Source organism: Perissodus microlepis, chromosome 18 (genome assembly GCF_051167445.1).
Source record: "Perissodus microlepis isolate ML-2025 ecotype Zambia chromosome 18, ASM5116744v1, whole genome shotgun sequence".
NCBI classification, from domain to species: domain Eukaryota; kingdom Metazoa; phylum Chordata; class Actinopteri; order Cichliformes; family Cichlidae; genus Perissodus; species Perissodus microlepis.
In genome coordinates this window covers 7,370,732-7,622,015 of record NC_140478.1, presented here as the reverse complement: position 1 = coordinate 7,622,015, position 251,284 = coordinate 7,370,732, and the positions used below count along the sequence as shown (strand labels likewise).

General features: G+C 41.5%; 4 protein-coding genes across 5 annotated transcripts; 3 read left to right on the top strand and 1 right to left on the bottom strand.

The window, feature by feature from the left end:
• Window positions 1-4,861: 4,861 nt before the first annotated feature.
• prmt5 (protein arginine methyltransferase 5) lies at window positions 4,862-12,829 on the bottom strand. Its single transcript, XM_084913258.1, has 16 exons — window positions 12,651-12,829; window positions 12,218-12,336; window positions 11,157-11,242; window positions 10,905-11,039; window positions 10,678-10,790; window positions 10,494-10,543; window positions 10,233-10,396; window positions 9,937-10,098; window positions 9,496-9,573; window positions 8,888-8,946; window positions 8,540-8,662; window positions 8,151-8,326; window positions 7,785-7,988; window positions 7,596-7,706; window positions 6,310-6,374; window positions 4,862-6,221 (listed from the first exon to the last, which is right to left on the bottom strand). The coding sequence occupies exons 1-16, from the start codon at window positions 12,746-12,748 to the stop codon at window positions 6,069-6,071; spliced, it is 1,896 nt and encodes a 631-aa protein (XP_084769384.1). The 5' UTR covers window positions 12,749-12,829; the 3' UTR covers window positions 4,862-6,068.
• Window positions 12,830-14,581: 1,752 nt separating this feature from the next.
• Window positions 14,582-15,370, top strand: psmb11a (proteasome 20S subunit beta 11a). Its single transcript, XM_084912612.1, has 2 exons — window positions 14,582-14,935; window positions 15,050-15,370. The coding sequence occupies exons 1-2, from the start codon at window positions 14,582-14,584 to the stop codon at window positions 15,368-15,370; spliced, it is 675 nt and encodes a 224-aa protein (XP_084768738.1).
• Window positions 15,371-16,134: 764 nt separating this feature from the next.
• Window positions 16,135-23,817, top strand: psmb5 (proteasome 20S subunit beta 5). The gene is made up of 3 exons (XM_084912735.1): window positions 16,135-16,425; window positions 18,900-19,206; window positions 23,130-23,817. The coding sequence occupies exons 1-3, from the start codon at window positions 16,171-16,173 to the stop codon at window positions 23,411-23,413; spliced, it is 846 nt and encodes a 281-aa protein (XP_084768861.1). The 5' UTR covers window positions 16,135-16,170; the 3' UTR covers window positions 23,414-23,817.
• Window positions 23,818-76,188: 52,371 nt separating this feature from the next.
• On the top strand, window positions 76,189-239,095 carry cdh24b (cadherin 24, type 2b). Of its 2 annotated transcripts, none has more exons than XM_084912913.1 (14): window positions 76,189-76,508; window positions 129,913-131,723; window positions 152,833-153,127; window positions 166,409-166,528; window positions 171,460-171,627; window positions 198,279-198,460; window positions 212,110-212,366; window positions 213,360-213,496; window positions 218,716-218,837; window positions 223,778-223,895; window positions 227,572-227,892; window positions 230,178-230,385; window positions 231,432-231,921; window positions 232,991-239,095. In XM_084912913.1, the coding sequence occupies exons 2-14, from the start codon at window positions 130,215-130,217 to the stop codon at window positions 234,017-234,019; spliced, it is 4,956 nt and encodes a 1,651-aa protein (XP_084769039.1). In that variant the 5' UTR covers window positions 76,189-76,508; window positions 129,913-130,214; the 3' UTR covers window positions 234,020-239,095. The 2 variants fall into 2 exon arrangements, with proteins under 2 accessions (XP_084769039.1, XP_084769040.1); XM_084912914.1 differs by lacking the exon at window positions 76,189-76,508 and adding an exon at window positions 85,626-86,137.
• The last annotated feature ends 12,189 nt before the right edge of the window (window positions 239,096-251,284 follow it).

Here is a 251,284-nt window from a genome sequence, read left to right as displayed (position 1 = left end):
TTGACTCAAAAAATAAAGCTTAGCTTCTTATTTGCACCCTGTTTTTTGTGCAGAATCCACAGATATTGATCCAAAATCATCATGGAAAAATATGAATTAAAGCACAGCAATTCCAGCTATAATGACGCAGGCAGGAAACGGAGGGGGACAAACTGACTGAGACACTGTGAAGGCAGAGACGCTGACCCCTACGTAGGTGGAGAAATCCACAGAGACTGGCAATACTCACAGTAATTTTCTTCCAATTGTCTCAAAGAAAGATTAGAAGCATTGTGATTATATACTCAGATATCACCAAACTACTAATTACATCATGCTTTTTGAACCACACACGAAACCAGAACACCACTGCCATGACATCCCAGGACAGTAGAGGGCAGCAGACACAACACAACTTTGCTGCTACTATTTGATTATCGATTTTGTTTACAACTCATTTTTTTGAGTTTGCTCACCAGTTTGACATTTAGTTTTTCATTTACATTTTTTAAAACAAAAAACTATATATGAATATATGCCACAATAGCCAATGAAAGTTTCTTATTTTACAGACTCCCACATAAACACTTCACTGATGTCAGATATAATTAATACGTTCCCGTTAACCATCAAAGCCTTAACATTCTCATAAATAGTATTAATCAAAGCCAGTTCACAATAACTCTGGACAAAAAGAGACAAATTAGTCTTTCATCCCACACAAAGCATTAAGGGGCATTAGCATGAATGAGTTGGTTTGTTGGATTGGCCACGTGGATTAGAAGTAGGATGAAGAGCTATGAGGGACTGTAATCCCGCTTTCATGCTTGCTAGGATAATAAATCTTGTGAGAAACAAGGGGACTAAATAACGGCAGTGCCTTCAAAAACAGCATTTCCCTATTTTAGCATCAGGCGTTTGCAAAAATAATTTACAAACTGACGGTCTGAGAATGGCTTATAAAATGTTTTATTACCAGTAAAACAGTCAGTTGGTAACTCCACCGGTAATGCCACTGGCACCGATCCTACCTCAGCTTTAAAAGGCTGTAAGACAAAAATATAAAAAACAAAAAGCAGCCACAGCCTTGTGAGGAACACGAACATAAATGAACTAAATAAACTATCGGCAGAGATGCTGAAACTAGACAATGAAAGCACGGCAAATACTACCAAAGCACATTTGGATAACACCCATGATTATGATGAGGCCCAAGGCCAAAAGCTGCAGTGAAGACATCTTGGCCACACTGTGAAGCGATTCACGCATGTAAGCACCAAGGACAGGGACACACTGCGCCAAGTTAGAGGCCATTTGTTTGGTCTTCGGGCAGCACAGAGAAAGAGACACTTTATTATCGCATCTTAAGACAAATGAAAGCAGACTTTTTGTAAAAAGGGGAAAAAACAAATTTAAATTGAGCTGTAAATGAATGTGAGTGCGTTCTTAATTATAATCGTGCACGCTGGCTGTGCAGGATATCGTTTTGTGTTTAATATTAAATATGTTCTGCCTTGAGCCTTTTTCACGTTAATTATGACTTCATGATTTGATTCAATAATTCAACTTATCGGCACAGCACCTGTGTGCTGTTCTGAGATTCTCACTAACGCTCAGCGCTGTGGCCTTTATAGCCTCATGGTGGAAGTTTGGGGGACGTGCCCACCGTGTTACACGGCAGGATGTCAAACCGATGAGGACGTCATTGAAACGGCTGGCGACAAGAAGGCTGTTTGAATTCTGTTATTTGTTTGGTAACTCACACTTCCAATTATTAATTAACAACTCTTTTTTATTGTCCTAACTATAACTCTACAGGCCACTGAGTGCGACACAAAAGCGATGCACTCATTTGTTTGTTTCTCGATTTAAACAAATGGCAATAATAATTTTAAAAAAAAGATCGACACAGAAAATGTCTGCATTTATTACACATTCAAATCATTTCTTGGGTGAACTTCTCTCTTTCTCCTTTCATAGAGGAAAAGAATAAGGAAGCACTGAGGCACATTTCCTGAGTATTCAGAGAAATTAGCCAGCTGTTATTGTAGCTGCCAAGCAGATACTTCTAAGTCACTTTTCTCAGTTTACAATCATCCTGATTCTTGTCCCTGCTCTCAAAGAGCCAATCAGCAGTCAAATCGGAAACATGCACCATGTGTTGGAAGTGTATAAACTGTGGGAGGAAAACAATTCTTAAAACTTATTTTGGGGGGAAAGTCGCCGAAACTTTTTAACCAATTGTTGACTGGATTTAACTTTCTCTCTATGTTCTTTTATATGGTGGACTCATAATAACATAATAACTCATAATAATAACGTGGAAATGACTTGATCTTAAAGCCAAGTCTAGTATGGATGCATGCGAACTGTTTGGGTCTTGTGAGTAAATTATGGGTATTTTTGCACATGCAGTTTGCTTTTTTTTCCCTCCATAGACGACAATAAACAAAGGGGGGATAAAGCAGGTGGTTTAACTTAAATGATAGTTGCAAAAAAGTTGCAAACAGCATTCTTAGAATCTGACGTTCAATGTGCCTTCGCTGAGAGTCATCCACTGACCCTGACCCCCCCCACCCCGGGTGAAAGGCAGCTCTTTCGTTCACTGATGGTTTAGAACAATGAGCAGAAGACAGCTCTTGAGAAAATAAGGTTATAATCACCAAGCCTGAAATTACCCATTGTAGATGGTATTACCATGCTGCCCCCATTATCTGCATCTGTTAATTCACTGATGCAGCGCAATAATCTTCAATTGTGTTTAAGGACTCACACAGGGAGACGGCAGCCAGCAGGCGGAGGCCAGTGCCAGGGGGAAGGCAGCAGTGGAAGAGAAGCTCCAGGATGTAATTGGAGAGAGTGAGAGCAATCATAATATGAGTGGTAGGGCAGCTAACCAACACTGAAATCCACAGACGCAAGGTGTGCAGTAAATGTAAAACGGGGGGAATTTTTCTTCTTTTTTTTACAATAGCCTATTAGCTAAAAGCACAGCAGTAATGTTATGCACTACAGTGCACCTAAGATTGCTTTTGATTGATTATTCCTTCTATATCTATTATTATTTAATGGAGCATTTTGTTTTAATCTTTCTGTTACTGTGCAAAATAAACTGTTTAGGTCATTACGGATGAAAACATTCATCCACTTTGAGGGTATATTATAACACGCTAATTAAATTAGACTGGGACATCAACTTCAGACAAAATATGATTGGTGTGCCATCTACAGTTATTTCTATTTGACGGTATAACTGTTCTGGGTCCACTTCCATGCAAACACGTGGAAGGCTCCACGTGGACAGAGGAGCCCAAAGAACAAGACCATGATCTGACCAGAGGTGGGGTCCAGGTGGGTTGTAAAGTGACTTGCAGAGGCCACAGCAACTTTATGCAGGCTGAAGTGACTTAAATAGCTCACACCTTACCAGATTTACCAAACGGATAGGCGAAACAGATCGGCTGATTTGCCAGGATTGCAGCTGATCTCGCCTCCTTCGCCTGCCAAACTTAATTTGTTCAAGCCAATTTCTGCAGAGTATTTTGGGGATTTGGGGTCCTTTAAAAGATTTGTAACATTTGCACATCGTGTTATTTAATATTAATCTTCCAAATTGGTTTTAATCTTAGCCTGATATCAATCCAAAGTACCCCGGTTGGTGAAAGCAATACACTTGTTCTCACCCAACTCATTACACCATTAATGACCCAGTGAGCCTGCATTCTGCAGGACCTCCTTTAGGACTCACAAAATCTGACAGTGTTTCCTAAGTGAGCAAAAGACAAACAGAATTGATACTTTGAAGATAAAAATGACAAGTTTACCATTTCAATTAACATAAAAATGTGATTCTAAAATAAAAACAAAACAAAACAGATTCAGCATCTTCTATGAAACAGCATCACTCTGTTGACATACTGCATTTATGCTTGTATTCTTTCTTGACTTCACGTTGAAGACTTCATTTAGAAAACTGGAGCCAAAAAATGAAAAGAGGACATAAAATGAGGAGGCAACAGTGCTTTTGCTAATTTGTGCTCCTTGGAATTAATCTAAAAGCTGGCACAGGGTCTCTGCAGGTGCACCAACTGTGTTATTTGTTTTTTCAAGTTTAAGCAGATTTTCTGGGGGAACAAAAGCAGTTAATTTTCTTTACTGGCTTGAGTTTACAATAGTCAGGCCATGTGTGCTCACTGTGTGTCCCCATGCTCTTACTATTCAGCACTGGGACATAATATGGATTTCTCATGGACGCTGAGCCTGCACTTGATCTTGTTAAGCACATCTCCCTTACAAGCTCCCTGATGAAAAGCCCACACGAGGGGAAACTGTAGGTTTATTTGAAATAAAGTTTACCTTGTCACGGTGACACTGAAAACCCCAGCTGAGTTATGTTTTGCATTTCACTTATAATAACTACTATAGTTGTGCAGGACTGCTGGAGCCCATGGAAATGTTATGAGTAACTATACTTTTCAGACACATAAGGTGTAACACCAGTCTTTAAAATGTTTTTTTTTAAGTCTGTGCAGCCTGACTCAGCCGTTTTCCCTTCATCAGTAAAAGAAGCCCCCCCCCTCCAACTCCGTTTGTAAAAGGCTTTTTAGTGAACAGAGCACCTTGGCCAATTGTTTAACCCAATCAAATAATGTTTCTATGATGGCGTAAGTACTAGAAAATAGCCATATGAGCTATGATTAATATTGTTTATATTCTATTAAAATATCTGAGTTTTAAAAACTGACAGAGCTTCTGTGACTTGAGACCGTTTCCTTTTTTTGCTCTTCTAAAGAACAGGAAGCAGTTCCCTACCAAGCATGTGGAAGCAAATTTCAAGAATAAAACTGTACAAAAAAGTATTAATTATTCTGACTAGACAGGATACGGGTCAGCCACCCTAAATAGAAACTTTATTGCAGTAAACGCCCACACTTACATGAAACTCTGGTAAGCTCAAGGAAAACTGGAGTTCATATCCAACCGTGTTGTAGCAAGACTGTAATCCTAAGTGTGAACCTTGCAGTGTATGCTGCATGAAAAGACCATTAAATATGCTTTTGTGGACCTGCACAATTTATGGAAATACTTAATGAAGACAGAGAATGAGTGGCATAGAAGAGCTGGGCGTGGAATGTGCTAGACTCCAAACCCACATATTAATAAATTGGCAACAATGTAGTGTTGGAGGTGAAGTGATTAACTGTTGCAAGTGTATCTCTCCAAACATCTAACAACAACTAGCCCGACCCCAGCACTACAACAGTGAGGACTTGAGAGAATTTCTTCTTAGGGCAAAATGAATTGAAACAGTGCACTTGTACCTTCATTTGTATAAAGAATCATGGATTGCTTAGGGTCAAGGTCAAGAAAGGGTGGCATCTACAGGAAAAATCACCTCCTTGCAGATCAGGCCATCATTTAATTTCAACAGATTAAAAACACAGGAACAGTGTTCAAACTGCCTTAAAAAAAAAAAAAATCTATCATTTTAACAATTTAACATGTGACTCAAAAACATTCAAGCTTCAAACAAAAAGGGCACGGTATGTAGAGAACACTACAGTGTGGTCTTTATTGACGCGGTTTGAACAAACAGCCCCAAATGTCATGGTATGCAACCTGAAAAGCAGTTCCTTCTTCTTATCTTCTCATGTTGAGCAGAAGGGTTTAAATATGCAAATATTGTGTATGGAATGTGTGTTTGATAAGGCATAAGTCCAGGATTGAGTGTAAATTGCTGTGTTGAACTGTAGTTCAGAACAATAAGGACAAGTAAAAAAGGATAGCATGACGACGCGGTGTTAACGTTTGACCTAATCTGAATGAGCCAGTCTCACAGCAACAGTACACTTTGTGTTCAGGTGAGAGTGGTGAATGTGGCACGAGATTTAAAAACAAGAAAAGGTTCAAATTTGGTTTATCCGATCCATTCTTCCTAAACTGCAAAGTGCCCACCACCGCGGACTTTCAAGGGCTCACACAAGTCCAGGTTTTTAACTGTGTAAAGAGTGTCACGACACCCGTTCTCCCACTGCCACAGAGTCTGACAGAAACACAGGAGTCTGCCAACTTGTGCCGACGCGTCTTCTTCACAGGCCGATGGTGTAGGAACGGCCTGCGGGGTTGTGAATGGCAGAGCAGGAGGGCTCCGTCACAGCCCATTCATACCAAACCTTCTTCCCGTTGTTGCAGCGCCAGAATCGCACTGTGACATCATCGTCCTGGGATATGGAGATGGGTTGCTGTTGGCAAGAAGGAGCACGGTGATTTATCTATTCACTCTCATTTTTCAACTTTAGCATTTAACTCGGTACCGACTAAGGAACTTACTTTAAGGGGGAAGAGGATGGGGAACCATGAGAACATTCCAGGTGAATGCGTTTCTGGTTTTATACCTGCCAACAAAGAAGACTTTAAATGACAGTTCAACCAAAAGGAAAAAGAAAATACTTCTAGTATTCTGGACTGTAGAGACATTACACCTGCCTTTTTCCCCCCCCTTTTTTTTAAAAACACGATGGAAGTAGCTAGCGAATCTTATAGCACCTGATTTTTCAGAAATCATGATCGAAACGCTCCAAAACAAAAATGTGAACATTTTCATGGAAGAACTATTTGCTTTCTGCACAACTACACCCACCAACGGCATCATTCTGAAACATTAATGAAGCCCTGCTGGGCTGTAATGGTAACAAGCTGCACTCTTGATTCTATTGGTGGATGTAGACTGACAGAAAACAGGTCCTAACTTCTGCATTCATTTGAAGCAACTAGGTCATGATTTTTTTATATGAACGTGCAAAGACTGAGTGCTACAAGTAGGGCTGTGCGACATGTGGGGAAAGAAAAATAAATATCATCATAATTACTTTTTTCCCAGTTTTCAGTTGATCGATACATTTCACAATATAAAATGAAGCATTAGTTATTAGCTTAAATGTTTCTTTCCATTCCTAACTGAAGATATATTTCAATCAAAATTGACCTCATAATTTATTTTCTAATTTTATTTCAAGCTCATGTAAATAAATAACATAGGTATACAGAACAAACAAACATTTTAATTCTCTAATTTAACTCTGCTTACTGACATCGTGTCTTTTACATGAAGCTGTCTGTTGCATTCATTGACCTCTCTTTCCAACAATGTCCTCGCCTTTTGAGCCTTGGGCTGTGTGTGTTTGGGGGGCATGTTTGGTAATGCTGGCACGTTATCAGTTTTTATTTTCTCTTTCATCTTTCTCACACTGCTAACATACTGGTGTTTATGTCTGCAGTAGCCCAAACATTAACATTTCCAACTGTGTACATCAACCTAACCTGACGAAGCTCTAACTCTCTTCCAGCCACATGATTGGTTTGGCGTAGCACCATTCTGTTTGGTTTTTCATGCCATTTTCAGGCATTTATCAACACATGGCTGGAATGAATCTACTGACTTTACATTACTCTGTTGAGGAAAAGTTATTTTGCTGTGATAATCTTCATGGTTTTACCATCCAGCCCAAATTGCAAGGACGATGACAGATTCTAAAACTTGGGAACTCGTAAAAAAACCTGATGAATAAAAAACAAAATAGGCCAAAGGAAAAATGAATCTGGATCTGCTGACTTACTGAGTGTGACATCTTTGTAGAGAGTGGTCTCAAAGTAGCCAGCAAAGCCATGGAGCACCGAGTTACAACCCACTGTGAATCTGAGGCACTGATACCGGTTATTGTTCATATCTGAAACAGACGGGAGGGAGAGGTGGTGAGCACATGCTCTACAAGCTTATTAGAGGGATTTTAAGCGATTCCATCTACCTGTTGAGGGGTGTGTGAAGGTGAAGCAGGGTTTGGGATCAGCCAACTGGTGGAAGTTATGAAGGCGCACAACATAGGGCGTCTCAAAATGGGACTCTGGATCCTTGTCTCGTTCGCGGCACCCTCGTACTTCGTTGTAAAGCTTAGAGGACGACAGAGGAGCCAAGTAGGACGTGTACGAGCAGGGAATGCTCACTCCATCATCTGAAGGTGAGATGATATAAACAAAGGGCAAAATGAAAGTAATTAGAGTTAGGAAGCATTAAAAGGTGACGCTTTCAATATGGCTTGGTGTGGAAAAATGACCTCTGATGACTCTGCAGTGTCTACATGTGTAATTAAGTCTTCATTAAAATCCTGAAATACCTTTGAGAAAATGCTGTGCTCCATCTAAGCACTCTGGGGAGAGTTCATTGTCGCCAAATGATCCGAGCAGCTCGCTGACAATGATGTCAGCTTTCTCTGGTGCGGCCCACTCCCGCATGTCACATGACACCACCGTCACCTGATCCCCCCACTCCTCAAAGCGCCAATTCTCTAGCCTAGAGAACACACATCAATAAAATAAGCGTTGAAAGTTTCAGGCTTCACTTCAATCCCCTCCTGACTCACTATAAATTCAGATAAAATCAAAGGCCAAGCTTTTATCCAATCTATAGACTCATTCAGGTAGCGCAATTGATCTGTTGCATGCGATAATATTTTTGCTTGTACGCTGTGAAACATGGAACATTTGAAAGCATTATTTTACTCACGTCACTACAGCATTGGGATTTTTCTCCACAGCATACACCCTCAGTCTCCTGTCTGCCTGCCTGGCAGCACGCAGGGATGCATTGACCAGAGGACCCCTACCTGCTCCCAACACCATCAACACCCTGTGGAAAAAACACATTATTTTAGACAAGGCTGCTACCCTGGTGGTTACCACTGAAGTTTAAACAGTCAGTCTGTGTTATCCTGCTCTACTTCCAGTGAGACTTATAGGAGTATATTATAGACTGCCATGATATTGAGGTATGAATCAATATCTGGATACAGTTCCTACTCCACAATCCTCATTTGTGACTCTTTATACAATAATTTTAGATATAGATACTTACTGAACATTAGTGTCCTTCTGCTCCTCTGGAACTCTGTCTAGCAAGCATTTATATACAGCCTGCACACACAAAGAAAAGACCAAAAACAAAACAGGTGTTAAATACATTTTGCCTCAAACTCTTACAGACCATTTAAACTCCTTTGTTAACACCAAATACCTAAATGTCAGTGTTTTTCAAATGCTACACAAGTGACAGTCTGTTTTGTGTGGATAAGCTCTACATACACAGACAAATATCTAGGCGTATCTTCACATTCAGGCTGAACAGAGGCCAAAGCAAATGATAATGAATATGGGCAACAGTGTGGTGCGGTGGTGAACACAGTTGCTTCACAGTAAGAATGTTCTGGGTCCAAGTCCACTGGCTGGATCAGGGCTTTCCAAGAAAATGGACAGATGGATAATAATTACAAGCTCATAGGTAAAAAGCTCTGTGATGCATAAAAACAAATGCACTTGCATATCTGAACAGTCTGCCCAAGTAAAGTCTGTGTAGGGGAAACAATTTTACTGCATTTGTATGTCTACTGGACAAGCAAAGACCTCTCTGTAACATCTGTGCCATGCCTCCTCATACCCAAAAAAAAATATGTCTGACTGTCTTACTTGTTGGTACTGTGAATACTTAATAGGATCCTTCTCGAACACTTCGTATGTCTGAGACTCCAAGTTGTCCATCAGAGGCTAAACAAAGAAAGCAAAACATGACGTTAAAAGGTCCTGATTAGGAGGAAAAAACAAAACAGCCTCAGTTTTACAATTCTACCAAACAATGAAACTGCAGTTTCCATTCGTATCTCTCTCGAGAGTGATTTTGAGTATGTCATCACTTCATTACTTTATATTATTAGACATGTGTACAATATGTCACAATTAACAGATTCATTCTTGACTTAAAATGTATCGTTTGCAAGGTCATTGCATTTGACCATCAAAATCTAATCTGATGTTCCTTCAGTGATCCAACCAGAAATAACTATACATCTAGCTATGGCTTCAGGTTGCACAGAGGCATACAAACGTGAGCATGAAAGGGTACTTCCTCACCTGTAGAGGTGACTGCAGGTAGTCTTCATAACCCTTAGCAAAGAGCTCGTAGGCATTGGGTGCAGGTCTGTTCTGGTTGAGGTACTCCAGGTACTGCAGGTAGGATCGGAAGTCCTTGTCAGTGTGCCGACTGGTGCCTGTGAAGATGAACTGGGCCTCCAACTAAAAAAGGAGATCATTTTAATTTAAAGATTTTTTTTTTTTCCAGAAGTAGACAAAAAAAAAAACCAACCTTTTTGTATTTGATTGCAGATTACGTTGTTAAAATCAAACAATCTATGAATGTTATTTTATACCTTGAAGAGTCGAAAGATTATTCTCTGATGGGCTTTCGATAAAACAGGGAAGCCCTTCTTATTGGTTAGGAAGATGCTGGTGGGGAGAATGGCTGCTTTGATAGGTTCTCCGAGCCATTTATCAATCACAGTGTCTGATGGCATATCTGGTCCAATTTCAACCGCTTTAGGAATACAAACGAAGCACAATCTCAGTAACAGACAGGAGCATAATTATTTCTCAATGCCCAAAGTTTGCTGCTTCACAGTGTGTTCTCTCACCAAGACAGATCCTCTTGTTGTAGTCACAAAGGGTTCTGAATGAATTCCACCTATGAAAAAAAAGAAAAGAAAAAAAGAGGTAAGTAAACAAAGAGAGACGGCGTTTTAAAGGAAATCAATAGTAACCGTTTCAGCATGCAGACGGCACTCAGTTGCTCAGGAAGTGCCGTGGCATGAAACTAACCAGCTCCAAGTCTTCTCATCAACGCTTGTGTCATCAGTACAAGAGATCGGTTCATTCTCAGTCAGATCTTCCCGCATGTCCTCTGACGCCATCAGTGGGACGCGTATCCAGAACTAATCAACAAAGAGGACAGCAGCGGTTAAATGAGGACTTCCACTGTCTTGACTTTTCTGACATCTTAACACAGTCTTTGTGTGATTGTTGATTCCTGATGTGCTGCATCTTACATTTGAGGTGTGATGTCCAGTGTGGATGTGATTTAGCAGCACTCGGGCTAGATTGGCATTACTGAGGCCCTTCAGAGGGATCATGAAGACAGGCAGGCCCAGGTAGGCGGAGAAGTTTAGCTCCTGGGCAAGAGCCTGGAGAGGAACATGGGAAAACAGATAAGATAAGCATTAAAAAGATGACATGATAACCTCACTCATATCTCAAGATCAAAGAACCCTCACAAGCACCATCAAACTCAAAGAACTTACAGCCTCTGAGTTTCTGCGTTCTGTCTCGATTTCTGAATCTGCATCGATCCATGGAGAGAGCTTCCCAACGATTAGAGTATTCCAATCTAGACAGAACAAAAGGACGGTTTAGAGAAAGCATCAAACACCTAACCACTTTACCTTTATGCTAAAATCACATTATTCTGATGATGAGTATTTAATACAAAATATGAAAATGATTAGAATTAGTGTCTTAACATCTACTTTCCTTCTTAGGCTGGGCTTTAACAGAACAAATGGTATTTTTAGGATTGGTCTTTCAGCACAACCTACCTACTTTCTGATGAAATTTGGTTTGCAGACAGATGTCCTGACATAAAGACTTCATTGCTCCATTAATGTTGGCAAACTCCCCTGCTTCAGATGCAGCAAAACAGGCCCTAACCATGATAATACCACCACGTTTTTATGCTTTAATGCGGTGTTTTCCTTACTCCAAACAGTCTTTTAAACTTAAACTAGCAAGTTCTATTTTGGTCTCAGAAGCCCACATAAGATTGTTCAAATGCTCAGTATTCTTTTTGCAGAGTAGTAGCTCTCTTTTTGGTGCCTGGTTGGCTGTGAAGCAGAGGAAAACAAACTCTGTAGATATGATTCTGTAACCCTTTCCATCCCGTTGAACATCAGCAGTTCCTTCCTGAATCTTTCTAAAATCTCATTTATGCCATGACACACTTACACAAACGTATGTCGTCAAACTTTGATAAATTCATGTTCTATGAATAAAAAGTAATTTACTGAGAATTGTAAAGGTTGCAGTGTTTTTGGTTTAACAGACCTAATAAGAAGTTAATTTTCCACTTTTAGGACTGTAAAAACTGACTATGCTTAAATTTATTTAATATTACATTTAAATAGAATTTAAAGTGACCTTGACCCCCCCTCCCAATAAATAAAGGGCACCAGTAGACCCCACCATGCCCAAAAATACCCTGCACAGAATAACACACTCAGTGTTTCCTCTCACTTTAGGGGGACTGATGATTTAATAGCTAGTAATGCCTCAGGCTGCAAAAGACAAAAGGGGCAGGAAAACTGACCTCTGCCACATAACAGCAGGTCCGACCGGGTCTGGGCTCCAGGTCGGGATTTAGCGGGCTCCAGCTCATATTCCCTCCTGAACCTCGGGTGGAAGAGAGGCATGCACAGGAAGTCGAACCTGGATACCAGAGGAGGGAAGCACTTCAGTTAACATTCAAAATATTTATAATATCAACACGAAGTAAAACACAAACCTGTTTTTTAAGTAATCCTCCACACACCTCAAATATACTATGGGAGTAGGCAGAGCCTGTGTACTGCACACTTCACTACATTGTTAAGCATCATTGTGATTCGGGCACGTGCTGGTAATTCACCGGCTAGCTTAGCAACCATCACGCACTGAGAACGTGCTAGCAAAGCAGCGCGTTCTGCTCATAAGCTCATTTCAGCTAAACAAAAATTACATGTAGAATCGAAAAACCATCTTACCCAAGTTTGGCGACCGCGGCTAACGTGTCGGCTATCTCTGGCACACAATTCAAATCTCTCCCGCAGGACACCCTGCTCCCTGTGCTGGCAGACGCCATGACTTTAGCCGACTGAATGAATTGATTTCTCGGACTTTCACATTGCTCTGCCTTTAGAAGAAACTGGCGCCATCTTGGCTCCTAAGGATTGCAATGCTTGCTGGCTAACAAACGTGAGACAGAACCAAGATGGCTTAATGAGTGCACAAGTTGCATATCGCGTACATTGTCGCGATAATTGTGTACCGAGCGTTGTTTAAACGTTGCCATTTGATGTTTCACGGCGACTTCTTTTTCCAAGACGAACAGCTTGCTGTACTTTGATAGAGAAAATAAATGAAATAATTATTGAAACCAGATTTGAGAAATAAAAACCCGGCAAATTATTTACTACTAGCTGATAATGGGGACAATTTTTTAATTTTAATTTTTAATTATATTTAATTTTATGTTATGTTTTTTTATTTTTTTAATATACAGATTAAAACGTATTGTTTTGTTCTGCCTGTCTGTTACTCTTTTAAATGTGCTGACAGCCTCCCGCAGCTCGCTGCACTCTACAGTACATGGACGTCTTGCTTCTGCACACATTGTTAACTATTGTATAGTTAAACAAACATTGACCAGAAATTATTAAGATGGAGACTTTTTTAGACCCACTCATTAAGAAGCAATAAAACACCAAAAAACACTTCCCTACTCATAAAACTGGTTTATTTGGCAATTTGTTCATAAATAACTAAAATTAAAAAATATTTTTTCAGCAGAAAATTCAGTGTTATGTGAAATAACATTACTGCTTTAGATGTTTTATCCTCAGATCATTTAAAAAATGTCATGCTTTATTTAATCATCAGTTATTTGTGATATTCTATAAAATTATGTCTGTAGTTGCTGCTGGCCAAGGTGGTCAGTCGGACAAAAACTTATCTGTTATGATGATATATCACAGAAGCTTCTCTATTTGCCAATTCTGGTTGTGTTTTCACATGCGAACAAAACGAGAAAACGGTGCAGGTCTCTGACACTGACATATGTGTGAAATGGAAACACCTACAGTTTCCATTGGGATCCAGGCAGGCGTGCTTTGTGGAAAGTACAATAGCCAGTTGCAGCCTACCGATGACAGTGTTGTAAAAGATGGATGAAAACAAGCAACAAAGTTTTATGACAGAATGCTGTTTGAGATGAAAGGCGAAAGATCACTTTCACTTTGGGACGTTTTGATTGATTTCTATTTATAGATTCAACTAGGCAGCACCGCTTGCTTTGCTTGTCCTTACTGAACCCCACTTGTAGGACTTGCAGAAAGTGGCTTCTGCGGATATCAGGTTCACAGCATGTAGGCTAAAATATCACTTACGTAAACCATAAATGGTTTTGGATATGGAACACGGCGTGTGTATATGTGTGTGTATTTCTACCAGCTGTCACACCTGCACGAGCTATAAAAGCGCAAGAACTCAGAAGCAGATGAGAAAGAGTAGCAGCATCCGCCCTCTACAAACCAGATCTGTTTCTTTGACACTTAAGATTGTGTTTGATCAGCTTTTCAGTGGATAGACTGTGTTTGAGAACAACTTTTGTTTACATTTCAACAGAAAAGATGTTCTGATTTTGTGATCAAGTATCTGTGTCTACACCATCATGGCTTTGGAAGATGTTTGCAGCTTTAAAGAAAGGCCGGTGCAACATAAATGGTTTTCTTTTTCATCTCTGGGGGACGCAGCAATTCCATTTCCTACGAGTGACTATTACAACCTAAGATGCTCAAGATTGGAAACATCTGAAAACAACTGTGGAGTTCCACTGCATTTTTTTATACCACCTCTTCCACATTCCTCCTCTTTCATCAACAGACCGTTGTCATCCTTCTGCCCACCCAAAAATTCAATGACAGTCCAGAGGCCTTTCCGTTTGGCTCATGGAACAACAACCCTGGGTTTCATCTTCCAAGGTGGGGTAATAGCAGCAGCAGACACACGTGCCAGTGCCGGGGGGCTTGTTGCCTGTCCAGCTGTTCATAAGATCACCCCTATTCACTCTCATCTAGTGGTCACATCTTCTGGTAGTGGTGCAGATTGCATGCTGTGGGAGCGAATTCTGATTAGAGAGATCAGACTGTACCAGTTACGGCATGGACATCGCCTTTCAATACGTGCCACAGCTAAGCTCCTTTCATCTATGCTCCATCCTTTTAAAGGTACTGAAATGTGTGTTGCTCTTACACTGTGTGGTTGGGATAAGCAAGAGGGTGCCGCTGACTGTGCAACAAGTTTGGAAGACTCACCCTGGATGACTGATGATAGCTCCTTGGCTGTTTTTAGTAACCAAAACATTACTGCAACAACTTCTCTTAACAGCGGTCCAAAGCTTATATATGTGTGCAGTGACGGAGCCCGACTGCAGGGAGATGTCTTCTCTGTGGGCTCAGGCTCACCTTATGCTTATGGAGTCTTGGACAGAGAGCTGAGGTGGAGCCTGAGTAAAGGAGAAGCCATCTCATTGGCAAGAGAAGCAGTGTTCAGGGCCACTCACAGGGATGCCTACTCGGGGAACAATGTGGACCTTTTCCACATCACAGCACAAGGATGGAGCCAGAGAAAGAGAGAGGACTTGAAAGAAGAATATTACAGAGATAAAGAAAAGAAGGGAAAGAAAAAGAATGACAAACTCAAATAATACTCAATAATCAAAAGCATTTATGTGTAGGAGGAAATTATGATGTTATATTTATCATTGAAAAGTAAATTTTATAATAATAATCACACACATTTACACTCTGATGGATGGATCGGAGAGTAACTTGGGGTTAGTATCTTGCCCAAGGATTCTTGACATGCAGACTGGAGGAGCCTGGGAACGAACCACCAACCTTCTGATCAGTGGGTGACCTGCTCTACCTCCTAAGCTACTAATGGGCAAGCACAGTGGCTTAAGGTGGCTTAAGGTTAGCGCTGTTGCCGCACAGCAAGAAGGTCCTGAGTTTGATTCCACCATCTTTCTGGGGTCTTCCGGGGTCTTTCTGTGTGGAGTTTGCATGTTCTCCCTGTGTTTGTGTGGGTTCCCTCCAGGCACTCCGGCTTCCTCCCACTGTCCAAAGACATGCAGTTTGTGGGGATAGGTTAATTGATTAATCCAAATTGCCCATAGGTGTGAATGTGGGAGTGAATGTGAGCGCGAATGGTTGTCTGTCTCTGTGTGTTAGCCCTGCGAAAGACTGGCGGCCTGTCCAGGGTGTACCCCGCCTCTTGCCCTATGACAGCTGGGATAGGCTCCAGCGCCCCCCGCGACACTAAAAGGATAAGCGGATAATAATAATAATAATAATAATAATAATAATAATAATAATAATAATAATAATAGCTGTGTAATAAAAGGTATTTCCTTTACCTCACACTTTTTTTAACCAATACACCGCCACAGACACAGGGGGCGCTGTTTGATTTTGTTACCGTGACAGAATAAAACTACCGCGGCGGATGTTGCTTGTTCATCATACATTTTCAAAGATGGCCCTTGCTAGTGTGTTGAGCGGTGATTCTGCGGATTTTTCGTTTGATAGTAGCCAGTCCTTTGCTTTTGGTGGTGGACCCGGACCGAAAGGTCTGGGGTTAGAAGGCACGCCCGGGGACAGCCTCAGTTTTTCCGTTAAAAACCCGCTGTGTGTCGGAGACGATGATGGCGTCGAAAGGAAAATAGAGTTTCTGCATGGAACCACCACCTTAGCATTCAAAGTGAGTTAACGGTCCAGTTATTGTAGCTATATGGTATAAGAAACCCCAGTAGCAGTTGCATAGCTGTCGAAACTAGACGTTTGATAAATTTTGACTTTACATATCATACGCTAGGGTTTCCGGTACAAATTGTCTCTGATGTTAGCATGCTAGCGTGGCTACAAATCGCTTTCTCATGACAGATGTGCATGGTACATGGGATAGGTGATGTGCACTTAAGTAAACGTAAACAAGTAATCTCTAATATGTTTACTATGTATAGTATTAAGAGAAATCGTGAATTAAGTAGGCTTACGTTGACGTTTCTCAGTCAATTTAAAAGCAAAATGTGGGTGTTTTAATAACATAGTCACGTGAATTTATATAATAGGAAATCTGACGTGTTATTCCGTAAAAAGTGCAGCAAGTACACACTTTTTGATGGTTACAACTTAAAAGAGCTACCTAAACGTGTGTTATTTCCAAAGTGATTTGTGCTGAGTATGTAAATGTATTTCATCCATAGGAGAGCATAACCGACACAGGATATTTTGGCTGATAGTATACATTTTTAAGGTTTTTAAAAGAAACTCGTGCCTTTTATATACTTGAAATATGTTCAGTTATATACTGAAAAGGCAAAATGGATGAAAATAGTGGTTTCCTCACAAACTAATCGCCTACCACCTCTTCAACTTGAACCCCAACTTTTAGACACTGTGTAGCGTGTTGTAAACAACAGAAGCAGCCCCAGGTGTTGGGGAAAGTACACGGAGAGACCATTTCTCACTTCTCTCAAGTATCGTTTTATATATTTTGCTCCGAGGAACGTGCACATATCGAGAAATATAGTAAAATAAAAATGTAGTTGACCTGTCTAAAAAAAATTGTAATTGATACTGGCCAACTATGTATTAATCAAAAATAATTTACTATCAAAAAAATATTACATCATTGCTACCTTTTTGTTAACACAATTTGCAACAAATTTCTGTCAATATTAATTAAATACATATAAATGCATACATGAATGAAATTTGCAAGTCCATATAGCTTTACATCACATCATGTTAGAGGTTAAAATGTGATCTTTCATTATTATGTCATTACTATGTTCAGTGATGTTGCAGTAGGAAGGAGAAAAGCACAAAGGTCCTTTAATAAGATTCCTGTTAATTGTATTCAGATGTATACATGTATAATGTGTTGAATGAATTAAAGTCACACTTTCTGTGAGTCTTCTTTTCAACTGTGAGTTCTCCATACCTGCTTTTCTAAATGTTATTGTTAAAACACACATGAAGTTTTGATGGAAGAAGACGTTAAAGTGTATTCGATTAGTCGTGACTGTGATGCGCACAATAAAAACAAACTTGCGTGCTCACGAAAAGAAGCCAAGAAATCTCTAGAAAGTGGAAATGTTCTTTTTGATGTTGTAGATCAAAGTAGAAAATCTAAAAGGGGGAAAAAATAAATCTTGATTTCTAGAAAGTTTAAGGCTTGCTGTTGTTTTTTTGTGCTGTAAAGATTTAAGCAGTGTCTCTGAGGATATATTTATTTGTAATAAACAATCCTTCGTTAAAGCACCAAGATTCCATTGACAGGCTTATAAACTGGCATATACAATTGGCGATGCATAAATACATTCTGCCTCTGTGCCGTAGAAACCCCCGATTGAAAACATTTAAAACAGCATGAAAGAGCCTTGCTGTTGATTTGTCATCACAATTGAAAGCAGCCATTGTAGTCTTCTCCCTCAGTTTGTCAAACGCTGTGGAGCAGTGTAAATACAGAACCATATCCCTGCTGCTGGCTTTTGTCTCTTCAGGGGATTTGTTGATACAAGTAAAAGATAAAAATAACGCCATCCTTATCCCTTAATCCCTTAATGAAAACATCCCCTACAGACATCTCCCTTTGACTGGCCAAATCTGTTGTCTACTATACTTGCTTCTGTGACTGTCAGTTCACTGATAGAGGATTTTGGAAGGAAGAGCAAAAGTCTTTCCTCTTATCCAGCAGCTTTCTGCTAGAGCCGAACCATATATTGCACCTCTCTGACAGCTGTAGAGCAGCAGCTTTTTTTTTTTTGCCTCATTTAGGCAGAACTGCTGCAAGCGATCTCTTACTTAAATTTAGAGCAAGTGACTTTATTCTGTTAAAAGCAGTGGATGTAGGGGAGAGCATTAAAATGTATTATGCACTGGTAAGTAGTGTAGCTGTTTAAGAGAGAGGGGCACTGATTGCAAAGTTCTGGGCCACTGCTAATGTTTAAAATGACAATTTGGCAGCGAGCCAGTGCCAGTTGATTTGAACTGTTCAACCCAACAGATCGATCAATCACTGACGTCGGTAAATGCCATCTTTGTGTCTTTTCTTAATCAATGTACTGATATCAGTCTATATATCTAGTACTTTAAACATATGGTTTTGTGAGGAACTTGTGGAAATGTGGGCTACCCGACCCATTTCTTGACTGCTGTTTCCCCTCTCAGTTCCAGCATGGAGTTATCGTTGCAGTGGACTCTCGAGCCACAGCGGGCTCCTACATCGCGTCACAGACGGTCAAGAAGGTGATTGAGATCAACCCCTACCTACTGGGTACTATGGCTGGAGGAGCTGCAGACTGTAGCTTCTGGGAGCGCCTGCTGGCCCGCCAGTGTCGCATCTACGAGCTTCGCAACAAGGAGCGCATCTCAGTGGCAGCCGCCTCCAAGCTGCTTGCTAACATGGTGTACCAGTACAAAGGCATGGGACTTAGTATGGGAACCATGGTCTGTGGCTGGGACAAGAGAGGACCAGGTAACATCAACAGTTATATCTGACATGGACATGTCATTTTGTCTGGTTATAAACTGATCTAGATATAATTTGTACTACTTTAAACTGTACCAATATCAAGATATGCAGTGCTTCTTTGAACTGATTGTAGGACAATTTGTATAGTGTCAAATCAAAACAACATTCGCCTTGAGGCACTTTCTAGTGTAAGGTAAAGACCTTACAGTAATACAGAAAACCTATAATGGTACAGTAATAAACATATTTTAGCTAACATTCACACACATTCTGTCTACAATGAATATATCAGAAGCAGCTTGGGATTCAGTGTCTTGCCCACAGATGCTTTGGCATGGAGACTGGAGCAGTCAGGGATTGAATTACCAACCTTCGAAGTAGTAGATGACTTGTTCTACTTCCTGAGCTCCATTATCTCCCCTAATGGGGAGATAAAACTGGCAATCTGGAATCAAGTTGACCTCATGAAAAACTATGCAGTCTGTGAAAATTGTTCTTGAAAATGGTAAATTTGGAGAAAGAGCAGCAGAACGACATCCAGCAAAGTACAGCTGGCCTGGAAACCAAATGTGGACTTAGTGACTGAGTCCAACACTTGTCTGCCTGCTGCTGGTTCTCCTAAGAGTGGCCTTCCAGCTTGGAGTAGATCTCTGAAGCAGAACAAGGAGCACAAGTTGAAGTGTGTATGAATACAGGAAAAGAGGCTTTCTGGAGATGGAGCTGAATGTGTAGCCAAATTAGCCTCCTGTCAAAACAGGAGAGTCCAGGTGGTTAGCAGCTAAACTTTAAAAATAAAAAAGAGGGGATTGTGAACTGGTGAATTTATGCTGATTTTGTCTTACTCAAAAAAAAGTCCCCAATATTCTTGTATGGAATATAAATGTTTATATTCTATCTTTGTGGCCGTTTGTGATTCAGCTTTTGAGTAATGCACGTAAATCTACTCAACACACATCAGCTTTTCTCTCTTGACATATGCTAATGGGTCTGTTTTTATGTGAAAGATTATTTTGGCAGCTTAATCATGCATCGGTTTTGTTTCTCAGTGTTGTCAAAGATCCTTAGTCCCAGGCAAATTTCAAAGAGGCTTCATTATTCATTCATTCTTCATTATTTTTTAAGCATGAGTTTGGACATGAGTGGTTAGCTGTTTATTATTTAAATGAAATATACTACAGCTGGGCTGTGCGGATAATTATCATTTAAGAAAAAAACAAACATATGCATTACTCCGGGTTAGCCACTAGGTGGCACTGCAGCCTTTCTTTTGCTCTGTCTGTTTTAGTACCTTAAGCTGTGGCTTTTGAATACCACACAGTGTGAGGCTGTACATCACAGAAGGTGTGCTTAAAGAGGCCGCCACGGTGACACAGTAATGGGAAATCGATGAGGCTGGGACTGCAGGCCAGTGAGAGCACGGTGGGATGATGGACATTGGGTCTCAGCCCTGGACAACTGGGTCGTATGCATAATGGCCATACACGTGCCGAGATCAATGCTGGCTTTGTCTGGAAAGCCAAGAGGTCTCTGTGAACAATGACAGCCCGGTGGTATGCCAACAAATGCAAATGACACGTGGTAAATCCCGGGCAATCAATTGGGGAAATAATGATCCCTGTATAAGTTCAATAGGTATGCAGGCTTTGCCATGGTTCCCACAATGCCAGTGATTGAACGGAGAGGTAAATGTCATGTAAATTAAATCAATCACGATTAGGTGGGAAGCTCATTAACCAGCTACAATCATGTCAGGCACTTATTCCTCTGATGAAGTGTGTTAAGCTCCATGCAGACTAAATCGAATAAAAGCGACATTGAGGAGCTTGACAAATATGGCTCAGCGTAATAACATTACATGTTATGACACTCACATAATCAGGGCACGGTTAATGCTTGATAGCTGGATAGCGGCTTTGGCTTTGACAGAGAAAAAAGTGATTGTACCTTGCGTGGCACCCCCCAGTGCTCTCTCTAAAGACATCAAGGCTTCGTAATGAGCTGATATGTGATCCACTGAAATGTAGCGTCATGGCGACAAAGCCGAGCAATGTTTGATACGAGTCCTCATCAAAGAAGACCCATGTGGCTGTCTGTTTCGAGCAGGTCCCATGGGAATGATGTAATCACTTTTTCTCCTCTGTACAACTGCTGCTCTCTTTTTACTCCTGAGCCAGTCATGAATTCTAGGGGGGGAAGGACAGATGACAGACACTGACCTATTTGAGGCTACCCACCCATGCATCCTTACTTACACTGTAATACTGTCATTTCATCCAGCTGCACTGGCTGCTGTTTTTAAAAAAAAAAAAAAAGGCTCTTCGAGCACCTGTCAGCTGATTGATGGAGTAGAAGGAGCCTCTCCTGGCTGCAAAGCTCCACCATCCAAACGACACTTCCGCTCTGATGTGTGCCTTGCAAATTTTAACCTCCCTCTTCCAACCCCCCCCCCCCTCGCCCTTGGTTTTCTGAGCACTCCTCATCGGCTGCATGTGTTTCAGACTGTTAAGTGATAAGTGATTGCATTGGGCGCTACAAAGATCCCAGGTGTGAGGGGTTTTTTTTTTGGTTTTTTTTTTAATGGATGTGGGAAGTGTCTTTTGGGTGCCGCTCTGCTGCTATACTTGGACCTCCTAAAGAGTCCTCATCCACCTCCGTCAACTGTGCTACTCAACACAAGAGGCTGCCTTTACAACTCTCTCTGCCTGCCCATTATGTTTTTAACGAGTCCCTCACAGTTTTCAAGAGGAACAGGCAGGTCTTGGAATGGCAAATTACCCCCATGCATAGGCAGGCACTGGATGATTATCATGGCAAGCTAACGACAGGCTGAGGAAGCTGCAATTTGCCAGTTGAAAGCAATGGTAAGCTCCCCCCAAAAAGCAAGTGGCTCTCTATCCCTAATAGACTGTCACTAGTTTAGCTGCGAATCTCTGCAAGCGAGGGTGTGCAGTGTGAGGGCATTTTGAAGTGTTTTTTAATGTGGGAGATGAGAGATAGCGGTGGATATTAGGTAATTTTCCATGCATGTGTTCCTGCGTTTGTCTCTGCATCATTTTCACAGGTTTGAATTTGTGAAAGCAGTATGAAAAAACATGCCTTTTCGCAGGCTGTCTTTTTACCATCTGCAGGCTGACTGTGGGCGAGCTCACAGGCTGGTGCTAGTCACCCGTTCCACGTCACTCTGGGATGAGGCCTAGCGAGTGTGTCATAGCGCGGAACAAAATGTCTCGCATGTGTCCACGAAGCGTGGTGTGGAGCAAACTGTCCCTCACAGGTCCATCAGAGCATTGTGAGTCTGCGGTGCACATAAGATTACATGTTTGGGGTGGAGGCAGAGCTTGTGCCTCCATGTAATGCTCAAGTGTGTAAAGGTTAAAGAAATGTGTGTGTTTGTGTGGAAGAAGTGCGCTGTACTTGTTTGACGTCTACAGGATGTGAGCGCGATGTTGTTCTTTGCCCTCCGTGGCGAGGTGCGAGATGCTGTTACCTGCGCAGCTCAGGTTGTGGGTCGATAGTTAATTTTTGGCCTGTTTGCGGGGATCAATAAGATCCAGAGCAGGGCCCCTGGGCGGACGGCGATGTGGCCCTCGCCTTGTCAGCAGGTTCCGCGGCCGGCTTCGTTTTACTTGAAGAGGGTGCAGCTGTTCATATCTGCCAGCCTTACTTCACTTGGAGAGGTTGCAGCTGTTCATATTCTCTCTCTCTCTCTGGAGGACATGACGTGCGTGAGCGTTTCGAAGATCGCGCGTGTGTGTGTTTGTTTGTGGGAGCACTGCGGTGTTAGATGTACACCATCTCAGTTTTCCTGTCAAAGCTCAACATCTAGAGAAATACAACTCCCTTTACACGGTTTCTCTGTCCTCTTTGCCTTCCTGTCCTATTGACCCGCCTTTTGTCCTTTCTGTTCCTTTTTTTTTGCTTTTCAGGATTGTACTACGTCGACTCAGAGGGGAACCGGGTGTGCGGTGACTTGTTTGCGGTGGGGTCAGGCTCCATGTATGCCTACGGTGTGATGGACAGCGGCGTGAGACACGACCTAACGGTGGAGGAGGCCTGCGAGCTTGGCCGTCGCGCCATCTACCAGGCCACGTACCGCGACGCCTACAGCGGAGGGCAGGTCAACCTGTACCACGTCCACAGCGAGGGCTGGACCAGGATCTCCCAGGACGACGTGCTCGTGTTGCACCACCAGTACAAAGATCAGGCGTAGTTATAGAAAACAACATAACGTAGAGCCGGGTGAGGGTTGGGAGAGATGAGGGAAGGGGTAGGAACTTATTCTAGTATCCAATATTTAGCTGTTCTGAAATGCCAGAAAGGGTTGACACATAATAAAAAGGACTCATCTGCAGATTGACTGCGACTCATGTTTCTTCTGTGACTTGTTGCTAGCTTCAAGCCTTTATACTGTACATTTTTAACAATGCCAGTGAGCTCCACTCGCCCTCCACACAGTGTGATTTGAGGGGTTGCAGAGACAGGCCCGATGACTCAAACATGCTTTAATACAGTGTGGGAGTAGTGTGGTGCTTGCCCTACATACATTTCATTTGGATCGTACTCTTAGAAACTGCATCTCCTTCTTCAATAAAACCTGTGATGTTCTCTCTTTTTTCCAAGAGTCTTGCTTTTGTTATTTCGTGGGAGGGCCAATTCCATCTTTGGGTCACAAGATAGTGAATTGTATTTCTTAGAATTTCCTATTTATGCAAATGTTTAACGGGATCGCTTCCTTTTCCTTTTGATGTAGTCGTTTTGCCGCTAGTTTTGTTTACATTTCAGTCATCTGTTTCCCTCCACAGATGTGGGGATTTTGGAGGTACATCCAAAATCTGTGTAGTCTCCTCTATACGTTGTGTGTTTATTAGTGGGGGAGTAGTGCTGTCTAAATAGCACTATTTAATTGCGTACCACCAGCCTCAGTAATTGTGCCTCCTGAGTTGTAACAGTATGTTTTCTTCCCCTCATTGATAATGTTCCCTTCCTCCGCTCACGTTGCACAAATGCGCCTTTTAATTGGAAGGGGAAATTTATTCTTTAATTCCTCCCTGACACCCTTAGCTTCTCAGCGTGCAGTGTTGTGTGCCACCCTGCCATGGTGTTTTACAATGTAACGACCTGCGCTAGCGGTGTGTCCCCCTCCAGCGGTTTTTATGGCCCGGAATAAACACTAATAAAGGCGATGGGGTAGACAGCCGGAGCCGGCGCACTTTCAAACCGTGGTTAAAAACTAGTTTCACAGGTGACTAGTTAGCAGATGGAATAGAAATGGGATTTCGATAAATGGAAATGAGTGAGTCTCGTCTGCGATGCTGCTTCTGTTAAATGAAGTGATGGGGAATTGCAGCGTCAATAGAAGCAGATACTGAAAGAGTGACGACGCACGCGTCCGTGGAGAGGTGCTAAAATGGAGCAGATGTGTTAAACTTTGTATTTAAATTTTGAGGAAACTGTAACCCCACATGTCCTCCCTGGCTGGCTTCAGGAGTTGGAGGATGGATTTTTTCCCCCTCAGAAATGGGTTGAATATGACTCAGAATGGTGGATAAAGACTAGGTCCTCCAGTGCCATTAAGTATCCAGTGCACTGCATTGTCATCTAAGTAGGAAGGCTTTTCTTGATAAAAATAGCCAGCTTTTAGAGGCTGTGGTTTTTGTCCATAATTGCTTGTTGAGATATCATTCAAACAAAAGCACAGTGGAATGTGTGTGTGTATGTGTGTATACATGGAAACATTGACTAATTGTACTCCCAGATAGCAAGACGACATTGAATTGATGTTGATTTTTCATCCGATCCTCGTTATGGTCAGGGTTGAAATGCCACTGTTGTAACAACGTTGAAATACTGTGGTAAACCGACGGTCTTACTATAGGGACGTTGAAATGATGTTGATTTACCGTTGTTTTTTTGTCATTGATATTTGATCTATTTGTAGTCGACCAGGTGACAAGAACAACGTCGAGAAAACGTCTATTTATAGTTGACCATCATTCGGCGCCGGTCACCATCAAAAAGCCATCGATTTGTAGTTGAGCGTTAAATTGCATTGCAACTGAGCGGGTTCAAGCTTGAACCTAGCACCCAAACATAATATTACTGAAGTACCCTAATCAGCCAGATGTAGTTAAAAAAATATTTACCAGTATTAAATCTTTCTCTGGTGACATCAAGTTTTTTTTTCTTTACTAAAACAGCAAAAGAGAAAGAATACTCTGTTAAAAAACACTTGGTGGATGAAGTATGCTGTTTTGAGATTTGCCTACAGCTACCTAGTCTTACAATAGCAGTCTTGTCAAGCGGGGATAACAGGAACAGTTTGAGGAGTATGTGGAAAAAAATAAATTGAAAAATCATAGATGTAACCTTAGGGTGTAATCAAAGAACGACACCCAAGTTTCCAACAATGGTTACAGATCGTGACCGTGAATTTGAAAAGAATAATTGCACCGGCCCGACCACTGATCGCTATCTCTGTCAAACCTTTGTGTAAAAGGAGGGGAAATTGTAAGACATTCGTATTATGATATAAATATAAAGGAAAAAAAGATGTAGGGATATTGGCAGTCTTTTGTTCTTCAGGGTTACAGATTTGTGATAAAAGCTGTCGGTGTGTTTTAAATAAAATTCTTTTACATTAACCAAAATTGGAATAATCCGATAAGCACGTCACCTTGGCTCGGAATGAATTAATGGTTCCTGCAGGAAGGATCCCTGGATGATCCCGCTCTTTATCCAGTGCCACACAGTAAATATTAGCAGTGAAAAAACAGCGGATTGCTCTCTGGGTTAATTATAATCACTTTAATGATTTCAAGAACAGAGTTGAGAACTGAAATTTGTCCAATAACTGCTTTAGGAGAAAAAATCTGCAAAATCAGATTAGCTCTTTTAAAAAGGCTTATCAACATTCTTAACTTATCTCATGAACTCAGTAAGTAGTATGCCTGGTAATAATTAGCATCTTAGATTGCTGACTTTGGTTTTTATAGTGTCACTGGGCCTGAGTTTCATCTTTTAGTCAAATAAGTGCAAGTATCTGCGCATTATGATGTTCACAGACGACACGGTGATCTGTAGACTAGTGAGAGTGTGGAACATGTGGAGGAGTGGCGGAGGTATGCACTGAAGAAAGGAGAGATGAAAGTCAGTAGAAACAAGGCAGAATACATGTGTGTGAATGAGAGCGAGACAGGTGGAGAGATGATGTTGCAAAGAGTGGAGGTAGTGAGATTAGATGAGTTTAAAGAACTGGGGTCAGAAATCCTAAGCCATGGACAGTGCACAAGAGAGGTGAAGATGAGAGTCCAGGCAGGGTGGAGGTGGAGGCTGGTTTACAAGGTGCTAGTGAGACCTGCTGTGGTGCATGGTTTGGAGACTTTGGCATTGACAAAAAGACAGGAGGTTGAACTGGGTGTGGCAGAGCTGAAGATGTTCTGATTTTTGCTACGAGGGACCGGGACAAGATTAGAAATGAGTTTGTGAGAGGGTTTGGGTACAAAGTCAGAGAAGGAAGGCTGAGATGGTTTGGACGTGTGTAGAGGAGGGAGAGAGGATATACTGGAAAGAATGTTGAGTATGGATGAGGCACGGGTACAGGAGGAAGACCACAGAGAAGATCCATGGATGTGGTGAAGGAGCACATGCAGAGGGTCGGTGTGACAGATGTGGCCAAATGTGCAAATAATGCGGTCAGGGTATATAAAAGTAATCTGTTGTCTTTAGGGCAGTCTGAAGCTCAGACTTGGTTTCCATGTTTGTTTTTTCTACTCATGTCTCAACCTGATGTCAGCTAGGGACACATTTCTTTATATAGTCATGTCAGACACAAGCAACGCCACAGCCTCAAAGGATCACGGAAATAAAATGGCTTCTTTCAGACAGATGATAAACCAAGGTGCTGCAGAGAAGGCGAATATAAAATAAATATATTGTATGTATTTGAATTAGAATTGAAGAAAAAACTGTAAATCAAGCACAGATACTCTAGTGAAATCCAAAACTTCAAATATGGTTATTTTAAAACAGGGTTGTCGAAGTCATTTTACGTCACGGGCCACATACAGCCTACTTTAATCTCAGTGGGCCGGACCAGTGAAACTCTTCTTTCTGTCACTGTAAAGAAGTTGAATTATACATTTAATTCTCAAGACATCTTAATATAGGATAAAGAAGTACGATTTCAACAGTGTGTCTCAGTTTTTTCTACACGATAAAGAAATACTGCTCAGTATTTCAGTAAATGAAAGAAATCTTTCACCATCACTCTTAAAGTGTAAGATTACAAAGAGAGTATATCCATGTGTACAACTGATAGTGTGGAGTGAATACACAGTGCATTCAAATGGGTCTAGATTGCTTTGCCAGGCCAATTCTGGCCCCCGGGCCTTTTGTTTGGCACCTAAACTTTAAAGTGTGGATGCTGTATTTCAGATTACCTCCTAAGTGACATGACAAAGTATAAAACAGTTGTAACTATCACAACTTTATGAACTGCCGTCGCTCATTACCCTTCAAAATGCAAGAATCTATTACTCACACAGGACTTTGTGGATCATATTTCATTGTCTCACTGGTACCTTAAACAAAAAGTTCCCGTTCACGCAGACACTTGGATTTTCTTTTTGGTCTAATCCTCACTTACAGAGCAGCTACTGTGGCCACGCAGACTAATGTGCGTATACGTGACTGCAACATAATGAATGCTCTAAAAAGAGACTGTCCGAAATATACGCTCGTGGTCACTTTATTAGGAATGCCTTGCTTGTATGGGCTGGATTCCCGTTTCCTTTCAGAGCTGTCGTAATTCTTCATGGCACAGATTGAACAAGATGCTGGAAGCATTCCTCAGAGACTTTGGTCCATATTGACGTGATTGCATCACACAGTTGCTGCAGATTTGTCAGCTGCACATGCATAATGGCAATCTCACCAAATCCCAAAGATGCTCCGTTGGATTGAGATCTGGTGATTGTGAAGGCCACTTCAGTACAGTGAACTCACTGTCATGTTCAAGAAACCAGTTTGAGGTGATTTGAGCTTCATGTACATCTTCTGCTGTACCATCATCATAGGATGGACATAGTCAGCAGCAATACTCCGGCAGGCTGTGGCATTTAAATGATGCTCAGTAAGTCCTAAGGACCCCAAAATGTGCCAAGAAAATGGACCCCACATTAATACATCACCACCAGCCTGAATCATCGATGAGTTTAGATCCGTGCTTTCATGCTGTTTCACCAAATTCTGACTCTACCATCTGAACGTCCAAAAATGAGACTCATAGGATCAGGCGTTTTGCCAATCTTGTATTGTCAAATTTTAGCAAGGCTGTATGAATTGCAGTCTCAGTTTCTCATTCTTAGCTGCTCCTATGCATGCCTTGGGTGCAGTGAGTGGTTATTTGAAATATTGTTGACTTCAGCTTGAAGCAGTTTGGCCGTTCTTCGTTTTCCTCTGACCTGTGGCATCAACAAGGTATTTTCTCCCAGAGAACCGCTGCTCACTAGATATTTTCACTTTTTTGGACCATTCTCTGTAAACTCTAGAGATAGTGCAGGAAAATCCCAGCACATCAGCAGTTTAAATTACTCAGACTAGCCTGCCTAGCGCCAACAACCATGCTATGTTGAAATTCTGACGCTCGATTTGAGCTTCAGCTGTCTCGATCACGTCTACGTGTCTGAATACGCTGCGTTTCTGTAAGGTGATTGGCCGATTAGACATTTACATAAATGAGCAGTTGAACAAGTGTACCTAAGTGTACCAAGTGTACCGGATCCAGATCCCTCAGGTCATCTGGATCCGGTCTTTTATCAGTTGCCAGAGTCAGAACCAGACACGGAGAAGCTGCATTCAGCTTTTATGCTCCATATATCTGGAACAAACTCCCAGAAAGCCTCAGATCAGCTGAAACACTCAGTTTATTTAAATCCAGGTTGAAGACTCACCTGTTCTCAGCTGCATTTGAATAAAGCACCAAATCCACACTTTTAAGCTTAAATTTCAAAACTAACATTTTAACTACTGATTTTATCTATTGTTCTGATTTTATCTGTTTTGATTTTATATACTGTTTTGTTTGTTTGTTTGTTAATTAGTTAGTTTGTTTGTCTGCTTGTTTTAATCAATTTTAAATCATGCTTTTTATTTGTTTTTGTTTCTAATGTCTCTGTAAAGCACTTTGAATCACCTTGTTGTTGAATTGTGCTATACAAATAAACTTGCCTTGCCTTGCCTAACAAATTGGCGGGTTATCTATAGATATATTACTGACCACATATGACCTAGGTCACTGGAAACATGCTGAATCCTTTTTGTGTGTGCCATTTTGTTTACAGCTTTAGGTCCATAAACGTGGTTAGCGGGGAGCATGTTTCTATCTGCCCTTTGCCCTGACTTGTCGTGTATGGAGGAAACACCTCTAGCCTCTTGTGGTTTTTTTACTATGTTTGTACTGATCCACCCTGTCTGTGTGTGACCTTGGCACTGGACCAGCAGAAGGCAGGCAGCATGCGGTGCCACTGTAGACAGTCATCTCTGTCTGGCACAAAGATTGCGGGTTGTCAACAGGTATTTTCAGAATAGCTGCTATTATCTGTACCAGCTTTCAGAATATTTTCACAAAGCTTTACGCTCAGGAAAAGATGGTGACACTCTGGGAAGGCATGACAAAATTAAGAAAATAGATTTTTTTCTTCTTTTTTTTGCCTAAATTAGACTGAATGCTATGAAAAGGACCAGCTGGCGATATTGAAGGATGCCAGGACTATGATTTTCACACTGTCAGAAAATAACCCCTGTGCCCACATTATGCCATCTGTCAGGTGGCCATATATGATTTCACTTCCAGACACCAGATCGCATCTGAACGCAGTCCTGAGGGGAGATCACCACAGACACCTCCTGTACGAGACGTTATTTCCTATGATTTGACGCTCGGACTTAGTAATTGGATCTTCAAAAGGAAAAACACCCGCTGTAAGAGTGCACGCCTTTAGTGATTGAGTATCTCGCAGCCATTGTTTATTCCTGTTGATGCTTCACCCTGATGGAAAAAACAAATGAGAAGTCTATTTGGCTTGGGTAATGACTCCCGGCTGGCTTCCTCTTGTCCACCCTGAAGGCTTTCCGGGTGTCATATAATCAGTACACCCAAGTCCTTAAATGCATGCCAATTCTGACAAACAACAAAGCTGGCATGAAGATAATTGTGTTTGTGGGCTCTGCGCATCCCTTTCCCTCGCTGGCCCAAGAGGCAGCCGCTGCCTCGCCTCGTTTGAGAGGTGCTGTTTTTCATCCCTTGCAATGACAGCCACACTCTTGTCATTCCCGCCGCATGCTTGCCATGGCTGCCTCGCTCTCCTCGAGATGGTTCTTTTTTTTTCTCTTTCTTCTTCTTCGCCCCCCAACCCTCCAACCCCTCTTCTTATTTTTTTTTCTCTAGCAATGTTTTTGGCAATTTCTTTTCTTCTTCTTCTTTTTTTTCTTGACTCGATTAATTCAGTGACATGAATGAAAGCAGCCCGGCAAAGTAAACAGTGGAGCCCTTGAGTTCTGTCCAATCTGAGTCAGTACTTGTTCGCTTCCCAGCAGGCACTTAGGAGCTTCTGCCAACACCGCTATTGCCGCTCTTGATGATGATGACGACGAGGGTGATGGTGAGGATGAGGAGGATTATAGCCCCCTACCATTAGTGCAGACTGTGCCTCCAGAGGCCCAAAGCGGTCGGCTGTTTATCCCTTGTCATGACACCTGACTGTATAAATGGGACCTGTCTGTTTGTTTTATCGTCAACAGCACCAGGCCTCGCCTTCCAGGCAAAGAGAGACAGGGTCAGGGAGACTACAGCTAAAGACTTGGCATTAAGAGCAATGGTGGCTGCCACGGTCACTCCACTTACTCCCATGTGGCTTCTGGCTTTTTTTCTCTCTCTCTCTCTTTTTTTTATTATTGCACTACGTCCTTTAATACATGGTGACTATACGTCCCTCAGGGCAAGAGAAGTGAATTGCGGATTCTGCTGTTTCACAGTATCAGTGGGTTTTTTTTTCTTAGCTTCTTGCTATTTCAGTGGTGCTTCAGTTCTTACATTTGTTAAGGTGACGCACCATTACTGCTGCTGTGTTTTCCTATTGACTGACCTTGTAAAGTGGTTGAAATGCTATAATTTGCTCCTATAATCTTTACTTGCTGAGAGTTTGAATTGTGGCTCTTCCATGTATAAATCATTAACAAGTACAGTGTCCAAATCCATCCATCCATCCACTTTTTTTCTACCACTGATCCAATTGAGGATTGCGTCTGATTCACACTCACATTCATACCTACGGGCAAGTTAGAATCCCCAACCAGCCTAACCTCACTATCTGCATGTCTTTGGAGCAGAGTACCTGCAGAGAAGCGATGCAGACATAGGCGAAGCATGCAAACTCCACACAGAAAGATGGTAGAGACAACATTGCAGCACCATGCTGCTTATAGTAAGTTGTATGAAATGCAGCTTTGGGTTGCACATTCTTTTTTCACTCTGGATGTTTCTGCTTTACAATTCTGATAGAGCACAAAACTACTGTGTGTGTGTGTTATGGGTTTGAAGTGTCACTCAGAGCTGCAGGCTTTTTGACAGAATAGCCAGCCCCAGCGGAAGACCCATCTCAAGAGGAACAACTTTGCCAGGCTTGAAGCCCCTGCCTTCCCTTCTTATTCTCTTCTCATTCTTTTCCACCTCTTCATCCATCCATCCTCTTTTTTCTGTTCTACATTTTGACTTAATCCTCTCCGCAGTGCCTTCAGCCTGTCGCCACTTCCCCTCTGGCCTGATCCCGCTCTGATCGATGCCACCTTGCTCCCTACTAGAAACCCAATGGGGAAATGGAAGCATTAATTACCCACCCCAGAGCTCGTTACCCTGGCTCAGCCCTTTCAGCTTCCTGGCTCTTCACCGACTTTGCAATTGTAATTCAGCTGGGGGCCCAGGACGTGAGGGTAATAACAGAGGGTACCCGTCCAAACGGACGATCGCCCACTGATAAATGATCTGCTGGGCCGGACGTGATGGAACTGATGCGAAGGGCCCCGGGAGTGACTCTGAAAGTGATTGACACGCAGCTCTGGCACGGGGATTTTTGTGTGAGAGAAATAATTTATGGCTTTCTCTTCCAGAGCTGAGACGAATGCCAGAAATGAGTAATGACCTCTTGGAAGTTCAGCTTCTCTGATCGCAAACAATAGCCCAGGTTGTCAGTGTGGTGGAAATGACAGAATTGATGGCGTTATGAGAATGAGAAGCTAATGGACTAAATCATGGAAATGGCAGTTTAATTAAATATCAGGGCCCAACTATGAACAACATATTACCATTAGAGACGTCCTCGCCGATAAATATTGCACCTAGATGTGGTAAAATGAAAATGAAGGTAAATTGCCCTTTCTTTGGCTAACTGCTTCTGTTTTCTTAATCCTCTCTTCTTGTTACCCTTTTGTGTGACGGCTTGAGTACCTAACTGTTGAAGCACCCAGCAGTTGGCCTCCTCTGTGCTACTCAGCGTCTGATGTTTTCATGTAAGCGCCATGGCGAAAACACACACACACACACAATAATGTTTATTTGCTTAGCTACCGTCTCTCCTCAAGCATCCCCAGCTCTTTGCCATAGCCCTAAATCCATTTACAGCCTATGCCTCTATCAGCAACTTTTCCCCTTATCCTCCCATGCTATATTCTGTCTTCCTCCCTCTCCCTTTTCTCCCTTTTTTCCACCCCACTGCTTTCACCATTAACCCTGTCCTCCTTCTTTCTACTTTCCCCATGTGCCCTCCTTCTCTCTCCTTCTCCCTCTCCTTCCCTTGCCCTTCTTTTTCCCCTTACTTTCTTTCTTTCTTTCTTTTTTTTTTCTCTGTTAAAGACCGATCTAGTCTCATTACACTGATGGCCCTGATGATTCACTTGAATGGTGCACTCTCTCCCCGGTGCCTCTCCAATGGTTCCTCTGCAGCCTCCGCATGCAGTGGCACTCAGCAGTCACAGCAGTCTCTCTTGCTCTTTCTCCCCAGCCACAATGACAGCGTGGCACCTGCTACTCAGCCGCATGACCTCTTGATATTATCATATAGGTCACAGAGACATTTGCACACTGAAGTATTTCTTATTTAACAAGTACTCTCCCCCATGTAAATGTTGTGGATGGAAGAAGAAGATAGAGCAAACACCCGGAGATGATGGGAGGAACAGGGAGGGGGTGGGAATCAGATGTGTGAAAGAGTGTGTGCAGCTAGACAAAGTGTATATTTAGGCTGCTTGTGTCTTTTACACCGAACCAGAGTTCAGGTGTGACACTTCCCTTTGATCTTGGGACTAGCCAATGACTGTGAGCGCCGCACGCAGACTTAACCACCACCACCTTCCATTATTCATCTCTAATGGAGCATTTTTCACACATTGGGAATTACCTGCAGTGCAGAATCTGGTTTGCCTTCAGTCTCGCTCTCACTGGCACCACTGCATTTTGCTGAGAGGAAAATGGTGCAAGCTAAGGCTTTGTCCCATTTCTTCCTTGCGCCTTCGCTCTTGAGGTTTCCCTACCTGGCTGCACAGTCATGTGAATGTAATGTTACTCCATGAATGGTCGTAGTTGTAGCTTGACCGTAAACTTGCCAAGATTGTTTAGCATAGTTTCACAGCTCAGATCACAATATTCTCATGTCGAGCTGCACTGTATTGCCAAACGTATTCCTATGAACTATATGAACTTGAGTGACATCCCATTCGTAATCCATAGGGTTTAATATGATGTCGGAAAGGAGCATGTTTATGGGAATTTTTGACCATTCTAGAAGTGCATTTGTGAGGTCAGACACGCTAATGTTGGACGAGAAGGCCTGGCTCCACTCGATTTCTGGTCTGGACTCTGTGCAGGCCAGTCAAGTTCTTCCACACCAAACTCACTCATGCATGACTTTATGGACCTTCCTTTGCACACAGGATGCGGCCATCCCCAAACTGTTCCCACAAAGTTGGAAACACAAAATTGTCCGAAATGTCTTGGTATGCTGAAGCATTAAGAGTCCCTATCACACCAACTCTGCCTTCAGTAACATCACCTTTAACATCACGTTCATCAAACTTGACACTCTTCCCCATGAAACTGCAAAAGGTTTCACGCAAACACAACAAACTTCCCGGTTTCTGTAAACTCGTGTAATACAAACTGGTTCAATTAACATGGAGAATATTTGTAGGATTATAATTGGTTTTAAAAGCCCAAACAAAAGAACATGCTTCTTTATCAGAACAAATGTAACAGATTTCAGAGGGGAGCAAATGTTTTCATAAACTGAGCAGGAAAACATTTGCACCATTCTCGGATGAGAGGTGAAACGTCTTCAAGTAACTTAAAGAAGTCCAGACGCTTTTCTTTGCAAGCTCCTTTGACTACGATGACCTGGATGACTGAGAACCTTCACAGACATTTGCACCATTATTATTTTGTAAATGACTCAACTTAATTACTTTCTGGCTGTTTTCCTGTGCATGCCCTCTGTAGATGTAACTCCAGAGAGATGTACATTTTCCAACATTCTCAGCAACGGCAGCTTCCAAACCGTGCACCTCCATGGAGAGTTTGATTTCAATCCAAACTATTAAAGAATTAAGAAGTAAAACAACCACCAAATCTGTTGCGCTGACAAGAACGTAGCTTTCCCTTTTAGGAGGGGCTGTGGCCGAGGATCACACATCCATCATTTTTACACTTTGCTGTACTATTGCGTTTTGAGGCGGTGCAGCTAAAACCTCATACCTCACCTAAGCAACCGACTCAACCTTTTCGGGGAAGGTCTTGGTTATTTCAACAAGCTCTTTACCAAGTCAGATTTTACATACTTCACAAGCCCAAAAGAGACTGGATGCTAAACTGGCCTATCTGAAGTCCAGACCTCTCACCCTCTGAGAACATTTGGAGCATTATAAAACAAAACACATAACAAAAATCCTGCAAGAGAAGTCCTGAGAAGTTAAGATGCTGAGTTCAGGTACTGTAAACAAGAATGGCAGAGGTTTGTTATTTTGCTTTTGAAACACCAGCACTGGGCCTCCTCGGTTCCCAAATGTTTGCAGAATGTGGGTGAAAAGAAGAGTTGATGCAACACAGTTGTAAGCATTACACCTGCCCACTGTTTTCGAACTGTGCTGCTGGCATTCAAAATTAGCATATATTTAAAAAATAACCTAAGTAAATACAATTTCTTCACTTATACTAATAAATATAGGGTTTAGCTGATTTATAAATGACATTTCATATTTTCTTTTTAGGAAACAGAGTTGTGTGTGTGATCATTTTTTTCCCAGCGAGACTCAGTAAGTGAACTACCCAGAGAGTCAACTATTTATCAGGGTCATGTTCCCTCTAGTACACCTGATCTGACGACCAACTGAGTAAAAACACACAATGGACTGCAAAAAAACCCCCAGTGAGCATTGTTTGGACATGACAGCCATAGCAGCATTTCCTCTCTCCTATACTTGAAGCAGGCCTTTTCACAGCGTGATATGAAGAGTGCATTGGCACAGCGTAAAAAAAAAATTTCTCATGATATCTTGTTAGAACAGGGGAAGTTTTTTCTATCTTAATGAATTCAAGATTCTTATTGCTCTATCCTACAGTTATCGAAGAGAATGGGGAAACTATGCTACTGGCTCAAAGTTGGGCGGATGAACAAAGGTTGAGAGAACAGACTGTCCCATAAGAAATAAAGCAGCCATCTGAATGGTAGCTCTGCTGGACAGAAAAATGTCCGTGCAGTGAGGTTTTAGATAAGACACTATTTCACGTACTACACTCTCACAGTGACAGCCTGTGCACATTGCTTATTAAAAGCCCCATTTCATAGTGTGCTTTAATTCTTCAAATGATGGCTTTATTACATAATCAGCCACTCCTTTGTCTCTCCTGTGGCAACATTGCTTGTACTTCTTTCTCATTAAAGGCTACAAAATGTGCAACATGGCACGCGGGGAGGCCGGCTCCACGCTGCTGTTTAAAGAACAGGTGGATTTAAATAAGGGACAACATGTAAGCCGGGTTTAGGTGAGAGACGCTAATCATAAAAATGCAATCAGGCCTAGATTGATTTATTTAATTATCTGCAGCTGTTTTCTTCAAAAATAACAGCTCTGTGAAAATGGGACTTTGAGAAATCAATGTAAGCACTGTTCAGCCTTCACTCGCTGCATAATTTAGCCCGTTTTCTTTTGCTTTATATGCCACTACTATCTGACTAAGCATTGTCTGTGCTGTTGACAACTTAAATGTTTATACTCCAGACCAAGGTGACTTTAAAAGAGACTTGCAAGGAGATAACACACAGAGATATGTTCGATAGCGGGAGAGGCCAACAATACGCCGTGGAGAGCCAAGACTGTGGATTTTCATTCCAAAGCATCGCTTCAGCGGGTGACAGTGCTGATGAGTTCTTCCCTTCTACCTGACAGACTGCTAATTAGTGGATGTCTGGATGGAAAGCAGGCAGTCGGCTGTCCCTGTTCTACACTATCCTGCTTTTACAGTTATAATGGAAAACCAACAGTCTGTAGCTTCACTACTGACAGTTAGCTAAAGGAGAAAGCAACTTTAACAGTTTGTTTAGCGTGAATCTCTCAGAGCTCTCTGCATGATCTCTGACTTGTTTTCTGTTTCTTCGCCAGCTGTGAGCAGATTCTTTTGTGTCCCTCTGCAGCCCGCTGAAAAGAAAAATCAACCAAATTTAATTTATGCAAACAGATAACTGTCGTTATACATAATTTATTCTTTCAGTGCGAAAGCAGTGCAAACTCAGTGCTTTGTTAGAACAGAATTGGGACAAAACACATGGCACATACGTATTTACACAAAAATCTGATGAATGTTAAGAAATAGTTTTACCCTCAGTGTGATTCATTGTTGTGCAAAAATGTTCAATGCCTAAGATATGTCAGTTTGATTCTCTAGCATGACAAATGTTCCTAAAGTTGGACAGCAAGACTAGGTGCTTGCTTTATGAACCTGTGGCACCTGAATTAAAAGGTTAAACGGTGAGGCCCAATGCTGTTGCTTATATAGAGAAATAGACTTTACTATGTTATCCCCAAAATGTAGAAATTTTGTCACAGCTGCAAACAACAACTATGAATACAAAAAAAGTTAAATAAAGTGATTCAACAGTATGGAAGCTTAGTTTTGCCAGTGGCAAAATAAGAAAGAAAAATATTTTTTGGCATTATGTCAATTTCAATATCTGAAAATTTCAAATTTCTTAAGTAAGTTGAAATTTTGAGATACATAACTCTGGATATTAAGTCAAAGTTTCTATATCTTTAAAGGCTCTATGAAGAGAAAACTCAATAAACTGGAAAAGAACAAGTACCTCAAAAAGTATACATGCTTAAAGGGCAGTTTGAAGGGCAGCAACCTGTCTCCAAACAGTTGGGGATGGACTGGTCCAGACTGTAGTCACTCTCCCACAGATTGCCATTGTTTCCAAATAACTGCTGTCTAATTTAGAAATGTAGACAGATTGCTAACAAGTTGCAATCAATCAGTCAGTTTGCACCCATGTTCACCACTCATCTGCAATGTGTCGCTAGGACACTAGACTCAACTGGTTGCCAACTCATTGTATTCTGGTTACATTGCAATGTTTTCTATATTGCATGGTTTCTGAGGACTTATGTCATTTTGCAGCTGTAACTGCAGCCTTGCAGCAACAATTTTTGAGTTTCTTTTTCAATGCACAAGTGCACAAGTGAATGCACAAATGAATTTCTATTTAATGTGAATTACTGCGTATATAATCATCATATTATCACCAACAAAATGTGCATATAGTTGCCAACTGAACCCAATTGGTCACAAATTGATAGCAGACTACTGGCGTGCACAGAAGTTGCTTTGGTTCTGTAGGCCAATATTCTGACATGTCAAAGCAGGGGAAGCACAGGTGTGACTAATAACATTAATAACCATTCAGGCGTGCCAGTTCCAGGGCGCTGATATTGTGCGTGCTGACTCGCTGCCAGTAACTTACTGGGACACTTCAGTGGAACAGAGCCATCATTAATGTGATTAGTTCCACCTGTGTTTCTGCTGCTCTGACAAGTCGGGATATTTGCAGTGACAAAAAGAGCCTGTTTGCAAACGTCCTCCTGTTTTTCTTGCTTCTGCTGAAAAGTGGCCAAAGCTGGATAAGAAGTAGGAAAAAAACCCCACAAACAGCAAATCTGTATCAGTGAATGTAAAAACACAATTTTGATGTCAGTCCCCCAGAATCAGAGTTTTTGCATCTGTTGGGGCTCACTGTTTTACACTGACATGTAGCTATTACACAGGTACAATCACAGGAGACCCACAGATACCAATTACTCCACCAACAGCAGCCTCGATAGACACAACTCAAACTGTAGCTGTCTAATTGGGTACTTTTCCTTCAGAGTTTATCACAGTCTTTAACAGAATCTAAAATTTCTTGCTGTGTCAAGCCAGCTTTGGTACTTTGTTCCTTTTTTTTTCTCATCTTAAAAACATATCAGAATAAGCTGAGTCATCCCACTGCCTTTGCCTCTAATCCTGGCAGTGCTTCTAACTACAACACCCGCCATCTACCTGTTCACACATGGGTTTCTTATTGCTTTTGGGAGGGTCTACCGGGGGACTGATGCTTGTTGTGGATATTTACTACAGCATCTGCTGCGTATTGTTGTTCTTCAACTCAACCTTGTAAAACTGCTCAGGTATATTTATACAGTGTCTCTTCCACAGTAAGCCGTGCCACTGCTGTCCCAGAACATAAAACATTAAAGTGTTTTTCTCACCTCTCAGAATTGCAGCACGCTTTGTTTTTCTTCATATCCCTTTTCCACTCATAAATATATCTTATTTCAAGGCCCATTATCTATTGTCAGACAGATATAAACCCTTTTATTATCTACTTCTTTATCCTAACCTTTAGATTGTTGTTGTAGCCTGTCTTGTTCCTGTAAATAAAGGAAAGCTCTCTGAAAAAAATCAGTTAAGGAAAAAACAAAAAGCAGACACACACACAAAGATGTGTCTGACTCACTCCACTTCTAATTTTCTATCCCTCCCCTCAATCTGCATTTGATATCACAATAATGCGAGACTCTAAATTTAATTTGTTTGTTTGCTTGTCTTTCTTCTCACCTGAGTCTTCATAATCTCCACTCTGAGCCTGTGAACTGATGGCCCTGCTCTGGAGCTGGCTTTCATCCTGCCTAATTGCTTCTGATGGCCTCTGCGGGGAATTTCAGGAGGGAGATGCTCCAGAGCTCAGCAAGCGCGCATGACGAGGGGTTAAAATACACCGCGTGGGATTAATGGAGGGTTATCGCAGCAGATGAGAGGAGAGGGGAGGCAGGAGGTCCGTGTAACCCAATTGCTCCTCCATCCTCTCCTGTCTGTTGCCAAGACCTGGGGCAGTAGCCAAGAGGAGACAGTGGCGTTTGTAGGGGTGAGGTGGGGGAGGAACACGGTGGAGCATTACGATGCTTGTCGACATGTGGGTTGCACTTTTGCTCGCTCGACTTCGCCTGTGGTGGTTTCTCTAATTTGTTTGTGTCTGGTAGATGTGCGAATATCTGAGCATGCGGGGTAGCATCTGTGCATGCTGCTCGGGCACAAACGGATGGCATCAAGGCCACCGTTTCCTATTTTCCATGTGGTTTCATCTCGTCCGTCGGGGAATGGTCTTCCACTTGAATACACTTGGCTTGGTGCCTGTGGCAACCCTCGTGACCTCCTTGTTTCTCTCCCTTTTGTCCACCACACCTGAGATCTCCGAGGCAGACGGTGCCTGTAACACCAACCGAGAAACTTGCAGATGCACACAAAGCCTTGGGTCTGTCTACTGTCTGCAAAGCTGCGTATCTACACGAGAAACAGTGAACGATTCTTATCCCGGGCCTGTGTCTCACAGTGTTTTCTGTCCTTTATTGAATATTTGAACAAGCAGAACATCTGAGAGAGAGTCCCGTCACCACACTCTGTATTCCCTCTCCTCCCCCTCAGAGGGCTCTGATCACATTTGTGACATAACTCCTCTATCTCCAAACCAAATATCACTGTCTCCACATCGGAAACATCCAGGCCTTGTTCTGTTGAAGGTTATGTAGGTGTCTGTGATTTTTTTTTTAAATGTCAAAATTCTGTTTGTTTTTCTTTTACATCCTCTCTGTGCTTTCTGCTCAGATATTCATGTCAGGGTGGCTTGCATAGCAAATATCGGTCTGCCTGCCTGTCAGTCATTTTGCCCATCTGTGCATCTGTATGACCGTCCAGCATCCCTGTCAGCTTTGCCACAACCCCCACCCCACCCTCCCGTTATTCTTCTCGTATACTGTGTCTGGAGCAATCAGTCCCCTCCTCGGGCTTATGCCGTTTATCTCCCTCTGTGCCTGAATTTGTCTCATGGCTCCTCCTGTGTGTGCTTACATAGTTTTTTTCTTTGTGCCTGTCCATTCACCTGTTGGCTTAGTATATGTGCGCGTCCGCTTGTTTGCACGTCAATCTGTGTGTTTGTCTGAGGCTTCAGAGCTTCAGAGAGCTCACCTGTCAGTCAGACGTCTCTCAGCTGGGTATTAGCTATGTGTAAAGACAAGGTCATGGTGACTCAGGCACGCAGAAGCAGGTAGAGCAACCCCCGAGCCTTCAAGGCACCAGCACAGTGCGCTTCATTCTTTTTACTGATAGAAGAAGCCTTAAAGGGCAAGCAACACAAGCAGCAGTAGAAGGATCTGATGGAAAAATGTGAAAATAAAAAAAGTTATTTGAAAAGAGAAAATCAGCCCAAGTGTTAAACTATTACCCACAATGCCGGGTGTAAGAATCCATCATTTTGCCTGCATAATAAAGGATTGCTGCCAGCTGAAATGACTGATTATAAAGCTCTGAAACTGGATGTTAAATTGAAACATATTATTTGTAAAGTAATAGAAAATTCTGTTCTTGAAGCCTTTGCACATACACTGCTGTATAAGATATGTGTAGCATTAAAAAATGTTTTAGACTGAGTAATAATGCAGAAGGCAGGTATATTCATGCATGCTCAAGGAAATCCTTACCTGTGTGCAACAAAAGCAGATTTCTGGGTAATTGATGCTTCCTCAGATTTGATATTGAAAACGTTAATGTTGACAGCTGGTAAACTACCTTAACTTTATATGTTAATTTTAAAGTCTTATTCTTGAAAAATATTGTTTAATTTCTAGCAATGAAAGTTGCTCTTGGGCAATTGGAGTAAGCAGCTGGCTGCAGGATTGATTAGTGCAAATGCCGCTGAGTTGACTGACAGAAAAGAAGCAGCGCAAACAAGAGAGTTAAAATATTAACAACATTTAATATTTGAGTACATTCTTCCCAATCGATGGAGCCTGTCTAGATGTAGGGACAGCTCCTTATAAGGCTTTTGGTAAATAGTGGCAAGTGGCAGACAGACACAAAGTCAAAATTTCAAAAATAGACAAAAGTCATTCACAAGGACTCCTGAACAGAAACATAAGAAGAAGAAAATAACGCAAGAAATGTCTGGAAAGTTTGATTACTGAGAGTAAAAAGACAGTCTATCAAGAGACAAGCGAAAGCAGGGAAGTCTGTAAAGTGGGGTGAGTGATTAGCTAACTAGTCAAAAGTGTGACAGACATCTGTCAGAAAACTGAACAAAGGGCAGAAAAAGACTAGCGGGAATAAGGCAAGGTGAGTAATTTCAAAATAAACAAGAAATGACATAAAAAAAGTGTAAATCAATAATAAACATCTTAAAACATAAAAATATTCTTTATTTACTCAAATAAATATATCCACTGTAGGCTGATTTAACTACATATATTTTTTGAATAACTGAAACTGAATTCAATTATATTTATTTGAAGCATCTCAGTAAACATGGTTGAAACAGCAACATTATCTTCCTGAACCACGACCATGAAAACTGGTCGTGGTTCAGTATGATCCCAAATACTTTACCAAAGACAGACATTCAAGCTGTTCCATTGTTTTACAGATGCCCAGTCAGGCCATCCCAGCAGACAACCGCTTAACATCTAATCCACAGTAGTACACATACTACTATCCGGTTATTAAGTGATGACGTATGAAACCTGCATCTGGGTCCAAACTACTCTGCGTTTATTAATGCTGTTGTGTTTTTAACATGCTTTAATGCTTTGTATCTTATTCTATTTAACACAATCCCCTAAAAAAGTCAGTAATCACCGTCGACCTCTCTTGGTTTTTATTACAACTATTCATTTTAAAGCTCAGTTTTTAAAACCTTACGCTGTAACTACAGCCCAGCCCATGCAGCAGTATATTAATGACTAACCTCGTAATGTGGATGGATTATCTCAGTTTGAAGTTTGGTCCATTTACAGCATCATACCATGCGATTGCATTTGTCCCTAAACATCTGGAGCCGTCACGTTAACTTTTATTGAGTGGAAAAAAGTTAGCGTTCATTCTCCAGCTTCACTGTGCTAATGTGTTTATATTATGCTAACCATAGCTCTGTAGCCCACCACCACATAGCACATCATTATATACCAGCTAGCCCAACTTCAGTAACCCTACAAACGTTACTACCGTTTAGTTTTCTGTCTTCATTTATTTTGGAAGTGATAGAAGAGCTGTGCGTTTTAATTTTTCAGAAATTCCTCAGTCAGAACATGGTGTGTCATCTTTAGATGGAAACTAGCGCGCTAACTCCCAGCTAAATTTCATAAATTCTGATGTTAACCTTAATTACACAGTTAGTTGTTAATTGTTAGGCTACGTTCACACTGCAGGTGTTAATGCTCAATTCCGATTTTTTGATCAAATCCGATTGTTTGGCTGCTTGTTCACACTACAAATAAAATGCGACAGCAAACGCGCTCTAGTGTGAACCCTCAAAGCTGCCCGCATGCGCAAAAGAAGACGTCACACACAACGCGCTCTGTTTAGACCCAGACCAAACAATATTGTTTGACTGATGACCCTTAATATAAAGACTTCGGACTTTACGTTTCCCAATTTTTGCTTTAAGTTATTTTGTTATTTACATAATAATGTAAATAACCTAATAATTATCCTAATCCTTATTAATTATCATTCGCGATGTCTTCTCCGGCGCTGATAATTGGCGTCTGTCTTGTGTCAGTGACGTAAAAGACGGATTTAATGCGACATGACCGTTCAAACAGCAGTTGCTTTCTAAAACATCGGATATGTATCGGATTCAGTATCACATACAAAAGTGACCCAGATCGGATTTGAAAATATCGGATTTGTGCCGTTCACACTGTCATACCATGATCAGATATGGGTTGCATAGGGTCAGAAAAATCGGATTTGATGCGCTTTCGCCTGCAATGTGAACGTAGCCTTAGACAGTTTGTAACTCTCAGTGATGCCGCAGTGTTCGTTTGACTTTGGGACCAGAAGCGGAGTTTGGACCCGGACACGGCTAATGACGTCAGAGTTAAAGACCAGATTGCAGGAGTCTCTTCTGTTTTATTTTCTTTGTAGCACTTTTAAGCCATTTATGTTTCTCTCCGTCTAAATGATGTCTTATGTGTTACATGTTGAAATGAACATATGTAAATGGTCACAACTATCGCTTGTCTGACCACAATGTACTATAAACCGGTGATGCAGGTAATTAGCAGTCAGTTAGCTCAGTAGGATGAGAAACAGGCAGGAGGTCTGTAGTTCAACTCTGTCTTATGGTTATATACCTTTTTCCCATGTTTTCCCTTCAACACTGTTAATTACTAGGCTTCAGAGGTTGACAGTGATTTTGTGACCAACAGACAGAGCTAGGCTAGGTGCGGACCCTGTGTCTGAACATAGATATGAGTCTCTATGCTACGCTATGCTGACCTATAAAGGGTACTGGTTTTATGTATTTGCTCATAAACACTAGAGAACAAAGAAAAACATGATTTAAATATAGTCACCTCTGGATCACTTTCAGCATTTCTGCTAGTTGTTCCCTGGCAAGCTACCTCTCCTTATGTAAAAACAGTGACCCTTGGAATCATTTTAATTGGAAGAGGACAGAGAGCCAGATACGGCAAGTAGTGTAGCTGATGAGCGATGATTATGTTTTTTTCGCCTAAAAGCTGCATTGTTTTCAATGCTGTGCGTGCTGGCACTGCATATTACAATGGCATGGCAGCATACACCACTGTACAGGTGGCTGGTGTCTGAATATTATCTCAGGGGGGTTACAGTACAAGTCCCTACTGAGAGTCCAGCCCTGGGGATGAATTCTTGATGTACAATATAGAAAAAAAAGCTCCTCATCTGATGTCTAGCTTTCAGGCGTGAACAGTTTGCTCTTCTAGTGGGGATTCTTGGTGAATGAGTCAGATATAGCAGAAGTGCTGGAAGCAGTCCAGATGTGCACAAGGAGAAAGGTTGAAGGGGAATCAGCCAAATATAAATCGGTTAGGTTCACACTTATGTGTTGACTTCACTACAGTTTGATTGCACCTCATATTCATTTTACAGCGTGGGAGTGGTGTTTATCACCTGATCCACTGCTTGGCAGGGAAGGCAATATGCATATTTCACAATATGTCAAACTACTAATTTGAGCAATGGTCAAGGAAACAGTAGCTGCATAGAAATATGAATCAATGCTAACAGAAACATCACACGTACACTTTGCACTAAGGCAAGGCACATTTCAGTCTATAATCAGACAAACCACCACCAAACGCTGAAATACTGTAACAGATGGTGGGTGTGCTGAGTACACACACACACACACACACACACACACACACACACACACACACACACACCAATTTGGCTACCTAAGCAGATGTGTACTCAAACACCAACACACAGACACAAGGAAAACACATGAGTTTGAAGAAGAACCGGCATCAGAAATGGTTTCAAAACATGGGCATAGGCACAGAGAATCTGTCAACCAAACAGATGTGCACAAACACGCAATCATTGCAAGAGGGGAGCGAGTCACCCCCGTTGAGCACACAAGCGTCAGAGGGAACTGAGGGTCCTGTGTGTACAGAACTTGGATGTCTACCACATGAAGCACAGAGCAGTGGGGAAGAGAGCGGGAGAGAGAGTGATAGAGAGATGGATGGAGGTGGAGAGCGAGGGAAAGAGAGAGGGAGCAGATGGGTCAGCCATCTGGTGAATGGAGGAAAAGCGAGGGAGATGAAAAGAAGGGGAAGGGTGCATTGGAGAGAAAAAGAGAGAGAGACTTGGAGAGATGTGTGCTGGGGTGGGGAGTTCATAAGAAATGTGTCTGTGCGAATGGCGTAGGAGTGAGTGTGTTGCGTTTGTGCGGGACTTTTAATGTGTGCAGCAGGGTGGTCAGCCGAGACTCAGGTGCCAGTGGATGGTGCTCTGAGTCACTCTGGTAGGCCGAACACTTATGTCACACACAGACAGTATATTGGGGCCTAGTGACACACATGATTTCTTATTAATAACAATATGCACATGATCTAGTATTGGCTGATAGTACTTCTTCACATAGCCATGCAGCAATTCTTAACCATTAATTCTATTTGCAGCCGATATGGAGTCAGAACCTGTTATATCTTCTTTTTCTAACAGATAGCTCCATTGAGCAAAAAGCCATCAGAACACAGCAATGAGTTACACTGCTGCAGCTGGTGACATGTTCTTTACGAGCACGACCAATGCAACAGTTGCTTATTATTACTCAGTCCTACATACGCCAGGCAGCAAACAGAAATACTCTTTAGAGCACCAAAAATATAAATTCTAAGAGAAATAGCTCCCAACCAAAGCACTATTTAGTTCTATTTACCTGACATGGTGGCTGAAGATAAAACCACACATTATAGTATACCACCCACATTACAGCATCATGTACTGTGAATAAGTATGTTATTTCTTCTTGAAAACTTAAAGAGGCTTGCATTATTAATTCAGCTCTTGGCTGTGGTTTGGTAAGGTTAATGTGGCTTTATGCTCAAGAGACTGTAACTCTGTTGTTCCCAAAAGCAATCTGAGCAATGACAAGTATTTCAGCTTTTCTATAGACGTCTTTGACACTTTGCTGGTTGACATATAAATGCTGAAACCTTATAGCTTTCTTACTTTATATTATGCCAGGATGATGTATTGAATTAATCAGTTTCATTAAATTTTTCAGTTTACTGAGGAATATGCATAAATCACACTCTCAGTGAAATATGAACTATGAACTGAGATCAGGTTAATCCTTGGCTGTTTGATAAACATTCTGCTTGCTTCATTGCGACAGTAACAACTTCATGACATGAGAAGGACTGATTTTCATTCATCTGTCTTTATATTTTTCTTGAAATGGATAATTGCTTATCCAATTCAGCGTTGCATTGAGGCTGGCGTGAATGCCAACCTACAATGAGGAAAAGGCAAGCACTGGACAGGTTGCCAGTTAACTGATTTTCAATCATCATTAATTTATTTCTCAAGTGGAAACACAATACCCAAGCCTTCAAAACTCCTCTAGGTTTAAAAGAGACTAACCACTGACTATATTTGAAAATAGACATAACCACCATGATGTTGCCCATTGATAATTTAGCTAGGTTTTGAAGCCTGGGGCTGAACATTTTGGCCATCACATTCTTGGTGCTTTCAATATGGATTCATCAGCTGAGGTAAAGATCTGGCTGAGAAACACTGCACTCTTGCAAAGCACCAACTTTATTGTCTCTGTTTCTCAGAGTGGGATTTTATCTTACAAAATGAACACCATGTCACTATGTTAAATAAAAAGTCTTTAGCACAGCTTTTACTTTGTTCATAAATCACACCCACATTGCAACCACAGGATTTGCCCCCTACTGGCCACTAGAAAGAATGCAGGTTTATGGTACTTTATCACTTTTTATACCCAAAAAGCTATGTCCATCTTTTATAAATAGTCTATGGAATTAACTGTGTTGAAAGACTCTAAGAGACTCACAATGAAAAGACCAAATGCATTTACTGCCCCTGATAACATTTACTACCCTAGCAAAATCAAGACATATTCTTTCATAAAAAGCAAACCTCTAACTGTCAATGAATATAGCAAAAGCCCTGACTTTTCAGATCCAATGAATGGGCCAAGCATTGCTGTGTAATAGCATACTGGAGACCTTACTCATGCTGCAACTGAAATAAAACCTATTAGTTTGTTATTATAATAATGAATATTTTTTTCTAAGCATTGCCCACCAGCTATGCTTTATTTTATTGTAAAGTTTTTTCTTCTTTCTTCCACCCTTGCAACTGCTGCTATTTAGTTATTGTAACACAGCTGGTCCTGTTTTCTCAATTTGTAAGAGCTTAATAGCCTTACTGTGGCAGTTTTATCAGACTTGCAAATTCAACCCAGGGGAAAGATATTCTGAATTGTTGTGAAGGCTGATAACAAATCAAAATGACTTTTTTTTTTTTAAACAACCAAACCTCGTTTATATTTGTTATGTATAAATATATGACCCTGTGAACTATTGATATATGCATAAATGACAGAAATAAAAAGCAAACATAACACTCATAAATAGCTCATAGTGGTTTGACTTAAATTTCCTCCATTTGTCTGAGTTGTCAGAGCATTTGTTTTTTCCTAGATAATCTGTTGTAACCTGTTTTATTGTGAAAGATTTAACAGGAAGTGAACGATGGTGGACCAGCAGCTTGCTAAAAAAGAGAGAAATGGTTTGCGGGGATTTTGACAATAAAGTACGAGTCTGAGTTGCTCTACAAAGTGTAGCTTGAACCCTTATGCCTCAAAACACGATACAATGCACCCTGCTAATCATACTAGCTAGCTGTTGCTAGCTCCACAACTCTATTCCCTCTTGCCCAAATATGGTAAAATGAACAAAAAGCAACAAACAAGATGGTAGTCACCTGAATGTAAAACTCAGGGCTTCAAAATGTCCAGGTTTTATATGCAAATAGCATAGGCTACACAAGCCATGCTAGCATGCTATCGCACTACTGGCTAGTTTTGTCAGTAGTATGTAGTAGCAGCAGTATAGAGAGCTTTTTAACTGTATGTCATTTCACTTTAACTATTTGCTACTGCTTTAGAGATGAATACTCCACGAATGGGAGTGAATCGAGCTAAATGGCTACATTATTTACTCCTGCAACAAATAACAAAAAAACCCTTGTTTAATTTTTGCAAATATAGTATTCAACATGGGTCACATTAGAAGTTTAATGAAAAAAAAAATCAATTTGTATTTGATTTTGCTCATAAAATGCAACAGTTAAACAACAGTAAGGTCCAAAGGTTTTTGGACAAAGACAATATTATTTGACTAATTTTGCCTCTGTAAACCACCACTGTGGATTTTTAATCAAATAATCAAGATGTGATTGAAGTTCAGACTTTTAGCTTAATTAAAGAGGTTGCACAGGTCTTTTGCGTAAAATGTTTAGGAATGGCAGATATTTGTATACATGCCCCAATTTTCAAACGCTCAAAAGTTGTTGGACCATTTACTGTTAGAGGTTTACAGCCAGATGAGGTCTGTTCTCTCGTTATTCCATGACAATTTAAGCAGATGAAAGATCCTGAAAGTCCATTTGTTGGACTTGCATTTGGAAGCCGTTCACTTAAACTCTTAATGAGCTACAAACAGATGGCAATGCACATGTAAGAGGCCATCATTAGGCTGAAACATCCAAAAATAACTTAATGAAACATAAATCAGAATGACAGCACAAAATTTAAGAGTGGCCAAATCAACAATCTTATAAAGGAAGAATGCACTGGCCAGCTCAGCAACACCAAAAAGGCAGAAGAGAGGGAAGACTAAAGTGCATGAGACAGGATTATTTCCTTGGTTAGGAAAAACAACTTCACCACATAAAACAAGGCTGTCAAGAGCACTCGAAGATGTAGGATCATTGTCAAAGACTACAATCAAGAGACTCTTTCATGAATGTATAGAGAAATTATGATGAGGTGCAAACCACTGGTTACACTTAAAAACAGGAAGGTGAGGTTAGATTGACAGAAAACTAAAAGAACCTGCAGAAAAAATATCTGGACAGCTGAAACCAAGATTACCTTGTACTACAATGATAAATAAGGGAAAAGTATGGAGGAGAGAAACAGCGCCTGATCCAAAGCATACAACATTTTCTGTCAAAGACGTTGGAGGCAATGGGCATTGCTTGCAGTGGAATTGGGTCACTAGTGTTTATTCATGATCTGACTGCTGATAGAAGCAGCAGGAGGAATTGTTAAGTGTACAGGGCTATAATCTCTGCATGAAACCAGCCAAAATGCTACAAAACTGATCGGACAGAACTTCACAGTACAAATGGATAACGACCCAAAGCATATTGCAAAAACAACCCAAAGTCAAAGCAAACAAATAGACACTGAAGGTGGCTGCTTGTCGGAGGCAATTACTTTTGAGCAACTACTTTGAGCTTCTGAAAATGTTGAACTGTGTATGAAAATCGTGTATGAATTCATAAACTGCTAATTGCAGAGTTAAATCACATCTTCACAAACACAGGCCACAGTAATGGGTACAGACATTGCATTTTATTTGAATGCAACATTAACATCACACTCTCTATTTAAACATAATAAGCTTAAAGGGAAGCTGATGTTTGGCCTGTAGACTACTTACACACATATTTATTCCACTTTTCTATCCCAGTAAGAGTTCAAACTGTTTAGATCAGATGAAGTCCACACTTCAGTTTTTTGGTAAGGATCCATCTATAGATTGGCACATTCACTATGTGTCTATGGATGTACTGCCAGAAATATTCACTCATATGCCTTCACATGCATATGAAACTTGAGTGACATCCCATTCTTAATCCATAAAGTTTAGTATGATGTTGGCCCACCTTTTGCACTTATAACAGCTTCAGCTCATCCAGGAAAGGTCTGTAGCGATCAACTCTGCACGGTGCACCTCAGGATCTGCTGACCCCACTAGGCAGTGGTGTATGTAGAAAATTTTACATGGGGGGCAAAGGAGGGGCAAGAGGTCTAAGCAAGGTGGCACATACCTTTTCAGTAAAGTATGTGAAAATACTCTATATGTAAATGGAGTCAATAAAATTCCCACAAAAACACTTTAAAACTGTTTATTGTATCATTATCTCTTCTAAGAAAACAAAGAAAAGTTTTTTGGTATAAATGAGACAAAAAAAAGTTCCCCCAAAATAAATACAGAAATAAATAAATACAGAAAAAGAACTTAAATTACTGCACAGGACTGATGGACACAAAAGTTGGGGGGGCAGCTGGTCGGGAAGGGAGGGTGGGGCAAGGTTCCACAGCAGGAGGACAGTTGCCCCCTTGTAAATCCGCCCCTGCAGCATTGTGCTTTTACGTGCCCCACCACTCTGTGGTGGTGTTACTGTTATTCCCAATTGGTTGAGCTTTGTTACTATACCACTAACAATTGACTGTTAGTGGTATCGTATATATTGTAGCGAAAATGAATTACTGAAGAAATTTTATGGCTGAACTTGTTGCACAGGGGACATCCTATCACAGTACCACGCTGGAATTCACTGTGCAACCTGAGAGCGACCCATTCTTTCACAAACATTTGTAGAAACTAGGTGCTTGATTTTATACACCTGTGGCCATGGAAATAATTGGAACACCTCAATTCAATAATATCAATGGCTGAGTCTTTCTGGTGAGACTTGTATATACTGTCATATCATCACTTTCTCCCATGCAAAACAGAAATATAGTAGTAAGTAAATAGTAAAGGTTAAATACATTCAAAAAATATATAAAAATATAAATCAAGGATTTGCCTTGCACCAGCTTCAGCCTCTTGCAAACAGTTTTTTAGCCTTTGCTGTTGCATTTTTTTTTCAGCCATGGTATTTTCCATCACATTACACAGAAACTGAATAGCTTGTGATGACTGACTCGCAATTTTCCCTGTTGAGTACAAGGTAAGCAGCAAAGAGGGCGACTTGTTAAGCTGCACTTGACCCATGATGAGTCTTCCCACCTTTCTTCACAGCCACTGGATGAAAGCCAGACTTTGTAAAAGTGTCTGTACTGCAGTGTTGACTTTTGGATACTAGAGCCAATCAAATGCAGAGCATTATCTCGTTATGTGAAACAGGTGGACCAGGGATAAAAGGTGCTTTGCTGTCCCATATAGACATGGCGACACTAAAACAGATGTTAGGAGTTAAAACACATACACGTGGGGTAGCTGTGGCTGCTGAAGGTGACTGCTATAACATGGCTGCTTCTAGAAATTCTCTGCTGCTGCTTGTTTGATAAGTGAAATCAAAATGTAGGGATTGTGTCTATTTGCTTACACAAAGGTATTTTACTCAAATTTCTGCAAAAGCTCTAAAACTGAGCTCAACATATTGCTTCAGCCTTGCCTGTCCAACATGAAAATTGCCTCTTTTTTTTTAACCCCATGTATATTACATGATTGGTTGCAGCTCCAAATGGCTCCATTCTTACCTATTTCACGAGTTCCCTGAAAGGAACCAAAAGTTCAGAGTTAAAAGGCTTTTTGTAAAAATTTCAGATGACTTTACGCTTATTTTTTATCCTATTTTTCTCTCTCTACTTTATCACCCATTTATCCTTGTCATCTGTTTGGTCGGACAAAACAGGCTGTTGATCTGCGAGGTGGCTTTTGAGAAAAAATCTAATATCTGACTTAGATCCATTACCATTAAATGGTAAGCGTGGGCATGGACATCAGTCATTTTTTAAATTTAGACAGAAAACTGTAAAAATATTACATTGTTGAAGATGGATGTAGTGAGCCTGACTGTCTCTCTGTGACTTTGAGAAGTGAATGCGTCTGGGCTCAGCTCCAGACAGACCGGGCCCAGCTTAACCTCTGCATATAAACACCTGCCAAACTATTCAGGTTCACTCTTGTGGTACTTCTCGCTAAAGTGGGTGTTACCAGGAAACACACACACACACACACACACACACACACACAGCAAAAACAATACCAACCATGGTGTTGTGGCTTTTAATGGGACATAGTGCTGTGCAACAGTCTTGAGCTACCCCTCATTGTTTTACATTTTGCTAGGAAAATGGGGAAATAGGTGCAGCAAGTTTACTGAAACATGCAAACATATATGGAAACACAGTATATCAGGGAAACACAGCATTTTAAAAATTCTAACAAGCTTCAAAGTGGATATTTGGCACAAATACCTCTATTCTTCAACACAGCCTGACCTCTCTGAGGCAGCTTTCTTGTAATTTCTTGACGTAGTCTTCAGGAATAGTTCTCCAGGCTTGTTGAAGGACATTCAAAGCTCTTCTTTGGATGTTGGCTGCCTTTTGGTCTGCTTTGCTTCAGTAATGTTGGGGTCCAGCCTTTGGGGAGGCCAATCAATGACTGATAGTGTTTTTCTATCCAGGTATGCTCTTACTGCATTGGTAGTATGTTTCGGATCAATGTCATGGTGAAAAATGAAGCTGCTGTCAATCAGATGATATTGCATCGTGGATCAAAACGTGACCGTACTTGTCTGCATTCACAGTTCCATCATATCTGCCAAGATATGCAACACCACTGGCTGAAATGCAGTCCCAAACCATGACAGAGGGCCCACCATGTTTTAAAGATGCCTATAAACACTCACTGTTGTAGCACTCTCCCGATGGCTTCCATACATATTGCCAACAATTTGAACCAGAAATGTCAAATTTAGATTTATTGCTCTAGGAGACATATCGACAATAGCTTTCACTTCAGTTCTTGTGTAATTTGCCATATCTCAGTCTTTTCTTGCCGTTTCTCTTCCTTAATAATGACTTCTTGACAGCCGCCTTTCCACTGAGACTATTTCTGATGAGATTTTGGTGAACAGTAGATGGATCAACTGAAGGGCCAGATGCATCTCTCAGATCCTGTTTCCTGTTTATCTACTGTAGATAGTTTTTTTTAATGCCTGCCACTGCTTTTTGTCGTCCATTTGTCTAGTTTCCTTAAATTTTTTAAGTACACACTGCGCACCATGCTGAGATATGCCAAATTTCCAGCTTGTAGTTCTTTGGGAATCAAATAGCAATTAGCTTGCTTGTGCAAAAATAATATTTTATGTCTGTCCGACTGTGTTTTCTTTGGCATTTTACATGGATTCAGCTACAAATTATGTGTTTTTGCAAAAGGCTGCTAGTAACAAAGTGCCTGAAAATACAATTTAAAAACAGTTCTTTGCAAAGGCACAAAACTGGTTCATCCCTTGAGTTTGGTGCCTTATTTATGGTTGAATGAATCATTGAAAATAAACAAACAAACAAACAACAAAAGAAAGTCTGGCTACTGGCATAACAGTGCAGCCAAAAAGAAGTGAGGGGTGGCTTGAGACTTCCAAATTACTGGAGGGAATTTATCTCATCTTGTAGTAAAACAAATAAAGTTCAACTCTGTAATGAAACTCCTGGTAAAACACTTTTCAGGTGACCAGTTTCATTCTCGTTTAAAACTTAAAGAACCATCAGAATCATTTGCTGGTTAATATGAATTGAAACAAAGGCTGCACATAGCAAACTCACCAATGCATAGTTATTTATAGAGAGAAAAACATATACACAATGAAACACACGAAGATGTTGAGTGACAAAATACACAAAGCCTGTGGTGGTTACGAAGATAAAGCCAATGGCATGACACGGCATGTTACAGTTAATGACAGCAGCACAGCAGAAAAAAGTGAAAGCAGATGAAACTGGGAGATAACTAAGACAAGTGATGAAGAAAAGATGGGTGACAGGCTTGGGAGAAAATAGGGGAAGCAGATGGTTTGATGAGACAGAAAGAGAGATAGGCGTGACAAGAAGAAAGAGAGAAGGAGGCATAAAAGGTGATGATGTAAAATGGAATACCAGAAAACGTCTGGTAGGCCTGAAAAGATCAAAGAATTCTGACTTCCAAAAGCCTGGATGTCAGAGAATGGAGACCAATTTATTGTAGATGGCAGGAAACCCGACTCCACCTGTAAATTACACTCTGTCAGCTGAAGCAGTGCCGAAACAATACAGCGGGCCCTGATGAAAGAGAGAGCGAACACGATGGGGAAATGACTTTACATGGAGGGATGACAAAGATTCCACCCTCACATTCCACATTCAGCTTTGTATTCTGCTCATGGAGTCCACTCGGTATCACTGAGTGAAATACACTAATTATTGTTAATATGATCGCAGGTATGGGCAATTTATCATTGTTAGCCGCTCAGCCACAGCCAACTCAATTCTCTGTGTGTGCTGGATAGGGGTAAAATTAACCAGCATATAATTTGTTCAAACTTTATTTTCTCTCTGCTTGGATGGTTGGTGATTATCATCATTACTGTGATTATCACTCACTTGGCTCTTGTTGTGTTTGTTGTTCGCGAGCATCCTTTGCTTCCCTTCTTGTCCCAACTGATTGTGCAGATGTATTGCAGTTTAGTTTTTTTCCTCCCTCCTAATAGAACCCTTATGATATTCATACAGGCGTGTGTACCCTTTGTTGTCTCAGTTTTTTTTGTTTTTTTGTTTCCTTTAAAGGTGCAATCTTTACTTTGGGAACATAGACTAGAAAGGGAGGAGAACGCGCAAAATATCCTCTACCAGCTTGACATTGAGCCTGTGCTCTTGAAGATGAAAGATGACACCTCACACGCGCACACGCATATATTCAAATCACACACTGGGTATATTTCCAGGCATTAACAATGCATAGTGAGACAATACTACAAAATTCAGTTTGAAAGTCTGAACTCTTCATTTATTTATAATGGATGAAAGCATTGCTCTGGAGGTATTCACTTTTCTTGTTTTTGTTAAAGTTTATAATATATACATGTATCTGTGGTCTCTTTTGTTTTAGAGCCCACTGGAATTCTTTCTATATGGAAACGTTTACATTAAAGTAAAGTACATTTCAAATGACCTTCCCTTAAAAAAAAAAAAGCTGTATTCATAAGTGAACACCCGGCTTGGGACGATACAGATTTGAAGCGAGCACATTTACGGACTGCTAATATAATTACAACCGTGAATCAAACAGCTGAGTTACTGAACAAGATCCTGGTTCTGCAAAGCGCTCTACATTGTTCTCATTCAGCCATTTAAATGCCTCCAACAGTGGAGCATTGTGCCCACAGGCACTTTGGCCTGCGTAGGGTTTTGGGTATCAGACTGCAAACCCTGCAATTAGAGAACTACCTGCTCCACCAGCTGAGCCACAGCCGCTCTGCTTACACAGGCATGTGCGTGAGATTGGAGTAAAAGCAGTGGTCTTCTTGAAGTCACTTGCGAACCACGAGTGGCCTTTTTTTTTCTTTAAAGCTGTCAAAGCGAAATGGGCACTCGGTGCTCAGTTTTTGTACTCGAGCAGAGATGGGACCTGTCTACAAAGTGACAAATTGATACATAACAGCAAAGATTAGAGATGTTGAGGGGAACTGATGGCAAACCACATGCAGTGACAGTAAAGTGCCTTATTTTTATTACCCCCCCGCCCCGATCCTCTCTTATTCTTGTGACAAACAGACCAGTGAGAGGTCTCTGATAAAGAACAAGAGAAATGAGAAAGTACTTGTCTTTGGGCTTTTGAACATCAGCTTCATGAGAATCAGGGTTAGAAAAGATTTCTTCGAGCTCACGAAGCTGCCATAATGAATCTCGCTCAGGCAGCGTGAGTGATGCTGAGAAGCCATCCAATCATTCTCAAAAACAGTGCTCATGTTTTGACAAAACATAACCTTGATGATGTAATTGAGCTTAAAAGAATGGAGGAATGATTAACCCTACTGGTTTTGGAAGGAGTGTGGTGAGTCAAATGCAGCTGACACATATGATTTGTTGCTGAATTTGTAAATGAATGCATTGATGTTGACACAAAACCGCTATCTAGAAATAATAATCAGACTCAACAATTGCCAAGCATCATTATTTAGCTGTTGGCACTAATCTTCAAGCACGTAATGACAGTTTAAAATGGTCATTAAACATACAGTGTGGTATCAAACAGCAGCTATGACAGTAATTTAGCTTGTAACAACCAAGATTTGCCAACTTCTTCAAAACAAGATTAGTAAGATCAGTAGCCCAAAGGAGCTAATTTGGCCTCCTGCGGGGCCTGAGCATGTAATATGTATTTTTAAGGATTTTCTTTGATATAGACTACAACCGTTAATTAGCTAATGTATCTAATTAGCCCACTGTTACCATTAGCCATTGTCACACACCAAAACAAGTAGCACTCCGCGAGCACAAACCTCCACCATGGCAGCTCGCTCTCTGGGCAGCATTTCCTTTTAAAGGAATAATATTGTGTTTCATATATATACTCATTTTTATTGTCTTGGTTCTTTTTAAATGCACATTTAAGAACTCTGTAGTGCATTAACAACAAGTGTAAAGTGCAGGCTTTTGTTATTTGCACTGCTGAAACTCAGTTTAATGCACTTGACATAATTTTGAGTGTGATTATTTTATATTTTTGGTTATTTATCTGGCTATAGCACATGTGTAGCATTTAATTCATTGTTTAGTAAAATTCCTTTAAATATTTAAGTGGTTCTCCCAAAGTTCGGTAACATTGCAGATGCATTTAAATAGTATTTGAACTCTTATGAAGGTCAGAGGAGTAACCTGATATTTAGAATCCCCACATACCGTCCCCTGTATGCCATGTTTTTATTTTTCATTTACATTCTTTTTAAATCAGCCTGCTGATAAATCTATTGAATTATGTGTGCACACAAGTACTTCCCCCTAGATTTAAAGAGAGAACAAATTCCAATTGAGAGTGGTTTCAAGTCTCACACAGAGCTTATTAAAACACAAACAACAAAAACTGTTTCTTCTGCTGTTGCTCCAAAGTCACATTTTTGTTCACTGTTTGCACAGATTTGGACAGAAACCCCTATCTGGTTAAAATGAGAAAAAAAGAGTTAAACAGATATTAATGTCATTCTCACTGTAACTAAAAAGTTACTCAACATGTGGATGTAAACAAACAAATAGATTATACCTCAGTTACTATTTCATGTTTTGCCCTGAGGCTTGGTTGGGTACATAGATGTAGGTGGGTTACACTAATGCCCGCCAGGTGGACATCCTGATATTAAGGCTAGATATTATATGACAAGTTTTAACAGTGAAAGAAATATAGAAAACTAGGTGTAAATGAAGCTAAGTGTACAGTGTAGTGTAGATTAAAGTAGCAGCCTTTTGCCCCGATCACAGCTTCATGAGATCATCGTTTTAAGCTGTTCAGAGGTGAGCCTTGTTAAACGTTTATTTGAAGTATTTCTTGCTTTCTTAATGAAAAGAGAAAACATTGAACTACTACCAAATCTGCTCAAATAAATAAAGAGGACAGACTGCTCATCATTAGTTTGAGACATGATGGGCAGTTAGCTTGGACAATTTCAAGAATTCTCAAAGTTTCTCCAAGTCCATTTGCAAAGAAAGTATCAAAAGTTGTGTTGAAGCTGTCTCTCATGTGGCCCACCCTGGGAAAGAAAGGCCAAGAGTTAATTCTGGTGCAGAGGATAAGTTCATTAGACTTACAAACTTCAGAAATCACCAATTAAGGGCCTCTTAGATTAGAGTCTGCATTAATGTTTTGCAGAGTTCAAGGAGCACAGACAACTGCTGGGAGGACACTGCAGGAATCAGAGCTTCATGGACGACTCGCCACAAAGAAAGCCTGTGGGGGAGACCGGTATGAAGAGAGAGTTGCTTGGGCCATTAAAACACAAGAAATTAGACATCAAGTCAGTAAAAGTCTGTACTTTGGTCTGAGGGGGCAAATGATGAGGTCTAAGATTCCAGCGACTACATGTTTGATAGATAAGAGAAGGTGATTGGATGGTTTCTGCATGTGTGATTAGTGCCGCCAAAGCATTCTGTCAGGTTTGAGCACTGTGGGATCATAATTTGTTGGTTTTCTTTCTTAAACAGGACAATGAGCCAAGGATGGTTTAACCAAATAACAGTCAGCTTTCTAAAACCAATCGAGAGAACTCTCAGGTGAAAGAAAAGCACAGAGAAGCAATCAGTGTCTCGAAGAACTTTCAAGAATTCTGGAAAATATCCAAGTGATGAATTTTTGAAGCTGGCTGAGAAAATGAAGAGTGTGCAGGGCTGATGAACTATCTCGTAAACAGAATATACAAACTGCATCATCATTTAATTACAATCTTAAGTATCAAACTGTGGCCAGGGGAGAAAAAAAAAGCAGAGACTTTTGTTTTTTAGAGGGAACATAAAGATTTAATGGAAATGATATAAAATGAAATGCTCATTTCCATTTTATCTTTATCATTTAAAAAGAAATCCTACTAGAATAGCTATGCATGATTCACAGTTCAAAATAATCATAATCTATCTTATACTGACCTATGTAGCCCTCAGTTCATTGATTCATCTGGTTTGTCGGCACCATTTTCTCGCTTGCCTGTGCAAAGGTTGAGTAAATATTACGCTCATTACCTGCTTATTGTTTGACATAGCAGCGGATTGAGTCTTTCAATCCCGAGAGCTGTAAAACACTGCCTATATATGCCCTTGTTAGCAGGTGTGCATGTGGGAAATGCGATAAAGTGCCAACCTAAGTGTAAAACGTCTGCAGCTAGAATGCCTCAAATAACGTAATGAGTAAATGTTTTTCTTTTGTCACTAAGTGACTGAACAGTATCTCCCAGCGCTGTTGTTTAAAAACAGCTTGCCAAAGTCAGTAGAATTATAAAAAGCAGCTTAGCTACACTGCAAACATGCCCAGTGCCTGAAGTGAAACCATCTGCTCTAATTGTGAATGCAAGACAAACATCTCACTGATATAAAGTTACTTTCAGCTTTCGCTTCTGACTCCTCACCGTTGCCCTTTATATTATAGAACGTGTCTCTTTTAGGCTGCATAAATGTCTTGCTTCATGCTGCGGCTGTGCAGACAAAAGACGGAATTTTTTTTGTCTTCTTTAAAAAACTTTCCTTCACAATTAAAAAAGTATATTTGGGTAACGTCCCAAACTTGTCTGTAAGGAGATAAATGAGAAAAAAAATAGGAGCAGCAGGAGGACAAAAATGTTAGATAAATAAAAATTTAGAGCAGACTGAAGCTTAACTTTTGGTTCACAGTTACTGTACATATGCTGTATTATATGATGCATTTGACCATTTTTAATATGAGCATGTACGACAATAACAGTAAATACAAACGTGATTCTGAAAAAGTTGTGCAAAATACAAATATTATCAATATGATATAGAAAAGATATAAAACATTTAAACTGAGAAACTATACAGTTTTATGAATAATATTAGAATTGTTTGAACTGGATTGTAGCAACACATCTCAAAAAAGTTGGGATGGGTTAATAGAAGGCGGACTGGAAGTAGTACTAGAAAGAAGCAACTGGGGGAACGCTTTGTAACTAACTGGGTTAACTGGCAGCGTGTCAGGAACATGACTGGGTAAAAAAATAAGATCTTAGAATTTCTGAGAAACAAAGATGAGCAGAAGGGAATTTTCATGAATCATGATAACAGAGCATTAAAATTAGAAGACCCAGTCCTCCTACCACTTTCACAAGTATACTTCTTTTGGAGTCACAGCAGCATTACTGTGCATATTACCCCCAAATACTTACCTGCTGTGTGTTGAACCTTAAAAATAAATAGGGAGCAAGTTAAAAGTTTGCCATCCTCACCTCTTCAGCCCTCAGGCCACAAAAATACACAGCTGCATCTCCACAGGCCTGGGGAGGGAACCTGTCACGTTATTTGTGTTGCACTGTCCTGGAGGCCAGGCTGTGAAGGTTTCCCCACCATGGAAGCTGGTTTTGTGTGAGCTGGCCAGAACTGAGGCACCAGAAGCTACAGTTGCTGGCATGTCTTCTGCACAGGCACTGGCCTGGAGCTGCTGGAAGATACAGGACAGGTGGTCTTCAGAGCAAACCAGCAACTGAGAAATGACATCGGGGCCAGGGTTTGGCACATATTTGACAAGAAGCATTTATTCTGTATCTGAAAATGCATTTCACAACTTGGGATGATTATTCACGAGGTGAGTTTAAAAACAAAGCTTCAGAAATTGCACGAAATCGAGCTACAGCAACATCTCATTTAGTAACTGCTGGAAGTAGGGTGTTAGGAACAATAGGCTTTTTTCCAACATGACTGTCAAACCTGCTGCTTTACAAAACACTAAATAAGGGTTAAAGCTGTATTGTTAAGAATGAGCAGTTCCCTTAGTATATCAGTATGTCTGGTTGTATATTTGTTAAAGTTCAAATCAAGTGTTTTTTTTTTCTCAGGCTCCACACTAACAGTAAGCTGAAAACTTTGCATGTGTTTGTGTGTGTGGCCTATATATAACACCAGACCGCTGTGATTACACTGTGATTGGAGGGTAGACCTTGCATGCCTCGCAGGTGAATCAGAAGTACAACATACATTACACCAACACTTGTTTCACACTGCTAAACACTTCATTAAAAAACATTCACCACGTTTGTTTTTGTTGAAAATGGCACAATCTTGAAACTCGGCTTTTCCGAGCTGATGTGTTCATGAGCTGATACTGCGTAAAATGTATCAGCAGCAATAATTAGAAATTCAAGAGTTGCTTGAAAGCTTATGAACCCCTTCAAGCGTCCTATATTTCTGCATAAATTCGACCTAAAACAGCAGATTTTTTATTTATTTGTTTATTTTACACGGGTTCTAAATTTAGACAGAATCTAGAAAACCAAATGAGACTGCAATATTATAAATATAGAATTCAGCATTATGTTTTCGCAGTTAAAAAACTATGGTAAAAAACAAACAAACATTTATTTGAAGGTGGAATTGCAGTCAGTAGGATGACATGTAAGTGGGCACCTTGGATATACTTAAAGAAGTCTGATCTTCTCAACACATTTATGGAAGAATTGTTGATGCTCTTCAGGCAAAAACATAGAAATAAAGCCATATCTAAAATGTAGAGGTGGTGAGATAAATGCAAATATCAGCAGCATTGATACCAACACTGATATTGGATTGATATTAGCACAATAGGATCATCCATCCATCCATCTTCTTCACGGGGACAGCAGCCCAAGCTGAGAAGCTCAGCCCTCCCTCTCCCCGACATAAAAGCTGGCTTGGGGACACCTTCCCAAGCCAGCTTTTACACTCTTCTTTCTCTTCACCATGATGGACCAGTACAGCGTCCGCATCACTGTAATATACCAGCAACATGTACTATTAAAAAAAAGTAATAATAGCAATGTCTATTTTATTTATAGCCCAGAGAATATTTATATAACAGAAGTTGGCCCAAACTACTTTAGCAAAAATTCATGGTCATTAAAACATTTTCAGAATTTCAAAACTGATGATGATTCATGTCATGACAACTCATGACACACACTCTCCTCTGTATAAGCTGCCTTTACAAGTTAAAAGTTTTGGTGTCAGAACTGGCAAAAAATCTTGGTATTGGATCGATACCAAAATCTGCAGTATCGCACAGCATTAATAAAAATGTAGGATTCCAAATCCAGACTGCATATAAATGGAAGAAGATCTTGATCAGTGTCCTCCAGGAGTTGTTCATCAATAAAGATAGACAGCTTAGGAGGTCACAAAATAAAACTTGGGTAACTTGAAAGCATCTAAAGGGCAGCAAGGAAGAAGACACTGTTCTCCAAAAAGAGCACTGCTGCTGTCTACAGTAGTCTACAGATCACATGGATGGGGTGCTGCTCCAGGGCCCAGAGAATATGGGGAACCCAGTTAACCTCTATCGCCTTAAAAGTCTGACAGATCATGAAATTGTTACTAAATGTTAAAGCCATGGCTCTATCATGTCACCCACAGCCTAACTTTTTAAATCCAGTATATATTTTCCTTATGAATTGAGTTTTAGCTACAAATATTTACTCAATTATTTTACACTTAATTAAAAATAGATGCCTTTTCTGAAAGGTTTTGATGAAAGGGAGGGAGGCATGCTGGGAAAATATGTTGCTTGTAGCTCTTCACCTTGCCCTCTGTCAAGCACTGATTTAGAAAATACACAAATCTGTTGACCTAAGCAATGTTTGGTTACCGGTGAGTGTGTTAGAGCACTTCATCGGCACAGCCTGCATTATAAATTATATTAAGCAAGCAAAAGAAGAAGAAAACAAGAAAAAAAAAGGTGGTGCTCAGAAAAAGGAAGGAGGGGAGAGAACGGGGTGAGTATACCACCAGGACTTTGGATTTGAACAGTTCTGTCAATGGCTTTGGTGAGGGCAAGGCCTGAAAGATGAAGTTCTGATGGGTGAATAGATTGTATTTGTGTTTTTGTAAAGGACTGAAACATGTTGAAGATATGCACTCATAATGTAAGAAATCTGTGCGATATATCTAGAAACTGGTGGATTGGAAATAATTGTTGAATGAGGCTTGTTATATGGTGACCCTGTCCAGTCAGTGTGTGAGGACCTGTGGTTAATGGGCTTCTCTCTTTTGCTCCTTGCTTACAGACATTAATGTTGCCTTTGTGTTACTTTAGCCAGAATAAATCTGTTTCAGACTTGTGGTAGGCTTGTTGAAGAAGGTTGTGTGAGTTTATAGCATAAACTTAGATAAATGTGTCCTTTCCCCTGACCTCAGGCTCTGGTTGCTGTCCATGGTGCTGATCAAAGTTGAAATGGCGCTGCTGAAATTACTGATTACTGTACTATTGATTACTGCTATATACTATTACTGTGTATCTCTCTTTCTCTGAGTGTGTGTGTCACTATGTTTGCTTGGTACCAAGTGGCAGAAAGAGACCAAAAAATTTCTGCCCCAGGCTCTGTCACAGAGTTGGAACACACCTGTGGTTGGAAGATTGTTTAATGAACCGATGAGACCAAAACAGAACTTTTTTGTTACATGGGAAGCAGGAAAAAAGAAAAAATACATTCCAGCATAATAATCTCCCACTTTTCAAATTTCCCATCTGTGAAACATAGTGGTAGGGCTATGATTTGGGACTGTTGTGCTGCGTCTCACCAGCATGGCTTGCCATTGCTGATGGGGGAATCAATTCTAAAAAATCTACCACTGATTTCAAAGGAAAATTTAAAAATAGGATGTTCTACCCAAGAACAGCTAGAGATGAACATTAATGTGTTGCAACAGTCAAGTTAAAATCCCGACCTTAATCCACCAGGAATGCTGCCTGAAGCGAGCTGTTTGTGAGTTAAAGCTGCACCAGATACTGAAAAGTTAGCATACTTTTCATGCTTGCACATATGAAACATTATCAAATCCAATAAAAACAAATAAATTACTTGTGCTTATCAAAAGCTGGGATGATTACAATTATAATAATAATGTATACTTTACAATTATGTGATTCCTTATATTCACATTTAGGATTTGAGATACAACCTGATGATCTGTAAGGTCCTATTTATGCAGAAATATAGGAAACACAAACTTTCAAGCATCACACACAGAAACAGCACAACCTCAGCAGAGTCTGGGTCTCAGTCCCGGAGTCAATGTGGACTCCCCCCCATACATTTTCAGTCTAGGCTGCACACAACACATCCAGGTCGAAGTCATGATATTAGGCACAAAGAAGATTTTGATGGATTAGATTTATTCCATGCATGAGTGATGAAAGAAGCTATCAAACCTGCCACAGGTACCTGGTGTGTTTTGGCAGTTTAGCTTTTGTGTGTGTGCTCTGCTGAACTAGCTTTATGCTGATTGTGGACCTTCTGCTTGTAGGCTTTGTGTGACTTTTGTTTGGTTATTTAGCAGCTATCCAGCTGGTAGACAACTAGCATCTGGGTGTTTCGGCTTATTTGCTCTGTAGCATTCTCGCTACTGTTTCATATGCTGACTGACACTGCTAATCTTCATCAAGTTGCTTTCTGTGTAAGGTAATGACCAAGTAGGCAATAGCTGCCCTGCTTTAACATAACATAATGTAAAAGCTGCACACAGGTATGATTAATTATGCCGCTGCTTACTTTCGACGAGTCTGGTTTAGATAATTGTGTGTCGTCTTCCGTGTGTGCATTTGTGTGCTTTTATCTGATGCTGGTAAAATGTTGTGTAGAGCCAATGAGTTTGCGTTACAGCCAGTAGGCTGTGTTTGCAAAGCACTGTATGTATACACATTCATAAATATATGAAACAGTCCTGATCCAGAAGCATGCCGAGACACTTTAATACAATATGCGCCACATTTATCTTCCCACACCTCTGAAAACCTTTTCTAATGTTTACATATCATTTGTTTGTTTTAGCTTTTTTGAGTAATTACCACAGACAGCTATGACTATAAAATGTACTGCTGTGCAGGTTGTGGGTGTGAAAAAAAACAAAGAAAAAAAATGAAAATTGCATTTGTGCTTTTTGCAGCTCAGACAAAAAGAGGTCATCTCTGTCGAAACAGATGTTTGCTTTTACACTGAAATAATGCTGAGGCAGTGTTCCTAGACTACTTATAAATATGCTGCGTAGTCGTGGGGACCTTCCATTGCAGGTTGTGAGGTAGCATATCAAATACTGCACCAAGGTCCTGCTTAATTGACACACAACACATGTTTCCAAACTCATCCTAATAAGCAACGGTATGATTTTATAAATATGTAGTGGAGATGAGGGGACAATTGTAACACCCTCTGTATGACCCCTTTTCTCAAAGGGCACAGGAAACCTTGGCTGAAATTTTGAAGGAAAGGATCATTTTTAGATCTAACCATTAATTTCAAGATGTAGTGATTTTTTCGTTTGCCATTAAAAGTTTAAATGAACACAAATTTAAACTTACATTAATTTTAACTGGTGAAAATAGCCATGGGGAAAGCATACAAATAAAGTTTGTTTTTGTTTTTTTTGTAGCAAGCAAACAATTTTTTCCCAAGATTTGGGGCACAGTACCACAACTAGCCAAGAGCCTTGTTTGTCCTGTTAACATACTTTTCTCTTACAAAATAAATAAATAAACCCAACATGATTTACAGCTAAATTACATTTAGAAGAGTGTTTTAAAATGAGCACGATTGTTTTATTAAAGCAGCACATCAGTGAGTATTTTTTAAACCCTTATTTTAATGTTTTTCAAACAATATGAGAAGTTGACAGAATGTGTGAATACCATGTAGGTCTACAAAGCGACCTTCCTTTCACATCAGTTTGTCTGTTTAGTTGTTTTGAAGTGGTTTGATTGTATCAGAACCAGCAAAACCAGATGCTTTGTTTACTTGCGAGAAGCATAAAAAGTAGCCTAATCTCTGAGGAATGTTCCCAGCAACTTGTTGAATCTGTGATTTTGGCCCTTAATGACATGTTAGCATCACACGGTCGCTGCTCTATTGGATTGAGATCTGGTGACTGATGAGGCCATTTGAGTGCAGAGAACTCACTGTCATGGTCAAGGAACTAGTTCAAGATGATTTGAGCTTTTTGACATCACACATTATCCCACTGAAAGCAGCCATAAAAAATGCATACACTGCAGTGAGGGAAATGGACACTATTAGCAACAATACTCAGGTCGGCTGTGTTGTTTGGTACTATGGGGCATGATGTGTGCAAAAAAGTCCCCTGCACCATTACACCTCCAGCAGCAGTTTGAGCTGCTACTATAAGGCAGGATGGATCTATGCTTTTGTGCCGCTTACGCCAAATTCTGACCCTACCATCTGAATGTTGTAGATAAAAATTGAGATGCAGCAGACCAGGCGATGGTTTTTTTTTTCCGGTCTGGTGAGTCTGTGTAAACTGCCTCAGTTTCCTGTTCTTAGCTGACAGAAGTGGTACCTGGTGTGGTCTTCTGCTGCTGTAGTCCATCTGCTCCAAGTTCTTGTACACTGTGGGTTCAGATGCTCTTTTGCATACCTTGTTTGTAGCAAGCATTTATTTGCTTTAATGTTGCCCTCCTATCAGCTCATAGCAATCCATTCTCCCCTGACCTCTGACATCAACAAGGCAATTTTGGCCCAGCAAAATTATTAATTATAAATTCTAAGCAGGAACTACACTCCCAAAATAAAATTCAACATTTTACAAAATACCAAGAGATTAGTCAATTCATTTCTCCTTTTATTAGGATAACTAGCAAGAACAAATTAAGTAGTAAATCAATCACATTTTATGCTGTTTTGCTTTCATTAATCTATCATGTTCAGTTCTGTAGAAAGAAGTTAGTCACTGGCCATGAAAGGTTGAATTGCTGAGATAACCCTGAACGCTCAGCTTGCATTTGGCATTCATTAGATATCTGCCGCTCCTCAAAGGAGAACCAAACTTCACACAATGCTTTAATTATTTACAAGACAGAAATTTCTTTATTTTTATTTTCTAATACACAATGAGTGTATAATCAGAGTTGGGGGCTTAATACTATCAAATCCGAATCTCGCCCCGTGACTCTGTACTGAATCCAAATCTCTTTGGCTTTCATCTGTGATCAATTTTTGCTTTAAACCTTCTGAATAACAAAAGTGAAAATAACTGAAAGTTTTCGTTGACATGCGCACGACCTTCCTGTTTTCTGAGACGGTAGTTACAAACTGAAAATGAAATGAGCAGCACTGATCAAATTTTGTTGTCTGTCTATTCTTATTTTTCATGCTTGATCCAAAATCCTATTATCTTATCATTTCAAATGAGGACTTGAAAAGCACTCTGGGTCACCTCCTCTGGTTGTTTTTGGGCTCTGCAAATATACGTGACTTGACAAATATTAGACAATTTTGTAAGATGCTGAACTGTGTCGATGCAGTGTGATCAGCTGATTGCTTCACTGGAAAGCAGTCATTACTTTGCAGTCTTGTTCAATTTCAACAACTCAATGCCGGACTTGATTTCAGGATTGTGTTATAGGATGGTACTTCTGCTTTTAACTAAATATATCTGCTTTAATCAGAGCAGAGATAAACTATGTATTATAATACATAATATAATATAATACATATAATACACATTTGCTATAGCAAAGAGTTATTTTTAATTTATCAACAAATACAGATTGGTTTTAAGCTGTTTACATTTTGAAATAGGTAAATTTGATAATAGTTGTATTTATCTTAGTGCCCTAGGGATATAGGAGTTATACATAAGGCCCATACCGATATATTTAAGAATCTGATATATTGCTTAACATTTTGTTTCTAACAAAGTAAACACAAACGGATGTCTAGCACATTTCTTGTATGTAGTTATTTATGAGTTCATACTAAGATAATATAACAATGCAGTGTAAAAATAAACTTGCTTATTATCATCCGACCCGGCTCAGATGTTTGTGTTCGTGGCGTATCAAACACGTGTTGCCAACAGGGAACCTGCAGAGCTGGACGAACTATGCAACGTGGTTGAAGGGTGTTACATTTTTAACATTTTTCATTTATATGAATTTTATTTCTACAAATGTTAATGCTGATATATCAGCAAATAAACAATATTGTCATAGTTTGCATATTATGCTGACTCAGTGTAGTGTGGAGGACCCAAATGCAGGCAAGAATTAACAAAAGGTATTTAGGTTATTTAGGCTGTTGGCAAGGAATCCAAAAAGGCAAAAGGACAAGGTCCACAAAGGAACTGAAAACTATAAACTACTGAAACATAAAGCTTGAAAACACACTGGGGCTAAGAAACACTGGAGCAAGATGAACAGATGCTCTGATAGAGGACTAATGGGAGAACAGCATTATACATATACATAAAGAGTGGCAATCAGGGAAGTGGAGACAGCTGGGGGAAACAAGACACAGCTGGACTAAAGCACAGAGGATGAGACCAGGGAAGGAAAAGTAAAAGGTAGGCACAAGGAACAGCTAACTCTCAGACTGAAGCAGGAAGTGAGATAAGTAAACGGAGATAAACACAGACACATGAATTAACTTCAGAAATTGACACAAAAACATGGAACACTGAGGGAAAAATCAAACTCCAAAGTAACTAGGAACTAAGAACAGGGCTGAAAACACTGAAGGGAAAAAATACGTAAAACAATATAAAAAATAAGAAAACCAACAAAACTTAAAAATGCAAACAATTAAAACCACTCTGTCAATTGACTCAGGTCCATGACAAATATGTTCTGATATATCAATTTTATCTTAGCTTCTTTGCATCTTTTAGCTTATTGTTTTGCTTTTACACTGTGCAACTTTACTGCTGTGCTTCAGTGCAATACTTTCAAATGACACAGCAGTGTTTGCCTCAGGAAGAAGGACTAAAAGAGGAGATGAATACTGAATTGCTTCTACCACACACACACAGGCTTGGCCACGTCTTATGTGCTGGGTACACCTTTGTCATTTTTCAACATGCACACAGTGCAATGCAATAGAATTTCTGAAATCGACACAAGACTGCAGGCAAAAAGGGCTCTGCTGGTGTTGTCACTGTTGGTTACCAAGTGTGCCAAATGTTACCCTAAGTTTGTTGCAAATGGAAGAATTGTATTTTTTTAATGTGTGCATTACACCGTTAGAGTGTATTTTAACCACAAGCATGAGCTCCCCACACTTTCAGTGCCTAGACCGAACCTCGTAATTTACTGTTCAAATCTAACCAAGAGTCCAAAGCAACAGGGAAATGAAGTGTATAAAACGGGTGCCACACAGTATTCAAACGCTTGTCTTCTGGTTGAAGGTTGTGTGATTATGCCAGCCTTCATCCAGACATTTGTAGTTTCTTTGTTTTTTTTGTTCTCACTCATGCTGAAAATTGATGCTTGGGTATCCCTGTGCCTCCGAAAAACAAGTATACCAAGAAGGGCTTTTCTGACCAAATGGGACTGTGTGATGTGTTGGGAGTGAAAATTGACTGCCAGATCTTTTCCTGATGTGTAAATACTCAGGCGCCTGCTAATGTTAGGCACTTCAGAGCACAATAAATCAGTGTCTTCAGCTTAAAAGTGAACATCAGTTTAAGAAATTTCACGCCTGATGGAGAAAACAACCCAGAAGTGATAAAGTCAACAACATTAAATACACATTGTATAAATAAGCATCCTTCTCCAGCAGTTTATGTGATGCAGTGCCAATTAGCACTTGATGCCAGGAAGATGGACAAGAGAGGTCTCTGTAAGTGCAACAGTGATCTTGCACTGCAGAAAAGTGCAAGCCTCCTGACACACCACTGCACTACAGAGTTGTTTTTGTTATTTATTTACAATTCGTAACCACCAATTGAACTTTGATCAAATTTGAATAAAGCTGAAAGAAAGATTTCAGTCCTTTCATTTTTTCTGTGCATTGCTGGTCAGTCCCATGTCACGAGGAATCCCACAATGCTTTGCAAAGCAATTCGCTTTTGCCACATACTGTAGGAAGCATGTGCGGGCATTACATTGCTTTCAGTGAGTCTTTCCCCTGAGGCTGAATAATGCTTTATTGAATCTCTTGTGCTACTGCTGTCACTTGTTGAAATGACAAATACTGCCTGTAAGACATTGCGTCAGTCCTAACTAATGCACTTTTTTTCTTAATGCATAAATGCACAAATTCAAAGTATAGAGAAAAATACAATTGCCATCTGGACTTTACAGCCCCATTATGTACAATGTGAGCGGCTGAGCTGCTAAACCCCAGCTCTATCAGACACACTGACATGCTGTTCTAGGAATGTTTTCCAGTGGGCTCATGTTTGATATAATGTTCAGATTTAAAGTAGGAGAGCAGCTATCCCCTTTTCACCCCTCCCTTTCCCGCCTGTCTTTCCTTCACTGATCGTCAACAGCCATTCAAAGGCTGGAATAATTTGCTAAAAGAATCTCGGCCAGCTGGATGAGCAACAGAGGAAGAAAAGGAGTGAGATAGAAAAGCTAAATAACAATGCATTCATATATGGTCATTAGCATTCGAACAATTGCTCGAGCACCCTCTCTGCCACAAAGCCCTTGTCATATTCATACCTGGACTCTCGCCACAAACAGACTCACAAATATACAGGCCACTCCACAATCCACTCCTGTCTGTCACTGGTTGTATTTCGAGTCCGGTAGCATTTTTTTTAAACAGTAAATGCCACACAAAAATGCAAAGGAAAAGAGAGGAGAGGAGAGAAGAGAAGAGGAGAAGGAAGGAGACATGAGTGAGGAGGGGAGAAAAAGAGAAGATGACAGTGCCTGAGGGAACAAACATCACCTCCTGTCTGGCTCTCTGACAGCAAGGAGCAGACAGGTGGAGAATAGAAGGGGACGAGCAGAGCACTGAGTGCGTGTGCATGTGTGTGTCTGTGTGTGTATTTTTTTGTGTATGCGTGCAGGGGTGCAGCATCTTTCCAGCTGTGAGAAAGGCATCTGTCTGTCTCTGCTCGGCTCGGACTGTAGCATGCGGCAGCTGTCCGTGTGTGTGTCTGAGAGGTGTGCCATTAGACGCCATACCTGTCCAGTGTCTCACCACATATCCCGAGTACCATCGTGCATCTGTCCGGCTGTCTGTTATCCTCATGCTGTCTGTCAATCTGCCTGTCTGTCCTTGTGTCTGTCCGTCACTGAAGCAAAGCAGCATGTCCCCATTGCAGTGAGCACACTTTGCATCTATCTGCCCACCTGCTTGTCTATTTGACGCACCCATAGCTATGCCGCTTTCCTGTCACTCTGCATACCATCACAGGTTTTCTGTTTACCCTCTGCATATGCCACCACGATCCGCCTCTGTGGATCTTATATGGTGACAGATATACTGGGATCAAAGCTCTGCAGTTGCTGCAGGGAGCGCCCTCTTCCCCGGCCCCACCTCCCAACTTCTCAGCTCATGACAGTGGCCTTCAAAACATGTACGCTGTCAGCTTGTACACGTATAAAGCGCACATACATACTCACGGCCTCATCTGAGTACAAAACTAACAAAAACGTATTAAATAATAATTTAGTTTTCTACGCCCAAGCCTTATATATGGCAAATCACAGCAACGGTTGCCTCAAGGTACTTTATATTGTAAGGCAAAGAGCCCACAATAACACAGAGAAAACCAATTAGGTAGCCCCCTATTAGCAAGAACTTGGTGACAGTGGAAAGGAAAAACTCCCTTTTAACAGGGAGAAACCTCTGGCAGAACCAGGGAGGGGCAGCCATCTGCCCCAAGCCGTTTGGGGTGATAGGAGAGCTTTGATAGGTTACTCTAATACTGATAACTAGATCGTTAAGGCTTTTACATTTCCTGGTAGGTTTTCCTGTAGGAAACTACTTAAAGTGTGTAGTTATGGAAAACCAAAAATGAGCATGTTATTATGTTAGATCACAGACTACTGTCATATTGTTCTGAGGTAGGAACTCAAATGTACAGATGCAGATCAGGGGAAAGGGAACTTTTTATTAGGCTGATAAAAGTTCAAAAGATTATTCCAAAATGAAGTCATAGAACCTAAATCCAGGTGAAGCAGACAGCAGTACAGCGAATGAACAAACATAACTGTTTATACTAGGACTGAACTGAGGGTAAATGAGTGGAGCGCAAACAGCTGGATGGAAGCAAAACAAACAAACAAACAAAAAACAACAGGTGAAACTAATCAAGGCTGAGGAGCTCAGTGGAAGTGAAACTAAAGGCAAGGCATGAGAGACACCACACTATCAAAATCAAACAGGAAGCATTAAGTGGGAAAACAGCTGGGCTAATTTGTAGTGTATATCTAGTAGACATTATTGGTAATGCAGAAGACTGCGCTCTATAAAACATATTTTGACTTATTCACTATAGAGCAGCTTTCCTTCAAATAAATGTATGCTGTACCTCAGTATTGAGCACATCCAAGCACTGGAAAAAATACTACTTGTCAAAGTATGAAAACATCATCTAAAGTATCATCTAATACAGTTAGCATGCTAGCAAGCTAATTCGCTAGCATATATTTTACTGCCTTGCTAGCTATACAAAACTAAACTAAGAAAAAAGACAAATAAAACTAAAACCTAAAAATGAAATGAACAAACTTGACAATGTCTGGTATGGTTCAGAGAAGGAACACAATATGACCATGAAAAATAAAAGTATGAGAACACAGTGTACATACAAAAAAGTACAGACAAAGTGGTTTAAAAAATAGATGGATGGGTGGATGTTTGTCATCCGGTGAGTACAAAGGCTCACCCCCTTCTCTTCTCTTTCTTTTTCTGAACAAAACTGCTGAAGGTCTTTCGCTCAGGATACATCCACACACACTCATGTTTGCAGATTTATGGGAAAAGGCCTTGTTCTAGTTTCTGTCTTGTTCTTGCACTACTTTTTGTTAGCTTAACTACTCTGTTGGCTAAAAAAACCAAAGACATAAAAACCAAACAAACTGATTAGTTACCAAAAATAGACCAATCTCTGTGGTTCTCATGACCCACCAGTTACCTTACAGATTGCTGCGATCCAGCCAGAGTATGCCTCACTTTATCATAAATATTATAGCTCAACTTGCTAACATTCTCTTGTGCTCAGCCCTTAGTGTCATAAATGTTATTAGGTAAAAAGAATTACATCCATTAAAGTTTTGACTAGATGAAGTCACTAGATAATAGACCATGGGATTACTGAATTCATTAGAATTGATCGATCAGGACAGAAACAGTGGACGGTCTTAGATTGTGATCTGCTTCAGTGAGGTCTGGGGATTATGCAGAGCCTATTGAACTGTTGTGCTATTTCCGAAAAAGAGGCATTCTTACATTTAATAAAACTTAATTTTTCACGGTGAGCAGCCCAAACTAAATTTTCATTTTCTTGGCCGTTGTATTAAGATAGGGGCAGAAATCACAGAGAGCACTTTTCAGATAAAACCAAAGCTGTTTGCACGAGTAGAAGAGCTATGTGTGAAAGTGTGTTTATGTAATTTGGGCTAACTGAGCCTTTTAACTTGAAACTCGCATGGTTTTTACTTGATCGTAAACTGTAAAGCTGAGAAAGAACTGACACCCCGGCTAAATCTGTGATGTCTGAGAACACAGTAAATGCGCTCGCTTTTGTGGTACAAGTTGTTTCTTTACACAGTGTCTAAAAAGCCTAAAAGCGTATTTTCTGGTACTGGGTACAATATATCCAGCCTGATTCTGCTACCTGGCCAACTGAGTGTGCCTGCCAAACATATGTATGGCAAAACTGACTCTCCAGGCTGCAGTAAAAGTGAAGCGCATCCAGGCAGACACGCACCCTGGCCTGTGGAAGAGAAGAACCAACACACACAAATGCATGTGTTTAATTTAATCATGTAATCACCCACTCTATAGTTCAATAATAGAGCAAAACAGGCATGTACATACTGCTCCTGTCTTTACTTTCTCTCTTGCTCACACACACACACACACACACACACACACACACACACACACACACACACACAGAGTCTCTCCCAAGGGGATAAATCAGTCCTTTCATGCTCTGCCGTCTGGCTGGCCCTGTTATACTGTGTTTCTATGACACAGAGAGAGCAGTCTCCGTCTCTTACTATTCTAATGGTCACACATACCCCCACCCCTCCCTCCCACTCTCTCTGTGTTCTTCAAAGACTTTCACGTGGAGTCAATCTACAGGTACAGTGCACAGTGAAGATACTGGCCTTTGCACACGTGTAATGACTGAGGAGGGTATATCAGCCTAATGAAATGTGGGTGTGCATATGCTTTGGCATGTGTGCGAAGATGACGGGGTATAATTTGTTCTTAAGTGATAAGGCTGAGGTAATAGCTTTTTGAAATAGGACCGTGGTGATGATAAAGGTGGTCTGATTAACATGAATGTAATAATGTTATCACTGGGCGGTAATCGGGTGATGATTTGTTGGCGATAATGATGCTGTTAATGATGGCCCTGTTAAGAAAGTGGTATATTATAGAAAAAGGGACATTTCAAAGGCTATTATAACAACAGTAAATGCACCGTTTTATTTATACGCTAAGCATATTTGGATGCATGGATGGAAACACAAGATATTTGTATAGTTTGTATACTCATGAAAAGCAGTGAGTATACTTGATCTACAAGAAATGTGCACATTATAAACTGAGTTCATTTCTATTTTCACTTTGAATGTCATCACCTGTCAATTAGCAGAGTACTAAGAAACTCAGCCACATCCCAAATATTCTCATTTTGTCAGAGCTGCTGGCCTCACAGGGATACCCACAGAGATGTCCTTTTGATGTTAATACAGCAACCCACTGGAAATCTTGGATGGTGACAGCAAAAGGTTCTGTTTCAGACAGTGTTGAAGTTGAGATAAGAAATCAGCGGGAGTTGGGATGTAAATCACAAGATTTTTAACCTGGAAAAAGCAATTCATGAGTTGTCTGGGAGCTTTTATGTTTTGCACTTTGTCTCAAGTCTTTTGACTTGCTCTTAGGGTTTTTTTTTTTGCCTGGTCTCTTGATTCACTGTACTCCATCCATCCATCCATCCTTCCATCTATCCATCCATCCATCCATCCATCCTTCCTTCCTTCCTTCCATCCATCCATCCATCCATCATACCCACTTCCAACTAGGGTTGCTGTGGGATGGTGGGCTGGATGCTATTCAAGCTGACATTCCATGAGGTACGATGAATATTAAGAGCCCTCAGTGGGTTAAAATGTGATGCCACACAGTCGTGATCAACGATTGTAGAAAACAGTCATTGGTCGTGACAAAGAGTCGATATCTCACAAGCTGGGTCTGAGAGCAGTCATCTCTGACATACTGGTATCTTTGACGAAACAATAACATTTGATTCTCTGTATCTGTGTTACCAGTGTCAAAAGGTCAGCTTTAATAATGCTCCAATAGAATAAAGACAGGGGTTGAGAGTGCTGAAAGAGGCTCCTTTACTAAAAGTGACTCATAGTGATTATCATGATTAAAACCAATAGATCGATGAAACTTTAAAACAAAAAACTTTTGGCATCACTTTCTACGGAGGCAGGGTTTATAAAGACTTTATACTTTCTTCTTCTTCTTTGTATTAGAAGTATAAAGTAAAGCAGTGAATGTCTGTGCATGATTAACTATAACACGATGTTACAGAAAACTTTAGGAAATAAAATTTAGTATCATTTTTTTTTAACAAGGCCCTGTTTATGAAGGTTTTTCTTGCCTCAGATCATGGGAGGCACCTTTAGCACTGTCACTTCAAAGCAAGAAGGTCCTGGGTTCAAATCCAGCAGCTGGTCGGGGCCTTTCTGTTTGGAGTTTGCATGTTCTCTTTGTATGTGTGGTACTTCTCTCTGGCTTTCTTTAACAGGCAGTTTTAACTTAACTGGTGATTTTAAATTGGCTGTAGGTGTGAATGTGAGTGTGAATGGTTGTGGTTCTCTCTGTGTTAGCCCTGTAATAGACTGGGGGCCTATCCGGGGTCCACCCTGCTTCTAACCCAATAACAGTTGGGACAACCAACATTATATTGCATAAATAATATTTTTCTTATAACCGACAATAACATATGCATTGGTCTTTTTTGCTTCCCCCCCCCCCCCCCCCCCTAATATGTCTGGCAACCCAAATATATTAGTGGATTAGTAGATTTATTAACAATGGCTTGAAACATTAGTCATTCTTAAAAACCAATATTATTAAAAGTTGTACCAAAAATCCTTTTAAAATTTTCCCTTTAATATGATTAATGTTTCTAAAGTGACTTGTGGCATAGCCTATGGTGCCTTAGTCAACCTCTCCTCCACACTAATGGAGTGAGATAATGCTTTAATTTTCTAAATAGCCTGGCGACCCAAAGCGCAATAATGTGTTTTTGATCTTAGTAATATCTTAGAAGTACTATGTGAAGCTTAAGTATATTATCTATTAAGTTCCAATTAAGGGTTTAGAACACATAAACTCTGGAAAAATGCCTTTTAGGAAAATAAAAGTATTACTGAACTCTTATAATAAAGAAACAGCGTAGGTTGTGAGTGCAATTGTACTGGAAAAATTCTTGTGCACAGGAAACTCCAGCACATAAGGCAGATGAGAGTGATGTATTGATACGTGATGAATGATGATCACGATGATCACGCCGGTGGCGGAGGTGGTGGATATAATTATGAGTGATGATGGACATAATACTGATATTAATCACTCCCGAGGAAAAAAAGGCGATGATTAAGAATTCAAAAGACGGGACAAAGAGAGAGAAAACCGTGGAAATTAGGAGGTGGGGAAAAAAAAAACGTGCACGGATTTTCGGGAGTGACGTTGTTTGAAAAGACAGAGCGAGAGAGAGAGTGGGGGAGAGAGAGAGTGGGAGAGAGGAGAGACGGCGCGATAACAGTGTTTGCCCTTCTTGGACTCAGTTTTGTGACCGGCTGACGGACGAAGAAACTTGAGGCAATCCCACTGACATCCTGAGGTAAATTCAAAAATGTCCTAGCCCAGATAATCCTGTCTTTGAAAGCACTGTTTCTGTTTTTTTTTTTTTTTTTATTATTACCTCGGTCAGGCTGGCTGGAGATCAGACCCAGTTTTCCCCTCTATTTATTGGGAATTGCGTTTCTCCCCGTCTGCTATCAGGCGACACTGCTTGACATTCACCGTTTTTTAAAACTGAAATTACGGCACGTGACGCGTAAAATACCCACATATCGATCCGTGTTCCCTCTGTACTATTTCAGCGAAACAGATGGATGTGGTTAATTCTCGCGGCGATCCGACTCCGTGCGTATTTCCGACACTCCGGAGGGTCTACTGGGTTTTAGTCGTTGTAAAAGTATATCCCTCGAATCTCAGTGGAAAATTTAAGGACGGACTGTTGTTGTAAAAATTATTATAGAGCTCTCACATTCATAATGGCCGACAGTGAACGTGGAGTCCTAATTGGGAGCCTGTGGTCAGAGTGCTTTTATGTTGGGGAATTTCACAACATACTTACTGTTGTGCATACTGATTGATTATCTTATTGGTCGTTCATTCATCGATTCAGTCGGGTGTCTATTCCTCTGATCACAGGACGAAGAGGATGCCACTTTCAGTGCAAGCCGGACGGGCGCAGTATTTTTACGCGTGCGAGCCGATTCCCAACAGACGGAGTGCACTGCTACTGACAGACTGTCACTATACGGAGCACCGACACCCCGGGGCAAATATTTTACCTGCGCGCCGTCCGTATGTGGAAATTTGTCTGCGGTTCAGCGCGTCCCTAATGAGGGTGATCGGCTGCGAGTCGCTTCAAAAACCCAGCTTAATTGCGTCCATTTATTACGCGACCCTATAAGTCGGTGATAATCAGTATTTGGCTTCATATTCACGGGTGTCTGGTGACGTGCCTGTGCCTTTGCAAAGTGTTCTGTTTTTGCACAACTCTAACATATGTATATATATGTATGCATATGTTCTCTCATTTTTGTGAGACCTTAAGCATCCTTTGCTCTACTGGGAAATACATTTGCTTAGATTTATGACCTGCCTTCTCAGGTTATATCGATTATGGCAGCCTACTGCCGTGCTTTATTTTTGTAAGAGCAAGAAAAGTGGGTCTGCCACGTCTATATATAATTTCTTCATGTTGTAGGGTGCACAGCAAGCTTTTGATGCAGCTGGGTCAATTCTCAAGAGGAAAATCTCTGCCATGATGGCCCCCTGTTGAACATATACATAAAAACTAATGTGATACATGAATGACTCCCTCACACACACGCGCACACATGCACAAACACACATGATGGGTCTTAAGCGACTATAATGACTCTGATCAGTGCGAGACATGTTTATGTATGTGGAAAGCTCATGTATTATACATTGCTGTTGCACCGGGGTGTTTGGGTGCAATCAGCTTAATGTCTGTGAATACCATAACTGCAAATGTGTTTATGTACATCTGTGATGAATGTGAATGCGTTTATCTTTGAGTGTACATTTGATCACGTGAGCACATTTGGGCATTTTTCCCTGGACCAGCTGTGATATTACATGGCTCTTCTGTGGAAAAAATATGATTGCTTCTACAAATACTAGTCTCAATATCAATACCTTATCTTGTAATGTGGCTAAGATAAAGAACCCACTATGATTCCGTTATTAACTGTTCACACCAAATAGCCTTTGCACAGGTGGGGAGTAACGAGGGGAAAGGAGATGTAAAAGGAGGGCAGAGAAGGATGAGGAAGAGGGGAGGCTAGGAGAAATCAATGGATTGGAGGGGGTTAGTATGGAGGAAGAGGGAGTGGATGAAATGTGAACAGGTAGAACATGAGGTGAGATTAGAGGGAAGAGTAGGAAACGAGTGGACGGTGGGTGGAAGATGGGGAAGAAGAGGGAGAGGGTGGTAACAGTGGAAAGAGACAGGTTGCATTGACTCAGTGACTTATGCTGACGATAAAACTGCCTGAAGAAAAGAAAGAAAGAGAAAGGTGCTGTTGTTGTGACACGGGAGGGACACGGAAAATCCCATTAGCGGACATTACTGGGTGTTGTGGACACCAGCAGAGGAAGAAGAAAGGGTTGGTGTAGATGGTGAGTTACTGAGGAGGATGCAGGATGGCACAACTCAGACAGACAGAAAAAGGCACAGAGGACTTATAAAAGGAGAGGAACAACAGCTGAGGAGGCTGCAGGAGAACGGTATTTGAATTCAGGTCTCGAGTGAAGATTTTCTTTAACAATTCTCACCTGCCAATCTTACATAACCTTGTTGCCTCTCATGCCTGAAGTGGCTTGTAATGCTTTGCCAGCAAGACAGATCATTTACTAATACTGTCCCAGAGAGTCCGCTTGTCGTCTTTGTTTAAAGGCTCAATCAAAAGCGGTCAATAACATGCCCTCAAAGATGCAAACGTCCAAAAACGGTGATCACCAAGTCAAAGAGAGAAAGACGCCTTCGCATGGAGCCACACCCCCACTTCATGGAACACACACACACACAGAGGACATGAGAAGTGATCAGTGAGCCTCTGTTTCCGTTTGATTCCCTCCTAATGAGAATAGGAGAACCCCCAAGATGAGCACCCTTGGGGGCTTTTCTATTCCGAGAAAGTGTGTGGCAGTCGATGGACGCGTACCATTCATTAGCTGACAATTCAGTGAAATGAATCAGACAACATGGCCTCCCAGGGATCCTTGTGGAGAACAAGGAAATGAATGCTTAGTGTTCAAGACATGAACGTTCCCCAGGGCCCTCACGCAGAGAGGTAATGCAATTGCAGAATTCCTTTTTCCTTTCCGATTGTTATAAACAGAAAAGGGAACAAGGAGCTTCTAGGATCTAAGATCGCCTCAGATTCTGCTCGTGCTCTCTTCTCCTTGCTTTTTTGGGATTTGGGAAATGAGCTGTGTAAAACCTTCGGCAGAGTACTATTCCACTGGTGTCAGTCTTTTAAAGGGGAAGTGAAACGTCTGCGACTCTGAAGTGACTTTGCCCAGAACTAAATCTCAACTATATCATCTCCAATTACCTACTCAAGGCAAGAGACTGGCGAGCCATTTTTCACCCATACGTGATGTTCCCTTTAAACTCCAGCTGGATGCGGAGGGCGAACAGTTCACTGCCTCGGTGCCCTTTGATGGTGATTGGGCATCAAAGGAGGGGAAAGACACATGGTTGCTGATGCAGACTTTTTAAGAATGGAAAAACGCCAATGGATTCACAGCAAGCATCTCTCAGGGAAAGTGTTGAATTTAGGTTCAACATCCTTCACGCTTTTCTCCGTCCTCCCCTGCCTCCCTCCTCCAATACTGTGATGTGTCCCCAGCGTTCCAAGACTGAGGTTAGAGCAGGACAGGCTGACCCCAGCTTTAGCAGTGCTGTGTCGAGACATGGAGTCAGTCTCTCCCCCGGTGGTGATGTGAGGAAGGGAGGGGAGAGAGACGGTCATTTAGAGGAAATGGCTATGCCTAGCAGTGCAGTCTTTTTCCTCACTATAGGCCTGTGGGATGGTGCTGCAGAGTCTGTCACGGTCTGATTGCTCCCAGATCAACACTGCTGTTTACTCACGTGCACGTGACAATAGATATGCACGCACCTACTCAAGCAGTGGCGCACACCTTGCATAAGTTGTCAAATGAGCATAATTTCCAACCATATTTTATTGTGAACTTTAAATTTTTCCCCTTGTGCAAGCGTGGAGGTGCGTTGTCTGTCTGCTGCCAGCAGTGGGTCTGCGTTACCACCGGGCAGAACTGAATTTCTGAGCTCGATGTCAGATTGGTGGAGGCAACTCCCAGCTTGGTGGTGGATGGCTGTTTGAATGGGTGGGATGAAGGCGGACTCCCGTGAAAAAAGTACAGCAACTCGCTCCACTGGAGACATTATTATACAGAAAGACAGGAGGCTGCTCCAGGCTGTGTGTGGAGGCGTGTGTGTATATATGTGTGTGTGTAACTCCTGTGTATTTACATTTATACCCCACTGTGCAGAAATGAGATAGAGAGAGGGCAAGGGAGTCGGACACTGACAGAAAGAGAAAGCCTGTATGACTGTTGGTTATAGGTGTGTGTGTGTGTCAGTGTGTGTGTTGGTTATAGACCTGCTGCCACTGGCTGAAGTATTGGAGTTGTGAGCTAAAAAGAATCCTTTCTCTAGTTATTTCAGATGGAAAGTTGAATTTGAGCCAAAATGAAATATGATACTGGGCATTTTCTTACATATTTTTTTCTGAATCTATTTGCAGTTTTTTCACGCAGGTGCACAGATGTTAAATAAGCATGCCAAAGAAAAAAAATGGTGGTAATAGTAAGACTCCCAGAGTCCCTGACGTTGGATTAAATTGGGAGAAAGAAACTAGACAAATCCAGTATATATGACTTATTTTTTATTTCAAGCTGTGTTAATAAAAGGTTACATTATGGAACTGACGAATTACACTACAGTTAGTAATCACACCTATGCTGTATTACTTTATCAGGTTTGGATCAAGGGTTGACTGCTGACTTTAATATCACTTTCTTCACTCTGATTTTTGGGGGGTTAGCTTGCATAGGAAATGTGAAACAAATCAGATACCTGGTCTTACTGTGTCTCAGTAGCCAGCTGGCCTCCCCTGCATTTGGTTAAAGGCAAGCATTTAGTTAGCATATGTTAGCTTAGCTTCAGTAAGTCTCTGAGGCAAAGCTAACATGTAGGGTAACAGTCTGCAATTATGTCATAACCATAGGCTGGCTACTTGTTAAACCATACATGTCTTGTTTTCTATTTCTCCCCCAGTTTCTCTGAACGTTCAGTGAGTTATATGTAATGAATAATGTACGTTTTCTATGTACAACACCAGTGTGGCTAATTTTCAACAGTCAGTTGGTGTGTTAGCTTTATTAATAGTCTGTCTGCCACCAGAAGTCTTTGGGAAAATGGTAATTTGGGTGAACATGTCCTTTAAATAGCCCAGGGGGAGAGTGCCACGGTGGATTTGAGCTGAAAAAGCCCCCCAACTTGTGTAAAGCCTAAAGTCCCATGATGCAACAGTATGCTAAATAATTTAACAACTATCAGCCCACATCTGTCCTATAAGTCAGTTTTTAGCTTATATATCATTAATTATACTTGGAATGACTAAAATTCTCTTGATTTGCTATGATAATTTCTTCAACTACAGCAAACATATTGTGCCACAAAATGCGTTTGCATTGTTACCAGGCTTCCTTATGCCGTGTTTTCATACTTAAATGATCGAGAGGTCACAGAAGCTACCTTAGGTATCCACCTTTATAACAGTAAAATATACTACTGCAAATCCCGACTAGAAGAGAACAGTAATCTTTGCAAAAAATAATTAAGTCTAGTGAACAGACTTTTCTAGAATGCGACTGTTGAACAACTAGACGGAAAATTATGATTCTGTCTGACAGCTCACCTGTCTGAGGTTGGGGAAAATTACAGATTTTGATTTATCGTTAGGTCCTGAACACTCTTTGTGTGTGAGGAATATTAAAAGCTGTGAGTATTATTGCTGTTGTGCCACATTTGTAAATTTGGTAACTTTCTTGCTCTGAGCACACTCATATGGACTTTGTAACTCTAAGGTGCAGCATTGTAGGCTATTTAATAAGCTCAGAGGAAAGACTCCTACAAACAGCTAGAAGCAAGAACTGCAACTTCAGAATGTTTGTGGAAGCAGGATTAAGTCTTCGTAGGTAACTCTCATTCATAACCTCTGACAGGCTTGTTTCTGTGCTTCTGGCAACTCCAGCTCTCTGTTGGGTTTATGTACCGACGATAGTGCTGTAATGCGGAAAATGCTAATACTCAAACTTTGCCCAGGTACGGAAAAAGTCTGTTTAGACAAGACAGCTTTTTTTCCCATTTAAAAATAAAAGGCTTTATTTTATTTAGTGTGATTATTTTGGGCACTGTGAGAGCATACGTCAGGAAAATTACTGTGCACATAAGATTCTTTTAAATCACGAGTCACGGCGCTGGGAGGTCTTAGGTGTACAAGTGAGGAACAGATCAAAGAACAGCCATATCAGTCACACAGCCCAGCTTGCATTACTTCCGTGTACAAGGATAATGAGGGTGGAATCCATGAGGGGGATCAAATCTCACTGAGCTGCACTGAAATGAAAGAGGAAACAATTAGTGCTTTAGCACATGGAATCCGAAATCAGGAAATTGAACATTAAATTAGAGTCTCTCTATTTAGACATCACATTGAAGTGATTAGTTTTAAAGCATTTGACTGAATAGCGGTTTTCAATTTTACAGCTTTCCCTGGGTTTCCATTTGCGTGTCCTTATTTCTCACGCCATAAGTCATAAGCACATATGAAATTGAAGGCACTAACTCAAGCTACTTAAATAATTTCACCATGGTTTAACACAATTTAGAAAGACTTTAATAAGCCTTGCAACAAAAGGTGCCAATGACTGTAACCGGCGCTTTGGAATTAAATTTATCATACTCTGAAAATTAACTATTTTTCTCGACAGTTGCTTTTGAATTGGGGGAAAAACTGCTTTCACAGGAGGTAGCTCATTTTTTTGTGTGTGCGTGTGTTTTTGTGCTATTTATCACTTCTGTGTTTGGGCTCATCTTTATCAAGGCTGCCAGTAATTCTGGTATAAAATGCTGTGCGTGCCTGAGGTAGGAGTGACTGTGTAGGTGTCTGCTCGGGCTGGTGGTAATGTGCATCTGCATGGCTGCGTGGTATCACAACAGCTGCAGACATGTGTGTGTGTGTTCGGGGGGACCACGACAGAATGAAACCTACAGCATAAGCAGCCACCCCTGACATAGAAGTCCTGTAGGAATTGAGCAAATCCTATTGTAAATTTGCCTACTCCATGAAGATAATTGGCTTATTCCTGTGTTAAATAGCCGGTCCTACAGGACACTGAGTGGGCTTAGCATGCTCCATGTAGACAGTGTGTCTGTTCCTCTGCTTCTTAGGGACTTAGAGGCACATTACATACTGAATTACTGTATGACAATGATGAACTGATAGCTGCCATGCACAGCCCAGAGCTGCTATGCAGGGACAGACACGAACAAGAGTCTGCAAGGGCACAGGTTCCATTCCTATGGGGTGCTCCTTTTTGAAAAAAGCCTATATGGCTCCAGCTGCTTGATGTATGAAAGGCAGTTACACAGACAGGCTAGTTTAGGAACAATATGCACATCCAAGACTTCAGAGCTACATTTTCCTACATCTTGCAAAGCTCCCAATTTCTGGTTTTCATGCTCAAGTCTATGCAACAGTTTCAGGCTTCTGTTGAGCTTGGATGTGGAGAAAGTGTTGTGTAGCCTTACCTAAATCATTATCCACACATCAAACACCATCTGGCTTTCACTCCCTTACTTTGAAGATTCCTTCCTCATCAGCCCTTTGCCTAAAGCAGACACAACAGATAAATGTGTGTGTGTTTGTGTGTGTGTGTGTGTGCGCATGCATTCATATATGCAGACGAGCTTACATGTGGCTTTTTCATGCTTGTTTTAACCTCGTAGCTGCTCGGTAACTCTGTAGCAGAGGTTGTCTCTCTGTTTCTTGGCCTCTGGGCTGCTGCTTAGTGATGAACCCAGCCCCAGCTGATCTAGCAGCTCAGAAGTGGTGGTGGGGGGAGAGAAAAGCACCAAAATGCTCAAATGAGAAAATGAGAGATTTAGAGATGGATGAATTGTCAGCGGATGTGCAGCTGTTCAGGCCCGCACGTGTGTATTTGGAAAGCTAGAGAGCTAGCTCGCGCAATTCTGGGACATGACCGAAAACTGTCTAGTTAGAGTGCATCAGGAAATGGATGAAAGGGAGAATTCCCTTCACGTGGTGAGAGGAAAGAGCCAGAGCTCGAAATGCTTCACCCGTGTGTGTCCTGATAGCTGCTAAGTTGAACAAAGGCAGCAACAATGCTATATTTCCAAACCAGTGTGTCTGTGTGAAAACATGTCGGACATGCTGTGAAGTGAAATGGTTGAAAGCATCTTTTAAAGATTGACTGATGATATTGAGCAGATGAAATGGCAGCACCTTGGGGAGGGATTTTTGAAGCTAAAAATACAGAGGTAAAGGAAATATGCAGTCATGCTTATCTCTGTGTCAAATTGCACTTATAGATACCATAATATGGCGTTTTTTTGGCTAGGTGTGATGTACTCCATCCTGTTCCATGTCAGCGCAATCTGCCATCTCTGACTGTGTAACGGATCGAGATTGAGACCGAGTGTATCCTGACATGCGTGCGCGTGCATTCGGGTGCGCGTGCATCCGTGCGCTTTCCAGCCCTCTAGGAAGGCGTGGAGCGGGCCGTAGAGCATGAGGTTCATCAGTAGTGTAATTAATGTAGTGCAGTTCAGTTGTCATGCGTGATATTTCAGGGCTCTGATCTACTTGAGAAGGCTTTTTGATGAATGGCCAATTAGAAGCAGACTCCTCATGCCTGGTGGCTGACTGATCTCTTTTTAATGGCACTCCTGTTTCTTTGATAAAACACAAAATGAATCATCGATACCCTGGCCCGGAGGAGCACCAAGCTCCGCGTTTAATTGTAATTGGGTGTGTAGCAGGACTTGAGGTCGAGACTGTGCCTGCGTATGTGTCTCTGCAAAGAGTGTGGCAGAGCACTTTTGCGGTAATGGCGGTCAGCCCCAGTCATACTCTGATGCACATGGCTGCTTTTCCGAAACATTATATGTAATTTTCTGGGTTTGTGTGTTTGTCTTTATTCCTCTATCCACATTATCTTTGTTGATCTATTAGAAGATTATTTCGGCAGCTCAGCTGTGGGCACGCTTGCAAACCCTCCCCCCAAAACACTAATTGAGTCTCATTGTTGCTGATTTTTTTTTAGTCTGACTGCTATTAAAGAACTCTTTAATCAGACAAGTTTTGCTTTCAAAAAAATAAAATAAAATCCACGCTTAAACTTTGTTGCTCTGTTTTTGATGCTCTAATCAAAAAGTCCAATTTTATATGCATAATTAATGCTACAGAAAAAGAACGACGAGAGGGAAAACCAGCCTTAAAACATTCAAAGAAATACAAAGTCTCTTTTCTTCTTTGTTTGCCAGTTCCTCAGGAGATGGCCACGATGTATTTGCCATTTCCTCAGAGGGGGTGATGCGGTTGGGAGAGGCGGTTGTTTGAACTGAAGCAGTGAAAACACACCGTGTAACAGTCTGAGCAAGCAGCTAGCGTCTCAAACCAAAGAGCCCACCAGGAGATTTTCGACCACCCAACGGGCAGTAAAGGTCTTTGCTACCCCTTTTATTTTTATGTTTCCCCGGGTCTCAGCAGCTGGAGATTTCTTCGCTTCCTCAAGCAAACAGAAGAGGTTCAAAATGGGGTGATTAGTGCTGTCAAAATGCCATCCTCTGCTGATGTTGGGGGCACTGGGATAATAATCTTGCGATTCCCCGCCCGAGACTGCTGGAACGCGTCGCTCATACCCGTCTGCCTGCAAATGGCACATACATTACGCGCCCTCTGGAGTCTCGGGCTCGGACGAACTTTCCTCAGCCTCGTACCTCAGCTCCACCACCACCACAATGTGACGTGGCTTCAAGCTGAAATTGCGAAGCGGACCTTTCACACTCTGTCACAAAGGAAGCTTGCTTGGCAGGTAGGCACTTGGGGAGATACAGAGGGAATCTTATTTTGTGGATTTAGACTTCATAAACATCATTATCATCTCCCCGACCTTGAGTTGCTGTGCTGTTCAGCGGCGACCCCAATTTTGTCAGGAACCTTGAATGGTGATGCGCGCAGTCTCTCGGGCACACGGGCAATCGAGTCAACAAAAAAGGGATTTTTTTCCCCTTTAGAGTTTAGTGTGTGGTGTGGCGGCATGTGTGTCAGGGAGAGGGTGTGCATCTATGTACGTGCGCTGACTCAGTAATCTTTCTTGCCTGCTGCCTGGAACCGTCAGCATCTTTCCTCCAAACAAAGTTTTCTGACTGTGCCTCTGCCAGATTTAAACTGTGTAGAACATTAGTGTAACAGCCCACGCTCTTAGAATACAGATTTGTTCTTGAGTGCACGCCAAATGGCCTCTATATTTTATGAGCCTCCTCTACTAACATACCATCTTGAGACTAATTATCATGGTCGCACTCAAACACAAAGCTCGTTTATTATTGCATTGACATCACATTTGTTTTGGCTTGGCCTACATGGCAGGGACTTCACAGCACTACAATGCTGGAATCATGTTTTGAGCTTGACAGAGCACGCTTTGGATGGAGAATCTGTTCTACCGTGCGTTGTACAAGGTGTTAGGCAGAAAGGTTGTTTGTTCTTTACAATCTTGTCATTTGTCTCTCTTCAAGTGGACTGTATTTTTTTTCCTGTTCCTTTTTTTCCTGTTCACATGGGAGTCACACTCAGTTCTTGGAAGGCTGGCTTCCTCTCATGGTTCTGTCCTAGAAATGCCTTGGTACTTTTTTTTTATTATCATAATACTTTTTCCCCCAGCATAGTGTATCTGTACACTGATTCCAGCTATTTTTACACACACTGCAAGACTATTAATAAAAGTCTGAGTAATGCCGGTCTGAAAAATGGAAATGGTACATGAAAGAGGAAGTGGCAAATTAAAGGAGTTTTCAGTAAATGATGTATAATAGATTTATTATGACATTTTTTTTGCATGTTTTTGTAATTCTGTTGTGTACTTATAATAAAATACTGCAGTGATCCCATTAGGGAGTATCACAAAGGATTTTACCAAGCTACCACAGCTATTTAACACACCAATTTATCCCTTTCCAGGATCACGAGGCCAACAGATTCTATCCCAGCGCGCACTGGGCAGAAGGAAGGAAATATCCTGGGCAGGTTGCCAGTGTTGTTGCATGATGAGCACAGACACAGACAACAGATAGACATGGGAAAAACACATTTGAACTATGGGTTTGAACTATGAAACACTGAAAATCAAATTTAAATTTAATTTCTTGGAATTTCACATAATAAAAGTACAGAATATAGATAACAATGGATAAAGACAGCTAAAAAGAGAAAGACAGAGTGTGAAATATCTGCACGACTGCATCACAGCCCCAGCTAATCTATGGTAAACCCACACAGGTGTATTTACTTAAGTGGTTTATTAGACATGGCACCACTCCAGTCCTTAACAGAAGCCTCCTTCCAGACCTCAAAGCACGTTTGCTGTTGTGCTCAGCACTAGTTCCACAATTGTGTAGAACATGTACATGACTATTCTATTCTATTCTATTCTATTCTATTCTATTCTAGTTTACTAAGGTAAGACAAGGGGCATGTTTTCTAGTTAACTAGCCAGCTAGCTATCTAAGTAGGTGTAGGAATCTTTTTTTTGTTAGCTATGCAACTCCATGTAGCTGGATGGACATAGTCACAGTGACATCACCTGTTGTAAGTTAGTTTAAATTTGAAGCCTTAAGCAGAGTGTTTTCAGTGTTCCTGGACGTAGCGATTGAGGGGCAAATCTGTGAACCTAAGTACACAGACTGAGAACAGCGTGCTGCTGTCAAGTCATTTTATTCAGTGTCAGTGTGAAATTAACGATGAGGAGGGTGTGGGTCTGATTGTGAAACCACACAGTCCTAATTTACAACTCGTTAGCCTATGAGTGTGCAGATTCATACCAAATATCTCACAATTCCATATTGAAACATGATTTACAAAACAGACGTCATTTTTTAATTCAGTATGTACGGTGGCCATCAGATGTCAAACACTTGAAAAAGTTGCAGTGTTTTACCTCTCAGGGCCTTGAATATGACCCAAAATGTGTGACTCGGCACATAAACTTAGTAGGAAAATGTCCATGTTCAGGTCTGTAAGTTCATCTCCTTCAGTAGTGAAAACCCTTGAATTTTCTTCAGTCTGCCTTTGATGTTGTTCAGTCCCGCTTAACTCAACTGAAGTTGGTTTTGAGTCCAGACACATCTAAGTTCATGTTATTATCATATGGGACAGAGTTGTTGTCTTCGCTTCCTAAGATCAAATGGGCTGAAATTGAAATGTTACATCTTATAAGCCACAAGTTTTAGGTACCTAGGTAGCATCTAGTTTCCAGGTATCATTATAGATCACAATTTGTCATTTGAAGCTCACATTGAAAGGCCTGTGTCCAAGCTGAAAGTTCAAATAGATTTATTTTTTTAGGAATAAATCCTGTTTTTCTCTCCAAGTGAGGAAGAACTTAATCTTTTTTAATGGTGCCCATCATTGTGCTTTGCATTTTATGGTTGGCTTTGGACATCGTGTACATCACTGTTCTCTGTATGTTGCTGCTGAGTGGCTGTCTCTGGATATCCACAGACTTTTCCATTGGTTTGTTTTTATCTATAAATCTATGCTTGGTCTGGTTCCTTCTTATCTGTGTGTATGTGTGTAAAAACTGCAGCCAGTATAGCCTACGCTCTCACAATATTATACAAATGTTTGTCCCCAGAGTCAGAACCGAATTAGGAAAAAAAAGGCTTTTAAATACACTGCCCCTGTTTCCTGGAATAATCTCCAGCAGGCGCTGAAATTGTCAGAACTGGTGATGAAGTGGGAGTGAAAGTCCATTTTAAAAGAGCGAGAGAATAGCTCTTTTGGTCAGTGTGACTGCTTTTAATATCACGCTGTTATTGCATATGATTCACATGTTTGTGTTCGCTTGTCTGTACTGGATACGAGTTGTATTTGTTTCTTTACTTCTTATATTGCTATGTGTTGTATTTTTTATAACCTCTGCTGCCTTCTTAGCCAGGTCTGTCTTGAAAAGAGATTTTAATCTCAATGAGACTTTTAGCTAGATAAATAAGAGCTATAAAGTATTTTCCCGTCGACGTGCACACGACAGCAAGTCTTATTTTGAATCACCATCTGGTAGCCTTAATGCACGTTTTTAGGCACTTTCACGCTTGTTTTATAGTGTCTATGTCAGTAAAAGTACTGCAGCTATAAGGCACTACGTCCATCTTTTATGCTTTCTGTGTTTTCCGCATTTGTAAAGATGAACGACATTGAAATAGCTGAAAAAAATAGCTTTATTTAACATAAATGCGCCAAATGAATAAAGTCAAACAAAATGGTAATTCAGTTCTCATTTCCATGCTAACAGTCTCCCCTAACCAAAAATATCTGATATTCATATTTGATTCAGTTGTTCTGCTTGCAGGTCTCATCCCCCCCAAAAAAAGAAAGAGAAGGAAAAAAAGAAATATGTCTTTTAATGTGGTTTTACACCTCCCGGTTCTTCTATTTCGCACCTGTTACTCCTTACATCTGTAAGAGCTCGATGGGGGGAGACAGTTGAGTTTGCTCTCCTCAAAGCCCAGTCCGACTCCCATAACTCCCAGTAAAAACACCTGCATGGGTCTGTTAAAGCCACTGCTGTTGTGCAAAAACTGCTGAATATCATCGTTATTATTCAACGCCACATCAGCTGAGTTAAAACTTAATGTACAGTGACAGATCGATTTCTGGCAGCAGAGAGGTTGACTGCATATTGCCACATGCTAGATGGTGATAATATATTTCATCTTGTTGCAAAGGTCACACAATGCAAATCACGTTTAAGAATATTCTTAAATGATGGCTTTGAATTGCAATTAGCGAAGCATCCAGACGTATACATATTTTTTTTTGCTGTTGTTGTTGTTGTTGTTGAAAAGGCCCCCACAGTGCAGCCATTTTTCTGGAGAACTGCATCCCCTCTCTTTAAAACCATGAGTGACACATCATTTAAAAGCCTGCAGCAAACAGAAAATGACATATAGCATTACAGGGGCCGATTGTTCCTATAGCCGCTTGGCATATATCCTTATCCTTGGGTAAATAAGCCACAGATGCATCCAAACACCTATGATAACATGTTAGCACGCTCTCAGCGACTGAGCTTTTTGCTCACCTGTTGGCAGCCATGTATGTTGTGGTGTTTTGTTTTTTTGTGTGGAAGCATGCACTCTGCCTCGTGTCCACGTGTTTGTCATCTATGATCACAGGCTGTGAAGATGACTACACTGCCAACGTTCATCTGACTCCCACAAACTGACTCATAAATTTTATGGCTATTTATGTCTTAACACTTTGCAGATGGAAGTGTTTTGTTCTTGATCGGGCCAGTTTGAAATGCGTATGAACACCTAATAATAATTTTTCTCTGCATAATAAGACCCCCACCACCACCACCACCCAATATCGGATTTAATACTCTGCATCGGCTCCGCTCTTCTGCTTCTCGACTGTGCTTCATGCATTTGGAGTATGTCGGGCTGACATGTTTTCAGTTGTTCATCTGTTCCTGCAACATACACACTAACATATTCCACTGTTCTACTTTTGTCACTCTCTCTTTCTCTGCGTCTGCACAAATACGCTGTGACACATGGCAATATGGCAAATGTCAGCTAAGACAAAAGGGGCGTATGATCAGTTAGTCCTGCGATCTGTAGGTGCACACGCAAATATACGAACCAAGCCTGAAGTGTATGTACTTGTGCATGGGGGGGACAGCTGGAAATAAAGCAAGTGTGTAGGGATTGCGTGGGTGTTCTGGTGCGACACATCTGGGTAGAGCGACACGAGGGGTCCTGACAGATATGGGCTGAGTGAGAGCCTGTTCCTGTTGTGCTCTGTCATGCTGAGGCTCCTTCCACATGCCTGCCTTTCCCCCCTCTGTCTGCCTGATGCTTCTGTTAGCTGTTAGGTAACCTGATGCCAGTGTGTGTGTCCGTATACGTGCAATGATACTGGCCCGTGATTAAAAGCGGAAGCGTCGGTGCGGCCACGGAATTGCGTGCGACGTGACATTGGGAAACGTGAAAGATGGAGGATGTGAGATTAAAAGGACACAGCAGAAGGAGAAGAAAGTGCTGCTTTATGCCTCTGCATGTGTAAGGGACAGAAAGTTCAGATGATGAATGGGAGCTTCAGCAACATCAGAACAGTGTGACCATGACAATGAAGGCATCAGGAAGCGCATATGATCTCCATTTTTTCTTTTTGAATGATATTTCTCACTTTCTTTTAGTACCATGTACCTCAAAGTTAGCTCTTAGGTTTGAACATTTGTGTTTTTGGATCAGACATTTTTTGGACTTGCATAGTTGTGTGTGTGTGTGTGTGTGTGTGTGTGTGTGTGTGTGTGTGTGTGTGTGTGTGTGTGTGTGCATGGGCTCCCACTGGGGTTTGTATTTCGGTCAGTCAAGCCTGACAGATAACAGCCCGCCGTGCTCGTCACATCAATTATTGAGGGGACGGGAAATTGATCGGCTCTAATGGTGAATGTTACCGTGCCTTCAGTGCTCCTCTCACTGCCTCTGTGTTATTTGCCCTCACTTCTTGCTGTGGGACTCCCTGCCTCCCTTGTTTTCAGTCATCCTGTTACCATTGCCTGTCTTCTAGCTTTCGTCTCTCAACCTCTGAGCCTGCCCCGCTTCCCTCGTAGCTTTCGCACCCTTATTTAAATTTATCCCCCTTTTTCAGGCCTGTTTTTCTCGGCCCCAGTTTTCCAAGCCAAACTTTACAGATGCAGACCTCCGCGCCCTCTCGGTTTCTCAATTGCCAGCATAACTCGACTTCGAGTTTTTTGGCAAGCTCTTCTGTGTTGAAGTTGTTGTTCTGCAGTGTATCAACACACCCGATTCCTCTTCTCCCACAGACTCTATAAGCTCTTTTCACTCTTTGCCTCCCTGCTCTCTCTCCTTATCCCTCCTCTCTCCTCATCAGCTGGAAATCACGACTCCGGCTCACCTTTGATCGCTCTCCCTGGGAACTCTTCATCGCACAAAGTCAAGTGTTTTATCTTTGTTGTGTGACAATTCAGCTCTGCAAAGACCATGCGCCGCCAGCCAACACGGCTTTTTTGCGCCCCCGAATATGCGGTGCGGAGAAGAAGAAAGCCTAATTTGAGCTCAATTCATCATGGCAAGATTGCCCTGCATTTATTGATAATTGCTTTTTTCCGTTTAAAGGGATGGCGTTTAAACCATCAGTCGTGTAAACATGAGAGATGCAGCTGTTGCCGCAATTAACTTCTCACTTTCCCTAATGAAAGGATTAATCCGCCAGCAAATCTCTCGGCTTCCTTTCAAATGCCAAGCCCCCATTCAGCTTGCTGCCAGTGGAAGAAAGGCGGCCCGCGTAGAATAAAATGGGACTATCTATAACCAGAGCCAAAAGTCACATTCATCGGCTCAGCCTGGTGTCACATCATCAGGGTCCCTTTACTGCGGTGGAACAAGAGAGACCCTTAACCAACTGCTGTTTGATGATTTCCTGAGCGCAGCCTTTGCAATCGCCTGTTTTTGCAGCCAGGCCTCTCCACAGTACCGCTCCCGACCGCCTTTTCTTCCTCGTCGAGCGTGAGCTCCGATCCTTACGCTCAGCTGCCCAAAAACACAGCATCGCCTCTTGTCACAATCCTTCAAAATGGACAAGACTGAGTGCTGTACTTTCTGCAGACAGTTGAAAGTCAGGAAGCGAATAGCTGTCTCCTGTTGGAATAAGACATGTCTGGGTAGCCACTGGTGAATGACAGCCTGTTAAGAATGGAGCTGAGCTTCGGCTAAATCTTTGAAGCCATTGATCAGATGTATTGATCTTTTTTTTTCTTTGCAGCACAGTGACAGGGGGAGAGGTGTGGAGATGACCAGATAGATCAAATCCATGACAAATGCCAATCATCCTCCCTTTTCTGGTCTGCCCATTGATCAGAAACAGCAAGCTGTCATTTTCAACATTTATTAATGCTCGGCTGGTTGATTGTCTGTCTGTTTGTTTAAGCTTATTCAATATTGGCTCGTTACACATAAACTGCGAGTACATGAGCTACATGGAAGTGAAGCATTTTAATAGCATTTACTGCAAGTTGAGGCAGAGAACTTAGTAATGCTTTTATTACCTGTTTACTTGATTATCTGGCTTATTCATCAGCATGTGAATGTATTTATGCGCGCAAAAAATCGAAAGATGTGGTTTAAATGGCTCACCTATACAGATAAGGGTTCAGTGATGTGTTTGACTTTTGAATTCTTGCTAAAAAAGGATGTATCGGCTAAAGCAAAATGCCCGTAGCTGTCCCTTTTAACTTCTACTCCAAAAACAAACTCCAAATCACCTTTGAAGTTGACCGTGACTCATCTTTTCAGGTGGTCGTTGTCTCGTTCTTTAGTTTGCTCTGGTATTGACCTTGAGCTTTCACAGCAGTCTTTCAAATCAAACTCTGGTGCCCAATTAGTGGGGTTTTAAAGCACTTTGAGTTGTTTGTCGATAGTGCTACATGAACAGTCCATTTACCAATTTCCATCTGGGCTGGCGTGAAAGTTGTCAGTCAAACTTTGGTGCAGACTCAACAATTGGACCAACGCTCCTCGGTGAACTGCAGCAGCTTGTTTACATCAAGAAGATAAAATTGCATAGGACTGTGAGCGCATATGCACTTTCAACAAGTACTATTGGATGAACGCTTGCCTGCTTTATTCCAGAGACTGCATCTGCCTTCTTCCGCTCAACCTCCAAATACAGACTTGACTAATAATGCTTATAATCAGTTGTTTGTCTGTGAGCTCTTTGTGACCATCAGAGTACATAAATAGCTCTTGGCTTGTTTGTAATAAGTATGTGTGAACACAATCTGCGCTATCTAAAAGGCAATAATGTAACAGTTTTTCTTCTCCCTGTTACAGACTAAAAGAACTTGACTACAGTTGTCCGAGTGGACTTTGTTCATGTAGCTTCCAACAGAGAGTGACTGACAAGCAACTGGAACACGAGTCGGTCTTAAAGGTGTCTCTCCTCTATGCTACTAATATAACCTTAGTGAACCTCATTTATGTGCCTTCAACCGACTCCATATACTTTGTTATTAGTGTATTGATTGTTTGTGAGAGCTCTGGCTAAAGCAAGCGTTATTGGTCAGACCTCAAAGGCTCGCTGTTAAGTGGCTGGTCTTTTGTTTAAATAATTGTCTCTGCAGCGGTGAACCCACGACAGTTTAATTTCATTATTCTGTCTCGCTTGTTTTGCTGTTTTGGGAAGAGTAGACTCTTTTCTCCATTTCTGTTCTATTTGCATACATCATGGAAACAGTCTGTATAATGTGTGCCATTTACCGGAGTAAGTAATACAGGTTATAGCCCTAAGACTGTGTTTGTACAAAGGCAGCTAAAGAGGGAGACAAAAAGAGTTTTTATTTACTCTGTGTCTCGTCTATGGCTTGTTCCGCTTGAGCTAAATGAAGTGATATTTGAAGGGGGATTAAGTATCAGCTGGCATACAGATTCATAAACAGCTATTGTCTTGATCCCCGGCTCACGGATTCCTTTATCTTTGTTAGTGTCTCCGTATCGCTACCTATTTCGCCCACAATCCATCCATCTGGTATAATCTCAATGTAGAGCTCTTCCCTCTGACCACAGCAGTGGCCAACTCATTTTAAAAGCCGAGATTACACAAATGCCCTTCTCCGTATCTTAACCTCTTCATCTCTCACTCTCTAGCTCTTTCTTCACTAATCCAAGGATCTTATCTCCCAGCTTTGACTGTCTCCCAACTGTCTATTTCTTTCTTTTGCTCTCTTGTCTCTCTCTTTCTCCTTTGCTCCCCACCTCTGCTTCCTCGACTTTGCCTTTGTGCTCTCTGCACCACCCTGTCTCTGCTCTAACCCTCTTTTCACATTTAAGGCTTCAGATTGAGTTTATTGGTGTGACAGGCGATCATCAGCAGAAGATAAAAAGTGTAATGCCAGCGTCCATAGATCCGCATAAAGCGACGCAGGCAGCGGGTGAACACACACGCGCTTTTTCACAGCTGAATGAGCATTCGCTCCCAGCTTGCTCTGTTCTCTCCATCTGTAAAGGAAGAGAGAGGGAAAAAGTGGCCAGCTTGAACTTCGGCAGAAACCAGTAGCTGTCTGATTAATTCATTAGCCGACACTATACTGCTGGAGTCCGAGCTGTTTATGTCTTATATATATTTAGACCAACCTCACGTACACACTCCACCCACGGCACTCTAGCTTTTTCTCTTTTTCTCTCTTGCTCTCTTCCCACTTTGTCTCCACAGCCTAAGAAATAATAGCAAAAGTGAAGATGTTTGGAGCTCACCGCAGCAAGAGGATACTGTCCTGGAGCGCTCTTTGGCTGGCTTTCAGAGTCTAGCTTTTTTTTTCTCTCCCATCTTCATCAAATCCTTTGTCTTACTGACAATCTCTGCTCTCAGCTGGCCAACAGCTATGGAGACTTTTAAAGTCTTACTTGGCCGAGGATCTAGTCCCACAACTAGGACCTATTCCCTTACAGCCCTCTGTGAATTCAGATTGATCCACTGGCTGATTGGTGATTAGCCAGGCACTTAATTCTATCTTTAGTTAAACCTCGGGAAACAAAGTACTTTTTAGGGCACTCCATTTGGCCGAGGAGTTTGAAGAGCGAGATGAAAGAACAAGTGCCTATCAGACACGCTTTCCGAGGTTTGCTAGCTTGGCAAATGAAAACATGCAGAGCAAATAGATTTGAGGAGTCAAAAAAAAAAGAACCAGAGTAGATGGAGTGGAGGGTACGATGAAAAAAGAGGAATGCAGAGAAAGGGAGCACTGTCCTAAATGAGAACAGTAACCTGTGGGGAGTGATAAGAGCTGGCAGATGGATAGAGAGATAAATAGACAGATGGGTAGTTAGATAGATGGAGGGGGCTGATTTGCTGAGATGGAGAGGTTGGGAGAGATGATGGGCAGATGGGGTAAGGAGATATGCTAGAAGACAGGCGAAACTTTCTCCCCATGCAAGCACTTTAAAGTCTCACTGTTGTTTTTTGGAGTTTGCTTTGCCAGCCAGTCAGCTTTCTTTCTCTCTCCCTCATTTGGCCTCTGTCTCCTTCCCGTCACTCACTCACTCTCTCCTCCTCCTCCTCTTCGTCCTGCCCCCCCCCCAATTTCCTCTCGCTCTCTGTCTTCGTCTCAGCTGCCGCTGCACTCACGGGATATTTTTAATAGAATTAGGCTGCTCTTGTTATCAGTGGAGCGGGTAGCCACGGAGTGAGGCGAGATTGAAACAGCGATTTCCAATTTGAGATTGTGTCACACACATCTCCCTGTGCCCAGATAGCATCAACGAATCGCTGCCACCATCTCTCTCACTTGCTTTGTCCCTCTTTTGCCTCTCTCTCACTCTTCCAAACATCTCTCGCTGGATATTTTAGCCGCGCTCAGGCCTTCTGCACATGCGAGGCTAACATCTAAATGCATACACGCTCCCCTCTCTGTCGCTCTGGATTCACTGGCTTCTCTTGACAGTTTATCTCCCTGTCTCTTTGGCTCTCATCTGGGGTGCATACAAAACACATCGCTCTTTCTTCTCCCAAGCCGTACTCCTTGGACTCACTTAGTACCTCCATCTCCACGTTAGCTGTTTTCTCTCCTTTATTTTTTACACTTGCTGCTCATGACTTTCCCACTCCTCCCACACTTGCTCATTCCTCACGCTTCCACCTCTCTGTTCTCTGCTTCTCTCCTCTCCCGTTATTTCGCATCACTCCTCCCACACCGCCCCCACTTTATCCGCCCGCCCCTCACCAATTTCCGCCTCTCCATCTCTTTTCATCTGGTTTGGTGTCACTCTCTCTATCCCCCGTGAATATTTCTCTTTCCTTCATCCTTCACTCCTCTGGTCCCTCGTCTCATCCTCACCCCCCCTCCACCTCTGCTGCCTCAAGGTACTGGATCCCTTTGACTTTTCTTGGCAGGTCTTTGGATTTCTGTCTTACCTCCAGAGATATACAGTGTGTGTTCATGCAGCGCAGGCAGGGTGTAAGTTGGGGCATGAGCCTGTGTTTCAAAGCAGATAGTGTGTGTGCGTGCGTGCGTGCGTGCGTGCATGAGTGCGTGCATGAGTAGGTGTTTGTCAGGTCATTTACTGGTTCCCAGGGCCAGAGGGTCTTTTCTTTCTCTCACAACAAAGAGACAAGTTGAGCCTTTGAAACAGTGCAGCCCGGCTTTAATATCTGGTTAAACAAGCCAAAGCAGCAACCTTGATTCTTGTACTGCATTTGTAAAAAGTTTGTTGTTCTCCATTCCAACATTTCTTTAATTACGTTAAATTCCAAATACCTGATGTGTGAACTTTATTATATACCGTTTTAACTTTTTCATGATGACAAAAGATGTTACGATTTAAAGAAAAAGAAGTGTGTGTGCCCTCCAACTCCTTCATTCCCTTCTTCACAAAGTAAAAAGAAAAAAAGTGTGGCTCTTTGCTTCTGATTAAAATGAAAATGTTAAGGACAGGTCTTAGGGCTGTGCTTTCATGCATTTAAAGAATAAACAAAGCTTCATATATGCAGGAAGCTCACAGAGGCAAATCTTCAAGTTTCCATCATAAATTAGTTTTGGGGGTCACATTCGAGTCACTGATAATAAAGAAAGTGAAAAGGAGTTATTTTGCATTGTTAGTCTGACTCCTACATGCACTTCCACGTACTCATACGCCTCCTGTTAGCTACAGTATATGGTGATGTGTCGCTTCATGCATTTAGATTTCATGTCTGTTTTTGTGTTTGGGGGAAACAACAAGTGCTCTGCAATGAAAAGTTGTTTTTGCTTAATTGCGTTCAGGTACTCACTGCCTTAAGAACATTTTCAGATGCTGGAGAATTTTGTAAAAAATTTTAGAAAAATGAAAAACAGACAAACCAACTGCATTCTTTTAAACAAATCATACTTTTATGCTTCTTTGTCATCTTTCAGATTCAAACGAGATTTTTTGAGGGTTTTTTGTGCAAATGCACATGTTTTTTTGCATGATGTCAAAAAAATATCCTGAAAATTTGCTCAGTGGAAAAGGAGGTTTAAAAGTTTTGCCAGAATTATTTTGTCAAGGCCACCACACTTCATTTAAAAGTAAATGAAGTGTGTACTTTTGCACTTTTGTAGTGCTTCACTTGCAAGACTGAGGGTAAATTTCAGAATTTTCTGACATTTTTTTGTATTGTTGAAAACTGTAGAAATGCTTACTATCACTAGTATTGAATGTAAACCATTGCAGAGTAAGGTGTTGGTGTACATTTTTCAGTAATGCAGTCATGTAACGCATTACTGTACTATTATGTCAGTTGCATTACTTGCATTACAAAGGCTCAATTATCTGCATGCCTGGTGAATAGAAAGTTATCAAATGAATCAAACAAACAAAAATAAACATGCCTTTTTCTTAATGTGCAGTTGTGCTACAGTCAGCGGTCTGCAGCTTTTCAGAAGTGAAGATATGGACATTTATGGTGAAATGCAAACTGCCTTCAGAATGAAAACGTTATGCTGCTAACAGTACAACATTATCCGAGCATCCGCACCCACAGCATGCTAACACAAAGCTAACTGGGAACCCAGGGCAATGTTAAAACTGAGTGAATGCCGACCAGCCCAGCAGCCAGACCATGAACTTTAACAGGTAACAAAGGCATGGATTTGTGTTGGTGTGTGGAACTGTAGTTCATATTGTTCACTGGCAATTATGTGAATGTATTTTAGGTCATTTTACGGAGTAACAAGAAAGCAATATAATGAGTAGTGGGAGAAATTACTTTCTCTCGCAAGTAATTAAGTAATGTACTGCAGTACTTATAAGAAAAATAAGGTGTAATGTGTAATACATTAATTGGCTAGATAAACTCTGCTGTTGGATTTCATTCAGAGAAATTGTCATTTTTTTCACTCAAACACCTTATTTTGAAAGTTTATAGACTGCTAGCTCGCTAGCCCTGGTCCTTCCAACCTTGTGTTTCTTTAACGTCTAGCTCAATGTTTATGGTGTTATTTTTGGCAGTCCTTGATGTCACCCAGCTACTCACCTCCCCCAAAAATCCTGCCTTTAACTTGAGTGTGTTGGACTACTGGTAGTTTAATGGTAGTGTTACTTCCACTCTACAGATCCACTGTTAGCTGAAGGGTCACTCTAACCAGAACCATGCAGTAGGTAAAGAACTGGTTTATGTGCTAATACACAGAGTTCACAAGGCTATACAACAGAAGAAGGATTAGCATCGCCAGCTACAGTTCAAAATGTATAATTTCGCAGGATGAGACACTCATTTGAGGCTTGATTTGTCATAAAGTAGCCCACTTTGCAAATAAAATATTTGCTTTGCGATATTCATGTTCTTGTACAGAGACATAGACATGGACACAAGAGTGTTCACATGCATGTACATGGGGAACATGTGAGGAACACTGTGTAGCCTAGCTTAATCTGCTAAACTAGGCTAAATTGATGCCAGTTATCACCCTTGACTGGCATCAATCAGAAATCTTTTGTCACTCTAGGAATGAAAGCAATAATCACATCACTTACTGATGAAACTATTCCTCTGAATACAGCTGTTGTAATTCAATGTGCCAGCCTTAGCGCAACGCTAATTTTTATCTGCAGTCCCTTGGCAGGTCACAATTAAACACACATGCAGTGTATTATTAAACTAATGATAGAACTCATGTCTTGTGATCATAAGCACACATCTGTACAAGATAATGATACACTAAAGTGAGCTGTTTAGTCATGAATGATGAGCTTCAAATAGGAGTGATTTGATTACGCTGGTGATTTGTCCTCCGATATTTTACCCCTAACCTGTCCGTCTGCCTCTCTCCCCTTTCCAATCCCACCGCGGCAATCCATTTCCCTCTGAAAGTGACACTTTAAAAGGTTGATAGCTCTTTGGCTGAGTCTCAGAGCCTCAGATCGATGGCTGGTGGAAAGCAGCGTTGAGTCTTGCGTCTCCAGACACGGGAGTTGAAGTCAAACACAGCAGGTGAAGATGCTTTTCGATTTGTTGCCACCACATGATCCTCATGTCCCTGTAGATGGGACATGTCTAATCTGTTTCTGTTGGTGCTCTGAAACTGTTTTAGTGCGTGTGAGGGATTGGAGCTCGCACAAGACTGTAGAGATAAAAATAAAAGGAAACACATACACAGACAGGGAACAGTAAAGAGACGGCCTCATGAAAATTCATAGTTCTAGAAATACTTATAAGACTTATGTTAATTACTTAAGACAACATTTACAGTTATAAAGAAGACAAAATCTCTAAATTTGCTTCTCTTTTTTTGCCAAGAAAGTTCCCACAATGCTTTCTCTTTCCTGCTGTTACTTATTGCTATAAATTGTTTCCCTGAAACATTACTTTGCAATCAGAGTACACATTGTGGCTCCTATAATTACTCTACCTCTTCTGTTCAGCTCACTGCTCCTGAACAAAGTTACAGCGAAAATAGAACCCATTTTTATTTTGACAATGGCTGCTGAGGTGTGCAGCTGATTGCACAGAGCTGAAGATGAGGAAGACATGCAGGGATGTCTGGCTGTGCTCTGCCTGAAGCTTGTGTGTCTCTAACCAACCCTGTGGTTACCAGTGATCTATCCACACCACCTAGCTCCATTTCCACTCCTGCTGAGCATCCCAGGGGAGGACCTCCAGCACGGCTCTGCTTCTTTCCTCCCTGAAGCAGCTTGGGCTTGGCCCCACTGTGTAGCCAGCCTGGCTTTGAGGGACCCGGGAGCTGTAAAGCATAGATGGATAACTATCCAGGGCTAAAGCCCACCTCGAGGTGAAATGAGTAGGATGGGAGAGGGAGAGCAATAGCCCCCTGGAGGTATGGAATAGGGAGTAGAACCAGCACAGTCAGCCAAGCCTGTTTTCACACCAGCACTATATACCCCAGGGCCTGTCACACCATCAAACCATGGAATCAAGGACAGGAAGTCGGGAGAGTACAAAAAACCCCACACACTCTTTCGTTCCATCTCCATAACTTTATTCTCTTGTTCACATGTGGAGTATCAGCAGCAGTAAAATAGCAAAGCTGGGATTAGACTATGTTAAAGTGTGAACAGTATAAATATTCATCATCCGGTGAGCGGCGGCGTGGAGGAGAAGCAGCGAAAGATCTCAAAGGAGCGGCTGAGATTTTTGTTTTTATATCCTCACTGCTGTGAAACAGGATATCAGTGTCAGAACATTTGCTCCAGTGTAGCTGGAAATGCCAATCCTTTAACTATAGGCTAAATTTGCAAGCCACCTTCTCCATACTGATTTTGTGGCCCTGTTTCTCACAGGCCCGAGAAACAAAACTCAAAAACAGGCTTTTAGTCCATTTTTTATGCAGCCAGATGATGCTCCGCCTCCTGCCGGTGACCCCCCGCAGATGCAGGATTGTCACCCAGCAAGCCTGGCCTCTGGGCTTCTCCTCTCTATTCCTTCCTCTGAGCGCGCTCCCCTTATATCTCTCCATCTCACTGAGTCTTTATCGCAAAAACACAGCACACCACATTTTAATCATGCCCTCGAATAGGAGACACTTTTCCAATTAATGGAACTGCCGTTGTGCTACACAGCGACTCTGTGAAGCCGCAATGCGCAATTGGCCCAATAAGCCAGTGCTCCCACTTGATGTATGACTGCCTCACAAGTTTTGAATGTGAACAAGATGGTTTTTGAAATAGAGAAATCCGTAGTGAATGAAAGCCTATTGGTGAGCCAGCAAAGAAGGGCGAGTGAATGAGTAATTCTCTGGTGAAGCTGCTGAGTGGCCAACAGTGGATGTCTGTGGTTGTGCTGGGCAGCTCTCAGGCGTGAATATATGGAATTGTATGAATGTGAAGCAGGGCATTACTAAAAAAGAGCATGCACGCTCAGCAAAAAACCCAGCCCGGATAAATAAAAGAGGGTCAGAAGCTGTTGTCATCGCTCCAGATTGTGTCGTATAAAATCAGAATCTATTGATAGGTCATGCGGTCAGCCGCCAGACAGCCTGTTATCCTTCCCAGGCGGGCACTGACTTCTTTTCCAACAAGTGAATGACTTTAAAGAGGGTTCTGAGATCCTGTGGCCTGGCAGCGTAAACACTGAAAGGAAGTTTAGCAATAAATGGAAGCGTTGCACAGTTTCACTTGCCTCCGTATCGGCGCTTTATTTCTGGGATATATTTCCCGGCGTGTATTTATATCTCTGGGCTCATTCGGGCTTAGACAGGGACCTATCGCTTTTCACAGAGACACAGCCCGCAAACACACACAGAAGTGGCAAGTTGTAGTGTTTTTGTGTATGTGTGTGACAGAAAGAGAGAAAGATGGATTATTTGAACTAGAGATGCAAATGCATGCGTGCATTGTTGTAAGGGGCACACACAGTTTACATCGCCCGTGTTTGCGTGTTCGCGCGTGTGCGCACACATACCCACAAAAACATTCAAAACGTTCAAATAGTAGACATCCTCACGCTGCAGCTTTTTATGCAATCTGTGCTCTTCGCAGCATGCCTTCTTTTGGCTCCATATATTAACTTGCCCTCCCACTCCATCAATCAGCTTGACACCAATCAGCGTGAATCCGCTGTGCGTAACATGTTTATGAAACGAAATAATTTTCTATTGCCCCACCGGTCTCCGAAATCTGTTGAGCCTTTTATACCTGGTTCTCCTCGAAAGACACACTCCTTTGAACAGAATTAAGAGGGAAATGGCTTCCCTCCTCACACTCACATGGAGGGTTGAGCAGAGGTATTAACCAGAGGTAATTGAATGTAGAAGCAACAGTGCACAGTTTAGCACAGGGATTAACCCTTGCACTGCTGCTCTCTCAGCCAAGATGTGGCAAAGAGGCCAGGCTACTGTACGAGGCAAGAAGAGGTTTTGGGGCTTTTTTTGCAGGTCTAGAAATATTTTGAGTTTGGGGCCTGTGAGTGATAGTTCGACTCAGTTCATTGCTATTTATCGTGACTGACAGGTGGGGAGCACAAAAAAACTCAGCACCTTCCTGCGTGAGCAATGGAGCTGTCTTATTACCCACAGTTAGGAAGCCAACTGGGTGCTTACTCGAGTTCTTTTCTGAAAACAACAGAAAATGGCACCAACTCTTCATTGGGGTTTGTTGTTTTTTCCCTGCATATTTCACTGTTGTAGGGAGATTTCATTGTTTTGAAGAAGTCAGGCAGCAGTGAGGAGATGTGAAAATACAAAAAAACAAAACAAAACAGGAAAAAAAGCACAGATGTTGGATTTAATCTCGTCTTGTCCATGATGATCCAGCAGGCTGACATTTGGTGCAGCAGACTTGACTTGAAATTCATTTTTCAGCTGTTTTTTTTATTACAGCATTGAATCTGACAGGGAAAAAGCAGATATAGATTTAACATGTTAAGGTCAGGATCTTTTCAGTATTCTGTAAGCATTTCAGCTCTTCTTCTTTTTTCCCTTCAAATCTTTTTATATTTATTTTTATTCACAAAAGACGGTTGTGCAGGGAGTGTGAATGGTTGTCCCAATGGAGACGAACCGAAAGCCCGTGCCACTCTTTTCCTTTCAGAGTGTACTGATGAGGCAGGTCAAGATCACATGGACCTGCAAAAGGAGTAAAGCATACATAGTAGGCCTCAGGTTAAAGGGAAGGTATTAGAATTCATATTTGCTATGAAAATATTCAAGATCACAGGGACCAAAATAGAAAAGAAGGTTAGGTTGAAGAAAAGAAGGGAAAAGAGAGGAGAGGAGAGGAGGCGGAGCTGCGAATAAGGGAGCGAGTAAAAAGTACGCTAATTGCTCCAAAGGGAATTTGTCTTACACATGAGTAAAATATAAAGCAAAATCAACAAGAGGGAAGAGTAGAATAAAAAGCCAGAAAGGGGATGGAAGTAAAGTGGGATGGAAGGTGATGCATGGATGAGGCGGGAGCGACAAAGACTAAGGGGGCTACCATGTCTCCATTTCCATGGAACTACAAACCGAGCTAGTTTCCACCAATTACATTCATGTCAGCGTGCGTCCTGGATTCAAAATGCAACAACAGCCTCGAGGGGCCTTCACTCTCCTGGTACACGCTCAACATCCCTGCCACTCCAGCATTCTTCACACACACACGCTCTCTTTCTCACACGCACACACACACACACACACACACACACACACACACACACACACACACACACACACACACACACACGCATAGACGAACATAGTATGCGCATATCACACTCGTGCACATAATAATCTCATCACTCCCTCTAGCTTTGTCTGTTTTTGCCACTCACGCACACACTAACTCGCACACGCACCTACCAGCCAGTCACACGCATTCCCACCCAGCATCCACTCACACACACACACACACACACACACACACACACACACACACACACACACACACACACACACACACACACACCTCCTCTGTCACTTCCCTCCGCTGTCTTCCAATTCCATTCCCCTCACTCTCTTCTCCTCAGGCTCTCCATCCATCCATCCACCCCCTTCTTGTCTCATACTGTCTGAACACACACACGCTCACACACACACCACTGCCTATATTTGTTTCCCAGTGCGCGTGTGCCCTCCTCTCTTCTCAGATGATAGTAATAAGGCCGGTGATTGCCGGAGATGGAGATGAGGGATGTCGCCTATTGATGATCGTGCCTGTGACAGCCTGGCAGCAAGCTAGACGTAGGGGCTTCATTATTAGCAGTACTGGTAACAATAACAGCAATGCTGTGGCCTTAATTGAATGAAAAAAGCCCGTGGCAGTCAGCATTATAATCTGGAGGTGGGTGGGAGAGTTGAGAAAGAAAGAGATGGACAAAGATGGGGCTGAGGTGATGGTGAGGTAGACGGAAAGAAAGACAGTGGCAGAGTGGAAAAAGAAAAGAGGGAAACAGGCACAGAAGCGCAACTCAGAGGAGGAATAAAGCTGAGATACATGAGGTGAAGTGGAAAGTGTGAAAGGCAGTAGCCAGGAGAGTGCTCGGGAAGAAGCGTGACGAGCGATGTGAGAGAAGCGTGGACAATTAGGACACTTTTATTGAGCAGAGAAATGAATAAATAATTGACCACAGTCTGTTTGAGTGGGGAAGAAGAGAAAAGCGAAGGTTATGAAGCACAGAAGGAACATGAGAGGAGAGGGAAGAGTAGAGGTAAACATAGGAAAAGGGAGAAACTATTGACTGAAATGATATTGATTTTAAAGGGTTGGCCACATTTTCTCTTTGGCTTGAAGGTTTTTTATAATTTGTGCACCACATATGTGGAAATGGATAGAACTGGATTTTTGTGTTCACATAGCATTAAAAATGCAACTGTTTATTTCAAATCTTTTGAAAGTGAATCGTGTGGTAAGCAGTTCTTCGAGGGCAAAAATATGATAGGAAACATTTTTGAAAAAAAAGATATTGTTGGAAAATTTGAAAAAAGTGACAAATATGAGGACCTGTCACACCAGAAAGCACGGAAGAGTTACAGAAGAGTCACTATGTGGTGTCACTAGCTAACAAACGTGATAACACAGCAAGTGTGAAGCTAGCACGGTCGCTAAATGTGATAGCTAACATGATAGCATTCTAATGCTAATTGTTGTTGCATTTTCTTAACTGCTTATGGAGTTCATGGTGCTGGAGCCTATCCCCGCTGTGAGGTAAGGTGAGGTGGGAGTTAGGTTGGGGTAGACCCTAGACCAGTCACCAGTCTAGCACAGGGCTTGTGCTAATCAGTGTAGCTTAATTTTATTTATGCAGAACCAGTTCAAAGTAACTCATGGAGCACCGTGTTGTCATGGAAGCATCCTACATCTTACAAGAGAGAAAAACCAGGTTTCCCAGGTCATTAAAAAGTCTGAGCATAATATAAAGAAAAATAAATTAAATAACCTATTAAATACATTCTAAGAGAAAATCAGTTTTAAAAGTTGTCAGTTTAAAAATCACTTGCTCAGCCTTGTAAAAACCTTTCATTATTACACACATTCATTGATGTAGGTATTTAGCAGCAGTTGGCCTTTGAGGACATGAATGTTACTCAAATATAAAATAACTAATAGTAAGCTAAAATCAAAATACGGCGTGGGGACGTAAAGCATCAAAATTGCGTTGGGATTATTGGACTTATTTCACTAATATGGCTTGTTCACCAAAACATTGTTGAGGCTTGTTTTTTTTAATTTACTGAAATCATGAAAGCACTAGTTTTGATTTTTTAAATGGAGCAGGATTCCTGGAACTCCAACTGTCTAACAAGTCCCTGTGAGCTAGCACTTGTAACAAGAGATTGCTGGCAGAACCAGGCTCTAGGAGGGGCAACCATCTGCTGTGACCAGTTCGAGGGTGAGGTGAAAGAGAAGATAGAAGTTCTCTTTCTTCTTTTTGTGTTGGCTTGGCACCTTAACTGCATACTAATTTCACACAGTTTATCCAGAAAACATATTTTTACCTTTGACTCTTGTCACATTAACTGTATACAAACCACCATGTTTAGCAGAGCAGTTTATACTCAGGCAGTGGAGGGCTGAATAAAAACTGATGGAAAAACACTGCTAATGAGCTTGGCACATTTTGAACTCTCTGGCTCTCCACTTCTGAGGTCAAGCTGTCAAGACAAATATTGGTCAGCAGTTCACGCGTCAAACTTCACGAAAGTTGAATAACAGACTAAATATATCCAGATTTACTTGCGGCCGATTGTGGAAAATGCTGCAACTGGTGCAAAATTTGAAATGGGGGAGGCTTTGCTTGTTATAATCCACAAAACCCAAGTGAAAAAAACATTTTCATCAGAATTATTATTATTTTATGTACGAAGAGGAACAGTTCACAGTGATGTCTGTGGATTAGGGCGTCAAACAAGGACAGAGGGAGACACGTTGCTTTGAGCACCGTGAACACAACTCAATTATCAACCATTGTGCTGCAGTGAAGGCAAAAAAAATATCAAAACCTTGGCTCACAAAACCAAAGCTAAGAAAGAATTTTGCTTAATTTTAGTAAAGGGAAAGTGAAGAGTTCAAGAAGTCTGATAAATGTATGAAAACTTTGTAGCTTGGACATTTATAAAGGCGATATGTCATAACAGATCTTTTTATTTATTTTTTACAAGGAAAATCAGCAAAAAACATATGCTTAAACTACTGTTCAAGAACACTGTGTATACTGGACAACACACACACACACACACACACACACACACACACACACACACACATACACACACACACACACAGTGACTAAATGATCACATCAGTTCTTTGTTTTGTAGCCTCTTTCAGCTGCTCCCTTATTCACAAGGGGTCACCACAGCGGGTAGCTCCCCATGTTTGTTTTGGCACATTTTTATACTGGATGCTGTTCCTGTCCCAATCCCCAAGCGATTTGATGCATAAAGTATTTAATGAGCCATGTAAGCATTTCTAAAAGGATTATGATATACATTAGGAAGCTCGTGGGGTTGCGCTGGCACAAACATATATTACACCATCTTTTAAAGTTCCTTTTTTATTCATTGTTTACCCAAAGAAAGTCACATTTTCTAGGTTAACAGTGGGGTGGAAACACCATCAAACATATAACCACATGATCACTAATAACATGTTTAATTTTAAGATGTATTTATAGTGTATGAACAAGATAAAACCTCTGGAGTTCCAAAACTTTTAAACAGTGCAGTTCCTCAGTTGGCCACATGTTTACATATAGGCAAAAACCATTTTGGTCTCTATTGCCAGTGTAAGGTTTAAAGTTTGCATTATTTTTATTATTAGGGTTGTGGTCACTTTAAGTGACAGGTGGATACCAACACAGGTGACTCATTTTAGACTGCGAAGCGTGACCTAGCATATTTGAGCCACCGAACGAAGTCTTTCATCGGTTTTTCCATTACTGATGTTTCGGTCGGTTGTGGGGAATTAAATCCTGACGTTTTACTACTGTGTTAATATTGATCGGCGTCTGATGTCTGTGTCTGTCTGTATGATGCACCCATACAATATAAAGTATGAATGCATTTTACTTAAAAGCTTCAAAGGCCTGATTCAAACTTCTGCAGTGAGTCTTTGCAGAGGTGTATCTGATATCTGTGTGTTGGCATTGTTGCGTCATCATAAAAATGTTTTTCCAGGATCAAGATTGCAACTGACCAATCGTGTTGTTGTGATGTCATAGAATTGCAATGTGGGGGAAAACATGCCTTGGTTCATATAAAACTCAAAACAAAAAGTAAGCATTTCAATAATTTTCTTTACTCATTTGTAGAATTTATTATTAGGTTTGCTGTTAGGCAAACGTAGGTCACTCATGTTGGTTTGCTAGTGATAGCTTTTAAACCCATTAGCTAATTTTTGGCAGACAACGTAACTGGTCAGTTGCGATGTTGATGTTGAACCAACAATATTAACAACAATACCAACATGAGAATATCATGTAACCTGATGTAATCTTCATAAATGGCCAATGTTGTTGCTGGTATTTACACTTGGACGTTATGTCTTATACAGCGTGTGGTTGTATTCCGGTTTTGTGTCGATGCAATTCAATACAAAGAAATAAAATACTGGGGCTTTTTCCTCCTGGGTCCCCAAAGTTTCTTCTGATCAGTGTATTTCAGGGCAATCACATGTTTGCACTCATGTTTTTCCACTTCTTTGTATATTCCCTCACGTTCCGATAGTTCCAAAGCTCTCTCTTCAGGAATTTGCTGACTTTTGTGACTCTATCGCTGCTTATTATTCCTTATATTGATATGATGATTGTTATTCTCTTACTGATTAATAGTGATGTGATACCACTGATTTCCTTTCCGATACCAAGTAAAATTCAGGGTGGTATCGACGATACTGATCCGATACCGATACTTTGTAGAAAAACCTATTTTATTTATTGTATCTTTTATTGTATCTCAAATTATAGCTTCATAATGATTAAAGGGCATCAGATTACTTGTTCTTATAGCTTAATAATGCACAATTATCATATAGAAATAAAAAAAACTGAAGTTGTGCGCTATTTGAACATGTTGCCAGCCTGCAGCACTAAAGGACTCAGCGAGAGACGTCTGTCTCACCCTAGCAGCACCTGTCCCGCTCCTCTCCTCCTCTTCAGTTCCCCTCAGCATAAGCTCGTCGTATTCTGTGATATGATTTACTCTGAGGTGCTTCATGAGGTTAGTAGTGTTGCCACAACACCTCACTTTTTTGCCACATGTATCGCAAACTATGTCTCGGCCGTTTGTGGAAGTAAAATACGTCCACACATGACTCCATTTGCACTCAGCCATTGTTGTGAGTGAGCACGCCAAGGGGCCGGACACATTTATACAGACGTATTTCGCACATGACTATGACAGGCGGAAGAAGAAGTAGTTCCTTGTAGACAATCCAAATGATCTAGTTTCTTTCCACTGTGTTCCTGTAGATGATAAACTACAAATTTACCCTAAATTACTAAAATATCGACATTTTAATTTCAGAATCGATTCTAGAACATAAAAGACTGGTATCGGAGGAATCGATATTTCAGTATCGATCCGCACATCACTACTGATTAATTTAAAAACTGCAGCCAAAATGCACAGGAGGAATTGATGGTTCTGAACAACCCATTTATTGCAGGCTGGTCACAGTGTCAGTTACGGTGTAGGGTTCTGAGGGATCTGTGGTTATGCCGGAGGTTATGCTGTAGATTTACCGCTGAAGAAGAAATCCCTACTAAGCAATATTTGATAACTTGACAGTGTACCCGCTCATCTAAATATGGTGACTTTTGTCTCCACCAAATTAACCAGCAACAAAAAAACCAAAACAAAACAAATAATGCTTGATAATAATGTCACACTAGCATTATTATACATAGTAAGGTATTAACCTCTTAAGCCCCAACGCCCCCTGATATGGGGGCAAAAGGCAGGAGATCAGTTAGGCTTGGGGCTTAAGAGGTTAATAAGGTATTAGCAAGGGCTTAATTCATCATTTATATACCATTACTCCTCCTTAGTATGTAATTTAAAAATACAGATATGTTTATTCATCTGTTACATGTACAGCTATCACTGCTAGTACAATGCTGCTAGTTATAATAACAGTCATAATCATAGTCATAATAATATATCGGTATTTATAAATGGAGTAGTAATGCTATATAAATGATGAATTAAGCGCTTTCTAATACCTTACTAACACCTTAATAATGTTTAATAGTGTGACATTATTATGACGCGCTACCAACAAAACAAAAAAAGCAAACAAACAAGGAAATTAACCACCCTGAAGTCGAGGTTTTGATGTTAGTCTACAAGCAACTGGGTGTTGTCACAGTACCCACAGTACCCACAGTACCCAGTGTGGGGTATGTTTTTTTTGTTGAAGGAAAATTTCATACTCTGATCAGAGCACATTCAGTACTTGTTTTTGCAGGTAGCTTATGTGTTGGTGTCACGCAGCTAATGGCTCTGTTTTTATCACCGTGACTTTGTGACTCAACATGAGATGACACTCAATCTGTGCGTTGGCCTCTCTGACAGATTTGGTAGTGTTACGGCTCCATATCCAAACCTGCTAATCAAACTGTCACAGCACCCCACAAACATGCTAACAATGTGGTGAGACAGGTCCACGGGTGAGGGTAATAACATCATCACTCATATTAATAATGCCACAGGCTTTTCAAATGCCCTTTCTCTTTCTGACAGCATTAAAAAGATCGGGGGGAAAAAACAACTGAGGGAAAATCAATTTTTGCATTTGTACCTTGTTTCTACTCCGTTGTGGGAGAAGGAATACATTAATACAGTAATCACGGTCAAATCACACTCTGCTTAAGAAAAAAGAAAAAAAGGCAAGTGGGGGGGGGAAAGGGAGGAAAGGTAGGAGAGTAAGTACAATAGAGCTCTAATACAGGGAGCTGAGGAGAGACCAGACGCCGGGGTCTTAATATTGATAGCATAGCGATAATGTCTGAGAATACAGAATGGGACACCAAACAAGAGCAGCCGAAAAAGAAAGACAGGCACATCAGGCTGCACCTGTGAAATGGCTTAATGACAAAGGGAAGCTCTCTGGTGGTAGCAGCAGTAGCTGGCCTGAATTTTTTATAGTCGGCTTCATGGCGAGATAGCTGAGAGAGACACCATGATATGCCTCACCCATGTTCCTCTGAGAGCGGTCTTTCATTAGCCTTCTTCCAACCCGAGGTGAGAGCGGTGGCCAGATGAAGTCAGGAGGAAATAAGTTTGAAATTGTTTTGAGAAAGGGGGGCCAAAAAGAAAGGGAAAGCTGCAAGTGTATTTATGGTCTTCTGAAAAATAAAAGCGGCCCATTTTTGGTTGTTCTTGGGAGCTGTTCTGATGGATTTTGGGTAATGGAGTTTTGATGGATGCGCGGTGTCTGGCCGGTCCCAGGGTCTGAATTGAGGGCAAGTACCACTGATTTCACCCACTGATTTCTCGCCATCAGATACTGCAGCATCCCCTGCTTCTGGTGGTCTACAGCCAACATGTTTAATCCTCTCGCTAAATTGTTTAGGTGTGCAATATTGAATACCCCATAACCTTTTATAAGTTCTATAAAACAACTGCAAAACCACACAGGAGCCTCTGAGATCACCCCCTCCCCCCTCTCGTTTAAAAGGAGCAATTAGACGAGGTAAAATGATAATGTTTTCGTCTTTAGCATTCCCTTGGTAAACATTGCCGTTAGGATCAATTAACCAGCGGCTAATGAGCAAAGCGGGGGTCTGCCTCAATATTGCACCATTGTTCATTGGCCATTTTTAATTAATGGCTTTTGAAGTAAAAATCGCAAAAGTTTTTAATTGTTTTTCTTTTCCACTGGTGGAAGGAGGGGGGTGGGGGTGTGGGGGGGGATGTCAAGATCAGAGTGTTAATTATAAAGTAGGGGCTTTAAAAGTGAGAAGGATTTAGACTTTTAATTAAACAGGAATTTGATGCGACCAACAGACTGAGTTCAGTTGCCGCACAATCCCCCGTTATTCTCCCCTGGCCGTTGTCTTCTATCTGCTCATCTTCTCCTCGGTTTTGCAGCCCTCCATCTTCTGCCACTCATTTTGCTCTCACTCCACCCCTGCATGGTGTTGATTTCTGCCCGTCTTATGGGGTGTTGCTATCAGAAGCCGGATTAGGGACTTTGAGCGCTCTGCTCTCAAATGGTAAAGATGAGGCCTGGGTGGGAAGGAGAAGCGGGAGCGGGTTGGAGGTAGGGCGGTGGAGGTGGTGGCGGGGGCAAGGGGGGATGGCTCAGTCACTCCATCGGATTTCCAAGATTGAATTAAAGAGCTTTAGACGAATCAGAGCCCTTTTGGACATGTTCGCAACGTTGCGTCCTCCATTTTCCACCCTTCTCTTTCCGTCTCATCCTCTTACAGCCTCGCCAGCTTCTCCTCCCTTTGCCTCCCCATCTCCCTTCCTCCTCATCTGTTCTCCCCTAATAGCGCATAAGATTGTTTTCATAGCAGTGATAAATTAGGCTGAAGTGATTAGCATGGCGTGAAAAGTGATTACATACTGTAGCTTTGCTGATTTGTCGAACAGATGCCCTCTACCAACTAAACTTTGGTAGGTTACAGTGTTAAACTCCATCTCCCCCACCCACAGCTGGAGATCCCAGCAGACATATACAGGTTAATTGCCTCGATTGTGGATATAGCCCCACCATACCACTGGGAGTGCAGCCTGCAGTTCATTTGTTATTGCGGTAGCTGTTAACAGTCGTGCCTGTTGGCGCACGCCTCTTTTGGCAGTGTAGTTCTTACATAAATAGGGGGGGTGACTGAAAAGTAGTAGCAGCTGAGAAGCAGCAGTGACATGGGATGTTGACTCATGATGCCGTCAGCTGACTTCAAATACCGATGAAGTTGTTAAAATTAGAATATAAGAGCACAATATTTGCCAATCAACAGGATTAATGGGTTGGCGGTATAACTTCCATCAGAAGCAGCGGGATGTGAGACAAAGAGCTGCTGTTTTTTTGTTTTTTTGAGGATCCTTATCATCAGGGGTGGAATAACATGAAAGAATAGAACTAGAGAAATGGCTGACCTCCTGTTGTCTCACCCCTTCCGCCCGTGTTGCTGTGATTACGCCAATCACTGTCATTAGCATTCCCCGCGATTAATGTGATTTCTCATGCTTTGTTGCATGCATGCTAATGACGAGCGCCCCAGCTCGCTTCTCATTTCAGCAGCACAAACTCTCCACAGCTCTCCCTCGAAACACTCATCTGGCACCGAATTAACTCCTCGAGCTGCACTGTATTAATACATGCAGTGCAGCCGGCAAATCCACTGCTGATTAAGACAACAACCTGACCCAGCATTCATCTACACTGGAATCAGCGCTTATCAATTTTAGCTCAGTGTGATTCTCATCTTTCATCCGTCTTTCTCTCTTCCCTTAACCCCCCCACCCCCGATTTCAAACAGCAGAAAAGAGGAGGAGGAGCTGGGATTACCATACGTCAATCTCTCCCCTCATCCCTCCACCTTTTTAACTTTGTTCCTTCTCATCTCATCACGTGGGCGCTCTCCTTATCTGTTTATCCCACTCTCGCTAATCTTCTTTTTTTTTTCCTTTTTTACCCGCTTCTATCCCGTGCTCTCCACATTAACGCCTTTTGTTGCCTTTATCTGACTCTTAATGTCTCCCACTCTCGTGTACCTTGGTTTTGCTCAAGGTTTCTCTTCAGTTCTACATAAAGCAAGTTCTTTACGCAGTAGATTGAGTGCATAGAAACTAAGAGATGCATTTTGGCTAGTAGTTTATGGTGGCATCAAGTATTAAGGTCTCTGGGGACAATTTTATTACACAAACAGGATTTGGAATGTTTATCTGAGTAGAGGGACATGTGCTATTATTGTGAGGAGATTATTGCTCTATATATGTATTCAACAAACCAAGCAGCCTGTTCTGCTATAGCTGCAACCTCTTATGCCCATGCTATATTTTTAGCACCATCCCTATGTTTTTGTTATTATTATTTTTTTAAAATAAAATATCAAATTTCTACGGAGCCCCGCAGGGGACATGGGAGGAAAAAAAATTAAGACAGACTTTTGCGAGATCTCGCATTTGGTTTAGCTTTGTCTTCCTGAACTATGCTAGGCCTTCTATGAAAAGAGTCACCTGGATGGGAGCATGTAGCTCTAACACTTGTCATCACTGATGTTGCATTTCTAGATTTGCACACTGCCAATTTCACAGGGACTAATACTAAAAATAAATAATTCTAATACTAATAGTAGTAATAAAGAGGAGACTAAAAAGAATATAAAATTTCAACTCGACCGCAGAACAGTTTTGCACTTGAGCTTTAGCCCAAAGAAGATAGTAGTGTTTCTGGATCAAGTTCACATACGACTCCTTGTTTGTGTGATAGAACTTTAGCCTGCATTTGTGATTGGACATAGATTTCTGAAAGTGAAGCCATGCAGTGATTCCCAGGATCATGCCTGTTTGTGATGGAGTGTCGCCTGAGTATCCAGAGTATCACGGGATTTCGGTATTGATTTTTGGCCTTGTTCCTTGTGCACACCTTCTCCAGATTCTCTGAATGTTTTGATGATATCATGTATTGCTAATGAAACACTGTTTAGAAATTGTTCTGGACTTCATAGATGGACTTTTTTGCAGATTGGTGAACTCTGGCTTTCTAACGTGTTCTTTTTATGGCCTGTCATGTTTCTGACCTGTTTGCAGGTAATCTAATTAGTTGCTAAATGTTCCCGCAGCTGTTTCTCTTTAGTACCACTTATGGTTCCAGCTTTTTGTTCCCCTAACTTTTTTGAAACGTGTTGCTCCCATCAAATTCGAAATGAGCTAATATTATTCAGGCCATAGTAAAATGTCTCACTTTAAACATTTTGTGTGTGTTTTTGTGTTCTTTTGTGACTAAAATACAGGTTTATGAGATTTGCTTATCATTGCATTTGCATTGTACATCCAAACTCATTGGGATTAGAGATTATACTTGCATAGGTCCTCTCAGTCTTATAATAATCTTAAAGCTCAAAGTAGAGCAGTCAGTCTCACTGTAATATCTGCACATTCACAAGGAGAAGGGTTCTTAAGCAGTTTGAGACCAGCAACCCATAACATACCGTACCATCTGTACTCTTAGACGCCACTAGAATTAAAGTTTAATATTAGTAATCTAAAAGTTTTGAAAATTAAGATGTTATATCTATTAAATTAACATAAAATAAGATTTCTCCCACAGTAGGGAAAATTCCTCTGTTACGTTGTTAGTTAAAAATAAAGTTTAACAAACACATCAATACACACACACAGACACACACACACACGCACAGACACACACACACACACGCACACAGGGATAACTGCTTCAACCAAGTAGACTAGAAAGTAGTGTAATTAGAGCAGCCATGTGTTCCTGTCGGTGTGTGTCTGAGTAAAACGCCTTTTTTAGAGTTTGTGTCAGAAGAGAAAAGGAGCGTTTCGTCCCTCGCTTTTTCTGTGCATGTGTACATATTTCTAAAGGTAGTTTTTCCACCGGGAGCTACTGTATCGTGTTTTGTTTTTCTCATTCGAAGGCTCACTTGACGCAGTACAACATTCATCATGATTACGCCGCCCCGATAATGAAACACAGTGGAATTAACATTCATTGTCCCTCCCCATCCGCTGGGAGCCTAAAATGTAAATGGGAAGGCTTTACTGTGTTTCAGTGGAATCAAAGTGTGATTCAAGGAGACCTCGTGCGACACTTCTTTGAAATAAAGTGAGTTAGTCAACTGTATATTTAGCTGAACATGGTCTTTGTAGTTGTTAAGTGTAGCAGTGTAGTTAACAGTGAAATCTAGAAGACTGGAAAACTGCAGAGATCCAACATGAGGAGCATTTAGTGCGCAGGGATGTTATTTTCCCATCGTAGCGCTTGTGGCCAAGGCTTTTTGCTAATTAAGTGGGGGAGATTTTCTTTTCTTTTTTTTTCCTCTGAGTCACAAATGACTTTTATTGGCACAACTTGGACAAAAAGGAACATATTTGGATTTTTAAAAGTGCACCTAATTATACTGCTGGTTGCTCATGCATTGCGTTTGTTGCTGTGCTTCTCCTCAGCTCATCCTGTGCTTTTAACTCAAATGCTACGCTGGGGTTTTAAAGTTGAAAATAACCATCAGGTGTGCATTGGACAAGACAAGTGCACCCCCCCCCCCCCCCCCCCACACACACACACACACACACACAAACACATACAAACACACCACCTTGAACATAATATATTTCCTATCATAACATGCTTTTGTGCTGCATTTGACCAAAAGAAGCTGAGATGAAAATAACATTATTTTATTATTTTCTTTATGTATTTTCAAGGTGTTGAGTCAGAGGTTAGGGTTTCCACTGTGGCTTTTCAATTTATTAATTCCTCTCTGTGGTGCTGTGGCCAGCCAACAGTCTACACTTTTGATTCTGTTGATGGTTGTGATAAGTGCTTTCAGAACCCTGAAGGGCAGAGAGGGAGAATGAGTGTAATCCAGTACAACTGGCAAAAGTCATCAAATCGCAAACTAAAAAATTTGAAATTGAAATTTGAAAATTTGAAAACTGCTTTTGAAAAACAAGGTGCAAAAATGCACATTTAGGTGTAATCCTTTCATGAGGCTGTGTTTCTTTTTTTAATGTGCTTACTGATTTCTTGAAGTGTTTTGATGTGTCAGACAGGAAGTGTTATGGTGAGTTTGTACCCACGGAGTGCGGCGAGCAGGTAAGGACACTGCTCAGGGTTAACAGGCTGGGTTGAATGCAAAAGTCCCAAGAGCCCTTTGAAGAGAGAGCGAGAAAAAAATATCTGAGTGTGAGAGGTGGAAATGGAAAGAGAAGGAGATGGAGGGAGAGCTGTGAGGGCAAAGCAGAAATGACCTCTGCAGTTCTGTTGATGACATGAAGCAGAATAAGAGGAGAGATGAGGCAAAAGAAGGGAGACAAACTGAGCAAGGAGGATTAAGAAAGCAGCTGGTGAGGATGATCCAGAGGAGAGTCTGGGAGGAGAGAAGGAGAGAGACAAAGAAAGAGAGAAATAAGAGAGAAAGGAGGTGGAAGCTGAAGAAGAGGGAGGTGCAAGAGATTGATGAGGGAGAGTGAGAAACTAATTCTCACTTCACTCTGGGCTGGAAGATTAAGGAAGATTAGAGAGATAGAGTGAGGTAGGGAGAAAGATGGGGTGATAACTTCTACCACATGCCACAGAAAGATCTTTGAATGCCTAATACCCAAAGAGAGAGAGAGCGACAGAAAAAGAGTGTGTGAGACGGGGAGATTATGAAACATAATAAGAGGTAAAAAAACAACATACAAAATGAATGAGCTGGGGAAGAGAGAAAGACAAAAAGCCAGAGTGACAAGAGAACCGATAGATAAAGACAGAAGCAAATCAGGCTCAGAGGGGTCCTAACAGTCGTGATCCCTGATATTATAAATGTCTTTATAGCCGAGTCCGTTTCTAGGAGTGTGTTCTAATTCATGTCAAGGGAGTGTAGATGCAAAATCCAGGTCATCTATATACCTCTCCAGCATTCACGTTCACTGAGTCTTCCCATTGGGATTCATTCTCCTGTACTGAGCCGGTCTGTGTGGCGGTATCTTTTACACTCTGTTCTCTTTTACTTGCAAAAAAGGAAGCCTATTTTCCATTCCCTGCCACTGACATCTATTTATTCTCTCTCTTGACTGTTGGTGCAAAAATTTGAACAGCTATAGGCTGCCATGCATGTTTTCAGGAGGAAAGGGGTGATGGGGCGAATGCATAACACACGGGTAGACACAGGTGCGTGGATGTATATGTGCTTGCACACATGCACGCACGCGCATATATATAAATGTGTGTGTGTGTGTATATATCTTATGTTGTGGTTGACAAATGTGTGTGTCCTCATGCTGGAACACATGCCTGCTGCCACAGAAGTTTTCTGTAGGAAATGAGGAAGCAAGGAAAGAGAGGGGAAAAGAGAGGGAGAGTGCTGCAGTGGCAGACTCAATCCGTCATGCAGGATTACAGTGTAAGCTTCTCCACGGCCATAGATGCGGTTTTATGGAAGAAACACAAGGCTTTTCTAAATGCAGTAGGCCCTCCTATCCTTGCTTCATATTAGAAACAAAAGCAGAGGGCGGAGGAGGGCCATGAGGCTCCTTCCTCCCCTGCGATCTTTGCTGCCTGATGGCTGCTATCTCTGGGGACTGATTGAGCATCCTTGATGCACTGTGGGATTTCCAGGGAACAGCTTAGGAGTGACCTTGATTCTCACCTCTGTGCCCTCACGCACTGGAGGTGGGATCGTTACTGCACCTATCCTGAGGCAGAAGTGACCTTGGAATGTGACAAAAGGCTCATAGCTTTGTTCCTCTTTGAAGCTGGGATTGGTAGGAGGCGATCTTATGCATTTGAGAAAATATTTTTTCCTTGCATGTGTCTCGTGTGTGTTTGAGAGAGATCTGCCCCTCACATCTTAAACAGAATTTATAGTTGCTGTGCTGGAATGATGCCAGAACATCATTCCAAACATTACACAGCATGAATGCGCCCCGCAGGGAAAAAATCGCCCTGAAAATACAACTCTGCCAAACTTTGATCTCCTCCATCGCCCTGCTACACACCACTGAAACGGGCAAACGCAGCTTGGAAATCTTCCCTCAACATACACCCACAGCCTTGTTGTACTTCTTTGAACTAGCACAGAGAAAGGTCCCAATAAATACAATGCTGCCACAAATATTGGAAAGTAAAAAGGGGTTAGTGTGCCCACATAGCAGAGGCTGACGACTGCCTCGCAGGAGAGCGAAACAACCGCCGCATCGCTGATGCTTCGCTGGATGCTGTGCAACATCTTGCTGCACAAAGCACTCTGCAGTTTTAATTTTCACATCCTTTATCCGATCCTCACCCAAGGTGGCCCCGCATTATAACCTGCCAGAGATACCGACTTAAACGCGTCGCAATCTGCTTTGTCTCCCCGAGCCGCTCGAAAGTAAACACAACAGCGAACTGACCCAAATGGAGAGCGACAAAAGCGAAATGAATCTGAGATTGGCCCGATGTCATTAGAATTACAAAAATATACCATCAGTTACAGTGGCAAAGCAGGAAAAGACCTAGGGAGCATGAAAGTCATACACGGAGAGGAGGGGAGGGAGATATATGCTAATGAGGCTGGGACTTATTGACTTCAACGAGGGAGGATTAGAAGCTGTGACAGAACAAGCTTCCAGGCCTGTTCAACCAGCGGAGCCGAGGCGTGAATGCAGCAGGCTACGATAAGGGAGCAGGACACAACAACATCCTTGGGATAGATGGTTCTGACAAAATGCAGATACAAGTCGGTGCTGAATAGATATCAGAAAGATTAGTACCACGTTGTGTTGTTGATTTGGTAAAGCGGTCAATCCGGGACAGGTGCTTCCAGGGTCTTAAAGTTGGAACCAGGGATATCCGTAAAAATTATAGTTGGATGTGGCAGTCACAGGCAGCAGTGTCATTACATCTCGGCTATTTGGGACTCACATTTCAGTCACAGTAAATGCATCAAAACACATTTGAGATATCTCAAGTTGTCCCCAGTTCCCCTACTGGAGGTCACTGCTGCTGTCAGTCACTTCTCGAGGGGTGTAGTCTGTATGTTTGCCTCCACAATAACGTATTTCGACAAGTAACTGATGAATAAGCATGAAAATTGGAATAGACATACATTGCCTCCTGAGAATGAACCATTGACTTGCATGACGTGCACTGACTTTTGGAGCAGAACACCTGTCCTAGTGATTTCCCCACTGAGTTTCATCTGATGGTTTATCCTTTGGGAACACTCGAGCTTTCAGTGTATTCTTGGATTTCTGGGCCCAAACTTCTGGTTCTTTAAACTGATCGATTTACCATAAGTTAATTTTTTATAAATAATTTAATAAATGTGATTTCTTTTCCAGGTCACTGATAGATGATGATTTCACGATCACATTTTGTGCAGTGTTTGTGGCTCTTTCCAAATTGGCTCCACATTACAATCTGCCAGAGATAGTGAGCGTGCGTGCAACCACAGCCTGCTCAAATGCGACTGATGTAACTATAACATAATAACAAAGGCTGCAGCAATATCGACATATTTTTATGATATGGTAGAATTTACTATATTACCAGCTGCAGGTTGACATATTTACCCTCTATTGAATGAACTGCTTTCAAATTTGGCATTGACATTTATGTTCTGCACATAGAATTTAGTGGAAATTCTAATCTGTCCATGACTAAACCTGCAGAAATAATTATTCCTATTAGTGTCAGCTATACTTAGTGTTAAGTGCTAAGTAACAAATATGTGCTACATGAAAGGGACGTTTTTGTCAGTTTGCAAACAAAAAAAAATATCATTTGCAACCCACCCAAAATTTCAGTGTTAAAAAGTGTGGGTGCTTTCAGACACTGGTTGACAAGCTAATAAGCACTAAAGCGTTGTGATGCCTTAAGCACGGAATTACTGTGGCTCTAGACTTTTTACATATTTGCAGCTGCAAACAGATATTCATTTGTAGTCAGTCAAAGTATAAATTTCAGAACTATACCGCCTTCCCCCCAAAAACCCCACAGCATGTAGGCATTAACACAAAATCTAAAGCAAACATGTTCTTTGATTGAGAATCATCCCAGAGGTGCCATTACAAACTGAACAAACACTCTTTCATCATCAAAATATTACACACCCGTTTCTCCAGCAAGCCCCACCAGAGAATATTAGTGGAAGCCAAAACCCTGAACACCTGTGGAGAACACACTCAAAGAAAAAATTTTCAGTGCGCAGCAGAAGCTTATTGATTGCATCAGAGGGACATTAAAAGTAAGGCTGCTCGATCTTTCCTCTTTTCACTCTCTCCCCGCCTGGGTGGGAGATAAACATGAAAACGATCTTTAACTGTAAGCTGAAAAGAGATTTGTGCCGATTAAGGTGGAAGATGGAGTGTCATTATTCACTCGCCTCATTGGTCGGTAGCCTTGGTGCTCTTCTAAAATGTGCCATCACCTTTCCAATGCATCACATATAATCACAGACAACCTTGCACGTGTTGTGCTTATTAATCTCTGAAACGACGCTCTCCCACCTTACCGTGTCCTCTACGCTGCCTTGTCCAACCTCTAAGCCTTCTGAAAGGAACACCCTTGAAAGGCGAACGGCAGACGGAATGAGAAAAAGATATGAAACCTGGCTGTAAACGTCTTCAAGCACTTTGCAGTGAAGCAGCTACGTTTCTAATGATGACTACCTTTATTAACCTAAGCTATCATGCTCTGCAGCTCACAAAGATGACAGGTGGGAATAAACAGAGTCAATGCAAATCAGCTCTTTTAGTGGGTAATCTTCATCCACCTTTTTCTCTAAAAGCCTGCAAACGTGTCGCTTTTTTCAAAATTCTCACACACACACACACACACACATCTTAATGCACATACTGTTTGCACATGCACGCAACTTTGGGGAGACAAAGTCCATCTGCAATTCCCGAGGACTTCTGCTGAAATGTCAGTGCCAGTGTGTTGAAAGGATCAGATAGCTTTTTGATGTTGCGCATGCAGTCAGGCAGAAGAGGAAGAGAGACAGGGCTGATAGGCATCAGGTGTAATTTTGGTAACTGCTTTGGCAGCTGATGACTCACCATTCAGAAAACGCAGACAGAGCACCAACCTAAAGAGAGATTGGCTGGAGTCAGATGAGCTGCCTGACACACACACACAAACCCAAAACATCCCCTGACCTTTGTGTATGAAGATCATTGGAGCTGATCTGCACCTTCAACTACTCAGCAGCGAAACAGCAGAAAGGCCTAAAGGTAGATGTCAGATGCTGTTATAGTCCAGTGACACAATAATAATTTGTTGCAGCCATATGATGCGGACAGCAGTATCAGCCACCCTGACAAGAGCTGAATATGTTAGCTAAGGTTTTACTTTGGTGCTAATTCATAAGCCAGAAAATAATTGTCACTAACTAACTTTAACCAGCTAACTTTAGATGTATTATAAAACACCTAACATGCACACACACACAGAGGAAGCATTAGGAAGTATGCAGTAGTATGCACATGCAGAATCTAGACATGACAGTCACAAGTATGTCTGCATTAAGACCATAGAGTGGTGGGGTTGGGTGGGGTGTGGTGTGGGGGTATGGAATGGATAGGTGGGGACGTTTTTCAAAGAGCTGGGAGAGACGCGAATAAAATAAAGCATTTGGCACAGTATTAATTTTGGCCTTTTTAGCAATAATGCACACAGTCTGCTTTTTATGCATAATTTATAGTTTTAAAAGGCCTGAACGGTGAGCAGAATTTAGCAGTAAATCAGAGTCCTTCAGTGGGTCAGTGCTGTCACTGTTGGTATATCCACAAGCTCTTAGCCAGCACTTTACCTTATGGCCAGACAAATCAGACTTAGAACTACTTGAACCATTGCCAAAGCAGTAAAATATAGGCCACAAATGTTGTCCCTGTCATGACCCTACTGGCACGTCTCCTGGCACTGTGATTCTCTGGACTGTCTCCTGTCAAGATTTATTTGATCTTTATTGCACCTCTCACAGTTTATATACTGTAGCTTAAGATAAAGCAGCAGCAGCAATAGCAGCAGCGGGCCTCACATTTGCTGTGCTCAGTAGAGCTGGATCTGTTTGTACCCATGTAAATATTTACATCTCTAAATTGAAACTGGTTGTAGTATTTGTGTAGAGAATATTGAATATTCGCACCCAGATGCCGGCTGCCTTAACTGTTGTATAGCTAAATTAAATGCAGATGTAAAGGATGAAAATTGAATAATATATGTCTAAAGATGCTGCTCCATACAATCCTATTAAAGTTGCTAAAGCTTACCCTGGATTCCTCTCACTTCCATGTTTTTGGTTCCACAGAGCATGAAAGATCATTTTGCAGCTGCTATTTTTGCAATGATTAATTATATATGAAATACTTGTGCGGTAATGATGAAAGTTGCAGTTTGGAGTAAAATTGCTTTACAGTTCATGTGTGGGGGCTTAAAATCAAACTTATTCCAGCAAAACAGCAAAACTCCCACTTCTGAAACAACAGTGGTGTTTCCCTAAGCCAACATCACTGTGATCTGATGGAGAAAAAAAGACTTCCAGGGCAGCTAGAGAAAGTTGCCTGATGTGGGTATAACATTTACTTTGGCACTATTTTTCAACCCTTGTTGGCAAGCACAGCAGTAAGATGTTTCTTGTAATTGGTCACCAAGTTTGCACACATCTCAGGAGGGATTTTAGCCCACTTCTCTTTACTCTAAATCCTTTGACAACTCAAAGCTTCAGATCCCTCCACAGATTTTCTATAGGACTGAGGTCTGGAGACAGACTCCATGACTTTAATGTGCTTCTTCTTTGGCCATTCCTTTCCTGACTTGGCGGTATGTTTTGGGTCATTGTCATGCTGGAAGATCCATCCACAATCCTTCAGTGTTCTGTCTGAAAGATGGAGGTCCAAAGATTTCCTGTACCCTGTGCCACAAAGAATAATGTTTCCACCTCTGTCCTTCTTTAGGTCATACTCAACTTTTCTCTTCCTCCAAACACAGCGGGCCACATCGCTGCCAAAGAAAACAATTTTAATTTCATCTGCCCACAGCACTTTCTCCCGAGCCTTCTGTGGATCATTTACATGTTCAGTGGCGAACTTAAGACGAGCCGATACATGGATGTCCTTGACACGGGGGACCTTCTGGGCACCGCAAGATTTCAACCCCTTACAGCAGGGGCGGGTAACTCCAGGCCTCGAGGGCTGGTGTCCTGCAGGTTTTAGATGTGTTCTTGATCCAACACAGCTGATTCAAATGGCTAAATGACCTCCTCAATGTGTCTTGAAGTTCTCCAGAGGCCTGGTAATGAATGCTGACCCAGGGTGAGATCTAAAACCTGCAGGACACCAGCCCTTGAGGCCTGGAGTTCCCCACCCCTGCCTTACAGTGTAGGGTGTTACCAATGGTGTTCTTGGTGACTGTGGTCTCAACTGTTTTCTCTGAAGAAACAAGTTCCTCTTGTGTAGTTCTGACCTGATCCACATGGAGCACCAGACAACAGGCAGCTATTTGGCCATTTTATATATCGGGAATCCTCGTGTAGTCCATTCCAGCCTCGTGCAGGTACAATCTTTTCCCGGATGTCCTTTGGCAGCTCTTTAGTCTTGCCATGGTGGTGTACAGATTAGTATGGACAAATCTGATTCTGTGGACGTGTGCTTTATACGCATAAGATGTTGAGATCAGGATTATCTGTAATTGATTGATTGATTGATTGATTGATTGATTGATTGACAGCCAATCTGTGGGAGCCAGAGTTCTGGCTGGGCTGTAGAGGAACAAATATTAATTTCACCACATGTAAATCAATTCATAACTTTTATGTAATATGTTTTTTTTCTATGTTTTTGGTTGTTATTCAGTCTGTCTCCATTAAAAGAAAACAACCATAAAAAATTAGAGATGGTTCATTTCTTTGTAAGTGAGGAAACTTCAGCAGGAGATCAAATAATTATTTCCCCCACTCTATGTGGAGCGTGTGGAAAAATATTACTTGAGAAAAAGGGGCAGCTTTTAAGTTGCATTCTTACACAAAACACAATTACAAAACGGACTTCCAGCTGCGTTTTGCTAAATGACCAAATAGGATGCTGGGCTGGTGTAACTGGCTTTTTACTCTTGTGTCATAATAGGGCAGGCATTCAGCAGCTTGGATTTAGGTGGTAGCTGACCTCAGTGCTCTTAATGTCAGCTCCTTCTCAGCACAAGACTGCAGTACAATACTTACCTGTAATGCAGCAGCAGTTTGGATCTTTAATTTTTTTTTGGAGGTGGGGCGGGGGTGGAGTTTCTCTACCTCCTGAGAACACAAATTTCTTTTTGTGTTCTCCACCTCCTGAATTGGTACACTGTGCAAATACAGTATTTGGTTTGAATATGCACACCGCTCCTGGATTACAGGTTAGAATTGTGCTTTTCGTATTTGCCTTCTCAGGGAACAAGTGTGTGCAAGCGAGAACAGCGACATACAAAGTGTCAAGGTGACAAGTGGACCCAGTTACTAAGCACGAATCACAGATGGATTTATGAGAAGCTGCTTCCAAACGTTTCTGTGCATTATTGTAAAGATAATTCAACACGAGCGAACGCTCACGTCTCGTGTTTGCTGTTTTCGCTGCATGTTCTGTATTTTAAATAGCCGCATTCTTGCTTTATGTTCTACAAGCTCTGACTCTTGCCTTTCATTGTAACCCCATTGATCTAGCTGAAAGCCTAGCAAATCCAAAAACCCCTGCTGCTGCTCTCTTATACTGAGTATTTTTAGTCTTAATCTCACCAACAGGCAAACAGCCACCCCTAAGTGGACTGAATTTCACAGCTCTTGAAGCCATGCAAAACTGTAAATTCATAGCATTGCTTTTTATTGCAAAAAAAGGAACAAAAAAGAAAACAAAAAAAAAAATAGGGTTGTCACATTGTTTGCCTTGCACTTGTTTCCCTCTTTGCACTCCATAAAATAGCCTCTGGAGCGTTTTTGTGTCCGTAGGCTCGTGCTGTACACCCCCCCATGAGAGGTTAGCACCTGCTGTCAGTATATCAGTAAGGGTGCGATAGAGACAAGGCTGGGGACACAAGCGAAAAAGATATTCATACATTAACAGATGAAAGCTTCTGTTGCTCTTCACCTCCTCACACTCTGACAGGTCTGCTTTTATCTGCCAAAGCTCAAGGCAAGGACGGAGCTGCTTTATGGCGCTTTGCACTTCAAAACTACCTGGTTGGTCTTCCAAGGAGGGCCCCGCTTCCCTGCAGCAGCCACCCATCAGCACCTCGCATCCTCTTCTCACGCAGATGCTTACACGCGCTCCACCATTCCACCAAACATTCCTATTTTTCCTTCATTTTTGCCCTCCTCCCCCTAGAGTTAGCCTTTGTTACTCTATGCATAATTCTTTTGGGGATGGGTGCTTTTTCTCTTCCCTCCTGGTGAAAGTGCGCTCCCTTTCTTCTCTTTGACTTTACTGTGTCCAGACAGGGAGTCCCCAGAGCTTTCTTTATTTTTCACACTTGCCCAGATATATATACTGTGTTTTCAGGGAGAATTCAGCGTGGATGAATAAGGCTTTGTGAGGTTTGTGCGTGCATGTAAATGAGTACGTTTTTTAAAAAGAATGTTTAGTCAACGGGGCTTGGCATGTCTGGGTTTGCTCATGTTTGTGGAGAAGGCTTGGATGACCGTGTTGCTCCTGTGGTGGTGTTCTACCTCTCCAGGGGCTACTGGGAGAAAAAGAGGATAGACAGAAAGCAAGAGGGGGAATTGTAATTAAAATTTTCAGTCTTGTTAAGTTGGTGACAGCTTGCAATCGATGGCAAGAATCTGCCTCCAATACTAACGAACTAAAAGATCATTGGAGTTTTAGGTGGGCTGGGACCAGTAGAGGGAAAATAATTAAGATATTTATGGCCTCAATTAATCAGTTCACTGAGAAACTTGCTGCAGGAATACAGTACAGTTGAAAACTCTGAGAATGTACCTCAACTATATATTTTCTAAAACTCTAATTAGGAAGCCAGAGCTCCCTGAAGCAGAGAGCAGTATGACCTTATCATCCTTATTTACTCCTGAAATCCTAGTAGAGGCTATGGTTGAGATCCCCGTCCTGATCCATGCTGGTTTCACAAGGATGAAAACAGCAGTTTCGCCATATTACATTATAAAACTCTAATGAGGAAATATGAGCTCCCTTGTGATTCAAACTGGAGCACCCAATTATCCTTACTTACAGCTGCACAGGCTGATACACCCAGGTTAATGGCATAACAGAAGCTCTCCCCAAGGTGCTCAGCACAATGTGAAAGGCTGTGACATAGATCAATACATTATATCAGTGCGTCGACTCGGTTCTGGGGGAATTCTCTCCTTTTGAAAATGCTGTAAAAAGATAAAAGAATCAAAGAATAAAAGTGGTGCTTCAAAGGAAAATGTCACATTGACAGAACCTCCCACGCAAAAATGTTTTAAATTTGTGCTCAGCTCGCGAGCGCCATGTTGATATTCTGCCCCACATCCCGCCACCTGCCCCGGGCTTGTTAACAAGGTGCCCGTGGCAATGATTGCCTGGCCATCAAACTCCCAGCTGATAAGTTCCTCCGGGAGAAGCGGAGCTCTGTCATTGAATTCACCCCTGATCACCTCCTCATGCTGTATATTTGAGATAACGCTCGGCCATACCCGGCCTCGCATCCTTGGTAACGAGCGCTTTATATATGAATTATTCTGTAAAAATCTCCCCAGCACTTTGCAGCTACTTTGTGTAAGTGCGGGATGTATATTATTCGCTGCATTTGATAATTTGTTGACAGGATTTATATGCACAATTACGGTGTTGTAGCCTGTCATCAACATGGTATCCGGCGAGACACCTGTCACTTCCAATGTTGCAAGGCCCAAGAATGAGATTGGCTGAATGATTGAAGCCTGAGTGCAGTGAGGGTGAGGGACACAGTGACAGCACTGTGATTGACACAAATGAGAGAGAGGAGGAGATGATGGAAGGGAGCGAGGAGAGGACGGGATACTAAAACAATAGCAGGTTAAGAGAGTGGATAGAGGGAGATTTACAGATAGATAGGCCGTAGAAGAGACAGGTGGTGAGTGGGAGAGGTGGGAAAAAAGCAGAGGACTGGGTGGGTGGTGGGGGGGGAGGGTGCTCTCTACAGTTCATCAAAAAGGTTTACTTAGAGAAAGAGAGTGCTGGGAGACAGGAAGCTGAGAGGAAGATGAGAGAGGAAAAGGGTGAAAACTATTCCAAGAGGAACATCCCAACTTCAGTCATGCCCCAGTGAATGTGCTGACAGGGTCTGTCTGTGCCACAGCGGAGCAAGTGTCATACACGCAGACACACCACACCACACTGCACAGGGCAAGAGGAAACTGCCACTGCTTAATCCACAACACACAGCATACACAGCATGTGTAAACTTTAAATGCAGTTTTGTAGCATTTGCTGGATTAGCCCACAGGACAACATCACTGAAAAGGACACGCTTTCCACAGTCTGTTCCGTGTTTACTGAGATTACTATTCATGATTTAAAATTGTTGTAGTTTGTCTTCCATGATCCCGAAGAAAGAAAATGACCTCGAGGATGATGTTAAGAACTTGGGATCAAGTGTTTGAAAGATGTGAGAATTTTACCAAGAAGCTGTGAAATGTGGCCATGATGTCCACGTGGGGTGTCCCCATAGACTCACATGTTTAAATGTCCATTTTTTAATGCAGTCTTGGTCTTTGTAGCCCTGTCTTTAATGTCCGAGTTGGACCAATTCGCTCTGTTTATGCCTTTTTGTCTGTTATTGTTAATGTATAATTGATCCAGTTATAAAGTGATAGTTTTAGCTCCAATTATTGGTTAGAGAAAGTCGAATATTTACAAGTGTTTTAATCATTTGTATGTGTTTGTGTGAATCAAATATGGATCTATGGATCCAACTTGCTAATCTTCCTAACATTGGCTAATAACTAATACCCCCCCCACACACACACACACACAAAACAAAACAAAACAAAACAAAAAAACAAAAAAACAATAATAATGCTAAAGTGACACAACTGTGCTGATCTTTTATCTACAGTCTATGGGATTTATTAATCAAAGATGCCTATTGAATTGACACGACTGAATTGCTGTGTCAGAGCGGCATACCAGCAACTAAAATGTTACATCGCTCCCCGCTGCTTTGGTTTTGACCGTTGTTCTATCTCACGCGATTTCTCCAACATCTTGAAAGTGTTTTAGCGAATCACTGGCATTTGGAGTTGAATTACACTGTACACATGCTCGTCTGCCTCTGCACGCGTAGTAGCAATAAAAAGGTTTTTATGTTAATGCAATCTGGGAAATAGTCACATTATTGACTTGTCAGATGCGTAGGCTGATGTTACTGAAACACTACTGAAGGGCTCCTGCTCTTATCTTTAAACAAGCACACTGATTGATATCTGACATTTTGATTTGGCGTAGGATTTCCATTTGAGGCTTGAGTGCTTGAGAGACATGCTGAGATTCAGATGTTTACCAACCTTTTAGATCGCTCGGGCCCCGACATGCAACAAAGTGCATCCACGTCTATGGCTTGCATCTGAATTGAAATGTTAACTGACTGATCAAAAGACAGTATCAATCGGGGTAATTAATCACACTTTAATATAACATGAATCTAACTTCATGTCATAGCTGGTCTCCTTCCACTGCAATCTGAAATCCTTGACAGTTGTTCCCATTAATAAATGCTCAGAGCAATATCTAATAAGAGTTACTCTATCACCTTTCCATATACAATACCGCGGTGATAGCTTTGTCTCTGTCTGTCTCGCGTAAAAACATTTCAGTGATTATGAAGCTATAAATTGAATTGCGTTCTTGCCCTAAAAAAGGCTTTTGTGAAACTGTGATTGCTGCACTGTTAAAAGGTCTGTCCTGCCTGTCAGTGACTTCTTCTACCTGTCTGTGCCTCTCCACTTTTAATTAACACAGTGCAATGATTAAAGTTTTAACTTAATTATCTTTATCTTTTCTCTCAGGGTGTTCAACCCTCGGCGGGAAACTGAATGAGACACTTGACGAGAGGAGTGGAGGGAAAAAAAGCAGCGGAGAGAAACTTGGTGAGATAGAGGGAGATATCAGGCAGCTGGAAAAAAAAACAAAAAGGAGAGGAGGAGTGACTGACACCTGCCCTCCAGCTCGGTGTGAAGGGCATATAATGGGAGAGTGAGAGGAAGGCATGAGGAGAGGGAAAGGAGAGGAGAGAATGAAGACAACCGGAAAACAAGGCCTGCCTCAAAGCAAACCTGTCTCCAATTAGGACATCTCACCACAAGACAAGATGATTACGAGAAATTTTCTCTTCTTGGTGTCCTTGTGTCTGTGGGAGGGGCTTGCAAGAGGTGCCTCAGCCAGTAAAATTTTACGGAGGAGAGGAGTGGGCGGATCGCACGTGGTGAAGCTGGGGGAGAGCCGTTCTATGGACGCGAACGTGGATTCGAATGCAATGCCCGTGGTTACTCTTCGAAACCTGATTAGCCACGAGCAGGCGAGCGACACCGGATCTTTTTCTTACTCCAAGATGTTGCAGAATCATCCTTCCCCATCTGTAGCTAATAAGGAGAGACAAACTTTCAAGCCCAAGCGCGAGGTTGATTCTGTGGCCCCGCGCACATTGGCCGCTAGCAAAGAGTTTACCCAGGATGGGAAGAAAGTCAAAAACAACACCAAGAATGCTGACTCTTCCAAAACAGGGAGGTCAGAGAAAACTTTCACAGTTCATCATAAGCCAGATCTTCACTCTAATAAAACCAAGTTTAAATCTGGCTCCAGGTCCAAAGGCAGGCCTGATTTCAGCGTCCATACTACGGGCGTGCCAGGGAAAGGTTTCAGCATAGACTCGAGCCGAAAGCTGAACCTCACTGGCAGTTACGGGGTGCTGAAGCTGCTCTCAAAAGACAACCTGGTTAGGATTGTCAATTCCCAAATGCAGAGCGTTCCCAGCCTGAGCTTTCCGAGCAAGGGCAGTCGGAGCAGGAAGCGAGATTTGATTGACGTTAATCACGGACAGCTAGAGCCTCAGAAAGTGCCGAGACAAGATATAGCTGTCACTCAGTCTCATGTGGGATATGATAATCAGACTGCATTTCCTTATGCCAGCCCAGTCGCCACTACAGATCTTAATCGGGACCGGGGCCCTGACACTCGTATTAATCCGCTAAGTGAAGTCAAGCCAGCTTTAAGTAAAGGGCAGGACAACTTGGGAAAACAGGGTTCAGATAGCAGCGATAGCAAGAGCAAACACTTTGCTCGTTTCCTGTCAACACCTCGCAGCGAGGTCAGTTTGAGCCCTGAGAAGGAAGTAATGATCAGCCAAACAGAACGGCCATTCACATCGACAAAACATCTCCCGCTGTACGTTCCCTCTGAAACAAATGAGTCTCCTCCGTCTGTGCTGACAATGCAACCCCTGGGAGTGAGACCGGGGAACAGAGCAGCAGAGTCCCGTGGAGACCCATTAACAGAGTCAGCTCACACTGCTCAAACAGATCTCAGCACAGCTCAGTACTCCGCAGATGAAGACAACAAACTTGTCAACAGCAGTCATGTCCTGAGGCTCCACCCTGCTCACGAATGGAGCCGCGTCGGGGAAGACGCCAAGATGCACGGCGCGGATCCCAAAAACGCAAAGGGCCTCGTATTTGAAGAAGCAGAGTCAGAGGTGGAAGAGGAGGAACGCGATCGCATGGAGGTGAAGGGGTCACGGTCTCGCAGCAGGAGGAGCTGGATCTGGAACCAGTTTTTTGTGATTGAAGAATACGCCGGGCCGGAACCTGTGCTCATCGGCCGGGTAAGGAAAAAACTTCATTCATCATTTACAAGGGCTGTGAACTGTTTTATGAATGTTTTATGGATATTTAAGACACTGTTACAAGTCTCTTACATGGCTTATTTAACCCAAGGTCCTCGTTTCAGTTACACATCTCGTACAAGAAATCATTAGCATACTTTAGCCCCATAGTCACGCTCCAAGTTTTTTTTTTTTTTTGTGCATCGTTATAATCTCGCAATTGGAATTGATTTACTTTCCTCCAATATGGTACCTTCCAGGTAGCTGTAAAAACGCCAATGAATCTATGAAGTACCGCGGTGCAACAAAAGCCCCCGATCCCGTGAGCCCAGGGGGCTCGTCATGATCACAACCAATCTACAGCAGCCAATGGGAATTGACATATCCAGGAGAATTAATAGCTTTACTTTTTCCTTCCACCATTGATCCTCCCCGGAAGGCAGAGAGCAAGAGAGTAGTCCGAGTGTTCCCTCATTTCCCTGTAGGTCAGTCCTGTCAGCTATCCTCGCTCTTGGTCTCAGGCCTGCAAGATCCTCCTAATGCTATTTCATTCAGACTGATTTATACTTGCTTTGACAGGATTTATCACCGCATTCGCCCTCAGCTCAACACATGCGGGGCCATAGTCCTATTGCTCAGGTCTGCAATTTATTTAGATCACTGACTGACCGTGTCTTGCCCAGTACACACACACAGACACACCTCCCCTCTCCCTTTTTTTAAAGAGTGAGCAGACGAGCGTGGAAGAGGTCACGTCGAGTGGACAGAAGGCGTCTCAGAGCCCTGCACTGTAATGGCTGCGCTCTCAGTCCTCAGCATGCGCCAACTGTCTCAGTACCCAGCTGCGGTAGATGAGCTAATTTATAAGCCTGTGTGGCCAGTTTGCTGAGCAAATGAATAGTAATGATCCCCGTGTGACTGCTGCAGGCTGTGAGAAACCGGTGTGCGTGTTTGTGTGTGTGAGCGCTTCAAGTTCAGCTCAGTGGGAGGTGCGTTGGACTGAAAAGACCCAAATCACATTGGATCTTTAGGTTTTAATATCCAGGTGCAGGCAGATGGGCAGGACCTCGCGGGCTTTGTGCACAAGCCTCCCTGATGTTTAGCTAATATTTAATGTGGCTCTTTTTGCTTTGTGCTGTGACTGATGAAGGTCTGAGTGGAATGCTGGGAAGCACTGGAGAAGATGTAAGAGCCAACGGTCCAGCTTACAGATGGCACTGCGTGTAAAGCCATTAGTGCCAATCTGCTGTGTCAAGCAGGTATTTATGCCAGCACATTGTATGGCACTCAAGGAGGGAACAACGCCAGGCCCCACACACACACACACACACACACACATGCCCATATGATAGTGCTGACACTTGGAGTACACCCAGAACACTATTGTGACTGTGTATTTGTGTGTGTATTTGTGTGTGTGTGTACTGGGTTAGAGATGCGTATGATTAGTTCCCTACTGTATGAGACAAGTGGCGGCACACATGTATAATGCTCTTATAGATCTTAATACGCTTATGAATTTTTAATCTGCCGCTCTGGCCAATTGTAGGCCAGCTCTATAGGTAGAGAGATCAATGCGCACTTGTCGGCGGTTTTTTTGTGTTTTTTTTACCCTATCGAGGGCCTGATTGTGTTTTAATGGAGAAGTGTGAAGAAATTGACTGTGCAGGCCAAAACAGCTCCACTTGCCAGACCTAGCCCAGTCCAAAATCAGGCTCAGTCAGCTGCAAATACTGTTGCCTCTGTTTCAAAACAACGCATCTCGCCTAAAACCAACTTACGCAAATCGTGGTCATGAGAAGGTGTTTTTCTGCGGGCTTGCTTTAAAATACGCCTTGTGACATTGATTCATACTGGATTTTTGTGTGATCTTGGACAGTTTGTTCCAAATAAATCTCTACTAAAGCTGGAAACTAGAGCCAAGAGTCTAATCTGTGATGTCAATAGGAGACAAAGGCCCTGCTGCTAAACTGATAATGAATTGGTGGTGGGGGGGGGCAACTCTGTGGACACAGCGTTGGGCGCAGTTTTGAAAGGACATTTATGAGCACTTCCTCTGATTTCAAACTTTCAGAAGCTCTGTCACAAAAAGTGCTAATCTGTTCATCAATCTAAAAAGAATATAAAATGAAGCAGTCGCTGAGCCTTCCACTATCCATCAGCTGTTGCTTGAAATATCTCTGCACTGTCAGAGATGCAAGTTTTTGTTTACTGTAGCATATTGCTTTTGGAGAGTTGTTCAGGTTCACTAGAGTTGCCTAAAAGGGCAAGAGGTTTTCAGCGGTCTGTCTGAGTCAGTTTTCTGCTCTCTACAAACACCCTTTCGCTCTTTATGTCTCTCTTACACCCATGCAGAGCCCTGCACACACACACACGGGCATGCACAGGCACACAAAAGCACGTGTGCACACTTGCAGACGCTGCCATGTTACTATATTTTCTCACAGTGGAGTGTCTCTGCCCCATGATAATTGTGAATTTAATTGATGCTGTCACATGGTCTGTAATGGGGTTTCAAGTGATTGCAGAGGCTGTGTGAAAGAAACACAGATTTTTCTTGAGGAGAAAAGGCGCCTCAGCAGAGCTGGGATTAAAAAAAAAAAACCGCCCCTTTTCTGATTAGCTTTTCTTCTCCCCTTACTCTCTCGCTGCTGAAATGCAAACTCCCTAACACCTCATGCGGGGGGAAAACGTGACATATACAGCAGCTTCTTCCTCTCTGTTAGGAAATTCCTTCTTGCCCCGTCTTCACCCCGATAACAGCGTAAGCGTATGTGAGACCTGGTGTGTTGGTGAACGCGCATATATAATTCACCAGCGCAACAGGAAATGGACCTAGGCTATCGTCCTCATTAGCATATCATTTACATCATCATGAGCATACATAATTCATAGTTAGTGAAATATGCTGGTAATACGCAATTAACATTGCTGTCTGTACTATACATGGCGCTCACACTAGGGCATGGCAGGAATCTATAACATGTAGGCATCAGTGTGAAATAGTAATTAGATACTTTTAGCTCCTGACATGCTGAACAATACCAGTCATTTCTCACAGTAGTGTATACTTAGCGGCATCATTATATTGAATCATTAACATTCACTACTAAAAATTGCTCTGCAAAGTGCATTTAAAGGATTCCCCCTGCCTCGGGGCATCTTAAGATATATAAATAAAACAGTTAGTTACCGACTGTCCTGCTAATGATAAGACCTGAGCCTCTGGATGCAACATGCGCACACGAGATATTGGAGAAGCGCTTGTAGGAAATCCTCGGTGTGATGCAATGGTGAGAATGAGGTTGTCACACGAAGTTAATTCTTAGTATGCATGCTTTTTCTCTAATTTTCACTCTTGCAAAGCTTGTTCCTCATTAGCTACAAGTACATTTATTCAGCTGCATGCAGTATTTCTCTTTTATGATAAAACTATACTGCTCAAAAAAATGAAAGGAACATTTTGAAAGCACTTTATTTCTCCATAGAACAATCATGCTGGATATCTATGCCGATATAGACTAAGTAATGTGTTAGAAACAAAAGAATGCAAGTGAAAAAATGAAGCAATTTAGTCCATTTTACCAAAATTGCATTGCACCAACTCAAAATGGTTTGTGTGGCCTTGACGAGACAACTGATGGTGACATAGGAGATCTTGTCCCAGTTCTGGATCAGGGCATCACTGAGCTCCTAGACAGTCTGAGATGCAACCTGGTGGCGTTAGGCGGACCGAACCAGGGGCCAGTCGAGGTATCATGTGAAAATGTTGGTCAAAATTTGTTCACCATCACTCATATTTCAGACACTGAAGTTGCTAAACTAATTACAGGTTTAAAACAATCAAAAGCACTTGATGTATATGGTATTAACACAAACTTCCTAAAGGAACATATGGATTTGCTTGTATGTCCAACAACTCATGTTTTGAATGTCTTTCAAACACTCCATTGTTCCAACAGATTGGAAAATTGCTGCAGTTACACCAATTCTCAAAGCAGGTGTGAAGACTGACATTGCTAATTATCGCCCCATAAGCATACTCCCGGTCGTATCTAAAATAGCTGAGAAGTGGGTGGTTAAACTCCTCACTGCTCACCTAGAAAACACCCAACCCTCATTACATCCATTGCAGTTTGGCTTTCGGGCACATCACTCCACAGATACTGCCCTGTGTATGTTAGTGGAGAACTTGAAGAGCTTGCTGGACAAGAGTCCCTGTGTCGGAGCTGTATTTTTAGATCTGAAGAAGGCTTTCGACTCTGTAAACCATCAGATATTGTTGTCCAGATTGACTCAGTTTAATATCTCCAGTCAGGCTTTTCAGTGGTTTGCCTCATATCTCTCACACAGGAAACAGTGTGTGGTGTTGGATGGGGTTAAATCTCCATATTTAGACTGTGATACAGGGGTTCCTCAAGGATCTGTTCTTGGGCCCTTATTGTTCTCTCTTTTTATCAATAACTTACCTGAAGTCTGTCCAAATATATTTACTCAAATGTATGCGGATGATGCAGTTATATATACGCAAGCAAATAGTGTCCAGCAGGTGGCAAAAGATCTTACAGCTGCTTTAGCATTAATGCATAGCTGGCTGGAGGACTCATGCCTAATGTTGAACACCTCAAAAACTGTCTGTATGTATTTTTCAAAACGACCTTAAACTTGAAGCAGTCAAATATATTCCTGGATGGAGTAGAGCTTGAATTAGCTCCAGAATTTAAATATCTTGGGGTCATTCTAGACCCAACATTATCCTTCAAGAGTCACATAAATAAAGTGTCCCAGGTACTTAAATTTAATAATCGAAATTTTAATCATATACGTAATAATTTAAATATTAATGTTGCAAAAACTTATTTTTACTCAATGATCATCTCTCATATGGACTATTGTTTGACGTCCTGGTCACTTGCTTGTCCAACAACACTTAAAACTATTGAAAACATTTATAAAAGAAGTTTAAAACTACTTGACAAAAAACCGACTTCCCACCACCACTGTCATGTGTTAAAAAAACATAAATTACTGAACTTCAATAACTTAGTGAAACTTAAAAGAGTGTGTTTAATATATAAAGTCTTACACTCCCTTGCTCCACCACCACTAAAGCAGTTCATTTGGCATAAAGAAAGCTCAGACAGGACCACTCGAGCTTCAATCCGAGGGGACTTGTTTATACCCCACAGACGGACAGCATTTGGGCAGAACGTCCTCTCTGTCAAGGGAGGCCATCTGTGGAACAGTCTTCCTCAACCCATTAGAGAATGCTCTACATTCAATTTGTTTAAGGCAAACGTTAAAAACTGGTTATGGACAAATCAAGTGTGTGATCATGTATGAGTTGTATAGTTTTAATGTTTTATTCGGGAACAGAATGGTGTGTATGTGTAAGTTTGGTGATGGAGTTTTTATTATGAATGAATGATGAATTTTTATGTATTATTATGTCTATTTTTTATGCTTAAGAACAACAGATGGAAATTAGCCCTTGGCTATAATCTGGTATGTTTACATTCATGTAATTTTTTATTTTTTTTTTTACATTTATGTTCATTAACATGCACTGTCCTAAATAAAAAAAAGAAAAAAAAAAGAAAAAAAAAGAGTTCCTTCATCTTCCAGGATTTGCTGGCATACATGAGGCCGGGCATTGTCATGAACCAAAAACGCAGAACTCACTGCATCAGGGTAGGGTCATGCATCTCATTCTGATACCTAATGGCAGTCAGGTTGCCGTTGCCTAGCCTGCAGAGGTCTTTGTGTCCCTCCAGGGACAAAGTAACAGGCAGCAAAACATTTTCCCTGGCTTCTCCAGACCCTTTCACATCTGTCACATGAACCTGCTCTGATCTGTGAAAAACACAGTTTGCCAGTGGTGGGCTGAGAATTCTGGTATTCTGTGGCAAATCCTAATCTGGCACCACGGTGCTGGGCAGTGAGCACAGGGCGCACTAGAGGATGTCGGATCATCACGCCACACTCATGATGTCTGTTTCTGATTGCTTGGTCAGAGACATTCACATCAGTGATCTGCTGGAGGTCATTTTGTAGCTCTGGCAGTGCCACAAAAGGCACAAAGGAGCAGATACCTGTCCTGCTGATTGGTTAAGGACCTTCTACGGCCCTGTCCAGTATTCCTCGAGTAACTACCTGTCTCCGGAAATCTCCATGCTCCTGAGACAGTGCTGGGAGACACAGCAAACCATCCGGCTATGGCACGTATTGATGTGCCATCCTGTAGGAGTTGGGCTACCTGTGCAACCTCTGTAGGGTCCGGGTATCACCTCATGCTACCAGTAGTGTAGTAGTGCACCTGTTGTTATTTCATTAACATCAAAGCAGCTGAAACTGATTAACAACCCCCTCTGATACTTAACTGACCAGATCAATATCTCACAAGTTTAAATGAGTCGATGCTACACTCTGATTAAAAAGTGTTCCTTTCATCTTTTTTCAGCAGTGTATTTCACAGCTTTAGTTACTGGGTATCTCACAGGCTCTACATACAAACACAAGGCAAACAAATATATAGATAGTATGTATTTTACTGCTAATAGATTCAAGTAGCGTAGGCGTGGACTCATGGGAAACATTTCATTGGATCAAATTTGGCCTGAAATGTTCGAATCTTAACTGTAATTTTATATGTGACGCAATACTTCTCACTGTACTATTCCTGCATTTCACCACCGTCTGTTTTTGATCCTTGCTTATTATCGTAAAGCTCAGTTCTTATTTTGCTCCTCCTATGCGTCTTTCTTCTCCGTGTGCCTCCTGTGTTCTCTTTTTCTGCATTTCACATTGTCTGAGTTTATTCTCGGTATCTCTGTTAGTGTTAGCTTCTTTTTTTTAAAGTTTACTTCCTCATGTGGTTTTCTGTTTTTACTTCAATCCTCTCTTTCCGTGTCTCAAATGAGTTCACCTGTGCCTTGTTATCCCTCACTTTGTGTGTGTGTGTGTGTCAGTCTTGGTCTTTTGTCAGGTTGTTGTGGCTTGTATTCCTTGTTTTCCTTCTGCTGTCTCTCTGCTTTTGGATTTCAGTAGTTGATTTTTGTTAAATCAAAGTCGAACAAAAGTTTCTCTTTATGTCAACAACTGGGTCCTACTTAATGAACTCTACTGCACATGTGATATGTGTTCCTGAAGTGAAAGCTTCACTACTTCTGCAGTAAACAGACACTTCGTTCCATCCCTGACATGCATAGAAGTTGTGGAATAGACAAACACACGCACACTTGTAGATTCTAAATACACATTTGTATCAAGAATAGGTAAAACACACTCCGTCGCTGCAGAAACACATCACACAGAAAACTCGTGAGCCATGCTTCAAAGTTATAAATAAAAGTGTGCAGATAAAAGGCTCTCTCATGAGTCTGGAGGAATGAGAGAGGAAAGAGGCATGGAGAGGCAGACAAAAGATGAGAAGAGCGTGTGATGGTGCCAATAGGAGGGCCAATTGTAACTGTAAACACACACACACATGCCTCCTGACGAGACACTCATCAATAGTTATTAAAAAAAGGACTTGGTGTTTTCCTGTGCTTCCACTCTCCCTGTAGAAATCATTTAGCCTCCGGGTCCGAGCACAGCAGGGGTGAGACAGCAATTAGAGAGTGACTACAGTGCAGGGAGGGAGGGAAGAGGGGAGGGTGAGACAACGAGGGAGAGCAGAGCGAGATTACCATGCAGGACAAAGAGGGGATGATGTGCAGGGGAAAAGTAGGAGAGACTACAGAGAGGGGGATGTACGGCGGCGTTAATGGCGTGAGGATATATGGAGCAGAGGGAGGGAGGGGAAAAATGTAAGTGGTGGAAAGTGAGGAAAGGTTAATGGCTGACAATTGGTAGATGGGAAGAACGTGTGAGACAGTTAAAGGAAAAAGAGAGGAGAGGGAAGGACCACACGTCTCTGAAGCTGACCTCGCAGCCCGTCGAGGCCTGAAGCGAGTCGGAGGAAGGAAGACGGGCCGGGGAGACGAGGAGAGGGTTATGAAAAGAGGCAGGGCATCAGTGCAGGGACGTGCAGGGTTTACAACGAGGAAAATACAAGAGAGCAGGAGAGAGAGAGGAGGGAATTGAGGATGCAGTTAAATACCATTTTATTGCAAGCCCCTGTGGAGGCCAGATTTAAATGTGTCTCAGTGCTGAGTGGGTGCAGGATCACATAGAGAAAATAATAGACAGGAGGAGGGAAGGAACAAGGCTACGAGGCGAAAGAAGAGGAAGAAAAGAGGAGAAGCTGTGGAGTCTATTAAAGATGGAATTCAAAGGAAACACAGCCCGCCGTTCTCTTCTTTTACTTCCAATCTCCCTGCTCCCTTTATAGCCCCTGTTTCATCTCGGGATAATGTCGAACAAATCAGCAAAGCAAGTATCTGAATTTAAAGCATCATTCTCCCGGATGTGAAGATGGCAGTATTTTATCTCAGGGAGTGTATGAGCCCCCTTTAGAATACATCCAGAACATTTTTAACTTAATATAAAAATACATTTGGAGGTAACCCCAGAAATATCGGCTAGCATTTGTGTAACCTTAACAACCCGTAAAGGAGTGTAACGGCCTAAAATAAAGCAAAAATTAGAGCCGGGGATGCTCCATCACCTGAGGTTAACCCTACAAGGTTAGTCGTGTCAGTGGTGAGAAATACAGTGAGAGTTTAAGTGGTGGAGTATAAAGGGAAGAAGGCTGTGCAGGAGCTGAATTCATGATTATGCATAGCCCAGTGTGAGCTCTGTGACCGTGACCTTGAGCTAATATTTATGCTTTGGCCTAGACTGTGCGCTCCACTTCTCCCCGTGGCCCTGAAGGAGCCCATGAGTCAGAGAGCTGAGGGCATGGGCAACAGTGGAGGGCAGAGGAGGCTAAAGAAGAGGAGACGACACATGACTGAAAGAAACTGAGTGAGAGAAAAGAACAGGAGGTAGTTATAGTGACAGAAGTCATCCTGCTGTGGACCTGTTGGCTGCTCAAATTTGATTTTTGCACCTGTAAACCCGTAACATTAACACATTACTAATATTAAAGCATAAAGCATAAATTTAAAAAAAGCACTTCTCTATTCATGTGAACATTAATGCTGTTTGTAAATGAGGTTGTTGCATGAGCACTGAATTTTAGCTTCCTTAGCCTAGATGGCCACGTTACTGTTAAAGCAGCAAAGCTGCCATCCCCAAAATGTCTTACAAGTTTCCTCACAATCAGGACATTCATTTCTACAGTAACTGGCCACACACGAGTCTACTCCAGTCAGGTTTTGTTGACCTAAAAAGAAAATAAATCACTTTTATCGTGTGCCAAACAAGCCCACAGCTACTCAAGCAGCGCTGTTGGTCTGTAAAGAAGATAGACTGTAAGAGTTGTAAAATGTGGGTCCATGATATGTTTAAGACTTATATACACTGTATAAAGAAGATGGGAGCAGCTTCTGGGCCTGAAAAGTCAAACCAGTTCAAAGTGCTTTAACCTCCTAGGACCTGGCGTCCACACATGTGGACAACACATGGTTATCTAGACCAAAATACTCAATTTTGCCCTACATGGGCCTGATATCCACTTACGAGGACATTATACTGCTACTGTTCTATCAAAATTCTAAACAAATATCCTCATATGTGGCTCTTATTTTTCTTAAAAACAAAAATAAGGTAAAAAAATAATCTGGTAATTCTTTGTTTTTACAATCATCGGGCCCCAATCAGCCCAAATATCAAAGAGAAATTGAAAATGCATGCCGTGGAATAGTTCGGGTCTTAGGAGGTTAAACATGTATGAGCTTTAATGACTAACATTGGACAAAAAACAACAAGAAAAAAATTCCCAAGAAATTCTGGGAAATTGATTTTTCCATCTCAGTAAACTCACCCCTAATAAATTTATGGTCTAAATTGCTAGTTCCAGCATGATGCTTGTTTTTGGAAAGTATAGTCAGTTTTAGAGCAAAACATAAAACATAAAAAGGTTACACTGTGGGGTGTGGTTTCTCTGCTGCATGGTTCAATTGTGACTTCATTTATTTAGTTGAATCCACACATCACTTGTGACCTAATGTCTTTCAAAAGACATTATGGCAGTGGCAGAAATGCTGAACTTTGAGACTTCAAAACAAGATTTTCTTATAGCTACACAGAGAATTGTAGTTAATAGCAATTAAGATTTGTCTAACATGTTTGGAAAGAAAAGCGACCGAACGTCCTTAAGTTAACTTAAAGACGTTCGGTCGCTTTTCTTAGATTACCATGACCTCAATGACTGAGAACCTACACAGACAAACTAAGATTCAGTTAATTTAAGGCTTGAAAACTAAAATTTATGATAAAAACTGTATTTATTATGTGATTTGTGATCAAACAAAAAACAGATCTCCACGTGCATTTCTTTGAATACTTCCTCTTTATTGACGCACAGCTGGTGTGAAAAGGCTGTGAGGCGGGCAAAAGGCTCGGTTACAAAGGTGAGGGGGTGCATGGCGAGGGCACGTCAGGAGATGAGATTAAGGTCGGCGTGAGATACGCAGGAGGCCGTGGGAGGGAGGGCAGAGGGAGCTGGTTGGAGCTGGCCACAGATGGGAGAGGGGAACAGAGGTGAACGAGGAGGAAGATGAGAACAGCACAGGAGGGAAGATGAGGATAGAATCACACAGGGGCACTCATGTTACTTTTTTTAATGCATCCTGAGTAGCAAGCCTGAACAAACGGGCATTTTCTCCCCCAGGTCTTCCCTAAAGACATGCAGTTAGTGGGGTTAGGTTAACTGGTGATTTGACTTCTTAGATGTCTTAAAATATGTCAGTACGCCTTTGAACTGGAAACCTTTTAATCTAACTGGTCAACTAGCTGGTTACATCCCAAACAACACATACACTTTAGAAGCTATATTGTATCTCCTGTTTCTGTTACTGGTATATCTTAAGAGCAATTGTGAGAACATCATGTATTATTCTTGAAAAAAATTATGCTTTCTATGTATATTGAGTAAACTAACACTTGACTAACACCTGATTCTCGTGGTGTAGATACACCATCTGTATCTCAGAGAAAAACGCAGGGAGCTATCAATATAGTAAAACTATGATTCAACTTATTCAAGTTTTCTTGTAATATATTCTTTATTGACATGTAAGACGTTGTCAGCCATTCCTCAGGCAATCCTTTCAGCTCGACACAGGTAACTGCAACAAACAGGATGATAAACAGAGCTTGAAAATTCCCTTCATTATTGCCCACTTTACGCACACACAAATGCATGCAGACTCCTTGGTTCCAAGTTGGTAAAAGCCATTCCTCTTGGCAGTGGCACGCGGTGGCATATATGTGGGCGATTTGCCCTTTAAATGTACAGCAGTGAGTTAAGCCTCCAGTGGCCTTTTCCAAGCTCGTCTCCCTCGGCTAAAAAATATGATGTGAAGTATACAACACTAGAGTGGAGCACTGAAGCAATAAAACACAAACAATCATCTGACTAGCCGCCACACACACTCACATACACACACTCTCGCTCTCATACATCAGCTGATTATGATAATCAAAAGTGGGATTTGCATACTCCGAGGCTAAAAGCACAGATTTGTCCTGAATAATGTATTGCGGAGGAAGACAACAGTGGCGAGATGCATTGAGGAGCTTATCGTGCTAAAGGAAAAGTCTAATAATGATGAATAATAAATGCTCTGTTAGGAAGTGTGCGAGCAGGAGGAAGTGTGTGTGTGTGACAGAAGACTGTTCTGCGTTCTTCGAGGCCACACAGCATGCCCTCCAGAGACAGATTATATTAGATCAAACGGGAACAGGGCAGCGTGTCCACACCACAACCGAATTAACGCGCCGACTGACACTAACCAAACTTCAATGCACAATCGATGGCGGATCGATGCTAAACAATTAACTGCGGCTTCTCATGACGTGTTTGAACCTCATTTCAGCGCAAGACAAACAGACAGGGAGACAGACGGGACTCATTTCAATACCGTCTGACATGTTTCCTGAGCGCGTCGAACAAAAAATGGAGAATTTCCACGGATTTAATTGAAAGTTCAGCCGGAATTTCAAACCCGTCTCCATGCGAAGGTTTCGCCTTCTGAAGTCGCAAGTGCTCCTGAGTAGTGATGCGCGAATCATGAACGAATCGTTCAATACTCGAGAATCACTTTACTGACTCATGAATCATGATTCACAAGCCCAACTGACTCACTGACTCATCCCTGTTGCTGTTAGCAGCAATGTATCTAGCTTATAATTAAAATTGTGGAGAAAAACACAACATCCAGTATCGTAACAAAAAAATTTCCGCTCTGAACTGGAAGAAAAAACCCTGAGTAGAAGCTCACATCAAGAAAATAGCTCCTCGGTTCACAGTAGCATCGCTCTGCTAACATGCTAACAGCACATTTGAGCTACTCACCCCCTCCCTCCTGTGCTGAATCATAGAGCGAACGAATCACTCACTCACTCACTCACTAACCCCCTCCTTCCTGTGCTGAATCGTAAGCCTAAGCGAATCACTCAGGACTCACTAACCCCCTACCTCCTGTGCTGAATCATAGAGCGAACGAATCACTCAGGACTCACTAACCCCCTCCCTCCTGTGCTGAATCGTAAGCATAAGCAAATCACTCAGGACTCGCTCACTCCCTCCCTCCTGTGCTGAATCATAGAGCGAACGAATCACTCACTCACTAACCCCCTCCCTCCTGTGCTGAATCGTAAGCGAATCACTCAGGACTCGCTCACCCCCTCCCTCCTGTGCTGAATCATAGAGCAAACGAATCACTCACTCACCCCCTCCCTCCTGGCTCACAGCTTCTTTCTCTTCTTGGTTGGCAACCAATGTTAAGGCGCATTACCGCCCCCTGGCTCACAGCTCAGTGGACATTTAGATGAGAAAATATATATTTAACACATTTAAGGAAAATACTAATAAAATAAAAAATAAAAATATATTAAAATAAAATAAAAATAAATAAATGTTTATTAAGCAATTTTGATAGGAAATTGCTTAATTTTAGAAATGTTTTTGCTCTTTTTTGCCCTATAAAATAGTTTTTTTCTTTTAGAATCATTCATCTTAGCAGTAGGATTTTCATGAAAAGAGAAACAAATTAAGTTTGAGTGAAAATGTACATTTTTTGCACTCTCTGGTCGACTGACTCAGTGAATCAAATGACTCAAAAAAACCCGATTCACTTTGGTGAGTGACTCATTAAAACTCGATTCAGTAAAAAGAATCAAATTTACCATCACTACTCCTGAGGGTCTCGCTGTATGCTGCTCACATTTCTGGGAAGCGGGCTGGGTCTTGTGTTTGAGTGCCTCTGCATAATTGGAAGGTGTTCTTATGTGTGTCTGCATTGATTAGAGTGGAGAGCAGGGCAGCCGAACGAGCGCTGTGTAAATCGGCACGCACCTAGATGCGTGTGTGTGTGTGCGCGCGCGCGAGGCCCACCGGGTGAAACACTGCCTGCGTTCTTGTTGTGGCTGCGGTTGTTTTATGCTGTTCTAATGGTTTGCTTGAGACTAGTAGCGGGTGTTTTCTCATCATGACAATTATTGGCTTTGTGGGGATTCTGGCTTCCAGTTATGGATAATTAACTTGTCTTATTTTTGTTATTGTTTGGTTAAGACTCACAAAATAATTGCTGCAAATGTGACGGGGCAAGGCACAAGCAGTTGTCTTGTCAGGTGATATGACCAAATTACAATAAAACAGCATTTTTTGCCAGATTATGTAATTCCCCCAGTTTGGTAATAATCCCCCCTCAATCCACTGTGAGGCATGTGGACTAGGTGATAGTTGTGTTCCTTCCTCTGGCACCTTCTACGTGCCTGCATTTACAATACAGTGTTATTATTAACTTAAATATAACACAGAAATGTCTATTTGGTTTATTTTAATACGGTCAGTGATTTATTAGGGATTATTAAGGAATTATTACATCCCGTTTGAATCCACTAATGCCCGGTTATACAAGTAGGGCATCATGTGTTTGTTTAGCTAGTTATGACGCTATACTGCATATCTGATCTGTTGTAGCCTGATCTAATCTGATCAGGCTACAACATAATCTGACATAATTCATTCTTATGTTTATCATTTTGAATCTGATTTGTCGGTGTGTGACGCTGGTAACAACTGTGCATTTAAATGCTGCTGGTGTAAAAACACATTTTAGTGGGTGATGATGTGGTGATGGCTTATTTTATTATGGATTAGCAGGAAAAACCCACAATAACTTAGACGTCAACAACAAGAGACAACACAGTCCTGAATTTAGAGGCTTTTATTAAATTAAATTGGTTGAACCAATCAATCGTAAAGATACCCCCTAAGGATACTCCTCACAAAACTTGGAATTATTCATAAATTCAGAGTCATTAAATACATTGCCACTTATCCTTACTTGGTCCTCAGTGGTGCAGTCATCAGATTACACATAAAAATGACATTTTCATAAATTAAAGCCGGTGTAGGCCACATGATTGTTTGATGTCACTGTACAAAAAAACAGAAAAAGACTTCCTGCACACCAGCTGTAAGCGCTGACATACTTTAGCACGTTTAAAGCAAAGACAAACACGCCCATATGTGTTGGGGCTTAGAACAAACACGTTAGAGGGGGCAGCTGCAGAAGTAGGGCTATCCATTTTCAATTTTCTTTTTGGTGTTTTGCTTCCCTTCCTTAAATTTCTATCAACTGCAACTTTAAATAGATTAAAAAAACATTGCCCAGTGTGTCCCACATAATACATCTTCAGATCTGTTAAATTTGAATCAAATTGGAAATGTGGATTCTTGATTCAGATTCAACACACGAGCACACTGTAGTTTGCAAGAACCCTATCGCACATAATTTAACCTGCATGGGAGGTGCGCCAGAAGAAAGCTAAACAAAATGTTTGCCAGTGAACATTAAAGGAAAGACCAGGCCTTTTGGTATAAAGCACTCTGGACAGCCACATTCAAAATTGAGCTGTTTGGCCACAGTAACAGAAGACATGTCTGGCACAGATCAAAGACAGCTTTTCAGGAGAAGCGGCTCGTGCCAACTGTGAAGCATGATGGTGGAAATGGGATGGTTTTGGGGGTTGCTTTGCTGCCTCCGGGACTGGGCAGCTTGCAGTCATTGATTCTACTATGAATTCTCCATCATATGATTGAGCGCCTGAAGATTATGTGAGGCCATCTGTCTGAAAGTTGAAGCCGAACAAGAAGTGGAACCTTTCAATGGGATAATGATCCAAAATGCACAAGTAACTGCACCAAGACAAGGCTCAAAAAGAAAAAAATGTGTTATGGGCTGGCCCGGTCAATACTTTACAGATTTAAATACCAAATGTCCTGCAGCTCAAGGTGTTGTCAAAAATAGTTCTGCACACCGATGCTGCAGACTAGTGGGCAATTACGCAATACAGAAGCATTCATATTAAAGAGAGCTTTTAAAGAATAATATTACCTATATAAATAACTCAAAGGCTAATTTTTATTTTTCTGTGTATCACAGAGGATTGAATAGGACAGACCAGGCCAGGTGTTCACATGCAGTTTGTGCTCTGAATGTATTTTATTGTTTTGGTTTACTTAGGCTTTGCTCTCACAAGCAGAGATGGAGTTGCATTCCTCTCCTCTTGGGACTGACAGCTAAGACACCTGATGATGGCAGAGCCATCAACGCTTACTGATTTTAGTTATTAGTGCTTTGCAGATGCTGGCCTTAGCCCTGCGCTGTGCTTTAGTAACCTTCCCACACTTCCTGGCCTTCCCTCAATGGTTTCTTCTCTCTCCAGGTCAGTCACCACAGGCTCTCATTGGCACACAAACACAGACTCAGACACACACACACACACACACACACATTTTCTCAGTCAAGCCTTGGCTTGCTGTCCACTCTGCGCTAGAACTGTGCCAAGTGGAGGTTCAGCCAGGGCACAAGGAGACTCGCAGTCATTACACCTCTTTCTTTAAAGTTACTGGGGCCGGCACACTCACATACTCACCTGGAAGGCCTGTTGTTAAAACGGTCACGTATAGTAAGACACACATGCACAGTTGCGTGCACACATAAATGCTTACACATACCCTCAAGCAAAACTAATGATATTGCGGTGGTAGGTAAGCTGGCCACAAGGCATAGTTTCATTTCAAACGGGCTCTCTGAACTCATGTGGGCTCTGTCCCAAATTAATTTTCCTGACGTTTTCCCTGATCGGCCCGTTTCTTTAGACATCTCTCCGAATCGGTGGGCCTGCTCCAAATCGATTGGCTGACCCTCTACCCTCTGCCCTGCTTGACACTCCCCGGCTGATATGACGGAGCTGGCTCAGTCTCAGCTGCCCCCCTCCCCACTCACCCACCAACGGTCACCCCTCCCTTTTTACCCTCACCCAGCCTTGCTGCAGAATTTGACTGCTGGAGCTGGTGGTGGTCCCATAGACCTCTGGCTCTCTTGAAGTCACCATACACAAGATGAATAGCTTCCCCTCTTACAGCTTCAACAGGAGACGGGTAGGTATTCTCACACCTGCCTGCGTGACCTTGCAGACGTTTCCCGATGTGTTTGGGAATTGAACCCCACTGCCAATCACAGGGCTCGGTGGTGTACGCCTATCGGCATTTCACGTGAGCCGCCACCTGATTTACCGCACTTTATCATTTTTTTACTATTACTGTAACCTAACCACCATCTTAGCCTCAAAGCACACAAGCACAGCAGACGCACACACACACACACACACACACTGAAGTTGTAGGGAATAACATCCACATTCATTAGGCTAATGCACAGCTGTGGAAAAAACACATTTTCCTGGTGTTTTTATGATTTATTGTGCAGCAGAAATGTGAAATTGTGTATACGGGATATTAGTTATTTAAGTGATTTAGAGGTTGGCAGAGAGTACTTTTCCTCCTCGCTTCATGATTTATGGTTATTGCAAAAATGTGAAATTGAGTATATGAGTATAAGCATATTACCTTATGATAATATAAGTAATTGAAGAGATTTAGGAGTCCGGGGAGGCTGGGTGTTGCATACACAAGAGGCGGTGAAGAAAATGGGAATGGCAGCTTATCAGGCTGAAATCATTCTGCAAGCAGAGGTGACACAACAGTAAATTTGGCTTTTGTGGCCAGTGGCTTCATATTGTTTGGCTCTTGATATATTTGATGGTATATCAGAGGGATATGAAATGTACAAGTTATGAGATGTCATATCATTCTGATGTGAAATATGGTGATAGCCAGTTGTGTTATATATAAAATTGTTTGGTTATTTTCACACGTTTCTGTAGCCATAAATTACCCATAGCCATTATGTGGTTAAATGCATTCCCTTATTATACTTTCCTATTAATCTTGGAAGAACAGATAAGGGTGAGAGGTCAGCCTTAAATGGATTTGGTTTCCTTAGGCTGGTCTCTCCTGCTTCAGAATGACTCTGAGCAGTGCTTTCAATCAGTGCTGCCACCACTCACTGTGGTAATGATGGCTGGGGCTTCATTAAGAAGCTCGTTAAGTCCCCTCGTTAAGCTGCAGGGCCGTTAAGACTTTGATTGTTAATGGCTCTTCGTTAAGGGGAGTGAGGAACCGGGCTCCCGTGGTGGTCCCGACCAGCCGGGTGTTTTGGCCAATTGGCCCCAGTTGGCCTCCTTAGAAGATGAGAGGAAACCTAAATACTGTGTAGGTCATAATTTAAATACTTTTTAATGAACTTTTGAGACCCTGACTGCAAAAATACTTAATTTGTTCAAATATTAAAACCTTTTGAACCTGCAAATTTGCACTGGTGATGGACTAAAACAAATAATTAGATCTGGAAAAGAAGTGAAGAGAAAATTAGTTTGCATATAAACCAGTGCCACAACAATGTCTTGGCCCATTGTCAGCTGTGTGGATGCAGATTTTTTTAAAAGACAGTGATTAGTAAAGTGTCTTTATAATAAATTTTTTGCCTCATTGGTGCTTTGCACAATTTCCGCGTGTCATTTTGAAATACACTGAAAGTGAGGTGTGCACCAGTTTGCCTGAATGTTTACAACACTGCCTCTAATAGGGTTGCTATATTGTACCGAGGGTATGAGGTACATGGAGAGACCATTTATCTGCTTTATTACTATAGGTGGTGCAATAACATATATTTGAGTTGGGAAATCTGATCTCAAGTGGTGGCTGGAAGTTCATCCATATGGATGCCATGTATGGAGTGTGTTCGACAGAAATGAGACATGCCATAATTGAATTTGCACGGTCAGGTCCTAATTGGGTTGTAAATAATGTGCCTTGTCAGAGTTTATGTAGGTGTTTTGTGAGCTCAAAAGCAGACAGGCCGTGAGGAACCAGGTTCTAAAGCAAAGGTAAAATCAGGCGGTAGCCCAGGGACAAGCATTGTAGTGAAAGACTGGCAAAGAGCTTGTGCTTATGGGCAGGTAGAGATAAGGAGTGGCTGAACTGATTAAGGGGAGTGACAGGCTAGTCATATAACTTGGGAACAGCTTTCTTCACAATAGTATAGGTGTAGTAAAAGGTGTAAAAAAATAAAATATAAAAAAAGCATTAATTATGGCCCGATTCATTTTAACACCTTTTTTTCAGAGTCGTGAGACTGTGGCTTCTTTCATACTGTAACTCATTGAGATACTTGAGTGAAACTGAGGCATCTTTAATGTCATTAGCAGCTCTTGAGCTTTTCATGCTGTGACTACTCAGAGTCTGCTGTGAAAGAGGCCCATTCAATGAAGGTTAGTGGTGGGAAGTGAAAGTGGGTAAAAGAGAAAATAATTAATAAAAGTAACATGATGATTCATTATTGAGATGTTAAGAATATTAAACACTCACTAAATTTTTGCAGTAGAAAATGTCAGCAGCGAGTTGCATCATAATCAACTTGCCTCCTAAATGTCTCTGTTCTGGGACTCTACTCATCCATGTGCACAGACAGAAAGCCAAAAGTAGGGAGGCGTCGGTAAGAGGCCATGACGAATGGAAGCAGGGATCCTTGACAACAGATATGGCAGTAATATGACCAAATCAAATCATACACAACATGGAACTGAAATGTAGAGGTGGGTTGCAAAGCAGCTTGCAGATGTTCATCACCTTTAGACAGGTTAAAGCAGTTTAAATAAAGCCTGCCAACTGAATGGTATCAGTTGGTATCAGATCATGTAGTCTAGCACTGAGGTCAGCTGATGTTTCTTCATAGTGTGCTTCAGCTAATGCTATGTTCAGTTTTTTTTTTTTGTTTCTTTTCTCAGCCTGAGCAGCTGCCACTCCTTACACTTGGTCTCTTGGAAAATTGTATCAAAATTACTCAGATTACTTGCCAAGGTGGTCCTGGCTACAGGGGCTACATGTTATTTGTAATGTAAATTCTAAACCCCAACAAGGACATATGAGAGAAATATGTCGGAAGTGATCCTTTTCCATCATGTCCTGTCACAAATGACTGGTCATCCAATTTCAAAGAGTTGCAAGAACCCATACATATACATGTTTCCAGTCAACCAGGCATTTGACTGGAGGTAGAAGGAGAAAATGTGCTGGGCCCCCAGAGACAATGAAGACAATTATAAACTCTGAACATAAATAGTCAGCTGGACATGCAAATGTGACGGACGTGAATGTTGATCTGTCTTGTCTGTCAATCCGTTTGCCCAAGGCAATCAACGTGCAGAGAGGGTCCGCGTCATACATAAAGGAGCACGTCTCCTATGTGATAACTAAAGTAGCTTAGAGGAACTAAGCTAACATGAAGATTTTTAAGCTAGTTATTGAAGGCCTTGCATTTTCATTTATAGGTCCATGAAAAGAAAAACATTCAGGAGAGCAGTGCATCTATGTCTAGCTTGTGCATTCTGCTCACGCAACGCTCTCTCATGTTGGTGGGTGTGCCTTTAGATTTTCCAATTTACGTTGTCATTAAAATACACAGATCTTCTGAAGGTGAAGTGCTGTTTAACTTTGTGCCATGCTGTTTAATTAGCTTTAACTTTTAACTGACAGTCTAGACTTATGACTGCCATCTTATTTATGAATAAACCTTGTCACGTGCTTATCGTTTACCCCCCATGAAGCTGGCACATCCACGCCATTTCCCCCCCACTTGAAAAATAGCAATCCTTAAAGTAGATGAACATTTCGATTCGCAGTATCCATTCTCATTTCATTTAGCAAATGTGCTTAGCTGTTGCCACGCAACAATGCTTTCCTGAGCTAAACCCACCCATCCCCTCCCCAGTCGCCTCTCTGCTCTCTCCTTTCCATCTAAAGTCACAATGTCACACTTTCTTGCGAGCGGGGCCTAATTTAGCGCTCCTTTTTTTGGTCACAGTTTCTATTCGATCCACGTAGGTGTGGGGGTAATGAGATTGAATCTTGATGTGCTCACCACATCCCGCTGGCTTGTCTCTCGTCGGGCGCGGAGGACAGTGTGGAGCCTTCCCTGATATTACCTCTCCCTGCATGAGAGGACGCCGGTCGCTCTGCTGCTCTGCCATCCCGCTAGGCGCTGATCCAATAAACCTCAAAACAGGGCTGCGATCGATACTGCGTGTCCCATTGCCACACAAACTCCACCCTCACTTATACACACCTATTAGTTACAGAATAATTGATAGGCCTACTGTTTATTATTCCTTTGATTTGGTGCTTTCATTAAATAGCCAAAGCGTTGCATGTGCACAGACTAGTAAACTCTCCTCTTCCACAGCTGCTGGGAACTGAATGGGGGCTTTAAGCGTGAGTACTTGAGCATGTGTTCTGGATAGCTTTAAGATTAAGGAGATCCAGGTTCATAACTGCTCATACAGCAGGAATAGAAAGATGAGACACAGCACAATGGCAGGAAAGTGTGTCTGTGTGAGAGAGGGAGGTATTGTGCCTATTTCTTTTGTCTGCTTCTTTTCAAATTCATTATATCCTAGAGGCATGCAGAAGATAATCTGCTTGTTTTTTGTCTTCACTGACTGGCTCAAAAAAACAAACTTAATTTTTAACTGGTGTTTACTCTTGTCTTTCTTCCCCACTGTTTCCTTACCATTTCCACCCGTTTCCTTCCTCTTTGCTTCCATTTTTCCCTGTCTTTCTTTTTCCCCATTTCTGTCCGTCCTCACTCAGCTCCACACTGACATGGACAGGAATGATGGACGCACAAAGTATGTCCTGCGAGGCGAAGGGGCAGGCTCGGTCTTCGTGATAGACGAGAAAACGGGTAACATCCATGTCACCAAGCCGCTGGACCGTGAGGAGAAGGACGAGTATCGTCTCATCGCCACGGCCACCGACAGGCAGACCGACCGTGCTCTGGAGCCCTCGTCACAGTTCATAATTCGGGTGCAGGACATCAACGACAACCCGCCTGTCTTTGATGAAGGCCCCTACAGCGCCACCGTACCTGAGATGGCAAATATAGGTACTGGGCGGGTGGAGGGTTAGTTTAGAATTAGTTTGGGGGTAAGGATTAAACAGTGTGCTGTGCTTCACAGTGAATGATATGAGATGAGAACAGGTGCCTTTGACCAAACAGTTTTAGTGACTCATTGAGGGTAACTACCCAAGGGGGTTACTTACCTTTAATGGCTTTTTTTCTATTTCACAAAGCCAATAGGAACAGTGAGATGATGCCAGTTGGCAGTCAGTTCGAAACACCTTAATCAAAGCAGTGTGTGTCATATTGTGCGAAGTGGGTTTTGCGATAATAATGCAGTTATAAGGGAGATGTGTAGTTGAGAAAACCCATTTTGTGGTCTTTTAAGTTATAAAATGTAACATTACCAGATATTATTGTTTTTATATTAAGTATGCAAGGAGACACAAAGCATCCAGAGAGGCTTTCTCTGGCAGACTACAGCTCCTGGTGGTGGTAATGATAGCTAAAAGTCAGACTAACTAATCCTTTGTGCCCTCATTAGCAGCAAATGCTGTTCTGTGACCAAGGATAGCTTCCAATAAACCACACCAATTCAGACCCAATATGTGGTACTTTAATGTTAATGCAATCCTGTTTTGGCTTTTTTATATTATCTTTCATTTATGGTGTCCGTATGACCAGGTAGCAAGTTTAGGGGAAAAGCTAGCAGCTAGCTTTAACAAATTAGAATTGCGTTGCAGATCTGCCATTGAGTAAAAAACCTATAATAGACAACTATAGAGACAACTGTGTAACAAGCAAACAAAATAATATTTTTAGGTCGTCTCAAGTAACGGTGTGCTACTGCTGACATGGCCCATAAAATAGAGTTGGTAGGGTAGGCTGCCACAGCTTCTGTGTAGCTGCTAGTAGACTTTTATCAAGATAATGCTTTTAAGACACAAATAGTTGTGTTATCCTGATGAATTAACGCTGTCTGTTAATGTTACACACAGTAGCAATGATAACAACATTAACATCACCATCTTATTATTAGCTATAGCACCTCAAAGATAACAACAGACATTTAATGTGGCTATCAGATAACTGCTAAAAGTACTGTAGCAAATGAGTACATAATCTTTAATATTTTTTTTTTGCTATACATTTTTTTGACAACTCTGCTGTCGGCTCATTTACCACTGTTTTGTTTCATTTTTGAAGCAGTCTATAATTTATGCCACTAACGTCTTTCTATAGTTCCTCTGCTATTGTTTACACAGACTTTTTAAAGTCACAATACTGTCACTCAAGCTAAAAATTACCCCAGAAAGCACGTTCTATTAACTTTGATCTTTCAACAAGGATCCTGTAGTAAAGACACGGTGTATCTGATATCCCGTGTCTGTCTTGTTCCTGCAGTATCATAATAGTGTTGGTCCATTGCAACTGACCAATCATATTGTCGCATTGTCATAGCTTTGCAGTGTGGGGGAAATAAATCCCTTTATGCAAACTCTTCTGGAACAAACTGTAAGCATTTCAAGCGTTTTTCTTTCAATTATTAATTTATACAATATAATAACTATTTTTATCAAGCTAAAGGTCTGCTGTTACAGTAGCCAAATTTAGTTAACTCATGTTTGTTTGCTAGTGATCCTTTTTAAAAGCATTAGCTAACTTCTTGGGTAATGCTAGGTGAATGTTCAGACAACTTCATTATTAAAAACACTAACACGGGGATATCAGATCGGGCGTGCCGGCGCACAAACAAGGAGGAGAATCTTGAACTATGGAAAAGTTGCTCTGGTCCAAAAGCATGTAACAAAATATATGAACCAATTAACATTAATTAACTAATAAAACTAATACAAAACTTTGTAATTCACAATACTTTTCATGATAATGTTGTTGTCACCAGCTGTGCTCGGTCTAAAAGTACTGTTGCCACATGTAGCTACTTGTTGTTGCTCTTATTCACCAGCTCCTCATAGTTTTTGTGTTCACAGACAAGGAAAGCTGCTCAAAACTGCCCTCTAATTTCATTACCTCAACTCTCTGATGTCTTTGGTTTGCTCAGTAGCCGCCTGCAATCCGCTGACTGTCTACAAGACAGCACGGACCCTATGCAGTTGTTAGTTTAACAGGCGAACCTCGTTGCAAAGCTCAACATGAGGTAACATATATTGATTTGCACAGGTTTAAATTGTATCTGGAAACTTCATCGCGTCACACATATTCCTTTTTCTCATCTTTCATGTCCTTTCTCCAGACTGATGGAGTAATAATAGCAAATATGAAATCATAAATAATATCAAGAGCAGGAATAAGATAAAACTTGATAGATCGGGCTATTGAACTTACATTCTGTATACAAACAGAGGCTGAAGCATTTTATTGGTTTACTGTTTAATCAGAATATTGTAGCAGCCAGTGACTGCTGTCAGGCTCTTAAATGATGGATGTCCCACTTGACCAAAGCTAGACAGTATGTTTTATTAGTTGTATCTCCCGGGGCTGAATCGTCGGAAGGCATTTTAGTCAACAGCCTTGAATTTGTGGTGTGTATGGCCCTGCAAAGATATGCCAATTATGCAATGAAAAAGAGAGATTTTATCAGTTATTGTCTTTAAATTGAACACTAAAGACAGAAATTTAAAACCTCTGTTAGATCCAATGTATTATAAACACCAATTATGAAAATCACTTCCTTGTGAGCATGAGCTAATATTTGAAATATAATAAGCATATTAATGTAGCCAGAGGAGTGTTTTTGAGGATTTTGACAGCTGCAGCCATACAGTCTTTATACAGTTCAGCAGCCACAACATTAGTGCCTGCAGGGATGCTGTTCACTTTGAATCACCGTTTTGTGCACAGACCTTTTAGCCTTCATCACGATGAAGTCTCAAATGGGTATTGTTTGTGAGAAAACCTGCTGTGGTTAAATGCACACGTTCAGTGTGTGGGCTCAGGATTTATTTACAACTGAAGACAGTCTGAATCCTGCATTTAATGCCTTTACATTAAATGCAGCTTAGTAAAGCTTCTAAAAAGAATCTGGAAAGCTGTTGTTTTTTTAATATGCACTGCATATCACCTGACTGTGTCCACAAGAAGAAAGCAGCAATCTGCATGCTGATGTCACTGGTCCACATTTGCATAATGTTTTATCAGAGTGTGTTTTTTTGTCTCTCGCAAAATGGACCCGCTCTTCTTGCCAGCCCACAATTATTGGACTACTTCTTAATAAATGTGCATAAAAACATTTATTTCCGTGATCAGATTCAAATTCAAAACAGAAAAGGTCCTTAAAAATGCACTCAAGTCACAGAGTCCCACACGATGAGATTTCTGCCAAACCTGTTTCACGTTGGGGGGATTTTTGATCACGAGCACTGAACATTTATGGCGTCTTTGGGTGCTGCCGGTTAATTCTGCTTGAACCAGATTTGAATCAAAAGCCCAAATAATATATAACTACACTGAGCATAGAGAGATATTGAAGCTATGTTTGCGAATGCACCAGTGCTGCATAAATAGATACATTAACACTCATGTCAAGTGCTAGAAATTACATTTCATGTGCTGGGTTTCAAGGTAAATTATCACAGTCGTAAAGATTGCTAAGAATAAAGCACCAAGCACATTTTCATTAAGAGCACCCCGGCTTGTCTTCAAGGTTAAGTTATGCACAGGGTGAAGTTTCTTCTGTGAAATTAAAGGGACACACATTCAGGCTGGTTTGCATACAGTAAAATTCAGAGAGACTGCCCTTTCCCAAAGAAGCGACCCCATTAGTTGTTTGTGCAAGCTCTTGTAATGACCTACCCTTGTATTTTAAAGTTAAGCAACTTCTAGAAGTTGTTTGGATAAGTGCACATCAAATCTGTCCTGGTGTCATCACCTCTAGATTTAGGGGAACTCTGGACACTGGTACCATCATGAAAGTCAAACTATGGTGGGTTTATTTCTAACCCTAACCAATAAATTTTCACGGTTAACTCAAACCAAGTAGTGTTTGTGCCTAAAATCAGCAACACATAGATATCACCAGAAATATGAAGAGATATTGAGATATCCAATTCTGTGCCGATCAAATTAGCCTACAAGACAGCCATGCACAGAAATCTAAACAGGCTGCATTTTGATGCAGATGACAGCCACTGTGACTGGTTATTGATTTGCACATTGCCTTTCTGAAACAAAAAGTGTTAAGTTGTCATTGTATCCAACTATCCATCTCCCATTTCCCCATTTTCATAGCTGTGCTAAGCCACGTATAGACAGCCGATTCCAACAGCTTCTCTCCTTTTTTTGGATTGCAGTAATTTCAGTAAAAGTAGCTGTTGTTCAATATTAGCTCCAGCTCCAACACGACTCACTTTCAGTCACAATTTGTTGAAAGAAATCAAAGCGATTCAACACTGCGGCGCAGACGTCTTACTGCCAGCATTTTGGAGGGAGGGGCAATTGCAGAGTAAAGAAAGTTAGACAAATCGGAATTGGCGACTGAAAATAATAATCAACAACAGACCAAGCTGCGCATCTCAAGGCAAAGTGAAAGTCATCAGAAAACAAGTCCAGTCTTGTAGTCAAAGCTTGGGTCCTGCATCATCTTTAAAAGTCAGAGGACTGGAGGTTTGGTATGAAGGTTTGAATAGTCAGATGATTTAAATATTAGTCCTGACAGTTTCTTTTTGTGCACTCGAACTGATATTCTATTCAGAACTGGCAGCGAATTAAGCCTCAAGCAAATGACAAATTATCACACTTAAAAGACTGAAAAATAATTAAGTAAAAACAACCTGTTCTGTTTCTAATGAATGTTCAACTCAGTGATGCATATGACATGTTAATGGGGTGTCTATCATTGCGTTATACCTCTTCAAAGTCAAAAAGCACTGTTAAAACAACAGCACAAACATATACTCGTGTTATAAATCTGCTCTCCTGATTGACCGCTGGGAGGAGAATAGTCTCTGTGCTGTTCCAGCAGAGCTTTGTGTTCATGTAGCCGGATACAAGGATCCGGGGACTCACTGGTGCCCTTCTCAGATTCTAACACCTAGATCTAGTTTCTCGAGGGCCAGGCGATGAAGGGCGTTTGTCCTGCTAAAATCCCATTAAAGCATATAGGACATATAGGCTTTACCTTTCTTTAACAGAGTTTTCAATAATGCATGACGTGGAACTAGAATATATAAAACACGAAGTCGTGGTTTTAAAGTACTCGATTTGATTTTTGTGAAACTTGTCTGTTAAGTGCTCACGTTCGCTCCCAGTTTTTTCTATCAGGAGTGAACAGGTCAACTGATGCTGTTCAATTTTATTACTCTTTTTGGCATGAAATTGCATCTCTGTTTCTGCCTGCTCACACCAGACAGAGAACATTTCATGGCTGCAGCCAGTAGATATGCACACACACACACACACACGCACACACACACAGAGTCACACAAACCTCTTCAAAATCTAAAAAGTCAGATGCAAATACGAACTCATTTTAAATGGGAAGCATGCAGAATCTGTAATAAGTTAGATTAATAGCTGATTTTTAATGACACTGTCACCAGAGCTGCTTGCAGGATGTATGAGGCCTTTCCCTTTTGTTGATTAAATACCTGTGGCCATCACACAGCGGCAGGACTGAGACACTACATAAGTTTCGTCTTTGCTGATTTAAAAGATGTGCAGCATATAATTATGCAAAGGTCAAACCGTGTGGGCTATTAGAAAGATCATACAGCTGTTATTATTATTATGGGGAGCTCCCAGCTTATGCAATCATGTAAATGACTTAAACAGACTTGTTTTTGTTTTAGCATATGCAGCTGGGTCTTGATTGTGTGCATATAAATGTGGACCAAATATGCCGTATGTAACTGAATACAGAGCATTTAAGCGCTCGAGCAAATGTACAAATAGAAACACATTTTAGGGAACAACATTAAAAAAAGGAGGGATAATCTGCCTATTAGGGAGGCCGTCTATTCATACTCGAGTCGCGTATTCTGCGCTGCTGCTTAGGGACTCAGTTTTCTAGCAGCCTGAACTTTCCTCTCAGCTCATTTGGAAACTGACATCCACTTTAAAACGGGATGATGAGCTGATGTGACTGTCCATAACTGAAACCATGTCTCGACTCCAACTGTGAATAATCTATTCCGCCTCTTAATTATGTATGCATACTGCTCCAGCCTCTTTCCCCACACTGCACTATGAATCGAAATGGCAAGAATTACTTGGTCACACCCACCCGGGTTCGTACCCTGTGATTGCACTCGCACGAGGTTTTTGGGAAAATTGAGCCCCAGTTCGTGAAGCAAAGTGTTGTGAAATGCTTCTGCTGTGGCATAAAGGATGGATGGATTTCTCCCAAAAATGAATACATGCAGCCATTCGTGGAAAGGCAATAAAAAGTAGGTTTCCGGGGCAAACACCTTTAAATCCATTAGAAATCAATCGCGAATACCTCGGCCGGTGGGGACCAGCTGCGCAATCTAAAAGCACAATTTTAAAATTCCTGTTTTTGTTTTTTTTTCATCCATGTGAGGGACACTGTTTATCTCAGGAAAAAAACAGCACACTTCATCTGAATTCATGAGGATAGAGAGGAGTTTCTTTTTAAAGCCCCGAAACCGACATTTAAATGAAACTGGAAATCCAGAAAATGAAAATACGTTCTAACCTGATCTGCCTCATTCCAAAAAATTATTTCATTTTCACTTGAAACATGGTGATAGAGTCCATGTCACAGCCACGGTGACCCGATAACATTTCTGTGACCGCCGAAAAAGATGTAAGGTGATTGGGATGCGTGGAATAGGAATGAAATATGAGGAGAGGGCAGAGATTAGGAGGGGCGGTCGGGGATTTTTGCGCTCATATTGCAGTGAGATCTCAGAGTGACAATAAGTGTCTAAGATTGTAATTCAAAGCATGACTGCAGAGGGCTTGTAGGAAATAGTTTGTATGTACAAAAAGTACTCTAATCTCCATTTAAACTCTGCTCAGACCCTTGAAAATGAATTCTACTTTAAGAGGCACTCTTCCCTCTTAAAGTGAGCAGAATTGCTTTCAGGAAAACTTTAGAATTTGCCAGAAAAGTGGGTATTATTTGAAATAATTCACCCCTAAACTGGTTTGTTTAGAAAAGTTCTGCAAATTTGGCCTGATGTCCTCACCATCTGCCTCTTAGAGGGTTTTCCAAAACATCAAGGTCCCTCTTGCGCTGAATTGTTTAATTCAGATTAGAATAATGACCCCGCCAGCATCCTGCCGGGGCAAAGCCCAGGGATGTGGGGATGAGGCAGACGAGGACTATTTAGTAATCCTATCAGCCACCTTATGAGCGTCTGCTCTCCACAGCAGCTCCGCACAGCAGCTCCGTCTTCAGATTGAGTTGTTCAGTCAATCACAGATTCAATATTTACTTGACGATTCAATATTTACCGAGGCGCTTTGCAGCACGCGTGACTGAGGAATGCAGCGGCGAGGATCCTATCAAACACTCGTTACATCACGCATTTAAGGGTGAGGTTGGGAGGGAGGAGGAGAGGATGGAGGATGTCTCATCTATTGCAACGAGACGCTGATGCAAGGTGTGCTGGAACCGAGCCTGATCCGCTGCTCGAAACGTGTTCCCGTTTTGTGTCGGATTCGCTCGACTGGTTACACACATCTTGTCAGATGTGTATCAGCATTGCAAGAGAATGACTCACATTTAAAGTTTAACCTTCAGTATAAATATTTTAAAAAACAATATTCTTAGACATATATAGCTGGGGGAATGAGTCTTGTTCCTGTTGCCCCAGAGGACAGATGTCTTACACTACTGTAGGTCTGCTCCTTTTAGCTGGATGCACAGCACTGTGAATATTGGATTCTTGTGGAGTGTGGCTATATACATGGAGCACGGTTGGAAGGGTGCATGCCAATAGCTTCGCCTCCGCCTAGCACTTGTTGCATCAACCTCAGAACTATACTGTTTGATCCCTGAGTTTGATTAGTTTTTTGTAATTTTACTGCTGTCAAAAGAAACATTTTGGTCTACTTAGCTCCTTATGTGCTTCTGCATTTATCTGCAATATCTGTATGAAAAAAGAAAGCCAAAAACATAAAGACATTCAGACGCAGATGCTTTGTAGTCTGGGAGCGAAGCTGCAATAGTAGAGTGCTTTGAACTGAAACATAAAGTGCACATAGCGCTGTAATAATTTACGTTCAAGCTCGCAGGAAGATGGGAGAAGTGGAGAGAGAAATCAAAACTGAGAATGGATTAAATGAATGGCCAAAAATCTGAAAACATGGGTCGAGAAAAATATTCCTCTCCTGTTCTGCTCTTTTACTGTGTCTCAGTCCCTCAAATAAAATACACACACTACAGGCTTTTTACTAAAACTAAAAGCAGATGTAGGTAAACAATAGATTTGTATATATATTTACCATGTAGTTGCACTGCACCCGCCAGCAGGCGTCAATCACAACCCACGGAGTTTGAAATGCCACAGCAGGGTGAGCCGTACTCTGAGATGGATAAATAAATAAATACAGTTGGGTTTTCATTTAATTCATTTTTTTTTCTTATTTCCAAGATCAGATTTCTGCGCAGTTTGTTTAATGTTTTGCCGCTCTGAGCAGCCACTTCATTTCCTTTGGGCATTGCATTGTAAGACAGTAGAGCACATAAATAACACACTCAAAAATCAAGCATTTGCTAGAATGCTCGCCAACTCTCGGGTATAACTCCAGTTTCTTTAATCTCGGTTGTTATTTTTGCCGTTTTCACAGTCATTTCTGTTTACTGTAAAATTATACTTGTCAAGATAACTGTCCAGATGAGATGGAGAAAGAGGAAAAAGTGGTCCAGCTGATTAGACAAACACATCAGACCTGTCAAATGTATTTAGCGGAAGCGTCTCTTGTAAACATCGCTCGCAGCTTCGACCAAACGTTAATCTATTCGACTGACTCAGTGAAGGTTTGTGAGTGACATTATTGATTGTTTTCTTGCAAATAAAATCTAATGACATCTATTTGTCAGAGAAAACTACTCATTCAGCATAAAATGTGTTCCTGTTTGGTATTTTTGTGCACTGGTCAAAAAAATCAAAGGAACACTTTGGAAACACATCAGATCTCAATGGGAAAAGACAATCGTGCTGGATACTGATGACTGGAAATGAAATCAACATACAGAGGGCTGAATTCAAAGAAACACAGAAAATCAAAGTGAAAATAATGATGTGGCAAGCTAGAGAGTACAAAAACGATATGTTAGAAGCAGTCAGGATGTCAGGCCCTCAGGCCACCCTCATGAAGTCTGTTCCTGATTGTTTGATCAGAGACATTCACACCAGTGTCCTGCTGGAGGTCATTTTGTAGCTCAGGCAGTGCTCATCCTGTTCCTGCCTGCACAAAGGAGCAGATACCGGTCCTGCTGATTGGTTAAGGACCTTCTTCAGCTCTCACTGCCTGTCTCCTGTAATCTCCTCCATGTTTTTGAGACTGCGGGAGACACAGCAAACCTGTTGGCTATGGCACGTATTCATGTGCTATCCTGGAGAAGTTGGACTACCTGTGCAACCTCTGTATGGTCCAGGTATCATCTCATGCTACCAGTAGTGACACTAGCCAAATGCAAAACTAGTGAAAAACAGTCCAAAAATATCAGGAGGGAAAAATGTCAGTGTCCTCTACCTGTACAAACATTCCTGTTTTGGGGCTTGTCTCATTGTTGCCCCTCTAGTGCACTTGTTGTTAATGTCATTAACACGAAAGCAGCTGAAACGTATTAACAACCGCCCTCTGATTCTTAACTGACCAGATCAATATCCCACAAGTTTAAATGACTTGATGCTGATAAAAGCTGTTCCCTTTGTTTCATTTTCTGAGCAGTTTATGTTATTATTGTGGTTGTAATGTGTGGCTTCACTTAAAACTCCTTTAAAATTTAAAAATGCATTGAGACGAACCAGTTGTCTTTTAGTTTTTTGCTAAAAATGATACAATAAGACATATTTGTGATAAGTAAAAGCATCTTTGTGTGAACCCCTTGTGTCGAAATTGTAGTCGCCACTAAATGTTTCTGGTAACTATCAATCAGTACTTAGAGGAGATTTCGCCTGTTTTTTCGTACACAACAGCTTCAGCGTTTGATGTTGGCGGGTTTCCTGCTCCCTTCAGCTCAATCCAAAACATTTCTATTGGATTAAGGTCAGGACTTTGACTTGGTCGTTCCAAACCATTGGCTTTATTCTTCTTTCACTAATCTTTGGCTGAGGGTCATTGTCTTACTGCATGACTCACTTTCTCTTGAAATTCAGTTCGCAGGCAAATGTCCTGACATTTTCTTTAAGAAATCGCTGGTGGAATTCAGAATTCATTGCTTCCCCTATTGAAGGTAAGCCGTCCTGGCACAAATGGAGAAAAACAGACCTAAACCATCATACTGATACAGATGACAGTAACTGCAGGTGGGATAAGGTTCTTATGCTGGATTATTGTGTCTTTCTTTCTCCAAACATGAAGTGTCTTATTTAAACCAAAATTTGTTGCATTATTCCAAAAGCCTTCAGGTTTGTTCTCGTGATCTTTGGAAAACAATAGACAGGCAGCAGCTTCTCTTTTTGAGAGCAGAATCTTTCTCACTGCAGCCAAGCTATGCACAGATTCAGATTTCAGTGCTCTCTTGAACTCATGAATATGAACATTAGCCAATGTGAGAAAGACCTTTAGCTGGTTACAGGCTACCTTTGCATAATCACTGACCTCCCACACTATGCCTTGCTCTTGCTGTGATCTCTCCTGTGGAGGGCAACAACGGTCTTGAATCTTTTGAATCAATGCACTCGAAACTTTGTCTGAAGCCCTTTGAAAGCGTGTTTGTTTATTTACCTCCAGAAGCTTCCACTTGAGCCCAGTGGTTCTCAAATTCTGGTGGGTGGGGGGCACAACTCAAGCAAACCTTTAATGCTAGTCTGTAGAAATAATCCTAAAGAAAGAAAATAATGGGAATCTGGTCTTTAAGTGATAACGTATGAACCCTGCTTCCGGGTCCAAACTACTCTGCATTTATTAAGGCTGCTGTGATTTTAACATATTATAATGCTCGGTATCTTGTTCTATTTAATCTGAACACATCCCATGAAAAAAATACAATGATCACTGTTGGGCTCTCTTGGTTTTTATTACCACTGTTCAATTTAAAGCTCAGTTTTTAAAACCTTACAATGTAACTACAGCCCAGCCCATGCAGCAGTATATTAATGACTAACTTCATATTGTGGATGGATTATCTCAGTTGTTCACTGTGTTTATATTATGCTAACCATAGCTCTGTAGCCCGCCACCACGTAGCACATCGTTATATACCAGCTAGCCCAACTTCAGTAACACTACAAACATCGCTGCTGTTTAGTTTTCTGTCTTCATTTATTTTGGAAGTGATAGCAGAGCTGTACCTTTTAATTTTTCAGAAATCTCTCAGTCAGAACATGGTGTGTCATCTTTAGATGGAAGCTAGCGAGTTAACTTCCTGCTAACTTCTAACTCTGTTAAATTTCAGAAATCCTGTTTTCATGGATGCCTGGATGTTAAACTTAATTGTTACACCTGGTAAAGCAGCAACGCTGATCATTTTATTAAAGATGAAAGGATTTAGACAGTTTGTAACTCTCAGTGATGCTGCAGTGTTCGTTTAACTTTAAAGCGGAGTTCGGACCCAGAAATGGCTAATGATGTCAGACTTAAACACCAGGTTGGACACACAGGTGCGTAAAGTCAGGGAAAATGAGACAAGGGGAAACCTCAAAGAAGGCACAAAGAACAAATAACTATCAAAATAAAGAAGGAAGTGAAACATGATAACTGAATTGAAAAACAAACACGAATTAACTTAACTGACACAAGAGGATGAAAAATAAACTCTGAAAAAACAGGAACTGAAAATGGAACAAACCAGCAATATGAACAGAACTATAACCAGGAAAGTAAGTAATACAATCACCAGATAATACTCAAAATAAAGCAAAACTATAAAGTCCATAAACACGAGATGCTGTGGCAGTATGTTCAAAGCTCATGTTATGTTATTTTGTGTAAAATCTTGCTGTGAAACCAGTTCAGTCAAGTAGAAAGTAAGACACATCCAGCCAAGCTTGAGCTTTGCTAATATGACAAAGCATAAGGGGGAAAAATGTTGAAGTACATCAGTAAAATATGTCAAATGTACATATACTTAGTTACTTTCTACTATAGATGAAAAGAGCTATAAAATGAGATCCTAGTTGTAACAAACTAAAATGATCTTTTGTTTTTACATGTGCGACTGCATGACGAACTGAATCCACACCAAGTCTTCTTTGAAACAAACAAAACCTCTCTCCCATCAGTCTTTGGCTCTCTGAGGTGCAGCGCTTACATGCTTTACATCTGCTTTCTGTCAATAACCGCTCTGATTCTTAACTACCCACAAGGGATCAGTAACCGGTTGATCTCATGCCCCCTTTCTGCTCTCCCTACGCAAGCACACACGTACTTTAAACTGCACGTTTGTTGTTGTTGCTGTTGGTGGTGGTGGTGGTGGTTGGCTTTTGTTTTTTTTTCTTCCATAGTGATTCTCTCAAGGCTTTGATCAAATATAGAATAGAAGCTGCTCCCTCAAATCCACGTCTTCCTCCTCCATCTCATCTGCCTCTGAGTACAGTTGGAAGAAGTCATTCCCCATACACTTATGTATAAATACAGACATGCACCATACAAATACATGATATATGAAAAGTGTTTACGCTTCATATATTCATATAGTTTCATTTTTTGTTGAAAATATACTCCCCCAAAAATTTCCTGGCAAATTGACTCAGCAACAGCCGTAGAAAGAAGATTTAGGAGAGGGTGAGAGAGGGAGAGAGGCCTGTTGAAGGGACAGACAGTCCGATTGAGAGAGAAAGCAAACGGGAATTGGAGACAGAGATGAAGAGAAATCAAGTGAGACAGAGGGAATCTGGGGGGGGGGGGGGGGGGGGGGGGGGGGGAGAGGTGAGTGACAAGAGAGATGAAGGAGAGAGTGTGTGTGTGTGTGTGTGGGTGGGTGGGTGGGGAGGAAGGATAAACTATTTGTCACGCTGCTGACGGAGAGAGATTGAAAAAGAAGGAGTGGGAGAGAAGAGTGGAGGTTGTCTTGATATAATGCTTTCTTATGCTCTTAAAGTACCGCTGTAGTCTGTCTACTTAGCTCCAGCTCTGGCTTGTTTTGTTGCTTATTTCCTTTCTCTTCTTCTTTTTTTCCTCCTTTTCTTTATTTCCCTTTTGTCCTTCCTTCCTCGTCTGCCCTCCCCGCAGGCACGTCTATAATCCAGGTGACGGCGACAGATGCTGATGACCCGACGTATGGGAACAGCGCCAAGCTCGTGTACACACTGGTGCAGGGCCAGCAGTACTTCTCTGTCGATCCCCAGACAGGTGAGCGTGCTTATGTGCGTTTGCGTGTAACACACGTGGGCAGATGAATGTAAAAGATGCGCAGATCTCAGAAGGCAAACACGCACGCATGCAGCAGGAAAGCGACATACGTGCAAGATGTTCAGGAGCGAACAGCTGAGCTCGGTCTTCACAGTACCCGACATGTCTGTGCTGTGTGACGGCCTAAGGAGACGCACACGTGTTCGTGCAGATGTGTGTGAGACACAGGTGGAGTGAAACACTGGGGAACCCGTGGACCTGCATGCATGAGTACAGAAACATGTCTCTGACTTTCACACACACACACACACACTGAAAGCAACACTTCCCCCCCAGTGCAACTCCCATTCTCTTGTCACACTTAGTCATCCATCTTTCTCTCTTCCCCTTTTCCCACTTGTGCCCCATCAAACACACACACACTTGGTCTTTCAAGCACACCCCCCGCCCCCCCCCCCCCCCCCCCCCACTTCCCCCACCTCCACCTCTTTCCCCCTCTGCAGTTTGCTCCAGCATGAGCTGGCAGAAATGTATTCACGCCGCCAGGCTGCGTGTGCCGAACAACAGCCTAATATTATTATTTCTGGGTGAAGCAAAAGCGAAAAAGACGCGTTTAAAGACACACGTCAGCGAAGGCTTATGATCTCTGATGCAGGGCAGATTACAAAAGGGCTTGAAGAAGGCGTCTGGCATGCCTGTTGTCACCGTGTCGGAGTCTCGCACACGTCACCTGAGGGCAAAAAGTTTTATTGTCGAGCGTATAGGGGTTGAGGGCAGAGGAGGGCGCTTTATTTATTAATTTATTTATTTAACTTTATGATGATTACTTTTTTAGCAGTCTTCCTCGGAGGGGACTTTTAGCTCTGTTTAGTCAGAAATGGAGCTCTGACTGTCTTGATGTTGTAGGTGCTGCTTTGATAGGCAGCGCGCATTGAAGAGACATTAAGTTTCACAGTAAAACTCCATATATACTCCATAACTTTTTCAGATTTTTTTTTCTGTCTGCCTGTAGAAGTGAGAGCCTCCATGTGAGCGTTTATTTTGCCCACACAGTCACAGGTGGCCAGCACTCGTGTTTTGCTCATTGAATGTGAATGCCTGGTAATTGATTGCCTCGGCACGTGAGGACCTCTCAAATAACCAAAGGGAGCTGCAGGACTCTTTGAAATATAAGCCTAATTCCACACAGTGTGTATTAGCCGTGACACTGTGCTTTCAGAAGAGCTTCAGCATTCCGAACATGTCCGCTCTCCTCTTCTCGACTCCCTATCTCCCTCTTTTCAATCACCCCCATTTCTCGTCGGTTCCATCACCGAGGGTCTTTTTCAGAATGTGCACTCGGAGGCGAGCGCGTTCGCTCATACATTTACTTTGTTTGTTTATGAATTCTGCTCAGAAAGCTCGACATATTTCTGCCTGTTCGTTCGTTAGCATTCAAAACAGCCCAGGCTGAATGTGATTCACCTTGAGCTGCCAAGTCATCCAGGCCGGTGTTTTTTGGTTGATGCTGGGCGAGAGCGGGCAGAATTTGATGTGCAACATCCAATCACATGTAGCAGAATGAGGTCATTTGCACGGGGGAGGTGATCGATGTCGAACGCGAGTAAATGATTCGTCTTTGTGTGCCGCTAAAGAGCATGAGACACAGAACGTGATTTTATGCTCTGTCAGCATGTCTATCTGCTGCAGCGTGGTGATTTGTCTTTTCCAGATGAGCCCCCTTTTCACATATCTGTTTATGTACGTGTGTTTCTGTGCGCCTTCAACGGGACATTAAGTTATATATTGTAGCTGTCAAATGGAAAGTGAGTGTCTCCAAAATGTCAGAAAAACTGCCACATTGTCAGGAAAAGCAGCTCGGTGACGGCGCACGTCGATATCGTCCAATAGGCTTTGAAAGGGCAAAGCAGAACTTTAAAAACACTTCGATTAAACTCAAATTACTGGCTTTTAACACAGAAACAAATTGAGGATTGCTTTGGAAATGATAAAACAACTGCTAACATAAGTGGTAACTTTACAGTTTATTGTGTCGTAAGCTGAATTTTATATGCCATAAACTGGTCTGTTGTTTAAGTACACCAGTAAAATTACAGTTCTGTTGTCACGGGAAGGATGAGTAAACCACCGTACCAACAGAGATGCCACCATCTAAAATTAAAGCAAGTTTAGTTGTTGAAGGTGCTGCCATGCTGTTTGTGTAAAGTTTGAATGAATTTGATATCATTTGTTGTGTTTCCTAATGTTTTCCTTTCACCGCGTCGGCCATGCTCCTCTGTCTCTGCCCTCCTGTTTGTCTCTGTGTTAGTTTTTCGTACTTTCATAGTTTTTTTTTTTTTGTTTTGCTTTGATATCTTTTACTTTTTTGTGTGCTTGACAGTTTTCTCTCTCCCTCGGTCAGTTGTCCGTCCATCTGTTTGCCCTCCACTTCTCCTCATGTTCCCAGGTTGTTCTTTGTGCTTTCCTCTACTTTTTTATTGTTTTTTTTTTTTTACCTTATTTGTTTTAAAGCTCACTTGTTGGTGTCTAAACCTTCTACACACATAACAGAACCTTACCCAATTGATTTCAGTGCATTGTAAAAGTAACTTGATTGGTGGATGTCAGGACTTTTAAATTAATCATTTATGAGAATAGTTACACATACAGTCAAGTGAAAAGAATGTTTTCATAGGGCTCTGTGCAGTCCTGTGAGAAATTAAATACGGCTTGTGATTCAATAGTTTGTAAAACTACCTTAAGCAGCAGCTGGATGATTTTATCTGTCTCACAGATCATTGTGGAGACATTTTGGCCCACTCCTCTTTGCAGCATTATTTGTTTATGCGCAGCTTAAAGTCCCACTGCAACATTTCAGTCAGGTTAAGATCTAAACTTTGACCGGCTCATTGCAACACCTTAATGCTATTCTGTTTTAGATTTACTGCTTCACTTGGGATCATTGCCTTATTGCATGACCCAGTTTTGGACAACATTTGGCCTCACATTTGGCTCCAGAATACTTTGATATAAAGACTAGTTCATGGTTAACTCAATGACCAAAAGGTGCCCAGGTCCTGTGGTTGGAAAGCAAGCCCAAATCATCAACCCTCCACCACCATGCTTAACAAGTGTTTGTGTTGATATGCAATGCTTGGTTTGCTCCAAGTGCAGTCCTGTGTGTCTTGGCCAAAAGTCTCTGCTTTGGTCTCATCTGTCCAGCAGACACTCCTGGGAAGATTGTAGCATTGCATTAACCTCAATGCTCCAGACCAGCAAACTGCCAAAACAGCTACAGAGGTGCCAATGATTAGTTACCAATGTTCATTTGATTAGCAGCACCAAGCTGTTACTTACCCTCTTAATTTCTATGGAAGCTCTGATGATGTTTTTCACAGGACTGCATAGAGTCCTATGAAAACATTGTTTTCACATGACTGTATTTATCTGCAAAATATACAAAATAAACTTGCACGGGTTAGCCCACCTGATTTACAGAGGGTGCATGAATAATTCAGAAATTAGTAATTAATCTAGCACGTTACCTATATTTTGCAGAGGCCTGATGGTAGTTTGCCTGCATTAATATTTGCATGGGGGATTCAAGCGGTCCATTTACTGTAATACTATTTTTTATAGCTAACTACATAAAACTACAAATGATTAGCGGCTGTAAAGGAAGAAAGTGAGTGTTGATTTTGTCATTCTCTGCTACAAGTGAGCAACATTTGACAATTCCCAACCCATTTTATTTCATCTTGACTGCTGTGAAGGAATATACAGGCAGTGCATTCCTCAGGCGGCACACACTTGACATTTTTTTCAGTGCTCGTGCAACAGGACTGTGGTTGTGTCGTGCTCACAGGGCGACGTCATCATGGATAAATCTCACAAATCTGAGCCTGAGGAATACATCACTGTGACCAAGCATTTTATAGAAAGCCAGAGCTGACATTCTTGCCCTTTCACATAAAAAGTGGGTTGTTTTATTTTTGGGTGTTATGTATGACCTGTTAACAAGTGGACATTCTTTTGCAATAAAATCAACTGAGTGGTATTTTTCTGCTGGCTTGTGACCTTTTTGTGATACATTTGTTTCATTTTGCATGTACATTGTTTAAGTTTGCGGGAATGTGTACTTTTCAAAACTGGCAACACTGCTAATTAGTTTTTATGTGACTCTAATGGAATGACCAGTACTTAGATTTATAAATAAGAGTTGCAGACCATCAGGACCAAACTGTGTTATATAACAACTTGTTAACATTTATACCTGAAGGCTAAATGGCATACTGGAAATCAAGAATGACCTTTCATTAATGACTTCCTCACATGTGTAACTGCGGTGTTGATGAAGTCTTTAATAAAGGGTCATGACTTTCTCAGTTCATAACGGGAAGTCAGATCTGTTGTTATAAATGTTAATAAGTCATTAATAAAAGGTTACGGTGTCTGTTTATTAATTTACCACTTCATAGGACATTTAGTTCTTGTCAGATCTATTGGCGGTTCTGACTCAGTCATCAATAAAGACTTATTACATTAACGCAATTCTTAAAGACTGATCACAGCATGTGGATTTTACTGCAAACAGTCAAATTAACTGTAAACTCGGAAAGCTGTGCCTAATTAGAAAGTGGTACCTTCAAATGTCTAACAGATAGATTCACAATCATCATACCAAAGGTGTGACTGCAATATTTTATCTGAGAGTAAGAAGATTGTAAGGTAGTTATAGATGTGAAGAGAGCAGGATGAGGTCCCGCTGTGCAGAGAGATTTTCTTCCAAAACAGAGCGCAGGCCAGAAAGTTCAGTTAATCATAAAATTATAAATATTGATCACAAAAGAGTTTCAGTCTCACGCAGATGTATTGTGATCATTTGTTGCCAAGTAGTAGAAACCAAGGTTCATGGTCATTGTGATGCTACCCTATGTGTGTGTTTTCTCCAGGTATTCTACGAACAGCTGTACCCGATATGGACAGGGAGACCCAGGACCAGTACCTGGTGGTGCTTCAGGCTAAAGACATGGGGGGGCACCTAGGAGGATTATCTGGAACCACCACTGTAACCGTCAGGCTTACCGATGTTAATGACAACCCACCACGCTTCACACAGAGTGAGTAACTCAGCAGCTTATACCGCTACCAAATAAAATATAGAACAGGAATAGAGAGGCAGCAGTCTGGGGAAAATTACTGCTGCAGAGAGTGCATCACATCCCACATACATGCACGCTAACTGTACATACTGCCCACTGCTCACGAGAGCACACGCCGTGCAAGAACAGTGGAGCCATCAGCCAGTGTAAAATAACTGTGTGTACTTTTAACCATTTTGTTATGCCTGTGTAAAGTTTCTAGCTTCCAATATAGGGAAGGGATGAAGAGAAAACAAACACTGAGCTGCATAACAGCATAAACACCATGTTTGTTTTGCACCAGAAGGCAGAAGAGTTGTTGGACCTTTCTGACCTGCAGGTCCTGTCAGGATTTTCACAGCAGCAGTCAGGCAGAGGAGATTCCTGCAGGGCTGCAAAGTACCTCATCAAACATTCAGCCATGGATTTAGCTTGCCTCTGCTATGATAGATCGGCTGCTATTTCCAACAGCAGCTACACTGTCAGATTATATCAGACAATCTGACAGCACGTCAATGTAGGAAACCCTAATTGGCTTCCTAATAACTTTTAATATGGTTAATTGAATTACACTGTTTGCAATCATGACATCGTTTTAATAAAAATCATAGATGTGATAGGTCTTTCGTACTTGCAGTCTATGAAATATGTTTTTGATAAATGAAATCAAATTAAAATTTACTCTTGTGGATTAAACAAAATATAGACCAAATTAGCGGTTGGCATAATGGTGAAGATGATGTAATCAAGACGGGTTATTAGATATTATTGTCCTGTTGGCGATTATAATGTTAATCATTCTTCTAAATAGGAGGCAGCGCTGATCTTCTTCTTCATGTACTAGACTGATGTGAATAAGACAGGCTGGGATTAATTAATTCTCTTTTTTGGTATGTCACCAAAAGAATGGTAGGTGTGTTCTTTCATACCCTCAAAAGGACAAGCTAGTTAGGCCTCCTGTGAATGATCAAGAGAATCGTGTGGCCTTGGTCGCCAGGGTTCGCCTCGTACTTTACTTAAGGTCGTCCTTTCTGCCATTTCTCCTCTAAGCAGCTCCGTCTCCTCCAGTTTAATTGCTGACCTTCTTCCAATTAAAGTGACAAGGACAGGAGTTGGGAAATCACTTTTGTATGACTGCTGTAGAGGAGCTGGTAGGAACCATACAGTACTATGCATAGTTTACTTCCAAGGACCTTGACTTTCTTACAATTTTTTAAAATGGTCTTGATCAGTAGCCCTTCAGCTTTCTGAGGGTCTTTCAAAGTTCTTCTTTGGATATTTGCTGATTTCCAGTCATTTTCAGTCCAGTCCTTATACTGACCATTTTTAGAAGGTTTATGTATTTATTTAATAATATGTGCTATCACTTAACGCTGAGATATGAATCATCAAAGCCTGAAAAAAGAAACATCACTCAAGTAGTGAGCCCGTTTTGTGTCTATAAATCAAAGACAACTTATAAAAGAACCCATTTTAAATTGTATCTGTAGGATAGATGATGGATCTTTAGGCACTCTTACACTTAGCCTCTAATAAAAGCATATAATGTGTAACAGTTTCTTCAGTTGTATCTATAAAAATGTACCAAGAATCTATCATAGTTTGACAAATATAAAGCAGTATTTTGGTAACAAGAACTATTAGCTGAATACTTGGCGTATCTCAGCATAGTGTGCATTATGTAAATAAAAAAATCAGAAGGAACTGCTCAAGTGGAGGACAAAAGAATCGATCTAAAACAGATCAACTGTATATGACAGTCATGTCCTTAAGAGGTATTAAAAAATTCAGCAAAGACCTGAAACAAGAACTGAGAGATGCATCTTGGCCTTCGGTTGATCCATATTTCCCATTTTCTTAGCAATATATGGAGAAAAGAGGATCGCCTCAAGACTGTACAGTACTGTAAGTTACTTTACTAAAAGTGTTAATAAGATAGATAGATAGATAGATAGATAGATAGATAGATAGATAGATAGATAGATAGATAGATAGATAGATAGATAGATAGATAGATAGATAAAAAATAACAGCATAAAGCATCTTTGGCATAGCAATTGCATTCTTACACGTTTTTTCTTTTCATTAGAACTTTGAAAAAGTGATTGAGCTTTGGTGTGATCTGAAGGCTGTTGTAAAATAGGAGCGACTACAATTTGAAATTCTTTTCTATAAATGAAATTCAAGGCAAAGTCATTTTAAATGTGTGACTGAACCAAGCGTACTCAGACATTAAGTTTGAAAGATACAGCAATTGCTTGTTGTTGAGCTTCTCCCAGTTTTCATACAAGTCACTGAGTCAGAAACTTATAATTAAACGGATTTCATATAATTTCGTTGTCAGAATAAGGATTTTAGCTCACATGGTAGTGGGATTTTAATATTTCTTGGTAATATTTAGACATTTTATTTATCAATAACAGCTGTCGATATGTATGCTGATCATAACAGTGTGTTTAGAGTTTAGATAGAGTTACAATCTTAGTAGCAGTATAACTAGTTTGCATTTCTCTGTGCTGTGCTGAAAAAGTCACTGTTTTCTAAATCAAACAGCATGGGGTGAAAGTGCCGTAGTGTATCAGAAACCACAGGAGCTGTAGAGCATTTCCGATGCTCAAGCACAGGGAAGCTTTCAGCTAAAATCTGATGGAAAACTCAAGATGCATGCATGACTCCATCACCGAACACAGTTATGCGGGTAAAGCCGACAGAACCGCTTCCATTTGACAGTGACATCATGTACCAATTCTTGGAATGAGGTCTAACACGGGAGCAAAGGAATACAGACTCAGGAGCTTGAGACTTGGTCTGTGCCATGACTGTGCTTTGAAAAATTCACGAGTTTCATTGTTTTTGTTGCCAAATTTCCAAGGTTTTGGAGCTGTGAGAGCACCTCTTGTTAAATACAGAATTTAAATGAACTGCAGATCTGTTTCACTGATACTTTTATTCACCAATTTGGTTCATTTAAAGTAATTTGTTTTAAACGTAGCTTAAAATGTAATATCTTTGAAAGGCTTTTGTAGCTTAGCTTGCTACGTTAGCTTCAGTGTCATTTGAGGTAATGTAGAATAACTGATGGCTTACTCATATGCTTCCCAAGTAGCACGTTCTAAGCTGTGTAACAGCCTCTGTTATAGCACCACCTGATCATTTTTTTTTAATGAGCAGTGAGTAAATCCACAATATGTTCTTAGTGAATGTAGAGCAGTGACACGCACCTGTCCCTTTAGCCAGGTCTCCCTGCTGGAGTCTCAAATACTTCTCTTTTGTGACAGCCATCAAATATCTCATCAAATATGAACACTTTAAAGTACTCCTTGGTGTCACATCCAAACCCATTTGGTAAATGCAATTTTTCAGGGTACAAAGACATGTTTTAACCCAAACAACGACCTGTTTCGAAGTTAATCAGTTAGTTTTTAGTGGCTGAATCTAACCGGTGAATGAAACCAAGGGTAAGCAGCAAGTTAAAACAATAGAAACAAACCGCAGCACTACTCCCACAACCTGTGCAACTGTTGGATCAGTCTACGTTCCACATGCATTACTTGCACAGGGTGATGTGCTATTTGATAAAAGCTTTGCCAAAATTGGGGTAATGATGTACTGGAGTAGCAGATTTGCTAACTGAGCTGAACCTCCATCAAGGATGGTGTTTTGGACCTGAGGCCTGGAGGGCTTCTTGGAGGAAAGCTGGGCCCTGTTTTGATCTTTGTGGGTGATGAGGAGTCTCACGGTGCTGGTAGCTCCTTTAAACCTTCACCGTGCACCAAAATCTGTTGGCTGTTACCTCCTCATGTTCTTCTGATGACTCCCTGTATGAGTTTGCTTTGCTGAATGCGCTGATGTTAACCTACACGTAACCTAGAGAATTTGTGTGTGTGTCTCGGTGTGCAAACAGTCCACATATTCCTACGTTTTTCTGTATGTCTGTGTGTATCCCTGAGCCTCTGCTTGCCTTTTTTTTCTTTCACCTCACGCACTCATGCTCTCTTGTGCTTGCGCGAACACCATCAAAGCCTGCCACCCCGCCGCTCTACTCAATTACACACCCAGGCTTTTAAAAAGACACCCTCAAATCCGGCTCCCGCGTCTCCCAAGGTCAACACTGCTTATTCCTTGTGGCATTTAGCAAAGGGAAAGGATTACACTGGTACGTATGAACCAGGTATTGGCTGTACATTATAGCCTTAACAAGAAGGAAAAAAACCAGCCTGCTTTGTGGGCTCGTCTCTTCACAGAGCCCTTGAATTTCTCACTATCCAAAACATGATTTTAGGAACTAAGTGGGTTTGTTGTGTGCTCAGTTTTGAAAGCCATCGGGGATTGTGCCCGGAGGAGGCAGTATAGCAAAGGGAAAGTAGGCTACGGTGCAGATTGGAGGTTTTTTTGTCTAAATGATTAGTGGAGATTGTGGGATATTTTCAGATGCTTCACTGGCAAACATAACGCTCTAAACACTCTTTATCAAATGGCATGCATTGTGCTCCAAATGTATTTGGACAGGACCTTGTTTCTTTTAGATTTTAGTTCTTTGGTGCAGGGAAGGCTTTTAATTTTAGACCCATCCATATCAAATTGTTAAAGAAAAAGCGCTTTTTGAACAGCTGTGTACGGCAACAACGCAAAAGCAGCGAGGAATCGTTTTCTGTAGCCTCCTGACACGAATTCAGAGTTATAGAAGTTTTATCCCAGAAACATGATTCCACTTAGAAGTGTTAATACTGGGAATACCCGCTTCTCAGCGGGTCTGCTTTTTATGACACAAGTAAACTGAAAAATGTTTGTTTTCAGCGACGCGTCGTTAACAAGCCAGACGGCTGTCTGTTACTGTCTCATTTCACATCAGCTCTTTTCCTTATTAAGCTGTTAATTATGCCGGTGCAAAGTGGAATACATGGATGAGTAATTGTGTGAAAGTAAACATGGGTACTGGGTATCAAATACAAATAATTAACTCTCTGTCACCCCGCTTCAGGACTGCTATAGTAAATGACTTTCTACTCTTCTGGAAATCCGGCAAAGACGATAGGGCTTCCACAGCTTCATATAATTTGTAGCAGGACCATAGTGGTGTTGTTTGAGGGCTGATTTGAAATTTCATACCCTTGTTTCCATGTAGTCATTTATTCAGACATGTTTTCCCATGTTTACTATAGCTGAATAATTTATGGCTGTGTGTACTCCAAGCTGAATTCTCCCTAGGATAAATTGAAAAAGAGGCTAGCTCAACGGCTGGAAGAGTACCTAAAAATAAGATGACCACTTTATTTATTAACACATAACCCTTTTTTTTTTTAAAGTCCTACCACTCGATAAGGGAGGGAAACATGGTTAAAATTTTAAGATGCCCTTTTTTTCTTAAAGCCTTTAAAAGAAAAAAAAAATTACACTTTTAAAACTTTATCAAAATCATCCAACCTTTACCTTTTCAACCTCATTTTGTTTTAAAAAACCTTTCACACACGCTATCAAAATTAAATGCTAATATTGCCCTGTAGCATTTTCTACACCTGAGAAAATGGCACATAAAAGACAGAACAAAGAAAAGGAAAGCAAAGATGTGCAAACACCTGACATCTCAAGAACACAAAAATAAACATGACCCAGTTCTGCCTGTTGCATTAGAAAACTGCAGTGTATTAGAAAACACAGAGATGAATGTTAGATGGAAAATGGGGATCATTTCATTTCATTATAATAATCACATATTGATGGACTTAATATTAGCAGCGACCCAGTTAAGATCAGAGTGTTATACACTAACACGGCCATGTGCTTTTGACAGATCAGACTTCTGCCATAATGTTAGCTGAGGACACTGTTTTACTGTATTCATGTAACTCAGTCATGTATGTGCGTAAAGTATTTATAGGTGTACATTACACTGTATAAGATGTAACGTTTATCTTCCAGGCACAAATGCAGCTTTGGGAGCTCTGCACTTTGATCTCACCTCCTAAATTTTTATCATCTAACTTGTGTATTTGAAATGGAAGTGGAAGGTAGCCTCAGGTTCCCTGTGATTATTTATGGAATTATATATGATATATTGACAATATATACACAATTCAAGGTCCACTTGCAAGCGTCTGGATGTCTCACTTGTGCTGGGTTGAGTTTAAGCTTGAGATCTCATTTTTGACCTTGGATAAAGTCATTTGAGAAATCCCCCCCACCCCCCCATCCTGAATTTACTAAAAGCTCTTCAGGAGGCTTCAACAATTAATCACAAAATCCTTGCCAGCAGATGGAATTGGCTACATTTTTCTCCAGTTATATATATCGATAAAGAAATCAAAAAGGAGAGAATATGAATAAAAAGCTGAGCCCTGTGATAAAAAAAAAAAAACAGTATAGTGGAAACATATTGTGAAAGCCAGTAGGAGACCTTGCTTTAGAGAAATCTTAACTAATGAATACTGTACTGTTTAAAAAAAAAGGTTTGATTGGTCACCTCTTAACATTTTTTAAACTCTTTAAAAAACATCCTCAAACATAACATAGGAAGGTTCCTCTTGGGTCTGCGCATTTCTTGTTAATGAAATACATTCAGTAAAGTCCTCGGGCTTTTCACAAAGCCTAATCGCTTTCCTCACATTGCTTTAGTTTGTCCTCATCATACTAATTTAGAATTATGAGATCACGATAAGAAACTCTGTCGTAGTCCTTATTGGTCCTAGCTGTTGTAATTATGTTACGCCGTACTATAACATTTCATGCAAACGCAGTGCTAAAGCTATTGAATAGATAAACACTTTAAAATGTGCGCATAGCACTGTGGGCTAAAAGAAAGGGGCTTGTATTTCAGAGCCAGGGCTTTAAAAGCAGATTGAGAACAATTAAAGCATGTCAAAGAGTGGGGCAAATCATCAAAATCTACTTTATTAAGTGATCCAAATCAAAAATTATTCAAAACCACATTTGAAATCAGGACCACTTAAAAAAACTGAAAGTGAAATGTCACTCTGTGTATGCGTCTTCTCGGTGAAATGTCAGCATTTGATTTGATCTGGCCCAATCCTATCTGTACACCAATTCTACCACCTCGAATACGTCTGTCAGCTGTCAAAGGGCAAAACATTGATTCAGAATCTTGTAACAGTTGGAGCAGCAGACTCATAGAAATTCCCAAATGCATCTGGAGACTCATAACTTGTGCTTGCTGAAATGTACTGGGCATGAGCAGCTACAACTCTGCACGGTGACAACTCCACAGACGGAGGCTCAGGTGCCGCTTTCCTGTTTTTATGTGGTTTCCAAACAACCTTGGCTTGCCAACGGTGCCACATAAAAACGTTGAGGGAGCCATCACTCTCCCAGCAGTTTGATGGATGGAAAGATAGATGAGCTGACAGATGACTACATAGGTAGCGCCGATAAGATCAGTGTCATTTTATGCACCGGGGAGAAGAGACAGAGGGAGAAGGAGCGATAGAGGGAGTAGTTCGGAAAAGGCTTCATCATAAATATTACTAATTCATTTCCCTGGAGAGCTCGGATGTAATAGAGAGAGTGTGAATGGGAGGAGACAGAACGAGAGAACGGGGAGGTGTGTGTGCGAGTGAATACAAAACTCGGTGTGCATGTATGTTCAAGAGCGCCCTTTTTTTCCTGAAAGAGAAGAGAAAAAGAGAAAGATGGAGACGCTGAGGAAGGTGCGATAAAGTTGTCAAAGGAGTGAGACAACACGAGGGAGCGAACGGGGAGTGGGTGAGAAATGGCTCAGAGAATGTAGAGGAAACCACAGAGAGGCTGAGGAGACAAGGAGACAAATGTGCAAGTACGGGCGCGGGGGTGTAATTGAAATGGAGGGAATCGGTAGGCATTAAAAAGGGTATTATGTCCTTTAGTGAGAATGAGACGCGCAAAAACCAAAAAAGAGGCGTAAGGACAACAAAGAGGGATGAGTGGGCGAGCTAAACGTGTACACACAGATTGACACAATGGCTTAACCTGTGCGTGTGTTCTTTATCTGTGGCTCGAGCTCCTCCTGCAGTTGTTAATGCTTTTCGGCCTCTGATACCTGCGCTCGTGTTTGTGCACGCGCCCACGCGTGCATGTTCGCGCGCGCTTGCGAGATCAGTCAGAGGTTAGGAGACGGGGACGCACAGAAGTGACAGACGTTGTCATCTCCTGTCAGACCCAGAGACGTGCACACATCCCTGCCTGCCAGCGCATGCAGACACACACAGGCACACACGCGCACGCATACGGACACACTCCTGACTCCCACTCGCTCTCAGTGTGTGCTCTTCACACACCCGGTACCCTTGTGTCCCTTATCGCACACTCTCCCATCTGTTCCTGTTTTAAAACACCCTCAGCGCACAATCATTTTTAGTCATTGTGGCAGAAAGTGTCTGTGCTGAGAAATCCCACTCGTCAAACCATTCACTTTCACAGTCCCACCGTAAACTACTGTGGCTACTGTTAATGAACATTTGCCATCCCCACCAAGCAATAAATTCCTCGCCTGGGGTTAATGTTGGTCATCAAAGTTTAATCATGAAGAATTATTTGCGCAGTATTAATGTTTAAAAAATAACATAAGGAGAACATGAGGGAGGGTGGTGCAGGTTAGAATTTGTGATTTGTATGTAACAGTGAAACCAGCTGGCATGAGCCAACATCATTTTCTCTTCTTATCTTCTTAGCAGTCCAATCACATTCAGCGGAATCTAATGCATATCGAAAATAACACACGTCCCCTTCAATAGGGCATCGATAATGAATTTAGTTAAATGCCATGACTAATGTGCATTTTGTGGACTAGTAATGGGCTCATCAGAGTTAGGGGACACACGCGCAGGCCAATCCGGTCCAACGCGGCCGCCCCCGTCCCCGTCGCACTGTCCAATGATCGCCACCCACGTGCTGACGTCTCCCATTGTTTGGACTGGGACGATAAAGACACGAAGCCGCCACTCTTTAGAATGCATGAAAGCAAGTCCTGGGGGCAAGTTCACCAAAGCGTGAAGGAGGGAGGAGGGAGACGACAGAACGGAGGGATGGAGACGGGGAGAGGAAAGAGGGGAGTAAAAGCAAATGGTTTTGTGGCGACAGTGATAATCAGGCTAACTAAAAATCCCTTCAGCTCACGCAGAGCAGAAGCGATGCTGGGAAATGAAATGAAGCAGGTTTTCACTGATGTGTTCAGGAGCTGCGATGCAGACACACAGATGTGCCTGCAGCTGTTAACGTATACATGTGCGTTTCTCTGCAGTTTATATGACGAGTTTAGGGCTGGATTACTGGATTTTGTTGAAAGCTGTGCATACTGAAGCGGCCTTTAACTCACAGCTTTTAATTGTTGAGACTAAGTTGGAAATACTATTGTGTGCCCATGGACTGATATAAAGAGCAGTGATGAAACATTAGTCTGTTTGCACAAGCAGCTCTCAGCATCTTTTTTTTCGTTGTTTCTTGTCCTCTGGAGGCTTCGCTGTCCTCGAGCTGCGAGGCGCCTGATTCAGCTGGATTTGGGTGGAAGATACGAGGGGGAACCCTGTTTTTAGCTGATTATATGTGTTGTAAGACCTTCTTGGAGAATTCACATGTGCGCACTTGCTCACTAACACGTACAATGCCACATGCAGTGCAGCGCTTAAGCAAAAAAAAAAAGAAAAAACACTCCGTATATGCAGCCAGCTCAGAGGCGTGAGATAGCGTCGAGGCATGAAAAGCCTTTTCCTGAAATGGCTCCCTCATATCACAACGCACAATTAGGCCTGCCATTGCAGTGCCCTGGAGTCAATGGTGGCACAGTACAGAGCTCTGCTTGGATAGATTCCTCTAGGCTTTCACCCTGCGTGGGTATGAATTCTGCTGCAGCCCACTAACTGCATCGCCTGCACGTTACGTGTTCATGCGTGTGCGTGCCTTGCACCCAGCAGTTTGCGTGAGCGTTAAAGTAGCAGGGTTAGCTGGCCTTGTTGGTAATGGCTTTCTTTTTTTTCATTTTACCCCCCTTTTTTCCCCTCTCTTGCACTCTCTTGTTCTTCCTCACATATACATGCACAGCAAATGAGGCTTTACGCTGACATTAGAACCACATCAAATTGGCAGCTCCTGTGAGGAATCCGCAGGCAGAGCTTCCCCCTGATGAGCTTTTCTGAAGCAATCCCGTGCAGCCAACAGAGCCTCTGAGCAGAGATTCATTGCGCAGTAATCATCCTATACAACACGAGGTTTCCAAAAGACCTACATGTAGGCAATCCGGCCCGAGAGGCTCTTACATTCTCCACACTTTTCCTGCCATCGCAAGAGGAGAAACTTGGAAATTTAAAACTTAATTAAACTCTCCAAACAGGGCCTTTTCCTGTCCCTGCTTCCTTTTTCGTTAGTTTGTGTATCAGCTCTGGCTTCTGTGGAAATTAGGTGACTCCATCACACCTTTTCCAGCAACTCCCGGGCCCTTTGCTCGCAGGGAAAGCACAAAAAATGCAAGGCGACAGGACGCAAAGAGACTGCCTTGACAGTTTTTTTTATTTTTTTATTTTCTGCATTACTTTTTCATCTGACCTGGCAGTGTGCCCCCTCACGCAGAATAATAGGAGCTAAAGCCATTCTCTTTTTGCCGAGCCATCAGTGAGCCATGGAGAGCCGGAGAAGAGGAAGTGATTTCCATGTTAATGGGAACCTTCTCAGCAGCGTCTAAACCTTTCCCTCCTTTCAATTCCTTCCATCAGTGCTTCCTCGCTTGCCGTCTGTTTTGTGCTTACCTGGCTTTACCTGCTGTCGTTCCTGAGCACTCAGTCGTTGTGGTGTTGTCTTGCAAAGGTACCTTTCACCTCCCAGTCCCTGTTTACTTCTTCCATCCTTCCCTCTGCAGCACTCTTTTTCTCTCTGTCGAGCTTGATGAATGGAGTCGCTGGACTGTGAGCGCTACATCCTCAACAGGGTGTGGCAGGCCATTGCTAGCTATCTCACATTAATGCGAGTGTGTGTGTGTTTTTCTTTGTTTTTTTCTTTCATTTACCCTGCCTCCTGTGGTATACATGGGCAAATCCTGCCTCAAACTCTAGGCCATAAAAATGGATTCTTGGAAATGAACTGGACAGATAAGAGCACTCTTCAAGAGTCTCTTAAAATCCCTTTTCCCCCGCTACTGCAGAACTACATTGATGTCCACTTGGCTGAACATTTACAATCCCCACCCTAACCCTTTGAGGATCCCTGAGCAGCCAAGTGAACATGCTCCCTGAGGTTTTTTTTTTTTTTTTTTTGCCATCCTCTCCTGCCCTCACCGCACTCTTGACCCTATTCTCCCTGGGATCCTCAAAAACACAGCTGGAAACGGGCCAGCAAGTCATCTCCCCCAAGATATGATAAGTGGCTCCATCTACTATACGGTCTGTGTCAGAAAAACGGCGGTGGGTAAACTACTCTGCCTCAGGGGTGCAAAACGAATCGCCTCAGTCCTGCATTCTCATCCCTTAAACATAAAGGCAGGCAAGGCCAAACTAAGCTCTCCCGAGACGGTTTACGGCATTCTTATAAATCATAAATATACCTCGCCATATTGGGTAAACAGATGATCAGTCTGTGAGCAGAAGGGATACAAAGTAAACTTTGTAGGATGCAGGAGACAGACGTGATGCCAAGATGGACCCTGCGGGGCCTTGCTGAAATCTGCAGCTTCCCGCTGTTTGAATGGGTTACAGATAGATAGGAGTTTCTTATTGTTTGATGTACATCAGTGGTTCCCAACCTTTTTCATCCACCATACCCCCACAGCCCTGTCAGATGGACAGTTAAACCCATTCCCAAATTAAACTCTTCTTCAACTGGATGTGCAAAAGTTTAAGTTTGACATTTCCAAATGTATTGGCAGTTAACTGTACATTTGTCAGCAGTTATTTCAGACGTTCATCCACTGCTTTTACTCCATTTAACAGATAGTCATTGGTCAGTTTTATATGTATCTGTTTTGAGGTTTTTATATTTGTGTTCCTAGGCATATTATAAGGAGCTTTATTTCTTGCATTATCAGGTTGCTTTGAGTTATTGGTTTAGTTTAGGTTACTCTTTGCATCTGTTTCTGTTCACTACATGTTCTTGTCCTCAGTGTATTCTCAGTTATGCCTGTGGTAGGTTCCCATTGTTGTTTAGTGTGTCTACCTGTCATGTTTCATGTCTGTCGTCTGTTTTTTTTGTTTGAAAGTTCATCTCATGTCTGCGTCTATAATGGTTCCTGTTTTATTTTGAAAGAGTCTGGTGTTCTTTGCTCATTGTATCCTGTCATTATGTTTCATTCTAGTCAGCTGTGTCCTCATGTGACCCCACTTCCCCTAATCACCTCATGTGTGTATTTAAGTCCTCAGTCTCCGTGTTCAGCGTCACGTCGTCTGCATATACCCCCATGTTTTCCTTGTCAAGGTCATAGTTTAAAAAGGTCATAGTCTTGTTTGCCGTTTTGTTTGTTTATTTATTCTGTCAGCCAAATAAAGGCTCGCTTTATTTTTGAAACGTAGTTTTGTCTCCACCGTGTCTGCTTCTGGGTCCACCTCATCTTCACACCGGCGCACCTCGCTGTGACAGTATCCATAATGTTTAGATTTGTTTGTTCTGTTGCCATTAATTTGAGAAAAATAACTAAAAACCTTTTTATTGACAGTTTTATTCCAGAACCAACACGTTCTCATCCCAATACGTAACATACCGATGACTGTGACAGATTGTTGGGATGTTACGCGTTGGGAGGCATGAGAGCGGGTTGGAATGAATTTATACATGTGTTTTACTGTTGACATGAAAATCAACCTAACAAAGCGTTATGTACGTTAAATCTGTTCACTTTCAGATCCTGAATCACTTTGGAAAACACTGTGTTAGAATTAAGGTTATGGTTAACGTTAGGGCTCTGCTCTAAGCGTGTTTTACCGCTGCGAGCAGCTTTCTATTGGATTCCATTGAGAACCCAGAGCGTTTCATAAGGACGTGGAAGGGTACTTCTTGTGTTACTATGTGACGCCTTGGGCCGTGGCAAATCATCGTTATGTTACGCTTTGGGAATGATAATGCTCTGACTATCCACACTATCAGCCAATTATGTTTGCTACTGTTTACTGTCAGCAAGCTATTCTAACCATTTAGTCACTTTCAAAAGCATATATGGTTCCACGTGCTCCTATTTTTTCATTGCTTTTAGTTGACTTGTTAATTATAACAGTTTAGATGATCTTTCCATTTACTTCTGGCCACTGCAGAGACACCTCTGTGGTTATACACACGGCTGGTTTGAAAAAGAAAAGTAAAGCAGTAAATACAGGGGTAGAGACTGAAGGAAGACAGAAGGCTCGTCCTGCATTTATCCATATATACTTGCTTGGAGAAGGAAGCAGACTTTCATCAAAACTCTAAACTATTCTGACTTGAAAGGTGAAAGGAAACATCCACAGTCTGGGCTTCAGATGAAAACATCTGTCTGTTTTTTTTTTTATCTGTAGGTGGTGTTTTTCTCTCTCCAGACATCGTTGAAGCTGTGCATCTGCGCAGTCATAGTTATTGCACAACTGTACGAGAACTCCCGTGTGGTTTAGCCCGTGTGTTGTAACTGCTGCACTTGCAATTAAGGGTTCAATTCTCATCAGGCTCATTTTGCAACAGTGCAGAGTAAACTGCTTTTCATAGAGTGTGCTAAACAGGAGGGAAAATATTTCTCAAAAGTAGTCTCGTAAACTTTTTAAAAACATATTTTCTATATTGTTGTGAATGACAGTTTTTTTTTGTTCTCAGTATACACATTTATTTTAATTGAGGCAACATCTGCCAGCACCATTATTAATAAGTGTAAAACAATGATAATTACGATAAAAACACCAGGTGGAATTCACCGTCTGCTTCTCTTCTCTTTGTATTAGGAGGTACTTGCTGATGGTGTCTAGACAGACATATATACACGTGTACAGTGGAATCAGAGATATTTGTTAATGATGTTAAGATTCTAAAGATTGCAAGTTGTGTTAAATATTTCTCATTTTTTAATTTTCCAGGATACAAAAGCAAACACATATTTCTTCCACAAAAATGCAAACCTTGCAGCTTGATGGCAAGTGGCCAAATGTAACTGGGCAACACTATGAGAATCTCATAGCCAACTTTTTAATTGGAAAAGAGTCTGTAATTGTTTGTACAGGTCCTTATATAAGAAAGATGAGCAGATGTTGTTGTACAGTAACGTCTGTGTTAGGTTCTCAGTCATCCAGGTCATGGTTGCTTTGAGAGCTTTAGAGAGAAGGCGACCGGACTTATTTAAGTTTCTGAAGGCTTCTTCAGTTCTGCAAACAAAAGCTAGGGGGTCCCAGGTCTTTAATCCCTTTGGGGGTGGCCATTGGTCCACTATTTATCAAGTATTAAAATAGCACATACTGCCAAATTTACAGTTTAAACCTTTTAGAAGATGTGCTATTCCCAATTGAAATGAGAGAACCTTTTTTGGGGGGACCGTCCTCTTGGTCACAGAGAAAACTGTGGTGATTATAGCTCTAGAACTGATGCAAGCAAAGGCCACTCTGTGTTAGCCCTGTGATGAACTGGCATACTGTCCAAGGTGCACCCCTCCTCTCACCCAGGGTCAGCTGGGATAAAACTGCCACCAACCTGTGACCCAGAATTAGATAAGCAGTTTACAAAATGTAACCCTGGATGGATGATTGTCTGTCTTTGTGCTTATGCCAGGAACCAGGTTGTGCATTGCCTCTCAGGCCAATAATCATCATAAGTGCCTCTCACAAGAGGTGTAAGGAAGTCCCGTTTCTTCGTCGTTACGTGCATAACAAATAAGAGTCCTCATTGCATTTCCCAGCCCTGCTGACATTAATTAATGCATTCAATCACAGTAAATTAATTTGCAGAAACAATAATCTACAGTGTTTAATTTAGGTGCTGACAGCTGTTTGTGGGTCTTCTCCGCGGACTCACAAATGGATGCTTCTTGTCTCAAGAGGAAGTATTTCTCATCTCAGCAAATCTATGTCCAGCCTGCAACCTGCCTCCAGGCTGGGACAACGCTGTGTATTCATTAAAGCTGACCTCTGCATTTGCCTGCTCTTCACTGGTATATCATGGCTGAAAAAAACCCCCAACAACTTTGACTAATTTCATAGCTCTAATGCGCGCTTGTATTTGCAGAAGAGTAATAATGATTGCACCGATAACATAAACAATTAGGTAATAGGCAATAATTTCCAATAATTGTTAGTCCCTAATTAAGTTTTACATCTTCAGAGCCTAAAATAAGAGACGGAGGAAATGAAATGAAAGAAGAAACTAATTAAAATGGAGGTGGCTAATACCAGCGTGCTTTTTATCCTTTTATTTTCTCTATCCCTCTATTTCTTTTGCTCTGTATTAATATTTCATCTAAAGTTCAGTGCTTTCTGCTTCAATAGACAGTAAAATCACTGCTGGAAACATAGCTCTCAGTCACATCTCTCTCCCTCTCTATCTTTGTCTCTCTCTCTTTTTCACCTCCTCACTCGCAGCCCTCCTTTGTTTCCTTTCACTCTCTGTTTTTTTTCCTTCGCTTTAGCTCTTGCCGTACATTTTCCGGTATCTCCCGTCTCTCACAGTATCTTGTAGGTGGCGGCAAATGTCAGCAGTGAGTCTAACTGGTCTAACTGCACACTCTACTTTCCCATCTCTCAGTCACATTGTTCATTCATCCAGCCAACCAACTAGAGAGCCTGCTTGCACTTTGTCGTTTTATCATTTTGTCAGTGGCGCTCAAGAGTCAATGTAAAGCTTTTTAGCCACCTGATATCCCGGCTGGGCCGCAGCTGGCGCTTGCTTTCTTTTTATAACCTTCAAAGTGGAATTCATTTAAAATGAATACAGAGCAGGTGACTTTGAGCAATACTTAAAGAAAGTTGCTGCAGAACACTTGGTGAATTGTTCGTATGGCTTCTTCCTGCATCGACATAAAAAAGGCATCATTGTGGGATTGATGCAAGATGCTGGGAGTCAACATTGTTTAGCAGTGAATGCACTTAGGCACCTGGGTGCGCCCACGCTGGCATGGAAGCACAGGCATTCACATACTAATGGATTAATGGACACACGCTCAGGCACACCCTGCCTTTTCCTCCTGCTGCATATGGCATTCGAACAGAGCTCAGTAATGGCTAATGGCCTACCTCTCTGCGCAAGGCAAGTTAAGCAGCAACATGCCGCGCTTATACCGCTTGCCCTGCAGCCTGTAACCAAAGAGATCCGTTTCATTATTAACCCCATTAGCACTGAGATAGAAGGTGCCACTTTCACTTTCTCCGCTGCCACTTGCAGTTTAATTTAACCCCCTAGTGGATCGGAAAGAATAAAATTTTTTGCCTAGGCAGCAGATGCGGCTCTGTTTTCGTCTCTTCATCCCTGCGTGAGCTATCACTCAGTCCCTTTGTGTCGTGATCGCGCTTAAATTACCCTCTGCGTGCCTTGATCCTGCCTTCCGTCTCTCTTTGGCCTTTTTGCCTTAAGCCCTCTTGGGTATAAGTGCCTGCATGATGGACTCCCTCCACCCCCTTAAATGGATGCAGATTTTATTCAGGCTATTTCCAAAACCAGTCCATGCAGTTTAGCCAGCTAGACATTTTTTTAATGACTCCCCTAACTCGACTCTTTGCACCACCACCACCACCTCCACCACAAGAAACAACCCTCTGCTTTAGATAAGATGCGGTGGAGTCACATCCTCTTATTTTTTATTCCCACTCAACCCCCTGCCTCCTTCGCTCTCCCCTCTGTGCTTTTCCAGCACAGGCCCCCGATCCGTGCTTGTCTTCAAAAAGTGCTTCCCTGCTGGGTTTTCACCCTCTTCATTCCCCTCTCTTCCCACCCCCTCTGTCCCTCTCGTGTTGCATCTTCCATTTCATGTGTGCCTGTCCTCCTTACAGTCACCAGCTCTTCCCCTTCCCCTGCCCCCTCCTCTCACCATCCAGCAGTACGTCAATTTAAGCACTTTTCCTGCACCTTTAAACCTATATTAAACTACAACCACTCTAATTAACTCTCACCGCCTGTCATTTTGCTTCATTTCCACATAATCCCCCATGCCAGCATGATCCCAATTCATCCAATCAGCTGCAAAAAAAAGTGGCAGTCCCCAGATGACTGTAACATCTCTCACCGAACTCCCGTTTGACAGCAGTCGTGGGGAAACAGAGCAGCCGCATAGGTGAGAAAGAGATCTGAAGAGAGTGTGGTCTTATCTGTGAAGGAGTGCCCAAAATACAGCACAGGAGGGCTTTCGATCCTTCTCTCCCAGGCACAATTATGGCCAGCTCAGTGGGACGCATCTATATTAGTGAGACATGATGCATTGAACTGGCGTGACCACGCTGTTTGCTGCTCGCAGCCCGCTCTAATGACTTTACCTGCGCGAACAAAGGCAGAGGACGGGGCACAGCCCCTCTCCATTTCGATCCGACGTGTGATTTTTATCAGGAAACCTGTGCTGCTTTTTGAGGTTCTTTATGTGAGGAATGAGCTGGGAATCTCTCCCTGCCACTCACCATTTCTTTCTTCTCCCTCTCCCCTGCTGAATCGCCTCTTTCTTTCTTTTCTCCCAGTCCATCACAGGTGGAAATGATGTATGACTAGTGTTGCCAGATGCTCTCCTGTGTGAGCAGAAAGCTGATAATGACTTGGTCTAGCCTACTTTACTGGCATCACACCCCTTTTGTCACTCTCCTCTGGAGCGCTCCCTGTGTGTGACAAGTGTGCATGAGAAAGAGCAAGGCTGGAGGACTGCTGGTTTGTATGTGTGCGAAAGGGACTGCCGTACACAGCTTTGCTGTACAAAAACCCGATCAATTGAAAAAACCGTCTCTGACTTGTAAATAACTTCCCTAATTTGCTGTCTCATTAGCAACAGGCCTGTTTATGTTCGAGTTGTCGTCGTCTCAGCCTTCTGGTGCTGTGTCAGTCCCAGATGGTAGGCATGGTAGTCACACCACATAAACTGGCATTTAGCATTGATTCATTGGCACACGCTGTCCCTTTTAGTGGGCAGACCCCTGCAGGGCCACGTGGGAGTAGCCTTACTCTGTTAACAGCAGAATTTTTTTTAATCGCTGTTTTCTAGTTTAATATGCACACGTTAGGGCTCGGGAATGTTTTACTGTTGCAGGTTATTCAACAAGTAGACACCTAATAGAACAACTGTACAGTATGTGCGAGCTTTATCACTCTGCTGTAACATCCTCCGCTCCTCAAGGAAGGCTTTCAGCCAAACTGAGGAACCTGGCTGCAGGAAATTGCTCCCATTCAGCCACAACTGCATTAGTGAGGTCAGGCACTGATGGTTTTTGATAAGGCCTGACCCACAGTCAGTGCTCTAATTCATCCTATGCTGGAAGGTGCTGAGGTCAGGACTCTTTCCCATCAACCTGGGAAAATTCTTTCTTTATGGACCTGCCTGTGCAGAAAGGCACCTCTGCATTGAAACAAGAAACATGGAGCTTTCTCAAACTGTTGCAAAAATAGTATGTTATGATGTGATATGAAAACTTGCTTTGTTAAGGAAGCCTACCTAGCTCAAACTTTGATTAACAGCCTAATGCTTCAACCACAGTAGGTAAAAACAGGTAAAAACAATGGTTGGACACTGCCAAAATTACTGCGACTACAGGTTTGTTATGTGCAGGGTTTTTTTTTCTGAATCCAACTTTCTTGCAACATTTTGGGAAGGCTCCATGTTTCTTGTTTCAACACATCAGTGCCCTCGTGCACAAAGGTAGGTCTATAAAGAAAGAATCTTCACAGGTTGATGGGAAAGAGTCCTGACCTCAGCTACTTCTTGCAGTCTTGTTACCTCTGAATGGCTCCTTTGAAGATGGGGACCAGGTTTGCAACTACTCACGGTCAGCCACCATCTTCAAAGAGACTTTGGTGCATCAAGATGACAAAACAGCAACAAGACAGAGTCGGTCTGCCATCAGTTTGTGATTGAAGGAGTCAAATTGGCAATTACATGCAACCTATTTCTGATGACGTTCCAAATATATACACAGAAATACACATAAAGTACTCACAGTAAGAGTCCAGCCAGAAACTCACAGATTTAAAAGAGAAATTCATAACATTCCTCCACAAATAGTGACGTGGTTGCTGCAGGGTGGTGATTTAACTCCAAAATGACATAGGCACTTACATTTGAAATGAGTTGGGTTTTTAAAATCCAAGATAAATCTTTTTTGTAAAAACGTTAACCTGATCACGTTCTTTCTTCTTCATCATAGGAGAGGACAGCTGCGATTTGAATTTGTTGAATTATTGGCCCACCGTTTCGTTTTTGTGTTATTAAGCAACAGGAAGCTTGACGTTTAAATCATCGCGCACCGCTCGAAGGGACATTTTGCCTGTCACGTCAATGCATTTTAAGCTATCTACTTGTCATGTAACACTTTTGGTCCACATCTTGAAAATAACCTTAATTTGCCAACACAGAGAGCAGAAATTGCATTAGCGATGGTGGCCTGGGCTGGAAAACACTTCTTTTTTTTAATGCCAAGGTCAGGTATTGATTTTACTTTTTTATATTTTAACTCCTAAAAAGGAACAGTGAGAGCAGCAAGAGTGAACCAAAGCAGTAAAATTACACTAAACAGAGGCTAAAATCTCTGCATGCAGAGATGCAGGAGGTTCCTCAGAACAAGCTACTTCTTTCACAGGTTTTTTGTTCCTTTCTAATAATATGTATATATATATATATATATATATATATATATATATATACATATATATATATATATATATATATATATATATATATATATGCTAATCAAATGCTCGTTATCAGAACATCGAACAACACCCTGTTTCACGCTTCATATGTCACTGTTGACTTTTTCAGTAACAAACCACAACAACGATCTTTCCCTAAACCTAAACAGGCTGTTTGTGCAACTGTGACAAATATAATCAACACAAAAGCAATAAATGAAAGAGAAACATGTTTCAGCATTTTGAGACTTTTTGAGGCGGAAATACTAATTAACAGTGTCTCTCAGTTATGTTGATGAAACAAAATAAGGGCAGAACTGCGTTTTCCTCTCTCAGAACATATTTGCTCTTTCCATTCAGAGTGTAAATGTCATTTTGATGAGACGGAGTTGCGGGGAAAGTTTCCTTTTACATGATTTGAATCGTTTGCACTTCATTGCTTTCGACAATGAAGATCCATTTAATTTTCAAAATAAAATAATGTAGGGAATTTGGGAGAGAAAAATGACTGCGTAGTCATGTAGACATAGTTACATTCTGGTATGTAAAGAGTGATGCGTATTAAGACACTGTGGGAGGTCATGTAACTGGGAGTTCTTTTTAGCACTTTAAATTGATCTTAAATCAATCGACTATTTATTTTTTCTATAACAAAGCTGTTAGTCTATATATTATAGTAAGTACATTGGAAAGTGTCACATCAGGTATATCACAGATATCAGCTGTGTGAAGCACTCCTTGAAAGAATCTTGAGTAAACTCTGGAAGATGGAGAGAGAGAGGCAGAGGAAACAATTGTTCACCGGGAGGTAAATGAAGGAAAGTATAAAAGTGGGTAAAGAGCAGCTTGGAGAGCAGCATATGGCAATGGGGCCAGTTCATGGCCCTTTAGAGCCATAAGGCCAGCAGTGAGCTTAATGCGTCTGTCACATTTACTGCTTGTTATGTGTGCAGAGAAAAGTCTGTGGTGCTAGCTAACAGCTAACCACTATTTAACCATGAAAAAAAAAACAACTTCCTTTTGAATTTCTGTGAAGCTGTTTCATTTGTGCCGTTATATAATCTCCACTGAGAATCTCCCAGACCATTACAGCAGCGGGCACAGAAGAACTGCGCAAATAAGCTAATATTAAATAGTGTCGTCGAGGTGCAGGATTCCAATCAGACAGTGAAAAGGATTTAACACGGTCTAACCAGGAAGGTGTGGAGATCATAGCTAAGAAAAAAAATATTACTTTGAAAGGCAGCTCAGTGAAAAATGGGAAAGTGTTTGATTCATTGTGGTTTCATCTTGATCAAGAAAGAGTTTGCTCTAATCTCATCAAATCCATCTTGGCTGCTGTGTTTTTAGAGAATTTCTTTCCTCTCTGTATTACTGTGGCTTTACAATGTTGAGTCTTAATTTGACAACTCTTTGTCAAATGACAGGGTCATTAATTTTTTTTTTTTTTTTTTTTTTTTTTACCCCTGCCGAATCTGTAGCTTTAAATATTTTAATATGTGATCTAAGGTTACATTTCCCCTGACTGATTGAGTTGAGTCTGAAACAGCCCTGAATAACTTATCTCGCAGATAGATGACACAGAGAGGGTGACTCCTTGTTCTGTCACTGCTAATTTGCAGCGCTGTTCATTTTATGCAGAAAAGAGTTTCCATCTGTCCCTTCAGACAACAAAGTAGTGAAGTGGGAGCAACGTCAAGACAAAAAGGAAATTAGTCAAAGGCATTTTGTATATGAACCAACTGTTATAAATCCACACAACTTCAGTTATTTAGTAAATCATCCACATTTAAGTGATGAAAATATATTGCATGCATTACTGCTGGACAAGCATTTGGATAGTTTTTACTTTTTACCTATATTGTTGTCACAACAGTTCTGAGTGTGGACCTAAATAAATACAAAGGACCACAAATACAAAGAAAAAAAGCAACAATTACAGCCTCAGTTTTGAGTTTTTGCAGTCCCTTACTGCGTTCCTGAGGGTGACAGCTGGAACAGGTGATGTGAAGGACGCATCCCACCCAGCATGGCGCCTGTTCCAGATGTTGCCCTCAGGAAGGTGGTACAGAACAACAAACACTAAAACAAACAGACTGAAGAACAGCAGATATCCCAGGGCTGTTGCAATAATTCATAATAAACAATAGATGACATTGGTATGTCACCTTTTCACTAACCTGTACAATCTTCAGCTTGTGCATTTAGTAATGATTCAAGCACGCGCACAGACACACACAGATAGATAGCTGTACATATCTATTTGTTTATATTTTTGTACTGTTTGTACTGCGTTTACAGGTAATTCTTTTTATTTTTATTTTTTCCTGAATAGTTAGATTGCTTTCTTTGCACTGACTGGGACAGCAAATAATTTTGTTGTGTGTTTGTCACAATGACAGTGAAAGAATAACTTCCTGCGAACTTCAATCACTAAGGAAATAATGCAGTGTTCGTTGCTCTGGGTGAAATGAATAATAAAGAGGGTGGGGCACCAAAAACCTCAGTGTAACTGTAACTTGGTTGGTTGAGAGGAGGGTGGATTGATCGAAATATCGAGAGTACTAATACCAATGCTGGTACTGTTGTGGGACTGTTACAACCGCAATAGGATCAATACTTTGTTTCTGTCTTCTGTTTTGTTTTTTGATGAAAAAAATACACTACAGACATACACTATGAAAAATGTCAGTGTTCACAGATAGTATCGACCGTCACATCTATTTTTTTAATATCTCATAGCACTTAAAAGTGCTTTAGAGATAGGTACAGTTATAGTCCAGGGCTTCAAGAACAACAAGAACACACACAGTTTCAAAACACAAGAAAAACTGGTCCTTTTTTATTGTGTTAACTAATTATTGTCAAAAGTAAAATCACAGTGATTTAGCGGTCATTAAAATGTGTTCAGAATATGCAAACTTATATTGATTTTCATGTTTCTTATAAATGATGACACACTGATTTCCAATTATATGCTGCCTATGTAATGTAATTGGTGTCGGTATACTGGACCTCTATTTACTTGGTATCGGATCAGTACCAAAATTGGCAGTACTGCGCATAGTTGCCTGTGGTTTGCATAGAAAAAACTGACTTGTCTGCAAACACTCACTAAATAACCACTCAACAAAAAAAAATGAAACACAAACTGGAGATGGGGAATGTTCACCTTCAAAGTAAAAGTTGTGCCTTACCACTAACATGTTTTAAAGGACACAGCTTTTACTTTGTAGATGAGTGGTGTGTGGTTTTCCATCCCACTCTTGACAGTTTCACTACCACTTGGCAAATTTTGCAAGCAGACAAGTTTGTGTGTTCCTTAAAAAACAGGCACAACTGAGGCTATGCTAGCAGCCATAGGAGGTTCTCAGTGCAGCACCGCATATGTCACAATGGCTAGTTTCACCTAGTGACAGCAAGCAACCTCTTGCAACCCTTGACTAACAAGCAAGGGGATACTCATTTTTCCTTGACAACCAGTTGTTGCCAGGTGGTTTCCAACTTATCCCTATGTCTGTGTGACTAGGGGCCTAACTAAGTTAAAAAGAAAACATAACCTAGACAAATGCAGGTTGCACCACAACAAAGGCAACAAAAGTTAGTAGTCAGAGCCAAGGAGCTTACATACATGATGCAGCCATAGCTACATGATAGCTCTCTTAAAAATGTGCTTTCTCTTGCAAATGTTCAAATTCAAAAGGGTCAGTAAATGAAAATGTGCTTGAATGAAGTGAAAAAATTATACTTAAAAAAAGTGTGACATGTGCTAACCCCCAAAAAGCTGTAAAATAGTTGAATGAAACCATAAGCACTCGCAATTATCTATTTATTGCTTTTAATGTTTCATAGCGGCACAGCGAGACAGAAATGCTACAGCCTGTGGCTTTGCTCGGCCCTTCCAAAACATTTGAGGGTGTAAACCTTATCAAAGCACCATCAAGACCCAGCCTGTGGTGTACCCCGAGGTGATATTCATAAACCCATGAAAAATAAAATACAAGTAAAGAAAATGAGAACTATTTGTGATGTATTGTTTTTTTTTTGCCTACTGTAAAGCCCACGGAAGGACAAATTAGCTATCCTTCTCATGCATCAGTTACTCAGATACAGGATACATGTAGGAATAAAAATATCCTGTGCTTCTGTAACAATGTGCAGTTCAAAACGTGTTCAAAAACACAGAATTGCATCATTTTTTTCTAATGCTGCTCAAAAATTTGAATCCTTGAATCAGGCTTGTGGCAGCGAAACAATGTGTTTTCCTCTCAATGCCTCCCAGCAGGTCTTAAGATTTGTGTTACCTGAAAAAGGTGACAAGCTACATGTTTCATGTAGCTTTCAGGGCCCTTTGCCCTGCAGCATAGGCCAGTGACAAATTCTTGTGGGCTCCAGGTCCACGAGTGTCTTGTGATGTTTCTTGTTGTCTTTCTGAGGGTATGCCTGTGCCATCCCTACCTCTTCTTCCATGGGCAGTACATCCCAATGCTGGAAGAATAGAAGCATTCTGAGGGCGACTAAGAACTAACAAAGTATTAACACTGGATGGAAATCTCTGAATTTTGCAAAAAAATGAATGTTCTCTCAGCTTGATACCATTAGTTCAAATTGGTTTGTACTGTGAGAACAGTTGATGTGAGAATAGCTCTATGATATCTGTACAGAAGAAAAGTAAAGCAAACATTTAGAGGCAGCACATGCAGCACATAATGCATCTGTCTGCTGTTTCAGTAGCATTTGTCATATCATCTCCTGCCAAAACTAGTTTCTTCAAAAATGACAATGTTAATCTGTTATTAAATTAGCAACATCATGGTGTTAACTGAAATGTTCTGAAAACTCAGTGCACCTTCAGATTTAAAATTGCTGTTTCTGTAACAGTGTCTTGAAATTGCCTTGGGAAAATCTGAATAACTGAACAAGTAATATATATATATATATATATATATATATATATATATATATAAATTAAATATTTTAAGAGTGTCTTACGATTGATAATGAATGCGGCTGCTCGTCTCCTTACTGAGCAGCGTGTCTCTATTACCCCTGTCCTTGCTGATCTGCATTGGCTTCCCGTTAAGTATCGCATTTAATTCAAAATCCTGCTGCTCACCTTCTGAATTATTAACAATATAGCGCCAAGCTACCTCATTGAACTACTTAGATTATACACCCCTACTAGAGCACTAAGATCATCTTCCCAGTCACTCTTGGTACTGCCGAGATCCCGGCTGAAGACTAGAGGTGACCGCGCGTTTGCCTTGGCTGCACCCGATCTATGGAATAACCTCCCCATCGCTATACGCAAGTCTGATTCCATTCAATCCTTCAAATCGCGGTTAAAAACCCACTTATTGAGCCTCGCCTTTTCTACCAGTTAAAGCTTGCTTGTTAGTTAGCTTAATGCTTATTCTTATCTTTGGTTTATTCTTAATTATTTTTAATCATTTTTAAATTTTTGACTGTTTTATCCCTTACACTTATTGCTCTTTTATGCTTTTATATGCATTTCTTTTGCTTTTGTGTTTTAATGCCATCTAACCTGCTAGCATGTTTTGGTACCTTGCTGTAGCCCTCATCCTTCCCTCTTACTTCATCTTACCCTCTTACATGTTAAGCACTTTGGTACACCATTGGTTTTAAATGTGCTATATAAATAAAGTTGGTTGTTGTTGCTGTTGTTATAAAACCAACTTGAACCTTGTTATATTTGCATCAACTTATCTCAGAGAAGCTTTGTTGTTGAGGTTTCACAAGCCTGTTTTATCTGACTTTAACTTGGAGGACTTGTTGGTGGGAGAGTACTGCAATTACTAGTACGGAAGCCCACATTACAGATTTGATATTAACAGACTTGGAAAGACAACAAACACGGTGAGAAATAATGTTGGTTTCCATGGATAAAAGACTTGGATGTCTGTAATCCCGATCCACAAAGTCACATACCCTCACAAGTTTGTCTCACTGTGATGTTGTCAAATTTGCCGAATTCTTCAGATTGCGTGTTGTGGGACCAGACACTTGTCAGGGGTGGGCTATCTTTTATTCCGTCAGCCGGTGTGTTTGTGTGATGTTGTTCTCACTCACATTTACAGATCTATCTGATTCCTTTAGCTTTAGCTGAGCTGATAACAGCTCCGTTGTGTGCCAAATGGTGATATCTTACCTTTTCCCTTCACTCACTTTCTATCTCCCCTACCTCACTTATTCTTGTCGGTGGCCACTGTGTGCGTGCTAGGACAAAGGTGCTTTTTGAATTTAAGTGCATGTGCGTCTGCTTTTTCTATAGAAATATCAGTTTTTTGGGTCCTCCATGCTTTTATCACATAGGTGTGCCCGATGGATGAGAAGAGGAACATATTATGTAAACTGCAAAGCCAGCAAAAGGACTGATAATGTACTGCTTTAATGGGCTGACAGCTAAACATAAACCAACACACATGAACGAGCCTGTTATCTTGATTAATATGTCTCAGCAGAAGGAATGAATGGACAACTCAGAGAGCCAGAGCAGCTTCTCTTAACTGTCTCTTAATCTTTTCGTTTTCTTTATCTCCTTAAACCCTTCTGTTTTTTTAAATCTTAGGCTCTTTTAATTTAGGTTTTTTTTTTAACAGTAGGTTTTCTGGCCATATTCTACCTGTCTTTTAATAATATCTGTGCGGAGCGCTCAAATGCACACTCTGCTTTTATCTCTCTCCTTCATTCTCTCACTTCTTTTAATTTAAACGCTGCCTTATCGCAGCAAAATGTTGTAAATATTGGCTCAGCGCAGGTGGGGAACAGCAATTTGAATACACTTCAAAAGACAAAATTAAATGTTTAACTGACAAATGAAGCGTATCCGAGCTAATGAAATGACAGCGCTCCTCTAATATATGCCGTTGCGTGTCTCTCCCCAGGTATGTGGTCCTTCTCCGTTTCCGAGCTGGCCATCCCGGGCGCTGAGATAGGACGCATCTCCGCAATGGACGCTGACCTGGGTGAGAACGCCAAGCTGGAATATACCATCCTGGAGGGGGAGAGCGGGGACACGTTCAATATCACTGGACTGAACCAAGAGGCGGTCATCACACTCAACAAGGTGAATGAAGGATGACAGAGAATGAGGGGTGGACAGATGGAGGGAGATATTGATGAAAGAGTGGGCAGGAGAGGAGGGAAGGGTTTCGTAAAGGTTACCACAGATAGTGGCTGAGGAGGAGAAAACCAGAGCTAGAAGAATGAGCAGTAAAAGAGCGCACATATGGAGTCATTTTGTAAAGGTAAAAGGCAGCAAAGGAGACAGGAAACAGATGATGAGGGGGAGGACAGACGATGACACGGGTAGTGTAGGCCGGTCTGTAGAGAACAGTTTTGTTTTGCCTATGAGTCGAAGTACAGCTAACAACATGCTGCCTAAGCCTATCAACCTGGAATTACCTGGAACTAAACAATAATGCTATATAAACTCACACAATTCATCACTGAACAGCCCTTTCAGCGAGGACTTTAATACAGCTGAGCTGCATTCTTCTTACCTGTTTTCCTTATTTGTCTCCCATCGAGGAAGAGCGTATTGTTGGGTTTTTTGACAAATGAATCTCCGGCTTGATTCCACTCACTGCGAACCAGCCTCTTTTTATCAGCACATCCATCTGTTTAAAGCAAACATAATGAAATATCTCCGCAAAAGTCAATCGAAAGCGTGACACATCCAAATGCAAATGCTTGCAGTGGCAGAGTTGAGTGTCATTTTTTCGAGGCGGTTTGTCTCCGGCCTTTTAGCACATCCTTGCATGAATTGCAGAGCATTTGCATGTACAAGAGAATCAATAAGGCTCTGGCTTTCTATTTTGAGTTCAGTTGGAAAAATGCTATCATGCACAAATGATAGAACAGATCATTAGCCATGCAAATGCAGTCTATATGGATGTCATTTAAAATGTCTTGCCCTGTGACAGCTGGGATGTGCTCCAGCCCACCCTGCGACCCTAAAACTGGATAATCGGAAGAGAATGGATGGATGTATATTGTGATATACTATAAAAAATCATGGTTTGTGTTAAAATAGCTGTATTAACTGCATATCACAGCACAAGCCTCTCCTTCATTTTCTTGGTTATCAGGGTGATGAGTCCTGTAACCAGCGTGAATCCTACCACATCTGATTTTTGATTGGTTACATGAAATTAAGCCACAGCGATGCCACAGATACATTTGAAAAAAGAGATATTTTATTTTATTAACAAAAAGGAACCCAGTTGTCTACATAGACACCATTCATCAACTTAAGTTGATGTTGGTGTTCATTTTTGTAAATGATGGTCTTATTTACAGAATAAATTAGATAATAAAGCAGGGTTTGCCTTAGCGGATGGTTAGCTTGTGATTGTCTAGACATCACTGTATGAACATGCTGTCTTTGGTTTATCAGTCAGAACCATCTCTCACTCAGGGATTCATGGTTCATGTCTGGTTTAATAAAAACGGGATTGCAACAGCCAAAAATGCTCAAGTTGAGGCTTTAAAATGAGAGGTTGCAGTTGTTACATCTATTCTTTATATAGAGTCTCCTTTTTAACCCCAGCAAGAATCAGCCCCAGTTGTTTTTTTTAATGCAGGCTGCAGATGGATAGATCCCTTTAGTGTAAAGCTAGAATTTTTGGTTTCAGTCATTCCCCAAGCTGCCTGCCATGCTGACTGATCACCTTTTTGCACAGGTGTATGTGCATTGTGGAAGTGATGACTGCCAGTGTGCCTTGTATCCGTATGAGGAGAGGAATCAGTCATGGTCATGTGTAGTGTGCATATGAGCAGGGCTGTGGGAGGCTAATATGAGCTATGGTGCTTTGATTTTAAATGAGTTCTTCAGAAGTGTCGAAATACACATGAGTCGCCTTTATTGTTGTTAGCCGTTTCTCTGACGTGTGAGTCAGTCACTCAGTCAGAGAGCGTGTGCTTCAGCACGTGTTGTGCCACCTGTGTTATACTGCCAGGTGTCATACCCATGAAGCTGCAACAAAAGAGAAAGCATAATTTTGCGTGTGCTTGTGATCACATGTAATATGATCAATCCAATGAAAAGACTGCATCAAAAAAATCACCTGTGTTACCAGCGTAACACATTCTTCCTCTGCGATTGAGCTCGATTGCTCGATGAGTATTAAAATCGTATCAATGAGCGGCACACCGCACAAGGCCATGTGTCCACTCACAAAAACAAGCACATATTGTAGACTTTCTTTCACACAAGCCCACATACAAAGTCCTGATGCAAAAATGAAAAATACCACAGCTAGCACACCAGATCTGCTGCTGGGAATTCAGCAAAAACTTCAGGACATTAGTTAGTCTGTTTACAATAATGAGTGTACTAATGCGAAAATTCTTTTTGTTTTTCATTTACTTTTATACATTTTTTTTATTAGGAGCTAACCCTGGACCTACAAAATACACACCCTCCATAGAAAGCATTGAGATTTGGACTAACATATTAGTCCAATTGAATTTACTGGCAATACACTGAGAAAAATATGGAATATTTCCAGCCACCTTGCTAAGTACACCTGTACAACTGCTCATTAATTTAGAAATCTAATAAGCCAGTGTTTCCCAACCCTTTGGAGCCACATCACATATTTCACATTAGAAAAATCGCACAGCACCCCACCAAACAAAAATGTCACAAACAGCATATTGATTATTTTTCCCAGCGGACCAGGTACAGCAGAATTGGCTCGGTTTGTCCCCAGTATACTTTTCCTGCTTTCTTCTGAGCACTACTCATGCTAGGGCCTTCATCTGCGTCCAAAGTTTCTACAGGACTCAGGTCAGATTGACTACTTTTTCAGACTATTATGTAATTTCTTTTTCATCTTCTTCTGTTTTACTAGCAGTTGGCAACCCATTTAATTAGAGCAGGTAGTTGTACTGCCCTCTAGTGGAAGAGAATGTAATTGTTCTGCCCGTTACTCACGCTGGTCGCTTAGAGTACTGATCAGGTGGAACCAGACAATCTTCTACATTACATCTGATTATTTCTCACGGCACTGTAATAAGCCAATCATATGGCAGCAACTTGCCATATGCATTTTAAAAAATAACCTTTTTATTGTCCTGTGTTTATGGATTTCCAAGCATGTATTGGCAACTGGGATGGTTTCAGTGCCCTCTGGCACTATTCAACATCAACACTACCACATGGTTGAAGGGCGTTTCTCCCATCTGTCTTAAAATTTTTATTTACTGTCCATTAAAAAGGCCGATACAGATATATCAACAAACAGCTCACTTCTGCTGATATATCAGCGTGTCTGAGTAACTGCTGATCCAGTGAGCGAGAGGCCAGAGGCGAACGGCCAGACTGCTTCAAGCTGATAGGAAGGCATCAGTAACTCAAATAACCAAGGTACGCAGAAGATGACCTCAGTAGTTTACTATTTAGTAAAGAAATTAAATTACTACTACTAATAATAATACAAACAGCAATGCTCTTTTTAATTGTACATAATGCAAAACAAATGCCATATACAGGCAGCTATAGTACATGATATGGCTCATTGTATGCTCAGACTGTCTGTGTGTCTCTCTTTCAGAATAACTGACAGAGCACTTCTACACTAAATAGGGCTCAATTAGTTCCATCTATTAAAACTGCATAGGCAGAAATGGATGCTTTTGACTGTGATCCCTCAGGACCCCAGTACATTTGAATGTTTAAAAAAGCACTTGTCACAGCAGATAGCAGGAAACAATGAGTCACAAACTGATTGGCCAAATAGTGACAAACTGGAGCAATAGATCAAAGCATTTCTAAGATGTGACAGACATTTTGCCTCTGGGGTCTGTGAGAACCCCCGTCACCGGGATGAGGTCTTTGTTTGGTTGTAGCATGTTTGACTTTATGGTAGCGCTAAAGCTATTTCTTCAAAATTTGTCACACTCCTCAGCCAACCCGGTGAGTTCTATGCCAGAGTGCTGTAGAGGAGAATCCATCTTTTAGCTGGACAATGCGGTTTTCTTTCTGGTCGTAAATTGCTGGACCAACTTTTAATCCTCTCGAGGATATTGGAGGATGCGTGAGAGTGGGCTCATAATACTGGGCCAGTTATTCCACTGTATCCCTTTGGGAAGTTCCCTTATGGGAGCTTGGTTTGTATTTGCTGGGAGTAAATTTGAATTTTTATATTTTAGATAACTGGATGTAAAAGTCTCAAATCTTTGCAAATGCACACGAAGCTTCTGAAACCTTTCCGCATCGTTTTTGGGAAATGCAAACTGCAATCTGGCTAAATCTGCAGAAAAAACAACAACAAAACAAAACAGAAAAAAAAGCTATTTGTATTCAAAAATTTATGTTGTTTTTATTTTTGCTGGTGAGTGCCTGACTGCACAAATGTTTTGGTTGGTGTACTGAAAGCCATGCAGGTGTGCATACCGGTGTATGCGTGCACATGTAAACACTTGAAATTTCTGTGAATTTATCATTGTGTCAGTTCTCAGCCTTGGGTTTGCAGGATTCGTTAAAAACAATCCGCACCCAGAGGTGGCGTGTAGAGCAGGATTTCCAAGTTCCTTTGAAGAGACGCGCCGAGGTAGAGCAAGGACTGGATATGGTGAGAGGTGCAAGAGAAAGAAATCTAAGCCAAGGACTTGGGAACAAGGCGAAAGAGTGCAGGTGAAGAAGGAAAGAAACGATGGGAGAGCTGAAGGAGGAATGTTAAATTGAGGTCCTGCGAGGCGGTGACAGCAGAGAGTGCGGTATAACAAGGGGGTTAGAGTAAGAAGCGACCGAGAGAGATGCGCAAAGAGACAGGGAGAGAGACACAGAGACAGCAATGGAGAAATTAGCTCAGCTATAGGCTGCGAAGCACAGGAGGTTAGAAATACCCATCCGGAGAGACAAGCAGACAAAAAAAGCAGAAAAAATAAATAATAAAAAAGAGAGGTACAGTTATTAGGAGAGGGGGAGACAGCATGGCGACAATAAGACAGACTGAAGAAGAGTTGGGGAGAATAGGTGAGCATCAGCATGTGGTGAATGGTGAAAATCACATGTAAACAATTACACTAAAGACCTCCCACCTCCAGCATTAGCTGCGCTGGATTCAGCCACAGACGCAAGGCAAAAAAAATACAATTAATATTTCAACATGGCCTCCTCTGCGCTGCTTTACTCTCTCTGCAAAGGCACCAGAGAAATAGATTAGAATAGATTAGAGCAGGCTTGCTGTTCCAGTTAAATAAAACTGGATAATCACAGGTTACATGTGGATCAATTCTGAATGCTTACAAAGTGGAACATATATTGAATATTTACAGATGCTGCAAGGCACAATTTCCTGAGTATTTACAACAAGCTGTAGCCCCAGCAGTATTGGGATTTTGGTGGGGGGGTAAAGGTGGGTGTGTTACACAAACTCTGTATGTGAATTTAAAATAATCTGACTTCAGTAGGTTAAAAGGATTTAGCCTTTCAGGGAATTCATGCATAACTAATGGAAATCATGTATGATTGGCTACGATTAATAGAATTAAACAAACAAAGCATAAAATTAGCGCTAAGCTCCCCCTCAGTTTATACTTCATGAAACAAACAAAAATAAATAAATAAAACAAAATGTGTGTGTGTGTGTGTGTGTTTTCAAGCGTGCGTATGTTTGGGTTGCGTTAATAATGACTCATATGCCCTGCTGTCCGTTTCCCAGAGTCAGAAGGCTTTCACAGTGCGAAGAATTTAAACAGAGGAGTGAGATGATCTGTGCGCCTCCGGAGAAAGAAGGATTTCCAAGTGGAACAATTTGTGTTGCCACAGAGCCGGCCTTGACCTCGCTGGTCTTCTCGCTGCTGTGGGCTGAATCTCTTTAACCGCTGATCTACGGCGTGCATTCTCTCACAGGCAGAGATACGGAGAAACGAACACGCACATCTGCACAAGCACCAATAAACCACACACATATATATATAGATATACAGGCACGCATCAATATTACACACTTGACCTTGCAGCTCCCTGTTTAAACTTTGGATATTGAAGAAAAAGAGCTACACGGAGAAACGATCGAGGGTGGGGAGGGCTGCGTCTTTACTTCAGAATGATTGTAGGTGGGTCGGAGCGGCAGGAGGGTTAACAGCAGATTAGAAGGAAACGGGGTCAAAAGAGAGGGGAGAAGAGATTTGGGGTGTGTAAAATAAGACAGAGAGAGAGAGAGCGTAAACGAAGGACGCGGACAAAGAATCAGACTCTGGATAGCGCCCCTTTGAATAGAGAGAAAGAGGAAAACATCCCTGTGAAAGGGCGAGGGTTAGGCGGGGACACGCCATAGAAAGCTGGGTCATTAACAGCCTGTAAGTCTGGGTGACGACTGAAGCTGCTTATCATCGCTTATTTACTGTCAGTCCCACAGAGACACCCCCTAGCAATAAAAAGATTTCCCTCCTCCTCTATTTCCACTCTTCCCGTCGCCCCTCTCCTCTTCCTCCTCCCATCATCATCAGCCCCCCCTCTCTCTGCATCATGTTACTCTCCCCGTCTGATCTCCATACATGTCCAAAGAAAATGCAGTGCACGGGAGACACACAAGCTCACATGCAAACACACACACAGGCGCCCTCCCCCACCCAATATCTGGCTTGCTCCCTCACCTCGTCCTCGCTCTGTTTTGTGTCTGGAGGCCATGTCAGACAGTGTGTGCTGTTTGTGGCTCTGACTCAGCCTAGGTCTGCCTCATTTGCATTCACACATGGAAACACACATTTCCAGACGCAAACAGGCACAGGCTAATACACACATCAACAACCCATTCACTCTTTTTGAAACTAATTTCCTCTTTCCAGTTTCCTCTTCTTCTATAGTCTTTATTCTATTCCTCTCTGCTCCCTGACTGGTCAGCGCTGCTTTGCTGCAGCTATTTACGTACACATCGATTCTAATGAACGTACACATTCCTGCTAATAGATTTTTGATACAGCATGCGAGTGAGGCCACAGACTAAGGAGCAGGTAATTTCAGAATTAGGAGAACACTTTGCACAATAGTAATTTCTTGACATTGCTCTGCAGCAGTGCCCCCTAATGGCTAGCGGATAACATTCACGGGTGGGGGGGGGGGGGTCCGCTGGTTAAAGCTTCCTTGAATTTTCAATCCACTAATCAGAATGAAATTAACTGGAGCAAGAAGTAGAAAAGAGAAAGACTCAGCTAATAGGCAGAGGTGCTTTACATGCAAATCAGACAGGTGATAAAGGGTCTAGTGTGTCTGGCAATCTGAGGTCACACACATTAAAAAACCAGAGACTCTGAACACAAACATAACATAATAGCCGTTTTCAAAATACCTCATTACACATATACTGAATTAAGCAGCATCTGTATAACAAAGTGGGATCACTTGACGCAACACTAAACATGTCACAACATCATTAAGAAGAATCTGGCGGCATCCCAATTCAGGAGGTTCCTTTTGAGGTATGTTTACGGGGGGGGGGGGTGCTGTGAGCTGTGTAAGCCTGCTATTTGCGCGCTTTTTATTTCCTCCTTACCTGGGGGACAAGCTAGCTCACGCGTGTGTCAGTTTGCAGTTATTATTTCCATATGCTCTCACTTAAAACGGCTGGCTAATCCTCGGTCACACGCCAGCAGCGTGCCCAGGATTATCTGTGTTTGTTTTCTCACGCGGAGGAGAGATTGTGTTAATCTCCTCACAGGGAAAGAGAGAGAGAGGGGGAAAGAGAGATGGAGGAAAAGAAAAGAAGAAGAGAGACCAGTGTATTGCTTGTAAGTTTTCTTAACAAAAAGAAAAAATTGAAAAAAGGAAGACACAAGACCTCTGAGAGTGAAATAAGACAGAAGACGAGACAAGTGACAGAGGGATGGGGAGGCAGCAGAGGAAGAACAAAGTCAAAAGGGAGATTTAGGAGAGTCTTTGTTCTCTCAACTCTGCAGTAGTGCCTGTTGGCAGAAATGTCCAAAGCTGAGTTTGTCATCAGACAAATGTGATGTATGATCTTGATTTAGAATGCACAAAATCAAAAAGGAACTCAATCTGCCAAGGACAGCGGGGTGCTGAGCGCACACTACAGACCATATATATACACACTGTGCTGCGCACACCCACTCGCATGTGTGTTCACCCTAAATCACACAGGCTTCCATATCCTTTTTTTATTTTACATCTACTACGGTGAAGGCAGGGAGAATCACCTCCTCAGGGATTAGAAGCCTCAGCCGCCCATTAATGTACAGTTATTGTACAGTACGCTCAATGTGCGCGTGCACACTACCGCGCACTTTCTCAGTCAAGCGTGCAGGCCTATGGCTCGGCCTCTTTGAGGAGAGATGTATTATGTATTGCCAGTCTTGCATGCAGGTTAGCTAATTAATTTCTGCTAACTGTGAAGCAAATTTTAAAAGGTATAGAATTTGAATTTCAAAACAGACCATTGGAGCGCCGCATCACAGGACACGAGGTTACACTTGTAGAGCGTGTGGGCGGGGAAGCAGAGGGGAGTGCTAACTAGGAGTGAGAAAGTATGTATGTGTGTGACGCTGATTTAATGATTATTTTCAGTTTGTCGACTCTTCTGGGTGAATATCTGTAAAGGTCAGGAAATCAAGCCTAGTATTAAGTTTTGAAACTGCTTGTTTTATTTAAACAGTGTAGAGCAGAGAGATTCGTCAATTTTCAGTGATATAAAATTAAGGAAATCTACTGGGGAAAAAATCTAATAAAATCAAGGTGAAACATCACAAGCAGATTAACTTAAGACTAAATTCATGTACTGACTTTTTTAATAGTACAATCCCTTTATGGCATTACCTTGTTAGACATTTCCCTTTGACAGTGTTCTTTACAAGACAAAATCACCCAGTTCTGCACTCTGGAAAAAACAAGTCTGATTCATTATCACGTTCATCCACCACTGTGTGGGAAAACCTCAGGCAATTTATACTGTATGTTTAGATTCTTATCCATCACATACAATACCATTGGAGAGGCATTTGATTGGTCCTAAATTCATTCTGCAGCAGTGCAACAACCCCAAACATGCAGCCAGAGTCATAAAGAACTATCTACAGTGACAAGAACAGATGGTAGAGCCCGCAGCCCTGGTGTCAACATTATGGAGTCTGTCTAGGATTACATGAAGAGACAGAAGACACCGAGAAAGCCTAAGGTCACAGGAGAACTGTGGCACCTTCTCTGACATGCTTCCAACAGCCTACCTGCCAAGCAAAACCTGTGCGTGGGCATCCAGAGGACCGGTGCTTTTCTCAGGGCAAAGGGTGGTCACATTAAATATTCATTTGGTTTGCATTCTGTAAGAAAAGGCAACTTTATGGCATTATTTCAAAGGTATCCAAACCTTTTCTTTTTTTAAATTCTGTATTTCATGCAGTAAGCAGCTCTCAAAGGTGCAGGCAGGAAGTAGAATTAAACAACATAAGGCTCGGGGGCCAGAATTGACCCTGAAAACACTCCAGTATGGCCCATGGGATGGCTTTGGAAAATGTTAAGGGCACAAATTTTGGACTTTTAACTGTATTTTCATTTGTTTTTTAAGCTTTTTTTTTTTTTTTTTTTTTTTACTGATAAAGACCTCCTAAAAACATTCATACTACATCTAAGTAAGTAATAGACAAACAATTAAATGAAAGAAAGAGTATTACTTTATTATCTGCTATAGAAATTATTATTTTTTACATTGCACTTTTTTCTTTAATATTAGGATATATCGGGGATTTAACCTCTAATGAGACCACAAATATGAGTTTGACATCCCTGCTTTAAATGTTGACACTTTTAAGGAAGAAAGTATTAATAACAGTGGTTTAGCACCTCATCATAACAAGACGATTCCTGGTCCGAAGCACCTGAAGGCTGGTGCCGTCTGTGTGGGGATGTTCTTCGAGTACTTGCATGGACTTGCTCCCACAGTCTAAAGACATACATATTAGATTACCAGCCAGTAGGTGTGAATGTGAGTGTGAATGGTTGTCTGTCTCTCTGTGCTGGCCTTCCAAAAGACTGATGACCGATGGATGAATGGATGGATTGCAATGTGCAAGTAGTATTTTTTCTTTCTCTTCATCAAGTCAGACTTGATTTTCCCTCTGTTACTGCAGTCTGCCCATAATTTATTGAGAAAATTCACATTGTGTGAAGTCCCACTACCTCATTTAGCATACAGTGAAATTGTTAAATGCAGCAAGATTGCCATAACTGTGAAGTACAAGCTGCAGGGGAATCATGACAAAATGTGATATCTTGTCAGCGGTTCAAGAAAGGTAAGAAACTGAATTCAAGCAACACGGACCAGAATATGAAGATTAAGACCTGGTTCAGCCTTAGATGTACAGTATTTTACTTTTACATTAAGATCACTAAAACAACAGTGTAATGGCAACCAAATGGCTGACAGCATTATGCTGTAATGCTCATATTCTATCCAGCACTATAAGATTTTTTTTGCAGTAAGAAACTGCTCTAGATTGCAGTAGGTCCACTGTATAATCACAGTTTCATGCTAGCTAATCTGGCTGACAGTACGTTACGGTAATTTTACAGGGAAATTTGTTACAGTGTATCACTCAGCCCCATCTCCTATTCTTTTGGTCTCCACTACCTCTGCAACAGCCTTCTTAAATTAATGTTAAGCTAAGAGTTCAAGCTGCTCTAAATCACAGTCTCAGCCTTCAGTGAAGGTGGTGAGCCAAGGGTAAATGAAGTCAGCGTTACTGCTTTCTTATTCGGCGCGTAAGGAAGACGCCTGGGGTTTGTGCAAGTGACATGCAATCAGTTGGTGGCTACGCTGCTTATGTAGCTAATGTCAGCAATCCACAGCAAAAATGCTCTGTCAAATTTCAGGAAAACCATTTTAAATATGAGCTTTCTTTGGCTTGAAATAGACCAGAATTTGAACCTTTGTTCCTTGTGAGAGGACATTTGCAACAACTGCATGTGGAACCTCACAGGTCCTCCAACATGACATGTGTATGTATGTGTACAAGTGTCTTACAAGTAGATGTGAATACATGAGTGAGGATTTTTTTTATGATATCAAAAAGTAAAAAGGAAGACGAACAGTGGGGTCGCTGTGTCCTTACTGTAAGGGTGTAGGAAGGAGAAGGATGAGTGTGTGTGTTGTGGTTTGTCAGAGCCGGTGCCCTGTCGCGCGCACACCAGGGAGGGAAAAAAGATAGGTGTGGGCGGGTAAGTCGGGGACTAGGTGATGGAGTGTGTGAGGCAGCAGAGGAGGGGGAGCGGAGTGATGGAGTGCTGGGTGGAGGGAGGGCGGAGGGTGATGAGTGTGTGCTCACAGTGTAAGTGACACCTCTCCTCCTCAGACAGATTGTCTCTCTCTCCCTGTAATGGGGACCCCGTTAGAGAACCTTTTCCCTCCATCTACCCCCCTTCTGCACACACACTTTGTCACCATTCCCATGTCTCTCTCTCTCACACACTCTGTAACAATTTTTCTTCTGTATTTATTTTCTTCTATCTGCCCAGATATGTCCACAAATTGGCTACATTTCTGTGCATTTCAATTCGCCCCTTTCTCTGCATAATTTTTAATCAATCTGCACCTCGTTCTGAGACTGCTGATTGTCAAGCAGTTTACGCTGATTTACAGCTCAGAGAGCGAGAAGAAAAGCGAAGGAAAAATAGCAAAAGAGAGATCAGAAAGGAAGGAGAGGGAGGATATCAATATTCCCACTGCCGGTGGGATCCTCACAATGATTTTCTTCTCAGCTCCTGTTTGAATCTGACAGCGAAAATTCTGCATAGCTAGAGAGCCCATTTATCCCCTGTCCATCATAGTTCCCTGTGCCAATCACACTGAGATGAATTATATGCGTACTTGCTTTTAAGGACACTCAGATACTCACAGAGGATCTGAGGATACACAGGCTCAAAGAACCACTTGTACTTCCACGCACAAGTCCACACACACACCTGCCATTACCTCAAACAGGTATTTTGAACCAGACCCAAACGTGTTCGTTTTCTGAAATTTAATCAACAGCAGGTGTATGTCAGGGTGCGTGTGTGAGACAGTGGATGTATGTGATTGCTTGTGTGTGCCCGTGCCCTCACTAACAATCATCTCAGCAAACCAGATCAGAGGCTATCTCTTCGCTTCAGAGGCGCCGCGCTGGCGGGAGAGCGACACACAATCACAAAGACACCTCAGACAAATAGGCTTCATAACTTGTCTGTAACAAACAATGACTGGGGCCTGAGCCCCTATCCCAAATGAAATCTCTTGCACCTGTGTAGATGCAAGGATACAAAGGAATTTTTAATGCTCCCCCAAGTCAGGTACGAGTCTCCATGGTGATAGCAGAGTCGCTATGGTGATAAAGAGATGGCGTTCAAAACAATGGAAGCATTTTTATGAAATATGTGAGGGAGGGGGGTCTTATCATGAAAATATATTCTTTATAGAGCCATACAGGCCAAACCATTTGTACTCCTAATGAACATATGCACACAAAAGCAAGTTTCATACACTTTACAGGGTCTGAAACTATGCCAACCAGCATGTTTGCAACATTGTAACACAATATACAACCTGCCAGGTACCCACCAACACACTTCCCACTGTTTTTGCTAACACTGCAGTACCATATGAGCTAGATAAAATGGTCATAGCAACTACTCAGTGTAGCACGAGTCTGCATGCACATAGCAACACTACACTGTAACAAATGTACTTTTTAAAATAGAATAAATGAAGACAATTTTTACAGTGTGCCCACTGTAATTATTCGTGTACTGTAAAAAATCTTTCTGTGCTGTACAGAATTGAAGATTTATTGTATAATAGTTGTTCCATTGCTATCACACTTGTTGATATAGTTTGGCTTATACAACTATTTAAAGCTACCTAAAACCTTGGAAGCAGACCATTTACATTTCTGTGAGTCCCAAGTAAAATTGCTGGATTAAACCAAAAGGGCTTCAGTTTGCTGTTAATACTGATTTTTTCCTAAAAGTAGGGTAAAGTATTTAGCTTTATTCACCAAAAAACACTACATTGCAATACAAAATATTCTGTATTTTTACTTTTAAGTCTCACCAACACAGTATTCAAACTCTACAGATATACATCATCCATTCTTAGCATGTCAACATTATCCAAACATCAACTCCAGAAATGTCAAACCAACATCCAAACAAGTAGTTACCTCGGTGTTGAAGCTGTGAAGAAGCCTTTCAACTTTTTTTGAGCATCCGGAGTCTCATTGGCAATGCTGTAACATCAACGCCTCATGAATGTCTTTTCCAACTTCACACAAAACCCACCATCTAAGCATCCACCCACAACATCCTTCAAAGTATCGCTTCAAAAAATCCAAACGTCACAACATGTAAGGTAACCAGAATATTATTCACTCTAAATTATTCTTAGATGCTTTAGGATGTGACCGTTCTCTAGCCTGCGCGAGCTCTTATCTGTTGGAAGAATTCATTATTTTCCATCTCTCGGCTTTAGATATGTAATTTAGCAGTCATTTGTGGAAAATTTAGTGTGAGAAATAGACCAAATGAAGGCACGTTAAAAAAAAGGCTTTTGGATCTGATGTTTGTAACAGTGACATTTGCATAATTTCTCGCTTTTAAAAAATGTCTCTATTGCTCATTTCAAAATATGTAAATGCATAAACCTTAGATGATTATACTACGCAAAAAAAACTCTTTCATTTTTCACAACTGTAAAGCTTACCTCGTTCTTCTCTCCTCCACAGGCCGTAGACTATGAGAGTCGGAGCTCCTATTCCTTCTCTGTTGAGGTCCTTAACCCGATAGTGGACCCCCGCTTCCTACGTCGAGGCCCCTTTAAAGATCGGGCTTCAATCCGAGTTGCAGTCCTGGATGCGGACGAGCCACCGAGGTTCTCTCGGGCCAGATATCACATGGATGTTTCAGAGAACTGCCCGCCGGCCTGCACAGTGGGCCGAGTCAGTGCAGTAGACCCCGATACTGGTCTGACCAATAATATCAGGTAGAGTACAAAGCCTCTGCATTTCAGCAGGACATGTAGTCTTCCTATACATTTAGGTTGGAACTTTTCACTGTTGAGATAGCGAACAGCCTACCTGGGCTCCTTTTGAACAGGTTATTTTTTAAAGAAAGCTAGTCTTTCCAGTTTTCATGCTGAGATAGTAGCTGTAACTTAATCTTTGGTGTAAAACATGACACTGGTATCAGTTTTATCATCTGCCACCCAGGAAGAAAGCAAATAAGCCCATTTCTCAAAATGTTCCTCTCAGTATTTGCTGTTTATGAACTCATAACAAAACAGCTTTACAGGAGTTTTATTGCTGAAAGACAAATCAAGCATTTAATGGTGCTGGGACTTATATATATCTTCATTTGTTTTACTGTTTTAGAGGATATCATTTGTTTTTTGTCCAGCCACAAGCAAGGGATAGCCAGGCTTTTTGAATTAAATTCAAACCAGGCTCTTCAGCTAAAAGAAACAAGACACAACAATAAGAGCTAACCAAATAAAAATAAGCCAACCAAATGCCCACACAGTGTTCCCACGAGCCAGACAGAAACCACAGACGCTTGCAGCTTCCAGTGCTTCGCTTGTGTTTGCGGTGGGTTTTGTCTCAAATAGTATGAGGAGGGAAGCAAGCGATTTGTCTGTAAAAACCACAGAAAACCGTGTCCCAATTAAAAGCAGAAGTGCTAAAAGCGAGTATGTGGGGAGGAATGATAGCTGGTATATTCATGGAGATATTTAGATAATCGGTAGCACTTCAAAAGAACTCTTATCAGCTGTGATAATCTCACTATATTAATTCTTTGGCCATTTGAATGCCGACTTCCTTATCGCTCCCTCACACACTTGCCCTGTCTTCTTCTTTCGCTCCGCACCCCACTGCCTTCCCCGCATGCATCTTCCTTTCACTCATTCTTTCGATATTTCTCCCTGCCCTCTCCTCATTTCACCCGTCTATATCCTCAAACCCAACTTTCTCTTCTTCAGGTTCTCCATTGATCCTCAGTCAGACCCAGAGGCTCTGTTTCGTATCACACCAGAGACCGGTCTCATCACCACAGCGATGGAGCTGGACCGGGAGCGTGAGCACTGGCACAACATTACAGTCATCGCCACCCAGAGAGGTCAGAGGTCACTCTTCTTACAACACTTAATCCGGAGACATCGTTAGAACTCGTTCATTGGATTATTTATTTTATTAGAGCTAACCCTTGACAACGAAGCTAGCATTTTCCCCACCTCTGACACCTTAACCACTGATGAGTAAGAGGTTTAAGAGACTAGAAACTGTGTTTTTTACGCTATCTGAAAGGCACAGTATCCACTGTATGATGCAGTTTACTAAGCGGCTTAGCTCTCAAGTCATCAAACCATGAGAGAAATGCTGTTTGGCGCCATGAACAGTGTGTTACAGCGTGTCAGAGAATCAATTGATCCGTATTGTGCGAGTTATCTGATGCCGCAATAGATCTGTTCTCGTAAGGATTCAACTGGAAACACTGAATTAAAGCAACAAATCGAACTCAGGATTTGATTTGCAGACAGAACATGATAGCACAGGGGATCTGTAAATATCTTTCTGTTTCCAAGTATGTAGGATGTCAAGCAACAAGACAGTTAAGTTCAAGTTATACATGTTCCCTCAGGAAAAAAAAGATAAATAGAAAATGCCAGGGGCAAGATCATCAGTAGGTTCCACTAGTAGCTGCTCTCAAGCTTTCAGTCATGATTAAGGTTATCTAACTGTCTCTTGTCATTTGTGCAATTTAATTAATAATGAATTTTGATTTAATGAGTATATATTTAATGTGCTGTTGATTCTTTCATAAATGTATTCACATTGGCAGAAGTAAAGCCAATTATAGTCCAGTAGGCCCAATTACAGCTCAGCCCCTACATCCTCTAATAACACACTTTAAGTCTCGTTGCTTGCTCACGTGGAGGCTTGGCAACAATAACAGATGTTCCAGAACAACTAGCTTAAAATTGCTGTCAGATATAAATGTGTTAAAGATACGTGTTCATCCATCAGGTAGCAGGATACCAGCCACTTCAGTAGGTACACCAGCTCCAACACTTATTAATCACCCAATCATATGACAGCAGTGCATTCAGACATGGAGATATCAAGAAAACCTGCTGAAATTCAAACTGAGACACTGGCAAGAAAAAAGGTGGTTTAAGTAAATTTAAATGTGACATGGTTGTTGGTCTAGACTGAGCTTTTCAGAAACTCAGATTTTGCTATACAACCTTCTCTAGTGAGAACAGCTTTATTAGAAAAATATCCAGTGAGTAGCAGTTTTCGTGGAGAATATGCCTTGTTGACATCAGAGGTCAGAGGAGAATGGCAGACTTTGGTTGTAACCACTCACTACGACCAAAGTACACAGAAGAACATTTCTGAATGCATAACAGGTCAAACCTTGAAGCAGATGGGCTTCAGCAGCAGACGATCACACCGGTCTCCACTCCTGTCAGCAAAGAACAGGAAACTGTGGCTGCAATTCACACAGGCTCAACAAATCCATCCTACCTTTTATCAACTGTAAGCAGGTGTGGAGGTTATTTTCTTTACACTCTACGCTTTAGATCACTCAACTGAGCATCGTTTAAATGCCACAGCTAACTGAGTATTGTTACTGACCTCTCCATCCCTTTATGGAGGGAGACTCAAACATACTCAAACAGGAGTAAATAGGAATAAATTAGCTGGTTTCTATTGTGTATGTATTAATATACATGCAGTATAGTATACTGTTCTTTGAAAGAACAGTTGTACTGTTCTTTCAAAGCTTCTGAGTTGTATAAATTGTCTTGTTTAAATAATTGTCTGTCAGAAATCAAACAATGGTTAAATGACAATTTCCTTCAGTTAAATGCAGATAAAACAGAAACTTTGATTATTGCACCTGATCACATGCTCTCAGAAATTAGGCAGCATATCAGTTTTTTAGACCCTTCATTTCAGTCGAGTCTCAGAAACTTAGGTGTTATATTTGACAGTTCAATGTCTCTTGAGAAACACTCTAAACAACTTGTCCGGAACTGTTTTTATCATCTAAGAAACATTTCAAAACTCAGACTACTGGTGTCAAAGGCAGAACTTGAGATGATTATTCATGCTTTTATCTCTTCTCGTTTGGATTATTGTAACGGTCTTTTTACGTGTCTCAACAAATCAGCTCTGGATCGCCTTCAGTCTGTACAGAATGCAGCGGCAAGACTTTTAACTGGTACAAACAAGAGGTCACACATTACTCCAGTTTTGGCTTCTCTTCATTGGTTGCCTGTAAATTTTAGGGTTCATTTTAAAATTTTAGTTGTAACTTTTAGAGCTCTGCACGGTGAAGCTCCCCAGTATATCTCTGACCTGCTGAAACCTCATGCTTCATCCCGAGCACTTAGGTCTTCAAGTCAGAGGCTACTGGTGGTCCCACGTACTAGGTTTAAAACACGTGGGGATCGGGCTTTTCAGGCACTGGCACCTAGGCTGTGGAACTCTCTGCCGTTGTCTTTACGCTGTCTAGACTCTACTGACTCCTTTAAAAAGCAGCTGAAGACATTTTTATACAAACGGGCTTTTAATTAATTTTAACTTGTATGTCTGATCTTATTGTAAAGCACTTTGTGATTTTTATCTGTGAAATGTGCTATATAAATAAATTTTACTTACTTACTTATCACTGTGTGTATGTGACAACCTTCACTGCCATGACGGAGCATATCATCCAATTCCAAACTTGCGGTTAATTTATTATTTTTTTATTCTTATTTTAGTACAAGGATACATCGTTAAAGAATATGTTATTTTTTCATTCGATTTCTTGACAAGAAAAATAGTAAATAACACCATATCAGCTTTTCTTAAAATGCCCTTCAGCCAGGTTAGTTAATGGATGGCACAGCCTTCGCAGCTTATTTAAATGTAAATAATTTATTTTTAAGCTTACTTAAGCTTTTGGCTTCACAAACTATGACCCTGAGAAATATGTCTATTAGAAGCACCGAATGAAGTAGTGTTGTGACATTTTCTGATTTTAATGTATATGACAAACTCTACAATAAAGTTATTTTATTGTAACCCAAATATTTATCAGTTTTAAATGAATCCAGACATTAACCTTAAACATAATATTGATGAGAAGAATGAATTTCCATTTGAGGGTATAATTCAATAAACTTTGTAACACATTATTGTAACTGGATCATATCTATTTTACAGTAAATTTGGCTTGTCAAATCATATAATCACATTGATACTGTAATCATCACAATATATTTAATAATCTAGAATAAATTAAATCATATTGTTGTGAAATGAAAACAATATGATGCTTTTATAAAGTGTTATAGATGCATAAATGTTAAAAAAAAGGGTATTTTTGGTTAGTGTTCAGCTGTTAGGCAACATGATAACATAATAAATGATATAGAGAAGAACCTTTATGGGTTTAAGTTGTATCTGTATGCCAACTTTGGTTGTTCAACTTCTGTTCACATTTACAGACAAACCAAGACATTGAGATTTTGTGTATTATAGTAAAATTCTACTTTTAATTAAGTATTTTAATATAGCTACCTAATTTAAACAAATTCACTCATTTTTTTTCATCTATTAATCTATAAATGCTTTTTTCATCTATTAATTACTGTAGAGAGGGCGACTTCATACTTCTTTAACTCAGAGTATCACTCTGAACACATATCTTTATTTACGCAGCCCATTGCACTCTTGGTGTCACAGCTCCCAAAAAGAGCAAGCTGAGCACAATATTGCATGTTGTGGGGATGCACTTGCGAAGATATTTTGTTAGTGGAAAAAAACCAAAACAACGTCTTGTGTTTTGGACAAACCAAATGCATTAAGGACTGGATAATTTAATGTAATTATGCAAGCATTTCTTTCTTTTCTTTAATGTCACTGATTTGACTTTTTCTCTCTCTACATTTATGTATTTTTAGAAGTCAGTGACAACCTGTTTTCTTGTTCAGTTTGCTGGACGGACGTATTACAATTAATACCAGCATCCTGTTAAATCCTGGCTTTGCTCCAGTAGCTGTGTCTGGCAGATGACAAGTCATAAAAGCACTCAAAAATAATCCAACTGGTTTGTTTATGAGTAGAAGTATTGTTGGAGAATTCTATCCAATGTCTGCTGTGCTCAAGGAAAAAGAAGTTGTTTTGCTGCCAAGTTTTGTTCTGGACAAACTTAATCTTTACTTAAAATCTACTCAGGGTTCCTTGTGGCAGCAATGTGTTGGTAGGACTGTGGCGGCAGCACACTGAGTGCCTGTCTTGAATAATGAGCTCTATCTAATAAACAGACTGTTGGAGACTGTGTTGACATAAAGCACAGTAGGAGCCCTGCCATGGCCACAGGCAGGCCAGCTCACCCTGTGGCATTACAGCAAGAGCTCATTTTCAGCTTTTCAGCGATGGGAACCAGTTGCTGTCATCCATGACACAGTGTTACTGCTGTTGGTTTGAAAAATGGTGTGGGAATGTTATGAGTGTGTGTGTGTGTGTGTGTGTGTGTGTGTGTGTGTGTGTGTGTGTGTGTGTGTGTGTGTGTGTGTGTGTGTGTGTGTGTGTCTGTGTGTGTGTGTGTGTGTGTGTGTGGGGCTCGGTTTACAGAAAGTGTAGTCCAATGTGTTTCATGGTTGCCTGCCTAGATAAAGGATGTGTGCTGGTGAGCCTGGGTTGTGTCATAGCTGCCTAAAATGTAATGATGAGTGTTCAGAATGCTAACTTCATGTGTTTCGAGCGCGGCTTGTGAGAACTTCATGTTCAAGTGTGCGTATAGCCGAGTGAATGGGGTGTAGGGGACCTTATGCCAATCCATTTAAACTGCGCTCTTGTGTAACTGCATGCAGATTCGCTGCCTTCTGCATCCCTCTTCTGCCTTTTCTCTCTCTTTATTGAGAAAATACAAACACACACACACACTTTATGCTGCGAGAAGTGCTGGCTATGAAAAGAACAGTTTGATGAGGAAATTTTTAACTGATATGGAAGCATCAGTCATACTCCAGCTGGGAGCCTGCGAGCTGTAACACAAGCCAAATGAAACCAAATGCACTGCTGTTTATTTAGCCAATTGTACGCTCACTAATGTGATGTAATGTGAAGTTTTTGGACAAAGTCTTGAAATACTTGATTATGCCTATGAGGACGACTGCATGGGATTAATGGACCGATGACTTGCACCACTGTATTTGTATTGTACTCAGTAGTGTCTTTTGCCGTTTTGACATTGTCTTCATATTATTTAGTTTATACAGCTGTGTGTGCGTGTTTTTGGAGGCTACGTTCTAATATGCTTTTCTCTGGCTCTTTCAGACAATCCCAGCCAAGTCTCCAGAGTTCTAGTTGCAATAGAGACCTTAGATCTGAATGACAATGCACCTGAGCTGGACAGGCAGTACAACACAGCCATGTGTGACTCCTCCTCCATCGGACAGGTCAGTATGTGTTTAAAATACTTGAGGTCTTTATTTCCATTCCATTCCAGTGTATATAAAATGTTCATTTTAAAGAAAACACTTGACTAAAACACATGTTAAGGAAACAAGCCCGGGTTATTCCTGGAACTACATTCTGGCACTACATATTTCTCAGTTTAGGTACTTGGACTGCCAGCAGTGCTAAAGACTGTAATTTTTCAAGAAGATGTGAAAAGACTTTAAGTGATGACTACACAGCAGCAGCAGCAGCTGTGTTGTCTTTGTGTCTACATGTGTGGCGCTCGTGGTTTTTCGAGGTGTCAGAGCCCAACACACAATCACTGCAGTTGCATGGGTAAAAGCTTACAAATAGAGTGGCAGGGGTATAACGCAATCAGAATGTAAAAGCCAGAGTAGACATCTGGACTGACTGAAATAGAAGCTGTTCTGTCAGACATGCAAAATGCATGACTGAAAACACTTTTTAGACACACTGCTAATACTACAGTCTCACATGTTTCAGTCAAATCCGACATATCGTTGGTTTGAATACAGTTTTTGTTACAAAAGTCACATAACTGATCACATGGTTACAGTCACCAACCAGTGGCCATTGGTTTGTGGCCAAACTGCTAGCGTTATTAGCCTCAGTAAATTTTAAATGAACAGAAAGAAGCTAACATTTTCAGCATATTCATTGTTTTCACTTTTTTATTTTATATTAAGATAAGATAAGATAAGACTGACTTTTTTATGTATACATATGAGCAGAAGCTTCAAAACCAGTTTTATCTGAAGCCTGAGAAGCTGTGGCTGGATGAACTTTAATCATCCAAAAATCAAACAATATTGATAATCAATGTAATAATTAATAATAATTGTAAAATAATAAAAAATGCTTACTTTACATACATATTTTAGAAGTTACAGTTTTTAGATTTGCATTTAAAGCCCCAAATTTCATACCATAAACACAACGTCACCTCCTCACTACGTACGACTCTGGATACTGTAGCTCCAGTGAAAACTAAGGTCTCTAATCAGAAGTACCTGACTCCGTGGTATAATTCTCAAACACGTACCCTAAAGCAGATGACTCGTAATCTGGAGAGGAAATGGCGTGTCACAAATTTAGAGGATCATCATTTAGCCTGGAGAAATAGTTTGCTGCTTTATAAGAAAGCCCTCCACAAAGCCAGAACATCTTACTATTCATCACTGATTGAAGAAAATAAGAACAACCCCAGGTTTCTCTTCAGCACTGTAGCCAGGCTGACAAACAGTCAGAGCTCTGTTGAGCCAACCATCCCTTTAACGTTAACTAGTAATGACTTCATGAACTTCTTCACAAATAAAATTTTTATCATTAGAGAAAAAATTACCAGTAATCATCCCACAGATGTAATATTATCTACAGCTACTCTCAGTACCATTGATGTTAAGTTAGACTCTTTTTCTCCAATTGATCTTTCTGAGTTAACTTCAATAATTACTTCCTCCAAACCATCAACGTGTCTTTTAGACCCCATTCCTACAAAACTGCTCAAAGAAGTCCTGCCATTAATTAATTCTTCGATCTTAAATATGATCAACCTATCTCTAATAATCAGCTATGTACCACAGGCCTTCAAGCTGGCTGTAGTTAAACCTTTACTCAAAAAGCCATCTCTAGACCCAGCAGTCTTAGCTAATTATAGGCCAATCTCCAACCTTCCTTTCATATCAAAAATCCTTGAAAGAGTAGTTGTCAAACAGCTAACAGATCATCTGCAGAGGAATGGTTTATTTGAAGAGTTTCAGTCAGGTTTCAGAGCTCATCACAGCACAGAAACAGCTTTAGTGAAGGTTACAAATGATCTTCTTATGGCCTCTGACAGTGGACTCATCTCTGTGCTTGTCCTGCTAGACCTCAGTGCAGCGTTCGATACTGTCGACCATAATATCCTATTAGAGCGATTAGAACATGCTGTAGGTATTACAGGTACTGCACTGCAGTGGTTTGTATCATATCTATCTAATAGACTCCAATTTGTGCATGTAAATGGAGAGTCCTCTTCATACACTGAGGTTAATTATGGAGTTCCACAGGGTTCAGTGCTAGGACCAATTCTGTTTACAATATACATGCTTCCCTTAGGCAGCATCATTAGAAGACATAGCATACATTTTCACTGCTATGCAGATGACACCCAGCTCTATCTGTCCATGAAGCCAGATAACACACACCAATTAGTTAAACTGCAGGAATGTCTTAAAGACATAAAGACCTGGATGGCCGCTAACTTTCTGCTTCTTAATTCAGATAAAACTGAGGTTATTGTACTCGGCCCTGAAAATCTTAGAAATATGGTATCTAACCAGATTCATACTCTGGATGGCATTACCTTGGCCTCCAGTAACGCTGTGAGGAACCTTGGAGTCATTTTTGACCAGGACATGTCCTTCAACGCACATATTAAACAAATATGTAAGACTGCTTTCTTCCATTTGCACAACATCTCTAAAATTAGAAATATCCTGTCTCAGAGTGACGCTGAAAAACTAGTTCATGCATTTATTACTTCCAGGCTGGACTACTGTAATTCATTATTATCAGGATGTCCAAAAAACTCACTGAAAAGCCTTCAGCTAATCCAAAATGCTGCAGCAAGAGTACTGACAGGGACTAGAAGGAGAGAGCATATTTCTCCTGTTTTGGCTTCCCTTCATTGGCTTCCTGTTAAATCCAGAATTGAATTCAAAATCCTGCTCCTCACATACAAGGTCTTAAATAATCAGGCCCCATCTTATCTTAATGACCTTGTAGTACCATATCACCCTATTAGAGCACTTCGCTCTCGCTCTGCAGGCCTACTTGTTGTTCCTAGAGTATTTAAAAGTAGAATGGGAGGCAGAGCCTTCAGTTTTCAGGCCCCTCTTCTGTGGAACCAGCTTCCAGTTTGGATTCGGGAGACAGAAACTATCTCTACTTTTAAGATTAGGCTTAAAACTTTCCTTTTTGCTAAAGCATATAGTTAGGGCTGGACCAGGTGACCCTGAATCCTCCCTTAGTTATGCTGCAATTGACGTAGGCTGCCGGGGGATTCCCATGATGCATTGAGTTTTTCCTTTCCAGTCACCTTTCTCACTCACTATGTATTAATAGACCTCTCTGCATTGAATCATATCTGTTATTAACCTCTGTCTCTCTTCCGCAGCATGTCTTTTATCCTGTCTTCCTTCTCTCACCCCAACCGGTCGCAGCAGATGGCCGCCCCTCCCTGAGCCTGGTTCTGCCGGAGGTTTCTTCCTGTTAAAAGGGAGTTTTTCCTTCCCACTGTCGCCAAAGTGCTTGCTCATAGGGGGTCATATGATTGTTGGGTTTTTCTCTGTATCTATGAAGCGCCTTGAGGCGACTTTTGTTGTGATTTGGCGCTATATAAATAAAATTGAATTGAATTGAATTGAATTGAAAACCTGGTTAGTTAGCTTCCCATTAAATAACTATCTTGATGATGTGTCACTTAGCTCGATGGCCACACTGTTTCAGTAAATGTTAACGTTACCTCTTCTTTATATTGGCTGAAGCCTTCCTTGAGCCATACAGCCCACCACACGCCACATTTTGCACTAATTATACACATATTCATAATAAATTAGTGTTACTATGTCATATGCAAAACATATGCAAACTTTGTATTTAATGTTCATGTACAGTCATATAATTACAACACAAACAGTCGACGAGTATTCAGCTTGGAGTATATAGAGTGTGGCAGAACAAAGCTGTGTCCCTTCAGATATGGCTACATGCAGCTACAGCATACTCATTCACCATGGAGCCAGGTGAATCCTCCATGGCCTGTTATCAGAACGCAGCAGTTATTTGCATTGTAATTAAACTCGAGCCTCCTCTCAGGCTGCCTCCCTCCTTCCTGCTTTATTTGTGTTCTTGTCTGTTTCTCTGCATCATGTTTTTCTCACTCAATCCTATCTCAATTATAGAAATCATCCCTTCTTCAGCCTCCCCTTGGAAACCCTGCTTAGCTCTCCTTTCTTTGCCTCCATATTCTGTTTTCCATGCTGGCTCTGTCACTATCATTTTGGTGTCGTGGCCCATCTGTTGTGTGTTTTTTTTTGTTTCCACTGGTGTTTTCATTGCTCTGCTCATGCCTTTGTTGTGTCACCACGAAATCTGTGATTCTATGGCAACGACGTTGATTTGTTTTTGCCTGTGATGTTCATGTTTGTGCATGCTGCAATTTGAGTGAGCGGCACGCAGTTCATAAAAGAAAGGCTATGATGTCTTCCCAGTGTGTTTGGGATAGTATATCCACATCTCTGTATGACACGCCATTAGGCAAAGCCTGTTTGAATATTCACCCACAGCATCGGATAACATAATGCAACTGTTCTTAGCAAATCTTCTCAAGGCCTACAGACATCGACTAACTCAAAGAGCATGCTGCACCCTTCATCCCCGCATTGAGTCTCGTATCGAGCACTCGAAAGCGTTCCTGAAAGAGCGTCCTGCATAATGACGAACAGAGAGTTTCATTAAAAAGAAATTACCCATCAGCTCAGTCTGCGGGAGATTTCTTTAAGATTAATTTAGTTAAGATTGCCAATGAGGACTTGCGTAGATGCCTTTACAACACCAAAAGCTGCACGGCACTGTATTTACAAAAAAGGGGATTCGCACACACACACACACACACACGGGGTTATATTTTTGGTGTGAGTATCAAACACAGTTCACTTATGTCACTATGCTAATTGTTTGACTTGTTTTCATTCTGCCAGTGTCGGCTAATGTTTTTTTGTTTATGTAGCTAAAAGCTCTCTCTGTGTAAGTGTTTTTTCTTCCTCCTTTTCCGTTCTCTCTCTATGCTTTTCCTCGAAACACACAAACACACGCGCACTCACACACATTCATTCACACCCTCCCCTCACCCTTGCTCTCTATCTCTGTGTTTCAGGTGGTGCAGGTGTTGCGGGCGATTGATAGAGATGAGGGTGGGAATGACAGCACCGTGTATTTCAGCATCCCTCCAGAGTCCAGCGCTGCCCTCAACTTCAGCGTCAGGGACAGCGGTGGTAGGCACTCAATCTTTCCTTCTCTGTGTAGTTCTCTTAATTCTTGTTTGTCTGCTCCTCCCTTGGCAGATAGACTTTTTCTCCCCCCACTTTTCTAAGGCCCTTAATCCCACATATATATTTTCTTCCTTTCTCTTCCCATCTTCATCTTTCCTTCTATTCTCTCTCTTTCACGTTCCTCTCAAAACCACTCCCTCTCTGAGTCGCCTTCCCTTTTCCTGTCCCTGCCTCTGTCTCCTACCATCCATCTCCCATGTCTGGTGGCCCCATTGTTTTGCTTTGTTATCCTCCCCTCTTTTGTTTCGTCCCTCTTGTTGTATCCTCTACATCCATCTTCTTCCCCACAACCATGTAAACTTAGTATTTCCACTGAGAAGTTTTTGAAGAAATCAAAGCTGCTTCGTTTAATTAGCGTCAACTGAATCTAATTTAGCTACTTGTTTGTTTTCCGTGCATTTTTCCCCCTGAACACTTGTCGTGTCCTCGCTCTTTGTTTTGCACAATTACACACGTATAGTCCTTTAATATCATACAAACATACATTTGATATGACTATTTTAATTCAGGGATGCAATGTGCTGCCGGTTCTGTGTAACTGTTCACATCAAGCTGTGTATGTGTGGGGATATTTTTGCATCCTTGAACAAATATGTAGTCTCCTAAAACTGGATCCACAAGAATTTTGTTGTCTTAGCTCACATTTACATTTCTCTACACAAAAACAAGTTAATTGGCTCACAAATACATTTTTTTGCAATTATGTGTCACCTGTGGAGTTTTCATGTAAACACATACTTTGAGTCAGTGCAAAAACACAGTGTTTGCTTCCTTGAGGCCTTAACGGCGTGCTGAATAAAAGATCAAACATTTGCAAAAGTGACATTTTTCAATATTTTGAAGAGTGCAGGCCTGATTACATCAGCTGGCATTCTTTTTTCTTTTCACGTCTTTGCTTCTGCATTGCTACATTCTTTTCCTTTGACACAATAACTGTTGTGGAACAGCATGAAATCGGTGAAGCTCTTCAGTTGGTATGTGCTGCACAGTTGCAGTTGAGGACAGTAATGCAAATCAAAACATTGCACCACTAGCGGATAAAAACTCCACAGAATACTTTCATGTGTGCTTATGCATTCTGCACACAGCTCATCTCTCTCCACTTGAAAGTCTGATTTGTGCGTCATATTAGCTAAAGATGTCAGTAGCATATTAAAGTGTATAATATAGTATTCCATGTGCACGCCTTGGACACATGAACATGTGTACTAGTTGTAGGTATACCTGTTCAAGTGCTCATTAACACACATGTATTCTGATCAGCCACTCACATGACATTCAGTGTTGACATGAAATTCAAACCAAGTGTCAAAATGGGGAAAAAAGGTGATTTAAGTAACTTTGAATGCGGCAGAGAATTCTGATGTACTGAAATAATGCAACAAATCTGAATCCCCCCACCTGAAACAGAGAAAATAGTGACGGGTTGCTTTGTTGAGGCCTTAGAAGAAAGGCCAGACTCCTTCAAGATGATTGGAAAGCAACAGTAACTCCCAAGCACTGTTAAAACCAAGGTATGCAGAAGAGCGTCTCTGAATGCACAACACGGTCAGCCTTGAAGCAGATGGGCTACCAGACCAACCCAGGTGCCTCTCCTGTCAGCTAAGAACAAGAAACTGAGACTACAGCTTTCACAGACTCTACAAAATTGGGCAATAAAAGATTAAAAAGAAAACTTTGCTTAGCGTGATGAGTCTCAAGTTCTGCTGCAAAATCCAGGTAGTCGGGTAAAATTTTGGCGTAAACAACATGAAAGTCACCAAATCTAAATCAAAAAGAGCACTTCTGGGATGTGATGGAACAGGAGACTCACATCATGGGTGCAGCTGACAAATGTGCAGCAGCTGTTTGCTGCTGTCATTTCAATATGGAACAAAATCTCGGTGGAAATGTTTCCAGCACCTCGTTGAATCTATGTCATGAAGAATAAAGGCAGTTCTGGAGGGAAAAGTAGCATGATGTAACTAATCGAGTGGTCTGTGAGTGTAGCTTGGCAACAAATTTCTCAGCCTTGACTTCATCAGTAAACACAATATGGCAAATACGGGGAATTTGAAAACGTCCAATTGAAAATCCAGCAAACACAGGATAACATTCACTCTCATTTTAAGTCATAGTACTTTGTTTTGTTCTCCATTAATTCTGACCAAAAAAACTGCATTTTAGCTGCAAAATGCTTTGATTGTCTACTAAGTTAGCTGTATTAGCTAAAATATGCTAAATATAGAACTTAAGACAGGGGTGGGGGAACTTCAGGACTCAAGAGTCCTGCAGGTCTTAGATGCGTCCTTGATCCAACACAGCTGATTTAAATTACCTCCTCAACATGTCTTGAAGTTCTCCAGAGGTCTGGTATGGGTGATATCTAAAACCTGCAGGACACCGGCCCTTGAGGCCTGGAGTTCCCCACCCCTGCCAGATGAAGATATGTGCTTACATTCGTCAGCAGCTGAAGATCCGACTACTCTTTGACTAATTTTACTACCAAACTGGTGACCAAACTCCCAACTCTTCCTAAACCAGACAAAACCAAGTTAACTCGCCAGATCATGGATGAGTATTATAAACTCAGTGACATGTGAAATCAAAGACCTCTTTGATGTGTCATCCAACAGTAGAACAGAGAGACAATAAGATCATCCTCAGCTCCCGTGTGGACAGCTTGTCTGACAAAACGCTACATTACTTTCTTTGTTTAAAAAGACAATGATTTGATCTATCTTTTGGATCGCTGAAGATCTTTTTGATAATCGCGTTTGTCATGTTTTCATTCCCAGTGCTATTCATGCTAATGAAAACCTGCTTTCGTGTCAGCGGCTATATTTTTGTGGCCTTGTGTGTGTAATTCTAAAAACGTCTCCCACACAGATCCTCCGCAGTTCTTTTTCTCAAAAGTGAGAGTCAGATCAATACAGGCCATTACCTCTTTTGTTATTGCTGCTCTCTGTCCTTTTAAATTGCTGTATGTGAGCCTCTCATCACTCGTGTCCATTACAACATCTTTAAAAAAAAAAAAAAAACGGGCTTGTGATGATTTCCTTTCATACAAGTGTGTTCTAAAAGTCAGTGCTTTGGATGTACAGGCTTTCTTCTGTACATACTTTGTTGTGTCATTAAGTCACAAGTGTGGGAGTCTTTGAAAAGGATCATACAGATGGATCTAATGGCACCACATTATTCAAACAATAATTTTAAACGTGAAAGTATATTAGAATTTATGTTTAAGTTTTACAGCCTATCTGGAGCTATAAATCATGAAGCGTCTGGCTGCGGCAGCGAAAAATATACTGTCTGTCCAATTTGTAACACTCTAGTAGATTCATCCTGTAAAATTAGTATCACTGTTATTCTGCTGTGGAACGCTGTAGCTCAAATTAGAAGGGAAGTGAACGAAAATAGTAAAAATAAAAGAGAGGCTAAATATTTTTGCCTGCTCAATTCCTTTGTGGTACAAACCCGTCACCAGCTGACTGCAGTCGCACATTTGCAAACATGAGGACATTCATTTCTGGGCATAATTTCCAAATTGGAACGTCCTGCCTCCATTCTGCAAACAACACTGTAGCATGCGGTTAACAGTGGACTCAAAGTTTCTTCCTATCTGTCAACTCTCCTTCAGGCCCCACAGCCAGCTTGGTGTTGCTGTCCCAGATCCAGCCACTGTCCCGTTCCTCATCCTCCACCTTGACCCTCTACGTGCCGCTCGTCCTGAGGGATGGGACGTCTGGCCTCACCAGCACTGGGACGGTCACTGTGTCCGTCTGTCCCTGCCTGAAAGGAGGGGCACGAGCCGGGGAGAAAGACAAGGACAAACAGACCGAGGGCGAATGGGACTGGGAGAAAGAAGCGGTGTGTCTTCCTCAGCAGTCCACACTGCCCTCCCCTGGGCTCAGTACAGCTGCCTTGCTGGCTATCCTGGCTTGTGTTGCTACATTACTGGGTAAATACTTAATAGCTCATAAAGCTTGAGAGAGATTAAATCTGGGCTTGGCTTAAGATAATGCCAAAAGCAAAAGTAAAATGGTGAAAGGCCCTTGTTTATATAACTTACATGATGGCTTTTATAACAGCACTTAGTGTTATGTACATTATGATATAATATGAAGTTATATCATAAATATTTACTCCCTAGAAATGCATTTAATGCCATTCTACAAATAGAAAGTTGAGTAAATAACGTTTAGGGCTTGTTTACCTTCAACTACATCCCTGGATGCTTAATCTGCATATGAAAATAATGAAAGCAGCAGCGTAAATATTTCTCTTAGTCACAGCTGCTCGATACAGGTTTACTTTTCCTCGCAATTTTGGTCCAGTTATTTCCCTTGGCAAGGTCAGCTCTAATCACAGCTAAAATAAAAATTTTGAGTGATTATCTGGGCCCTCCGGTTTTTGATAGCAGCATAATAAAATGTCACAGCCACCTTTGCAGAAACTCAAATGCTCAATTGGATAATGCCTAGTTGCTGAGGAGACTGGCTGATAGCCAGCATCATTGTCATTTCTATTGAGTCTGTTGAAATCACTCATGCCTTGTTGATAAAGGCATTATCATTCTGGAAGGGGCCAGTTCAATCAAGTGGGAGACGCGACATGGCGTGAAGGTGATCGTGCTCAGTGGATTTAGTGGAGTTAAGAATTTAGTTCGCTAAGTGATAATGGCATAATCGTGGGCGGGAGTATAATTCTGCTTTTTCTATTTCTAAACACTACAATAACAGGGCCTTCCACAGAATGCCAAACGTCCTTAAAGAACCTCTGTCATCACCTCCATCAGTTATTAAAAAGGAGCGGGGTTTACACGAGGTAACCATTGAGCCATTTGGCAACTTTGCCCTGTGTCTTTAACAGATAAATATACACACATCACGCTATAAAGGTTATTCCTCAAACTGTTATAAAAGGTTAGAGTTTTCCCACTCCATTTAGGGATCATTGAATTAGTTCCATAGAAATCAAATAATGTGGCCTCCAACTATATTAAGGCTGTAGATTTACTTACCGCGGCAGCTTAACCTCCTGCGATACAGCCGTATGGAAACACAAGCACATTAGTGTTTGTTAAATCAAATCATACACTGCAAATATAAATAAGCACCCGAGCAGATTCAGCATGGTTTGGATTTCTATAAATACCAAAACAGTTTGCACAAATGATAGGGAGAGCTGTCTAAGAGCGAGTGAGTGGAATATATTAAGAAAAAAATATGGGCAATGTAAGTCGATCAACTAACTAGCCTTCTAGTAACCTGTGAGGGTCCAAATTCAGAGAGTTGATCAACTTGTCCACTCCTTGAAATGTACAAATGAACTGGCAAGCCAATAATGAGAGAAATTATTGGTAAAGGTGTCACCTTCCACAGGTGTACCAGCAGCAACTTTAACCGGATGCTCAATTCTTCTTGTCCTTGATTTCTGACTGGGGTCTTATTTGGATCGGGTGCCTTCCTGAATATTTATGCACTTTACTTTTCAGCTTGGTTCTCATTTTCTCCCTATTTGCATCCAGAAAGTTCAGCACATGCAAGAATAGGATTTCCCCCGCTTAATAAGCATACTAAATCTATTATCATAGGTGTCCTGTATCTGTTTTTCTACCAACTCGATCCTAGTGCAGGAACCTAATCTAGACTTCCGTCTGTGCCTTTCCCCTGGAAAATTGAAATGAAAAAAAAAAAAAAAGCCACTGTTCCCAGAGTTTGATGTCAGTGGGTATGGGGAGGCTGATTCTACTGCCCAATGCTAATGTTGTGTTTGCAAACCTGTTAAAAGTCACAAAGGCATCATTTGGTTCGTTGCCACAGTCCAGGGTGAAATTTAGCTCTCGATATTGGGAATATGCAATAAGAGTCATGGAGTCATGGGACAATAAAGCATCCATTTGGCTGGCTGGAGCTCAAAGTCAATTACCTAGTGGAGGCATGCAGTCTGCTGATATGATATACCAGCCCTCTAACCCAAGGACTCTCTGTATTCGTTTTGTCTCTGTGTGTTTCACCTCTTTGTCTGCTTGAGTTTTTCTCCCTTGCTCACACACACACACACACACACACACACACACACACACACACACACACACACACACACACACACACACACATCTCTTCCTCCTTTCCTTTATTTCCCCTGTGACTTCTGCCCCCCCTTCTCCCTTGTTCATCACTCTTTTTCCAATTTCTCTCCTATGCCTCAATATCCGTTATTCCCGTTGCCACCCCTCGGCAGCGGTGAGTGCCCTGTCATTGTCGCTGCGGCGTCAGAAGCGCGACTCGCTGTCACCGCTGGAGGAGGACGACGTACGCGAGAACATCATAACGTATGACGACGAGGGCGGAGGCGAGGCCGACACAGCTGCCTTCGACATTGCCGCCCTGCAGAGTGCCCCGCACAGCTCGCGCTCACGCGGCTATCGCACGCTGGACAGCAGGAACGTGTAAGCAGGCGGAGGGGTGTGTGGGAGGGTTTGTTTTTGTTTTCATGTGGTGATGCATATATATATAAATGGGTCTGTTTTTAATTTAATCAAACCATCACAGCGGACCTTTCATTACATGCTGAAAAGAAAATATTATTTACGCCTTCAGAGTGAAACCATTCGTCGCAGTCCAGCTCTTAACTGATCTGATCCACTTAAGTAACTGTTTAAGCCACAACTCCCAGGTCATAATCAGCCACCAATCAAAACACTCAAACAGAAGGCTATCAAGCCTGGCAGTCCTAGGAGGCCACTTTGTTGTGCTCATTTTGCTAAAACTCATTTATGTTCTGCTACATCAGAGAGTTGTTTGCACCCACTTTGATGTTCCTGTGAAACATTGTTATTGCCTTTGGACTAATAATTAGCTCCCGGATTCATGCAAGCCATATGGAGAGGCCATAAACAAGTACAAAGGCTGCTTTTAGTTGATCGAAAATTGCTTCTCACAGTTTATGGAGGTGGACATAGCAACATGAAAAACTGTCTAAATCTAATGCAATCCAGTGCAATATTCCTGCAATATTAACTACGTCTGTGAGACTTTTAATTTCTAATTTCTGTTGGCGCCATGTAACAAAGGAGCGTATAGTTGAGTCGAGCGCTGCTGTAGCTTGTTCTTCTTGGAGTGAACTGTAAGATTTGGAGCGTTCATTATGAAAGAAACGTTGTATTAAAACAGAGGTTATTTTGGCCCTAGCTGCACTGGATCACTTTTTTTTTCTTTTGAAATTCCATCCATGGAATCACAAGTTTTCAGTCCAAACAAAATCACACAGTACACCCTTCATATTTCTCACCTGGTTATTTTTTCCCACTCCAAGGTGGACAAATGTCTCAGCAGAATATCTTGCAGTGTGAACACAAAACCACAAGTCATGGTTTAAAAGAAAAAACTGTTTAAAAAATGACCAAAGATATTTCCCGAGCAGCAAGCAGTATTCAAAAACAGGCATAAAATGTTCAGATTTAGCCCAATCATATGCCCTTTTTTTGTCTTGCAGTCGTTACTCACATCGTGCTCAAGACAAATCTCGCACTTATAGCTGGGCTCAGAATCCAGGTGTGGATCACAACTACTCAGGACCAGCAGGACCCCTTTACGGTCGTCTCTGCTACAGCAGTCACACGTTACCCATTCTCCGTCGCGCCCCAGGAGGAACGTTCGAGCCAGGCTTGGCTGAGCTGGCGTACCGCTTTCCCGGAGGCCAGCCAGACCATTCCCTGGTTATCCAGAACCAAGGGGCCGTGGTCGGGCCGATGGAGTCTGGGGCGGTGTACATAGCTCCAACGGATCTCAGCACAGGAAGTCGAACGGGGAGTCGGACGGAAAGCCGCGACGGGACCGCACCCCAGAGCGGGGTGAGCACATCCGATGGAGGGACACCGAGAACCAGCGACAGCCACGACAGAGGTGGAGGAACAGGAACCGCAAGCAACTGTACAGAAGGGAGCAGTGAGGACAAAGTTAACCTCAGTCAAAATGTGGACTGGGTAAGGATGACAGTGAGCTTCACACTAAACACATGCTAAACACACATGAGCTTAAATAAATGTGCAAGAGAAACGGAGAGACGATGAAGGACACTAGGGTCTCAAACATAATGCCACTATTTAGCAGTGATGCCCAGAGAACCCAAGATTCCTGCTTGGTAGAATTTTGATGTCCTTCCATCTACATTATTCAAACGCACACTTGCATATTTGTGTTGAATGCAGAACAGGAACTCATTCTGCAACACAGCTTAAAACATAGATTGATGGGGGGCTAAATATTTCAATAAGATGTAAAAAGCGGTAGTCGTTGCTGTGAATTGTTAATTATAACGGAATAAATTAGTCAATTAGCAGTAGATGGCCACATTGAAGACATCATTAAAGCTGAATCAATGACTTAATTATTCAATTAAATAAGCAAACGAAAATGTGAGAAAGTCATTAAGCAAATATAAAATCATTATAAGGTTTTGAAATCAAACTAATATACTGAACTACTGCAGTGATTAAAGCACTGCCACACTTTTAGTCTCTGTACAGTCGCAGAAATGTCCTGGACGTTGTTGGGGGATGATGACGATAAAGACATTATCGGCACATCATATCCTGCTTTATTCTTTCTTTTTGTTCTTATGCTTTTATTTATTAGGGCCATGGCACGGCTCCTTGGCCCTAGCTTTATTTAATTTTCAAATATTTTATCTCTCTATCTCTTCCCTTTCCATCTCCCTATCACAGTGCAGTGTTAGCTCATTCTAGTGATCAATTAATGTCTATGTCTTCTTCCAACTCTGCTTTCCCTCCGCTCTCCTCTGCTCACTGTCTGTCTGTCTCTCCTTCACGTGAATCACTTTTTATCATCATCATCATCTCCTGTTTTTTTCCTTCACGTGGGCAATATGTCATCACTTTTCCTTATCTTTCTACGTTTAATATACCTGTTATTAAATTTCCCTTTCCTCCTTGGGCAAATTGTCTCATCCCATTTTATGTTACTGTAACCAAACCTAACACCCAACCCCAGCCCCGAACTGAAACCACTCGTGCTCACCTACATTCCCTCCAGGTGCAGTCGGAGACATTGCCCAGGGAGCACAACCTTGTCATGACCCGATCCGGCTCCCTCATTGGTCAGGGTCACGGCGTAGGAGGCTGGGTGTGTGACTCGGCTACCCTCCCCATGGCAGGACGCAGGGCCTCTCGTACCGGCATGTCCCCCAAACGCACATGTGGCAGTCTGGCTGAATCTGACTCTGGTGGAGGAGGAGGAGGAGGAGGAGGAGGGGGGAGTGGAGGAGGAGGTGGAGGTGGAAATGGAAATGGGGCCACCTCCACTGATGGACAACAACAACCACCTGCCAGTGGACGCAACTATGCCACTGTCCTGCATGGGGAAGTATCTGGACAGAGGGACTACGCTGGCACTCTGGGGAGAGGAGGACTGGAGATGGGAAGCAACTTTGTGGTGGCAAGGCCAGACAGAGAAAGTGGAGGAGTATCACTGACCGGGACTCCATCTGTCTACCCAGAAGCACCTGGCTTTATTGGGGACTGGCGCGATCGAGTAGGTATGGGAGGGTATGTTTTGGGCAGGAGGGATATGACCCCTCAGCTTTTGCCCTTCCCCGGGCAGCCTCGGGCAACATATGGCAGTGTGATGGGCTTTGGGGCCAACTGGGTTCCAGGAATGGAGGCAGCCAGAGGGGGACCAGGGCACGGGGGTCCCTCCTTGGCACTGCGAGTGGGTGAGTTCCTACGTCTGCGCCTTGCCCAGGTCACCTTTGATCCCTCACAGCCGCCGTACGACTCTGTGCAGGTGTATGGGCTGGAGGGAACAGGGTCCAGGGCTGGATCCCTCAGCTCACTGGAGAGCGAAGGGGAGAAGGATTCAGAGAAGGAGGATTGGGGGGCGGGGCTGGAAGAGTGGGGTCCCCAATTCCAGAAATTAGCCCAGCTCTTCAAAGACAGGGAGAAAGAGAGAGAAGATAAGGAAAAGGTTGACGAGGGTGCCAAAAAAGAGAAAGAAATGAATGAGGAGCCTGAGAAGAAAGTGAAAAAAGATGGAGTGCGGGCTGGAGAAGAGGGGAAAGATTGAGGAAGGATATAAATGAAACAAATAGGGGCAAAAGGGGGTAAGAGAGGAAGGGGAGGAAAAGAAGGATGATGAAAAGGCAACTTGAGCTCGAATAATGTGAAGAGAAGTTAAAGGGGAGAAAGATGAAGAGGCAAAGTAATAAAAAGAGACAGAGAAAAATGAGCCTAGGGAGGATGGAGAATGCGAGGGCAGGGGAGGGAGTGATTGATGTAATTTATAGCAATAAGTGTTGAAACGCTGATATGGTTGAGCACAGATACTGAGACAATGCAGAGCCTGCTTCTGCTCGGGGCAGCAACAATTTGTTAAACGCTTTGGACAGAGAAAAACAACTCAAACATCCAAGACTCGATTAAATTCAGCTCTCACGTATGGAATGAGAAACAGCAGGAGGCGAGAAGGAAGACGTCTGGTGCGCCGATCTGATCCCAGTGTCTGCGTGTTTGTGTGCGAGAAAAGTCAGTGAAAAGTGCGTGAGAACACGTGCGCAACCGAGCGCGTGCCGTATGCGTGCATATTTAACAGAGATGGAGCAAAAGAGATTGGCAGGGGGAAATCGAAATACCCAGAGACAATTTTCGAGCTGAGACTGATGACTAATGCTGCGTAATGCCGCAACATTAGCTTTCAGGACGACAAGGCAGGGAAAAACACTTAACAACGAAGTTTAGAAAGTAGGATAAGACACAGGGGAGGGGGAAAAAGTGATGTTTGACTATAAAGGGAATGGGCGGCAAGGATGTATAGAGAGAGAAATGGTCTTGGAAGTGAGATGATTGTACAGAAACTGTTGCTTTTTATTCCATCTGCAGTGGCAGAAAAAGTGAATTATTCAGCTTGCTACTCCATTCCAAATGAAAATGATGAATCATTTAAATCCTGCAAAAGATTCTTCCTCCTCTCAGTCCACGAGGAAAAACAGACATTGTGAAAAATTTAAATGGTTTAGGGATATGATCCCCCCCCTCCCCTCCTCAGACCCTCTCAGTTCTTCGCCCCCCTCCCATCCCCCAGCTATTTTGTAGTTGAGTGTTGGTATGTTTACAAAGATTCACACACAAACACGCGGCGACACAAAAGAACTGATTAACACCACAAGGCTTTGATTGTACTACAGTAAATTACATAATCCACGAGTATTCTGTGTACCATACGGGGCCGTGAGGACTCTGTCATTGATGGCATAAATGTGTCTTTTTTATGAAAGAAGTCTGCTTTTTTCTAATTTGCCCACCCCACTTCCCCAGTCTCACATGCATGATTTTACAACAACAACAATAAAAAAAACCCCACAAAATCAGTTTCCACTCCAAACGCTTGTACGGCCCAATGGAACATTTCCACGGATCTCTAATGAAATTGTAGTGAAACACAACCAGAGAGACAGGCTTTTTCTTTTTCATTTTATTTCTTGTTAAAAGGTCAGGATGCAAATGAGCTGGAGATTTCAGCTGGAATGCACTTTTATACTGTGTGATGATCAATAATAGATAACGAATCATGTCGAAGATTACAGTTGTTTTATAAGATGTCAGCTAAACGAAGATATCATGTTTGACTGTATGTAAAAAAAAAAAAAAAACATTTGTAAATACCACTAAGTATTACTGCTAAAAGAGAGTATATAAAATTTAAAATGTGTAAAAAAATAAAATAAAAAATGTCTAGAACAGAATTTAGATGTTGAAAATGGAGCACTGTTGGGATTACCTGTATGTACTGTAGATTAGAAATGGATTAACTGCGCTGGACTGCCTCCTGGACTCAAAACAACACCATGTATTCAACATCTGTGTTTGGGTTTGCTGTGTGCTAGCTCTTTGTCTGAGATGGACAAGCCAAGGATTCAATTATACATGTGGCCTCTGGCAGAAGTTTGTTGTGCAAAATATTAGTTACAGGAAGCCTGTGAGCTAACCTGTGCCAGTGAAGATCCATTTGATGAAAATCCAGTGGAGTGAGGAGAAATCCCCCTAATGGGTATACAAAACAAAACAAAAAAAGTCAGTGTTCCCTAAAATCTGAATTAATAGCCTGCAAAAGTGGAATAATCTAGAATTTATAATAAATTTGACACTGCCTGAGAGATGTGGAGGTTTTATAGATAGTTGCTTCTCTTGAAAAATATGACAAACACTACATTAAGGAAAAGTGTCTTGTGTGCATTTCAGGCAATGCAATTCAAATGCCAAATTACTGATGCATTATGGTCTACATAAGCAAATTTTCTTGCGTGAAAGAACAATTTAGCTCTATAATGTATTTATTGCTACGGTGGCCCTGAGAGGTCAGATGTACTGCAACTTAAGGAAACACCAGCAAGTAGAAAAACTCTACAAAAATTCACAAATGACAAGAAAAGTAAAAAAAAAAACAACAAAAAACCCCCCCAGAAAAAAACAAGTGTTTTTGGGGCGACAGCAACGTAACGAAACAGCTGCTGATGAAGTAAGACACGTTTAAAAGAAGCAGAAGATTCACATAATACCGTAGATTCAGGTTTGCTAGTAGCCGTTTACTGTTAGCTTGTCACGTTAGCTGTTCTGTCATGATATTGTCTCCCCAAAAACACTGACATTGTCTTTTGTGAGTTATGTCTTTTTATTTTGGAGGTTTTTTTAATTTCTTAACCTTTCATAATGTTTTTTAAATTTCTGTTTTATTCACTTCCATTCTGTTTTGTGTGCTTTTGTGGCATTTTTCTATCTGCTGGTGTTTCCTCAAGTTGCAGTGCGTTTGGGCTTTCAGGGCCACCATTGACTAAGCCTAAAAGTTACTTTAGTCCAGAGAGGAATTTAGCCACAACTTGAATGTATGGACGTCTTTGGCGCGCCATCACAGAAGTGTCACTGTTTCATTCTTTGTAAAGTCACACCAGGCTGCCAGCTTCGCTAGTGTCCGCCAGTTTGGTCCACCATAATCTTGTTGTCAAGGTCTTCTGCAGCATTTTGTTAACCGGTCGAGAAGCCGGTGACATGAAACAAAATCCATATGTGTCTCTCTACCCTTTACCCGAGCCACAGACTTTTCCATACAGTGCCACTGTGCAGACTGGACAGTGTGGGGACCAATATACTGCACAATAACCAGAGAAGACAGGGAGGGGGGTGCAGAACCTCAGGGAGAGCTGATTTGGGATTCATTTGGATGATGAACTGTACCTCCAAAAACTTTCACCTGCTATTTTAGCAAAACATATTTGGACTTTTAGACACTCAGAGGACTGATTTGTGTTTTTTACAACATGTCTTCATTTCTGCTATATCATCAGTAATATCTGTTCTTCAGGTAGGAAGTTAGTTTCAAAGACCTAGGAGGTGGAAAGTTTTTGCTAAAAACACTGAACCTTGCCAGTTTCTTCAGTCATTCATGTCATTTATATTAATTAAGAGTTAATGCATCTGAGAAGCTCTCAAGAGGGCCTCTTGACAAACATGTTGCATCAAAATAACACAGAGAGGCTTCTCTAGTAATTTGAACTCAAACATAAAGAACGCTCACTGTTCTCTTTGTATTTTGAAAGATCAATGTGGGTGAAAGAACTTTGCTTTGTGTATCGTATCCTAGAGAGCCGTGTGAACGAGGCACTAATGTTCTTCTGACTCATTTTTGGAGGTGACTAAGCAGCTCCAAGTGCACTACAATCCCCTGTAAGGTGCAGTAGGATGGATCTGATTTGCATTTAGCCAATGAATACAAAAACACACACTCCGTCCCAAAACACCGACTTTAAGTAATTTGATTACATGTATTTCTTCCAGTGTAATTTGATTACAGAAGTATAATGTAAAATGTTAAATTCAAGTCTAGTCAGATGATATCTACTTGATTGGCATATATTCAGTTTATACTAAGCATATCTTCCTTAATAATTAATTATCTGAATAAGGAAATAGATATTCGATTTTATATATTTCAGTTGCATTTTACTCAAAATGATTGCTTCTTTTATGAGGTCGAATCATTTTGGGTGTAGAAGTGGAAATGAGAACTGATTCAATCAAAAGCACGCATTCCTTTCCGATTTGCCTTCAACTAATCTTCCTAACCTGCTGGTTTTGACTTCGTTGCACGTTAGGTGAGCACAGTGAGCTGAAATAATGGTCAAAATTACAGTTACAATTTACAACAGCCATTTCTAAAACAAACAAAACCAGAAATATCCTTTATTTATCATTCGGTTGGAATAAAAAGTCTCGAATGATTATTTCACCGGTGCACCTAAAATGACTTAGAACCAGTTTAGGAATGAGGATTACTAAATTATATGCGCTGTGTTCTCCCTAGCATTTATCTCTAATGTGCAAACTTTCTGAGCCGCTTTTCCCCAGAACACATGTATTAACACTCGCCGTATTTTCAGAGCAGTATCGTTTTAGGCAGACATTTTATAAGCAATTAGCATGCTATACCAATAAGTGACCCTGTGCACCGTTCTAATTATATGGTCTATTCCTCAGTCTTGATTGGCTCCAGGTGTCTCATCTCTGCTGATTCAAAGCTTTGCTTTGGCTGATTGGTCAAAATCAAAGTGATGATTCTCCTGATTTGTCTTATTTCAGAGTTCTGGAGTGCTGTGCCGACTAAACCACTTGACAGAGCTGATTATCCCACCTCCTGAGCCCGGCAAATTGGTTCAATCAAAAGCGTGATTAGTTGAATCAGTTGTTTTAAATAGAATAAAAGCCTGAAGTCTCCACAGCACTGCGTGGCTCTTTTTTCACTCTTTTAGCCAGCTTAGGTGCACCAACAGAGGAAAGCGGTCCATTTATCACATCTTCCCCTGAATGAGCCTCGATACTTAGGACAGTGAAGCTCCACTTAAAGGACGGGCACAGATACCTTAGTATCTAGTTAATGTATGTAGCTCAAAGATGCAGAGTAAAGGTCATGACCTCTGGCCTCTGACCCTAAACAGATCGACCCTCACTGGTTCTGCACCCACCTTCCCCCCGTGACTTCATTGCTCCTGCACGATGTTGATACAATTCCACAATTGCGTGCTGAACAAAGTGTATTTATTTCTGTTGTACTTTTTCTTTTTGTAAATTTGAATAAAAAAGGAACTATTTCAAACAGATGAGTCAGACCTGCTCTGTGCTCCTTTCTGCACTTTCCAGAATTTCGGGATAATCAGACTTCTGTTGATGGGTGTGCCTTCTGTTTGTGTGTGTATGTGGTGTTTGTATATGTGTGTGTGTGTGTGTGCGTAAAAGTGTGTCTAAGGGAGAACGAGACAGAAGGAGAGAGCTATTGAGAGACGAGCTGTGCAGTGCATACAAATGTGTGCACACCTTGTGAGCATGTGTCTTGTTGTGAGTAGGTGGGTGTGCCTTGTCAAATTGGCCCCTTGAAATTTCCAAACCACAGACAATGTGTGTGCGTGTGTGTGTTTTTTTCTGGGGATACGTGTGCGTCTGACTGCAGGATGAAGGAACACCTTGTCTGGTTTGATCCACCCCGATGGGGGGATGTGAGGTCAGTAATAGAGGACAGACGGAGAGTTCTGCAGAGTAATCACACTATCAGACAGAGGGGGAGAGTTCTCTGTTTGTTGGCGAAAGGAAAGAGGAAAAAAAAAGCGCATTTTGAACTCAGGAGCTGTAGCAAATAGAGCACACCTGACAGCTGCGACCAAATAATGCGGGCCCCTTAGCCAACCTTTGCAGCTCTTCTGAATTCTGCGTTTGTCCTGCTGAATGATGGATCGGGGAGATGTGCGCCATTGCCGTGTGACTGAATTGCTGGTTAAAAAGATTTATTACAATAATCAAATATGAAGGAGGGGATTATTTCTACATGATGGTTTAGAGAATGATCGTGTTAGCCGGGTCCTCGCTTGATTACAATGATAATACCCGCCTCAAGTCAGGAAAGGGAGAGAAGCAGAGGGAGAGAGAAGGGATGGAGCGAACCATATTAACGGTTAATATGCAAGTCTGTTGCATTACATAAAATTGCATTTATGATTGGGTTAGAGATTATTCCGCTGCCTGCTAAAGAAAAAGTCCTTGCCTTCCTTCCCATAATTATGAGACTCACAAGGTTGACTCGCTCCCTGCGGAAGCAGCACCCTGTATCTAAAGAGGATGTGAAATCAGTTGGAGGCAAAACAGAGCTTTGACTCGCTTTAACCCCCCTCCACACAACTGATAAAACACATCAACATGTAACCAACACAGCACCCTTATCGATTTACAAGTCCTATATAAATATATATCAGTCTCCCTCCAGCATCAACACCGCAATGCAGTATGCTAGGTGAGATGGACTGTCATTGCACTGTCAATAATTACAGCATGCATAATTGATCGTGGCATAATAGCAGAGCTGGAGATAAAATGGACCCTGTTAAAGGCATACACCTGGGAACCACTAAGCACTGTATGTGCTGGAGTGGTGCAAACTCAAAGTGCTGCATGATTGCGTCACAAAACTCACAAGTTAGTGTGTGCTGGTGTGTGTAGTCAAGTACATTGAGATTCCTCATTCTGTTTGAACCTTACTGACACTCACAATCCCTCTGGCTATTCAGCACAGTGTGCACGCTTGTGTGTGTGCATGCACGCTTGTGTGTGTATGTGTGCGCGCGTTCTGCACTTGTGCATCTTTGCATTTCAAGTGTGCTTTAAAAGGCAGCAGCCAGAGTGCAAGAGACTGCAGAGTCTTTCGACAAGGCAGTGCAACTTTTTGGACTCGACAAAACATTACCCTGCAGTTAAATGTCTAACAAGTAGCTTTTAACTCCACCTGTCCCTCCGTTTTTCTTTTTTTATGAGTGCGCGCGCGCGTTTCTTTTTCCCCTCCTGCTCTCGTTGCTCATCCGTTCTGCTCGGAACGCTCACAGAGTTCAGTGGCTCATTTGAAGTGGAAAATTAAATCTTCATTAACAATCTTAATTAGAGTTCGATCTCCCCATAGTGAGGCGACAGAGAATCTATAGTGCAACGTGGGAAAGACCTGGAGCTAGAGTTGGTTTCAGTAAAGCAGTGGCGGTGGGGAGGATTGAGGGGTGCTTTTGTGGGGGGTAATTAGTGAATGGGAACTTCAGGGTAAATTACGCGAGAGGTATTTACACTTTACAGGAGGGGTGGATGGATAATTAAAGCGACCTGCTGGTTGATGGTGGACAGTGCGATGATAGTCCCAGACGTGTGCTGTGGTAAGGGTGCAGTTCTTGATTCTGCAAAGCTGGTGAACTAGCGCTCAATAGCACTTGGAGGCTTGGAGGCAGAGGGGTATAGGGAGGGCACTGTTAGTCAGAAATCTTCAATCGAATTGTGTCTTGTCTTGTTTTTTGGTGACATGCTGTAACTTGAGGTGACATAATGCCTTATCATGCTTCCATAAGCAAGAGAGCATTTCCCTAATACCAGACAGTAATCATTCAAAGACACTGCTAAGCACGCAGTCTCCACACTTGCTCTCTTATCCACATTTACATACTACAGCACCCTATTCAGGGGCTGCGTGTCGGGGATTGGTTAGTAAATGAAACAATAATGTCGGAGCACAATTAAAACATGCATTATGCTCCTAAAATGAAAGCGGGGAAGTTGCCTTTCTTGTTACGCGCTTCCTTTTAACTTTGTTGGTAATTGTTGTGTTTTTGGGGGAGGGGGATTGTGCTGTAGTTCTGTTGTAGTTAGCCACATCCTATCTGAAACCATCAAAATCACCTGTGCAGCCCCCCTTTGTGCGAGCAATGAGCTGAGGAAGAGAGATTTTGCCTGAGGGAAAGCAGGCGAGCTGGACTTGCCCAGGATCTAATCCTGTGACAGGAAGTCCACGGCAAAGGAGCACAGCCACACATAGCCCGAGTGAGACTGTATATGTCCCTGTGGGGTAGATCATTTGTCTAGCTGTCCAGGCGCTTCTTTATTTGCAGAGGACATACAGATACACACGACCACAGAATATTTCTAAATGGTGAGGACAGCAGATAGTGTCTGGACCTTGGTTTTATTTATCTGCTCCGCACAGTTTCCTGGGAGCTGTGCTGGTTGACTGCTCCAAGCAGGGGTGATCATATCTGCAGTAATGTTGTCACGGTGGCTGAAGATTCAGGAGAGGAATCTGTGGATGGGTGTTTGTGTGTGTGTGTGTGTGTGCCTGTGTTATGGGAGGTGACAGAGTCTGTTTACGCAGCTGATCATTAGCGAAAAGAAAAAATGGAGAACAAGATAACCAATTACAGACACACAAACACAGAGACGGAGAGAGAGAGAGAGTTAAGTACGTTCATTAGCCCTTTGTGTCAGATTGGTTAATTGTTCAATGAAGTGAGCAGAATAATAAGTTGAGGGGGTGGATGTTATGCCTTTGGTGAAATGTTCACGGGGATTTATTCTCATCAGCTGTGCCTTTTATTGTCCTACATAGATCATGGAGCAAGTCTAACAGCTGAAGGCTGCACAAAAGGCAGATCCAGTGTTAGGCCACTGCCCGCTCGCTAAATACCAACAGACTCTCAAGCGGTGCGTGTGGCCATTAATAAATCCCTTGTCGTCTGAGAGAATTTTTGCGAGGCAGCACTGGACCTCGGCTAAATAAACACATTTGCCCATCTAAGTACACACAGTACACAAGCTGCACAGTCAATTGATATATATGTAGTGCGGGTACAGTCCAGACATCACATCTTTAGCAAGCGACCGAGTGACTTAGAAAAAATTCAACTTTCTTCCCCATATTACTGTCCATATTTCCTGTTTATTTTCTGCCTAAAAATCTACTCCTCCTTTTTATCTGGACTCATTTATGCCCAGATGCTTTAATAATGTAAAGCAGGAAATAAAGCTGCCTGGAGTCAAGCCCTCCCTGCTGCTGGTAAAGTAACACACTGCCTATTACTTCACTTGTTTTACAGCTAATTCTCTATTTCTTCCAAGACCTGCACTTATTTTGGTTTTTGCTGACTTGTCAGTTTTACTTTTCTTCTCGTGGACTGCTGTAGTCAGTGTTTCTGCTCATAGGATTACCTGTTATCAATTACATTACGATATACAGTACAATGCAGTAATATAATATTTTAAATATTTACAATGAATTGTGCAGGTTTTTAAAAAAAAATAAATAGAGTCTGATCAAGTAAAACCCGCTTCCTAAGTGAAAGATTTCTTTTCAATCACGTGCTTCACTAATCCTTAAGATTTAGTTTCCTTTCAATTAACCATCAAGCTGCTTTACACTTGCTAAAATCGTTTTCCTTTACTCTGATTTATGCTGTTACATATTGTGCATCAGCTCTTCCAGTTCGTGACTGAAGCCATACGACTGAGCTACTTACTCCCCGGGTTGCGTGATGTTTATGCTCGCTGAAGTCGCTAGAAGTCTTTCAGAATTGAACTTTACTGTAACTGATCACACAGCAATTGTCTGCGGGATTGAAAAGGTCCAAGGGGGCCCACAGGGCCAAACAAACCCTGCTCACACATAAGAAATCAGAATATGAATGATCAAAACATGACACTGTGAATCATCAGCAAAACAACAAGCATAAGGTCAGACAGGCTACATTTAGCCCCCCCCCCCAGTCCAAATATCTCATCTTCCTGCATGGATGTAGAGGTGTACTCTGGGGCAGCTGCACGTGACGTCAATGCAAAATTTATGACAGCTGGTGGGGGGGTTACAATGTCGCCTCACCTGTCCAATAGGCTCGAATCCACTGGCCGACCAGGACCTTTCTGTGTGGAGTTCTCCCTGTGACTGTGTGAGTTCTCTCCAGGTACGCTGGCTTCCTCCTTCAGACCCAAAACATGGATGGTTATCTGGCGACATAGATGTGAATGGTTGTCTCTCTGTGTTGACCCCTGTCTCTCACACTATGACGACTAGCATAGTCTCCACCCCCCTTGCAACCCTAAAAGGATGGATGGATGAAACATCTCTAATCTACCATGTTGTATAAATGTAGAGGATGACGCTGGAACAACCACAGAGTCTGACTGAGACCAAAAACATCTCAAACCAGTCTGACACAAACATGCTCAGCCAGCTCTGTGAGGTACAGCATGCGTGCTTTGGTTTGTGTCTGCTGCCACCTGCTGGAATAACGAGCATTGCTTTTATTCATTCTGGTCTTTTCTGATGCATATTCCACAATCCACAGAGGGAACACCCTTCACAGATCATCTGCTCATTACAGGGCCAACTCACTTCTGCAGACTATCATTCATATTCACACTTGCAGTCGATTAAAATTCTCCACTCTTCCTGACCAGCTTGTCCTTGGAATTTGAGAAACAAAAGAGAGAGAGAAATCTCACACAAACCTCGGAGTGTAAAAGCTTACAGGAAGAATGAGACCTTCGTGTTGGGAGATTAACGCAGCAGGAGTTTTAGGCTCCAGAATGTCTTTGCCTTACCGATATACTAAATTAAAATTTGAGTGAATATCTATTTAAATGACTCATTGCATTAATCAAATCAAATGCGAGGGCAGGGATTATAGCTGCGAGATCATTTTGAGGAAGGCTGTTTTGCGGGGATTTACTTCATGATTGCAATTAGAAGAATTTGTGGGTTTGTTTTCTGTTTTTGGACCACTATTTGCTGTTTGTATCTTTAAGCTTACGACGCAGCAGTCTCTGAACTCAAGGTAACTAAAGGTAAAAGTTCATAAAATCAAGCCACTCAAGAAATGCCAAAGTTTTGTGGGGAAACTAATCCTGCTCTTGCTGCTGACTGAAAGAACACTGTGCACGTTTCACCATCTTTCTTTAAAATCTAATCTAATAGGAACACGTTCTTCCTAAAAAACACATCAGCGAACAAGGTTATGTTTATTCCAAATCCAACACATACAAGGGAATTCTGTGAGAACTTGACTTTGAGTACATGGTTTTCTTACAAAGCAGTTTTGTGTGCTTTGTGGAATTTAAGAAAGAAAAGAGCTTTTTCTGGATCTGATAATGAAAACCAAAATACTCGAACATAATAACAGGCTCAGTATAAAATGTAGCCATTTTAGCATTTCTTCCTTTGATTCTGTCAGTTTGTTTAATTGTTCTTTGCTTTGTTCAAAATCCCACAGGAATAATCAAAAAATAGCCCCATTTTTAAACATTTTAAGTCCTTCTAGAAAGAATTCTTGACTCTCAGGAGCCGCTTTTGGGTATTTATTTAGGCAGATATGTTGAAACCGCTATTCAAATGAATATTCATTTCAATTCAATTCAATTCAATTTCATTTACACAGCGCCAAATCACAAGAGCAGTCGCCTCAAGGCGCTTTATATTGTAAGGCAGACCCTACAATAATACATACAGAGAAAAAAAAATCATATGAACCCCTATGAGCAAGTGCTTTGATGACAGTAGGAAGGAAAAACTCCCTTTTAACAGGAAGAAACTTCCGGCAGAACCAGGCTCAGGGAGGGGCGTGGCCATCTGCTGCGACCGATTGGGGTGAGAGAAGGAAGACAGGATAAAAGACATGCTGTGGAAGAGAGACAGAGATTAATAACAAATATGATTCAGTCCAGACAGGTCTACTAACACATAGTGAGTGAGAAAGGTGACTAAGAGAATAAGAAAAGAGTCACAACATGATAGACAGAGAGATAGACAGTCATGTATGGCTGTGTGGTAGGTAAGGCAGGACCCAAAGGGATGAACTGAAAGAGGCAGCTTTATCGCTGTAACAAAATACTCAGAACTAAAAGATAAAGACTGGTGGACGCCAGGGAACTAGGAACTAGGAAACACAACAAATAAGGACACATCATCCTCAACATGGAACACAGGGAAACTGAGGACTTAAATACCAACACCAGATGACCAGAGAATGGGCAACAGGTGGGAACACAGCAGGAAGTAATACAGACCAACAGGACAGGAAAAGCAAAACTGAACACACTGTACAGAGGACAAGAGACTGTCAAAACAAAACAGGAAGTGTGATAAACACAGAGATGAAGACTAAGACTAACATGAAAACAAGACTGATTAAACACAGGAGAAGACTAGACATTGGGGGAGGAAAAACTCAAAAATCACAAAGAACCAAAACCGAAAAATACTAAATATAAGACATAAAAATAACCACAAGTCTAAGAATCACAGAATATTCAAAAATAAACAGTATAATGTCCAGAACCTTAGAAACACTGTATCACAGACCCAGTATCATGATCGATTCATTGATAGATGGATAGATGGATGTGCATTCACACATTTAGTTCTAAACAGAACAGTCATTTGACTGAGTCGAATATCTTGTTGAAATAAATGTGTATTGTGTAAGTAAAATAAAGAACAAGAAGAAGCAGCTCACCCTCTGGGTAGCATTTACTTTTAAGGGCATGGTATTGTATTTTCTAGATATTCATTTTCTTTTCTTTGATCTTTTTAAGCTTGTAGTGCAGTAAAAATCAGATAAGAGTAGCATGCCAGATGTTTACTTTGATTACACAAACAGTATGTAGGAGTAGGTAATAGGTATTGATCTGCAAATAACTGCATACTGGAGTTTATTAAATAATATTATTATTTAACTTACTTACTACTAGACAGCTCGTTCTCTTTATGTTGACAGTGCATCAAAGGTAGAACCCAATTTGGGGTCAACTTGAAAGAAAGGCTGCGGGATATTATGAGTCTTTTTATGGTATGATCAAACAATACACACCACAAGTGTAAGAATCATCGCTTCTAAATTATAAAGCTTGATCAATAAATCATTAGACTGGCCTTGAAGACCTTGATTACTGTCACTCTACACTGCTCCACAGCTTTATCAGAATTCAGTGGAAACTTTCGGAGCTGTTTTGTTAACAGACAGAATGACACACGTGCAGGCAAACGCTACATAACCTGCTCAACTGAGGTAAGAAAATGTGTAATGTGTAAGAAATATAAACTAAAGAAACAAACCAAAAAAAAAAACCCTTGGCATTTCAATAATTAAAGAAATGAATAAAAAAATCATCACTGCAGCAAGTTAAATCTGATCGAAGAGAAACGCAGACTTTGTCCCAGTTTAAGGTTTAAAAAGCTTTTCCTTCCACAAGTTACATAACGCTGTGGCTTTATTATTGGCTCAGCCTGAAGTCTTAACACCATTAGAGCTTCCGGCTCAACCCACCAGACTACTCAACAAATGGCATGCTAATGCTCTCATAATTGGGCATTTTCATCTAAAAACCCAGTGGGTAGAAACAACCTCTCCATTTCACACAAACTGTATCATTGCTCTTCCAAATATGTTTACATGTGAGCTCTAACCTGGACTTGGGCATATATTTTACCCCATTTCATCTTAGTAGAGTCAGAGTTAGTGCTGCTTGAAAAGACATGGAGACTATATGACAGTTTGAAACTTTATTGCCATTTCATTCCAGCCTTTATAACAGCTTCTTGACGTTGGTTTTCATTTCGACGACAGTCCTTTAAAGCTTTCAATAACACTTTCTTTTGTTTTTACAGCATCCTGATTAAATGTGGCTTAAGCAAGAAGGTAGTGACAGACTGCTATAATCTTCAGCTACACACAAGTTTTCCAAAAGTGAATCAGATTTTCTCAGTATTATTAAAATACTTACTGGGGTTTTACCTCCTCTAGTCTTTCCATATTACAACAACAACCAAACTGCTCCGGTGTATTAGATGTCCTCTATCTTCATAGAGTTGGGCTTTGTGCACTTTCATCGTATAGACTGTATACAGTGCTTTCCACCATCACTCACTGATTTCTGTGCACACCAGGGGTTATTATGTCTCCCTGACTTCTTGCCTGAAATGCCTCCAGGTCGGTGAGCATCCTCTTTCATCCGCTGTCCATCAGTCTGCTCTACTCCCAGCCTGTGTCCGCCTGCTTCCTTTAGCCATCATCTTGAGCAATCAGACAAAAGATGTGGTGCCAAATAACATAAACCGCGGCATGCCGAAAGACTGCTCTCCCTGCAAGAGAAAAGCTTCTTCCCATTTTTCAGGGTGTGTGTGCTGAAGATGCCATCAAAAAGTGAAAATTGAAACAAATCAAATAAATTGCTGACTTCGTCTTGGAACAAAAATATCACTTTGACTCTAAAGGCGTGTCTCTAAGAAGGTGCTTAATGCATCGATAATGAAAAAATGAAGTGTTTCCACTGCATGCACAATAGATTTTGGGGTTGGCATCTTTTCTCATAGCTGTTTGTATTCCATTCGCTTTTCTCCAACTCCAGGGCACAATAATTGCATTTTCCCATTCTCTATTATTAGGCCCAATTCCCCATCGAGTAGCAGCTACAAGAGGTCAAGATAAACTCCTATGAGAGACTTCATCACAAAAAGCCTGAGCTTACAAATGAGAAACAATACCGCATTTGGTCTCAAGATAACAATTTAATATATTTTACGGACTTACAGACTCAGTGGGTTTTATAACCCAGCTGTCTTGAGTCCTTTCCTTTTGATCGCTTTCTTCAGTCCCCTGCTGATGCAGAGGTGGAAAATATAGACCACAGCTGCTTTTTTGATAGCTGCCTTGAAGGATGGGAAGACATGGCTGTCAATGAAATTAAGGGCATGGAAGGAGGAAATCCTTAATGGGCTCGCGGAGACTTTAAAAGAAGAGATGGCACCGATGAATCAAAACGGAGCTATTGGTCCATAATTAGGGCGACAATAAATCATTTGAAAGTGGATACTTAAAAGTATTTCCTCTGAAAGTGGTGAAAGGGGAACACTCAGGATCCTTGGGTGAATTCCAAATGGTCCACTAGAAATTAAATGTTTTAAATCCCTAATTATCACATGTTTATTTATTAGGGGTTTTTTTTTTTTTTCATTTCTAATCATTATTTCAAAATTGAGGACTCGGCATGAGCACCATTTAAATAGCCTAACATGTGTTGCAAGGACTAATCTGTGTATTCCAGTGCAAAATGCAGCATTATCTGCACTGTGACCCAATACATTCATTTAACTCAATTAAACTCATTACATCAAAAATTCTAATTGACAATAACTTATATCTGTATGTTAAACATTTTGAACAAAATTAAGTTTTGTTGGCTTGATTAAGAATGTTCCGTCAACTTACATTAATCGGGTTACGTATTTTATGTTCAAATTAAAGTTTAAGTCATGTAATGGTCACCCAACCCTATGACAATGTTTAAAAATACTTGAGGCAAGTTTTTTCTATATCATGACACCAATATTCAAACATGGTCTAAAATGGTAAATGCGCAGCTGCTAAGGAACTGTGAACGTATTAGGGTCAAATCTGGAAGTTGTCCAGCTCTAATGACTTAGATGAAGCGAAAACATTACCAAACATCACATCTCATTGTAACATTTCATAGATACTTTCTGCTGTAAAATTCATGTAAAAGGTCATTGTCATTTTACTAATATTTAATACCAAATCAGATGGATGAATTTACTTGGTACTCAGTGTAAACAGTTGGGTAAACAGTTGGATAAATCCCTTTTTGCGATTTTGTGCAAAAATTATGATTACTTCACATTTTAATATTTTTAATGATAACATTATTCGGTTTTTAATGTCCCTTACTGCAGAATAAAGATTTCTTATGAAAGTTTTGTTTTGTTTTGGTTTTATCTTTAGCTCCGTTCTGAGAAAATGACCAGCTTTTCTTAGAATGTCCTCAGGACACATACAGGATGTCATGCTGAAATGTAAAGCACTTACAATACAACCCACTACAAGCAAATTATTCCAGCCTAATTGATGACATTTATGGCATTTGTTTTCTGTGCTGACTGATATGCTGCTCAGTGCTTTGCTCCTTGCTTTCAGCAGATGTCACTCTGAACATAAACACAAGCTACATGTGATGTCTCTGATGTGTATCTGTTTCTACCTGTGCTAATGCTAGCATGACTAAAGCTAGCCAAGCAGCAGTAAATATGTGAAGCAAGGCAGAAGGATTTACTCATCAAATGAACAGAATTATAAGAATATAAGACCACAAGCACTGCATATGTAACAAAAACATTTTGACATCAAATGGCATGTTATTTGAAATCTATATGAAACAATGACACATCTATTTATTTATTTTTTAATTTTTCCAATTTATTTTTTTTACCAATTGTCCAAATTAGTCTGTGATTGGCCTTAGTGTCCCAGAAATCATATTTCTATACAACTAAATATGACTCAGCAAACATGTTTTAAATGGATGATTCCTCATCCATTTATATATTTGCTGAGTCTTAAATTTGATGTCAGTGAGCTTATCAGTGGTTGGTGTTAAAAAAGCCCCCAAATCCCCCATGAGCAAGCACTTAGCAACAGTGGAGAGGAAAAACTCCCTCTTAATAGGGGAGAAACCTCTGACAGAACCGGGCTCAGGAAGGGGTGGCCTTCTGTCTCGACCGAGTGGGGTTCAAATGTTCACTGACAATTTAGTTGCATATAAATATGATTTTTTAGGACGTGATGTTGAGACCAATTAGGTGAAATTGGGGACGCAGACAGTTGCGCTTCTTCTTCTTCTTCTTCTTCTCACTCGGCGGAACCTCTGGCAGGCTCTTAACTTCAGTCTCGAGTTTAGCCACCTTCACAGTGAGCATTTTCTGTTTTTCAGGTAGACTTTGCAAAGATTCCTGCACAGACAATGCAGGCGAGTCCTCTTTTTCTATCTTCTGTTCTTCTGTGGTGTCTTTTTCTTTCTGAGGCTCCTGCAGAGACATTGCAGTGGATGGCAGTGAGTCCTCTTTTTCCATCTTCTCCTGTTCTCCAGTCTCTTTTTCTTTCAGAGGCTCACATTTATGCATTTCATTTGCATTGGTGGAATTTTGTTCTTCTGGCTCCTCAACCTTCAAATCATGAAGGGCCTTGTTGGAGCAGAGCTGGGATTTCAGGTCACTGATTTCCAGGTTGAGTGTCTCCTGCTCCTGCCTATGTTTAATGGCCTGCTCTTCCAGCTGATTTTGAGCTGCTAGGAGCTGTTTCTGGAGCATCTCAATCTGCTCTTGCTGAATCCTACATTGGACCTCAAATTCAGCCTCCTTAGAGGACATCAGTCCTACAGAGTCAGTGTGTGAAGCCTCTGTGGTTGGAGTGGCAGACTCCACACACTGCTCTGTGGTAGGGTGGCTGATTTGGTCCTGCAGGGTAACCATCACTTCATCCAGTATGACAATAGCTTCATTGGCATTTGTGAGAGCCTCTGTCTCACTGATGTCATTGGGCTTATTACCAGAAGCCTCCTCTAGCTGCTCTATGAGGTCTTTAATTGTTTCCTCATGATTTCTCTTGTTCTCGTGCATTTGTTCATGAAGATTGTTCACCTGAAACTGGTG

What these genes read in the sequence shown, in the direction of transcription:
- prmt5 (XM_084913258.1), bottom strand. Translation starts at nt 12,748, where the DNA reads ATGGCGTCTGCCAGCACAGGGAGCAGGGTGTCCTGCGGGAGAGATTTG. An exon ending in AGCACAGCATTTTCTCAAAG is followed by an intron (nt 7,989 to 8,150) that starts GTATTTCAGGAT and finishes TCTCACCTTCAG; the next exon opens with ATGATGGAGTGAGCATTCCC. An exon ending in CTACAAAGATGTCACACTCA is followed by an intron (nt 6,375 to 7,595) that starts GTAAGTCAGCAG and finishes CTTTGTTGGCAG; the next exon opens with GTATAAAACCAGAAACGCAT.
- cdh24b (XM_084912913.1), top strand. Translation starts at nt 130,215, where the DNA reads ATGATTACGAGAAATTTTCTCTTCTTGGTGTCCTTGTGTCTGTGGGAG. An exon ending in AACCTGTGCTCATCGGCCGG is followed by an intron (nt 131,724 to 152,832) that starts GTAAGGAAAAAA and finishes GTCCTCACTCAG; the next exon opens with CTCCACACTGACATGGACAG. An exon ending in CAGCGTCAGGGACAGCGGTG is followed by an intron (nt 223,896 to 227,571) that starts GTAGGCACTCAA and finishes ACTCTCCTTCAG; the next exon opens with GCCCCACAGCCAGCTTGGTG.
- psmb11a (XM_084912612.1), top strand. Translation starts at nt 14,582, where the DNA reads ATGACAGTCCAGAGGCCTTTCCGTTTGGCTCATGGAACAACAACCCTG. An exon ending in CACTGTGTGGTTGGGATAAG is followed by an intron (nt 14,936 to 15,049) that starts CAAGAGGGTGCC and finishes ACTTCTCTTAAC; the next exon opens with AGCGGTCCAAAGCTTATATA.
- psmb5 (XM_084912735.1), top strand. Translation starts at nt 16,171, where the DNA reads ATGTTGCTTGTTCATCATACATTTTCAAAGATGGCCCTTGCTAGTGTG. An exon ending in CCACCACCTTAGCATTCAAA is followed by an intron (nt 16,426 to 18,899) that starts GTGAGTTAACGG and finishes TTCCCCTCTCAG; the next exon opens with TTCCAGCATGGAGTTATCGT. An exon ending in CTGGGACAAGAGAGGACCAG is followed by an intron (nt 19,207 to 23,129) that starts GTAACATCAACA and finishes TTTGCTTTTCAG; the next exon opens with GATTGTACTACGTCGACTCA.